At 46.5% G+C, this 288,358-nt stretch overlaps 1 protein-coding gene and 1 long non-coding RNA gene across 4 annotated transcripts; both read right to left on the bottom strand.

Annotated features, from left to right (window-relative positions):
- Positions 1–123,685: 123,685 nt before the first annotated feature.
- On the bottom strand, positions 123,686–126,552 carry LOC122241414. Its single transcript, XR_006221548.1, has 3 exons — positions 126,467–126,552; positions 125,982–126,071; positions 123,686–124,116 (listed from the first exon to the last, which is right to left on the bottom strand). It is a non-coding gene; the product is annotated as an uncharacterized LOC122241414 (long non-coding RNA).
- A 19,096-nt stretch (positions 126,553–145,648) lies between these two features.
- On the bottom strand, positions 145,649–262,071 carry NRP2 (neuropilin 2). 3 transcript variants are annotated; one of them, XM_007089960.3, is made up of 17 exons: positions 261,149–262,071; positions 246,076–246,253; positions 227,250–227,431; positions 220,863–221,093; positions 219,307–219,462; positions 217,265–217,434; positions 215,218–215,373; positions 202,590–202,734; positions 201,108–201,457; positions 199,147–199,291; positions 194,494–194,610; positions 191,444–191,584; positions 179,649–179,911; positions 178,027–178,123; positions 176,831–176,851; positions 151,561–151,611; positions 145,649–148,955 (listed from the first exon to the last, which is right to left on the bottom strand). In XM_007089960.3, exons 1-17 carry the CDS (start codon positions 261,219–261,221, stop codon positions 148,651–148,653), a joined length of 2,781 nt encoding a protein of 926 aa, XP_007090022.2. In that variant the 5' UTR covers positions 261,222–262,071; the 3' UTR covers positions 145,649–148,650. The 3 variants fall into 3 exon arrangements, with proteins under 3 accessions (XP_007090022.2, XP_042851082.1, XP_042851083.1); XM_042995148.1 differs by lacking the exons at positions 145,649–148,955; positions 151,561–151,611 and adding an exon at positions 163,852–167,574 and having other exon boundaries at positions 176,816–176,851; XM_042995149.1 differs by lacking the exons at positions 145,649–148,955; positions 151,561–151,611 and adding an exon at positions 163,852–167,574.
- Between the last annotated feature and the right edge of the window lie 26,287 nt (positions 262,072–288,358).

Below are 288,358 nucleotides of genomic sequence, written 5' to 3'. Positions count from 1 at the left end.
CTAACTGCAAATTAAGTAAATAAAGGTGTAGATTTGTTTTCTTGTGAAAAAAATAAAAAATAAATATATAAAATAAAATAAATTTTTTTTCAATCAGCTTTATTGAGACATAATTCGTAAACCACAAAATGTTCTCTTTTTTTTTTTTTTTAAGGTTATTTGTTTTGTTTTAGCAAATCTCTGCGGCCAATGTGGGGCTTGAGTACACCATCCGTAGATTAAGAATCGCACGCTTTTCCAACTGAGGCAGCCAGGTCAGCCCAAAGTTTACTGTTTTACAATGTACAGTTCAATGTAGGTTTTTTTTTTTTTGGTATGTTCATAGATTGATACGACCATTACTACTACTTCCTGATTTTAGAACATTTTCATCACCTCCCCCAAAAACTTTACTCCCATTAGCAATCGCTCCCCGTTCCCCCTTGCCCTGGGCTCCTGGCAACACCAATCTACTTTCTGTCTCTACAGATTTGTCTACTCAGGACATTTCATAGAAATGGTATCATATGGTATGTGACTTTTTTTTTTTTTAATTTTTTTTCAATGTTTATTTATTTTTGAGGGACAGAGTGCGAGTGGAGGAGGGGCGGAGAGAGAGAGGGAGACACAGAATCTGAAGTAGGCTCCAGGCTCCGAGCTGTCAGCGCAGAGCCTGACATGGGGCTCGAATGCACGAACCATGAGATCATGACCAGACCCGAAGTCAGACGCTCAACTGACTGAGCCGCCCAGATGCCCCCGGTATGTGACCTTTTTTATCTGGCTTCTTCCATGTAGTATGATGGTTTCAGGGTTCATCCATGGTGTAACATGTACCGGTACTCCATTCCTTTTTATTGAAAAATAATATTCCATTGTATGGATGAACCACATTTTATTTATTCAGTCATCAGTTGATGCGTATTTGTGTGTATGTTTGGTTTTGTTCACTCATTAGATGACTCAGCCATTTGAGTGAAGCCCAATCTGTGGAGGGGAAAACCCCACTCTGTCAGGCACCGTTCACGTTTCTTGGGTGTATATCTCCTTTTCGTGGACCCGTGCACACTCAGCAAGAATAAGTTTACTATGTTGCATAGTTTTTCATTCAGGCGTTCCTTTCGTGTATTAATCATGTCTTTTATTTTCTGTATTCTGATGCTTTGTTATTTGGAGCTTTGGAGACCCTGGAGGGACTGCCCCTTCCAGGGTTAGCCAATTTCTAGAAATAATAAAGAGTTTGGCCTCTAAGGTGCTTTGCAAACACACCCTTATCACTCTAGAGCCCATGACCACAATCACCTCCTTTATCGGGTTCTCAGGCTCTGGGCCCTTATCCACCTACTGTAATCACTCTGGGGCCGGGGACCAGACAACCAGGGACAGACCCTATGCCCAGAGCCTGCTGAAATGACCCAAACTAGCCAATCCTAAACCTGTTTAGATGAGCCTGCCCACTCTGTTTCACCCAGTCTTCCCCATGGAAGCCACAATAAAGACTCTTGCTCATACTCTCCCTTCTGCCCTCTACCTGCTTCTAGTGATTCCCCATATGGCTGTGTGTGGCATGGCATGTACCTCCTCTGGAGAACTATAAGTAATAAACAACCTTAAAACATTTTTTTTTAATGTTTATTTTTGAGAGAGAGAGAGACGGAGTGTGAGTGGGGGAGAGGTAGAGAGGGAGACCCGGAATCCAAAGTAGGCTCCAGGCTCTGAGCTGTCAGCACAGAGCCTGATGCCAGGTTCGAACTCACAGACCGTGAGATCATGACCTGAGTCGACCGTTGGACACCACCCAGGTGCCCCAACAATCTTCTTAATGATAGTTATCTTCTGATCTGTTAGCCTTATTATATCTGTATCTAACGAAACACCTTACTCTAGCGTATTGACTGATCTTTTATTTCTGGGGTGATGTCACGATTATATCTAACATCCATCCATTCCAACATACGTCATGCTGGTGTCTTGAACTTGCCTCACAGCATCTGCCATTCTCCTCAACACTAGGAAACTAACACCTCTTACTTTATTTTTAGCATTGGACATCGCTTGTCAAATTGTTTTTCTCACTAGTTTTGTACACAGATTTTATTTTTTACCATCTCCAGCTTCCACTGGGAAGTAAGACTTAAAAAAAAAAAGCAGCATACCATGGAAAGTTATCTTTTATGAGATTATGTCTGTGCCTGCTAAGGAGAGGCGGTAACAGTGTGTGTCTTGATCTTATTTGGGAAGGATCGACTGGTGGGCTTGCACCTGTCGATAAATGATCCCAACTTCTGCACTTGGCCTGGAACACATTCTATCAAGCGGAGTATTTATAGATAATAGAGGCAAAAGAAGAAAACAGCTAATGTTTTTAGTTCATTTGAATAATTCTATCACAGTTTCTAGCACATGGCTCGTCAGTCTGGGCACTATTAACGTTTTGGGCCGGATGATGCTTTACAGGAGCTGGTGGGCAGAGCTGTCCTGTGTGTCGTAGGCTGTTTAGCCACGTTCCTGGCTTCTATCTACTAGATGCCAGGGGCATCCCACTGCCAGTGCCCAGCTGTAGCAAAGAAAAATGTCTCTAAATGTTGTTAAATGTCTCATGGGGGGAGGTGGGTGGGCAAAATTGCTTTAGGCAACCCCCCGCGCTAGGGTTCTGAGGGGCTTTGAAATCCAGCCTCCTGGCCGTGGGAAGCCTGTGGTGTCATCCCCTGGGGGTGGGGGGCGACCGATGCTTGACCCCTTCCAGTGGAGCTGGGACTCCCACCGTCTGAGGGGAGTTGCTTCACTGTGTTAACTCTTCTTCAGTTGAATTTACTAGCTGTTACTGCTCTCAACCAAATCGTACTTTCCAGGAAAATTCCAAGTGTCTCTGTTGTGACTGTGGTCACACAGTGGCCCCAGATGTTGTGGAGCGAGCAACTGCTGGCACTGAAACTGAGAGCTACAGGGCCTGGGTGGGGGAGCACCCTTTGCAGAGTGGGGTCCCGAACCGGTGGTTCCCGCATCTCCTGGGCACCTCTCCTGGGGAGTGCGCCGCAAATGCCCATCTCTGCTCCCAGCCTGCACCTGCTGGGGGCGCTAGCAACTCAGAGGCGTGTGCGGAAACACACGCGGGCACATGAGAGAATGGTTCAACCTGGAGAGACACTAAGCTTCCTGTCCATTGTAGGTGCCTCACGTATTGCGTAATTTAGGAAATTAAAGCAAAATGTTCTGGTCTGGAGCACTGTGGCACTTCTGGCATATTTAGGGTATCTGTGAAAGTCCAGACTCACAGGGGGTGAGGCCTGGGCTTCTACATTTTAAGGAATTTCTGCGCGTATCATGATTTGGGGAGTATCACTTTGGCATAAATATTTGCAGTATGTTCTTTACAATGTTCATTGGAACGTTTCCATTGCAAACATATTACACTCTCATTATTGAAAATCTGGAAAATGCGAACAAGAAGAAGGAAGACAAAACAATGCCCAGGAGCTTGCCATCCAGGACTGCCAGAAACCCTCCTCAGGCCTTTTCTATATTCGAGTCGATTTCCTTGTCTTTTATATTTGTGTGTGTGTGTGTGTGTGTGTGTGTGTGTGTGTGTGTGTGTATGTGTGTGTGTACATATATCAAAGACACACAGGCACATAGCTGAAAAACCAGTGAGTATCAAAGAGCTTATAAAGAAAAATATTAATTTCCTGCTCATCTGTCTGTACTCGCCATAGGTCCCCACTTAGGACTCTATGGTTCTTCTCCTGTATTTACTACATACACCTAAATACTATGCTTATCTTAAGATATATTAGTTATGCATTTTGGACATGATCTCCTGGCTTCTGGTGGTGGAGGACTTAGCTCACTTACACTTCTCCTCCTTCAGTGCCTTTCCCTCCCCTATCCCCCCAACATGCTGACCTCACAATTGAGGGTTAGAGTAATAATCTTGTCTTTTTAGTGCTAGGTTAAATTGTATAATGTTTTGCTTTTCCTGGAGTTAATAATCACCTTAAGTTTTTAGTTTTGGAGTTTGCTATGGCTCTGTCACCACACACACACACACACAGTTTGGTTTTTTTTTCTCAATACTTAACAGAACTTTGCAACAAAATACTTTATAATGGCTTCTCCAAATGCTCAGACAAATCACACAATCCATCAGTCCTGTGTTTCCCTTGGGCTCCCCCCGCCCTCTGTGGTCTGCTCCGCTTGGTGGGGTATTCTCTGGCTTGGTGCACGCACAGCTTCCTGTGAGTTCCCTGTACTACTCAGCTATGTTCCATTTTCTCTGCTCCTATTTTCTGGATTTTATATTAGATGTGAGCCCTCCTCGATTGATCCCCTAATTTTCTCTCCCTCCCCCTCATTTTCTTTTGATTCAGCTTTCTGAAAGATTTAGTCAGCCTTATCTAATAAGCCTTCTATTGAATTTTTTATTTCAGCGACTCCATTTTTACTTTGTATAAGCTCTTCCTTATTCTGTTTATTCTTCTTTGCCCTGCTACCCTGACAGCTTCCAATTCTTGTTATGTGGATGCTATACATCTCTCCGAGGATATTAATTAATACCTGTTGAAGTTTCATTCTATTCTTTGCATGGATTGCATTTTCCTGTGTTTTTTTTTTTCTGATTGTTTTATTCATTTACTTACTCATCAAATATTTATTGAGTGCCTTTTATGTACTCCGTGTTGGGGATATAGTGGTTAATAGGATAAAGTCCCCTGACCTTATGGAGATTATATTCTAGCAAGAGAGAATAATAAACAAATGAATTACATTAAGGCTGTGAATAAAAATAAAGCAGATAGAGTAGCCCGGGAAAGCTTTTCTGTCTGGGGCTTCTTTACTCTCCTGTCTGCCACTTGGGTTGGGATGTCTCAAAACCTCGGCTCAGCTGGGCTTGTGGACCAGGGTGCCTACTTGGTGTTACTTAACGTGGCTTGGGCTTCCTTACAGCATGGCTACTGGGGTCCAAGAGGGAATGTTTTCAGAGAAAGCTTTCCCGGAGACAAGGCAGAGAGGCAAGACTTCTGTTGGTTACAAGAAAGTCATTAAGGCAAGCCCAGATTCAAAAGTGAGGGAAATTAGACTATCCCTCTTGATGGGTGAGTGGCAAGGTCACACCGGAGAGCACATGAGATAGGAAGTGTGGCCATCTTTGGAAACACAATCTGCTGCGTGTTATGACTTGAGCTAGTTACTATTTTTCACCTAGCATTTTTTGAAATCGTGTACCTTTGGTTCTTCCCTCTCCTGTTCTTTTCCCCTTATAATTTCTTCTTTATTATTCCTTCACAGCCTAGTTGGATATGGGGAGAGGAAGGGAGCAAGTGTGTGTTGTCAGTTGGCTATTTCACAGACGAAAGGCTTCAGATAATCCACAGTGTGGATTGTTGAGAGTTGATTGCAGATGGGGAAACAATGGTCGAACTTAGAGATGGCTGAGGTAAAAGGTTTTCTTTTCCTTCTCTGCTCTTGGTTTCCATCTGAAGAAAATAAGGCACATGGAGGTTAGGGGACTTTCAAAACGTTGCTCAGCTAACAGCAGAGCTGAGACTACATTTAGATCTGAGTTTCTCAAATTCTCTGGCTCATATTAAAGACAACAACAATTTTTAAAAAGGATCCGAAAACAAAGATCTAACTAAAAAAACAAATAACAGGGGCACCTGCGTGGCTCAGTTGATTGAGTGTCAGACTCTTGATTTTGGCTCAGGTCATGATCTGGCAGTTCATAGGATCAAGCCCCACATCAGGCTCTGTGCTGACAGTGTAGAGCCTGCTTGGGATTCTCTCTCTCCCTCCCTCTCCCTTTCTCTCTCTCTCTCTCTCTCTCTCTGCCCCTCCCCCACACTCTTTCTTTTTCTCTCTTTCAAAATAAATAAACATAAAAAAACCTCATGGATAAAATTGCTTTTAAAAAAAACCCAAGTAGGGGCACCTGGGTGGCTCAGTCGGTTAAGCATCTGACCTCAGCTCAGGTCATGATCTCGTGGCTTGTGGGTTCCAGCCCCACATCAGGCTCTGTGCTAACAGCACAGATCCTGGAGCCTGCTTCGAGTTCTATGTCTCCCTCTCTGCCCCTCCCCTGCTCACACTCTGTCTCTCTCTCGAAAATAAAAAACATGAAAAGAAAACCCCAAAGAACAACAAATAAAACATATTTAGAGGTCCAAGAAATTTAAGTGAGTCTGAGTTAAACAAGTAAAACAACTTTCCTGTCAGACTTCTCTGAGGGATTCATATTTTAAAGTATATTAGGAATCACCAAGGAGGGAGAAATGACAGATGTGCTGGAGAAAGGGAGCAAGGGGGCCGATTTTCCAAATTTCTGTGACCAGTTTTGTTAAGTTGTCTCTGGGACTGGTGTATCATAGACTAGCTCATGCAGACCATACTTATTTAAATACATTCACAGGTGGCTCTCAGAACGTCCCAGATCTCCTTTCCCATCTTGTAACTGCATTACCCAAATGAGCTACGTGTTTTTCCATTTAACCATCACCAGAGATGTGCACGGCACAGATAGATGGTCAGCATATACATATGATCGAAGGGGTTTGCAGACTTAATAATCGCTGCTTTTCTGTACCTGTGCTGGGTAACGAGACAGGCTCAGCCAATCAAGCAGTTTAAGAGCGTTTCATGCATAGCTGTGACGCTTTGAGGAGATTCTTCCACATCTAATTTGTTTTTGTGTTTTGTTTTTTCAGGATCCCAGCTTTCGCTGCTCATTGGTAGTGGGCTTCAGAAAACTACGGTGTTAATGATTGCTGTGGTTTGTGCGATTCAGCTGTTCTTTTGACTGAAAGTTCAGGGTAATTTCACTTATGGCCACCAGATGGCAGAGCACTGTCGTGCTATGATGCTTGGACTTTTCTCTGCCGAAGGTCTGTGCAGAGTAGTTGTGGAGGTGTGCCTTTGAGGAACAGTTGTATTTTGGGAACACTTTGGACATTAAGTTCTATCTTGTTTTTTTTTTTTTTTATGTTTTTATTTTTATTTATTTTTTTTTTAAAAGTTTCTTCATTCTTTATTTATTTTTAAGAGACTGCGGGACAGAGTGCCAGTGAGGAAGGAACAGAGAGAGAGAGGGAGACACAGAATCCAAAGCGGGATCCAGGCTCTGAGTTGTCAGCACAGAGCCCGATGCGGGGCTTGAACTCACGACCCACAAGATCATGACCTGAGCTGAAGCTGGAAGCTTAACCAACTGAGTCACCCAGGTGCCCCATTTTATGTTTTTTATTTATTTATTTATTTATTTATTTATTTATTTATTTATTTTTGAGAGAGATAGAAAGAAAGAGTGTGAATGGGGGAGGGGCAGAGAGAGAGGGAGACACAGAATCTGAAACAGGCTCCAGGCTATGATTTGTCGGCTCAGAGCCCAATGCAGGGCTCAAACTCTCAAACTGTGAGATCACGACCTGAGCCAAAGTTGGATGCCTAACCGACGACTGAGCCACCCAGGCTCCCCAAGTTCTATCTTGTTTTAATCATGCCTGGATCTATTCCTGCCCAAGCCAGTACTTAAAGCAGAAAAATTGAGCCATAAACAGGACTTTTATAAAAAGTACTTCATTATTTCTTAGTGACTGTTCAGCTCCCACTATTTACTTGCGGGTATTTGTTGTTTCAAGGCCAGTTTTCAGAAGGCTACAACAAGTGCATTTTTTAAATTGGAAAAGTAAATTAATAAATTTGTCACATTTTAAAACTCCTCCAGTTCAGAGTTTGGACGTGATAAAGAAGGCGAGAAGGATATGGAATCACCTCCTACTTTTTGTATTTGGCTTTCGAGAACAAAGATATTATTATAGATTTTTATGGGTGCAGGATAGTTCCTGCTTTTCTAGTCAAAGACAAGATTAACTTTTTCAAAGGAGATGAGGATTAAGATTCGCATAAGATTCAGGAGAGATAGGGCCCTCGAGGGAAGGGAGAGATGCCCGCACAGACAACCCTGAGCTGCTTGGCTGGAATGCTTATGATTATGGGGACGATGAAGAGGGAGGGAGTTCTAAGGAGGCCTTGAACTTCATGAAATGAGGAAAATTAACTATCACTGTATTGACAAGCAATTTGCCAGACGTTCACCTTAAACTGGTCCTTGTGCGCATGGCCCTGGTATTGGTGTGTGTGGATGTGGGTGACTGAAGGCAAAACGTCCTCTCCTCACTTCTCCCCTGTCGTTTCTGGGCAGCACCAAGATTTGGTAGCCGCAGTCTGCCGTCTCTGTACCCACATCTGGAAACGCTAGTGCACTGCGGTTCATTAAGTGCTCTGTCATGGCAGGCGGCAAGTGGAAGGTGAAGTGAGTCGCTAGTCACTGTCTCAGGGCACGTCCCCTCTTAGCATCTGATTAACAGCCCAGGAAGGAGCCATGTCACGAAGAACGTGTATGCTAAGAAAGAACAGGGCCGCCGGGCCCTCCACAGTGTGATGATGATCGTGTCCCTGCAGGTTCCGCAGCATCTGATCTTTCCTGGTGGCCACAGTGACCATCTCCTGCCAGGACAGTGCTCTGAGGGCCCACTGCTGCCTCCTGCACCGCTCCCATGGCCCTCGGCCTCCAGCTCCTCTTTAGCTTCTCCATCTCACAGGGAGGGCTCTTGAGCTCACTGTGTCCTCTGCCCTTGACTCTGACAATGAGGAGGCACGTCCCGTAGCTCATGGGCTGCACCTGTGTCCTCACCAGGAGCACAGCAGTCCCCACAGTGGCCTGAGGCCACGTGCCGATGACAATATCTCCTTTAGTCTGAGCTCTGGGTGAGAAGCTGGAAGGAGAATCAGGATGCCCTTCCCAAGGTCTCTCCTTCCCTGTAATTCTGAGTTGCTGCTGTGTTTTGAGAGCCTTGAATTGTTGAGGTCAAGAGAGTGAAAAGCATTACGATTATTTCTTGTCAAAATTGCCATCTGTCTGATTGTCTGCTGACACCCGGGCCCCTCATCAATCTCTATGACCATCAGATTACCACTGCTTATGAAAAAAAGAGTGCTTTCATGAAAGATTCATAAAAAGATGCAGTTTAGGGGGGGGACCACCTCCTCGGTGCCCAAAACCATCAAGAGGACAGACGAAACGCAAGTTGTCCCAAAGCATGTGGACACGAGGGGGGTTAAGCTGGAAAACGGTTCTTGTGGAAGGCGGTGGGGGAGGGGGGGGTTGTTCTGGGGCCGGGATTGTCTTCGGGCAGGCACACCAGCTTTGTTTCTGGACATGTTGTCTCCTCCTGCAAGATGCATTGGTTATACTTCTCCCCACATCAGAGACTTTTTTAAAGCCTGGCTGAAAAGAATCATAACAAAAATCTATAAGCACTGGCTTTTATGTATTTCACTTTTATTGAATTCCTTTTAGTATAAAAGTAGCCTATTTTGTAGCGCTGGGCACAGTGTCCATCTACAGAGAGAATACGCTGAGTGGGAGCTGAGAGGCAGAGGCAGATAAGGGAGAGAAGAGGCAGGACTGGTGGAGGGGAGAGATGATTACATTCTGAGTTGGGGCCACGCCTGCACCTCTCATGTCCTATTATGTTCCCTTTGTGTGTCTGTGGTTTTCTGGAGGTTGTGGTGATTTTCTGACAGGGCTGAAGGGTGTCTTCTGTTTCATCTTTGTTTTTTTTGTTTTGTTTTGTTTTGTTTTTTTTGAACCACCTCTGTTTATTAATCAAGTAAATGACAAAAGATGGCTCAGAATGAGCAGAGCATCAAAGCAGCTCTGTTTGGTTTCTTTTGGACAAAACCTTCATTTCCTCGTTTGCTCAGAAACCCAGGTATGGAATCCAATTGTGAATGCGTGTCAGATGATGACTTTTTTAAAGTTGAACTTCGTGTCCTATTTCAATGGAAAGAGATTTTACAGCAGTTGATTGGTCTCCAGGCCCCAGGCTTTCTGAGTCTCTGGTTGTCCTTGGTCTGAGCCCTTCGTCCGCCGCTGGCACAGCCACGGTTACCACAAGCTCCAGGAGGTGTCTCCCCAGATCACTTGGTGTTAGTGACAAGTGTGACAGCTTGTGCCCATGGATGTCTCTACGTCACTATGGAGGCCGTTTGCGGAGCTCCGCCTCCACGCAGGCCAAGGCCAGGACCGTGTGAATCGAGCTGCCGGAGGAGGGCGGGGCGTGTGGTGGGCCAGGACTCAGCAGCACACCAGACCCGCCTTCACAGCACCCCCGCACCCTGCCCACCGATGGCCTCTTTACCTCCCTTTATTTTTGGCTGGGTTTCCGCCCTGTGAGTGCTCCCGGGCTAGGTTGTCTGCATTTGGGGTGCTGGCTCTCACAGAATGGGGTGTTATCCTTCTCAGAGAAAGTGAGTGGGTTGATGGGCATGAAGGGGCCACCATGGTACCTGGCATAGTGGGAGACACAGGGCAGTGATTTCTGGCCCCAACGGCCTGCTCTCAGCTGGTCTGGCTTTGAATGGCTCTGTTCCCCAGATGGAGAAACAGAGGCAGGGTTTTCCTTGAGGTCAAAGGGTCTGCTGGTGGCTTGCCTTAGTGGAGTCACGCCTCAGGGGACTCAGGAAGGAGCAATGAGGTACCTCTTCCCCAACCACCAAGCCCCGCACCCTTGGCTGCTCTGGGACAAGGATTGGTCTGCTTTCTGCCACCTGGGTCCCTTTCTGGGCTGACTGCCAGGGCCCCCTGTAGAAAAGGGAAGGCTGGTTACGACAACTGGAATCTGCTGCAACAGGCTTTTGCCTCCTTCGGGAGGGGACCACAGGCAACAGGACCATTCACGCGCTCGGCTGTGCAGGGTCGCGATGCCGTTCTCACTACCAGAACGCGTGCGTCACGCTGTCTCTTGGGGATCTCCCTAAATTTGATATTTTGGTACAACCTGTTTCCAGGGCTTCTACATTAGTTCGTTATCACTTAGGAAATTACCTGTTCTCAATTATCCTGACAACTCAGAAGCTCAGAGTCCTAGATTTTCTGTTTAAATCGCCTAGGTTTTTTTTTTTTTTTTTTTTTTTAAATTCATCAGGATGTCTGTACAATAGCTCTTTTGTCTTTTTCCTCCTCTCCCCACACCTAGTAACTTTCAGGATGTGGTGTTATCTTTCTCACACAAGCTGGAATTGGCTGCAAATAGGCCCCATTGGATACTTCACTTGCTGAGCCACCCCCCCACCCCCACCGTTCTCTTCAGAGAAAAACACCCTCTAAGGGGAGGCAGAGGAGAGAGACAAAACCCAAGAAAGATGAACTCTTTCTTAAAGTCTTGGTTTCATTGAACATTATAGACTTAACCCCGTCCCCCCTCCTTTGTCAAAACGTTGCTTAAAATACTGTTTAACCAGTGTTAAAACGCTATTTATATCGCACCCTCCATGCCACCTCTGGGCTCAGATACTCGCCCTGGCTTTGGCCAACGGAGTGGTTAACAAATGTGACACAACCAGACGGCGGAAAAGGCTTGCTCTCTTCTGTGGCTCCTGTGCCACCACCAGGAGCACAGGGCCAGGCCAGCCTGCTAGAGGAAAGAGACCTGGGCCTCCAGGAACATGGCCCGAGGTGATCCAGTGTAGATGAGCCAACCCCTAGTTGGACCCCAAATACATAAGTTGGGCCTCCGGATGAAATCAATGAACCTTATACATGTGTGAGAAATAAATGGCTGTACTGCGTGGCTCTGAGCCTTTGTGGCTGGTTGTTTTAGGGCTTGTGGTCCTACAATGGACTAAATGTTTGTGTGACCCCCTCCCATAACCCGCGCGGTGATGGTATTTGGAGAGGAAACATTTGGGAGGTAATTAGGATTAGATGAGAGGCTCAGGGTGGGGCCTGGGTCTGATGGGATTGGTAACCTTCTAAGAAGAGACACCAGAGAACCCTTCTCTTTCTCACTCTGTCCCTCTCCCTCCCCTTGCACACACTGAGGAAGGGCCATGTGAGGACACAGGGAGAAGGCAAGCCAAGAAGAGGGGGCTCACCAGTAATTAAATATAGTGGCACCTTGATTCCGGACTTCCAGCCTCCACCAGTAACTGTGAGAAAAGACATGTCTGTTGTTTCAGCCACCAGCCTGTGGTACGGTGCCTGAGCAAACTAAGACGGGGAGCAGTAGGGAAGACTATCTAGGTCCTAGGCATCTTACTTGAGTCCAGAGCCCTTCTATGTTGTGTGCAGACCCTCTCGCCCTTTTTGTGAACGCACGCATGAAAGTTAGGAAGTTCTCTCTTCCCTTCACCTTCCAGGTGCTTCATTTGGTGCCCTCTCCTTGCTCATGGGCTGAGGTCGGGGCTTGTTGGCACTGGCCTGTGGATGTGTGGGGGCCTGCTCTCAGGAGCCCGGGCCTCCTGCCTTCTGATGAGCTCTCTGGTTGCCAGGTGTGATGAACCCCCTACACTGCCGCACACCCTGCTTTCAGCTCAGAATCGTCTGCTTTCTTCCCTATGCCCGTTTCACATGATGACAGAAAGAGGAAGTCTGAGATGTAGTTATAGTGTTTTCTGATTTCTTTCCCTAATAGGTTAGATACACTTTTCTGGGGAAGGTCCTATTAAAGCATAACTAAAACTGATGTTGGAGAATGGAAATAATTTGGTAGAAGCTGCTAGAAATGATCAGAGCAAAGAACTCCCTGAGGAACTAACTTTAAACTTAAGTCATCACGTTATTTTTAGTGTTCACTAAGCTTAGGATTTGTAGAAAGGATATGGTTCCTGTCTGAGTTTGGATAAAGTGGTCTGCTTATCAGGTTAAAAATTTAGCCTTATTGGGGAGCCTGGGTGGCTCAGTCGGTTGAGTGTCTGACTTCGACTCAGGTCACGATCTCGCGGTCCGTGAGTTCGAGCCCCGCGTCGGGCTCTGGGCTGACGGCTCGGAGCCTGGAGCCTGCTTCCGATTCTGTGTCTCCCTCTCTCTCTGACCCTCCCCCATTCATGCTCTGTCTCTCTCTGTCTCAAAAATAAACGTTAAAAAAAATTAAAAAAAAATTAGCCTTATTAATAGCTATTTGAAAAAAAAGAAATTCCGTACTATACTATACAGATGATGCATTTAAACACATGTGCTATTATAGACTATACGATTATATTCATTCCATTATTCAATACATCCTAAATGATGATTTCCAATATATATAAAATCTAAACCCCATTAAAATGTAAATGCAGTAAGTGGAATTGAGGGTAAAAAACTGTATGTTATGCCCACAGCCTGGAGGGCTAGTTCAGATTTTGCTACTGGACAATAGGCTGATCAAAAGGAGAAGGTCAAAAGTTTGTAATTGGGGCACCTGGGTGGCTCAGTAGGTTAAGTTTCTGACTCGGGCTCAGGTCATGATCTCACAGTTCGTGAGTTTGAGCCTCGCCTTGGGCTCTGTGCTGTCAGCTTTGAGCCTGCTTCGGGGTCTTCTGTACCCCTCTCTCTGCCCCTCCTCCTCCCCTCGCATGTGCTCTCCCTCTTTCTTTCTCTCAAAAATAAACATTAGAAAAAAAAGTTTGTTATTCTTTGTTGAAGGTATTTATGCCACCCTTTCCCCCCAGAGACTTAAGACGGTTGATTTAGTTTTCTCTCTGGAGTTTGCGGAAGAAATGGGGCCCAAGAAGAAGCAGATTGTTGAAGCTAGAGGTGAAGGTTGGAGGCCAGGAGGGGCAGGGCCTCTTTGGGACAGCTGGGTGACCCGAACCATCCTGCACTATTCAGACTTAGATGAAAGTGCTTTCAGCTACCCCGATTCCTTTCATCACCACCACCTCCCATCATGAGGAGGAGAGGCCGAATCTTCCCTGGGACAGACCAGGGAGGGGTCTCCTGGAGGCATCCGAGTAATGTCAACAGAAAACTCTTTCATGCTTTCAGCCCACTTGAGTAGGAACCCCTGGGCTCCTCCATCGATGAACCTGACCTTAGACACAGGGCAAGGCAACAGCTGTTAAAGCAGGAATATCCAAGCTGGGAGTGGGCCTCTGTGTGAAATTTGTGTATCTCCTCAAACATGAGAAATAATACAACGATTTAGTCACGCAGGGAATCCATTAGACCTGGCAATTTAATTTCTACTTCCTTAAGATCCTTTCTTGAGGGCTTGGGGGCAGGGGTGTCTTCATCGTTAGCATAATAGATCTGATTAGATTCCCTAGGGACTTCCTGACTTGTTCTTTGGGTGATTTTAAGAAGGTGATTTTTTTTTTTTTTTAAATGTCAGTCTTGTCTGAAAAGAAAATCGGTTATGAGCCTTGATCAGTTATCATTTCAGATTAACATTGAAATGCTAGAGGTTGGAGATCTGTCAAACGGGGCAGCAGAAAATATGGTTATCTCCAAACAGGGGAAGTGCAGATTAACAAATTTCATATCCAATAATATTTATTGAGCGTTTGCTTTTGCTAAACTGAAAATTCTCCATTCTGAGTCAGTGAGTGTTCAAAGCTTCACAGAATAAATCTGTATTAAATGAAAAATAAATCAATTGTCACGGTCGTATTGCCCAGAAAATTTACAGCTGAAATAAGACAGAGAAAAGTGACGCCCCCCTTCCTTTTTCCCCTCTGCCCACCCACCCCCCATCCCTTCACGGCTGCCGGAAAGTCTCCCAGGCGCACGGGCGGTTCCGCTCAGGATTTTCCGGGCACGCGGGAAGAAGGGTGCTGTGGGCTCATGTCTAACTCAGCTTGTTTTGTTTTATCTGGATCCGTTCAGATGCTGAATGTTAGAAGCGGGAGCCCTGTGGCTCCACCAGCCATCGTCTGGGCTCTGCTCCTCACTCTGCGGCCTTTTCTTTCGCAAACAGCACAAGAGAATCAAACCATGGTATTTTTCCCCAAGTGCTTTAGTGAATTCCATTTAAACCTTAGAAGAAGAGGTCTTACAGGATTTTGGGCAGGACTACCCTCACTCACGTTGCAAAGGGAGAAAAAGTTTCTTTCTTATTTGGTTTAATTAATTAATTAATTATCTTGAAATGTTTATTTTATTTATTTTGAGATGTGGCGGGGGGGGGGCGGGCAGAGGGAGAGAGAGAGAATCTCAAGCAGGCTCCACACCCAGTGAGGGAGGAGCCCAGCACAGGGCTCCACCCGAGGACTATGAGATCATGACCTGAGCCCAAATCAAGAGTCAAGATGCTTAATCGACAGAGCCACCCAGGTGCCTCGAAAAAGATGATTTCTGATTGTGGGGTTTGGGGTGGGTGGCTTTTATTTTAATAATCAAAAAAATCGTCTTATCCGTAGCCACTGTCTGGAGAACTTAAGGAATTTGCTAGCAAGGGTCCCAAGGTGTGGGGGTAGGATTTGGGCTCTCTGTCCTTGACCGTGGGTGGTCCCACAGGCAAATCCACTCTCTTCCACTTTTCTCCAGTCTTTCCAGATGGAGCCTGAGGCGTCTGGCTTTTCGAGATCCCTTCTAGCCCTACAACGATAGAAGTGGCACTGTTTTTTTTTTTTTTTTTTTCTATATATGAAGTTTATTGTCAAATTGGTTTCCATACAACACCCAGTGCTCATCCCAAAAGGGAAGTGGCACTGTTTTTGTAATCAAAAGTTGAACTAGCTACTCATTCTAGGGGGATGTTGGAGGCATACCCAGTTTCTGACGGGGAGCTGTCCTGTATAAACCTGAATGCCCCAGATGCTTTTCCTCCGTGGGTGCACCTGCCTTCCAAGGGTGAATCTGGAAGAACGATACAAACTCTCGGGGTCAGAGGGATTTCCCTGTGAAACTTAGCTCTTTCCTTTTGTATCCTGTGAGTCCCACAAGACTTCACAAATTTGAGGTCATGGCACAATCTTTGGACTAGAAGATTGCAGCCTAAGAATCTTATTGCTTATTCTGTCACCATGGCTGAGCTTGTTCAAGCCACATAAGTAGGGAAATAAGAATTGTTCAAGCCTATTGGGAGGAGTTTGGGGGAAAAAACGAATTCCACCCTCCCCCTCCCCCATTGCTAAAGGTAGAGCCAGTGACACAGTCTAGCCACGAGTGACATACTCATACAAAGAGAGCTACTCAAGCTCCAGATCTCACCTCCGATAGAGACTGATCTTGCCAAATTACTGTTTGGGACACACAGCAGAAGTGCTTTTACTATTTTATAGGTAACAATGGTAGTTAGTTAATCTAAAAACTGGTTGAAGGGGAGGGGTTTAAAAAAAGAATGTTACATCCTGCCAGAAAACATTTGTTATAACGTAAAATATAGAATATATTGGGGCACCTGGGTGGCTCAGTTGTTTGGGTGTCCGACTCCTGATTTTGGCTCAGGATGTGATCTCAGTTGTGATCTCCTGATTTTGGCTTAGGTTGGCTCAGTTCGTGAGATCGCACCCCACCTCAGGCTCTATGCTGGCAGCGTGGAGCCTGCTTATGATTCTCTCTCCCTCTCTCTCTCTCTCTCTCTCTCTGCTCCTCCCCTGACATGCACTCTCTCTCTCAAAATAAATAAGTAAACTTAAAAAAAATATAAAATATATATACCATATTTCATGGATGCTAAGATGCACATTTTTTTTACACTAACATCTCTGCAATCAGGATTGTGTTGTAATTGCTGCCAGGCAGACTCAGGATGCACTTGTCATTGCCGTCATAAGCATATTAGTCTGCTCTGCCTGGTGGCACCACTGGACAACTGCAGGGCCTCAACGTTCTAAGCCACAAACCATTTAGGAGCTCTTTGAGAAAGGAATAGGAGTCCTGCCTGCTGTTGGCAAACATTCCTTTGACACCATCTAGCAAGATCAAGAAAGGGACAGCATTAAAACTTGCAGAATATGTGTCAGGGGCTGGACACAATCGCAAAACGCTCTTTCAAGAGATGCTGCATTGTCATCACCTTGATGGCCTTGGGGGAGTCATTGAGTTGAAAGATACAGACTTCTATGACTCTAGAAAGAGAATGATGTGTGTATGAATCAGACTCAGCATGTCAAGAAGTTTAACCAGTTAATTTTCATATATATGTATATTTTATTTTTTATTATTTTCTAAAAGTTTATTTATTTATTTTGGGGGGGGGAGGGAGAGAGAGAGAGAGAATGTGTTGGGGAGGGGCAGAGAGAGAGGGAGAGAGAAAGAATCCCAAGCAGGCCCCGAGTAATCAGTGCAGAGGCTGATGTGGGGCTCCATCCCACGAATGGTGAGATCAAGACTTGAGCTGAAGTCAACAGTAGGATGCCTAACTGACTGAGCCACCAAGGCGCCCCATATGTGTATATTTTATATGCACAATACTGATTAACAACAAAAATCAATGTCTTCTCTGTCTAAAATAATTTTTTCAAGAAGTATGAAATAAAAATTCTAAGTGATACGAAAGCTTTGATTATAGTTTTGGCTAGATTTTTTCCTCTCTTAGTGGTATATATAAACTAATGCATATCTTAGAATCAATTATATCTTAGATTTGATGAATTACGATAAGCATAAATTTATTCTCCAATCTTTTCTTGCATGAGTAATTTTCTTTGAACATAGCTTGGTGTGCCCCATTGTCTTTCTTGCATCTTTTAAGGTGTTTTTTTTTTTTTTTTTTTTTAAGTCATCTCTATACCCAACGTGTGGCTTGAACCTACAACCCTGAGATCAAGAGTCTCACGCTCCACAGACTGAGCCAGCTAGGCATCCCATCTTTCTTGCATCTTCTGTAATTGACCATTGCAACTTCTTTATTGTGGAGTAAGAACTTAAAGCTGGTTAGGAAGAGAAAAATTCAGAAATACTTAGGAGGTAAGATTGGCACTCATCATTGATTGGATGTATGGGGTTAAGGAGAGAAGGAGACGTGATGGTTCCCCGGTTTCTGGTCAAAGGGGTTGACAAATTATGACCCAAGGGCCAAATCTGGGGAACCACCTGTTTTTTTTTAACATAATTTTTTTTTTAATGTTTATTTATTTTTGAGACAGAGAGAGACAGAGCATGAACGGGGCTCCGAGCTGTCAGCACAGAGCCCGACGCGGGGCTCAAACTCACGGACCGTGAGATCATGACCTGAGCCGAAGTCGGACGCTTAACCGACTGAGCCACCCAGACGCCCCCCACCTGTTTTTGTAAATAAAACTTAATTGGAACACTGCCACGCTATTCCTTAATGTGCTGTCGATGGCTGCTTTCACGCTACAACAGAATTGAGTAGTTATGACAGAGACCATACGGCCTAAGCCCCGAAGTATTTATTATCTGGACCATTACAGAAAGAGGTTGCCAACCTTTGGATTAGGGGAGTGGTGTTGTGCTCGAATTCGTATAAACGACAGGAGACGAAGAACAGATTTATAGAGAAAAGGTGGTGGGTTTGCTGTGTTGGGTTTCTCGTACCGATGGGCTTACCGGTAAGTGAACAATGTATTTGTTTAATGAGAAATCTCAAATTCAGTAAAACAAAGAACTGAACTGAAGGCAGAGGTATTTTTAATGGTCTGGAAGGAGAGTGTTAACACAGAGGCAGATACTTTTGGCTCTGGTACTGAACTAGAAGTATGGGAGAGAGAAAACCTGATATCAAAGGGTTCCATTCTCAGTCCCCTATGAGGCATAAAGTGTACCAAAAACATACACACAGCGCTTTCTCCAGGAGGACCGGAGACAGAAGTGAGACAGAGTCGTGCAGATGTGGAAACTGGGAACACCGGCTTATTAGCAGCAGCTATTTGGGGTGGGCCGGTGCCAGTGGTATGCTTAACAGAGCTCTCCAATTAAACATTATCTTGATGAATGTGATCTAATCAACACCCAGAAAATTAAATCTGCAAGTTCGTTTCATAGATACTTTATCCTCTGAAGGTGAAATCAGAAGCTGTATTCAAGTTGGTTTTACTTGGAGCCTGGAAAAAAGTAAAGCTAAAAAAAACAATGTGAGAGAGCAATTTGTAAGAAGCGAAGTGATCAGTTTAAAGGACTCCTTTGCCTTCCGGTCCTTCAGAGTTAGGGTGTAGGAGTGGATTTTATGCATAACAAAAGGTCAGTCATTTCTGGGCTCCAGAAGGATTACAGAGTTGTCTGATGACGTCAGCCTCGCTGCTTCCTGCTGACCGAGGCCTTAATATCACAGAAAGTGGCAAGGTCTGGGGGAAGAGCAAGCCGTTGGGGGGGGGGGGTGAGGAAGGGGGAGTGCAGGGGGAGTGGGGGGAGGGGGCTTGGGGTGGGGTGGGGGTAAGAAGCACCGGGTTTTAATCCTAGTTTGGAAATCGCTTGGAATGTCCGGGGGAGGAGAGGCCAGTTGGAAAACTAAATAAACTGGCAATTGAAATTCATTAGACAACTTGAGTGAGTTCTGATCAAACAGAGTAGAATTACCTGCATTGTGAGAAATCAAAGAATTCCAGGAAAAAAGAAAACACAGATGAGATAAAGAGATCAACATTAGCCCTCTTCTGGGAAGACTTGCTAGGATATTAATAACCTGCTCGAGCTTTTGATTTTTGTGACTGCCTCTGAAATGAACAATCTGTTCGCTGTGGGATAAGGATTTGCCAAACTGAGTTCACCAATTCACCCCAGATAAGCGGCTCCACACTCCTCAAGGCTCTTTGCTGCCAGGCTAGGCCCTGGTGGGGGAGGGTCTGGATGGACACCCAGTGGCCTGAGTTCTTTGTAGTTTTTGGATAAGGACGGAGGCGCTGCGGAGGAGTGAGGTATCATGACTGCCAGGCCTCTGGGAAGCACAAGGAGGGTCCCACGCAGCTATCGACTGTGTTAACGTGGCATTTATTGCTCGGGGCTGGGCCTCCGAAGACAGTTCCAAATAGTTGTAATGGGAAGGAGATAGAAAATGAAGCAAAGACTTAGGCCAGCCACCTTTGTTAGACTAATAGGCAGCCGGGATCGCCTCTTCAAGGTGACCTTTAGACACAGCTTTATGGAAGTGTGGAGAAATTCCGGGGCGCCCGGCAGCCCCCGTTCCTGTGTGTATGCATGGCCTGTTGGCGGGCAACTACGGAGCAGGGGGAAAGAATTGCATTATTAATATATGAATTATTAATTATTATAATTGCATTTGTCATTTATTGAGCACCAGCCATGCACTAGAAGCTGAGCAGACCTTAAGAGTCCCTGCCCAGTGGGGGGTGACTGAGGTAATTACATTTGAAATAGCTGCAATCACAGACTCACAGAACTTGTGGCTGCTCTGGAGGGCGGGAGTGTGAGGTGTAACTCCTGTGCTTTTACTCTCCCTAGATCCATACGTGACATCTTTGCTTTGTTGATGTAAAGATGGGGGCTGAGGTACTTGTCAGGGTGAAAGATGCCGCATCGGGTTATTTTAATTAGTATTTATTGCGTCTTCCTCCTGGCAATAAACCAAGTGAGAAAATGCTTCCGTAACAAAACCTGTGCAGTCTTTCCCACACCCGCTGGACCCCCACGCCCACCCCACCCCCAACCAGCCATCTCTTGAACGAGGGCTGGTGGTCAGAAGGGGAGTCCACACAAGGGTGGAGGGACCAATTTTGCCCGGTTGAGAAATCCCTTCTGGGCCTGCCTAAGTCACAAGCATCATTGTATTTGCTTGGTATGCGTAGCACATTTAAACGTTTAATTTTTAACACTTAATATGTGGAGTCCTAGGTTGTTCAGGTTGGAAATGAGTTTAGAAATCATCGTGTCCAAAACTTCATTTTGAAGATTAAAAAAAATTTTTTTTTAAATCTTTATTTTTGAGAGAAAGAGAGAGAGAGAGGCAGACAGAGTGAGAGTAGGGGAGGAACAGAGAGAGAGGGAGACACAGAATCCAAAGCAGGCTCCAGGTTCTGAGCTGTCAGTGCAGGGCCCAATGTGGGGCTTGAACCCATGAATCACGAGATCCTGATCTGAGCTGAAGTCGGACACTTAACCCACTGAGCCACCCAGGCGCCCCTCATTTTGCAGATTTAGAAAGCAAGTCTCAAGACGTCCCCCAATCTGCCTGAGGTTGTATGTTTAGGGAGAGCTGGGACAGGGGAGGGCAGGGGTGAGGGGGTGTGGGGGCTCAAGCTCAGGTCAGGGACCCCACTGCTAGGCCTTGTTCTATTTTCTTTAAAGAAAAAGCTGCTGTAGAATTAGATCCAGGAATCTCAAGGAGAAAAATCAAATTCAAGTTATGAGGCCCATTGTAAGAATTTTCCAAGCAGTTCCTTTTCAGTGACTCCTTTTTCTGCTTTTGCTCTGTTCACCAAACCAAAAGCTCCATCGCAGATACCGTTCATTACATGCAGTGATTCTCCACCAGGCGGAGAGTGTCTCCAAGTCCTTCCTCAGGCAGCCATATATCCAAACCTGGAGTGGGTCCGGGAAAGGGCTGGTGAAGGCTTTTATGTCTCTGCCCCACTCAGGTGGGATCTACCCATCCAGAAGAGCATGCTCCCCACCCGTTGTGGCGGGAAGGTGGTCAGGGGCTGTGGTTGTCAGGACTCTACCGTGTGACTCCCTCAGGATGGCAACTTTGGCAGTGTTCCCGAAAGGCTCAGGGAAGCACATGAAATCCAGCCACATTTGGTCTGGACCTCTGCAAATCATTTTGGGGCCCCCCGATTGCAAAATGTGGCAAACTTGAGACCTCAGAGGCTGCATTTGTCTTTTGGTCCAGATGTGGGTGGGGACGATGTCTGTGTGCTTCACCTCCTTCCCAGGCTGCCCTTTGACTGGCATGCAAGAATGACTGCCAGGTGATAATCTTCACCTGAGGGATGCTTTTCTGAAATTTTGAGCAGTGTAGACACCGTATTCCCATTGGTCTTAATAAGCACTCTGCTGGGGATGGTGAACATTTACGTATTTCTTCTTCCTAAAGGACTGTAGTGGGGCCCTTTAATAAAACACACGCAGACTTCAATAAATGAGTTATTTATTTACGATGAAAATTATAATATGGGAATATTACCTATAGTGGGGCTTCGCCATTCATTTCGGGGAACACTCTGCATGTTTCTAGACTCCGTCTTCCCGGTCAAGAATCTCTGCACTAAACTGCTCATGTGACCTGGAAATATTTATGTTGGAGGTTCAGATCCAAAATCAGGCCTCCAATTTCTTTGCACTTGAGAACTAACTAGATTTTAAAATCTCAGCTTGCTTGAACACGAGGCTCACGGCCGCCATTTTGGATGTCTGCTTCTTTACGCACATTGTGACTCATCACCAACGCCAGCTAAGAGTCTCCTAACACGGGTGTATAAATGACCACGTTCCCATCTATTTTTGTAAATGTTTTGGCATTCACACCACATATACATTTTATTGAATTTCCCCCGTATTATGGCTTTTCCACTGGGGATTAGGAGGCTAATTCAGAGCCATGTGATTACAGGAAGATGTGTGAGGAAAGCAACAGGGATACCATTCTATAAAGTCCGCTGGGCCCAAACAAGGAATCCATATGTTTCCATTTCCCTAATAGGCAGAGAAAATAAAAAACAAAGAGGCCTAGAGACACGCACCTGCATAAGCAGCCGAGCAGAAGTAACCTATAAACACATGAAAAGCAGCTCTCCAACAATTCCATCTGCATTTTATTGAAAGAAACCTTTGAAAAGGAGAGAGAGAAGGTACAATTTACAAGAACCGTGGTATAAATCCCGCCACAGTGCCAATTGCTAAAAGCACTGGAGCCTGGGAAGGAGGGAGAAATCCATTCATTCACTGCCCCCAGAAAATAGGCATCCAGGCCAGCGGCATACCTCATGCGCCCCGAGGGATTTACACCTCTGACTGACTGATTGCATGAATCACCTTGGATTGATTGCTTCTATATAGAATGTTCCTTTATAGCGTATATGCTTTCTCATTGCAGACCTCGGCTCAATTCCATTCTGCGGAGCCTCTTTGGGACACTTTGCATGAGAGATGCATGAGAAGGGAATGTTTTGTTTGTTGGTTTCTCTGGTACATTTCAAGACTGATTTACTCTTAAGCTGGGTGCAGAGGGAAATTCCATCATTCCCACATCAAGTGAATCCCAAATCAAGTGGCCTCCTCCCGCTTTCTACAAAGGAACCTGCATTTTTCTCTTTCCCATATTGTTTATGCCCTTAAAAAAAAATCCCTCATGGGCACATATGTATCTTTTTTCTTTTGTCTCCTCTCCCTTCTTTCTTTCCATGGGAAAATAATTTTGTTCATCGGACGTATCCTTTAGTGTGGCTGGAATTAATGGTGTGCTCAGGGAAGGTGGGTTTCAAGGTTTACATTTCTCTCTCTGTATCTGCTTTGCCTAGCTCTTCCTGAAACATCGGTTTCTCCTCGGGGGCTGTCCAACTGTTTCAGACTTCCATGGGCTTTGATAACTCTTGAGGTAGTTCTTTTGCTGGTGGTCAGTGGCAGTCCTGGTGAACGTGCTCAGGCCACCGAAGACGTCTTTGGAAAGCCTCTTCAGACCATCTGAACTGGCCATATTGGACCAAAGATTTGAGAGAGACTAGGGTTGGAGAATGTTCCCCCGTCTCTCCCGTAGACCACCACCGACCGAGCACTAGCCCCCAGCTCTGGTCTCCAACCACACTCCCTGGAATGTTTATGTCCGTCACGTGCACTAGGGGGCGCTCCAGGCTCGCGCACCGGCGGGAGGACGCCCAGCCCGCGGGCAGCTTTGCAAAGCAGCTGCCGTGCCCAGCCGTGACCCATCATCCACCATGGCAGAAGGCGCCGCACGCTGTGTCTGGGTATCTCAGGCGCTAGCTTCTTCCCACCCCCTTTTCTCATACTGCCACCCATGCGGACATGCCAGGAACCCTGCAGGATCGAGGAGCGGTGGGCTGGAGCTGGCATGAAGCATTTTAGCAAACGTTGGTCTTGCTCTGCACCTGAAGAGCTAGTTACGCATGCACCTGTTCAGTTAGCGTATGAACGTATTGGTGTGGAACACTTCCTGCACTTCCAATGACTGAGTTTGACAGTAAGAAGTAGTTACAGTTTTGTGAATGAATGAATGAGTGAATGAATCCAAGAGCCTGCTCTGTGGGCAGCAGCTGGGGGGGGGGGGGGGGAGTAAGCCATGAGCCGTGCTGTTCCTGAAGACTTGGATTTGAGCCTGGGGTCTAAACCAAAAGCCTTGAACAGGTTGCTTAATCTCCCCAAGTCTCTGAGCCTCAGTTTTCTTCTCTGTAAAATGGGAACAGTCATGATGCTGTGAAGGACAAATCGGACTCTGTGTCCTCCAGGCCTTCTTCTCTCCTTCCTTTGTTTTCATGACACCACCCTTTCCTGATTTTTCTTTCTTTTTACCTTTCTTTTAATTTCTTTTAAAAATTGACATATCACTGACATATAACTCTCTTGATTTTTCTTCTCTCGAGCTTTTAAAATTAGTCTTCTTTGTGGATTCCCTGCCTCCCCTGCCCCTTCTATAGTTTCTTAAATATCGGTGGCCCCTGGGTTCTGTCCATACCCGTGTTTTCTTCTGTTGTGGTTGTTTTAAACAATCCTGTGTGCTTTCCCTGGGTAACATGGTTCACCGGGATGGAGCTGGCCCTGGGGGTTCCCGGATCCCTAGCTCCACTTCCAACCCATGTCCAGGCTCTAGAACCAGAGGTCAGAACCACTGCGTGTGTCCACACAGACCTCCCGAGGTTCTTCCGCAAGTCCCAACCTGACTTGATGGTCACTTCCTTCTCAGACCCCCTGCCCTGCTCCTGAATTGCCACCTTCACAGATAACATCATTTCTCCCTGGCTTCTAAGTCAGACCCTGGGAATCATCCTTGACTCCTCCTTCGCCCCCCTCTGCCCCCCCATGGCCACACATCAGCAAGAGCTGTTGATTTTCCTAACCCGTTTCCCACCCGTATCCCTTCACCCGCTCCCTATGGCCACCCAGGGTGTGGTTTCCCCTCTCTCTGCCTGGGTTCCCTGTTTCCAGCCTCTTCGCTCCCTGCCGCCCTTCCACCCCTTCCCAGCTGCAGTGAGGAAGACCCGTCTCCAGGGTGGATGCCATCCTGCTGGTCTTTGTGATAAAAGCTGAGCTCCTTGCCTGGAGCACAAGTCCTGTGAACTCAAACCTCAGCTGACCTTGTCCCGCCATTCCATCCTAGCCGGTGGTGCAGTGATGTTCCAGCTCCCTGACTCCTGTGGGCTCAGCGCTCCCCACTGGCCAGTCACACCTGGCCCTCTTGACAGGGCTTAGGGTCACCACCACCAGGAAGCTTCCTCAGCTAACCTGTCTCCCCGTCTGGGCGTGGAGAGGGTTCTCTTCTGTCACTGTGTCTGTCACTCTGCATTCCAGTCTTTCCTTCTCCCAACATAGGTGGGGTAGGGGGTGTGCCACCTTTCATCCCTGTGGCCCAGCACAGTGCCGGGCACACACTAGGTGTTCAGAGGCTGCTGGCTGAAGATACAAAGGACGACTGACGGGGAAGGACGCTGCCAGCCGTGAAACACAGTGCAAACGAAAGCCTATTGTTGTCGGGTGGGGTACTTGAAGTGAGAGACAGAAAGATGAATTAGATACAGAACTGCCCTCCGTGGAAAACACATCTCGAAAACCAACACACAATGCAATGAATGGTTGACGCGGCTCATATTCGGATTTTCAGATCCTACTGAAGAGCTGCTATCGTGGGACCTGCTTCCGTGTTTGCCTCTGCTCAAGTCTATTCCATGCCAGGGAGTCACTAAGGGTCCCTTCTGTTTCTCATGGGTCAACCTTGGCTCTCAAGGAGCCTGAGCCCCTTCATTGACTTTAAATGGCTCGGATTGCCTTGCTCAGGGACACCCAATGTGGTTAGCGGAGGAATTCAGCAGAAGAGTGCACAAAGAGTGGAAAGGAAGATTGTCAACTTCTCGGAGACTTTGAACTGGAGACAGGTGGGCGATGTGGAAAGACTCAGACCCGCAAGTGCCCTTTCTATTCAGCAGTGGACTCGGGAGGGAAGAGGTGCTGAGGGGTCTGCGGGATAGGAGCTACATGGTGGCCACAGGCCCCTTCTACTCTTGGATCCTTGGCTCTGTGGGGGCTGATTTGTTCTTGCTAAAGGGATGGGATGCAAGGTCATCACGCAAGAAAGTTGGTGGGTGGTCTGGTCTCCACACAGAGGCACACGGCTGCAGTGTTTGTAGAACAACTGACCGGGACCTTCTGGTTGTGTAGGACCTCCTCTTGTCCTCTTCCCTAGATGCGTATGGTCTCAATTGCATTCCATTGGAGTTGCTTTTCTGGCAGTGTCTCCCAAGTGGCATGGTATCATCTATAGTTCAAGACTTTTCTTTATGCTCAGGTTCTTTTAATCACAGACAAGGGTCCCCTTGTTCACCAGGATCAATATCCTGACAGGATGCAATCCATCAGCTTGGGCAGCCTGCCGAGGGGAGGGCTCTGAGCGTGATGGTGGCCAGGTCGGTGGGGGGGGGGGGGTGGTGGTTTGCCTGGCTGTGCCAGACAGAAGCCTGTGTGGCCTCACCAGGCTCAGTCAGCAGGGTCCGCCAGGCAGGTGATGAACCAGGGATGCCTCAGAGTGATGTCCAGTCCCTGGGGCTCGTGGGAGCTGGGACTCCTTCTGTGTGTACCTGCTGGCTGTGCACCTTGTCCTGTGTGCTTACTCGTGAATTTGAATGTGGGACATGTGACTTGAAAGGCGTGGCACTCTTGGGTCATCTGGTCTCCCCTCCCACCAGGCAGAGTATTCTCCAGAGTGTCTTTCTTCATTTCTGTCCAGTGCAGTTATTATATGAGTCTGTGTAACAGAGTTTTGGCCACTTTCCTTGAGGGAATAATTCCACACACATACACAGTTGGTTTCAGAAAATCTGCAGCATTCTATGATGGATGCTGTGTAGGGCAGAGAGCATTCCCTGGTTGGGTACTTGGCTTTTCAAAAAAACAAAACAAGGGGCGCCTGGGTAGTGCAGTCGGTTAAGCGTCCGACTTCAGCCAGGTCACGATCTCGCAGTCTGTGAGTTTGAGCCCCGCGTCAGGCTCTGGGCTGATGGCTCAGAGCCTGGAGCCTGTTTCCGATTCTGTGTCTCCCTCTCTCTCTGCCCCTCCCCCGTTCATGCTCTGTCTCTCTCTGTCCCAAAAATAAATAAAAAACGTTGAAAAAAAACCAAAACAAAACAAAAAACAAAACAAAAAAAAAACAAAAACAAAACAACAACAACAAAACACCCCACCAAAAAACCTTAACTTCCTTTCTCTCTCTTTTAATTTTTTTTCTTTCTTTTTAAAAATTAAATCAATTGAGTTGCCCTAAAAAAAGTGCTGCCTCACTCCTAAATATCTTTTCTAAAAATCACGGCCCTTTCAAGTCTCATGTCTGGATTTTCCTGTAACCTTGGGGTGTTTTTGCAATTTTAAGTCCCTTTCTAAAAGTGCTTTCCTTAATTTTTTGCATGCTGCATTATGGTGAAGTTAGCAGAAACAAACCGAGGGGGGTTGTTCCCTTTATCTTTATCCCTGTCAATCTAAATGTATGGTTATTGAAATTGCACTGACTTGGGTGAAATCTGAGAACTCTTCCTTTTTACTGGCTGTGTGACCTTGAGACAGTCGCTTAACTTCCCTGAGAATCAGGTTCTTCATCTGCCATGTGGGACTGATACTATTTCATGGGGGTGGCTGTGCGTATTCCATGTGATATGTGCTTAACGGAGGGCTTGGCACATTGCAAGGACAATTCTTAATATTGGTAATCATAGGCAGACCGGATATGTGCTTAACGGAGGGCTTGGCACATTGCAAGGATAATTCTTAATATTGGTAATCATAGGCAGACCCAAGGAGGTGTTTACTTATTATTCCAGGATTGGGCCCATGTTATCCAAGGAGAGAGAGAGACTCAGAAGTAAGAGTCAGGAGTCCCAGCTCTGCCGCTCACTTCCCGGCCAGCTTGGCAAGTTCCATCACCTCCCTTAGCCTCCTCTCTTACCTGCAAAATGGCAGCTGTAAGGACTAAATGAGGTGATGTCGTCGTAGCAGGTGTTTCTGAGCTCGGCACTTAGTGGCACTCCATTTCAAAGACTGAGGGAAAGCTGTGAAACTTACTTACTGCTTGTTTCTTCTGTCACCTCCATTCACGTCCCCCTTTTCCTGCAGGCAAGGTCCAATAGCAGCACCCTTTTATACGCTGATTTCACTTAGTCCTCACCACCAACCTTAGAGGTGGTTGCTATTTCCGGTTTACTGATAAGGACAACACCCTTGTCCTGAATGCAATAATGTCTCACAGGACTGGGGTGCCTGGGTGGCTCAGTCAGTTAAGCGACTGACCCGTGACTTGGGCTCAGGTCATTGTCTCACGGTTTGTGGGTTCAAGGCCGTCATCTGGCTCTGTACTGTCAGTGCTTGGGATTCTCTCTCTCTCTCTTCCTCTCTCTTTGCCCCTCCCCCACGCTTGCTCGTGTACTTGATTTTTCTCTCTCTCTCAAAATAATTAAATAAGCTTAAAAAAGTACCACGAAAAAAATAATAATGTCCCACAGGACATCTCCACCATGTGTCATGCTCCTGAGATGCCCCGATTAGTAGATTTTGGCAGAAGAGCCTTGAGAGTTTTAAGCGGTCTGAAGGCATGTGGGGGAAGAAGGTCTTAAGAAGATGCTTTAGGGGCGCCTGGGTGGCTCAGTCGGTTGAGTGTCCGACTTCGGCTCAGGTCACGATCTTGCGGTCCGTGAGTTCGAGACCCGCGTCGGGCTCTGTGCTGACAGCTCAGAGCCTGGAGCCTGTTTCAGATTCTGTGTCCCTCTCTCTGACCCTCCCCCGTTCATGCTCTGTCTCTCTCTGTCTCAAAAATAAATAAACATTAAAAAAAAATTAAAAAAAAAAAAGAAGATGCTTTAGAAGGTACCACCCTTTTCCATGGGAGGTGTTTGACTAAGTGTTTCCTGTAGCAGACCAGAGTCCTGGTGAAACGTGAGCCATGTGACTTTAACTCACTGAGGAAATGGACTCGGTTAGAAGTGAGGTAAGGGAATCTCTGTCTCTGTTCATATTCTTTACCTCTGCTTCCTGTCAAACCCTGGCTGAGGCCAGACCAACACTCATTCATACAGAGATGCAAACAATCTGTGGTATTTAATGCATAAACCCTTCTACAGGATCTTTTATTTTAACATCCGAAGGAAGCCTCAAGTTACAGGAATGTCTCCCTACTAAGTGAATCTTACAAGTGAATTTTAGGCCCTGTCCAGTGAAGGAAGTATTATTTTTAGCCAACAAAACTCTAAAATCACACCAGCAATTCTAAAGGCTGGCCATGTAGACATAAATGCATTTTATCATTAAAGCTTCAACAAGATGCTTGGCAACAATGAATTTTGGTACTTTGTGAACCCAGGACAGGCTTTGGGGAGATAATCAATCAGAGATTCGCTCTGCGGATGGAGAAGAATCAGCGGCCGTCCCAAGCCACCATATCAGACAAGTGTGCCCTTCTCCGCTGGGCTGAGGAACATGGCTCCTCTGGGGGCGAGGGGACCTCTTTTTTTCTTTTTTCCCTCTGAACTGTCAGATCCAAGGTTGCTTTCAGATGGGTCGTGCCTAGTCCTACTTTGGTCCCACCTGTGACTGCCCCTAAGGGCAGCTGGAGGACCTCTTTTTTGAGGGTCTTTTCTAAGTACAGTTGAGTTTAGTACTCCGTGGGTTCCATGAAAGAAGTCATAGAGTTAGGGAGGGGTAGAGAAGGAACTAAGAAATGGTTCAGCTGATAAAATGGATGGAAATGGGTGGTAGAATAAAAACCAAACAGATATAGTACATTAATTTTCCCTTAAATACAAAGAGGAAACGAAAGAGGAGAAGTCAGGAGCGCTGTGACATAACCATCAAGTAGGATGCACTATTGCGCTCTCCAAATTCTCATAACCAGCATCCTTGATGGTGGGAGGAAATGCTGTTGAGGAGGGAACATAGTGAAGAAAGGGGCCGTTGCAGACATACCGTAGTTGGCAAAATAATGGCCCCTCAAAGATGTCCATGGCTTCATCCCCACAATCTGTGCAAAGAGGAATTAAGGATGCTCATCAGCTGACCTTACAATAGGGAGTTTATCCTCGATTTTCCAGATGGGCCCAGAGTAATCACAAAGGTCCTTTAAGTGTGGAAAAGAGAGGCTGAAGGTCAGTATAAGAGAGAGATTGGAAGATGCCATGCTGTTGGCTTTGAAGATGGGGAAGAGGCCACGAGCCAAGGAATGCAGGCAGCCTCTAGAAGCTAGAAGGCGGGGAAATGGATTGTCCTCTAGAGCCTCCAGAAAGTAATGAAACCCTGCTAACACCTTTGAACCCGGGGATACCTATGTCAGTCTTCTGACCTCCACAACTATAAGATAATAAATCCACACATTTTGAAGCACCACACTGGTGGTGATTTGTTACAGCGGTAAAAGGAAACTAACACACACGCGTTCGTGAGCTCACCATTTTGCTGAGGACCATCACGGAGAATGTTGACATCAGTTGTTTACATGTGCGCTGACCGTAAAGTCTTCATTGCTTTCATCGAAAAAAGGGGTGGCTACTCAGATGTTTTAAACTTGAATGAAACACATAACACTAAAATAAGCCCACTGGTAATGTTTCTTCGCTAATTTAGAAGGCATTGGCGGGTCCTAGATGTCCCTGGATCCCCGTTAAGAACACTGATCGCCAATAGGCAAGCCTGCAGCTCACAGAAGTTTTTGTTTGAAGGGATGCCAGACGAACTGACATGTAAGCCACAGATTCACCTTCCATGCAAGAGGTGTAAGCACAGAGAGAAAGTAGACACTGGGTCCCTTTCCTCTGAGCCCACGTTCTGAGAAGGCAAGACCATCATCTCCAGTGAGTCTGAGACTGAGCCACCAAGTGGCAGATATGCTTATTGAAGTATTCTATTCCTCAGATTAAAGAAGGAGATCACCATTTCCAAACTCAGGCCTCGGAAAGGGCTTCGCTTTAATACACATCCCCTGATTTATGGAGGAGACAGGGACGCATTAATCGGGGCTGGGACTGAGGTCGCCCCCCTTCCACACCCCATGCTAATGCTCTTCCAAGGGGTCGTAGGAGCAGCTGTAAAGTCAGCAGCAGCCTGCAGTACACGTTCAGCCCTGTTTTTTAAATACACATTTCCTCCTGCGTTAGTGCATTACTGGCTGACCTGTTAATTAGTCCTCTGGTCCTGGTAAGTCTTTTTACTCACAGGCTAGAACGTCTATTAGCATTCCCACAATGGCAGTTGCTTGTTTCGCCCATTAGGTTTTGCGGTGGGAGAAAAAGCATAGGCTTTTGCCATTTCTTTTTTAAAGGAAAGGAAAAGAAGAAGCACAAATATGAAGAGTGTAGCTCTGGGTGTCAGCCGTGGCCCATGTCTTGGAAAACTTGATTAGGTCCAGTGGCCAAGTGACTTTGTCTCACGAAGTGATTGTAAAAACTTCTTTTCTTCCGCTCGAGCTTCCCTCCGGGGACTTGTTGGCAGAGAGAATGTGGTTTCTCAGCAATAGTACAATTCGAAGTTATTATGTGAGTGTAGGAAAAATACTGGGATTTGAGAGAATGTTTTTATGAAAAGCCAAAGTGCTAAAAAATAACCAAACTAGTCCCATCTTCAGACACAGTCCACATTTCCGAGTCTGCTGGAAGTAGGCGGATGGCAGGGCGACTAGCTTGCCTGGCTTGTGTCTTAAGGTGAGGGTAGTAAATGATGCACTCTCACACCCAGGGGCAGAGGTGGCAGGGACAAAACCTCTCTGAGAGAACTATGGTTCCCTCAGCTTACAGAGAGTTTTGCCATGTGTATTTCTCATGGGCGTCTGCCTACCGTGTCTTTATTTTTAAGGATGGGATTAATTGTCAAAATCAATGAATCACAGTGTTGCTGGGAGGTCAAAGTGTGGGGTTCGGGAGTGTTCCTTTGAGCAAAGAAAAGGACCTGGAAGAGTGGAAGGACCCTCAGTGAAGGCTCAGTAGATCAGACTCACTAGGGATGATCGCATGAAGCTTGTGGTTTGGGAAATGGATGTGTGCGTCCATCCCCAGGGTGGGAAAGCAGTGGATCCGGATGATCGGCGAGCCTGAAGCATAGGGGGCGCTGTGTGGCAGAGCCATCCTGTGGAGGGACATCTGAAGGGGGGTTCTCAGGACTTTGCTACCTGGCTGTGGAGTTGGGTCATTGACTCGTTTGACCTTTTCTTGGGTCAGGATGTAAGGTTGCTTAGTTTTATTGAACAGTTCATTAGCTATTGCTGAGGACTTAATTAGTGTCAACCAAGTCAAGGCTATGCTTAGCAAGAAGGATTAAAACACTTGGGGAGTGTTCTCAGTCTGATCTCCTTTGGTGCCAGGGAACCAAATCCTTTGTGGCCTTACACTCTGGATTCATTTGTTCCCTCATCCATTCATTCATGCATGCCTCTATGCATTCATTCAACAAACATTTACTTTCGCACTGCAAATCTTGGGTCACGGTGGCACTCAATTGCTGAGCAGTCTAAACACTTCAGAAAAGGGGCTTGCTGTTGAATAAAGTACAAGAGCTTAGAACAGGAGCAGGAAGAAGACGTTATGAAAGGCATGGAATTATTGGGCTGGTCTCCATTATGTAGGTGCAGTGTTTCAGATGGGATTTCAATTAGAAGTGTTGTCAGTGACATTAGGCACTGAACCTTATCCTAAGCACTTTGGATGCACAAAAAAGTTATTGTGACCTAATGAATGGGAACAAGATGTTTCCCCCACCACCGGGGGATGTGATTAAACAGTCATCATCATTAATAAGGCATGCAAGGAGCAGGGAATAAGCACCTTTCCTGCTGGGGGGTTAAAATACATTTCTTTCCTTCGGCTCAGTATATTTTAATTTTTCATTGCACCTGTTACCTGATCATGTTCTAGTTTTTTTTTTTTGGGGGGGGGAGACGCTGTGTAGAAAGAAGGTATGGGTGTGTATGTAGCAATGCATTCTCTTGGGCTAGACAGTGCTGAAATCTAACATTTGTGGGGTTTGGGGTTTGCATTAGGTGCCAGGGACTGTGTGAAGTCATTAGCTGTCTTCCAGTTGGGATATGTATGCCTCTGGGAGTCTTTGGAAACTTTATAGGCACATGGATAGCTCTAAGGCCATAGATTTCCTGGAATACAAGTTCTATACGTCCTCCATATGCTAACCCAACTCTGCCATGTCTGTGTGTGCTCTGCCAGGCTCTTGACTTTCTCTTTCTAATCACCCTTTTCCCACATTAAGAAAGAAAAAAAATCCCTCTTACCAACCTTGGATTTTATTCTGGTATATTTTCTCAGGAAATAGAATACCCCCAGAAAAACCCTTAAAAGGGAAATTCTAATCATGTATTGCTGTTGAGGGTAGGGTCTCATGAGACCAATGCAAAAAAAGCTTTGTTAAATGTTGAAGGAATATTTGCACACCCATGTTCATTGCAGCATTATTTACAATTGCCAAGAGGTAGAAGAAACTTGAATATTCGTCAGTGGATGCATGGATAAAGAAAATGTGGTATATACGTACAATGGAATATTATTCAATCTTAAAAAAGAAGGAAATCCCGTCACATGCTGCAACATGGATGAAACCTGAGAACATTATACTAAGTGAAATAAGTCAGCCACAAAATGACAAATACTATATGATTCCACTTATATGAGGTACCTAAAGTAGTCAAACTTATAGAAACAGAATAGAATTATGGTTGCCAGAGGCCAGGGGGAGGGACAATAGGGAGTTATTACTATTTAATGAGTAAAGTGTTTTTGTTTAGCAAGATGAAAAATTTCTAGAGATCTGTTGTATAACTATGTGAATTTGATTAACACAATCCAACTGTACACTTAAAAATGGTTAAGTTGGTAAATTTTATGTCATATTCTTTTTGCCACAATTAAAAAAAAAATAAGGAGAGGACACCTTATTTCATCCAGGTGATAAACTCATGGCAAGGCTCTGATTGATTCATCCATCCATCCATCCATCCATTTTGGAATTAGAATCCAGAACAAGGAAACTGTCATGGGAGCTTGTATGAACCCCCCTTTTTTTTTTTGAGTTAACAAAGTAAAATTAGACTTTTTCTGACCTAAAGTAAGTTTGACTTAATAATTGGTTTGACAATAAGATTTAGTTTTTCTAAGCAGGTTATGTGAGAGACATCAAATTCTCAGCTCCAAGATTATGATAAAAATACATTTAAATATGCATCTAGCGTAGTGGAAAATATATCCTTTACAACTATTTACTTGCTATAATAAAAATGCGAGGGATTAATTTAATGACATGTAAGAGGAGACATCAAATATAGACCATGGCTCGGAGGGGAAATATATTGCTCATTCCAACGATCCGCCTCTTCATGTAGTAATTTAGCTAAGAGTTGAGAGAAACTTCTTTAAATCTATGACAATTTTGTAAATATTTCTTACATGTGAGCAACATTTCCAAGCACAGCAACAATGACTTGAGGTTTAAATTCTGTCAGAAAATACCACGTAGCCCCTACTGCTGATGGAGGCAGTATGAGATGCTCCTTCCTCCTCCTAGTGTGTAGTTCTCGTGCTTAGCAAGGCAACCCAGTAAGCTGCTTATGTTTGTCCTTAGCCTGAGGGCTTATCCTTTTGGCCATGAAATGTGAAGCCAGGTCTGAGGGAGCCTCTGGCCAACCTATAGTTAAGCCTGTTTGTTCAGTAATATTTGGTCCTGGTTGAATGGCAGTGTGCCTAGGGGCTTGTTACCCCGACCCTGCTTGGTTGCTCATGGGCATTCTCCATTTGGTAGGCAGGTTACTAAGGGGCAGAGCAAGAAATCAGATATCGGATCTAAAAGGCAGAATCTAAACCTAGACGAGCATCCCAGCCTCCTCCTCCCTCCCCGCCCTGCCAGCTTCGCTGAACCTCGCTGGGAGCCTGTGCAGGCATGGCGGTCATGAATCCTGGGGTTCCCATGTTCCAATCCGAGCTCCAGCTCCTATTTTCTACCTATGTATCCCTGGGCAAGAGAGGTACCTGTATTTGATTCTGCCTTCCTTGAATGGAAGTAAGTGTAAAGATTTACACATGAGGCTAGACTTCCTGGAATTTCCAGCATTTTGAAGATGTAGGCAGAAAGACTTCTGTAGGTCTAGAATGGTCTAGGATCATGAGTTTTGTTTTTTTTTTTAAGGTTTATTTGTTTTTGAGAGAGAGAGAGACAGACAGAGCGTGAGTGGGGGAGGAGCAGAGAGAGAGGGAGACTCAGAATCCGAAGCAGGCTCCTGGCTCTGAGCTGTCAGCACAGAGCCCGACACAGGGCTCGAACTCATGACCGTGAGATCATGACCTGAGCTGAAGCTGGATGCTCAACCAACTGAGCCACCCAGGTGCCCCAAAAGTACTGTCTTTTTATTTATTTATTTATTTATTAAAAAAATTTATTTTAATATTTATTTATTTTTGAGAGAGAGAGACAGAGTGTGAGTGGGGTCAGGGCAGAGAGAGAGAGGGAGACACAGAATCTGAAGCAGGCTCCAGGCTCTGAGCTCTCAGCACAGAGCCCGACATGGGGCTCGAACTCACAAGCCGTGAGATCATGACCTGAGCCGAAGTCGGATGCTTAACTCACTGAGCCACCCAGGTGCCCCTTATGAGTTATTTCTTGAACCGTAATTCAGCAACCCAAATGGCACAAACCCATCCACCGTCATGTTTCTTATTCATGTCAGGAGAACAGGGAAACAATGGGGGAGATAGGGAAGAGGAAACTGGTAGATTCTGGGTACAGAGACAGAAAATGTGTAGAGAACATTCTGGGACAGTTATGGTGATGGTATGTGCCAATGTCTCAGCCATTAGAGGATAGAAGACATGTGGGGCATTTAGAGTAATATCTGGGAGCGTGAATTCAGCTAATAGTAACAACGGCCCAAGGGTCTTTTCCCCTTTTGTTTCTTGATGGAAGTGCTTCCTCAGAGTCAGTCCCTACATGAAGTTGTGAGGCTGAGGTGTCGTCTTGCCAGAGCCCCTACACGTGGCTGTGCAGCCCGGGTACCCGCAAGGGCTGCGGGGAGGAATGCGAGCTGATTGCCGAGCTGCATGCCTTGCTTCGGCACCGCGTCCACCCGGAGGAAGGAGTGCCTCTCCCGCTTCCACCAGAGGACCTTCCAGTCTCCCGATGTAGCTCACTGCCTTGCATCCTGAGCACCTGTCCAAATTGGGGTAGACTCTTCATACAGGCCAGCGGGGGTCCTGCTCCTGACCTCCATTTCTGTTGCCCTTAGTCTACCCTGTGGCCTTAGATCTTCTTGATTTCTCCTTTGCTGACGAATTTGCAAGTCTCACGCATGCTAATGAGCGAGGGATGTGCCCCATGACCTTTCCTAGGAGGAGTGTGTGGGAGAAGGCCATTCTCCACACACACTGGTGAATCGGTGCATCATGGGGGAGGGTTTCTTGCTCTGTTTTGTTTTCTTTGAGGGGCAGACCTTCCTTTTCTGCATTCCCTCGATATCATTAAGTGGTTTCTAGAAGACCAGGTCTATGTCCCAGACCAAAAGAGTGTGTTCTCTGTTTTTGGAAAAAAATGTTTTAATGTTTATTTATTTTTGAGAGAGAGAGAGAGAGAGAGAGAGACACAGAGAGAGAGGGAGACACAGAATCCGAAACAGGCTCCAGGCTCTGAGCTGTAGCACAGAGCCCAACACGGGGCTTGAACTCACAAACGCGAGATCATGACCTGAGCTGCAGTCGGATGCTTAACCGACTGAGCCACCCAGGCGCCTCAAAAGGGTGTGTTCTTTGTAGGAATGTGCAAAAACTTAGGATGAGAAGAAGTCTCTGACAAAAGCCATGTGTTTATGTCAACAGTTTCCTGGAGACTTTGTGTCTTTTCTTCTTCTGGCTCCTGTTGCTTTTCCATCCCTCTTTTCCTTTCTTTTCTTTCCTGAGAGTCAGTCGGTGAAGGAATATTGTGGCAGGGTTACCACTGACATCTTCCACTCTTGGCTAAATGGAAGCCGCCTTTATTGCCGTGCTGAACAGATGCACTCAAGAACGCACTGAATGATCTCGTGTTCTCCAAGAGATGGCTGAAACCCTCTATTTCCTCCAGTCCTGGTGAGCGAACAAATTAATGTTCATGAATAAAATGCTGAATTTCAGGCTGTATTTTTAAACGGCGAGAACATCACCTTTGCTCTTAGGAGCTGTTTGGCTAATAAGGATTTGTTCTATGAGTCAAAAGGAAAACGTTTGGCATCTGAATTTGTCAGTTTCCATAGTGTGGACTGTGTTAATCTCTGTTTCTCCCTTTTTCATGCTAAGACTGACTTTTGTTATTGTATTAACCCCAAGTCCTTATATAATGTTATTCTCAACCGCATGTTAGGGAAGGAGTGAACCGCCAACATGTCGAATGGTATAAAATATAGCTCAATCCTAACCGAAAACTTCTTGGGATGCATAGATAAAGGATTTGGGAAAAATACCCTGTGCTGTTTAAGGCTTGTCAGGCAAATCCATGTTCTGTGTCACAGTTGGATGACAGTGTCCCAGGAGAGGTTTCACGGCTGCTGAGCCTCCCCCAAGTGTGACATTGGAAGAGAAGCTGGGTCTGGCTCCTGATCAAAATGGCCATCCAACTGGCAACCACTGAAATCTGCTCCTGGAAGGGACTTCCTGCCTGACCCAGAGGGTCCTGAGGGAGCATGCGCCGCGGGCTCTCCGGCTGCATTTATTTAGACTCCCTGGGCTGTGAGTAATAAACATTGTTAACAACCTGGCTGGCCAGTCAGTGCCAGCCCAGCAGAAATAAAACAGAGTAGTGGAACTATCACCAAGAAAAGAAAGCTGTCTAGTTCTATCAGTTTTATTGAGCTGCTTGAAACAGAGAATGGATCAGAAAGGACCCCCCTCCCCCCCAACCCGCACCAACACCCCCACCCTTGGCTGCGGCTCAGGGCAGAGAGGGCTCTTGTGGCTCATAAGGGACCGAGACTGACACTGAAGGCTGGTGAGCTCAAGTTCATGGTTGTGACTGAATTCTTAACCTTCAACAGGGGTGGAAAAATCGTGTTTCCTCTCCATAATGGAGCAATCAAAGTACAGATAGGGTGTGTGTTTATGCGTCTCAGAGATTTAGAGGGAGGGCAAATACACGCATGACTTATATGAAGGCAGGGATGCAGGCCAGAGAGCGGGAAGCTTAATAGCTATTTAACCATTTTTAAACAAACCATAAAATCATATTGACCAAAGGCCTACTGGGCATTCTCCACATCTGAGCATCGTCTAGCAAGGTTGTTTCCCAAACGGAGGATTGTTAGCAAAGACTCATGCGTCGAAGTTGTCAGAGTCCGTGAGCTCGACGTAAGCGTGTGATTTGACATCGGCCCTCGTTAATATGCTTATGTAACCTCCTCTGACAACAGCTGTCTGAGGTTTCCACCACAGAACCTCGAAGTGCTTCATGCTCTGTGCTCTGAGATTCCCGGGGCCCCTAACAGAGGGGTAGCTGGCTGGTCACCGGAGGATGATATACTATCCCCGCTGTTAGCACAGGCAGCCTCCAGATACGTGGGAAAGAATTTTCAGAGACACCAGGGTAAGGAACAAGCCACACTGACTTCTCATCTTGGCAGGAGGACTGTTTCTGAAACAGTCTGTGTTGCACAAAATTGTAGTTTATGGAGAGCATTTTGTTGATTCAGCCATAAAAATGTGACCTACAATATGTTTGTGGAGGGTTATGAGCTCTGTTTCTTTTTTTTTTTTCTATCGAAGGATCTCCTTTCCATGCTTGAACCCAGCTTCTAACGGAGGTCTTTGTGAATTTCGGGTCATTTTGAATGTTTATCAGGGAGTGAGGGGTGGTTCCTACGATGTCTAATCTCACTGTTTAGATTGAACATGTTAAATTGTAAAATCAGCTGCTAGTGGATGCCTGTGACTTAGGGATAAGAGTCAAGGCTGATTGTTGTAGTTGCCTTAACACTGGCCCCAGAAGAGCAGGTTCGATTCCCTGGAACCTGCATGTGCCATCATATTTGGTAAAAGGGTCTTTGCAGATGTGATTAGGTGAAGGATGTTGACCTGGTGACATTATCCTGGATTATCTGGGTGGACCCTAAATGACCCTAAATGTCATCCCGTGTGTGAGAGGAAACAGAAGACAATGTGAGTGTGGAGTCAGGGATTGGACAAAGTGGTTGCAAACCAAAGAGTGTCAGTAGCCACAGGAGGCTGGAAGAGGCAAAGAATGGATTCTCCCCCAGAACCTCTGGAAGGAGTATGGCCCTGCCAATGCCTGCATTTTGGCCCAGTGATAATGACGTTAGATCTCTGGGCTCCAGGACTGTGAAAGAAGAAATTTCTGTCGTTTTGAGCCACTGACTTGGTGGTAATTTGCTGCTGCAGCCACAGGGAACTAATAGGTGTTTTATTCATTCATTTTATTTATGTGAGATACATATCACTGTCTATGTAGATATAAACATAAACATAAATGTTAATACAAATATTAATATAAATACAAATAAATATTTATAAGAGACTTTGTGTCTGTGTGTGTTACTATAGGGACAGCACATTGTGAGGACTGTAGAGGTGTTCTTTTTTTAAGTTTTTTTTTCAAAAAAATTTACTTATTTATTTTTGAGCGAGAGAGAGAGAGCATGAGCAGGGGAGGGGCAGAGAGAGACGGAGACACAGAATCTGAAGCAGGCTCCAGGCTCTGAGCTGTCAGCACAGAGCCTGACGTGGGGCTTGAACCCAGCCATGAGAGCATGACCTGAGCCGAAGTCAGTTGCTTAACCCACTGAGCCACTAGGTGCCCCTAGAGGTGTTCTTCTTAAGAGCTTACTGTCTAGCATCTTGGTTAAGTGCAAGGGTCATGCTAACTTAGGTTCAAATCTATGACTCATTAGCTTTGTGATCTTAGAAAAGTTAAATAACTTCTTTGGGACCTAGACAGTCCTTTGAGGAATCGGGTGCACTAATCCATGTGAAAGTAGAGTGTCGGTCTGGAAGTCCTCTCAAATGTCAGACATAGAGTGACAGGTATCTACGTTGTTCCAGCTACAATCGAGGCAGAATCGGTCACCTACTATATTTATAGAATGAACCAAGAGCTTTAAGAAAAAAGGGGAAAGAAATCACTTTTGGTTGGGGGAATTAATGGAATCATTAAGGACAAGGGGGCATTTAGGTCTATATTTTGAGGATGGGCAGCTTTTCAGTAGGCAGAGCCGGTGAGTTGGGGACCAGGGAGACAATCCAGGTGAAGGAGACGGTGTGAAAAAGGGGGCAGAGTGAAGAAAAGCCCATGATGTTGTCACGGGCTGGATGGATGACTTGAGGGACAGAGGAGGTCAGGCCGGGTAAGAGCAGGTCAGGACCTGGTAGAGAAAGGTCCTTGAGGGCTCAGAATATTTGCAGATCTACATAGCTACAGCGTGACCAATGATGTCACAAGTAATTAAAGGTCTCCTAGAAGCGTGAGCAAATTCTTGGCACAGGTTGCTTGTGGAGTGGGAGGGAAGCAGAGTCTTCTACTTGTGAAGTGTCGGGTGAAGGAATGGCCAGACACTCCCCACCCGTCTGGATAAAGGATTGCCTCGGGCCTGGCAATTCATGGCCAGGTTTACAGTAATTGGAGTGGCGCCTTCTTTATCTGCAAGGGAATCATTTTGCCCTGCCTTCAACCATAGCTTTGGAATCTGTGCTATTAAATGCATTAAAGTATGCCCATTAAATAGGTAATTTTTATGCTAGCAGTCCTGGAACAAACACAGAGGATAGAGGGACTTTTTACAAAGCAAATAGCAAACCCAGTGTCTCTCACATGGCTTGTTGAAAGTTGGAATTCTCATCGCGGTCCGTCTTCTGGGATTTAGGTACTTGCACATGCAGAAGCCGAGGAGGGAAGGCATTACACATTTCAGGGTTTCAAAAAGGCAACTGGGGCAGGAGAGCCAGCTATTCTGGGCCGAAAGGACTGACTCTGGAAAAGCAGCAGGCTCCGAGCTGACACGGTGCTTGTACCTGGAGCTAAGTTGTTATAGCAAAGAGAAGCATACCTGTATAGGCTTTTCATTGCAGACAGTGAGACTCAGAAGAAGCCACCCACTTGAAAGGGCATCAGTCCTTGGCTGCCTGGATAACGTGTTGAGATTAGCTTGCTTTATAACCAATGAGTAATATTCCCTCGTTGGGCTGAGGTCATCAGAGGGAAGGCAGATGAAGCCGGGCATCGGGACCCTTACATGGGAGCTTGTGAAGGAAACATTTGTCTCAAGTCACAGTGGATCCAAAATTCTAAACACAGAATGAGTGGAGTTTCCAGTGAGATGTTTGAGTGGGAGGTAATTTCACTCTTTCTCTTGTTCAGCTAAAGGTAGGTGATAAAAAAAAAAAAAAAAGGCTTTATTTATGGCAGAAGCGAGATATTTGGAGGGAGTGGAAAGTGAAGTATTCCAGTGACAGATTAGGATGAATTGGTCGTGGATCTTGGGGAAGCATGGTGGGGGAGAGAGTTATAGACAGACGGAAATTCGGGAGATATTTCCAGCTCTTTCGGGAGATATTTCCAGCTCTTTCTCTCTGCTCTCTTAGCGGCGTATCTCCACTTGTCATTTGTTCCTCTTCTGCATCTTTCCTTATTGTCGGTTTCCCATTGATGTCAGGGTTGCTAATTCTAGAACAACCAAGCAGTCTCTGTTATAATGTAGCCAACGAACCCAAGCTTTTCCAATTTTTAGGATACTCTCAAACTTTCAAGGTAAGATTTTAAAACCTGTTGGCCTTGAATAAGCTATTGATACATGCAACAACGGGACGGACGGAGGTCAAAGGAATTACGCTGGGTGAAAGCAGTGAGTGAACAGGAGTACATATTGTATCATTCCATTTAACTATAACTGTAGAAAATGCAAGCTGATCTATAGTAACAGAAAGATCAATGTTTGCCTGAGAAATAGGCTGGGAGAGGGTGGGCTACATAGGGATGTGGGGAGACTTTGGGCGGTAAGGAATATGTTCACTATCTTGACTGTGGTGATGGTTTTGTGGATGAAAAAAATAGATATATTTCGGGGCGCCTGGGTGGCTCAGTTGGTTAAGCATCGGATTCTTGATCTCAGCTCAGGTCTCGATTGTTTTATGATCAAGATTGTAAGATCAAGTCTCGTGTTGGGCTCTGTGCTGGGCATGAAGCCTACTTGAAAAAAAAAAAAATATATATATATATATAGGGGCACCTGGGTAGGCTCAGTCGGTTAAGCGACTGACTTTGGCTCAGGTCCTGATCTTGCGGTTCGTGAGTTCGAGCCCCGCATCGGGCTCTATGCTGGCAGCAAAGAGCCTGGAGCTTGCTTCCGATCCCGTGTCTCCCTCTCTCTCTGCCCCTCCCCTGCTTGCACGCTGTCTCTCTCTCTCAAAAATAAATCAACATTAAAAAAAACTAAATAACTAAAATATATACATGTTTACCAAATCGTACACTTCAAACACATGCAATATTGTATATCAATTATAACTTATTCAAGCTATTTAAAAAAACCCAACCTTAGCTTTGGAGCCTCAGTTGGTTACACAGGGACGAAGACAAGGATCAGAGAAATAACCAGGCGGTCATGACACACTGTGGGAAGTGCTGGGGCACTTGCAGGGACTGTGTGCAGAGAGGGGACCTCTAACGCAGCGTTGAGAGCAAAGAGGGCCAGGTTAAACATGCGGGTGTGCCTGCGATTCAGGATCATTTCCCCCTTCTTGCCGAACTCATTGTTCTCTTTGGCCAGGTCCACACTCTTCACGGACGGAAGGAAAAAAATTCACAAGCCAGAGAGCAGTGGTCCTCGGCCTGGAACCAGTGGCCCGTAGGGCCCGTTCCCTTCTCTCTGGTTAGTGCACACTGGCGGCCCGTATGCTCCCGAGACACCGAACAGGCCTGCGATGCTGGGCCTTAAGCGGCCCCGACTTTTTGCCGAGTCTCTGTTGCTCATACTCTGAGGAATGGGGGGAAATGGAAGTTAATCTCTGAAGTTCTCGGTCCCACTGTAACAGACCCTGGCCGAAAAATACGGGCACAGACATTGTATGTCCTAAGACTTTTTCACTTATTTCAAAAAGCTTTATTGAATACGGATTATGCGCCAAGAGCGAGGCTTATAACCGATAACAAGGTGGCGAACAAGACGGGAATGGTCTCTCATAGCGTTTACTATTTATGGCTCCTGAGATGACAAAAAAATAATCGGGCGACGACAGTGTGGTCTCTCTGTATCTACAGCAGACTAGGGAAGAATGGAGAAGACACCGAGATTTGAGGGGTTGGAGGGAGCTTCCTAGTGTAGGACTCTGAGGAAAGACTTAAATTTCTCTGAGTGCCCTGGTAACACTTAAGGTGGTGGAATAAAGACACGGAGCTGGGGCGGGGTGGGGTGGGGGTGGGGGGTTCGCAAGCCTCTGAGGCTGCAGCAAAGTACTGAAAGGACAGGCCCTCAGTTAGAGCCCCCCCGCAGGCGCTGGCTTGAATGGCCTAAGGCGACAGTGCGGCATCCCACCCAGGCCGGCACCCATGAGGTATCACAGGCAGTACAAATGTCCCAGTGCCACAGATCTGAGACCCAGTGCCGCGGAAATGGACATCCAGGTGACCCAAAGGAGGCTTGGACGCACTCTTCTTTCTCCCAGGTGGAATTATGAAGAAGTCTCAGGAAAAACAAGAAGCTTGGCCAAGAGAGGAAATGAATGGTGATAACACAGGTCATAGGCTCTCATGGGGAAAAAAGTGACAACTCAGCTGTTTTTCAGATTTGTGACGGACAAGCAACTGAGCTGGGGAGATGTGCTCTCCAGGGTCCCTCCTAGAAATGTGACTACAGTTCATAGCAGTAATCGCCTGCCGGACTCAGGGGGGCCCTAGTCGGGAGATGATGGCCTCCTCAGTCTGGATGCTGATGTGGCTGTCGGTGAGCATCCGGGGCATTGAGTGTGATCCAGGCGGCCCAGGTAGGCCTCCGGGGCCGCCCCGAAAGAGGCAGGTATTCTACAATTTTCCACAAGCTGCTGTTTCTGTTATCAGGATGGTCACTCTCTGGCTAATGAAAAACATCTCTCTGGTCCAAACATGACCTTGAGGTTTATCTAAATCGTTTGTTGCTCAGCAGAACAACATATATCAGAAGTGAAATATATGCCAAAAGACACTTCTAATGTACCATTTATCTTTTCTGTAATTGATTCTCATGCAGGACAAATACCCGGTGGGGATTCACAGAGGGCTTAACACACTCTGCCATTATGATGACATCATCTCACATAAAGCAGCCCTTCTGGATGCTTGATAGATGACAGGGTCCTTTTTCTTTTTTAAGTGCTGCTCACAGCACTGCATTTAACCATGGGATTACAAGGAGCAACTGTTCCTTTCGTACTTTCCACCCTTTCTTTTCTGCCTGCACCGTCCAGCTAGTCCCACACTCCAATCAAAATGAAATTATTTCAAAATCCATACCCAATTGATTGCTCTTGCCAAAAGAAAGTATGTAACAATACATAGCCATCGACTTTCAGTTCTGGCCAGTGTTGAGATTTATTGTCTCTAGGTAAATATTGAGCTGGGTGAAGTTTCGGTCAGTTATGTCTTTCTCGGTCAATAAATAAGTGTTGACTTTGGGGGGAGTCAATGACCACAATCAAGCATTTGTGCAAACCGATGCCTTTAAAGACTGTGAAGCTGATGTAGAAGCCACAAAACCTAGTTCAGAACTTTCCAGGACCCCTGGGTTTTAAAGCCAGGACTTCAAGACATATGGTAAAACCTACAAACGAGGTTACCAAAGGAGGGTCTTGGATATCGTGCAGGTAGAACACGCGACCTCCTTGCTTTGAAGAATAGCCTAGGAAGCAAAGGTCTCCATCTATGAAAACCATTACATTCAGTTGTACATCATGATGATATTAATTACATAATCATTGCAAATGGCTTTCCAGGATGTCGTTCTCTGACCCCAAGGGCTGCTCCACGCGAGGCTGTTGAGTAGTAATTGGTAGTTTCTCTAGATCTGTTAAGTGGAGGGGGTGGGAAGCTGAACCTTGCTGCTAAAACTGATGTCTTAAAGTGGGCAGGGGGTCTTGAGAGATGCTATCAAATCCATTATACCAGCTGGATTTCATGGGTTCATTGCAAACTGCAAGAATATCACTCAGCTAAGCATATTTATTCTTTGAAACATAAGGCCATGGTTTCAAGTCTTAAAATTGCATTAAGCTATTCTTTTCCAGTTATGAAGGCAAGAGGAGGAAAAGAGCGTATTGCTACGGCATGCAGAGATTCCCAGCAGAGCCCAAGTATACCCTGTATTAGTCAGGATAGGCTAGGCTCTCCTGCTGTAACAAGTAAATCTCCCAATCCAAGGGACTCCGTTCAACTGTTTATTTCTCATTCATGCCACCATCTGTTGTGGTCTGGGTTGCTTTCTTTGGTCGGCTCCTCATGCAGGGACTCAGGGATAAACACTCCTTCTAGCTCGTATTCCAACCATGTTGATAGTTTAGCCAAGCTACTCCCTGGTGTTGCTGCCTTGGCATCCATTTTATTTGAGCAAGTGACCTGCAGGAACCTTAAGCTGACACTAACCCCTCTTGCAAGCACATGTCCTAGACAGTAGGTGAAGCGTCACAAACACATGTACATTTCTGGTTTGAATTCCTCAACAGTCCTTACGATCAGCAGTCTCTCCACCTGCCAGTGCCCGCATGCCTTATGCTTCCTAAAATCCCACTCTTTTTTTTTTTTAAGCTTATTTACTTAGAGAGAGAGAGAGAGCATGAGCAGGGGAGGGGTAGAGAGAGAGGGATAGAGAGAGAATCCCTAGCAGGCTCCACGCTGCCAGCACAGGGCCTGACGCGGGACTCGATCTCATGAACCGTGAGATCATGACTTGAGCTGAAATCAAGAGTCGGACATTTAACCGACTGAGTCACCCAGGTGCCCCAAACCCCGCTATTTTGACTTGAGTTGACTAATCTGGGTCGGCTGGGGAATTCCAAAGCACTCACCCGTGGGTCCTCATGAAGGAATGTGCCCTAGGTCCTGTTACTCTCTTTTTGTCTGCGCTCCGCCTTGACCTCCCCACGTGGCTGCTCAAGGTATGCCGTGTACTTCCTTTGGGAACTGTGAGTGATAAACTTCTCTATTTCAATTTCTCTTACGATCTGCCGTCGAACTGCAGCCTACTACCTGGCCCCCTGTGCTCCACTTAATGCGTGTTAATTTAACGAAGTCACAACATACCATTTGGCCTTCAAGTTAGTCACTGAAGGCGAAGCCAGACCAGGGGGATCGCCTAGGAGGTTTCTAGAATTTAAATTTCTAGAAATTAAATTTCTGGAATTTAGTGCCCCCGGGGCATTCTTAGTCAAAGGGTTAGGAATTGATGGATTAACACTCCAGCTTCCTTGGCCTCCCCAGTGACGATTGCAAGATGTACTCTACACTGTTCTAGGGGGAGGCCAAGCTCCAGAGTCCCCCCCATGGTAGTTCACTCGGCAGCTTGCCCTTTATGGCGTGTTCACTTTCCCTACTGGCTCACTTGTTCATACTGGCATCATTCCCCATAACCCCTTCCCTCTCCAGTCCTGGTCCTAGCATCTGCCCCCAGGAGAATCCAAATCAGGGCTGGACGGGAAGAACCTAAAAGCCATTTGAGAGTGTAGTCCTATGGAGAAGAGGCCCCCAAGTGGATTCATGCAGGTGTCTCCTCATTGTGTTTCTCTTCCCTAGGAGAAAGTGGTTTGGGGAACAGGGACCTCAGTGGGAAGGCTGGGATGGAAAGGCCGGGGGAGTTACTCAGCAGGGTGCATACAGGGTGGGGATATGAGGCGCTTGGGGCATTATCACATGACTGAAGTCTCCGGCGCTGGGGAAGGGATATGAATGGTGACCTTTAGTAGGTGCCACTAATGTGGACCTCAATTCAGTGAGTTTTCCAAAATGCCAACAATTTGCTCAAAATTCTTCATCTGCAAGATAAAAACGAAAACTCCAGTTTCCTCAACATGGCGTACAAGGTTCTTCACGACCCAGTCTCTACTTTACATGTCCTTTCCTGTAGCATCCGGCCACAGCACCTGCCTGGTCCCCAGGCGTTCCAAGTAAACCCTCTTCTACACTAGGATGTTTGTACTCTTTCTTTAAGAAATCACTTCTTCAAGACTAAGTTCAATCTAATGTCTTCTGTGAAGCTTTCCCCGACTTCTCCAGCAAAACTTTCATTATTTATTCATTCAGCAAATATTTTTTAAGTGCCTACGATGATGCCAGGCACTGTTCGATGTACTGAGGATACAGAAGGGAAAACACTGACAAATATCCCTGCCCTTATGAGGTTTGCATGATGGTGTGGGGAATTAGAAAGAAGCCCCTGTCTTTTTCTGGCCTTTAAGCCTCTCTCAGACAATAGCCATGTCTTTCCATCTATTTATTCCCAGCGTCTAGCAGAGTGCTCAATACAGCGGCTTAATGGATGTGTTCTCAATGCTGGAGATGGTCACGGAACAGCTAAGTAGTGATAATAGTTGTATTTAGTAGGAAACAATATTTATACCTTGTGTAGATTTCCTTTAAATCAGTCTCCATATTTTATTTTTTGGTTCATTTCTTTTTTTTAATAATGAAAAGTTTAAAAAAATTTTTTAAGTTTATTTATTTGAGAGAGAGAGAGAGAGAGAGAGAGAGCATGAGCAGGGGAGGGGCAGAGAGAGAGAATCCCAAGCAGGCTCTGTGCTGTCAGTACGGGCTCAAACTCACGAACTGTGAGATCACAACCTGAGCCGAAACCAAGAGTCGGATGCTTAACCAACTGAGCCACCCAGGTGCCCCTCGTTTATTCACTTCTTTTTTTTTTTTTTCAACGTTTTTTATTTATTTTTGGGACAGAGAGAGAGACAGAGCATGAACGGGGGAGGGGCAGAGAGAGAGGGAGACACAGAATCGGAAACAGGCTCCAGGCTCCGAGCCATCAGCCCAGAGCCTGACGCGGGGCTCGAACTCACGGACCGCGAGATCGTGACCTGGCTGAAGTCGGACGCTTAACCGACTGTGCCACCAAGGCGCCCCTCGTTTATTCATTTCTTAGGAAAATCTGTTAACCTGTTTAGAGTTATTGTATTAAGAAGATATTTTAAAATGAGAAAGTGTGACCGCACAACACTGTGCATTCCTTAATGCCACTGAATTGCATACTTTAAAATGGTTGAGACGGTCCATCTTCTGTTTTGTGCGGGTCACCATAATAAAAGAAAACAAAAGCGGGAGTCTACATTTCATCTCACAAAGAGACCCCACTATGGACCAGGCACCACTCTGGCCTGGGGAAATAGAAGACAAACAAGATCTCACATCCTCGAGGGACTTAGAATGTACCAGCAAGACGGTCGCATGAACCATAGGGACTATCAAGAGTTGTTCTCCTGTCTCAGGAGATCTCTCTGTTCAGCCCACACCACCTTAGTCACGGTGACAGCCACTGGATTTGGAGGCACTGTGAATGCTCAGAACACCAGGAGGAATTAATCTTTTAGGGCTAACTTTGTGTTTTCAAAAATGCCAAGTAAGGGAAATATTACAGAGCGTTCACAAGGGCAGGATTCCAAGGTATCAGTTCAGGGGTAAACTGAGGACGCAGCCACGTGCATTCCCATGTGGGACCGCCACTCGATAGGAAGGCACATCTCGAAGCAATCGGACGCGGCGCAGGCAAGCACAGGCGCATGGTCCTTGCCAGGAATATCTAGAAAAGGGGCAGCTATTTTGAGAAAATTGTCAGATTGACACTCAGTTGAGAGAGATGGGGTATGGACAGCTGTCAAGGAATCATACCGACTTGGGCGTGAGGCCAAAGAAGGCTCTCGTCCGCAAGCTGCATCACACTTGCTTCTTAGCAACACAGATAGCAACCAGAAACACTGCAGTGGGCTGGAGTCCGGAGTCCAACAGAGAGGGTTTCGAGGGGCGTGATGGGCACAGGTCACGTGAGAGTTCACGCACCCAGCAGAGAAGAGAAAACCAGACGCGCAGCAAGGCCCTGTGGGGAACGAGCCTTGCCTGGGGCTGAGGTGGCTGAGAAAAGGGGGCGTTTGGGAAGTTATAAAGGATGCCTTTAACAGAAGACAGAGATGTCATAATTGTCTGGGTAGTATGTTGGATTTTTGTTCCCAACCCCAAGAGATACTGTTGGTGCCCTTTTGTTGTTGTTGTTTATTTATTTATTTTGAGAGAGAGAATCTCAAGCAGGCTCCTGCTGTTAGCAGAGCCTGACATGGGACTCAAACTCATGAACTGAACTATGAGATCATGACCTGAGCTGAAACCGAGAGTCAGACACTGAACCAACTGAGCCCCCAGGCACCCCCTGGTGGTGCTGTTTTGATCGGGCCAGCGATGCTTCTATTTCGTTGTTGTTTGTTTGTTCCTCGTGAAGAGAGAATATTAGTGAAGGGCTATTGCAGGATCGTTGTGTGTGAAAGAGTGGGAGGGTTCTGAGAGTGTGCAAGTGATGTTTAGTGCAAAGTTTGCTTCTGTTCCTGTGTTCCTTCTGGATGACCTTATGCGACGTGTTCCTTTTGGGGATGGTTTTCTTCAGGATGATTCTTATAGTTTGGAGGGGAGGGAGGAAATCTCCTTGATAATGTGTTTAAAGTCATTTTGATTTAAATCGTTTGAACTTAACTTTCATTTATATAAGAGGGGCAGATTTGTACCTTTGAAGTCCTCTGATGTCTCCCCAGATTAGCCATGTGGTGGCTTAGGGCAGATACCTTAACTTGCCAGGGCCTCAGTTTCTACATCTGCAAAATGGACCAGTGGGACGAGTTGATTTCCTGGGTGACTCTGGCTGTGCCTTTCAGTGATTAGTTTCATACAGATAATCCCCACCACTCAATTATACACCCAACTCGTGACTTGTGTCTATAATTACATTAATAAAGCCCCAGAGGCCGAGACAAACAGTGGGGACACCAAGTGTGGGATCACTTGGAACCAGGAAGATAATGATACGTTGTACGGATATGTTTTGTACACACATATCAACTCTGGAAATTTGTTCAAGTTCAAAGAGGGTTAATGAAGCTCCAATTTGCTGCTAATGTTGATAAAAGGGAGTAACACAGTAATACTAAGTTTTGAAGCAAGTACTTCAGTTTTCATGGTTTTTAGCACTTTCTGTTTCATTATTTTTTCATTCTAGATCTATTCCTTCAACAAATATTTATTGAGCAACTTCCCTGTGTCAGGCACTGGGCCAGGTTCTGGGAAGAGTGTGGTGAACAAGACACACAGAAATCCTTGACCTCAGGGAGATTACACGAGGAGATCCAGAGCAGGGGAGAAAGCCGTTAAAACGAGCTTCGAGTATTCACAACTGCCAGAACAATAGCACAACGGGCACAAACTAGAATAACATGAAAAGGAGTGACTGGGATGAAGGAGACGAACAATAAACGTGTAGGTCAAGGAAGAACTCTCTGAGGAGGCCACGTTCGAGCTGAACCCTAAATAAGGGGAATACATCCAGGCAGAGGGCATGGCCAGGTCAAGAGTCCCATGAATCAGGCAGGACATAGATGGGGCCTCAAGGTACACAAGAAAAGGCTGAGACTCAAATGGACACTCTGAGTCCTTGCTCTGTGTTCTCCCTGAACCACATTGAGTAGGATGGGTACAGGTGTTTGATCATTGCTGAACATTTAAGGAGAGTTCATTATATAATAGGCTCTCTTTTCTGGGATACAGAGCAGAAAACAGACAGAATCCGTTAGTATGGAGCTTATGTTGCCATTATTCAAGGGCAACACATGCCGTACAAATCTTTCCATGTGACTTTCTCTTGGGATCATCCAATTAATGTAGTCGGGGGTTGGGGGGGGGGGCGGTGAACCAAGGGGTGGGCCACTCGGGTTTTGGGCCCCGGGATCCCCTTTGCCGCTGACTAGCTGGGGGGCTTGCAGTTAACTGGCAAATTTCTCTGGGACTAAATTTCTTTATCTGAAGAGGGAGGTGTTGGCTTTAGATAGGATCCAAGGCCCCACCCACTCTGAACGATGTGGAGATGTCCTTTGGGGTGGGGTGGAAGGTTTTAGATGACTTAGGGATTACTGAGGGTTTCTCGATCATGGACGTGGGGACGTTCAGAACTCATTGTTTTGTGTTTCCATGGACGTAAGCATTTCCCATGCCATTCTGCTTAGGTAGGTCATGTGCTATTTTACAGTGGGACCAAGCAAATGTTTTCCTCAACCTTTCTATCAGAATGCCTGGTTACTGCATAAAAGGGCCAGCCACAGGCATTCAGACGGTTGAGATGTGTGGAGACAAGTCTCCCTAAACAGAAGCCGTAAGTTTAATGAGTGGAATTAAAAATGCAAATGATGGGCACGATTGCTGGATAATTACACGATTAGAACAGCTCCATCAGACAGGGGCTCCAATGGCCTGTTTGTGGATCTGTGTCCTGTTTATGTCTAGGCGACTAGCTCGAGGCCTCTCTTTGCCTTGGGCTTGCCATGTGGGGGGACCCACTCACCACCTACCTCCTTCCCAGGGGGCTGTGGGGACTAATGAGGGAGCCTTTGAGAGTTACTGATGAAAGGCGCTGTAAAAGTACAAAGTCTTATGACGCGGTTATGAAACCACATTTCGGCATCTGTTACCCACCAACACCAGAGTGAAACTCGACAGCCTTTCAGCCCATTTGTCAAGCGCCGGCACTTCCCCTCTCGGCACAGGTGAAACAACAATAAATAGAAATTGAATGTGTATCCCAGGTATTTTAATAAAGTCGATAAAACACAGTTGCGCTGGCCCCTTTGGCTCTTGCCAACTCTCGCTCATAAACAGAAACCCCCGTGGGGATATTCACTGACTGGGGTGGGCGCATGCAAGGTGCAAGCTCAGAGCCCGCGCTTGCTGTTTCATTTGGAGGAAAGTGCTTGGTGGATGCGCTTGAGTTACCATGGCGACCGAGGGACAATGCTCTTGGGCGTGCAGACCCCATGTTTGCAGCATTATGCTTCAGAAGGGGGATTTAGAGATGCAGAACAAAACATAATAAAGAAGCGTCAAACCTAATAAGACTAGGGACTGAAAGAAAGCCAGGGACTTCTGTTTAGACACCACAGCGTTCTCGCGTTGTGGGTCTGGGAACCGATCCAAGACTGAAGCTTGTTCATTATACCTCCCAGGCCGCAGGCATTCAGAAGGGCTCTCTGCATTGAAATTGCAACTTTTTCTCACCTGGCTGCAAAGAGAACCCACTGAGTTTAGAACAGTACACGAAGGAAGAGATTTTCTCATTTAAACAACATCCTTTTGTACCTGGTCGATAAGATAGAAGGAAAAAAAAAAAAAAAAAAAAAAGGAAGCCCAGCTTGAATATTGAGCAAGTTGCCAAAATTGAGGCCGGCACAACCCCGTGGTGTCTTTATCGGGTAACATAAATATCATTCTTGGATATAGCCTCATTAATCAAAGCCACAAATGCTCTAAGAGTTCTGAGGCAAAGGATGTAGCAAAAAGGTGGCTTTCATCATTTACATAATTAAAAAAAATCCTGGATTCTCTTCCCTTGTTTGATGCCTCTGGGTTATGGACAGCTGACACCTGCTTTCTGGGTGCACGGTCTTTCTTCCTGCAACTTCTCTTTTGTTATCAAGGAGTGGGCCCCACGGCGCCTTGTGGCAGGGAAGGAAAAGTCAACACAAAACACAACAAAGCGGTTTGAATGGAAGGTACGTTAATCAAGGAAGCATGTGGGTCGGGAAAAGAGATTCGGAGTCAGGACACCTGATTTCTAGTCCTTTGCAGTCACTGGTTTGGTGGAGTCATGGAGCCTCGGGGCCTTGGTGTTGCTCATCATCCGAGGCTGGGAGGCTTAATCTAGTCACCTGCAAACTGTCTGAGGATGAGCACGGTTACTGTCTTGTCTCACGCCGCATGCAGTCGGCACGATAGAACTCTTTCTTGTGGTCAAATTCCCAAGACTCTGCCCACTTTCCGTAAGACTCTTAGGAGTTGACCAGTAGAAGTCATTTTGTACCACCCTGTTGGAGGGGGGCAGTGAATGACATTTCCTAGGGACCCACATCATCTGAAGCTGCTTCAGAGGCTCCTCAGGGCGGGTGCAAATACTTACAACTTCAGTTTGACCTTCGAACCTTAAAGCCAATATTTAAATATTGAATTCCATCTTGGGGACCCTGGTTTCCCCCTGGTTCATGTAACACATTACTGATGGAACTCGGGCAGGGGTAACTGGGGTGTTAGAAGTAGACTTCTGGGGGCACCTGTGTGGTTCAGTCGGTTGAGGATCTGACTTCGGCTCAGGTCGTGATCTCACGGTTCGTGAGTTCAAGCCCCACATCGGGCTGGCTGCTTTTGGTGCAAAGCTAGCTTCAGATCCTCTGTCCCCCTCTCTCTCTCTGCCCCTTCCCCACTTGTGCTCTCTCAAAAATTAAAAAAAAAAAAAAAAAAAAAAACATTAAAAAAAGAAAGAAGTAGGGGGCACCTGGGTGGCTCAGTCGGTTAAGCATTCCACTTCAGCTCAGGTCATGATCTCACGGCTTGGGAGTTCGAAGCCCCGCACCGAGCTCTGTGCTGACAGCTTGGAGCCTGGAGCCTGCTTTAGATTCTGTCTCTCCCTCTCTCTCTGCCCCTCTGATTGGTGGATGGATGCATGGTTCTGTAGGTCAGTCATATGTTGTCTTTCCAAGTTTTTGGACCGTGCTTGATGTCCCATTGGAATTAGATCCCTTGCCGTATCTTGGCAGTATTCCTCGCCATGATTGGGTGTCTGACCCCCTAGTTTGGGAGTACCCATTCTAGAACAATTATTCTCCTTCAGACTTGTGGCAGTTTAGAAAGAGAATGGACTTTTGAGACAGTGCCTGTGGGTTTGGGTCCTGGCCCTCTCACTTGTTTCCTGTGTGAACTGGAGCATGACTCTTGGCTTTTCTGAGCCCATGTGTTCACTTAAAACTCTTCCCGACATACAGGGCTGTTTGGAGCATTAAATGAAACAATGTAGATCTTTCTAATGTGAATTGTAGGTGTTATTCTTGGAGTGAGTAACCCAAGGATGAAAGAGCCCTGAACACCTTCATTCCTCCTCCTGTCCTCATCTCTCTCTCATGGAGCCCCAACCCACCAGCTGTGCGCTCCCACACAACTGAGTCTGAAAGATGGCATTGAGGAAACTCAAAGTCCTTATCAAAGGCATGGGGGCATTGGCAGCTCTGGCTGGAGCAGGGCAGAACTTTTGTTTGAGATGAAAGTTAATTCAGAATCTGACATCTAAAGGAAATACCCAACTTTGTATGACCCCCATGAAAGGGCCTGACAAGTTGACTAGCTTTCTCCTTCCCTGCCCTCCCACCACTGCCTCCCATGGCTCCCCACTCCTCGGACACGGGTCTCTCAGTACCCAGTGCAATGGAACTTAGAGCAACGGAGTTAATTAGGACCTATGGAAGCACCACAAGCAGGCTGCTTGAATTACAGTCTCTGTGCCTTCCCCAGAGTGGGAGGCAGCCAAGACTGCCTCGGCACCTGCCTACAAGCTTGTTTCCAGGGGGAGCTGCTAGAGGGAAGAGTCCGGGTTCCTGCCCTGGGGTCAACTCTCTGGGGTCAAGAGGTGAATCGTGCAGGGCTCAGATTCAGGGGAGAAGTTCTGCCTCATGAAAGTTTTAATGAGGTCAGGAGGGTCCAGAGTATGTGTGTGGGGGTTGGGGTAGGAGGGGTGGGGGAGGATGTAGGGAGGTGGCTTTAATATGACAAGAGGGAGGCTGGGACCACCTTTGCAACGCTGTGTTTCCGGGGCCTTCGGCGCCATTTTGAGGCTTTTCATCTCCGTCCGCCTCAACCTCCCTCACAGGCCCCCATGCCTTCCCGCAGCTCCCTTTCTTCCCCACTTCCCATCAGTACCGCCCGATCTGTGAAATGGGGACAAAACTGTCCTCAGGTTGAAGGAGCCACCTGCCGGCACTGTGCCGAGCACAGCTGAGCACAGATTGAACCCCAAGAAATTGCCGGCATTTGCCCGTTTTTGACCTGTGTAAACGTCAGTTTCATACAGTGCTCACATTTGATCTTGGGAAGTATAATTATATCTCTGCTTTACAGATGCGGACATTGAGAAGTTAAGTCACTGGCTCCAATATCCTGACCCGACATCCTGACCCCAGGCGCAGCGCAGAGCCATCACACTATGCAGACAAACTTGTTAGTATTAATATCTAATTGATCAGTAACGGCCTCAAACGTCACCTCCTCTGCGGGACTGGGCTGGTTCATGTTGCTCTAATGTGGGCACTGGAAGCTACTGGAAACGAGGGGTCCTTTTGGCAACCAGCTTGAGCTTCCCAGATGTCTCTGATTGGGTTTACGGGGATCTGTCTGGCCCACCTGGCCTGAAAGAAATATGTGCGGGGGGAATGGGGAGCCGCTGGGGGTGGGGGATGGCAGGGCTAGTGCAGAAGCTCATTCCCTTTAAAAAACGTACTGTTTTTCTGATTTAAGAAGTAATACCTATTCAGTGTAGCAAATGCAAAAATAAGATAAAGCGAAAGAAAAGAAAAGAAAACAAAAATGACCAGCAATCTTTAACCACAGAAAGTCACGATGTCTATGATTGTTGTGTATCTTGGTCCCCTTCTCTCTCTCTCCGCGCGCATGTATCAATTTTGGAAGTGGGGCATCTATTGTAAACATTATTTTCCTTATTTGCTCTCTATTTTATTCCAGAAAAGGTTTAACGTGGTTTACAAGAACACATAAAATATGATGTAACAGCACAAATTGAAAGTGGGGTCAAGAAAGAAAAATCCGGGGGCGCGTGGGTGGCTCAGTTGGTTAAGCATCTGACTTCGGTCCAGGTCACCATCTCGTGGGTTACAAGCTCGAGCCCTGCGTCGGGGCTGCTGACAGCCTGGAGCCTGGAACCTGCGTCAGATTCTGTGTCTCCCTCTTTCTCTGCCCCTCCCCTGCACATGCTCTGTCTCTCTCAAAAATAAATAAATATTAAAAAAAAGAAAGAAAAAATCCATACCACAACATATTCAGATTTGTGTTTTTTCAGCTTTATCGAGATATAAGTGACATATAATATTGTGTATAACACGTTGATTTGATACACTTATATACTGCAAAATGATTACCAACACAGCATTAGTTAACGTCTCTATCATGTCACATAATTACTGCTCCTTTTTTGTGGTGAGAGCATTTAAGATCTGCTCTCTTAGCAACATTTAGATATATAAGGCAATATATAATATAGTATATATATGCAAGTATATAATACAGGCTTGTATTTTTTTTAAGAAAATTCTGTCAGAATTTTCATTAGGTGAGCTTTATTTAAGAAGAGTTTTTAAATGTTTATTCATTTTTTGAGAGACAGATGGAGACAAAGTGGGAGCGGGGGAGGGGCAGAGAGAGAGGCCGAGACAGAATCTGAAGCAGGCTTTAGCCTCTGAGCTGTCAGCACAGAGCCCCGTGCAGGGCTGGAACCTACGAACTGTGAGATCATGACCCGAGCTGAAGTCAGGCGCCCAACTGACTGAGCCACCCAGGCGCCCCAAGAAATCTCTGTTTTAAGGAAACATGGGACTTGACCTCATGACCCTGAGATCAAGAGTCACATGCCCAACTGAGCCAGCCAGGCACCCCCAAACTTGCATTTTAAAACTTTAACGTAGAACCGAGGATATTTGCCTATGCCATTAAATACAGCATCATTTTTAAATGTAATCCATTTAAAGTAAGTAAAACATACCAACACAGAGAAGTGCACAAATTAGAAGCAAATGGCTTGATACAGCATCATTTTTAATGACTCTATGCCATTCCACAGATTGACGACAGGGCTCTTTACTTGATCAGTTCACACCCATTGTCCCTTTAGTCCAGTCCCAGTATTAAAATAAAGCTGCAAAGAAGGAACGTTTCTAGGATGATTTTCAGCAACACCAGAACCCGTGGCGGTATCCCGAGGTCCAAATCCCACACTGTCCTTGAAAGGAATACCATCTTCTGGGGCATGAATCCAACTCCTTTCTGCCCAGGTATGCACACTTTTAATCCTGAGCCAAGTCAGATCTCTGTCCTCCCATCTCTGTCCTGTTTCCTCCAGGCTCCCCTTGGGATGTGGTAGGGAACTAGGGCCCGATACTCACAGCAGGTGAATCTTGTTGGTGAGGGAAATCGCCAGGCCTTTTCTTAATTGCGTTTGATCCTCACCAAGTTGTTTCAAACGAAGATGCTTCAGATTCCTCTTTCTTAATGGCTGAAAAGAAAAGTATGTCTTTGGTAGTAAAAAAGCAACGGGCCTCAGAAGATCTTCAGAGCCAGTAACGAAATGACCCACAAGATGGCGCTGTTCCTCCATCGCAAGCGACTTGGGCCGGTTCTTGCGTTACCAGCCAGAGAGAGGGACCCCTAATTTAGAGCGTGGTGAGGGGAGGTGGCCAGAGGTTGCGGGTGGGCAGGGGGCCGTGTTTGTCTTTTGTGTCATTCTTTTCCTTCTCAGGGCTTGTCCTCTTTCTCAGTGACTGCAGCCCTCACATTTTCTTGGGTATGTCTGGGATGCCACGGTCAGCCCTGCCCCATCTCTGCCTCCCTCTCCTGTTCTAAGCGGCTCCGCCTCCTTCCTGAGGATTTCTTTCCCCTTTGATCCTTGAGTGGCTATAATACTAAAAATATATTCCGAAAATAGATATTATTAGGAAAACATCCTATTCTTGTTTGTGTACTTAATGTAAGTTTTAGGTGCAGCACTAAAATTTAGAAAGTAGGAAAATCGATCTTTTTGTATTCCTTTATTAGTTTTTCCTCTGTAAACAGGAGCATACAAGGCTGAGACTTTTTCCTTCTTACGTGAGGCCCCTGGTTGCTTGTTATTTTTATGCTTATCTTTTTGTGGTTCCGTGGACCTGAGTAGAAAACCGATGAGAAATACAACCAATAGTCATCAGGTTCTTGGTCTTTGATTCATTACAGTAAGGGCTGCATGTGGGGGCGGGGGATAAGGCGGTGGAATAATTCATAAATCACAGCTCCAATGTATGGAGCTAAGTGTGACCTGTCTTCTCCAGTGGGCCCCACACTACAGGCAAGGAACAGGAGGCTCTGTGAGTGTGGACAACTTGGCCGGGGCAGCCGGGATTTGATGCTAGGTCTCAGCGGCTTCCACCTCTGTGCCCTGGGCTGCTCCGATTAACACCCCAGGAGGCCAGGCCGGTGCTCAGACCTGGGGAGTGAGTCTGGACTCCGAGGCCCGGGAGTCCCCTTCAGACGGGAGCAAAGGAAGGAAAAGCGTCGGACTGAAGTAGGCGGCATGCTTATAGTCTAGGCCGGTTTCAAGCAGGAGATCTTGATTTCCTGACTCAGCCTCAAGTGCAGCCACTGACCCCATTCACTGCCGCCTCCTTTCCTGGGAATGGGGGCGTGACTGCCTCTCCTGTGCGGGTCAGAGAGGGCTAGGAAGCCATGAACAACCAGCTCCCGAGAAAAGACTTGGGGCCACTCCCGTGGGACATTAAGGTCCAAGGGGACCCAGGCGAGAGTTTGAGGCTTTGATTCCTTTCCGAGGCTGTGGAGCAGGGGGAATCCGGATGATGCCGTGCTGGGGCGAAGACAGCAGCTTTTCAGGTGCCAGCTTTCGGGTGGCCAACGAGTGCCATTTCTGGGAAGTGCAGGGCAGGCCTGCCCACCCCGTGACTGAGTGCCGGGTGCTCATTTTCTTTCAGGGGAGACAGGGGACAGGGGACTCAACCCACGTGACCCCGAGGGTTGTCCGAAGGGTTTGGACTTAGGAGAGGAGGGCTAAGCTACTAAAGTGGGCCCCTCATGAAGAAGCCCCTCCCAGGGCACCCTACTAAGGTACTTGATGTGGACTCGTCTTGCCCCGCCTCTGGTCCAGCACTTTGAATTTTAAGCTTTATTGCATTGAAATGAGAGTTCCTATTCTCAGATCAAAGTATTTCAGGCAACTTAAGGAGGCGCGGGAGCTCTTTCCAGGGCACTTGAGGTAGGTGGTGCCATTGGAACAGCGGTGGCTGTGACTTCATGCCTCTCATAAAAATAACAGTAGTGGCCTGGTCACACAAGCAATTCATATTCATCGTAGAAAATTTGGAAAATATAGAAAAGTACACATAAGGAAAGAAATGACAACTCTTTTCAGCTTAAACCCTTTAGTTCTCCCAAACAAAAAAGCCTCTAGCTCCTTCTGTCTTGCTGAAGGAAGTGCAGACCTGGGCCGTGGAGTCCAGTCTCTTGCTTGAAAGAAGCCACTTTGCCCTCTAGTGACATTTTCTAAGATGTAAAAAAAATATATGCCCGGGGCACCTGGGTGGCTCTGTCGGTTAAGCGTCCAACTTCAGCTCAGGTCATGATCTCGCTGTCCGTGAGTTCGAGCCCCGCGTCAGGCTCTGTGCTGACAGCTCAGAGCCTGGATCCTGCTTGGGATTCTGTGTCTCCCTCTGTCTCTGCCCCTCCCCCACTCATGCTATGTCTCTCTCTGTCTCTCAAAAATGAACAAACGTTGAAAAAAAAAATTATGCCCTCACTGGCAAACGTTGTAAGGGGACATGGCGGCACAGAGATGGGAACATTCTTGTTTTGATCACCACAGTCCACATTTTTTCTTTTGTTGGGTTACATTCCATTTGTTTCTGAAAATGATGTTTTTCTGCTTTGCTTATTTGGTAAAGGACAATCACATTTGAAAAATATTTTGTAAGCATTTTCATGAGGTGTTGCATGAACTTTCCCCTGAATCATTTTCACAAAGAGAAGACCTTATTCCAGACTGCCTGAAATCCAAGCAGGGCAGGGAAGGTGGGTGAGAGCCTGAGCCCCAGGCTGGGGTGGGAGCAGCTTGGAGGGTGCTGGCCCCTGGGGAGCGGGCTGGCAGCGGGGAGCTACGTGAGGGCTTCCTAAGCCCCCTCGTTATTCCTAAAAGTCACTCAGTGGGTCTGAAAGGTGGCGTAGTTCTTTCAAGTTCTTTCAAATATCTTTCAAAATATGTAAGGCAACTGTATTAACCAAAAGATTATTGTAGCTATTATTCCCACTGCCCAGAGATGACTGCTCATAATATTTTCGTAAATCAACAGCATCTTTTTTATATAGAATATTAAAAATTCCCCTCTGTTCTGAAGCCAGCTTCTTAAACTTTAAAATATGTTTTGAGCCTTTTCTCATGGCATTAAATATGTCCTTACAATATAATTGCCAATGACTGCAGAGCGGTCTATAATCATTTCTCTAATTCCCATTGGTGGATATTTACATGCCCTACTCCTCAGTTTTTCCTGATTATTTACAATGTTGCAGTTAATGTACTTGGGTGTATGTCTTGGCACATATCCCTAATTGTTTTCTTAGGCACATTCTTGTAAGTGAAAGGATATACTATGCCTTGAAGGTAATTAATAGGAGTCGCCTTGATTTGCTTCAGAAAGTTTGCATCAACTGACAGTCCTATCATTGCGTGAAAGCGACGCGGGCAGGCTGAGTCCAAGGACCCAGAGGACCAGCCAGGAGGGTCCTTGCCTTCATGCAGGATAGAAATCAAATAGCTGCTGGAGAAAGTGAAAACAGAGTTTACTGAACGGGGTGAGTGGCAGAGAAGAGCAGACGGAGTGTCTGGGAGACTCGGAAAGGAGAATGAGTCTCGCTATTGCTTCGGGCTAGGGGTTTATATTGGGAGAGGGTCTAGGGTACATGTTCCTTCAGGAATCCGGGGTAGGGTCCAACCAAAGGAGAGTGTCAGGTGAGCGATCGGTGTTATTCCATAAATGACCAAAGGTATTGATGCCAGTGCCAGCCAAGGTTGGTTTGGAGCTAATGTCCAGGAACGTGTTTGGGATCTGGCTCTTTTTAGGTATTATTAGATTTTGGGGGCCGAGGACAACACTCAGAGAACGATTGACTTTCTTTCTGTTCCCTTGAAGTGGGAACATAGCTTCTTTGACTTATTCCGAGGCAAAATATGGCCTAGCGGAAAAACAGCAAAGACGGAGCCTTTCTAACATGGAGTCCCTTCAGCTTTCCTACTTCAAAAGGACCTCTTCTCAGCCCGTACTAGGAATTAGACATTCATTAGTACTTGTCAGTGGCAGTTAGGGAAAAAATTGTATCTCGTTAGTTCAGTTTTGATTTCTACATTAAAATTGCATCTGATTAAAGTAGTGTCTGCACCACTTTTGACCCATAGGGGGCACCATCCTCATTGTTGATGTTTATTGAACACTTACTTTGCCGTCAAGCACTAGTGGGTATTGCTTCAATTCCGTCTTTGAGGAGTCCTTATAGAAATTGCCCTTGGTTACAGAGCTAGTAAAAGACAAACCTGGGACTTGAAGCCACACTTATCTGATACAGAAGTCCTGATTCTATTCGTTTTGCTCTTTTTCAGCCTGCACCCAATTTCCTTGAGGGTTTGATTCTTTTTCTTAACAACTTTGCCTGCCTTACTCCTTCCTAGAGCTTGCCAGGCCAGACCGTGTGTCTTGTGTTGAGCTCAGATAACATCGACCGGAGAGGAAAGTTCCCGAATGATAGACACATGGAACCAGGTAGCAGAAGCAAGAAATGGTGAATGTGTTTCTCTCTTGTCCATTCTCAAGTGTAGCCCTCAGCCATGATTAGCAAAGCGGAGTGTGGGAGTGGAGTTAGGCTGAGCCTGTCATGGCTTGCAGCTACAGAATAAGATAGGTGGGGCATCTATTATCTATCTATCTATCTATCTATCTATCTATCTATCTATCTATCATCTATATCTATCTATCTATCTATCTATCTATCTATCTATCTATCTGGAGAACTAGAGAGAAGCGGGGCTCAAACTCACTAACTGTGAGATCATGACCTGAGGTGAAGTCAGATACTTAACGACTGAGCCACACAGGTGCCCTGCTTCCATTTTAAATGGTATTTAAAATTCAAACCATTTTTTTCTCTATTCTTGGTATTAAGAAATACAATGATTTTTGCGTTTTGACTTGTGTGTCCAGCAACACTGTTAAATTTTCTTGTTTTGGGGTACCTGGGTGGCTCAGTCAGTTGAGCATTGGACTTCGATTTGGGTCATGATCTTGCGGTTCTCGAGTTTGAGCCCCTAGTCAGGCTCTCTGTTGCCTGAAGGGAGCCCATTTTGGATCCTCTGTCCTCTTCTCCTCTGCCCCTGCCTACTTGTGCACTCTCTCTGTCTCAAAAACAAATAAACATTAAAAAATTTTTTCTCGTTTTAATATTTCTTTCTTTATTTTAAGTTTTTAATGTTTATTTATTTTTGAGAGAGAGAGAGAGAGAGAGAGAGCGCGAGAGAGGCAGACAGACCATGAGCTGGGGAGGGGCAGAGAGAGACACACACACAGAATCCGAAGCAGGCTCAAGGCTCAGCACAGAGCCTGACACGGGGCTTGAACTCAAGAACCAGATCATGACCTGAGCTGAAGTCTGGACGCTTAATAGACTGAAGCACCCAGGCGCCCCGTTTTAATATTTTTAACACAGAAATTATTTTGATAAATAAATGTCAGTAATTTATGTATAACATCTTAGTGTTTTTTGTTTTTTTTTTTTTTTGTTTTTTTTTTTTACATAGACAATAATATTAACCATATAGTGACAGTTGAATTTCTTCCCTTTTTCACTGTGGTCGTGTTTATTCTCTTTCTTGTCTTAGTGCTCTCTATTGTTTTCTACACATACTTTTTTTTTTTCATTTTCCCAACTTTTTAAAGATCAGTATTAACCTTTGCATGTGAGAAAATTGAGGTGCAGAGAGGTTAAGTCATTTCCCAAGGGCATGAAGCTGTAGGTTGTTAGGTCTGGATTTTGAGTCTAGTCCCGCTGACCCCAAACCTCATGGTCTTTTATGTAGATGCCCTTCAGCAGAAGGCGTGCTGTGTCCTCTCAGAGCTCAAAGGAGGTGCTTCTGCAGGGTGGATGGTGGGTTCAGGGGGGTCCTCAAAGGCTTTAATGCCATTGGACTAGTAGTGGCCTGCCAGACGAGGGGGAGGAAGAAACGGATTTGCAAATGTTAACAAGAAAAGAGAAAAAAGAAGAGCCAAGGAAATGAAGAAAACAAAGGCCTGTTTGTCCTGCACTCCAAGGTAACTTTCCAGGTCGCCAAGAAGCATGAGAGTGCAGAGGGGTTCTGGGCGTCGTGGGCTCTGTGTTTGCCACTCTGCGTCCTCCCTGTGTGGAGCCAGGCTGCTCAGTGTCTGGCGTCAACTCCCTGGGACCTCAGTTTTTTTGGTGTGCTGTGTTCTGAAGCCACAGTAAAGACGTTCACTTGAGGCAGTTTGGGGATGGGCATTGGACAATCAGTTGAGTTCCCCATCACAGGAGACCATGCAGCAGGGACAGGCAGATGTCTCACTGGGGTGAGGGTGGCATGAAAAATACTGAAATGGAGGCGTGAGAATTTGCCTCTCATGTGCTTCCAAGGCTAAGATTTTCTGGTTCTAGTGAAAAATGGTAGCATTTTCTGTTTTCAGTGAAACACACAGAGATTAGAAGTAATGTGACTTAGGGGCACCTGGGTGGCTCAGTTGGTTAAGCATCCAACTCTTGATTTTGGCTCAGGTCATGATCCCAGGGTTGTGAGATCAAGCCCTGTGTCGGGCTCCACGTTGAGCTTGGAGCTTGCTTAAGATTCTCTCCCCTCCCCCCACCCCCCACTCGCACACACACTCTCTCTCTAAAAGAAGAAGAAGAAGAAGAAGAAGAAGAAGAAGAGACTTAAACATTTCCCCAAAGTGAGGGGGGAGGCAACATATATTAACCATAAGCCAACAGTGTGAGGTTGGTCCTTGCCCTCGAAGACCTTGCTCCCTTCCTGAACCTTACCCATGGACTTAGAGAGGGGCACTTGGCAATGAAAGGTGAATGCACCCTGTCATTCCAGGCTCTGGGAGTGACCACACCCACCTGGGGTGCCAGGCAGCTGTGATAAGCCAGCTGAACAAGGTATACAAAGTGGAAAGCTGATTAGCTGCTCAGTGCAGAAGTGGTCCCTTACCAATGTCCCAGTCGGCAGGCCAATGACAAACACTTGTGCCTCATCCCTTTGTTGCCTCACTCCACTCCGGGACAGAGAAATCTGGAGGGGATGAGCTGACCACACAGAGTGTCACAACAAGAATCAATTTTCTTCTCCCTCCGTTGGTGCCTGTTCTCTGTAACCTGACGATTTTACAGCAGCTGAATGAGAACCTTACAAATTTCAAATTTGCCAGTAAGCAGAATAAATATATAAATAAATAAAAAGTCCATCATCAGCTCCTGGCCTCCTGACCCAATCTTAAAATGTGTTGCAAATACGCTGACACTGGGGTTGCTGTATTTAATAGCAAACAGCATCAGACTCCGGCTTGTACCTGGACGGGTTGGGCCGGCCTCCACGTTAACAGGCTTCAGGACCTTCCTCAGGCTGTGGACCCCACGTCACATTCCGAATGATAAATCCAGGAGTGAGGGGTCAGAGTAGGAGGAGAAGGGATCTGTCTTCTTCTTCTAAGTCCTTCCTTTCAACTTAAGCACTAATAATGACAATGGCCCTAATTATATCTTAAAGCCCCTCTCCCCTCTCAAGGATCTCAAACCTGACAGATGCCCTTATCTCATTATTCTTTACCTATGGCTGATGAGCATTATTTTTAATTTAAAAAGGCAGCCCGGAGGGGAGATCACTTATCCAAGACCAAAGACAAGATAGAAAAGCGGCTTTAAATCCTGGCTGCATGTTAGAATCTCCTGGGGGAGCTTAAAAAAAGTGCAGGAATATTACCCAGACCGGTTGTTCCAAACATATTTAAAAGTTTTCCAATAACTGAATGGAGTATAAGTTTTAAAGTTTAAATTAAGCCGGAATCCCTGGCATTGGGGTCTGATCATCCACATCTTTTAACAACTCTCCAAGGTAATTCTGTTCGCAGCGTCAGTGGCAACCAGTGTTGAGAGCCACGAATACATGTCCTTGCCAATAGGCTGAGCAACCAGCCCTCCCTGAACTTGGCAGCGTGTATCACAACAAAATGGAGGTAATCGTCTATTGATCTGAACTTAGGTGTCCTAGATGCCTTATCATCCAAGGTTTTCCTCTCCAATATTTACTGATTCTTTATGCCAGGTACCCTGTACCTATTAGCCCACGTTGGTCTTCATAGCAAACCCACGAGGTGGACGTCATTCATCGAACGCCACGTGTGGAAAAAAGAAAATGTGAGGCTGGGGAGGTTGACTTGCTAAAGGTAAAGGGTTGGGGGAGATGTGGAATTTCAACCCAGGTCAGAGTCCACTGAAGCAAGACTGTAAACGTGTACTGTTGCCTCTTTCGTGTTAATGGAACTGTCTCTGAGCCTCTTTTCTGAGAGGGATTGGAAAGAACACATTTGTCGAATCAAGTGCCCCATAAATGGACATAAGACACCATTAATCTGGTCTAGGAAAGAAAGCACACCTGACACGATGGCTGCAGCTGGGGTCTCTACCTGTTGAGTCTGTGGTTGTCTGTAGGACTCTAGGGTCTGTCTGGTTTGTGCAGGAGCCAGACTGCTGAGTGAAATGGAGATACAATTGGAACCACGACATTTGCATCCTTTAGGCCAGTGCTTTCCGCGGTGTCAATGATGTCAGCCACGTATGTAATTTAAAAATGTTGAATAGTCACATCAAAGAAGGAAAAAGAAGCAGCAAGATTAAATTTAGCAACGTACTTTATTTAACTCAATCTATTAACAATATTTTAATATGTAATAAACAAAATAGTACTGAGATATTTTACAGTCTTTTTTGGTGCTAAGTGTATTTTATACTTCTAGCACCTTCCAATTCTGATGTCAAGGTTTCATCAGAAATAATCTATATTTAGGTATCGTAAAACGTACAACTGAAAAACTAGAACTCATCTATTCAAGTTGTGCCAAACATATTTAAACGTTTCCCAACAGATGATTTGCGTGTGTTTTAAAATTTTAGTAATTGGGGCGCCTGGGTGGCTCAGTCGGTTAAGCGTCCGACTTCGGCTCAGGTCACGATCTCGCGGTCCGTGAGTTTGAGCCCCGCGTTGGGCTCTGGGCTGATGGCTCAGAGCCTGGAGCCTGCTTCCGATTCTGTGTCTCCCTCTCTCTCTGCCCCTCCCCCATTCATGCTCTGTCTCTCTCTGTCTCAAAAATAAATAAACTTAAAAAAAAATTAAAAAAAAAAAATAAAATTTTAGTAATTAAAATTAAATAAGATAAAAAATTCAGTCTCTCAGTTTCACCAAGAACATTTTAAGTCCTCGGTAACCCCAAGCAGTTAGGGAGGGGAATTAATGCACCTGTGTTCAGTAGTCCTCAACTATGGACTATAGTCCACAGTTCAACACTGTGAATCCTGTGTTCAATAGTCTTCAAAATGTTTGGGTATCCCCTCTTCTCTAAACTGACCAAGTGGCGGTAGATCCTTTGGAAGAATGGGGGGGATCAGAAGTGTGTGTACTTGCTGTGGTGTCATAAGGTCTTTTTTCTTAGAGACCTGGCCTCTTCTTTAGTCAGTGGGCGAGAGATGATGATATTAAAATAACCACCCCCAGTCTCCTAATCATCTGATGTGTGATTTCTTTAGTTGGGAAAAGTTGAGTGGTACCCTTGTTGGCTGCCCCATCTGTTTTGCCCCCAGATATTTCATGTTTTTTTTTTTTTTTTTTTTTAATTTTGAGAGACAGAGACGAGAGAGAGAGAGAGAGAGAGAAAATGAGAACGGCAAGCAGGGCCCATGCTCAGCACAGAGCCTGATGCAGGGCTCGATCTCACGACCCTGGGATCATGACCTGAGCTGAAACCAAGAGTCAGACATTCAACTGACTGAGCCACCCAGACGCCCCAATGCTTCCTGTTTTATGAACCAGCAGGAGAAACTCTTTGCAGGGCAACCCCTCTCTCCACCTCTCTGCAAACTTGCTGCTTATTAGGACAAGTGAACCCATCCACCTAGCTCCAAATACTTATGCACTGCCAACTTGCCTCTCCTGTTTTGGAGTCCTTTCATCCCCGGATTCTCAGTGCGTCTTCTTCCTACTGTCAGCCTGGGCCTAGAGAGGAGAGCTACCACTGAATTTCCTAGTGGTCCTGGTGCCCCTCTCACTAGCACATTCTTTTGAGTCTTCTCGTGGACTGCAATCATGTTGTAGATTTTCTGGCCTTTCTTAGTATGTCCATTCTAACATCTCCACTTTCCCGAGACGTTCACTCCCTTCTTCCGCTCTCAGCTTTGGCATTTCTGGCATTTTAACCTCACTTAATGTGAGCGTTGCTTTTTGTCTTCTTCTAGCAGCCATCTTGCTGTGAGCTTACACCATCTTCCAGGGTTCTTGCCAACGTGTTAAATCTTTTATTCTGGGAAAGGGATCTCAAATTGACAAACTCTTATTTATCCAATCTTATATGCCAACCTTCTTGATTAAGCACCTCCAGAATACAGTTCCATGTATGCTCTCCCAGCTCTTGCTGGTGTGTGCTAGGTAGGTCTTGGAGCTCCTTAGAAGTATAGTTCCCTTTTGGCACCTGGGTGACTCAGTGGTTAAGCTTCTGACTTCGGCTCAGGTCATGATCTCATGGTTCATGAGTTCGAGCCCCACATCGGGGTCTGTGCTGGCAGCTTGGAGCCTGGAGTCTGCTTCGGATTCTGTGTTTCCCTCTCTCTCTGCCCCTCCCTTGCTTGTGTTCTCTCTCTCTCAAAAATAAAAAATAAAAACATTAAAATGTATAGTTCCCTTTTCCCCCTTAGCAGGCACAGCATGTCCCCAGCTGAGTGATGTTGTGGCTTAGCTAACCTAGTTTTAAGATTAGCGATCAGGAAGGGAGGTGGAGGCAGATCTTAAGTGGGGCGTTTGTGGCCTTGCAGGGGTGAAGACTCTCTCGTCATCTCCAGTCAGCGGTGAGGCCGCTTCTGCAGGCGCAGAAAGTTCAGGGAATCTGTGGATTCAAAATTTGTGGTGGGGTACAGGGGAGAGGAAATAACTAAGCCGTTCCCATCTCTTGTGTCAGAGTTGTTTTTTTTTTTTTTTAAACGTTTATTTATTTTTGAGACAGAGAGAGACAGAGCATGAACGGGGGAGGGTCAGAGAGAGAGGGAGACACAGAATCTGAAGCGGGCTCCAGGCTCTGAGCTGTCAGCACAGGGCCCGACGCGGGGCTCGAACTCACGGACCGCGAGATCATGACCTGAGCCGAAGTCGGACGCTTAACCGACTAAGCCACCCAGGCGCCCCAGAGTTTTGTTTTATCCTAACCATAGCCCTGACCTCGACAGATCTTCCTTGGTTGGGGGTTCACACGTGGGGCTCAGCTCTTCTGACCACCACGTTCTGGTCCTGGCCTTTGGCTTTCTTTCTCTGCCATTGCCCTGCGTGAGATGAGATCCTCTATATATGTTCCCAAAGAGACAGCTAGCTTTCAGTTGGGACTAATCCTCTCAGCTTTTTCTTATATTTTTTCAGAATATCAATGAAGCCTAATGATAGCCAACATTGGTCTTATAATCACAATTGCCACCATATTTCTCAAACACCTGATTCCATGCAACGGCTAATGCATCCACTCCCACCGGTATTTACCTCAGTACATCCACAGTGGCTGTTTTTACAACCGACTTACTGCTCTGTTGTGCCAGGTGTTAGCAGTGCCTGGAATTCTACCAGTGAGTGACAGGGTCTCTTTGCCAGCCAGACGGGAAATGATGTGCCACCCAAACCCCTGTCTATTTCCCTGCTTTCTCTTAAAACTTGGATAACTAATTGCGGCAGGTTGGGTTTCCTGGAAGAGAGACTCTGAGGCAGAGCTTAACTCGGAGGACGTTTATTAAGGAAGGCCCTTGGGAGGGGTGTGGCACCAAGACGTGGATGCAGGGAGAAATCAAGCTTCCACGCAGGTCTAAGGACAGTCTCAGCTGAACTCTTGGCCATCTGTGTAGCTAAATGGCTCTTCAGACTTATCTGGAACTGGTACCAGATGGCTGGGCGTCTATACTCATGCGTTGTCTGACCATTTGATAAGGGCTATCAGAAGCCACAGGTGCGTGGACCTGTCTGCAACGGCACTCAGTGCTGAGGCAACCAGTCCATCATTGATGGAGGATCTGGGGGGTAAGCCTATGCCCACCATGATGTCCAATCCAGAGAATCTTTTTCTTTATTGAGGTATAATTGGCATATAACATTACATTAGTTTCAGGTGTACAAAATAACGATTCCATATTTTTTAAGTGATCCCCACAGTAAGTCTAGTTAATATCTGTCACTGTACATAGTTACAGGTTTTTTTTTTTTTCCTTGTGGTAAGAACAGAGATTCTTGTGAAAATGAAGAGAGATTGTGTTTCTTTTTCATGCACTTCTGTGGAGTCAGTGGCTTCTAGAATTAGAATTGATTGTGTGTTTCCCGGTTTACCACTAAACTGTGTATTCTTTGAAGGGAGGAACTTTGTCTTCTGTATTGTGTATGCTGGGTCCTGAGTGGCAAAAGGCCTAGGTTTAGACACATAGCGTGTATTTGAGACTTGTTTGTTGTTGAATGTCGACTGAGGTTTTATGACTAATCACCTTGGATGGGCTGATAGGCTTTTGGGAGTGAAGTTGTTAGTCATTAGAGTTCAAGTCTATAGCTAAAATGCTCTTTCTCATTGACAATATTGGTGAATTAATTCAGCAAATGTTAATGAGCATTTGCTCAGTGCCAGGCATGATTCTAGGTGTTGTGAGAGACATGATGATGAACGTGACATCATTCCTGCCCTCAGTGGGGTGACAATTTTGGGGCACCTGGGTGGCTTATTTGGTTAAGCGTCTGACTCTTGATATCAGCTTGGGTCATGATTTCACAGTTTGTGGGATTGAGCCCCATGTCCGATTCTGTGCTGAGTGTGGAGCCTGCTTGGGATTCTCTCTCTCTCCCTCTCTCTCTGCCCTTCCCTCCCCCCACCCCCTCAAAATAAAATAAATAATAAATGGAGTGATAAATAAAATAAAACAAAATAAAATAAAAAATGGAGTGATGACTTTGAGGACCAGGGCAAGGGGTTTGGAGATGTATGAGGTCATACTTTCAGATTCATCAGTAGGTTTTGATTTTTTTATTGGGCATCTCTGGGCTGGTTCTTATAATTCTAACGGAGTGAATTCAGGCCAGGTAGCTTTGATAGACTAGACAAGGAGAATTTGTGCCATTCAAGCCTGCATAATAATGGCTTTGATGGTTTTAAGTAGCAGTACACTGAGGTATAATGTAGGGTTGTGTATATTGGTTTATACCTGCAGTGTCCAGTATGGTAGCCATTAGCCACATGCAGCTATGTAAATACCAAATTAAAATGAAATAAAATGAAAAATTTAGTTCATCAGTTGCACTAGTCACATTTCATGTACATAATAGTGATATGTGACCAATGACTACTCTATTGGGTAGAACAAGTTTTAGAATATTTCCATTCCTACAGAAAACTCAACTGGATGGCAATGGTTAAGGCTGTCAGTGACTCATAGAACATTAGAGCAGGAAATACCCTTCTTATTTGTTAGATTGGGACACTGGGACCTGTAAAGCTGCTAGGATTGGGATCACCTGAGTCTGAGTTCAATGATTCTTTGTTTACAGATTTCTTATATTCATAGGCCTGTGGGAATCTCTTTAACAGCCCACAATACCTAATATGATACAAATTATCTATCTATCTATCCATCCATCCATCCATCCATCTGTCCATTTCTCCTCCTAACCTCCAATATACTCTACTTCTTTTTCTGCCTGTACTGGTTTCTGGATCTATACCAATTAATAAGACACAACTTCTGCTGAGACTTAAGTCTCATAAGTCTGCTTATGACTTAACAGAGGAGACGGGAACATGATGATACAACACGATTAGTGCTACAGTTGAGTAGGAGCAAAGTGCGTAGAACCCAGAGGAGGTAGGATGAAATCTGCCAGAGGGCTTGGGATAAGCATTACATAGGAGGTGACATTTAAATTGGGTCCTGAAGGATAACAAGAATTTTTCAGGTAAGAAGGAAGAGAAGGTGTTCTAGACAGAGGAAACAGTATGTGCCAAGGTATGAAGCCATGAAGTGCACTGACTTTAGGAGTGGTGAGTAGTCTGTTGTGGATCCAGTGTGGCTTTGGGAACCATGGTAGGAGACAAGGCTAGAAGAGTAGGCTGGGCCCATCTGTGTAAGAACTTGTGTGCCAGGTTGAGAGGCATAGGCTTTATCTAGCAGACAGTGGGGGCCTTTGGAGTTGAATAAGGAGGGGAAGGGTGTGATTGGATCTGTGTTTTTAAAAGATCAATCCATGGGGGCATGGAGAACGGATTAGGGATACAGTTGGTCCAATTCCCTGCATTTGTCCAAGACGGAGTAAAGCTCCTGAACCTAGCACAATAATGATATTGCTCCTCTCTTCTTGGAGTTAAAAGTTAATGTCCCTCCAATTAAGAATTTTCAACATTTCCATTCTACTTGGGCTCCTTTTCTTCCTGACTTCCTTACTCACCAGCCTCCCACTAAACCACATTTTTCCAACATCAGATCACACAGAGGGGTGGAAGGTGTAGGGGAGAGGCCAGGAAGTGGCCACCACTGCCTGAACTACTTGGAGCTTCTGCAACCCTAATGCCTTTGCGTCCCTGGTGTCCTTCATGAACCTCGTTGAGAAATGCTGTGCCTGTGGTTGCATCTTCCTGACGGATTCGAGAATGATGGAGAGTCATCCTGACACCTGGCTGGAAAAGAGTTGAGGTCATGCACAGAGAGGAATGGAGCCTTCCCTTGATTTTCTCCAAGAACACTTAAGGCAGGGAGCCAAGAAGGACTTAAAGAAACCACTCACCTAGTGGGAAAAGATTAGGCCGAGTCCCCATCCCCTTCTCCTGAGGAGAGAATGCTTTGTTGGGCTAACAGTTATGTTGGACTAAGAGCTATGACAATATGCAATTAATAGTGAATTTCTTTGTAACAGATAATAGTCAAAACATCTTGAAGCCCATTCAGAGAGACAACTTTGAAGGGAGCGTCGGCTGTCCACACACACATCGAACACTGTCATTAAGCCCTCCTGGGATGACAGCAGCTATAGTTCATTATCCTGGGTGGTGGCTGTGGGGGGACACTATTCTTTAAATTTTCTTTGGGAAAAATATGTCTTTTAAAAGTTAATTTGCAACACAACACGGGAAAATAAATGGAAGGGGATGTGGTCTGGTGATTCATGAAGGAGCCCAAGGGAGGAGGGGTGGGGCTCGATTTCTGACAGCTGAGTGATTTATTGAAAAAGAACCCTCCTTCCCCCATTGGATACTCCCAGCGGCCAGAGGAGTAGGAGAATTTCTCAGTAGTAGCTTATGCAAATAAAATTAAGTCATATCAGGGGCGCCTGGGTGGCTCAGTCGGGTAAGTGTCTGACTTTGGCTCAGGTCATGATCTCGTGGTTCACTAGTTTGAAGCCCCATGTCGGGCTCTGTGCTGACAGCTCGGAGCCTGGAGCCCGCTTCAGATTCTGTGTCTCCCTCTCTCTCTGCCCTCCCCTGCTCACACTCTGTCTCTCTCTCTTTCAAATATAAATAAAAACATTAAAAAAATTAAGTCGTATCTTTGCCTGTGGGTGGAAAATGCCCAAACACATCTTTTTAAAAAAAAAATTTTTTTTTTAATGTTTTATTTTTGAGACAGAGAGAGACAGAGCATGAACAGGGGAGGGGCAGAGAGAGAGAGGGAGACACAGAATCCGAAACAGGCTCCAGGCTCTGAGCTGTCAGCACAGACCCTGATGCGGGGCTTGAACTCACAGACCACGAGATCATGACCTGAGCCGAAGTCGGACGCTCAACCGACTGAGCCACCCAGGCGCCCCCAAACACATCTTTTTAAAACTTTATTTTTATGAATAAAAACCAGCTGGTCTCTTCATTTTGATCAGTGTCAAACACCGTGGCTGCTGATCCAACATCTATTCTGTCCTTCTTCCTTACTAAGGAAACTTATTTTGTTTAGGGCAACCATGTGCCTAGTTAAAAATCTCCCCCTTGCCGACACAGACCCCGTCACTCCAGGGGATGGCTAAGTGACTCAGCTTTGGCCAGCGAACTATCAGGGTAGCTTATTGGGTGGGCTTCTAGAACTGTCAGACGTTGAGGTTTTTGTTTTTGTTTTTCCTGATAAAAGGGATGGACTTAGCTGGCACATGCCTTTTCCTCCTAATCTTTTCTCTTTTCTCCTCTTTATGCCTGAAAACAGAGGAGATGTCCAGGGTAAGGTAGCCAAGTGGTAGCATGTGCTAATTGCTGGGCATATCGGGGCGAACAAGAGGGCTCCACTGAACATACAAACATGTAGATGCATGGTCACAATCCAATATCCCAAGCCCTATAATAGGAAGACGGAGGGATGTAAAATATGAAGCTCAAACCATGAAGAAAACAAGTTTATATGAAACCCCTCAGATTATAAAGTTGATGACTAGGGCTGGAACATTCCTCGTGTTCATCTAAGTCCCGGGAATGAGGAACCTAGAAACATCTGGCCAGCCAGTCGCTGTAACTGAGAAGAAGCATTCGGAGTGAAAAGGTCCAAGCGTCGGGCAGCTGAATTGGCTTCTCTGAATTCCTAATCGCCGTTCCTACGTGTGTCAGACCAGTGCTGAGCCCCACTTGGACGCGATTCTAGGAAGCATGTGAGACTTGGCCCTCAGGAAATGTCTCTTTTGAGGATGATTGAACTGCCTTACTAACTTAGGAAAATGAGTGGATTTGACAGCTCAAATTGGTGGAAGAAACACTTGGACCAGCCTCAGGCACTGCTTGGGCACTTGCCAGCTGAAGCGGGCATGACTAATCACGAAGCTCGTTTGGTGGCATAAAAGGGACAGTTCCATCAGGGTCAAGTGAGGAGCCTGGGGAATATTCCCAGGCATGTGCTTCCCAGAATCAAAGGCAAAGTGATTTTTATTTTTTTTAAAGCAACGACAGGGTGGGCTGCATGATCATTTCTACCATTGTTCGTTTCTTTTTTTTCCTCCTATTCTTTTTTTTTTTTTTTTTAATTTTTTTTTTCAACGTTTTTTATTTATTTTTGGGACAGAGAGAGAGACAGAGCATGAACGGGGGAGGGGCAGAGAGAGAGGGAGACACAGAATCGGAAACAGGCTCCAGGCTCCGAGGCATCAGCCCAGAGCCTGACGCGGGGCTCGAACTCACGGACCGCGAGATCGTGACCTGGCTGAAGTCGGACGCTCAACCGACTGCGCCACCCAGGCGCCCCCCTCCTATTCTTTATATGCTCAGAGGAGTTGGCGAAATATATATATCACCATCAGCGTGGCAGTGGGGCCAGGTCAGAAGAGATGTGGGGTGTGGCGTGGATGGGGCCTTCTCTGTATTCACTCACTGAATGCCATCTCTGCATTGTCTTTGGGCTTCTTACGCAAAGGCTCATGTTATGTGTGCAATTCCCAGAGCACACGCTGCTGTGTGCTGTGCTTCCAGAACAACGTGCACACTGCCTAGTGAACAGCTGGAAACCAAGACAGAAACACTGTACAGGCAAGTGGCTCGGACGCTATGTCTAAGGGGTGTTCTGTGAAACACCAATCCTGCAAGGTGGTACGTGAGACCGAAACACCTTTTTCGTGATCAAATAGACTTGAGGAAATGCTTCCTCTTCTGTTTTCGTTTTGGTGATCCGCCTAGAACATGTATGTTTTAATAACTTTGAGAAGTTTTGTAAGAATAAAACCTATTTATGGGGTGCCTGGGTGGCACAGTCGGTTAAGTGACCAACTTCGGCTTAGGTCATGATCTCACAGTTTGTGAGTTTAAGCCCTGAATCAGGCTCTGTGCTATTAACGTGGAGCCTGTTTCGGATCCTCTGTCCTCTTCTCTTTCTGCCCCTTCTTCACTCATGGGCATGCTCTCTCTCTCTCAAAAACAAATAAATAGAAAAATTTAAAAAGAATAAAACCTATTTAATTGTAATTTATCAGCATCTTTCTTTCTTTCTTTTCTTTCTTTCTCTTTCTTTCTTTCTTTCTTTCTTCTTTCTTTTCTTTCTTTCCTTCCTTCTTCTTTTCTTCTTTCTTTCTTTCTTTCTTTCTTTCTTTCTTTCTTTCTTTCTTTCAAATCATGCAGTTTCCCTGCTCTCTGCTCACCCCTAAGGAACACCTGTCCTTGGAACAAACTTTGTCCTTTGTCCTCAGATACATAAGTAATAAAATAAAAACAGTAAGACAAGATATGAATAAATAGCAAAAGCTTGTAACCATCTGCAAGTCAAGAAAACATCTATTTTCACATTGGATCTAGATTGGACATTTAAGGTACATATGATTTCTTGCACATCCAGGCAGCAATCAAACCATAAGGTACAGTTCAGCTAGAGGCAGTGTTCTGGTTATCAATTTTGGAGGACCAGACAATTCTGGAACCAAGTGGCATCCATTTGTTGGGGCAGGGATTAGGATGGGGCTCAGTGGGAGCAGCTCATCTCTGTTCCATGATGACTGGGTTGGCTCAAATGGCTGGAGATTTGTTTGAATGGTTCAGCTGGGGTCATATTATCTGAGGCTGTGATTTCCACTGTCAGTTGGCTTCTCCGGTTTTCTCCAGGTCACATCTGCTGGGGATGAAATGTCCGAGATGGTTCCTTCCCTTCTATGTCCGTCTGGTGCCTGAGCTGGAATAACCGTCGCTCCATCTTTGCTCGTCTAGTTGTGCTACCTCCCAGGATGTCAGTTTCAGAGTAGTTAGACTTACATGGTCGCTGGCTTCTCTCAGAACCAGTGTTCTCAGAGTCATGGCAGAGGCTGCAAGGCCTCTATGGCCTAGCCTTGGAAGTTCTAGAATATCACTGCCTCAGAATTCTATTGGCCAAGAAAGTCATGGCCAGCTCGGGTTCCCCAGGCGAAAGGAAACACTCTCCACTTTTTTGATGGGAGGAGAAGCGAAGAACCTGTGGTTATCTTTAATTTACCACAGGTGTCTTACTGGTTGGCTCTCTTAGGCATCAGACTCTTAGCTGAAATGTCAGTTGGGTTCCACCTGGCCTCAGAGTGATCTTAAGCAATGCCTGGAAAATTTCTTTTAGCTCAGGGTGGCATTTAGAGAACATAAAAAAATGGATCTAGACACAGAATGGAAAACAGTAGTTTAAATGTTATAAACACAACAAACAAAATCACCATTGCACATGCTCTGGTGTTACTGCACATCATGCTGTATGATGGGTGAACTGTTGGAAACTTTCTCCAAACTTCAGGAGTCATCCTAGGAAATGCTCCTGATTTGGACTAATCTAGTTCTCTCCTTCTAACACACTGCTCCCATCTATCCATTTTGCTCTGATTCTCATTGTTTGGGGCTAGGGTGGTCACATTTAAGGGTTTTAAATAAACTCCTGAGAATGCTTAGTTTTTGTCTAGAATTGCTGTGTTTTTTGAGGGAAAAATACAGAAGTTTACAGAGAAAATATAACCAACATTTCTATTCTCACTTCCCAGAATTTGTAGATAACAACATGCTAATCAATTTTCTGCAAATTGTTTTTGAAATAAAAGAAAAATTAATTACACAGCAAGTTGAAGTATCTTTGGGCGGATTTTCCTCTGCCACATCCCAGGGGCAACCATGATTATTAATTTAGTGAATAGAATATGTTAAGAATATTTAAGGTTGATTTTCATCAACCCTTTTACAGCTCCATCTTTTCTTGTTTCTAATTTACTGCTGTGCAGATATGCAGCTGAAGTTTAAGGAAGTTTACGTTTTTAAGTTTAACCTCAAAAGTCTCTGCTGCTTAATATTTGTGACTAGCTTCTCTCTCTATAGTGTGCTAGTGAGACGGTTATTACCCAGGCTTTGGTGGAAGAGAGCTAACATCTAGGAAGAGGCACCCTGTAAATAGCCCCCAGTCTGAGCAGAAGCAATGTTATAGCCCATACTGTGTTGTTCAGTACCCTCACCATGAAAGTTATCAGCCAGGATTGAGTACTCAATTGTTTTGAGGCCACCACACCCGTGACATTTAAGCTACAGGTATGGAAACCACAGAGTTTTGTCAGACAACATGCATAAGACATTCTATCCCGGCCAGTGCTTCCGGTATCCATGCCATCTTGTTTCCATTGATGCAAAGTGATGGCGTGTCACCGATGTGATTCAACGATACATTCCGAAACGCTTACCACGTTCCAGTGTAGTTACCATCCATCGCCAAGCAAAAGTTATTACAATGTTATTGACTATATTTTCTATCCTGTGCTTTTCATCCCTATGACTTACTCATTTCATAATTGGGGAAGTCTGTACCTCTTAGTCCCCTTCACCTATTTTGCCCGTCCTTCCTCCTCACCTCTGACAACCACCAGTTTGTTCTCTGTATTTATGAGTTTGTTTCTATTTTTTTTTGTTTGTTTTGTTTCTTAGATTCCACATAGAAGTGAAATTGTATGATATTTGTCTTTCTCTGTCTGACTTATTCACTTAGCATAGTGCCACATAGGACCATCCATGTTTTCGCAAATGGCAAGATTTCCTTCTTTTTTATGGCTGAGTAATATTCCCTTATAAATATATCTTCTTTATCCATTCATTATTGATGGACACTGGGTTGCTTCCATATCTTGGTTATTGTAAATAAGGCTGCAGTAAACATGGGGGCGCATGGGGCGCTTGCGTAGCTCGGTTGGGCGACCGACTTTGGCTCAGGTCACGATCTCATGGTGCGTGGGTTCGAGCCCTGCGTCGGCTCTGTGCTGACGGCTCAGAGCCTGGAGGCTGCTTTGGATTCTGTGTCTCCCCCTCTCTCTGCCCCTCCCCTGCTCATGCTCCATGTCTCTCTGTCTCTCAATAATAAATAAATGTTAAAGAAAATAAAAATAAAAAAACCATGGGGATGCATATATCTTTTCCAATTACTATTTTCATATTCTTCAGGTAAATATCCAGGAATTACTGGAGCATATGATATTTCTCTTTTTAGCAGGGCTTCATACTGTTTTCCATAGTGCCTACACCAATTTACATTCCTATCAATACTGCATGAGGGTTCCCTTTTCTCCAATGCTTGTTATTGCCTGTCTTTTGATAATAGACATTCTGACTGGTCTGAAGTGATATCTCATTGTGGTTTTGAGTTGCCTCTCCCTGATGATTAGTGATGTTGAACATCATTTCATGTGTCTGTTGGCCACCTGTATGTCTTCTTTGAGAACACGTCTATTCAGGTTCTCTGCTTCTGTCCTATTTAGAAAGTGACTCCTTACTGGGTATGGGGCTCTCTTTTGAAGTGATAAAACTGTTTTAGAACTTCTTTTAGGGCTTCTGAATCCAATTCAGTGTGTATGTGCCCATGGGCTTTCCCACACCCGTAAGGAGTTCTCGGACACCCACTGGTGTCTGAAGTTCCACTCTGCTCTGATGCCTATCTACCTGGAGATAGCCTTAGATACCACAGGTTAAGGGGTCAATCCTACAAGATGGCCCACCTAACCCCCCACTGCCCTCTGCCCCCCACCTTCTGATGCTTGTCACAAATCCAGGGTATCATTTGTGCTTCTGACCAACCAGCTATAGACTGGAGGTTCCAATGACTCCCTCCTTGGACTTCAGAGCCTCTCTGTAAGTCCAGGTTGCTATCTGTACTTTTGACAGACGGGATATAAATCTGTGGTTTCCACAATTGCCTCCTTGGGTTCAATTAATTTGCTAGAGCGGCTTACAGAATTCAGAGAAACATTCTACTTACTATATCACTGGACTATTATAAAAGGATATAACTCAGGGACAGCCAGATGGAAGAGGTGCAAAGGGCAAGGAACAGAACAGCGTGTGGAGTTTCCAGCCCTCTCGAAAAGCATGCCATTCTCCCCAAATGCCCATGTGGTCACCGGCAAAGAAGCTCTCTTTTGGGTTTTTATGGAGGCTTCCTTTCATAGGCATGCTTGATCAAATCATTGGCCATTGGTGATTGATTCAACATCAAGCCCCTTTTTTTGCCCTGGAGATCAGGGGGTGGGACTGAAAGTTCCAGCACTCCAATGGGTTGGTTCTCCTGGTAACATGCCCTGAACCTAGGTGCTTCCAAAAGTCACCTCATTAACATAACAAACACCATCGCTGTTGCTCCCCAAAGCTTAGGAAATTCCGGTGGTTTTTGGAGCTCTGTGGGGAAGAAGACCAAAAATATATCTACGTCTTATTATAAATCACAGTATCACACAACACTATAGGACAACAAGGTGAACATACATTTATACCTTTTTGTGTGCTGATTTGTACACTTCAAGGTAGCTTTATCTTTATTCATGTTAAAATGAATTTCAGCTCAATAAAAACCAGGTAACATAAATATTTATTTTTGAAGGAGAGACAGAGTGTGAGTGGGGGAGGGGCAGAGAGAGAGGGAAACACAGAATCTGAAGCAGGCTCCAGGCTCTGAGCTGTCAGCACAGAGCCTGATGCCGGCCTTGAACTCAAGCTGTGAGATCATGACCTGAGCCAAAGTCAGATGCTTAACCGACTGAGCCACTCAGGCGCCCCAAAAAACCAGATAAAATAGTACTATCTCCCCTAGGTTTACACAATAAGTGCTTTTTCAGAATTCAGTGAATATTAAAACCATGCAAAAAAAAAAATGCTTGATGTCTATATGTAAAATCCAAGTTAGGGCCCAAGCTCAACTAAATTATAAATAGATTTTTCTCCTACACAATTGTCTGGTGAGACATTTGGAAGTTGGATAGGATTTTGTTGAGCAGGACAGCTCCTTCCATTGTAGAATATCTAGAGTCTGCATCCCCCAAACAACCTCACACATTTCTGGCATGCTCTGCCCTAGGGGGAGGTAAGGCTGAGGCCCGTGGCCCAATGGTTAGTGACAGTGTCTTCTGTCTTTGTCTTTCCACGGTCTGTGTGCCCACCTGCCAGTTCTCTGTGTCCAGTGCTCAGGTGCGGCCTCACTATCTTGCTCTGGGTATGGCTAAAAGGAAATCACTGTGAGACCTTTTGGGACCAGGTTGGAAACATTATACCCTTTCCTCGTTTCAAAAGAGAAAGCCTGGTACTTTATTCCTGTGCGGACCATCCTAATGCTGTGAGCAGATCTTTGGCTTTTGAGATGTTGTTACATTTTGGTTTTGTTTTCTAAAGAGCTAGTGCCAAAGCGAGGGTGCTTAAATCCACTGTTTCTTTGGCTCCGCTTCTCTTTGGCTTTGGGGAGAGATGCTGATGCTAATGCTGTTTGGCTGGATCAGGCTGCCTCGTCCGTTAGAAACCACTCGCTCTTTGCATTTCCTGCTCCACTCCCCTGAGCGTACCTTGTCCGCCAGCCTTTCTCTGGGGTCAGCTGCAAGGCAACCTACTGACAATTTGCCTCTGGTAATGTTACCTTGTTTAACCGCACACCCTGGGGGAAGAATGACTGAAGTGGGGGAGAGAACAGCCTGAAGCAGGGAGGGTATAAGTGGTCAGGGTGATCCCTTACGAATACTCTCCTCCCGTTTCTTTAAGACCTGCCTCGCTCACTAGCGGCTTGTCTGACCGGCCCTGGGAAAGGCAGTGCTGGGAAGGGCTGGTCACAGGAGCTCCTCTGGAGGACAGAGGCCTCGTGTTGCTCCCTTGGGCCAGGCCAAGGGGACCCTGGGTTGTGGAGAGGATGCAGGCAGGAGGGGACGGTGGGGAGAGAGGACCCCAGCCCAGACCATGCCGGGAGAAACCTGGGGAGGACCACATCCAGGCATCTGGGAGTGATTTCCTCCGTCTGTCAGAACCAATGCATGTCTCAGATGTTTTTACTCCGCGCCTAGCTTTCTGCCTCTTGCCATCATTTTCTTCAGATGTTTACCAGGAGCTCTAGGCCAGCCACGTGGCAGCAGCCTCATTTGTTTTTATTTAGTTCATATGAGTTTGAGCTGTTTTGCACATAAAAAGAACCAAAGGAACATTAACTGCTAACCACTCATAACCCCTCATGTGCACGTTGGAGCTTCGGCGGTGCACACGCTTGCTCTGTGGGAACAGACTGTGTGGGGTTCTGTTTCATTCATTTTGCATCATTTCATGTACACCTGGCTCACACACTCGCATCTCAGTGCCCAGGAAGGGCTCTTCTGCGAGAAAACATCACAAACCTGGCCATTCGTGTATCGTGTGCGGTCTTGAGATACCAAATTTCCTTTCGTGTAAAATCACAACGTTTGAACCTTTTCTGTCATATTTTATCTGGATGTTCCTCCCCAAAGGAATTGCCACATTAAAGGGTGTGAACTCTGTGGCTCCATTTATAGGCTCCTAGATTATTTCGGGATGATCGGTCCAACTCTCACTGCCCTTGGGGAAGCAGGATATCGTTCCTGCTGCCGCCACTCCGTCATTCATCCCGTATGGGTGTTTGCTGTGTACCTACTGTGTGCAACATTCTGCCAGAAGCCTGGGAAATGGCAGAAAGGACGCAGGCCCCGGTGCCTGGCCCCTGGCCTCGTGGGGCTCCCAGTTTCTGTCGTTCCTCAACACGTGGTTCTGGAATCGCCTGGAGGTGGTGCTTATTGACAACGCAGGTTCCCGGGACTTGCCTGCAACTACTGAATTGGAATCTCCAGGTCCCGAGCCCTGGAACTCGCCTTTCTGATAAAATCTCCCGATGCACATTACACGTGAGCACCACTCATCTAATGGAATGAGTGAAAGTTCACTTTTGCTTAGAAGGAAACATGAAGGACCCAGGATGGGGTGTGGGAGACTGGCTTGGCGGGTCAGCCAGAGCAGGGAGATGACAGAAGTGTGCAGGACTTCTTGCCAGACTGTCACCTCCCGCAGGACGTACACAAAGCCACCCAACTCAGGGCAGGCTGTGACTAATGAGCAAATCAAGTAGATAATGTTTTGCTGCAGCGGAGCGGGTCCCTCCCGCGGGTGGAGCAGCCTGGGCCACAGAGCAGGATTAGAGCATCTTCTGGTGTCGAGATCACTGTTTCAAATTAGGTGAGCGCAGCCAAGCAGCTGGGGAGGGAGCGTGTGGTTCTGTTCGGGGAGGGAGCCACAGGAGGCGTGCGCTCACCCCCTTTCCATGTGCGATCAGATGAGGCCAGGGAGCAGTGAGCCGGCGGGTCCCGAGACAGCTGTGCTGGAGTGGCTCGGGCAGGCCAGGAGCAGGACCGGCTGGGTGACTGCGAGTTGTGGTTGTGGTTCTCAGAGGAGATCTAAGCCTTCGAAGGCCGAGTGTGTGGCCCCAGGAATTCCCCCAGGCTTGTGACATCCAGTGGCCCAAACTGAGGTATACTCAGCCTTCTACAGACAGGGACGACCTCGTACGTAACATACCAACCTGGAGCCCTGGTGTCCTCCATAGCGCACAGCCTGGGTCTGGATGTCCAGCATCCTGCGGGCATTTTCTTGGGTGCCGCCATTGTGCGATGGCCCCGGGCCCTGCGGTGGTCTCAGCTTTCGTTTATTTTCCTATTTGGAACGGTCTCCTTAAGGGGGTGCAGGCATGTACCCCCAGACCAAAAGTAGGCTGGGGCCTTATTGCAGTGCCCCTGATGGACACCGACATCCCCTTTATGACTCACAGCAGGCCGGGCGTCTGACTTTGCTCAGGGCAGTGGTCACCGGAGCCTCCATTTTCACTAACGCCTGGGTCACTGCACGTGTTAGAGTCCGAGTTCAGTTTGGAAATGCTCCATGTGTGCCTCCGTTTCTTAATTCAGGAAAATGAACGTCCGTCTCTGTTTCTGGCCTGATCACATAAAGACAAAATGGTGGAGCCCGCATAGGCCAATCTTTGGATACCACGGTGGCTTCCAGGTGAGCACAGAGGTGAAGGTGTTAGGCCCCAGGGTGTGCCATCCCTCAGGGCCTTTCTACTGAACCCCGACCACACGCACTCACGTCATTTGATCAAGGGCATCTCATGTTTTCCAGTGACCCGGGGTGTTGATGGGGATTAGCATAGCTATAGAAAGCCCACGCCAAAATACACGGAAGTATCTGTGACCTCATTTATACGAACTCAAACTGCTTACCATCTGTGCTGGGAAACAGAGGATGCTTGTGCATGTGTGGGTATGTGTGTGCCTGTTTCCTAAAAGAGCACAACTGTAATATTTGGTTGAAGAGTGGAGAACTAAAGGAAACAATTGGGGAAGATCATCGATTGATCAGCAGCCATGCTGTATCTGGTGTGGGCTTGAAAGGAATCATTCATCATAAGCAATCAAAAAGAGAACGGAGGAGAGAGCAAACACTTCCCGCCCTTAAATCTCTCACTGTTGCCTTTCACGGGAACAGTTTCTCACACAGAAAAATCTGTTTTCAGTTGGACTGAAAAACTGCCCCATGAGTCATAAACGTCTCTATATTTGTAAGGCTCTTCACAGTTGACAAAGCATTTTTGCAAAGTTTTTTTCATTTGATCCTACCCACGGGGTGGAATGACTAATCCAAGACCGCACAGACAGAGAAAATGGCACGGTGGAGCCGGATTCCGACCCCAGTGAGGCCTTGGTGAGTTCACGGGGTGGCTGCATCTCTGGGACCAAGGCTGCTGTGATCGTCGGGGGTGGGGGGTGGGGAGCTGTTGAGCTTGACGTAGGAGAGGTTCATATTTTACATATTTTACATCTTGCCCTGATTTTGGATCTAGGAAAAAGTCTCAACCTCATTTTCCATCCCAGGCTGAGGGCGGTGACATGGGCCTCAGTCTCAGCAAGCAAAAAGGGTCAAGCGGGCTTTCTTATTCTATGGGTAAAGGGATCGTGTCAATATCCAAACAGCAAAAAATGGATTCCTGGAGTAGTTTTTAGACACAGCCATTCATCTGACTCATTACTTTCAGGAGCAATTCTGTTTCACCTCCCCAAAGGTGGGTCATTCCCCCCTCTCACCCCCGCCCCCCAGTGCCTGTTAGCTCCCACAATGGGAGATGAGCTCCACCAACAGTGCCAACCCACTATCAGCTTTGCTTTAGCATGGATATTTCTTTAAGTTTTTATTTTAATTCCAGTTAGTTAGCATACAGTGTTATATTAGTTCCAGGTGTTATATTAGTTCCACTGTATGATACAGTGATTCAACACTTACATACATCAGCCGGGGCTCATCATGACCAGTGCACTCCTTCGTCCCCCTCACCTGTTTCCCCCATTTCCCCCCTGCCCCCCACCTCCCTTCTGGTAACCATCAGTTTGTTCTCTATAGTGAAGACTCTGTTTCTTGGTTCGTCTCCCTTTTTCTTCCCTTTGCTCTTTTGTTTCTTACATTCCATACATGAGGGAAATCGTATGGTGTTTGCCTTTCTCTGAGTGACTTATTCTACTCAGCATTATCCTCTCTAGCTCCATCCATGTCATTGCAAATGGCTGAATAATGTTTGAGGAAATTCCGTACTGTTTTGCACAGTGGCTGCACCAGTTTGCATTCCCACCAACGGTGCAATAAGGTTCCTTTTTCTCCACATTCTTGCCAACACTGTTGTTTCTTGTGTTGTTGATTTTAGCCATTCTGGCAGGTGTGAGGTGATATCTCGTTGTAGCTTTGATTTGCATTTTCCTGCTGATAAGTGGTGATGAGCATGTTTTCATGTGTCTTTTGGTCACCTGGATGTTGTCTTTGTAGAAATGTCTGATAATGTCTTCTGCCCATTTTTTAATTGGATTTTTTTTGTGTTGAGTTTTATAAGTTCTTTATATATTTTGGATACCAACTCCTTATCAGATATGCCATTTGCAAATACCTTCTCCCATTTGGTAGTTGCCTTTTTGTTTTGTTGCTTCCTTCACTGTGCAGAAGCTTTGTATTTTGATGCAGTCCTAATAGTTAATTTTTGCTTTTGTTTTCCTTGCCTCAGGAGACCTATCTAAAAAAAAGTTGCTACAGCCTATGTCAGAGAAGTTACTGCTTGTGCCCTTTTCTAGGATATTTATGGGTTCAGGTCTCACATTTGGGTCTTTTATCCATTTTGAATTTCTTTTGTGTATGGTGTAAGAAAGTGGTCCAGTCTCATTCTTTTGCCTGTGGCTGTCCAGTTTTCCCAACACCATTTGTTGAAGACACTGTCTTTTTTCCATTGGATATTCTTTCCTGTTTTGTCGAAGATTAATTGACCATAAAATTGTGAGTTTATTTCTGGGTTTTCAATTCTGTTCCATTGATCTCTGTGCTCCTTTTTGTGCTGGTACTATACTGTTTTGATTACTTCAGCTTTGTAATATAACTTGGGAGTCTGGAATTGTGATGCCTCCAAGCTTTGCTTTTCCATTTTAAGATTACTTGGGCTATTCAGGGTCTTCTGTGGTTCCATACAAATTTTAGAATTGTTTGTGATCGTCCTGTGAAAAATGCTGTTGGTATTTTGGTAGGGATTGCATTGAATGTGTAGATTCAGCGTGGATATTTCATGGTTTCTAGGAGATCATTCCCATCCCTGGGGCACAGAGGTCATCCTCAGAAGCATGGAGGTTAATACTATGAATATAAATATGAATATGAAGCAAGGGCCTTTATAAAGTAGAACCCAATGTTTCATTGTTTCAATGCATTTTGATATTAAATAAATAAGTAATGTGAATTACATTGAAACTACTGAAATCTGCAAGTCAGCATCTGTTCCTTTTAAGTCAACAACTTGAATTTGTCATTATTATTATTATTGTTAGAGACTACAGAGTCTTTTTCTGTGCTTCAATCAGGAATGTAATCTGAATTTGCCACTGTCTGCCTACCCCTGACCTGTTATTGGCTTCCTGTTTCTATGTGTGTTCAATGCTCATCATCTCTGGACACAGGCGACCAGCCAATATTGCTAAGAATATCACTCTGCACAAACTTGCCATTTCTTTGTTTCCTTTGTAAATCATTATGCTAATAATATCAATCATTTCCCCCCGTGTTCCCCTGAAATTTCATGTGTGGAACTGAGCTGATATAATGAAATGGACCAAAGATGCAGACACCTTTTTTACTTCTTGCCTGGCTAAATTTACCCTAGGATACCTCCGAGGCAACTAGCCATTCAGGACATATACTACTTGACCGTGGCACGTGCGTGTTCAACTTCCTAGCGTTGACTTCCCCACTGTTACCACTGACAGTGAACTCCTCGGCGGGCGAGAGGAGCGGCCCCCCTTCACACACAATCAGCACCAGCTGTAGTCCAATTAAACTCAACAGTGAACAGGTGTTCACTGTAATGACTTCCACACAAAAGCACGCTTCCATTTAATACTCTTTACATCCGATACACTAACAGCCCCAATGAAAGGGAGTAGTAGAAAAAGAGATGGAGTTCAGTGGAGGGAAAACAGCAACCCCCAGACTCCTTCACAATCAGCATCAGAAGCCCCAATTAGCCTCAACATTTCACAGGTGTCCGCGGGAGGGTATTTTTATGCAGAACATATTCAAGTCAATTGTCTCTCAAGAACTTCTTTGAAGACATTTTGAAGTTTTGCAAATTCAGCCAGCTTGCTCGTATTACTGTTACCACCACTATTTAATGGCTTTCAGGATTCTACCCTGCTAGACATGCATGGGCAGAGTATATATTTTTTAAAGTTTGTGTATTCATTTTGAGAGAGGGGGAGGGGCAGAGAGTGAGGGAGAGAGAGAATCCCAAGTAGGTGCCGCACTGTCAGCGCAGAGCTGGATGCGGGACTTGAACTCAGGAGCCGTGAGATCACGACCTGAGCGGAAATCGAGAGTCAGACATTTAACCTACTGAGCCACCCAAGTGCCCTGGGCAGAGATATTAATCACACTCCCGTAAATCCTAAAAATGCTCTCATCCCATTTGATGCTCTTCCTCCCAAATTCTTTTATATTCCAGGTCTGTGTTCTGTTTGAAATGGAGAAATCTAGGAAGCACTTCTTGGGAGGAGACGCCTGCAAGTGTTCTTACTCCTATCGGGTTCCATCAGTTATTGAACGTCCACAGTGTGCGTTGCCAGGGAGAAGAGGAAGGACGACAGACACATTGCCTGCTGCTGGGAATCCATGCGGGACTGGTTGACAGCTCAGGACCCAGTCAGAGTCACTTCTGTGGCTCACCCCAGGCTTGATGGAGGCTGGCTAATTACAGGGGACTCTGGTAAATGAGTTGGTGGCCCTCTAGCCAGACCCCTCACCCTATGGCGTGGTGGCCACTACCAATGGTGCCCCTTCTCTGACTTTGTGTTTCACAGAGATTCGTCGCCTCTAAGGACAGGGTAGACATGGGGTGAGCAGGTCCGAGAATTCTGAATTCTGCCTCTCGGTTCAGTCAAGGAGTTAGACACATTCCCAACGTACCGTACAGATCCTGGTGCAGAAAGCTATTTTTCAGTTTCACCGGAACCAATTTGATAACTCACACCAGAAGGAAACCTGTGTAAAAACCAATCTCAGATGTGGAGCAAATGCTGGTGAGGGTGTGAACTGGTAGAATCACCCTGGAAAACTAGTGGGTTTCCATAACCAAAGCTGCACTTGGGAGCAGATAGCTCCATTCCCAGTTATGATTGCAACAGTGTTGGTGGTAGGCAGACACTAAGATGTGACCTTCTTCTAACCAGCAAAATACAACAGTTATGATGGGATATGACTTCTCTGATTACGTTTCCTAAAACTGTAACTTCTATCTTGCTAGCATGTTCTCTCTATTGCCTTCTTGGCTTCCACACTTTGATGTTGGAGAGAGCCTTATATGGCACGGAACTAAATGTGACCTTTGGCCAATAGCCAGCTAGGCACTGAGGCCTTCAGTCCAATAGTCTTCCAGAAATTGAGTTATGCCAACCGCGGTGGGAGCTTGGAAGTAAATCCTTCCCCAGTTTGGACTTCAGATGAGATCCCAGCCCTTGCTGACGCCTTGATTCTGCTTTGTGAGGGACCCTGAAGCAGACGGTCTAGCTAAGCTGTGTTCAGACTCTTGATTCACAGAAACTGAGATAATGTGTGCGGTTTGAATTGTGTGGTAATTGGTTCCACAGCAATAGGTAACAAATTCAGAGATGCTTACAAATGTGCACCCAGGGACACGTATAAGAATTTTCATAGCAGCATTCTTCGTGATACCCAAATCAGAAAGAACTCAAAAGTTCATGGACGATAAAGTGGATAAATACATTGCAGTATATTCATAGAGTGGACCACTGGAAGTGCTGTGAGAGTAACTAACCCTAGCTACCTGCAATGATATGGGTGAGTCTCACAAGTAATCGGGTGGGAAAAACCAGACACAAAAGAGTACACACTGTATGGTCCAATTTACATACAGTTCTACAATAGGCAAAACTAATCTGTCATCCTGTTTGAAACTCAGGATGGTGACGCCTTTGGGGGTTAGGTAGCTACAGGGAAGGTACATAGGGAAGCTTTTGAGATGCTGAAAATGTCCTGTTTCTTCAATCTGGGGGCTGGTTACAGGACTGGTTTACACACGTTTATGTATGTATTTGGTTATAAATTAAAAAGTTTTTACAACACCGCCTTTTTTTTTCTAGCAGGTGATCTTTTCAGCACGGGATATTCATAGATGTGTGCTCAGAGGGGTGCATTATCTTTGCAGGCACAGTGTCAGTCATACATCAGGAAAGGAGAGCATTGATTTCAAATGCCTCATTTAACAGAAGAGGTAAAGTGAGTTGCAGAAGTCAAGCTTCCAATCATTTGTCAGAGCTGCAACTGCAAAGCAGGTCTCTTGTATATTCTGGTTCGATGTGAGTGCAGTCTGGGTGTGGACCATCTTTCATGGTTCTCCATGCTTGAGTCCCTTTCTTCACCACCCTGTGAGATTGCCTGTTGATGTTGCAAACTGAGTTAAAGATTGCTTTCCCAGACTGACCGGTGTCTGGCTTGGGCTTGGGCTTTAAACTGACCAGTATCCAATAAGAAGGAGCTTCTTGGTATCCTGTTTTCATGCTTCTACCTTGTTCTGTTGCACTGGAACCCTCCTTGCCATTTGTTTCCAGGCCTGTTTCTTGCACCATGGCTAGTGATCTTTACCTGACCCTCTATCCATAGGCTGGTTCTCACCCAGCACAACTGAAACTCAATACCTTTCCTGGTGCTGAACTTGGCGAACTTTCTTGGCTTTGATTAGGACTCATCTTTCAGTGTGTATTTGCTGCTAGCAGCTCTGGGTTATGACCTTGACTGGGAAGCCTGAAATCATCTTACTGAGTCTGCCTCAGTCTCTGCAAAAGAGGAGAGAAGTATTTTTTTTTTTTCGATCAAAGATCTACAAATATCCAATATCTCCATGTTCCAAATAAGTTCTTACATTCCATTTTAGGAAAATATCTGCTGGTGTAGGCAGAGAGGAGCATGAACTACCTGCCTTTTCCCCCTTTTCTCTTTTCTGAGATCTGAGACCTACGTTATAAAATCAACACAATGAATGAGATCAGACATATACAAATACACCTTAGAGACAAAGAGTCAGCCATGTCTTAAGAAGGCAAAGGATGGATGTGACAATAACCCCATTGATGGTCTGGATGTGTCTAAAGAGAGAATATGTCAATCAGAAAGAATATGTCAATCAGAAAGCTGGCGGGCACAGAACTTGGAGGACAAGCCAGAGGGAACCCTGAAAACCTGGTATGAATGTTCCAGGGGTAATGGCTTCATCAGGTCCCAGCCATGTGATGCCGTTAAGCTTTCAAGTCCTCTAACTAAACTGTCCTTGCTCTGATTCCAGACTCACTAAGGAGATTTCCAATTATAATCAACTTCCTGTGTAGATTTTCTTAGGGAAAAAAGGTGCTGGGGAGAAGAGTGTGAGTATTTGATCTTTCTGACAACTGCACATCCCCTTGTTGATAGAGGTATTGACATTTTGGTGAGAAGTTTTGGTGTTTTCTGAATTTAGTTCACAGAAGTCAGCTCTCCCAAGGCAGGCAGATCCTGGAACACTAACAAGATTGAATTTTTGGACTTGCACATCTTCTGGCCAGACCTCGGACTGTGAAAAATTCATTAAGATAATGCCACTTTGGAAGGCCTCTTGGTAGACAGCCAGCCAGCCATTTCCTGGTAATATTCAACATGGCTTTGGGCCCATTTTCAAAATCATGATGGTACCTAACTGGATTGAGAGGATGAGAAAGGGAACAGAGAGAAGAGGAGATAAATTGGGTAGTCCATTCAAATTGGTTTCCATCGAGGCTACAGATGGAAATGGAATCTTATTGAAAATGGACTACTTATGTGTTTCTTAAATGGGGATAGATACCCTTCTGGGAATATGTGGTAATTTTCTTGGGATGAGTAAAGATAGGGGATAAAACTCAGCACAACTTTCTGGAAGATTAACTTTTCTCCCTGGTTTGGGGAGATGGAGAAGTTAAGACATTAACTAAAGAGGTAAAATTACCCAGAGTTTGTTGCTGGGTAATCAGGGATTATATTTACCAGCTTCTCTTGCATTTAATTGGGGCCATGTGATGACATTTTGCTCAAGGGATGTGGGGAGGATGGCTGTTAATTTTGGGCTGAAGCAATTAAGAAGCACTTCTCTCCCCATCTCACAGTTGAATGGAGAGGTTGCAGAGGCTCTGAAGGAGGGTAGAGTCACAAGGCCACAGGGCAGGTTGTCCACCCACCAGCCACACCCACACAGACTTTAGGTAAGTGAATATACATCTAAAGTGTTAAACCACTGAGGGTTTGGGCTTGATCAGTTACAACAGATAACATTACTCTCATAGAACTGAGCAGTGATTTAAATATTTCTACATGAAAACAAATAGTCATATAATAGCATATGAACTTTACATGAATTCTTAAATTCATGAAAACCGAGGCTTCAAAGACCTATGTTGCTCATGGCAGGCTGTTGGCACATCCCTTGGTGCCTACAGAGTGACACGTTCGCTCTCCTCTGTGGTTGGGGGAACTTGATGCTTGACAAAGGCCAGAAAAATTCACATAATAGGGAGTAAAATCTGTGGTGGTCCTCCAGACTGTAGAGTCTGTAGTACATGCTCATTCAAGCCAAGATCGAAGTAGGCAAAATTAGATTTCAGGTAACCTTTTTCCAGTCCCCTACCCTCAAACTCACATGGATAATACTGCCTATCGATGTCTTGGCCTGCTTTTTTTAAGGCAAAACCCTCATGTTTTGGAATCTTACTAAATTGTGAATGTTCATTTCAGTTTACGTTCCCTTAGGAGCCTATAAGGTGAGGCTGATATGTCCAAAGAATTCAGGCTAAGTGGCAGGTATGGCAAATACATGGCATTTCTCATACCAATCTCCTTTCCACATCCCTGCAGTTATTGGTGATTTTGGCATGGTACTACTTTCTAGTGAGCCAGGTGGGGCTTCACAGCCTTCTCAGGCCAGAGCTCCAGGCACTCCTATGAATCTATCAGTGCTGGCTCTTGAGTTGGATTCAACTTGCCATCCTGGATGAAAGGTAGATCATAGTAGTTTCATGACTATCTCTCCTGGACAATATTTGCCTTCCAACACTTCTCTTTACTCCCTTAATCTAGTAGAGGAAACTGGAAATTTCTAGCACACTGGCAGCTCCAGTAGGGGAGAGAGTTGGGACAGGGACCATTTTTCCATTGCTCTTTGGATTATACTACTAACCTGCTTCCTTTCAATTGGATTTAATTAAATAGTTACTGTATTTATTTATTTATTTATTTACTTATTTATTTTGAGAGAGAGAGAGAGAGAGAGAGAGAGAATGTGAGTGCACAGGGGAGGGGCAGAGGAAGAGGGTGAGAGAGACTCCCAAGCAGGCTCCACCCTGGGTGTGGAGCCCAACATTGGGCTTGACCCCATGACTGGAAGATCATGACATGAGCCAAAATCAAGAGTTGGATACTCAACCAACTGAGTCACACAGATGCCCCAATAGATACCGTATTTATTTCACTTACAGTAAAGCAGGCTTTATCTAGCAAATCACACTTAACTCCATTACCAGCAAGTTTTTACTGAGTACCTGCTGTGTACCTGGCAACAAACTAAGTGCTCAGAAGTTTCTTCTGTGATTATGTTGACTTATAATCATTATATAGAGGAGCTCCGTTCTCTCTATCTTTCTTCCTATTTTTTCTCTGGGTTGCTGACTTCCTGGAGGAACCCTCTTGTTCTGCTGTCCACACCACCTGAGCTGTCTTGACTGCACTCAGACCCCTCTCATTGCCCTTCCTCAAACGTGCTGTGTGGAGAGAGCACTTTTTCACTGTGCTGGCTGTGAGGACAGGTTTGCCCTACTCTTCCCCTCCTCAGTGTTTCTAAGCCATGGCTTTCTGATGGGTCCACAACTCTCCCTGAAGGGACCCAGTAGTCTCTGCTGGTGGCCCATCAGACTGTTTTGTCACAACCTCCCTCAGTGCTGCTTCACTGAAGTGCTGCTGGGGCAAAAAGAGCAAGTTTTAAATTTCCCTCTGTCTCTGTCTCTCTCTTTTTTTGAGGGGAGGAGACTTCCGTGGGTAAGATTTCTTTCCCACCCACCCATTCTACATCAAGTTCTAGACCAGTAAGAGCAGATAAATCTCTCTCCCACCAGTGAAATGTGTTTAACTAGATGAGTGTGGCCGCCAAGCAGAGCTGTAGCCATCCTGGCAGCTGCAGGAGAGATTGGGGGAAGGCAGCTGCCAGGAATCAGGGTTGGACATGTGCCTCCAGGTGACAGCCACATGCATGGACCCAGTTACTAATGCTCCCACTTAAACCTTGGAAACAGAGTTAGAAAGGCACAGCCAGGTGGGCAGAGGGCAAACCTCAGCTTCCCCCAGCTGGGGCTACCAGTTGGGTGTTGGGATTCCATAAGGCTGAGCTATGGGGGGAATGGGACTTTGGTGCCTACCATGCTAGCTGTGGACACCACACCACAGTGGGAAGGGCTGAAAACATATGATTAGTTAATGAAAACTTGGATTTTGCAGAAAACAGTCAAATCTGTGGAAGGGTGGCAGCTGCTACTTTGAGCTAAAGCCCTAGGCAAGCCCTAAAGTTGTGGAATCTGCATATTTCCCTCACCCCTACCTAGGAGGCCAGCATAGAGCAGTCATTGTAGGGCTTTCCTGGAGGCATCAGGAAGTCAGGGGGTAGTGATTTGTTTAGATTTGTCTGGATAGTTGCAGGTTGCCAAATCACACGGACAGCTGCAGTCAGTTGCTTTCTTCATGCTGTTCAATCCATGCCATGCACTTTATCAGCTGCATCTCTGCTCTCCCCTGGACATCTTGGGAAATTATCACAACTTCATAGGTAGGGTTCTGGGTTGGCTCGTTCTCTGCAATATTGCTACATTTGCTCAACTACATTGTTAGCTGGAAGATGATAACTGACTTCAGCTTCATTTTTCCAACTTGAGCATTTGTTTATGGAATCTATGTAGGAGAACAACAGACTATGTGCATCACTCTTTCCCCGCCTCAACATGCCTTTTTCCAGAAGTAGTGGTGATGGGAGTGACAAAGAGAAATTCAATTACATATGCACCAGGAATTTGACATAATAGGAATTCCGTGGGCAGCCTGGCTTTATCTGCCCAGCAAAACACCTTTTTTTTTTTTTTTTTTTCCATGAATCCCTCTTTTTGGTCACTTTCCTGATAGGGTAGGGGTAAAATCTGGGAGCTGGCCTTTGTTGTTGCCTTTCTATCTTTTGCAAGGGTCAACCTGCAATGGTCCTATTTATATTTATAGGAGGCTGTGGCCCTGGCACAGAATGGAGTCTGGAAGTTAGGCTGTTTGTAAGAAGTTAGGCAAGAGTTCGTAAGTTTCCCTTCTTTGATCATCAATTTGGCTTAAATCAAATCATGGAATCTTACCACGAGTGGAAACCTATTTAAATCCTTTCATTTTGTAGATAAGAAACCTGAAGTGCAGAGAGATGACTTCCATTGATAAAGGTCCAGATCAGTGGCAGTGATGTCCGGGTTTATCAGGTATCCAGGCTTATGGAGTTTCCAGGCGTATCAGGTCTCCAGGTATACCAATTATGTTTTCTGGCCACAAACAACAGAAACCAACTCTGGCAACTTTACTGGAAGTTTATTGAAAGTTTATCTGGAAGGACACTGGAAGCTTCCAAAGATAGCAAAGAAACTAGAGAACCAGATCTGAAAATGGATTTGAGACAAGGCATCTCAGAAGGCTAGGATGGGAGGCACTGAAGGAGCATCTGCTATTAGGAGAATTTGGCCTCCACTTTCTCAGTCTCGTGTAACTCTACTGACTTTTCAGTTTACTTTTGCGAGAGCTAAATTAAGACAGGTCTTTTGGCTGCACCTTGGCTAGGGGAAAACATGGTACCTGATAATAGTCGCAGAAGAGAATATCCAATGGAGAGGAAATTATTCTCCTAAAGAAAATCTCAGTGCCTTTCAGAAGGTCCTTTGGGAGGACTTCAACACAAATATCCACATTTGCCCACAAACCTCTTGGTTTCATACATTGGTTCATGGAGTGCTTTTTGACACCTCTGTTCATTATAGAGCTTACCAATTTTTTTTTCAAAATACTGCATAAATCCATGTCTCCATAGCCCTTACCTGGGGCAGAGCCTGTTCATTATCTCCCAGTAGCCGTTGTCTTCTTCTTCCCTTTAGACCTCGATCATCTTGAAGTTCATTCAGATAACATGGCCTGCCCAAGTGGAGATATTTGCCTTTGCAATTAGATGTGCCCAGGGAACTATGTCTAAATCAACAGGAGGTAAATTAAAGAGACGATGTCATCCCTAGGGTATCTCCTTTCAAAAGAAATTACTTGTAGTCTCTCTGCCCTTTCTCTCACCTTAGGTTTACATAATTAGAGTATTCATGATCCTTCATTGGCTATCTATCCATTCATAAGCCCAAGCGTATTTATTTTTTATGCTATAGGCCACTGTGAACACATGTCACAACACAAAAACTAGAATTATGAAAATACGTTACATTTATGGTTTCCTCCAGTCTGCTTTCTTGCCTTCTCTCAACCTGAGTAACCAGCATTCTGAGTCCTGTATTTATCATTTCTTTGCTTGCTTTTTTAGATTGTTTTATCTTGTTATATGTCAGGGTTTGATCATAGAAACAGAACCACAGGAGTGATACAGAATATGGAATTTATTAAAGAGATTCAACTCCGTGTAGTTGCCCCAGCTAGTTAAATTGTTGCTATATGGTTATTTTTTGGTGCTGGACCTAGACCAAGAGTTGGAGAAGCTGAAGGAAAAGACCTAGCAGTTGCTGAGGAGGTATGGCTTCAACTGATGCCCCAGGAGCTGCACTCGCTGGGCCAGGATTCACAGAAGGTCGAGGAGAAAATGGAGTTGCTGTGGACTCACCTGCTGCCCCATGTCAACATGATGAGCCAGCAGGTCTGTGGCAATGTGTGTGGGTTGCAACGGTGCCTGGTACCTTGTATCAGCCTTCTGAACATAAGGAAGGCCCACCTTCTAAATATTGTTCAAAATATCTTCTGAGGGACTTCCCAACCCAGAACTATGCAAGAAAGGGAATTCTGGGAAATGTAGTTCTAGCTTGTAGTTAAGTTGACATAGCATAAATTGATCCACATGTACAAAGGAAACTTTTTAAAAAGTTGCTTTTAATTTGATAAAAAGCATATTATGCCGCATATATCCATTTAGGACTTGCTCTTTAACAACTCAACATTATGTTTTTAGGATTTATTCATACTGCTGTGTAAAGCTTTAGCTTAATCTTGTTGACCTGTTGTATACTATTGCGTGAATACATCATAGTTACTTCATCTACTCTCTTGTTGATGGGTATTTGGATTATTTCCAGGTGTTTAAGTTAGCTTGGGCTGCTATAACAAAGTATCAGGGTTTGGGTGGCTTCAACAACAGATGTTTGTTTCTCACAGTTCTAGAAGCTGGGAAGTCTAAGATCAAGGTGCTGGCCAATTCAGTTCTCAGTGAGGTTCCTCTTCCTGGCTGGAAGATGGCTACCTTCTTGCTTGTCCTCACATGGTAGAGAAAGAGAGAGCTCTGATTTCTCTTCTTGTAAGGACGTCAATCCCATCATGGAGGTCCCACCCTCACGACTTCATGATCTAAACCTATTTACCTCCCAAAGACCTCACCTTCAGCTATCACACTGGGGGAGTTAGGGCTCCAACATATGAGTTTTGTACAGACACAAACATTCAGTCCATAACACCACGTTTTGCTCTTGCAAGCAGCATCACTAAGCATGTCCTTGTGGCTGTTGCCAGGTGTTCAAGGGCAGAAGTCCCTCATAATTTCACGCCAGTAGTACAGCTGCTGGGCCTGACGTGGGGAGACCTTGCGTCTTGGTTTTCCTAGGACAATACGAGTTATGCTTATTGTCCAAGAATGATAATTTTTTTTAATTTAATTTTTTATTTTTTAAAATTTACATCCAAATTAGTTAGCATATAGTGCAACAATGATTTCGGGAGTAGATTCTTTAGTGCCCCTTACCCATTTAGCCCATCCCCCCTCCCACAACCTCTCCTGTAACCCTCAGTTTGTTCTCCATATTTATGAGTCTCTTCTGTTTTGTCCCCCATTTGCAACTATGTGGAAGAATGATTAGTATATATTGCCCTTATCTTTTCCCTACTTGCAGCTTGTTTTCACTTTCATTTGACAAACAGAAGTTTTATTTTTTTAATTTTTAAAAGTGTTTATTTTGAGAAAGAGACAGAGAGTGTGAGCAGAAGAAGGGTGTAGAGAGAGGGAGAAACAGAAACCCAAGCAGGCTCTGTGCTGTCAGCGCAGAGCCTAATGTGGGGCTTGATCTCACAAACCATGAGATCATGACCTGAGTGGAAATCAAGAGTTGAATGCTTAACCACCTGAGCCACTCAGGTGCTCTGACAAATAAAAGTTCTAAATTTTAGTATTGCCAAATTTATAAATGTTTGTATGGTTAGCATTTTTTTTTTTTTGAGTATTGTTTAAGAAATTCTTCTCTATCTCAGTCGGAAAGATATTTACCTATGATTTTTGTTAAGAGTTTTAATATCTTAGTTTTTGTAGTTAGGCTCTTAATACATGTGGAGTTAATTTTGGTATGTGTTGTGATAGAGGAATCTAATTTCATATTTTTCTGCGTGGATAACCTTTTTTTTTTTTTTTTTTTAATCGTATCTTGCTGTATTTATTTTCTCACCGATCTGGCAGGCCACCTCTGTCCTACACCAAAGTTTCATACGTGTGTGGGTCTATGTCTGAGCTCCATATTCCATTTTATGCCCTGTTTGTCTGGCCCAGTCCTGATATCATCCTGTCTTAATTATTGTAGTTTCACAAAAAAGCATGGTACCTGGTGGGGCAAATCTTCTCTGCCTGCTCTCTGCTTCATAAAACCCCAGGGTATTTTTTTTTTTTTCCTTTTACTCTTTCATTGAAATTTTAAAATCAGTTTACCACGTTCTATGAAAGTGCATGTTAGTGTTTTGCTTAGAACTTTATTGAACTGGGGAGATAGACACGTCTATGCTATTGCCTTCCTATTCACAATGTGATCTATCCTTTAATTTCCTTGGCTCATCTTATTGGCTACTAATAAAGTTTTATCATTCTCCCTGTACAGGTTTTACATATATATTTATATTTATTTCTAGGTTCTTGGGATACTTTGAAACTGTTGTAAATTTTGTCTTCTTTTTAATTACGTTTTCTGGTTGTTTATTCCAACAATACAGAAATGCAATTGACTTTCACTAAACTTGGTTACTATTTCTAATAATTTGCTCATAGATCTTTTTCGCTTTTCTGGGAAAACAGTTATGCAGTTATGTCACCTGAAAATAATGACAGTTCTATTTCTTCCTTTATATTTCTTCTTTCTTTTTCTTTTTCTTTTTTTTTTCTTCTTCTTCTCCTTTTGTTGTTGTTGTTGTTGTTGTTGGCCAAGACCTTAAATATCATGCAGAATAGAAATGATAAGGCTGGACTGTCTTGACTCAATTTCTGATTTTAAAGAGAATTATTCTTTTAAAAAAAAATTTTTTTTATGTTTATTTATTTTTGACAGAGAGAGGGAGAGAGAGAGAGAGAGAGACAGAGCATGAGTGGGGGAGGGGCAGACACACACACACACACACACACACACACACACAGACTCTGAAGCAGGCTCCAGGCTCTGAGCTGTCAGCACAGAGCCCAATGCGGGGCTCAAACTCACGGACCGTGAGATCATGACCTGAGCCGAAGTCGGACGCTCAACCGACTGAGCCACCCAGGTGCCCCTAAAGAGAATTATTCTAATGTTTTCCCATTTCAGATGAAGTTTTTTTTTTTTTCTTTTTAATATATATATATATATATTTTAAATGTTTATTTATTTTTGAGACAGAGAGAGACAGAGCATGAATGGGGAAGGGTCAGAGAGAGGGAGACACAGAATCCGAAACAGGCTCCGGGCTCTGAGCTGTCAGCACAGGGGCCCGATGCGGGGCTCGAACTCACGGACCGCAAGATCGTGACCCGAGCCGAAGTCGGCGCTCAACCGACTGAGCCACCCAGGCGCCCCTCGGATGAAGTTTTAAAGTTATTTTGTAAGTGCTCCTTATCAGGCTAGGGAATTTCCCTCCATTCTAGGTTTGCTGAGATTTTTTTGAAAAATCTTTATTATGGTAAAATATATATAACGTAGAATTTGCCATTTTAACTATTTTAAGCATACAATTCAGCGGCCTTACCTTCACACTGCTACATAACCATCACCACTGTGTTTTTCCAAAACCTTCTCACCACCCCAAAAAGAAACTCTGTAGCTACTAAGTAGTAACATCTTCCACTCCCCCACCAGGCTTTGATAATCTCTAATCTACTTTCTGTCTCTATAAATTTGCTTATTCTATATATTTCATATAAGTGGAATCATACAATATATGCTCTTTTGTGTCTGGATTCTTTCAGCTAGTATCATGTTTTGATGGTTCATCCATGTCATACCATGTATCAGAACTTCATTCCTTCTTATGGTTGAATAATATTCCATTCTGTGTCTAAACTACATTTTGTTAATCCATTCATCTGTTCATGGACACTTGGGTTGTTTCCACCTTTTGGTTATTGTGAATAATTACTTAATAAGAGTTTCTCTCTCTCTCAAGTAAAAAAAAAAAAAGAGAGAGAGAGAGAGAGAGAATGAACACATAAGTAGGGGAGAGGGGCAAAAGGGAGAGAGAGAATCTCAAGCAGGCTCCACGCTCAGCCGAGGTGGGGCTCAATCCCACAACCCTGGGATCAAGACCTGAGCCAAAATCAAGAGTCAGATAGATGCTCAACTGGCTGAGCCACCCAGGTGCCCCAAGAGTTACTTTTTAAATCATGACTTTATGTTGAATTTTATAACTGTTTTGTTTGTGTCTGTTGAAATGATCGTGTATATGTGTTGTCTTTTACTCTGGTAGCATGTGAATGACAGTTCAAGTCATGCGTGGTCTCCATCACTTTACTGGCCATCAGCCCTTTCTCAGGAAGCTTCTGGAGGATATGCTCCACCAAACTGAGGTTGTAAACCAAGAAAGAGGAAGACATGGGAGACAGGAAACAGAAGACTCAACAAAGGAGAGAGGAGGAGCCCTGTGACAACCATGTACCCAGAACTGAGGTGCTGAGGGCAATCTGGAACAGGTCAGATGGACCCAACAGGGATTTATTCAGTAAGATGACATTGAGAGTCGCTCTGTGCATTCATAAACATGGAAAAGAGGAGAGTGTTGAATTGATTAGTGGTAAAAATGTTAATCACAAGAAAGCAAAATGTTAATGTCAGACAAAACGGAAAAAAAAATGTGTGCAGGCAAGAAAAAGTAATCATGGGATAGCTCGTGGCTCATCTGTAAAGAGAGTTTACTTAGTCATTGATATAAACACAGCATATTAATCGATCTAAAAAGGGGATGCAGTGTCTTGGAGAATTGAGGGCAGGAGGAGTGCATGTGTGTGGCAGGGATGGAGGCATCTGACAAAAAAAGAGCTAAATCCTCATCTCCCATAGTGAGAAGTCTGTGCATAATGCCTAAAAAAGAACAATCAGGATTTAGAAATACAAACATGTTATTTGCTGATACGGACATAAATACCCAAAGAACTCATGGAAAGAATTGAAATCAGTTGCCTCTGGGGAAAGGATAAAGGGGGGCAGGGACTGATATTTGTGGCAACAAGTCTAATTTTTTTACAGTTTATTTAGAGAGGGAGAGAGAGAGAGCTGGGGAGGGGCAGAGAGAGAGGGAGAGAGAGAATCCCAGGCAGGCTCCCCGCTGCCAGTGCAGATGCTGAGGTGAGGTCTGATCCCACAAGCTGTGAGATCATGACCTGAGCTGAAATCAAGAGCTGGACACTTAGCCAACGGAGCCACCCAGGTGCCCCTGCAACAAGTCTTAAGGAACTGTTTGGCTCTTTAAATTTTGTGCCTGTATAACTTTGACAAAAACTAAATTAAAAAGAAATGAGGGGCGCCTGGGTGGCTCAGTCGGTTGGGCGTCTGACTTCGGCTCAGGTCACGATCTCGCAGTTTGTGAGTTCGAGCCCCACGTCGGGCTCTGTGCTGACAGCTCGGAGCCTGGAGCCTGTTTCAGATTCTGTGTCTCCCTCTCTCTCTGCCCCTCCCCTGCTTGCACTCTGTCTCTCTCCCTCTCAAAAGTAAATATACATTAAAAATATAATAATAAAAAAAAAGAATGAAACACTTTCTTCTCTATTATCCTTACATCTAATCAATCACCAAGTGTCTCCAGAATGTACCTCAAATCCACCCTCTTCTTGCGTCTCTGTTATTCATGTGGCTCTTTGAACTTTTGTCTGTTTCAAAGGAAAGTTTTAAGGAACTATTCAAATAAGCACGTGACTCTTTAAAATCAAGAGGAACCGAGGTTTAAAATGAGATTTTGGAAGGAGAACAGGCCCATAGACAGGCATCCTATCAACTTCCTGCCTCTAACCTGAATCCACACCCATCCCCGCTCGTCTCCTGCTTCCGTGAAGAAGGCTCTCCTCCCACCTGAGAACCATTTCCTGCTATCAGCCTCTTACACCTCCAGAGGTATTTACTTCACTTTCTTGATTATCTCCTCTCCTCTGGCCCCTTCCTATGAACATTTCAACAAACCTTTGTCTCCCCCCCCCCTTTTTTTTTAAATACTTCCTTGATCTCTCAGCTCCTTCAAGCTATAATTGTACTCTTTTACTCCATTCATTCTTTCAGTATTTGTTGAGTGCCTACTCTGAGCTGGTCACTGTTTTGGGCCCAGGGGCTCAGTCCTTGCTCTCAGGGCACTTTTAGCCTAGTTGGGGAGTTTATAGTCTAGTTGGGGAGGTCAACCTTACACATCCACACAAATAATTTGTTGCACTTGTGTTAAGTGATATTGCAAAGGAAAGTGAAGTGGGTACAAGAGAGTGTAATAATGAAATCCAATCTCATGGGGAATCAGAGGAGAAGGTGAGGAACCAGAAAGCCTTCACTGAGGACATGCCATTTAAGCTGAGCCTTGAAGGAGGAGTACAAGTTGATTGGTCTGGGGATTGAGATGGGGTGGAGGGAAGAATGAACTCCAGGCAGAGGGAACAGTGTGGATGATTGACCCTGATTTTGGAAGGGGGCCTGAAAGGGGAACCGTGTGGCTGAGTTATGCTGAGCAAAGGGTTGGTGACACCAAGTCAGCTTGCGTTCGGTTCGAGGGATGGGCAGGGGTCTCTTTAGGCCTCAGTGAGGATTTGGGATTTTAGCCCAAATTCTTTGAATCAACATTCACTTAGTCATCCCGTATTCACTCATCCCACCACACCTATTTCCCACCTTAGTGAAAATCCTGTTTCTAGGTCACTAATGAGCCCTGTTGCTAAATTCAGTGGACTTTGTCTTTCATGTAATTCACTTATTTTCATTCAACAACTATTTAGGGAATCCTGACCCTGTTGACTTGTCTCTGGAATTATCCACTTTCCCTGACTTCTGTTTTTCTCTTACTTTTTAGTTAGTTTTTTGTCTTTTTTTCTCATACCTTTTTCTGCCCACTCTTAAAACGTTGGTGTTTCTATAAAGTCCGTCCTAAGGGCTCTCTAATCTTCTCACGGTACTAGATGTATTTTAGATCGTCAAATTCTCTCGGTTCTGGTCCTGTAATTGCATGACTCCTTTGGTCTTGAATGCTTTTTCTCTCCACCCTTCTACTTCTGCTGGTGTTTCTCTCCATTCTTTGGCTTCCGCTTAATTGTAGCCTCCACGAGAAAGTGGTTTCTCTGAGTGGATTTATAAACTACCATGGTTTCAAAAAGCTCATACACGCTCTTGACTCCCAACTGTGGCTACAGAACCAGATTTCCTTCCTGAGCTGTGGACCTATGCATTCCACTCCCTATCTAACAACCACATGTGAATGTCCTTCTGACACCTATAGGCCAACCTGTGCAAAACTGAACTTTTCTTCCTTCCATATCTGCTCCTTCTCTGGGCTTCTCTGTGTGCGTGAATTACATGATCATTCACTTATTTGCTTGAGCCAGAGTGTCATCATTACCTCTCTCTCCCCCCAGGCTCCCATTCACCCTACTCTTAAGCCCTTTTGCTGCAAAAGAACTCTGTCCTCTTTCCCCATACCCAGTGCCGTTCATTATCCCAGTCGAGGCAATTATTGATTATTGCCTGTCTGCTTTTTTGGCATAGACTCTAGCTGGTGTCTTTCTCTGTTATTGCCCTCCTGTAACACATTGTTCACATTGTAGGCAAAGAGATCTTTGGAAAATGCAAATTTCCCTTTCTCCTGTTTCATATCTTATCCTGGCTCCTCAATACCCTTAGCATAAATGTCAAACTCTGTGAAGTAACTTACAAGGCCCCATTAGGTCTGTGGGCTGCTTATCTCTCCAGCATCCACTCTCGTACACTCTTTCCCCTGCCACAAGGCTGAAACTTTATTTTAGTTCCTCCTTATTTAGTTCTTTTACCACTGGCCCTTGGCACAAGTGTTCTCTTTATCTTGTACACTTTTTATTCTACCCCATCCATTTCCTTTGTTGATTTCTACTTGCCCTTCACCTTTCTGCTTAGATGTTACTGCTACCAGGCAACCTTCTCTGACATCCCTTTCCAAGTTTTGATGAGCGGCCCCTGCTGTGGGCCCCAAAGGATCCTTTATCTCCCTCATCATAGCAATTACAAAACTGGATAGTGATTGGGTTGTTTATTCCCAACTAGGCTGTAAACCATCAGGACAAAGATTATATCTGTCTTCTTCACCATTTTAACCTCAGTCCCCAACCCAGTACTTGGCCCTCGGGATGCTCAGCAAATATTTGTTGATGGACTCGCTGGATGTGTTACCCAATGTTCTTTTGGGACCTGGGGCTCCCTTGCAGGGCCGCGCCACGGTGAAGAATGTTAAAAGCCGTATTTATGGTCTCATTGTTTTTAAAGTCCACTTGTGGTCTCTGATTGTTTTAAAGTTCCAGAGCATTAGAACTAATGGACGTAGTTCGTTAGCTCCAGATGTGCCCAGGCCAACCCCATGTGCAAATGGGGAACCACATCAAAGGAGGAGGAAGATGGTACCAGCTGCCAGAGGCACCAACAGCAGGGATGGTGGAGTGACAGAGTACAGAGAGTGGTGAGCTACCCAGAGCAGGGCTGGCTCTGGTCTTGGTTAAAAATCATGCTAGCTTAACTGCACTGGGTTTCATGTGGGACCACAATAATAGAGTCAGGGAGGTTAGGCAGGAAATTCTCAGATCCTCTTAGAGAGATGTTCTCGAAGTGTGGTCCAGGTTCCCTGGTGGTCTGCAAAGCTGGTCTCCTGTAGGATGAATGTTAATGTTAAGCTTTTGTTGCTGGTATAAATGAGTAATTATTTATGATGGCGCTCCTTTGGTGTTTCAGTGAAAGCCCTACCATTCTTCTCTTGAATTCTCCATTTGTCTGAGGATGGTGAGTAGGAGCTGCAAGGGTGGCATCTTTGTCTCACTGTGAGCAGGGACGTCTGAGAGGCGTGGCTTTGAGGGGTGACTTGGCCAGAAAAGGGATAGAAGCCAGGAAGTCATCCCACATCTTTCTCTGTTGCCCCACAGTCATTCTTCACGGGGCTGGCTGCTAGCCTCTAGCTTCTGGCTGCCTGGAGTGAAAATTGTAGGAGGAGAACTGGAATTACCCAGAAAGTGTGTTTTTTTTTTCTGAGACTGCCACAGTGCAGCTACCATTAGGTCAGCAGGAAGCCACTGTTGATGATAGTGGTGATGATAAGGGTAAATGAGTGCTTAGGCTCATCTGTGCAATTTTAGACTAGGCTCTCTGGTAGCAGAAGGGTCTAGTTATTGTTTTCCACTCTTTCTGCTCTGGAAAATCCATTCACTCACTCACTCAGTCATTAGTATTTTTTTTGTTTTTGTTTTTTGAGAAACTATTACATAGGAGGCCCAGAGCTTGACTCTGAGATAACACTGGTAAAGAAAACAGATTTGGCTCCTGACTTCATGGAACTTACAGTCTCTCAGGGAAGGTGAAGATCAGCCAGATAAAGACCCAGCTGCTTAATCACAAATGGCAATGTGAGCTGTAAAGCAAAGTAACAGGGTGCCCTGAGAAAAATGGGGCCATGTAATTTAGATTGAGGGGTCAGAGAAGGCTGCTCCGAGAAGGCAAAGAAGGGAGCAGAGAGCATCTTGGGCAGAAGAAATGTGCACAGGGTAAAGCCTCAGTGGAGCCAAGAAAGATGAAAGGGGCTGGAAGAGTGAGCTAGGAAGAGGTGATGGGCAAGGTGAAGGTGAAGCGACAGGCAAAGGCCAGGTGATGCAGGCCCTTAAAGGTCATGTGAAGGATGTTGCGCTCTATCGTAAGCACAGTGGACAGCTGATGAAAAGTTTTAGGCAAGGAAATAATATACTTTTAGGAGATTACTTTGGCATCTTTGTGAAAATAAATAGGGGGCAAGAGTGGAGCAAGGAATAGAAAGTAGTGAAATACTGATGCATGCTGCAACATGGATGAACCTTGAAAATGTTCTGCTAAATGAAAGAAGCCAGACACAAAAGGTCACATATTGTGTGATTGCATTTATATGAAGTGTCCAGATAGATAAATCTATGGAGACAGAAAGCAGATGAGTGGTTGCCCGGGGCTGGGGGGGGGGGGGGAAGTGATTGCTGAATGGAGATGAGCTTTCCTTTTTGGGGTCATGAAAATGATCTGCAGCTAGATAGTGGTGATGGCTGCACAACATTGTGAACGTACTAAATACCACTCAGCTGGGCACTTTGCAATGGTTAAAATGGTGAATTTTATATACGTGTGTTTTACCATGAAATAAAGGTTAAAAAAAAGAATAGAAGCAAGGAAACCGGTTAGGAATCCATTGCCTTTGTCTGGTGAAAGCCAAGCGTGGCTTGGACCATGGTGGTGGGAGTAGACAGAGGAAAAAAGTGAATGGATTAGGGATATATTTTGGAAGAAGAGCTAAGAGGACTTGGTGATGGATCGGTGATGGAGAGCAATGGGGAGAGAGGTTTAAGGGATCACCTGCAAGTTTCTGGCTTGAGCAACTTGCTGGGCTGGAGAAGGGTTGGGTGGGAAGGTCAGGCATAAGGAGTGGTGGGGGAGGGCAGATCCAGAGCCTGTCCAAATGGACAGGTTAAGTTTGAGGTTCCCATGAAACATCTAAGAGAGTTGTCCAGTCAGCAGTGGGTCTGTAATCCTTTAAGTGGGCTCAGGAAGGTGACCTGGGTTTGAACTGTGGGCCTGTAGGTAAGTGCAGTCACACAGGGAGACCGTGGAGGTGAGAGAGGAGAGGCCAGGACTGAGCCCAGAGAGTCCTGTAGATGAGGAGGTGCTAATGAGAAAATGAAGAAGGGAGGTAGGGAGGATGGTAGCCGGAGAGCCAAGAGAAGAGAGAACAGGAGTGTTAAATGGGGAGGAAGATGGCAGCATCTGGAACCCGCTATGGGCTTCTGAGCAGAGATTAGTAGTAAGGACAATAATGAACATTTAGAGTCCCAGTCCACCAGACACTGGGCTCAAATGCTTCACATGACTTCTCCTGATTAATAACTATCATATTGTCTTTTTACAAATAAGGAAACTGAGGCATAAAGGAGTTGAACTTGCCCGAGGCCACGCAGCTAGTAAGCAGAGGAGCCAGGTCTCACCCCCGGTTCTTGCTGACTCCAGGATCTACAAGTAATCTCTACCCTCACTGCCTTGACTCTTGGCCCATACGGATGAAGACAGATGTGCTTTAGGCTCACCGTTGATGTATTAAAGCTTAGATCGAGAGGTCTCACCTTATTGGCAAAAAAACCCCCGAAAGCAGCTTTGTTTTTCCAGGAACTCCTACCAGCTGTGCTCTGTCGACCACGAGTCCCTCCCTACCTGCTGGGCCAGCAGCTTCCCTTAGCAACTTCTCAGTTGGATTCCGTAGTTTTTCACTCACTTCCGCTTATTAGAACAGTCTCCTTCTGGTTGTTGGAATTTGCCCTCATTCCTTTGGCAGTTTCAACTTCAACCTCGGATTCTGTTCAAAGCTCTTTGCCTTCCTCCCAGCACTGGCTGCATTCACGGCCCCAGCGGCCCGGAGGGGAGGTGAGGGTGTGGTCGGCCATCTTGTACATCCTCCCTTCCTGTGATTTGCCCTCTGTGGTGAGAGGTGGGGGTGGGAGGAGTGGGGGTAGCCTCTTTCTACCCGATTGCCAGCGGGGACCTTGCTTGTCCCCTTTCAGGAGGTCATTCCAGTGGTGTAGCTTGTTGACCCTGGGTTTGGTATGGAGAAATAGAAACCCCAACAAGCCCTCAAGGGCCTATTTATGGCTGCTTCTGAGCTTTGCAAGCCTCGACTACATCTTTCAGACATCCTCCAGGTGGTACTATGGGGCCACACTCCCCTGATATTGTCCCAATTTGGCCTGTGCCTCAGTGGTGTCAGCTGAGCCTGCAGCCCAGTGTCTATGCTCCATGGCCTCCTTGCTGGGCCTAGAGGCAGAGGTAAATCCATCTTTAGTTCTTCTGGAAACTGGCACTTTCAGTCTGGCCATCTGTCCTCAGTTCCTGCTACCAGGGCTAGTCAGGAAGCTCACAGGCTAAGAAGTCAACCAGTCAAAATGCCAGCCTCCTTTTCTGATATACACCCCTAAATGTGATGAGCGAATCTCTGAGGTCACCCACCTCCCTGGCCTTGAGAGCGGGACTCCCTCTCTTCTGACAGACAGCCTCTGTGACTTCCCATGCCTCCTCTTTCAGCTCTTCATGATGAAAGCTGTGAGCCAGATCTCTGGTTCTGCCCCTGAGCACCAGAGACTTCTTTGAATCCAGCTCTGGAAAATGTGGAACCTTTTCTCTCGGTGGGGATTTCTCTATGTCTGATGTCATTTCCATGACCTTCAAGGTTGGGACAAGACCCCAATCAATGCCTCACACCAGCTTGGTATATGTGACTATATTCCTTTCAGAAAGCTGGCTGCCATGGAGTCTTGGTAATCATTAGGATTTTTAGATCCAGAATACCCATGACGGAGTAGAATGAACCTGGGGTATGCCCCTTTAGGCTGGCATAAAGGCATTAAGGGGACCCAGCTCTGGACTTTTTTTATTTTATTTTATTTTTTTTTTACCTCTTTACATTTTTTCCCCTCAGAGATAGGAAGCACGAATGAATAATGTAGCTAACTCTTTGGATCTCAAGGGCTCCTGAGAGTAATGAGTGAGGTCCTGGGGCCTAGTTTCTTTAGTTACCCTGAGAAAGGCAAATAAATGTCACATCTTCCTTCAATACAAACTCTACCAGTGTATGTCCAGGTCACCTGTCCCAACACTGGCTTATCTGATCCTCAGAGGATGCTGTGAGGGAGATGGTATTTCAGAAGTACTGAAGGCTGGAGCACTGATGTGTTCTATGGTCACCTAGAAAGTAAATGGCTTGGAGTTTCTGACTTCACATCTAATACTGCTGGCTCCCTCTTTGAGGAAGTAAGGAGGTGAGAGACGGAGGTAAGAATGGCCAGGAAAGAAGCTGTGTGTGTGTGTGTGTGTGTGTGTGTGTGTGTGTTGTCTCAGTGTGTGTCCTAGTCATTGCAGTAAATAGGCCTCATGATGGAGTCACCAGGGTTTCTGATGGATGTAATAACTTAGAAGCTACCCTCAACATGTGAGCAAAGTAGTTAAAAGCACTGACTACAATATGAGCATAAGTTCTGGCCCCATTCCTTACTAGCTGTGTGGTGCTGGGTAAGTTGCTTTACCTCTTTGAGCGTCCTTATTGTTTACATAGTGCCATCCTCTTAAAGTCTTGTGAAAATTAAATTAGTACATGTTAAGTGCTTAATAAATGATATTATATTAATTTTTTTTTTGTTTTTTGTTTTAACGTTCGTTCATTTTTGAGAGACAGAAAGACAGTGAGTGAGTGGGGGAAGGGCAGACAGAGAGGGAGACACAGAATCCAGAGCAGGCTCCAGGCTCCGAGCTGTCAGCACAGAGCCTGACGCGGGACTTGAATCCACTGACCGCGAGATCATGACCTGAGCTGAAGTCGGATGCTTAGCTGACTGAGCCACCCAGGTGCTCCGATGATACTATATTTAATAATCTAATAGATGCTATTCTTCTTAGTAGTTACATTCCCTGGCAAGATGACATTCTCAATAATCAAACTGGAGTTATTTTAAAAATATTCTGTTACATCTACTCTGCAGAGTTTCTATTGAAGCTACAAAAACAACAGTATCTGGCCTCTGCTTGCAAAGAAAAATGAATACCTGTTAAATGCAAAGCTAGGGAAAAGCCCCAAACAGTCAATCAGCAGCAGGCTGTTTAAGGATCTATCTGTATGTTTTCAATGAAATATTGATTTAAACAACTTTCCTGGAAATTTTATACTAAGATGACAAAGATTGCAGATGCTAAGATCACAGAAGCCAGCCTGAAATTCAACCACCCTGAAAATGGCTCTGGACTGGTCCTGAGCTGCAAATTTTTCAGTGTGTTGCAGATAAAGACAGTGAGCCTGCTTTGCTCTGAGGATCTCACTAACACGCCAGGAAACATTGTAACACAAGATCCTTAAAAACACTTGCATTTGCAGTGTGCCCGCCTCCCTTTCCATTTAGGGCAGAGGTTGAACTGTTCACTGGTTCTGCCATTAGAAGTCAGGTGTATGTGTATACAATGATGAAATATACAGGTTGCAATAGGAACCATATGTCAAAATTTTGCCAAATCCAGCTATATAATCATAAGAACTAGATTCATCAAAACCATAAAAAGCTTCAGCTGTTTGCTATCATTTTTAGAAAATTTTCAAAAGGCACCATCTGTGTGGTTGGCTATTTAATTAAAGTTCATTATTCAACCTTGGGTACACCCTTTTTTTCAGATTGGTTTAAAAATAATTTCCAGTGATCATAATAGAGCCTTCCTTTCCTAGGCTCAGAAGTTTTAACAACAACCTGCTTCTAATTATACTTTCTACCACTGTTGTGAATCCCAACACCCATGCCTATTTGTTATCAGCATTTCAAATTATTTAAATGTGTATTCATTTTTGAGAGAGAGAGAGAGAGAGAGAGAGAGAGAGAGAGAGAGAGAGAGAATATGAGACTGGGGGAGGGACAGAGGGAGAAGGAGACACAGAATCCGAAGCAGGCTCCAGGCTCTGAGCTGTCAGCGCAGAGCCCAATGAGGGGCTCGAACTCATGAACTGCGAGATCATGACCTGAGCTGAAGTCGGATGCCTAACCGACGGAACCATCCAGGCACTCCTGTTATCAGCATTTCAAAATTCCACAGGGGGACCACAGCACATGCAGACATGCAGTCTGTTTCAGGTGAGTGTCCCCATCAACCACCTAGAGCTGAGTGTGGCATACAGGTCAGATTAGAGAGTCTGTTTTCCAGTCTGCAGTGATTGAGTGATGAATAAATATTCTATTTTTGGGTGGAATATTCATTAGATGTCTGTTACATTTAGCTGGTTTATGATGTTGTTCAAGTCTTACATATCCTTGTCAGTCTTCTTTCTAGTTGTTATATCCATTATCAAAATTGGGGTATTGAAGTTCCAATGATTGTTGTTGACTGACCTTTTCCCCATCAATTCTGCTAACTTTTGCATCCTGTATTTTGAGGCTCTGTTGTTAGGTACATATAAGTTTATGATTACTATATCTTCCTGATGAATTGATAATTTTATCATTATAATATATCCCATTTATTTTATAAATCATATATATTATAAAATGTATTTTTTATTTTATAATGTAGTGACATTATCTGTTTTAATGTTTGTTTTATCTGATATTAGTATGGTCACTCCTGGTCTTTTTTGAGTGCTGTTTGCATAATATATCTATTTCCATCCTTAACCATCCATTTGTATCCATCCATGTCAACCCATTTGTATCTTTGAATCTGATATGTGTTTCTTGTGGACACATATAGTTGAGTCTTATTTCTTATCCAGTCTGGCAATCTATGCCTTTTGGTTGGATTGTATGTTCCATTCATATTTAGTGTTTCTACTGGTGTGGTTAGATTTATGTCTAACATTTCTCTCTTTTTTTTTCCTTGTATGTCTCATATCTCTGCCCCGCCCCCCCAGGCAAATTCTACCAAAAATTTATTTATTTATTTATTTTTCTTTTCAAATTTGTTTTTAAATTCTAGCTCATTAACATACAGTGCAATATTGATTTCAGGAGTAGAATTTAATCAGAATTATATACAATCCCCAGTTCCCATCATAACAAGTGCCCTCCTTAATACCCGTCACCCATCTAGCCCATCCCCATCCACCTCCCTCCATCAACTCTCAGTTTGTTCTCTATCTTTCAGGGTCTCTTATGGTTTGTTTCCCCCACCCTCTTTTTTCCCTTCCCACATGCTCATCTGTTTTGTTTCTTAAATTCCACATATGAGTGAAATCACATGGTGTTTGTCTTTCTCTGACTGACTTAATAATCTGCTCAGCATAATAGACTCTAGCTCCATCCGTATCATGGCAAATGGCCAGATTTCATTCTTTTTGGTGGCTGAGTAGTATTCCATTGTGTGTGAGTATATGTATATATATACCACCTCATCTTTATCCATTCATCAGTTGATGGACATTTGGGCTCTTTCCATAATTTGGCTCTTGTTGATGGTGCTGCTGTAAATGTCTCATATCTTTTTGATCCTCTTTCTTTGCTGCCTTATTTTGCATTAACTGAATATTTTCTAGTAACATTTTAATTCCTTTATGATTTTTTAACTATGTTTTTTGAATTATTTTCTTAGTGGCTGTTCTAGGACTCTAGATATACATATTATCTTATATTAAGATTTAGTTGATTTTCTTAAATGAATGTTTCTCCATTTGATGTATCCCTTAGGAAAGTTTTCAGAGACTTTAAATGGTTTTTCTTTTATAAGTGGTATTTACCTGGGGAGAAGGTCTTCAGAACTCAATACATTGCCATTCTATGGTCACTCCCCACCATACTACTTTTAAATCTTTTCATGCAGCAACCTCAAATCTGGAAATATCTTGGGCACAATTTGAGCTAATTCCTGTCTAGAAAAAATACCAGAAAAGATAAGTCATTTATTGTTCCACACGGTAGAATCTCTCTTTATCTTGTGCCAGCCACTTCAAACAAACAAAAAAAAATTAAAACCACAGCCAAAATGCCATGGTGATGGATTAATCTGATGATTCCTTTATGATCATAACTCTCCAGTGTTACCTGTTCTTACATTTAGAGGCATACTAATTTAGTTCCGCTTTGATCTTTGAAATTCATTTTAAAGCACATTCTGTGCCTACTCTTTGCTCTGTGAGTGTTGAGAGGGTCTTTGTCCAATTGCATTAGAGTTTAGATCTATGACAAAATTCACATGCAAGGAACAACTAGAGAACTATTAAGAACAGAAGTAGGCAATCCTGTGTTGAAGTGCAGAAGAAGTGTGGATAAAGGAGATGTTCTTGAAGGTTGGAGAATCTGTTTGAGGCTCCAGAGGCACTGAAGCCAGGCCTTGAAGGAGGAGTAGGATTAGATCAGCAGTGAAAGGGAAAGATTTATCTTACCTGCCTATGAAGGACCACACATTCCTTTCTTCTCACCTGGGAAAAATTAGTTTTCAACATCTATTGTTGACTTGATTGAAGAGAGAGTAATGACTTGACCTCGTCTGATAGCAGCTTTCTTAAAGGGGGTGCCTTGCTCAAAGTGTAATCTATAGACCAATAGCATCAGTATTACCTTGTCAGAAATACAACTTTTTGGAAATGTAGATTCTCAGACCTTACCCCAGACTTACTGAGTCAGGATCTTTTGGGGCGGGCTTAACAATGTGCATTTTATAGTTTACCAGTTGGTTCTTATGCAAGGTAAAGATTGAGAACACTATTCTCGAGTGTTTTTCCTGGCCACTGTTGGCATCCAGGGCATATTTGGAATGAAATAGCCACGGTCAGCATCTAGGACCTCTAAATATGGATCAAGGCTGGACAGGTATGGCTATCCAATTAGCAGATCATGTAAATGGAAAACCATATGATTGTACCCAGGCCAGAGGAGTAGTTGAATAAATAGAAAGATGCCTGGCTCTCCTCTCCCACAGCTGCCTCGCATTTTTCAACCCCAGGCAGCAGAAGTAGTGGGAGTGGTGCCGGCTCCCTGGCATGAGGCAGTCTGGCTATCTAGGCAGAGGGAGCAGCTTACTTAAACTGCCCTCATGAAAATACCTCAATATCAGCAAGATTATTACTCAGATCTTGTTCCCCTGACAGCAAAGTAGAACCATAACCAAGACTCCCAGTCATTTTGTCAACCTAATTTTATATTTCCCCTCTCTTCTTTTCATTAACATTAGTTTAGGGAAAACTTTCCTGATTCATTGACTCTCCAAGCCCACAAATCATTGAGTCTTTGCTCCCACTCTAGAGGGGATCTGGAGAGTGTGATGAGAACCACTCATGTATTCTCAAAATAGTCTTGGTTTCTTAATAGTCTCTTTAGGCCCAATAATGTTAGAAAGGGCTTAGAGGAAAGAGTCTCCAGGGGAGGTCAGAGTCCCTTAAAAAATGGGCTGCCCAGATGGATGGGCTGGGCTTTCCAAAGCCTAGCAGTTTGGTTTCCAATGGTGGTTGGATCCAGCTGCCAAGAACCCAAATTAGGGAAGGTTTTGTTGACAGCTCATAAGAGGACAATTTGAAAGACCGATTGAAGGTTACTGCTAACCCTAGACAATAAATAGACAGATATACAACCCAGGGAAAAAGCGTGTGCAAATATGTATTTGTTAAGTGTATATATGTTCCTGTGTGTTACCAAAATAAATGTGTTTCTCACAGTCTTTGCCACGCATGAAATGATCAAAACCAGCTGCTCTGTGTGGTTCTTCATTGAAAGGAATAGAGGGGTGGAGCTGGCAGTTAAGGGGGATCTACAAGCGCACTTCAGCATCGGGCTGACTTATCACTCCTCTGGAAATGGTTAACATGCCTGACTCAAACCACCCGTCCTGTGGATGTTATGTGCCTCTGAGCATTTCTGTAGATGACAGGTATTTACTTCACCCCCAAATCTGAGGGGCAAAGGGTCACTTCACAGGGGAAGCCAGTTTGCTTCTGAGCCAGTTCATTTGCATTTCTCATTAATCCAGGCTAGACCCTTTTTCAAGTCTCCACCATAATCTATTCAAAACAGTTCAAACATTTGACTTTGTTTTGGTTGAGTTTACTCTAATGTGGTTTCTGCATAGCTCTCTCTTTTATGGTAATCAAATGTTCTGCCAACATTTCTCCCGCTATGTGCACCAGCTAAGGAAACCAGATGCTTCGGGTTGGTCTTTTCAATGTATCTAGTGTTGTTTTTGTTTAGAATTTCAGAGGTTTGGCGAAAGAGCACTGTTTTATAAATCTGACCCTTGATGCACTCCATTTCCCAACCTACTAATAGTTTTGGCTACTGCTCACATCGTGATTTGAAATTGCCCCCCAACCCCCCGCCCCACTATGTGGGTTAGCATGTGGAAAGAGAAGCTCACTTAATTAATCTTGTTTGATTTGCTTAATTTTCCTGTTCATCATTTATTCCATTTTGTAAGTTAAAGTAGATGAGCAGAGGAGCTGAACAGCCGACCCAGAACCACGCCCTGCGTTGTCTCTCAACCAATCACAGACCTGAGTAGGATTGCTCTTTGATGTGCGGGGTGTTGTTTTCCCCTCTCACACCCTCAGTGTGGGAAGGAAGCAAGCCAGCTCTCGTGGGAGTGTTGGCTTATAGTGCAGACTGAAAGTGTTTAGAAAAGTAACTTGGCATTGAATCAAACTAATAAGTGGAACTGCTTGTCTGTATGGATTGAAAGAAGACTTTCTAGGGCCTCAAGAGTTTGTGGGAGAGAGAAGAGGAAAGGGCTGAGGGTAAAGCCTGTGAAAGGGAGCTTTATAAAATATGGGGCTTGAAGTTAACTCACTGGGAACAGTCCCTCAAAAATGGGAAGATGTAAAAGAAAGACAACCTGGTAACGTTAGCCCTCTCTAACCTTGGTTCTACTCTCTTGCTTGGTTACTAGGGGTCTCTGGTCTGATCAAGTCTATACCTAAGACAGGAAGGAAAATTAGAAATTCAAATTCAGTAACTGAAGAAAACCAGAAAGGACCTAGTGGTCTCCCAGGACTGAGCAGGGGATAGGATACCTGAACATATATAGATGGAAGCAGTGTTCGAGATTACATGTAGTGGTTAATAATTGCTGAGCCATGGAAAACAGAGAGGGTAAAGAGCTAGATTTACACTAAATGAAATCAGAGGGATCAGTCTTCCCTTCAAGGATCTTCAGTGTTGGCCCTGAGATCTAGAAGTTGAGGCTCTAAAAGACACAGGGTGAGGAAAGTCTAAAGGGAACCAAATTCCAAAAGAAAGAATAGAGGGCAACTATTAATGGATTATAGTTAGTTTAAAGCCATGAGTCTAAATAATCCAAAGAAAAAGCACCAGACATTGGTTTTTCAAGAACAATAGCTATAACCACACACATTCAAACTCAAAAGAAAGACAAATCTGAGATCTCCAGGGAAGAGTGTTCAGACCAAAGTCTTGGCACATATTCCAAATGTTCAAAAGACTGCACATTTTCATTGTAAGTTTGTGCCTTTGTGAAGTCCACTGACAAAGAGGTGGTCCATTTGAAATGGGTCCCACACTACCACCATAAAGGGTAAATACTTACTAAGTTTCAGCTGTGTGCCAAGGAATGTTGGGAAGCTCGGAGAATAGAAGCGTGGTGGGGACCAAGACCTTTGCTTCTAGAAATAGGTTTAATAAGAGATAAGGTAAAGACATGGACATTTTTGGAAGAACAGCAAGTGTTCTCAAGTTTACCAGAGTAAAAATGAGAAGATACAAGAAAACTGGTTCATTTTTTAGCCCAAATAGGATGTTAGACTCCAACTACAGGTTTTAGTTCTAGAAATTAGTCACTGTGTTTGGATTTTTTCAAACATACTTTTGAAAATCCAGGCACATTTTATTTTACTCATGGATGCCAATGAATTTAACAAAGGGAAAACTATCTTGCTTGGGAAAAGATGATTAATTTTGACAGTAGCTATATCCATAAGATCTGGATTAATGAGTTTTTCAACAGTTGTGTCTGTTTATTATAAGTAGTCAGAGATGGCTATACAGCATGAGTCAGTGGATTGAGGATGTTAATATGTCATTTTCAGAGTTTTCCAGGATTTGGCTCAATTAGAAGAAACAGATAAACTGGATTTCAACTTTTGTGCCATTTAACTTGTTGTTCTTTTCTTTCTTTTCTATTTAAAAAAATCATTTGGCTATCAATTCCATTCTTCTTTCAATTTTTAAGATGTGGCACACCAACCCGTACATATGTATGCAAATGTTTGTGGAGGAACATGACCAGGAGCAGAGATTTTTATAAAAGGCTCAGAGGATCAAAGTGACATTCATAGAAGAGGAATGTAGGTCTCCATTTAAGATGATTTGTAGGGAGTGCTGCAACCCTGGAAATGTGGAGGTTGGTAAGGACATGATTCTAAGAGCCTAGGTGGGATACATGAAGAAAAAAAAGAGTCAAAAAATGCTGGAATTTTGAAGTAGGCTGAATGATGTTTTTAAATTTCTAAATTTTTTTTTTTTTTTTTTTTGAGAAAGAGAGCATGAACAGGAGAGGGGCAGAAGGCAGGGAGAGAGTGAATCTTAAGCAGGCTCCACACACAGTGAGGAGCCTGACTCGGGGCTCAGTCTCACAACCGTGAGATCATGACTTGAGTCAAAATCAAGAGTTGGTCACTTAGCCGACTGAGCCACCCAGGTGCCCCGATGGTTTTAAATTTCTAAGCTTAGGGAGTTTAAGGTCTTGGAATGCTGAGAATACTGCCAACAAGCCAGGCCCAGAGGTTAGCTTTTTCTTTGCTTGGCCTTATATGATGGCAGGACAATTATGGTGTGATAGACTGACTGGGAAAATGGCGGATATATGAACACACCCAGTTGAGATCAAGTCAGGCCCACATCACAAAACTACCCAGAGCATTCATATACTCACAAGCAATGAAAATTGGTTAGTGTTTTTAAACCATTAAGTTTTAAGGTAGTTTGTTATGCACTGTCATTGTGACAATGGATAACTGACACATGTATCTTGGACAGACTTTATGCTGTAGATCGAAAAGATAAGGAATAGAAGTTGGAGATCATACATGTAGCTGATAGGAGATCTACATAATTAGATGAACCACTAACTGGAAGTGCTACATGGAGAAGAATTAGAAGCGACAGTCATTGGGCAGGAGGAGAAATAAGAATCTGCCAAGGAATTGTCAGAAAGGTTGGAAGTGATCTGCTGCATGGATGTATCTCTGAAGTCTAAACATAAACTATCATAGTACTAGGAAAAGGGGTAAGAAGAACACAATTTCTAGAAAGATTTGTACACAGGAAAACTATTGGGTTTGAGACAAATACGAATACGCAGTGATGGACAAAACCCAGATTATAAAGTATTAAAGAGGGAGGAAGAAGAGAGAAATCAAAGTCAAGATTTTCTATGCATTTTAGAGGAACAGTGTGGTAGGGGCTCTGATGGATGGTGAAATGACAAGAAGGCCTTCTAGGAGTAAAGGATTAAATGTGCTCTTAAGCATAGAGGGGACAGACCAGACACAAGAGAGTGATGACCTAGGAGAGGGGGTGACAGTGCAGGGGCTATTAACAGCTACTCTATAATGATAATACCGTGAAGTCAACATTCAACATGAGGCCCTTTAGGATTTGCAGATCTTCATTAATTCTGTGAAATTCCTCTGTGAGATTCAGTTACACATCCAAGGTTGGGAGCAGCCCAAGAGCCAAAAATAACATGGCCATCATATTGTTTTACTCATGTTACAGATGAGTAACTTTAGATATCAAGTAGTTAAATAACTTGCCCAAAGTCAAACAGGAAACCTGTTATTGAGTTGCTGAAAGACCCCAGTTCTGCAAATAAACTTCTAGTCCACCAGCTTTTCACCAAATGAGTTAGTGAGAAGTCAGATTAAGTTCATGTATTTATGGATCCATTGATTTAAGCAAAAAAAAAAAAAAAAAAAAAAAAAAAGTTACTTCTAATGGGAGGTCCTAATATCAGAGTTTCTTTACATATGAAGTGGTGTTTACTTTTCCATTATTATCAATACTTTTTTTTTTTTTTTTTTTTTTTTTTTTTTACTTTTTACACACCCTTTACCTTTCACACAGACATTTTTGGCTTCTTTCTGTGTGTGTGTGTGTGTGTGTGTGTTTAATGTTTTATTTATTTTTTGAGGGCGAGAGACAGAGTGTGAGTGGGGAGGGGTAGAGAGAGAGGCAGACACAGAATTCGAAGCATCAGCACAGAGCCCGATGCGGGGCTCGAACCCACGAACTGTGAGATCATGACCTGAGCCGACCAGCCACCCAGGCGCCCCTCTGTGTTTTAAGGTAGTACCTGCTAGGTCTGAGTCACAGCAGCCAGTTTTTCATGCTCCACACTGAATTTATAACACCATAGGGCATTTATTAGGTTCTGGAACCTAAGACTGAAGTCTTAACATTTTGTGGAAATCCCCTTAATCTGCTAGTGAGTCTAGGATGTGAAAAGATGATCACTATCTTTGGGAAATGCACTTTGGTGAGTTTACTCCTGAAGTTCATATTGCTTATCACTTTGAGGCTTAAATTTCTCCCCCAAGATCATCTTTTTTTTTTTTTTTTAGATTTTTAAATTTTTATATATTTTTATTTAAATTCAAGTTAATTAACATATAGTATAGTCTTGGCTTCAGGAGTAAAACCTACTGATTCATCTCTTACATATGATACCCAGTGCTCATCCCCAAAGTTGCCCTCCTTAATGCCCATCACCCATTTAACCCATCCCCCGCCCCCAGCAACCTTCAGCTTATTCTCTGTATTTAAGAGTCTCTTATGGTTTGCCTCCCTCTCTGTTTTTATCTTACTTTTCCTTCCCTTCCCTTATGTTCATCTGCTGTGTTTCTCCAATTCCACATATGAGTGAAATCATATGATATCTGTCTTTTCTGACTGACTTATTTCACTTAGCATAATACACTCTAGTTCCAACTATGTTGTTGCAAATGGCAAGATTTCAGTCTCTTTCATCGCAGAGATTTCCATTGTATGCATATACCACATCTTCTTTATCCATTCATCAGTCGATGGACATTTGGGCTCTTTCCATAATTTGGCCATTGTTCGTAGAGCTGCTAAAAACATTGGGGTGCATGTGCCCCTTCGAATCAGCATTTTTGTATCCTTTGGATAAAGGGATACGAAGGATATCCAGCAACTGCTGGGTCATAAGGTAGTTCTATTTTTAATTTTTTGAGAAACCTCCATATGGTTTTCCAGAGTGGCTGCACCAGTTTGCATTCCCACCAGCAGTGCTAAAGGGTTCCCCTTTCTCTGCATCCTCACCAATATCTGTTGTTTCTTGAGTTAATTTTCGCCATTCTGACAGGTTGAGATGGTATCTCACTGTGGTTTTGATTTATATTTCCCTAATGATAAGTGATATTGAGTACCCAAGATCATCTTTTAACTTTGCCGATCTCCCCTTTCCTTGCTTGGTCCAAGGAAAGTATCAACCCTCCCAAAACTTTCGGGCCTCCAGCTTCTCCACAGGATGAGGATTTTATATTAAAAGTACAGTCTGCTAATCAACCAGTCTGACACATGGGAAGGCAGCATTTTTTTTTTCCTATTTTTACTAGAGATTAAGAAAACTAATGAATATTAATGACCATATGTATTCACCTATGAAATGACATTGCATTTGAGATGCTCTCTAGTTTCTGAGACAAATGGGAGGAGGGAGAAACTGAGGAGAGTCAAAATGGCGGATAAGAGAGAAGATGGAAGCTGGGAGAGAAAAATGGACAGAAGGGAAAAGTAGGTAGGAAAAAAAAAAAGCAGAATGTAGAAATAAATGCACTAGAGAAGAATGGTAGGCATGGGGAAGAAGGTATATTGATTTTCATATTTCAAAAAACTGAAAAAGTTGCATTTCATAAACACTTGGATATATGTGCACGTACACAGGCCATTATCACTGCATTGACAATTAAACTTAATCTCAAAGCTTCAAAGTATACCATGGAGGTATTGATTCAGTTAATCCTCTCCAGGTGGATGAAACCCATCCACCAACATCCCTTCCACGGGGGGAAAAGGAAGGAAACAACGTTTCACTCTGGGACAGGGGGGAAGCGGGCAAGAGCCCTGGCAATCCATGTGGTACCAGTCCTGCTTTTCCAGTCAGGCCTACCCCGAGGGAAAGGCCACTGAGCTTGGCATTTTAATGATAATTCATGGCATGTTATTTTCAGTTGCGGTCCTTTTATGTATTTTAATTAGTGTCTTAACATACTTGCCTTGGGCCCCTGAGGGAATAGTCCAAACAACCAAAACCCCAAACCCCAAAATACGACAGAATGAGTGAGTGAAAATTAAAGACAATCCTGGGAGTTCTTGGCTTCCCAGCCTGTGTTGTAACCACTGAAGCTCCTGCCCCTCCCCAGCTCCCCCTCCACAGCCTTCTTTAGCCCGCCACCTCCCATCGCATCTATGCTGCAGGGAGCAACCACATCTTTTCTGTTTCCTTTGGCTGGGCATCACTTTCAAAGGTCCCCCCCTCAGCCAAACGCCTGTTGCTCGTGTCTTTGTTGCCGGCCTCTGCCAGCCAGCTGCCCCCTCTCCCGCCCCCACAATCTGCAGTGCCTTGCCTTCCTTATTTGCAGTCCTTAGTCCACCTCTTCCCCACTATGCCTCTGCGGCCCTGCCGCTCTTTTAAGTCCAGGTTGGAATCTTTTCATCACGCTGCCTCAGCCTGAAAAGACGCCTATTTTTTTTCTGCTCCTAGCTTAGATTTATGGCCCTTGTCAGGCCTTCCTGCCGTGGCCTCTGACAGCCCCTGCCTTTCCTAACATCAGATTCATTGCCGTTCCTAAGGTCCTTTAAGATTTTAATGCTAAGTCTATAAATTTCGTTTCCTTTCTGCTTTAACCTTTCTTTAGACCTTCCCATTGTCTGATGGGATGTCCCCCAGGCATTGATTTGCAGCCCCATTTCTCCACTCCAGGGTGAGCTGGGGGGGGGGGGCGGTTGTGGTTGGAACCCATGATGGGAGAAATGGCGAAAAGTAGCCGATGAATTTAGATTTCCATCAGCTCCAACAATTCTTCAGGGTTTGATAGGGATTGACATTTTCCTTCAAAGCTGTGATTTGCTGTGGACTTGTGGTGGCTTTTCATTAAAATAGTATCTGAGAGTTAAAAAAAAAAAGAGAGGGTTGGCTGAACAGATATCCAACCTCCCTTAATAAATGCATCCGAGCTTACATTTTTCCTCTCTGATGTGTCAGCTGGAGACTCTCTTCCATCTCCAACACACATGGGCACTGCTTAAATCACTCTGATTTCTCTCCCAGGCAGACTCCTGCCGAAGAAACTTTTCTCACCTTAAGATAATAAAGCCCCCAGTTGAGAGAGGTGGAAATGGCAACTGGCTTGAAATTTCAGGGGAGAAGACTAGGTCACTGCAGAGAAAGAAGGAGCTTGCCAGCTCCATGAAGCACAATGAGAGTACTTTGGAAGTATGATTTTTGGAATTCATTTTGTCTTTCTTTGGCCTTGGAGGTGTTAACAGCCTCACGGGCCTCGCTTTTCCTTTACTCCCATTCAGGGCAGCTGTAATGAGGGGGAAGGTTGGAGAAAGAGTGGGAGAAAAAGACTTTTGTGTCCAAATCACTTTGATTACATTGCTTGTTCAATCTTAAATTTATTCAAGGTGACAGTAAAAGTCTAGGGAGCAAGCCATTAATGGAACGGTGAATTATGTAACATATATGGAAGTCTTGCTTCCCTAGGTCAGACGTAAGTGGAGTCAAGGCTTTTGTTTTTTGATGGTGTCTGTCTCTAAGAATTCACTCCATTTTCGTGTTTGGATTCCAGGTATTGGAATCCTGTGGGTCATGATGCCTTGCATGCTTTTTCTTTAAGTTCTGGTATAGTTTTCCATTCCTTTGAGCTGATTTGTGCTCGTTTTATTGCTGTCCCTACTTTAATGTCCTTAAATCTAGTTCCAGGACTCTCCTCTATTCCTCCAACCATGACGAAGTGGTCCCCCAAACTCCTACAGACAAAAGATTTGCACTTTTTAAAGCCAACTTTAGATGGCTTGACATTCAATAAAGGCAGCTTAATATCGGATGTGGCAGAGACTAGCTAGCCATTCACTTCACCAGCTCCCTTTTCCTCTTGGGCACACAACTCGATTGCATTTCCCAGTCTCTTTTGTAGCTGTGAAATTTGCAACCACATGACTCAGTTCTGGCCGATAGAATGTAGAAGTGATGTCTGCTACTTCCAGGGCTGGCCCATGAAATTCTTACCCAGTCCTCCACGTCCACTCTCTTCCCTTGAGTGATAGTCAGATTTAGAATTTGCCACTGAGCATGGTGGGACCTACACACCTGAAAATCCGTAATCTGATAACAAGGACTTCGTAACTCCCTTGGAACCCACCAATTCCGTCTGCTAACCATTAGCAAAACCCAGCTATGTTTTATAAACACCCACTTTTATCTGTGTTTTCTGCAATTTAGTAAAAGTTACCTTGAGTGAATTGGGTCACATTCCTCAGAAGGAGGCCCTTTGCTCTAAAGAATTATGAAAGCTTGTGGAAAAGATACGGAGGAATTCTTGCCATTTAGGAGAAAAGAAGGTCTCCTATGTGGGTTAAGAACTGCGATAGAATGGCTTATAGCTCCCAATGCTTTACCCTTTTCTTTGTCTTTGCGTTTCGTTATTCAACTTTTAAAGTTATCTTTATGCATTTAGGCATTTCCATTTTTTATCGAGGTATGAGTATTAACAAATGAAATTGTATATATTTGGGTTGTATAATACGATTTTTTAAAAAGGTGTACAATGTGATGATTTAATGCATGTATACAATGTGAATCAAGCTAATTAACACATTCATTGTCTCACATATTCACGTTTGTGTGTGTGCGTGTGTGTGTGAAAAACACTTAAGATCTACTCTCTTGAAAATCTCAAATATGCAATACAGTATTATTAACTATAATCACTATGCTGTACATTAGATCCCCAGAACTTATTCATCGGATAACTGAAAGCTTGTACACTGACCACCATCTCCACATTTCCCTTACCCCTAGTCCCTGGCAGCCATTGTTCTACTCCCTGGTTCTATGAGTTTGACTTTTTTAGAGTCCACATCCAAGTGAGATCATACGGTATTTGTCTTTTGTGTCCGGCTTTTTTTTTTTTTTTTTTTTTAACTTGGCATAATGTCCTCCAGGTTTCTCCATGTTGTCACTCAACTTTGCAGTTCCTTCCACCAGTACTGGAGTATGCTTCCCTGCCCTTTGTCCTTGAGCTCAGCTGTGTGCTTTGGCCAATAAGATGTTAACAGACACCGTGCAGACCAAGGCTTCAGGTATGTTTGAGTGTTGGGTGTGCCCTCTTGTGCTTCTGCCATTGCTATGAGGAGATGCTCTGCCTAGCTTACCGGTGTGAGGGGATGAAAGACACGTGAGACAGACTTGGCTCCAACCTGTAGTCTGGAACCAAGCCCAGTCTAGCTCACACTGGATCACCTTACCCCCAGATGGCCTACAGATGAATGACTGAAAACAAATGAGTTTTTAAATAAAGCCAACAAGTTTTCTTTTCAAGGTAAAATTCACATAAAATTTAACATCTTAACCACTTTATTTTTTAAATGCTTATTTATTTATTTTAGATAGAGAGAGTGCACACAAGCAGGAGGGGGGGCGCAGAGAGCACGCAGAGCCCAACACGGGGTTTGATCTCATGATCAGTGGGATCATGACCTGAGCTGAAAGCAAGAGTCAGATGCTTAACCGACGGACGGGGCCACCCTGGTGCCCGGCCTCTCAACCATTTTAACGTGTACAATTCAGTAGTATTTAGCGTATTCACCATATTGTGAGACTATTACCACTAACTAGGTCGAGAGCATTTTCATCACTCAGGAAGGACACCCTATACCCAGTAAGCAGTCACTTCCCATTTCCTCTCTCTCCCACAGGCCCTGGAGACTGTTATCTGCTTCCTGTCTCTTGGAATTTGCCTATTTTGGATATTTCATACAAATGGAATTACAGTATATGTGTTCTTTTGTGTCACTTAACATAATGGTGTTGAGGCTCATCCATGCCCTGGCATATAGCATCTCATCCCTTTTTGTGGCTGAATAATATTCCACTATATAGATATACCACATTTTATTATCCAGTTTGATGGACCTTTGGGTTGTTTCCACCTTTTGGCTATTGTGAATAGTGCTATTATGAACATTTGTGTACAGGTTTTGTTTGAATATCCGCTTTTAATTATTTGGGCTATATAACTTGGGCTGGAATTGCTAGATCATATGGCAATTCTATATTTAATTTTTGAGGAATCACCAAACCGTTTCTGTAGTGGCTGCCCTATTTTATATTTCTACCAGCAATATAGGGAGGGTCATCTGCACCGAAGTGGCTCGCTTGGCTTCAGCCTCGTTTCTTGACTATGTCCTCTTCATCCTTCAACCTCTTCTATAGCCTTTCGGATCCTTCCTGGCTCCAGGAAGTGTGGGAGCTCTATGTTGTACAGAATGAGTCCTGCATTATTCTGTCCGTGAGCCTTCCCTTTCTCCTCCAGCTGAGCTTGAGGGAGCCAAGATGGCAGGTTCTTCTTAGTAGAGCTTTCACTGGTGCAGGGATAAGCCTGTGCAGGTGCCTGAATGACATTAGAGGGTTGGCATGTGAAATTGTTGGAACCCTTAAAGTGAGTCATATACATCTTTTACTTAAGGTAAAAACATAGGAAAGGTTTTCGTCAGAAATAGAATTAAGACACTGGTTTCTTCCCAGCTCATTAATTATGTAGTCTGTTTAGAGAAATACATGAAGAGAAAACAAGTGGTTCATCCCCACTTTTTCCATTCCTTTTTTTTTTTTTAATTGTCAAAGTTTAACACAGCTGCTTTTCTTTCCTATTCTCTGGCGCTGGCATCTGATTACGGTAGAACTGATTTATGGTGGGAAAACCAGGAGGTGAATTATTTATTCTCCCCAAGTAAAGGATTAGCTATTTCTACTTTTAATGGATTTTTGTTGAGGTGTGTTTATATATTTTTAGATGGATTAAGAAGTCCTCTGACCTCTAATATCATATACAAAGCTATTTGCAAATCACATTAAAAGTCTGGATTTAAACTGATGAAAGCAAAGAAATGAAGATTTGTAACATTGAGTCTGTGACCCAAGAGATTTTCCTTAGTTTATATTCTTGTGCCCCAGAAGGAATACATTGATGTGAGAACAGGACCATAGTCCAATAGACTGTGATAAGCTAGCCAACACAGGTGTCCAGCTTCCAGGCACGGTGACTCATCTCAAAGGCTGCATCATCCCCCAGCGGGTGAGGGAAGAAGCCTGGAGAATAGGGGAGAGACTGGTCAAGATGTTGAATGTCCAGGGCATCGACTTCAACTATAGAGCACTGGCAGGGGGCCATGCTCCTTAGATTGTCGTAAGATGGGTTTATTTATCTATCTATCTTAAATAAACAATTTAAAGTTTTACAGTAAAAAGTTTTCCCTTCGATCCTTACCCTTCCCCCATCCTCCTAATTCTCCATTCTCCTGCCATGACAGTCATTCCTCTTAGCTTCCTTCATATACTTCCAGAATTCCTTAATGTAAAACAAATGCAACTATATATTCTCATCCCCCCACCACTTTTAGACAAAATTTGGAATGCTTTATATGCTGTTACTCTGTGCGTTAAACAAAACAAAACAAAACAAAACAAAACAAAACAAAAACTTAGCAATATATCTTGGAGATCTCCATGTGAAAGTACATAGAAAATGTCCTCACTGAAAATGTCTACATTACTGCCTGGTATTCAAACGCTCTGCTTCTACCAAGGTTTATCTAATGAGCTCCCTATTGGTGGACGCTTGGCTCATTTCCATTTTGCCATTTCAAACAAGTCTGCAAAGAACAACCTTGTACCTGTTGTATGCCACATGGTGGGGAGGTAATCTGGAGGATAAATTCTCCAGTGTGACCTGCTGGGCTGAAAAATATTTGTAATTTTGATAGATGTGTTCAAATTGCCTTCTGTAGGAGCTCTGCTGCTTATGCCCCCATCAGCAATGCCTGAGAGACCATACGCTGTGTGTGTGTGTGTGTGTGTGTGTGTGGTGGGGAGAGGTGTGGTTTAAATTTCTCTGAAAGTTGTGATAGTATTTAAATAAGAGGGGTGGAGTGAGAGAAGGAAGTGAAAGAGTTTCTCCTGGATCCCCGGAATGTGAGCAAAGAGCAACAGGGACTCCAGAGAATAATAATAACGCTAATTGTTAATGTTTAATGTAATGCTTGCTATGCGTTTGACACTAAGCGCTTCACTACATTCGCTCGTTGTTAGGCGAGGATGGTTCATCTGCTTTTGATTTTCTTCTAATTTTTGTTTTCAAATAAGCATCGAGAATTTACCGTGTGTGAGACATTCTGCTAGGTGCTGGTTGACGTAAGTTTTGTTGACAGAAGCCCTGCCAAATGTCAACAGAAGGGGAATTTGGGGGCAAGCTCTTACCAACACCGACCAAGTTGGTGTGGAAAGTATCAACAGCGATCTTGTGTCGGGCACCGTGTAATGTCTCCCGGAGGCTGTTTGCCCTGGAAGCTGCAACACAGACAAGGTGTGTGGTTGACTCACCTGCTGTAGGTTGAGGCAGAGCAAATCCCAGTAGCTTCATGACACGCGTGCACTGATGGTCTGCTTTGTTTCATGTTTCTGTTTAATAATTCCCGTTTGGGGTTGGATGGGTCAGAAGGGGGAGGAAGAATGTGATTTTGCATGAGTGAGCGAGCGAGTGTGTGTGTTGTAACACTCAACTAAGAAATAAATCCAGTTCGACGACACGTCAGATTTTGTCAATAGCTGGCAGTTATAATTAGTATATGTGATGTATTACTTCAAAGGAATATTGAGAAGGCAAAAAAAAAAAAAAAAGTCAGAAGACAGAGTTGATTAGCATTGAGAGCTACTGCTTCCCCTTACTTTCTGGTTTTTCTTACTTTTTTCCCTCTGCCCTAGGCCGCCTTCAAGATGACTCCAAACTTCTATTGTCCTCACTCCTACCCTCAGCTTCCAGAGACTATCCCTTTACCGCAGCTGGCCTGCCTTCCTGGTTTCTAAGCCAAGCTATGTTATAGTGCCAGGGATGATTAGCCTTTGTTTGTACACCATGGGGCTATGACGTCAGTGTTACCCTTGTCTTTAGGATGCATTTGAATAATGGGAGGGGTTTTAGGGTGGGCCAACTATGGTTAGAGTGTTAGGCATTGGAAACTAGTTTTAGGGTTAGTATTTATAGCGAGGGAAGGTGTTTGGGGTAGAAGAACAGTCTTTTGGAGCTATCACTGCTATTTGGAAATAGAAAAACAGGGGTTTAGCAGGAAAATAACTCACAGTAATCGATTTTTTCCAAGGCAGAAGCAGAGAATGGGGTTCTGACTCTAAAAAGCTGGGCTAAACACGGTTTCAGTCAAGGTCCATTCCGGTTAATGTAAACCACAATAGTTATTTCAAATAGGGGGAGACTTACTAGAGGGAAGTGTATACAAGCATCACATCTGGGAATAACTTGTTTGGGCTTGGAACCAAATACACTCTTTATTTTTTATTTTTTTATTTTTTTTTAAATGTTTATTTATTTTTGAGACAGAGAGAGACAGAGCATGAATGGGGGAGGGTCAGAGAGAGAGGGGACACAGAATCCGAAACAGGCTCCAGGCTCTGAGCGGTCAGCACAGAGCCCGACGTGGGGCTTGAACTCACAGACCGTGAGATCATGACCTGAGCCGAAGTCGGAAGCTCAACCGACTGAGCCACCCAGGCGCCCCAAATACACTCTTTAGATAGGACGCGTGCCTTGCTGTGTGCCACAGCCCCTGCTTGGCCCATGAACCGGGTATAGGCTGGCTAGGCCCCTGAGAGTGTGATCCTGATTGCAGAAGGAGTTTGTAGCAACAGAATCAAGATGTGTTTCTTGGGTGAAATCCTTTCACCTTGTCGATGTTTTATAGGCAGACTATCATTACCTTCCGGTCGCTTTTGACACATGGGTCCCTGAATTTTTAGACCTGTCCTTGACACTCCTTAAAAATAGGCCCAAGGCCTTCTCTTCTCGGGCTGTATTTGACCCATCCCTAAGAGATCCCATTCATACAATGGCTTCAGTGGTGCACAGACAATGTTGTGCCTCCGGCATAGTCTCCTATTCTGAGCTCCAGTCCTCACGGATGCTTCAAAGGCGAATCATTTAACACGTGTGAGACCGAGCTCACCACGCCCTACAAAACTCAACCTTCTCCCAGTGTTCTCCCAGGGACAAACATCACCATCTATCCAGTGGCTCAAGTCAGCAACCTGGGAGTCATTTATGACCTTAGCTCATTTTTCCACATCTAATTCATTGCTAAGTCCTCTCGCTTTTACCTCCTAACCATCTCCTGAGTCTGTCCTTTTCTCTCTCTCTCTGCCCCTCCCACCCTAGTCTAAGCTACCATCAACTCCCTCCTGAATAACTAAAATCGCCTCCTCCCTGGTCTGTCTCCCATCTATTTTGATTTCCCTCCAATTTTCCAGCTGACTCTGGTGTGCTCTTTTCAAAGGCATATCTCATGCTAACATATTTTTCCCTCAGGGATGCTTTCTCTGCCCTTCATATCACTAATCACGGTGGCAATTTTACAGGGCTGAGTGTCATTCCTCAGTTACTGCCTGCCTTTCCCTGTGGATTGTCAGCTCTTGGAGGGTGGTGGCCATGTCTGTTTTTCCCGAATTTTCTGACATTCTGGCTCTCAGTGAGATGTATAGCACATAGCAGGGACCCAGCAGACATTTTCCATAATACTTAGCACAGAGTTTTGTACTTCCTCAGTGCTCAGTAAATACTAGATATTTACAAATACCAAATATCAACTGAGCAAATGACTTTCAGCTTCAAAGGTGGGTTGAGATGCAGTTACCAACCTATCTGAAAGTATGAACGGAAGTCTGTGAACCTCTGTTTCCCATGGGATATGAAGGAATGCTTCTCAGGGTTTTTAGCTGCAAGTGATAGAAGCTGGGTCTGGCTGAGTGCGCGGAGAAGGATTTGTTCAAAGGGTACAGAGGGGTTCACAGGATCATTGAGACAGCTGAAGGGCCCGGCTAGAGGCTAAACCTCTGGAAACATGCCTACAATTATGCCGTCAAACCAGTCTGATGGGGAAGCCACTGCAGCCACCACCATGCATTGGACACTCTGGTTCCGTAGCAACCTCTGCACCAGGAACTCCATGTGTTCCTCCCGCCATTGTGTCTGATTGGAGGGGCCCAGGCCCCATGTCTGCACTGCAGCTGCAAGGGAGATAGGGAAGTGAGTTCCTCTCCAAACATAAGATGCATATGTAAAAGATGTCAGGCAGCCACCAACCTGACCGATGTCCTCTATGCATGGACGGTCATAAAGTCTTTGCTTGCTCCTAGCTCGTAATGGTGCATCTGGGTGTTGGCATGTACCAGTAAGAGTAGTTATGTGGATAAATGGTCAGAGCTTGACCCAGAGTACTCTAAACTCTTTTCCTCCCTTTGTCGCTGATTTTGCATTTCACCATTAGATGCTTTCGCTTAACCATCTAGACAATTAATGTAATACTAGCTACCAAATGCTGAGAATCAGCAGTAATGGTAATGTGTTTTGAGGTTCTTGGATAAAAGGCACTCCAAAGATTTGCTGTATCATTATTTAAAATAGAAGATTTCTGATGAAAATGCTAAGTTCAAAGGGCTTGATGGCTTCTCAGGATGCAAAATGGGCAATGCCTGGTACATTAGCTTAATAAAACCAGTCCCGAAGATGTTTGCCTAACTCTCCTTCCTGCTCCTCTGTGGGCTTTTGAAGGCAGGAATATGCGGGAATGGTGATGGGCGTTGTCACCACGTGTGAGCCTGTTCCATTGGCTGCAGGCACGGTTGGAGCCTTCTGAAACGAATCGCCGCTTTTTTGCGAAGTTCATTGGGTCGGACTTTCTAACGCCCCCTCATCCCAGATAGGTTGAGTGACAGAGAAACTCCAGATGAGGCCACTGATAGCACTATTTACTCATGTGTGATGCAGCATGAGAGACTCACATGTGATAAACACACATCTCTGTTCTTTCAGTTGTGAGATCTGGAATCTTTTCCAACACGGTAGGATCAGCAATTGATTTCCTCTTATGGCTCTCCTTCCTTTTCTAGTTCTCTCTCTCTCTCTCTTAAGCCTGGTAGCCTTCGCTCACTTCTTCCCTAAGGTTGCCAGCCAGTTTTTTGTCACTGACTCTACTGCAAAAAATGGCTACTCCAGCTTTGTAATCCTTCTTAACCTCTTGCAGCTGACCTTCTTTGGTGGATTGCTCTCCACCCCCAGAGAGGCCTTCATGGATCCCACCCTTCTCCTTTACACTCTTTCCTTCTTCCCATTCATTGGTTGAGTCTCCATCGATTTCCAAGTTAAGGTCATGGCGTGTCTATGTGTCTCTTCTCTGTCCGGTCTGCAGTGAGCCCTGGTCTTTTCCCTTTTCCCTTTCCCCTTATCAGCTGGAACATACACCCTGTTCTTCCTGTAAGAGGCCATGGCTTCCATGTTACAAGGTGCTTTACGTGGACTGCGGTAGGTTCTCTTTTCCTGTCAATAACATGGGGCACATAGAAGGATGGACGCATTAGGTTCCCACATCCCGTTATACCACCTGAGCTGATCTCAACTGAGGAATAATTTAGAGGGACTCTACCAACCCCAGTATACTCATGCTAATTTGCTAGCAAGCTTATTTGGAGGGGAAAAAAGCACTGAGGATTCCTTTTTTGGAGCCATCACAAGATGCAGGCGCCCAAGAAAGGTTTTTTGAGCTGAATCTGGCCCCTGATCAGTCAGTTGATTGACTATGACAAGTGACGGGAAGGTACAAAGCCTCCCTAAATGGCACACAAATTATAGTGGGGTGGTCATAGACCGAGAGGGCATTGGAGAAAGGTTGAGTATTTATTAAAATATCTTTTGTCAGCCAGATTTATTTTCGTCTTTCTTTATAAGATGTGATAGTTTTGCATCAGCGCATCTAAATGAAATAATTTGCTAAAGGTCAAATGCAATTCCCTCCAGCCAGCTTTCATTTACCTTCTAATTAATAACTAAATGTCCACACATACATTAGCCTGAGGCTCATGCATAAAATATTAAGTACCATTTATTGAACACCTATTATGTCCCAGGCATTTTGAATACATTATCTCAAGTTCTCACAAACCCAGAAAGTAGAAATACTCCTCTAATAGAGGAGGAAAATGATGCCTGGAGAGGCTAAGTAATTTGCCGTTGGTCATGCAAATTAATATCTGAAGCCAAATGCTCAGTGCTTCCTCATATCACACTACAGGGCAGTGGCTTCCTGCAAAGATTTGATGTCTTGTGCCATCTGCTGTTACTAATGAACGGGAAGATGAGAGATTGGTATGGAAGACTGTGACTTTGTGACTCAAACACTTGCCCACCGGAGGACATTGTGTTGCCCAAAGCTTGTAGTCCTTGATGGTTGCCATGGTGCTAGTAGCTGGGTAACTGAGGTAGGGACCTTGAGAGAAGAGCCAGAAGAGCCTCTGAAATGATGAAAGCTTTAGGAAATGAGCCCTCTGAGAAATCTTTGGCTCCTGTGAGCCAGTAGGGGTTGAACTTCTCTAAGAGAGGATGTGTCTTAGTATGTCTCAGCTCATATTTCTTCTCTGGGTGAACGAGTGCCATGATGGGTCAATGAAAAACAGATCTTCCTTTGCAGAATTGAGGTAAGAAGCCATTCTTCCTACATTTCGACTGACGTACGGTAGCCACAGGCATTCCACAAAGGGAAATTACAAAGGTTCCTGGTGTTAGGGCCACACTGCTACGGGGAACTTGCATAATGATGGAAAGAGAGAGGGGAGGAGGTAAATATATATTTGGGAGGTAGCAAAATGCTGTTCTGTTCTTGTTCTCAATCAATTCATTCCCCCCGCCCCCCCCCCCCACCATGTCCTCTCAATTAAGGGAAAGGTTGCAATTAAATCAGAAGAACATGCTTTGTATTGGTAAGGCAGGATTGGATGTGCCTCACCTGGAGAGGTAGGTGAATAGATCAAAACAGAGATTCGCCACCAAATGGTGATTTCCTAATGCAGGCATTAACAGGTTAGCTTGATGGGTGTTACCAGCTCATCACTTCTGGGGAGAGGCAGGTGGAACTGAAAAGTAGACAAAACTTTTTTCCGTAGCTCTCCAACCTCTTTCCTGACTCCTATTTCCATGTGTCCCGGACCCTGAAACTCTACAATGTGTCAGCTGTTTACAAATCTAGTGCTCATTTTTCTTGCACATTACTTTTGGTATTGAATTTGTAAAAATCATCCAAACCTCCTTTTATTTTGAATTGGAACAAGCCACATAAGCTTTGAAACATTTATTGAGTAGTGATTGGACTACATCACATTTCAATGACAAAATCACCACCTTCTGACCTCTCAGAGCCCTCCTGCCCATTATGCCTGTAATTTGATAAATTTCCACCTGGTGGTGATTCCTTGCTCCAGCTGCATAGGTCCAGGACATTACCCGGTATATAAATCATAAGAGTAGCTTCTCAATAGCGCGATGTAAATCCCTTGCATCAAATTACCCAGGACTTATTTCCTGTCCCTTGTTAAAACACAGATTCCTGAGCCCCAACCCTTCATCCACCTAATTAGACTTTTTGGGGCGTTGGGTTCAGGAATCATCATTTTGCAAAAGCTTCCTTGGTGATGCTGATGCAGAAAAGCTTTGGGAATCACTCATTTTGAGAAAAATAGAAATGCAAGTAAGAAAATCTCCTTATAACTTTAAAAATAGTAAGAAGAGTATAGAAAGTGATACCCATCTTAAAAAAAAAACATACGAACAACTGCTGTACAAAAATCGATGTGCAGCTTAAGTCTTTGTCTCATTAGACTTTGATTATCAACCAGTGTTTATTTGTAACTCTGCTTTTCCTTTCTTCCCTCTAAGCAAAATGTCCCTATTTTCAATTATTCTTAGAGTGTTAGACCAATCCCTTGGTCTCTCCTCACAAGCTCCTGGCAGTCTCCCTCATCCTACAGCTTTTACTGAACACCTTTAGTACTTCGACCTCCTTGTCGTGTCTCATCACCTGGCTGAGGTTCAACTTGTCTCTTTCCCAGGAAAGCCTGGCCTTATTAGTCTTATAAAGGTCCCCAAACCACATTCTTGCTTCCTGTTTCATCACTCTGAAACTGAAAAAAGAAAAAGAAAAAGAAAAAGAAAAAGACTGCATGGCAGTTTGCATAAAATTACTGTTTTTATTTTTCAATAAGGAAAATGTCCTTTTGGCAATCAAGCCATACGTTCCCTTCTATAACTGGCTCTTCCAGGTGTGGCAGAGGGATTTTTTTTTTTCTTAGATGGATGCTTATTCTTCAACTAAATTAGCAACTACACAAATTCCAGCTGTTTTTATTTCCCTCCATGCTACTTTGGGTATTGAATTTGTAAAACTCAGCCAAACCTCTCTTCTCTCCTAATATTTTAAATCTGAACAAGCCAGACAAACTTGAAAGCATTTATTGAGTAGTCACTTGACAGTAACACACAAATACATTTAGACATTCAAGGGCAATATATTAAGCTGATCTGCAAGATGTTCCTCTTTTACTACATTCAAGACACTTTGTTTTCACCTTCCAATTCTCGATGAAGAAATTTGATATTGGTTCTGTTTCATCTCCAGCTTCTGCCTACTGGGAACAGAATTTCTAGCAATTACCATAAAGCGTCAATGGGAAGAGATCATTTGACTACTTCATTGGTTGGCTGCAGGGAGGGGTTGGATTGTTATAATGAGGTATTTCTTGTATAACCCATTTAAGGGTTAGGATAGCGTATCACTTGACTGATGAGTCATTCATTCATTCATTCATTCACCATTTCCACAAACATATATCCAGAACCTTGGAATGTTTCAGGTGCTAAAACACTCTCCTAAGTTGGCTTTTTCGTCAAAGTAGTCACCACAATTTGGTGGAGGATAAATGCAAGACAATATAGACGGTGCAGGCATATGTATGATTCTCTTACATCGATACTTGTTCCTGGTGTCCCAGCCAACTCAGAAGGGGAAAAATTCGCAAGGGAATGTTGCAGTTTGGTCCAGCCTTTGTAATAGTTTTACAGCCAATTTCAGTTGAGTCCTGGAGTCTTCTTTCCCTCAGCTAGGGAATGCTAACCTCTGCCTCTGATCTTCACCTCTGTGCCTCTGGATTATTATAGTGATTTATCTGTACTCTTGGAAGTAATTCCTCATCACTCTTCTTAACTGCCTTACCACTTACATCACTTGGAGAGCTTATGGGTCAGTCTCGGGAGACTTGTTCCCAAGAGGTGTCATGTTGTCAAAATTTAAGAAACCTTTCCAAAAAAATGGGAGTCCAGGGCCATACTGAACAGTAATGTGGGCCTTAAACAGTGGTGAGCCGAGTGTTCATTTGACTTGATGGCATGAAAGAACTCATAGCCAAATCTGCCCAAATGAAAGTAGTCAGCCCTTACTTCCAAATTAGCCTACTTGTGTCTGGATGGAAGATCCGATAGGTGGAACAGCTGAGAAGAATTATTACATTTTAGGCAGATATCATATAGATCATTTACATCAGAGTTGGGGCTTCCCTCCTATGTGCTTAGTGGTTTAGAGCGTGGGCCCAGGAGCCAGGATGTCTTTGGCTGGCTCTATCTTTCACTGGCAGGGTAATATCAGGCAACTTTTCCTCTTTGGACTTCATTTTCCTTATCCACAAAATGAGAAAAGTAGTGGAATGTGCTTTACAGGGAATTGTGAGGATGAAAAGAATAATTCACTTAGCACACGGTAGGTACTCAGTATGCGTAAACTATTATTTTTCCTTGTGATTCAGGAGCATCTCAGGTTCTGCCTCTATTTCTTTGGGTTGCACCATTCTGAAGATGTCTTTTTAGTTAAACTTGAAGCATCGTGTTATTACTGATACATTCATCTAACGCATGCATTTCATGAGATTTGGAGTCCCTTTGCTCACAGGAGGAGTACCACTTATTAACCTGGAGGGCAGCCTCTGTGAAAATAGACACTGGCCCATGTGCCCAAGGCCTACCAAAGTTCAGGAGGCTGAGGAGATCCTCACAGAGATCACACACACACACACACACACACACACACACAGAATATTTGCTATTTATTTGGCTTCCTGGAAGTCTGAGTCCATTGGCAAGTGAGTGAGTAGTGACAGAGGGGACGGTTTAATGCGAATGGGAGCCTATGTATTGCTTATAGTCTATGTGGACTTTCCTAGAGCCCTGAAACTTTTTCCTGATTATTTTAACTTTTGACTGGATAACAACCATAGAGCTCAAACATTAAAAAATACGAATAGGCTTATGGTGGAAATTCTTCTCCTTTCTTCTCTTCCTTGCCCTAGTGCTCACCTACTCCTCCATGGGTGAACCTCATTATTTAGTTCTTGTTGAGCATTTCAGGTTTACCGCATGGAGGCATACCAGCAGTACTGGCTTTATGGGTATGGAGAATGTGTGTGGCAGTCACACAGGGCCCTGTGTTCAGGAGGGCCTTGCCTTGGATTTAATGCTCTGCTCTTGCTGTCTTGCAATTCTTAGTAATTTTTGACCCCCTGCCCCTCCATTTCAGTTTGCACAGCCCTGCAATTTACATGGTCTGTGCTGCATGCTAGACATCATTCTTCAGTTTGCTTCTTGGCTTCACTATATGTCTTAAAGATCTTTTCATATTTATACATAAAGAACTTTCTTGCTATTACGATTTTTTACAGCTGCCCAATAGTCTATCCCCGAGGATTCAAAAACAAAAACCGTATACACGGCTGCTTTAGGATCCCTATACCAGTATTCCAGTCCTTTAATGCTTCCAAATTTGGGAGAGAGAAAAAGATTGATTGAGAGAAGCACCAGAAAATCTTCCCTCCGGCTGGATCCCTCGTTCCGCCCTCATGGTTTTAGAAGCCCTCAGAAGCAACTCTCATTTCCTTACCAGCTTCCTGACTAGCAGTGTCCCCACTCCCCATGGCTCTTTTCCTGCCACCCCCCACCTTGCTTTACCTTTCAATTCACGGTTACTGAAATCCTTGACAAGGAATCATCTGGGCTCCATCAGTCACAGCAAACTACTTCTGTCTTTGCCTCGATCTGCAGACAAATACTTTGAGCTGAAGGACAGAGTGGTCGCCAGAGACACTCTTTTAAAACCCCCCTTCCATTCCTTCTTAATTCTTACTAATCACTATTTCTGGATAAATCTATGGTCACGGCCCAACGATGTGGCTGCTTTTCAGAAGCGCCTAGGCCCTCTCTCCTAAGGAGTCTCTCAACTGTTGGAAGGCACCGGAGTAATGTCCCGAAGCCCATAACTCATTTTGAAACAGCCAATAGCTCTGGCTCCATTACAGCCAGACCTATGTCCTTGAAGCCCTCTCTTGGAGTTAGACAAGGACCGTTCACTCATTCAGGAAGAGATCCCGAGTGCCCCACACCATAGCCGTTCCGAGCGGCTGTCCCTTTGGAAAGAGCAAAACTTTATATGAGGTCCACATTCCCTGGGAGGCGAGCGCTGGGGTCTTGTAGACAAGCACATGTCTTGCCTGTCACCCTTCCTCTGGCCATGACTTCGGTTTGAGTACACGGATCGGGATCCTTGTGCCAGACTTAGTCGTTGAGGTGCGCAACGGGGCCGGCAGGCCCCCAGCAGAGCCCTAAGAGGTGCTGGCTGCCAAAGGCACCTGCCACCAGACCTTGGCCTGTGCAATGGCCGCGTGGTGCGTCTGCCAGCGTGTGTCACGTGGGATAGACACCCAGGAGTGAACGGTGACGCAGGTGGGTGGGAGACAGTCCACAGCCTTGTTGTGTTACCGCCTCTGTTCCTTACGGGGGAAGAGAAACCACAAACCACTCAATGGCTTACTTCTCCTCGTTTCAATCAAGCCATACCCTCGGCACCTGGAAGGAAGATTAACTGGATGCTAAAAATGCACTTTTGGAGTCCAATTCCACTGCCAGGGAAAGCTTCCAGGTACCCTGAGACTCCACCGGGAGAAAACAAGGCTACGATTCCAATTAAACACCATATTGAGTACTTTGGTCTCAGTACACTCTATTTGTTTAGTTTATTTGAATATTTGATGAGGAATGCTGGGGTGGCAAAAATTAATTAAAATAAGAAAGAATGATCTTAAGAGAGGAAGGGGGGAAAATCCTAAGAAGCCGTAGATGGCTTCTCCTCACACCTGCCAGCAATTAATTAATCGCTAATCCGTTTGTTATTTCCAACTTAGGAATCTCTGTCCCCTGGACAAAAAAAAAAAAAAAAAAAAAAAAAAAAAAAAAAAAAAAGTTATTATTTTGTAAATGTCTAATTAAAACATGTCCAAAGACCATCTCTGAAATGGGTTTGGCCCATGCTAATCACATCCGCAGGATGGTTGGGAGTTGATGAAGTGCAGTCTTGGGGCTTTCTGGGATTGGAGAAATCTTTTCTCATCAAAGCGCTGAGCCTTTGAGGCCTCCTTTCCTTACAGATCACCATGTGCGCCTTCTCACTCCAGGTATCAGTGGGCAGGGACGGGCGAGAACATTAACAGTGATCTCGTCCGCCTTCCTGCAGTGGGTCGAAGGGGAGGGCGGAGGATTTCCACCATAGTCGTCCTGGGCAGCTGGTTGGAATATATGTATTTATAACAGCATTATCGAGACCTAACTTACATGGTCTAAAGTTCACCCTAGATTGTATTCTAACCCTCGGCAATTGACTCGGGAAAGTGCTGTACCTCTGCTTGGGCTGAGGACGGACGGAGGGAGTTCCAAGTTTCGCGCATCTCCATCCGGGGCCCAGCCAAGCGTCTTTATCCCAGAGCCCCGGACCCACCCAGGTGCTTGTCCCCTCGTTTTCCTGTTGCCTGCTCGCCCTTCTTCACTCCAGCAGCTGAGAATCTTTACCCAAAGTGATTTACAGCTGTGTGCATCAGGCTGGGTCTGACACTGATGGAGTCCCTTATCTCCCTCCTGTCCTCCCTGCTGACAACCTCCCCCTCAGGTATCAATCAGGGCATCAGCTCCTTACTTCCGGGTGAGCCGGGGGCTGTCGGGGATGCATTCTACCTGTCATCTTCATCCGAACTGCCACCTGCCCTTCACGGCTTAAAGTCTTTTTGAGGCGTGCGGGGGAGAGCAGGTACATACACTCTTCCCAAGCAACCTGCCACAGCTCGGGATGGTTCCACGTGTTTTGGACAAATTTGGGGATCGTGGTTTCTAAAAGGCAGCACAGGGGACATTTGCTTGCATCAGCTGTTCAGCCTCCAAATCCCTGTCAGGATGTTGATGGGGGTGGTGACAGCCTCACCTGGCAAGCCCCTTCCCCCCCCAGGAAATATCAGCACACTGTCCTCCTTCCAGGGGCCGCAGACAACTAGGGCTTTGGGAGCTCTGAGGCTGATGCTCTCGAAGAATGCAAGTGAGGAGCCCGTAACGGAGGAGACAGAGCGGTGCCGAACGAACACAGGAGTGGAGCGGGTGGAGGGGCAGCCCCTGAAGACTCCCCGGGATTTAAAACCATGGGGGCCAGGAGAATGAAATAGAACACCCGTCTAAGCCTGGCTGTTGAATCGGCCCCAAATGCAGTGACATTTTCTTTCTTGGCTGCTTTGAAAAAGGAAGTGAGGAGAAAACGTAGGCTCTGACATTAAAGATGGATGGGGCTTAGACAAATGGAACAGTTTTGAAGGTTCCCCCCATGCGGGGAAAGCTGAGGGCACGTCTCCACGGTGCGCTGCTGGGAGAGGCGCTCTCTCTCTGCTGAAGCCCGGAGAGAGAAAGCTGCATCAGGAAATGGCAGCTTTCAGTCCGGGCCAGCTGCAAGGTGTCGGCTGGCGGGTGTGCCGGGGTTCGCTCATCCACTTTAGGGTGGCATTTGCAACGGGAAGGCGACCGGGCCTCTCAGTGGGGAGGAGCTGGGTGCAAGGGTGAGGCCAGAGGACTGAGCTCTTTGGTCTTCTGCAGAAGGCACCTGCGGAGAAGCCCCCTCCCGGGCAGAGCCTGTCGGTTCTGGGCCTGGCTGCGCATTTGACTTTAAAAGCAGATTCAGCTGGCTGGCCCCTCGGCATGTGAATGGCTGTGAATGGCATCTCGAAGGAGCAGAAATCCCATTAAGGAAGAACTATTGACCCATCTGTCTGCGTGCTGTTGACTCTCTGCTAACCTTCCATTTGTGGCCTGTGATTCTTTAATGTGGGAAGTGGTAATTGGAGAAGAGGGATTAGGAAGAGGAATGAGACAATGACTGCGTGTGACACTGGAGAGCAAGGACTTGAAGGCCACTTGATCTGTGACGTCCTCTTGGCCACCACAAAACGGAGACTCCCTGTTCCCGTTGCCCCAGCACCTGTTGGTCCAGAGGGGCTCCAAACCCAGTGTATCTCATTCATCCTGGTCATTCCGCTGTCTCCAGCGCAGAATCTATGCTGGCACCTACTAGGTTCTACGTCGGTCTGTGTCTGTGTCAGCACAGGGCAGAAGCACAAGGGACCTGGAGGCCAACAGGGGTGATGGCCAGGCACACCTACCGGGACATACGTGCACCCAGGATGAAAAGCAAATTATAGGACCAACCCTCCCCACCCCCCCCAAAAACCCTCACCCTGTTTTCATGCCATAGATAGGTGCCAGACTGACAGCAGTCACAGCCGGTGCAGGCCGGACGTAAAGAATTTTGCGTAGCAGGCAGGTTGAATCTGCTGCCATTGGCATTGGCTGCCGCCGTGGCCCCCTTTTTGATTAGTGTAGCTGAATGAACTTCCCCGCCTTTGGGCTTCACTCCCACCATGCAACACAAATTGAAATAGTGGGGTGGCAGGCAGGGGCAGTGGCGGCTGTGGTGGGGAGGGGAGCACAGGGACCTTCCATCTTGTTAATGTAACACTTCCTTATGTGATGGGAGCTGAGAGCAGCCTGTAATGAATTTCTCCTCTGGTAATCATTCACCAGTGCATTGTGACCCGTGTGTTTTTGCTGTGCTACACATTTCCAGACTTTCGCAGTGACTTGTCAGCACCTAGTAAAAATGAATTGGACACGACCCATCTCTTCACGAAATGCCCTCCCCCGCCGCCTTTCGTTGGGAGAAGGAGTACGTGGGACCACCTGGAATGGCAGCCGTGGACTCCGGGGCTGTGGTCTGATTCCAGGCCCATATCGCAGGCAGATTAACGCAAGCATGCCAGTCTGTGGGCGCTCTTGTTACACTGAGCCATGTTCTCTGGTCCAAATGGTTCCAAAGTGGCCTTTGCCTCTTGCACCTGTTGTTTCTTGCTGCACGATGAGCCGGGGAGGCAATTTCTTTCATCGAGAAGACATGGGTGCAAGCGGTGGTACAATTAGGCATCTGGGCACCCCATGGGTTCTTACCAACTCTGGTGTGAAGACGCATTGATGGCGGGGGACGAGGCCATCGTCTGAGTCATCCGCATGAGCGTCGCCATCTGCAACTCTAATTCTAGCCACGTGGTCAATCGTAAGACGGCGTTTACAACCAGCTTTTACTGCATTTGTGGATCATGATGATTAAACAACAGATGGGAAACCCAACCAAGATTTTTAATCTCTACCTCTTCACTGAGGGAGCGAGTGAGGGCTGAGGGAGTCACTTCGTGGCCTCTGTGTAGGGCTGAGTCTATAATTAGGGCAGGCACCCCCCTGATATCCTAGCCTATTTTGTACACTTATCCCTATCAGACCACAAGCACCCAGTTTGGGTTTTGAAATGATGGTACCTGAATCCTGGGAAGGTTCTAGGAAGCTCATGGTGAAGATAAAGCCCCACATTTAGGGTTGCCAGATAGAATGCACGATACCCACTTAAATGTAGATTTCAGACAAAGAATAAATGCTCAGTTTGAGTATGTCCCGAGTATTAGCCATAAAAAATAAGACTTCTTAAAAAAGGCAAGTTGCTTTTTTAAATTGTGGTAAAATGTACAGAACATAAAATTGACCGTTTTAAACATTCTTTAGCACACACTTCAGTGGAATTAAGTACATTCACAATGTTGTGCAATCCTCACCACTACCCATTTCCAGAACTTTTCCACCATCCCAGATTCTGCACCTGTTAAACAGCAATTCCCTATTCTTCCTCCCGCCAGCCTTTGGTAACTTCTAAGGCACTTGCTGTCTCTTTGAGTTTTCCTGTTCTAGGTATCTCCTAGTAGTGGAATCGTAGGACATGTCCTGCTGTGTCTGGCTTAGTTCATTTAGGATAATATTTTCAGAGTTCGTCTATGTTGTAACATGTATCAGAACATCATTCCTTTTTGAGGCCGCGTAATATTCTACTATACACGTGTACCCAATTTTGTTTATTTTCTTGCCTGTTGACAGACGTTGGGATTGCTGCCACTTGTTGACTACAGTGAATAACGCTGCTGTGGATGTGGGTGCACAAGTATCTGTTTGGTCCCCTGCTTTCAATTCGTTTGGGTGTATGTACTTAGGAGTGGAATTGCGGGATCACGTGGTAATTCTATGAATAACACGTTGAGGAGCCACCCTCCTCTTTTCCTCAGTGGCTGCACGGGATATTTTAATTTGTTAACTCTGGCAAGCCTCCAACTTTTTCAACGGTATTTTAATCCGAATATATTTAACCTGAATCATCATATCTAAACCGAAACAGTGCCCATCTCCACGTTGGAACTTGGGGGCATAATTTCTCAGTGCAGCCTCTAGGAAATCTGTCAGGTTTGCGTCTAGAGTGGAGCATAGGTAGCAATGAGGAAGAATTGATATACATCACGCATTCCTTTAGGAAACATTTATTGTGTTTGTGTGGTAAGTGCCGGGTCGGAGCTGGAGGTCCTGGTACAAAGGGGGAGAGAGACGTTTCTCCTTACCCCCCGCTTTTGCTCCACCCGGGTTTCCCTCTGGCTCCGAACCTCTGTCCATGCTGGCCCTTCTCTCTGACACATTCTCCCCCTGCCCTTCCCATTCACCTGACCCGGCCCGGGGTTTCAGCTCCCATGGGCCGCGGTGCTCAGGCTTCCCTGACCCCTCACGAACTCACAGCTGTCCACATGTCACTCCACAGCTCTTGCCCCGGTTGTGATGATAGATTCGTGTGGTTATTGGATTCACTTATGTCCGTCTGGATCGTAAGCTCCTCGAAGGCGGGGACCACGTCTGTTATGCATATCACTGTCCCCTAGCACCTAGCAAGGCACATAGCATGCATTTAATATAAAACGTGTTCACTACATGAATGAATCCATGCATTAATTATTTTCTCAGGAGTTAGTGGGAGACCCGTAAGCACATCTGCTTCCATGGGGCTCTGGCAAAGAGAGCACTTATGCTGAGACGGAGCTGGGATTTGGGCCAGCTCCACAGTGCAGTCAAGCCCAAGGATGTGCTCCCTGGCGCCTCCGCAGTAGGGACACGGAGGCAAGGCAGGGACAGGAGGCTCTGCAGAGCTTTTTCAGACCATGCGACACACAACCAAACAGAACTGTTCCATCGCTAGGATGTCAGAGCCTGGGGCTCAGAGTTGGTTTAGCCCAACTGCCCTCTGCCCAGATGGGAAAGCCAAAATGTGCGTCACCTTCCCGAGGTCACTGTGCTCTGAGGCAAAACTGAGAACCCTGCTCTCGCAAGTTCTGGGACCAGAGCTCTCCCACCTCCTCAGCATGCCCACGTTCAAGGTTAGAAGAGCGCTGTGCGTTTCAAAACCTTCTAAAGGTTTCTTTGAACTCCCACAGGATTTAAAAATCGTTGGCTGGGAATAGAAATGTGAGTAATCAAGATTAGGTGGTAAGGGTGGTGGGGGAAAAGGTAGAGAAAGAGGGCAAATCCAGAAAGGCTGCCTGCCAGGGCTCTGGAGGCAAGGCCCTGCCAGGGCGCTTATGCGTGAAGCTTGGCAGGGCGGAGGGGGGGCAGCCAGCGGGCGCTCGGAAAGGCTGTGCTTCAACTCCCAGCGGAGGCAGTCAAGGGCTTCAGGATGGAGATTTATTAGCGGAGCTGTGCTCCAAACCGCGGCATCCTGGCCCTGCAGACGGTTCTAAGCGAGGCCTGGGGGCTGCGGAGGCTGCCGCTTGCCCTTGGCGAGAACTGTACCGGTTTCCAAGGGACTCTGTCCGAATGGGGGTGTCAGAGAGTCCACGCCTGACCGCGGCTGCCCAGGCCGGCTGGTTTGGTGAGGGGCCCAGAGCAGAGCACCCCGAATCTTCACATCCTGGGTCCTTGGCCCCTGGGCCTTACCTCCCTGCTGGTGGAGGGCTTTTCTGGGCCCCTCTGTGTGCTGGGCCTCAGGACAGGGTTTTGCACCCTGTGTGGGACCTGCTTGGGCCGGGTCCTCCGTGGAGAGAGGGGCCCTGCTAACCTGGTGCCACAGGGCAGGAGGAGGGATGAGGAAAGGCTCAGACCCTGGGGCCAGGTGAGGCGTGAGTCCTCAGCGGAAGGGTCTCTTGTTCTCATAGCACTTGAAAGCCAGCCATGACAGGAACCGTGTGCCTGCACACACAGGTGTTGTATGGGGTTTTCTGGCAGGGAAGAGAGAGGAAACAGGTGTCATTCTCTGGATAAGCTGCGAAAACAACTGCAGCCCCTCCCTCAGAGGTCTCTCAGCCCGGTCTTCAGGGAGTACAGAGAAGGCATGCCCTTCCTCCAGAAGCTCCTCACAGGGTCAAAGGGAAGGAACGAGGAGGCCAAGCCTTGCAGGCAGCGAGGCCCAGGAATTCTGAGAAGTGAGAATTCAGAAGCAAGCTGTGCCTCTGCCTCCCAGGCCTTTGGCTTCTTAGGGCCCTTCCCATTTTGTTGATGGGAACAAGAGTCACAGTTTCTGTGGAGCCCGTGGGTGGATGCAAGGCAGCTCTGAGGACCCACACAGGTAGCATTTCCTATTCTGACCATCACCTCCTCCTCTCACACCCAGTCCCCTGGCGGGGAAAATGTTTCCCCAGGAATTTGTTTAGCTCAGCCTGGGATTAGAGCCTGAAGCCTGTAAGAGCTGGAACCGAGTCATCTTTCCATTTCTTCTTCAGGCTTCCCTTCCCCTGCCGTGCGCCCCCCCCCCCCCCCATCGCTACCACCAACGTTGCAGAGACGAGGGCACCTCAGCATCCAGATGGGTCCTGTTTCCCTCAAGGATGGGCTTGTTCCAACTTCATTTCACTCCCTCCCCTGAGGGTTGTATAAACATTTCCAGAAGGATGCAGATAAGGAAAAAAAAAAAAGACCTTATATAAACACTAGATGGCTAGGGACCGGGAGATATTATTAGTTTCTTAGGACTTTGAAAATACCCAAAAGCTCAACTAAAGGCAAGTACAAATTTGCTTTCATTGTAACCTCTGTTATTGTTGCTAGGGTCAGTAATATGATAGAAGCAGGCATCTCAGGAGACACATGATACCGTCAAGATCACAGGGGGGCAGAGAGGGAAGGTGCAGAAATTTGACTGTGGTGACCTTACCGGCCAGTGAAGAATGGCAAGGGGTGGTGGTGGGGGTCAGGGTGAGGAGCTGTCTTTTCTCTAAATTAAGGAAGGCCAAAGGGTGATACAGATCAGAGAGTATCTCCCCACTGTGCCTTAAAGGATCTTACCCCGCTCCCCAGCCTCTTCTCCATGCCTTTCCCCCCCTCATGATCCTGTTTTTAACCAACCATTGCTTTGTGTTCCTAGGGGGCGCAGCAAACTCTTTCCCACAGCAGGGATCTCTCCGTGCTGTTCCTTCAATTTGGAAAGCTTCTCCTAGGCACTTGGCTGAGCTGACTCCTCCCCGTCAATTCAGGTTTTAGCTTAAATATTACCTCCTCAGAGGCCTTTTCTGACCACCCAGTTAGTGGGAGTGACCTTAGTGATTTTTTAAAGGGAGTTCTAAAGAGATGTATTGTATTAGATTTCAGATTCATTAGATTTCATTATGGTAAGTGTTGTTGACTCTAAAATTAGACAGTTTTATGTAATTACTGCAAATCCTATAACATCAGTAATAAAGAGCCGTGTTTTGCAAATACAAACTCAAGTAACACAAATATTACACCTTCGATGTCTCGTAATTTTCCATCAGAGCCATCGGTTTATTGCTTTTACATAACCAGTCCTTATTCTATGTGTTTGGCTATTTGCTTTCTGTCCCCTTCATTGGAGTGTAAGCTCCAAGAGCTTATAGAATCAGGAAGTACTCAAAAACATTTCCTGAGTAAATGATTGAACCAAATTTCCTTTCCAGGGTGAATACAGCCTCAGGATGGGGGGGTGGCAAATTTGTCTTGTGGAGTCTCCCATTTATGTGTATGTGGGAAGTTCGTAGTACAGCTTCTCCCTCCTCCTTCCCTGGGACCTGGTACTGCCTAGAGGTGAACTCAACCTCCTAATTTAGCTTTCCCTGGCCAAAGTCTAGTTTGCTTTGAATCCAATAACCCATCATTGAAAAGATCCCTGACCATTTTGGGAGGCCAGGCTACTTTGCCTTTCTCTGAGACCAGAGGTTCTTAAACTTGAAAGTGTCCCAGAACCCCCTGGAAGGGCTGTTAAAACACAGGATCCCTAGGCCCTCGTCCCAGAGTGTTTTAGTCAGTAGATCTGGAGTGGAGCCTAAGAATGTACAACTCTGACAAGTTCCCAAGTGATGCTAATCCTCTGGTCCACACTTTGAGGAGCAGTGTCACAGACCTTAAAATCAGCACAGATGTTGACAAGCTAATGTTTGACCAGGAAGAAGCAGCGAAGAGTCAAAAGTTGCAGGGGATTGGCAATATCTTGGGGGTGGGGGTGGGGGTTGACAGGGATCATAGTCTTGGAACTTTACTGGGCAAGCCTTTGAGTTAAAGTAGCCGACCTGTCCAGGTAGCCCATTCCCCATCCCCATCTTTCACTTTATAAAAAGCCAGCCAATCGACCTACTAACTCCATAAGAAGTGTTTAGAAACATTGTCCTAGGAGAATGACCAACCATCCTGGTTTGGCTGGGATTGAGAGGTTTCCAGGGACATAAGATTTTCAGTACTAACACCTGGGGAAGGCTTGGGCAAACTGGGATGCTTTGGTCATGCTCAATCCAAGTCTCTTTGTCTCCGATAAAAAATATGCAGAAAAATATCTCTGGTATAATGTTTATTTAAATAGCAATCTTAAAAAGGCTTTATACAAATCATATAAACACAGTTTGACCTTGTCGTTTATTTTTTACATTGAAGAATCACAGTAAAAGCTCTCAAGTTCCCATGATCTGGCTCAGCCAGCGAATGGTCGAATACCTTTAGCTGCAAACTCTGGAAAAGTTAATCTTCTGTGTGACAGCTTAACCTTTCCCCTTGTGTTCTTGTATTCATGCTCATTCCTCGGACCCTCAACCCTGTCAACTCCCCATCCCCGCCCAAGAGAGAAAGCAACCCTGTGGCCCTGTTGACTGCCTAGTCCGGGAGAGCGTGGAGGTAATGTGTCATTCAGTACAAGGCAAAAAAGGAGATCAATACTGTGAGTTGGGTTTCCCCAAGGGAACGATTCAAGGAGACGGGTCAGCTAGCCTACCTGCAGATAGAGAAAACAAACGCACCAGGGTGCCCCCTGGCCGAGTTAGAATCAGGCCCCACTGTCTTTCTGTCTTAGGACAGCCCAGCCTCCGGTGTTGGTGAGGTATCTACATGCAGCCCCGGATGGCCAGCTTTCCTTTAGCAGGGCCCACCCAGGGCCTCAAACCAGCCAATGGTGAGTATGGTTCGAGGACTGGGAGAGGGATGCAGGTTGGCTTGTGGGTAACTTAGAGGCGAACTGCAGGCCGAAGACAGGGCTGGTCTTTGGGGAACTGTACAATGGCCCGCTGAGCATGAGCGGGCCAGGACCCCCAGGGTAGGCTTTTGAACTTCCCTTCTTCTGCAGGCAACTTCTGGAAATCCCTAGGACTCGCTAGCTTCCTGAACACTGAGCTACGTGGGAAGGTGAAGAGGAGGGTGGGCTAATGAAAAACTTGCTTCTGCTGCATGCCCAGCTCGGGGTGGGGGTGGGGGGGGTCCTAAAGCTAAGCCCTTGGGCTTGACAGCTTTACTTTTCACCTCTAACTACCACTGTGCCAACGAGTGCGAGATCAGCGGTGACACTCGGGCCCTAGGTCAAAGTCACAACAACATCACTGAGTCCCACATGACCATTCACATACACAGTAGATACAGAGAACTCAAAGGCTCGCAAAGACACACATATATGAATAAATAGCTGTCGGTTTGGACTCTCCCTCTCTGCATACAAAACACTGTGACATTACCATTTGAACTAGTATTTCTGTAAGTTAACATGTAAGGGAACCAGCCAGTCCCATTCACCCTTTCCCTTTCACCTGGGTAGGAGACAAATGAACTTGTGGGTGACCATAGCAGCAAAAATGGTCTGACGGTTAGTTTACCACTGATAAGCAATGGGCTGGGCATACTGGTGGGGTTTCAAAGGTATTTCCAGCACACAGGCAATCTTTAGGCATTACTACAAAATCAAGATTTGGATCTTGACGCGGACAATCTTATCCTTCACACGGTTTTTCTGATGCCTCCCCTTCTAGAGTAGCTGAGAGTCATCGAGGGCTATAACTGCACCTCGGGAAGCAGGGCTCAATCCATTAGTAGGATCAGCGGTGAGTTGGGGGAGCTGGCAGTGGGGCCACAGGGGTTAGGGAAGAAGGGATGCCTTACTTAGAGGATACTCACTGATTTCTACATAGAGGGAAAATACAGTTTTCTTCATTGTTTCAAGGCACTTAATAAAAAATACATAAAGTGTGTGTGTGTTTGTGACCTAAGAGAGACCTAAGAACATAGGTCTCTCTGGGGTTGAAGCAGTGTTGTTAGTGTTTTGGTCCGCAGTCCTTGCATACTTCTGGCTCAAATCAGCTCGCGTACATCCTACCTGCCTCTCCTGAAATGCTGTAAACCCCGAGGAGTAGTCAATGTTTACTAGCCTATAGGAGAGACTGATTCATCAAAACGTCTCTGTACAGTCTGCTTAGCCTTGGCTATGACATGATCACAGAGGTTGGATTTCCTTTTCCCTCTCCACTGTTCTCCTTTCCGTCCAGTGGTCTCCAGTTACATTTCACTGGGGGAAAAACATACTAACAGCCTGTATTTACCACCCCATCTCTGAGAGTATCAAACAATGCTATGCCTTGGGGACGAGACGCCCGACAAATGGGCGCACGTGCGTGTGTGTGTGTGTGTGTGTGTATGTTTTAGAAGAGCAAGGAGGAGGGTAAAGAAAAAGTAAAACCACCACCAGAGGCCCCACGAAGTAGCCTCACAGCCACAAATTCTAGGTCTAGATGTAATGAATGGCTCCTAGTCGCAAAGCACGTTAAGGCTTGTCCGCTTCTAACATGGAGGTGCTTCTGTGGATTTCTGACGTGTGAAGTTTCCTTTCTGGTTTGTTTTAAATCGCATATAAGAAAGAGCTATTCATGCTGACCCTAAAATGGCAATTTTCCCCTGGATAAAAAAAGTTAAAGGCAACAACATCCTACTTAAATGCTAGGACTGGAAACGGCAGCTTGTAGGGTTGGCTGGCACGAACCTACACAGCAAATCCCGTAAAGTCGTAAAACGATCAGAGGACAGGATAAGTTGGACGGCTTTTTTTTTTTTTTTAAGCTTTTTTTTTTTTTTTCCTAAAGATGAAAAGTCTGAAAAGACCTTTTGCTTTTCAAGTGTTGATTAGAAAGAGGAAGCAGAGTACCATGACCGCCACTCTGCTTCTATCCTGGAAAAGTCATTCTCCTCTTCTGCCTCTTTGAGTTGCTCACAGACCAAAGAAATAAAATATAATAACAACAAACTCACAAACGAAATAGAACTGTGACCCCCAAAGAGATGCGCTCCCGTCTTAGTCCCAGCAACAACTCAGCCACCGCGCTTCTAGGTGGGTTGTAACCCCCTTCGCAGCTGCATCGCCCTGCCTCCCTCTACTCGTCTGTCTGTTCTGTCCACACCTGCGGTATTCTGGATCGGTTTGATCGAGATTATGGCATTCAGTTTCCAAAGGGGAAAAAAAAAACAATGTAATCTTCACTAGCCCCTCTTGCTGGAATGAAGCGTCAGATGTGATTTGGGTGCAATCCGTCATGCCTCGGAGCAGCACTTCTGGTGGTTCATCTTGACCTTGTGCTTGAGGCCGTCGTAGAGCTCAAAGTTGTAGTTCTCCAGCGTGGTGCAGCTGCGGGAGCTCAGCCCTGAGTAGGAGCAGGTGCAGTAGAGCAGGAGCCCCGCACACGTGGCCCCCAGGAGGACGCCCAGGGAGCTCATGGCGATAATGGTGATGAGGATGGGATCCAACGTGTAGAGCCAGCTCTTTTCTTTGTCGGCCGAAGGGGCACCAGACCCTGAGATCGGGGAAGAAGAGTTGCTCCAGTCCACCTCATACTCATCTGTGACACAAAGCATATGAGAATTGTGGGCACTGCCTCTTTCGAGGTGAAGTGACTGACACCCACCCCCCCGCCCCAGCCCGGTGTAGAGGTTCTTCAGGGCACAAGGACAAGCAGGGGGACCCTGGAAGTGCACTGGCTGGCGTCAAAGCCCAGCCTCACCAGGTCTTTGCTGTGTGACTTTGGGCAAGTTGCTTAACCTCTCTGCCTGTGTCTTCCCATCTATAAAACAGGGATACTGTTAAGGCTGCCTTTACTGGGTTGCTAGGAGGATTAAATGAATTAATAATTGTAAAGTGCTTGGTGTCCAGCACATAGCTAGTACTAAGTATTTGATATTTAAATAATTTGACTCCGACTAGGTAAGCTCAGATTTTGATGAAAGCTTCAGGGTGCCTTTGGGACACTGGGGTGGTCCCGTGATCTGGGCACGCTTCTTTCTTTGCCTCCTCACCCCCCACGTCCACTTGCTTCAAGTTCAACCAAAGGATAGACAGGCTGAGACTATTTTCACATGACAAGTTTCCCGATTTAGTATTGCTGGCCATCTGAGCAGCAGACTTTTTTCAAGCCACCACACTCACTTGACATACACCTTACCTTACTGTTACGGGTTGAATTATGTCCCCCATATGTTCATATGTTGAAGTTCTAACCCCTAGTACCTCCGAATGTGACTTTATTTGTAGATGAGGACCTTGAATTTTTTTAAAGTAGGCTTTACACCCCGCGTGGAGCCCAACCCAGGGCTTAAACTCATGGCCCCAAGACCAAGACCTGAGCTGAGATCAAGAGTTGGACGCTTAACCGACTGAGCCACTGAGGCACCCCTGGAGATAAGGTCTTTATAGAAATAATCAACTTTAAATGAGGTCTTTAGGGTGGGCCCTAATCTAATACGGATAGTGTCCTTATAAAAGGGGGAAATTTGGGGGCAGACACAGGTGGGACATTGCCTTGAAAACATGGAGATGACCATCTACAAGCCAGTGAGAAAGGCCTGGAACAGATCCTTCCTTCCCTCATGGTCCTCAGAAGGAACCGGCCCTGCTGACCCCTTGATCTTGGACTACGAGCCTCCAGAAAGGTGAGAAAATAAATTTCTGTTGTTTAAGACCCCCAGTTTGTGGTACTTTGTTACAGCAGCCCTAGAAGACTAATACACTTATTATTTCCATAGTGTGGCCAAGGCATGACCACATCCACAGCTCATTTTGTAAGATTTCCTAATAATTCCACGAAGAAGACAGGGTACTATTATAATTTTTTAACAGGTGAAGAAACTCAGGGGCACCTAGGTGGCTCAGTTGGTTAAGTGTCCGACTCTTGATCTCAGCTCAGGTCATGATCTCACAATTCATGAAATCGAGCCCCGTGACCAGCTCCATGCTGACAGGCAGTGCCTGCTTGGGATTCTCTCTCTCTCTCTCTCTCTCTCTCTCTCTCTCTCTGCCTCTCCTCCCCACCTCCCATTCTCAAAAAAAAAAAAAAAAAGAAAAAAGAAAAAGAAAAAGAAAAAAGAAAGATGAAGAAACTCAGGTTTTTAAGAAATTAGGTGACCAGATAACTCACTTGAGGTTCCAGACTTAGCAAGCAGTTAAACCAGAAATAGGAATCTGGCTTTCTGTATCCTTATCCCCTGCTCTCTGTACCCATCATAGTGCCTCTTGCTGCTACACCTACTGTGGCCTCTCCTTTTAAGCCAGTTCCACAGCTTTGCCCATAAAAGGAGCGTTAGATGGGGTTTTGCAGGGAGAGTCTGCATTGAGTTAACAAGGTGCTGTTTGGGTTAGTCACTCTGTTTCTATAACTACACTTGAAGTGTTTGATTAAGGTCGGGTTAAAAGCAGCTGTTCTATAAACAGCTCTTCTTAAATGCATCAATCTTGGTCTAAAGTTGTTCTTTGAGAGGAACTGTGGTGATCTCTCTTGCAGATCAACTCTGGCACTCAGAGAAGCCCAGACAGACATGTGCTGCTCTGAGTCGAGGGGAGAAATTATATCTACATGTTTGCTCGGCGGCCCTCGAGTCAGGGCTCGTGCTTTATCCTCTTGAAGTATGTGTATTTGAAGTGGGAGAATAGAACTTGGACTAAATACAAGATGGGCATTGTAGAAAAGAAACCTAAATCTGGCAATGGGCCCCAACTTGGAGTCTTGGATAGTGTGAGAAAGGCTCCCCCCCCAAGCCAGGGAACAGGAAACCACAGAAAGCCTAGGAGAATATTCACATTTATACTCATTTACTCAGGTTCTTTTTGGGAAGAGGTCAATGGGTTCAAGCAGCAACACATTTAGAAGAGCCTTGCTTTTACTTCTAAAGGGTTTATCCAGATTTGAAGTCCATCAATGTCGAAAGTTGCCTGAAGTAGGGGACCTGTTTCAGATTAGGCAGAAGGAACTCAATATACTTTCCAAATTTCTAAATTTGACCTTGACAAAGCAATTGATGGTTTCTTCACTGCTCTCTGGATTCTTTTCCCTTCTATTTCTGATTGGTAGTTCTAAATTTTGGCCTTCTCATACCCCAGGCATTATTTTTGTTGACATCTTTATAACCAAACCTGAATTTCATGATGATCTGCTAAATCATAGCAATACTCACCATCAATTTCATCTTCATAGCCCTCTCTTCCGTGTATTTCTGGAATGTCTACTATAATGAAAAAGAAAACAAACAAATCAAGTTATAACAAGTTCTATTGCCATGGCTAACAGGCAGAGATGCAGCCTTTCTGAGAGTGACTCCCCAGTACAGTGGGCAGCTAAAGAATCACATCTGCTTCTAGATCATTTAGTATGTACATTACTGGATTCTTTCCCCTTCAAATGATTTGTCTTTATTGCCAACAGCAACCAGAAGAACAGAAACAAAAAAGGTCTTTAGCTCCAAATAACTCCTCACTTGTGTTGTGGTAATGACTGTAGTTCATTGCCATTATAGGTCTGCATTTATCCAAGGCAACTTGGATGGCATGCCCATCATCAGTTGCTACAAATGTGAGGTTTATTTAGTGTAATGGACCCTCCTCATATGCATGCATGTAAGTAGACATATCCTATAAGGGTCTTTCTCCTCTGGCTTTCAAATAAACGTATGGTAATTCAACAAAGTCACATTTCATCATTATATGCTTTCATGTAGAAGTAGGACTGGAAAGAATGTCATAAGGCCTGTCCAGCTCCACGTATCTGTGCTAATATCTCTTGTCTTTCCTTCTCAGTTTACTTTTCCACTGGTTTTCTTTATGGCTTAGAATAGGTCAAATGTGGGCATCTCATCTGACTAGCCCAGGCTTGAAAAGAGCTAAATTAATTTATTGTGGATTTTCTCCAGTATTATCACTGTCTATCCTTTTCTTTTTTTATGATAATTTGGGGGGGTTGGGATATGGGAAAGACAGTCTCTCTATTCACTATGCTGTCCATCTTACAGAAATCAGAGCCAATGAAAATTACTGGTCTAAAATGGCAAAACATCAACAAAGAGAATCAAATATGTGGTGATTTATCATTTCTTTGTTTCTCACAGGTTAATTATGCCTGCCCTGGCTGTCAGCTCAAGATGGCGTTAGCAAGTGTATGGACACGTTAGGAGTTATACTGAACCCTAAGTCAGGTGCATAACCTTGAGGTCAGCACTATAAACCGATACCCCAAAATTCAGGCTTAAGCAAAACCAAATCCCAAACAGCTAATACTATCAAACAAGAGGAAGAGAAGAACTTCTCACTGGCCTGAACTTTCCCTCATCAGCACATCTCAGGGATGATCTACTTGACCATGACATGAACTGAGGATTGATCTATCACCGCCACACTTGAAATTCAGTCTTTTCCTGGAAGCAGTGATTTTAGTCATGTTAGATAGAAGTCTTCCTCATCCTGGCCAGAGCGCTAAAGCACATTTTGATCCCCCTGGTTGTTAGTAAGGGATGCAACAAAACAACTTGCCGGGACCCCACTTGAAAGGATCAATGCCATGTGGCACTAATTTGCCATAAATCCAGCCTGTTTCTGGCATGTTTATAGCACAGCAACTGGCACCTGCAGGTCACAACAGCTTCCCCACCTCAATGCCCATCCCCTGCATTATTCTCCAGGACCCTACAATCCAGGCTGTTTCCTTGGAATGAAGATGTGACTATGAATCAACAAGAGGCAGGAGGTGTCTGTCATAGGGATCAAACTGAGCTTGTGAAAGTCAATCTAGAGATTTTTATTTTAACCTTGTGAAAAAACAAACAAACAAACATGGAAGAAAAGCATCACATTTCCATCCACTAATCGTTTTGATGGGATGCTCATATGTCTTAACACCTTCACGGTTAAGAGATGCAGAACATTGGATAAGAATATGCGAATCAGCCTAGTACAAAAACTGTGGGGCTCTTGCCAGTGACTTTTGGGCCAAATCCTGCTCTTGCTTTTAGGGATTTGGTCTCTGCCAAGGATGTGACAGATTCTTGGAGGCTAGAATGCCATTTTGCTCCATCTCACACCCTCAGGGAAGAACTCTTAGGACACTATTGACCGTGGCTGGAAAGGAGTAGATGTGCCATTGATCTTAAAGGAAAAGGGGTAAAAGGATGGTAATGAGTGTGAGTACATTTTGTCCCAGGAGATCACAGCCTCTTGCCTCTGGAGGTGGAGGACTGGATGAGATGACCTCCCAAGAATTGGTCCATTTCTAAGGTTCTATGTAATTGATTGCTTAGATGGGCCGAGATTTCTGCACCTGGTGAATCAAAGGCTACCTAAGGTGAAGAAGAACACTTTAGAGGCTTGACTTGGCTTTTTGTGTAATCACTGCTCCCAGGAGTTTGGGTGAGTGGGAAGGGTCAACAAAAGGATAAGTTAATCAACATTTTCAAAAGCGCATCTGTTCATCAAGGCTTAAAGAAAGAATGGCACACTAGGGAAAACCCAAATAAAGGGAACATTTGTACAAAAAAGCAATTTGCTTTGAGAGCAATTTTCTCTAGTCCCCTTGTTAATATTCTTGATATCTGTGATTAAGAGCGAGCTTTCTTAAAAGCCCCATTGCTCTTCATGGGCCACCTTCCTTTTCTGTTAAGCCCAATAGGTAAACCTCACCTTGTTTCCTCAGGATGCTGGTAGGAAGGAGTGTGGCTCTCCCACCAGGTGCCTGTAGTTCTAGCAAGACAAGGCAAGGGCGGAAGGGAGGGAGAAATGATGAGCTCGAGGCACAGAGTAGAGGTAGCACCTCCCTGATAGCCAAAGATAGCACAAGCATGTAGGGACCAGGGACTCTGAACCGAATTGAATTTCTCTTTTTTTGTCACGAGGACAAACTTGGAGAAGACCTTCCAGGACCCTGGTTTAGTGAGTGGGTGTGTCTATGACTAATGGACGGACAAGGGCGAGTGGAATGGGCCACACCTCTAGGATCACACAGATCTGGAAAGGATCTTACCACCCACATGACTTCCACTTTCACCCTTTGTGCTCACATGACCCTATTTCCTCCGGGGCCCTGTATGGACTCAGTCTCAGCCAGTTTGACTCCAAAGCCTGAATTCTGACTCTTCAGTACTGTGTGAGGGCCAGAGGTGACCTCTCACCTCCACCCAGGTCTGCCTCCAAGTTCTCTGGGTATAGGCAGGACACTGCATCTATCAGCGTATAATTACTACCTTATTCTAACAGTAAAAACGGGCCTGCCTTGTCTCGGATCCTAGTTGACTGGATATATGCTCTCTGGCTCTTTGCCTGCATCGCTCTCCAGACACTTTGATGGGAACTCAGGAGGACTTCTCATGAATGGGAAAATACGGTCTGAAATTTGAAGCTCATGTTTTCTGTGATAGGCGTGACTCAGGGGGGAAGGCTGATTTGCCTTCTTCTTCCAAGGGTAGTCTTCATTACCCAACCAGTCAACCAATCCTCACTTATGAAAGAGGTTTACAAAGTGCCCAGGAGCCACACTGGGTTTTTGGAAAAATGAAGATGGATGGGACCAGGTGTCTACAGTCAAGGCCCCTCAGCATGGTTGGGAAGCAAAGACTTGTCCATGACAAAACAGTATAAAAGAACGTGGGGGCTTGTAGACAGGACTCTAAATGCTGCTGGCATCCAGGGTAAGGATTGGGCACATGAAGCCAGGCCACTGCCAGGAAGGAAAGCATTCGAGTGGGGAGGAGGGTGCTTCAGAAGAGAGGCTGCTGCACTGTGGCGGTTGGTGAGTTCGAGCTCCTTTATCCGTTTGATGGACAGGAATGGCTTCGAACGTGGCACCTGAGCCTTTTTACTCATATACTGATCCCTTGGTTTTTGGCTTGAATTCGCTTTTGTCTGCTCCATCAAGGAATTCAAAGAGATGGCCAGGCCTGGCCACATATCTTCCACCTGGATTTCCGTACATGAGAGTCAGGTTTCTGCGCCTCTCCTCCACCAGCTGCTGTGAACCAGCACAGTGAAAGGAAGAAGTAAACTCATGAAGGACCGGAACGGAGTTTACTAGAGTTTAAGTAATCAAGTGAGCAGACTCACCACTACTTAAAAAGCAAACAACCTAATTCAACAAAACCTGGTTATTTTCATATTGTCATCAAAGCCTCAGGCTGCAAAGTCCCGTTTCCCCAGGAATCCTTTCCCTTAGCACCGCCAAGAGGTCGGTGAGGTACACAGTGGAGAGTGATTCAAAGTCTTAGTCCATCTCCTATAGTCCTGATTTTTCAGGGCAAGAGGCCCAGAGGGGCTAGTTATTAAAACACTCACTGACTGTTCCAGAACTCCTTCCACCCTAGAAGAGTCACGTATTTTCAAGTGTCTTTGTCAGTAAATTGCAACACTATGGCACAAAAGGTTAACGGCCATACCCAGTCATTAACCGAACCTACTCTAAGGAGCTATGTTTTGCCCTGTGGGGTCTGGAACACTGCCTGGTGGCGTCAGACCACACATGTTATGCAGGAGAAACACCCCCAGACACCCAACGTGCAGCTGGGGGATTCCCCACCGAGCATGATTTACGTCTCAAAGAGGAATGCTCTCTCCCAGTCTTGGTTCCCATTCTCTCCTTCCCCACCTTACATGCACCTGCCTGTGCGCGCGCACCCCCCCTTTATCTATCTTCCTCTCTCCTTCATTTTCTTCCATTTTTTTCCCCTCTTAAATTAAGATCCTTTGGTGTTAAACTGCTTTTCTGCAATTACTCTTAGAAAAATTTCGGCCTTCCCTTTCACCACTACTGCTATGCTGTGGTCTACCGCGAGTGTATAAGCGCGGGTGTTGTTCTGTTTACTTTCTGCATCGTAAAAGGAGCTTCACAAGACTGCTGGGAAGTGAAAAGCCTGCCCCAAACCACTGACAACTTTCAGATAAATCATTGAGGACAGTCCATTCCCGGGCTATTTGCATGGAGATCATCTCAGGACACCAAAATACACTGGTTTTCTTTGAAAAGTCCCTTCCACGTGAACTCTGAGCAGTGGAGTAAGAAGCCTGGTTGAAGCTGATGACAGATTTGTGAGCCAGAGGGTGTAGCAGAGACCCTCTAGGAACCGTGTAGTGTCCGCCCTGCTCTCTGTCTGAAGGAAAGGAGCATGGGATTTGGAGGAGCACTGCACTGGGAACAGGTTGCCTACTTCTCATCTGAGCTCCGCTATCCACCGCGGGTATGAGAGTCTGGGTGAGTCATTGACCCTCTGAGTCTCAGTTTGCTCCTCTGAAAGTAACCACTCATGTTCTTCCCTGCTCTAGTCTTCTATGTCTTACGGGAAGAAAATGAGAAAGGTCTGAGGGCCCTTCTGATGAGGGCACTCTCAAGAGGCTGCTGGTTGAGGTAGACAAGGTGACTCCCATAGAAAAGAACCCCACTCTGCTCACCACTCCAGTCTTCACCCCAGGTCTGTCTTCTCCTAGGTTGTTGCTCCCTGAAGACAGCCGCCTTAAGGTGTGTGTGCAAAGAGAAGACCACGAAACAGACAGGTAAAGGAAAGCTGTGAGATCCCGTGTTTCCAATACTGGTTCATTTGCCTTAGAAATCAGCCCTGCGAACTGGTAATTTAAAAAGTGGTGGGTAAATTGTGCCCCGAGTTTTAAACTTCCACCTTAACGGAAGCCAGGCTGATAAAACCAACCTTAACGTGGCCACTTAACCCACCAAAGTGCAACCGGCCTTCAAAGCAAGGATTGAAGAGTCTCTCACACCCAGAAAATCATTGAAATCATTCATTTTCACAGGCACAGGTGTCACCGCTTCTATTTTAAAGAGAATGAAATTGAAGAAGGAGGGTAGAAAAATGCAGTAAGTCATTGAACAAATCAGTGCTAAGGCGAGTAAGCCACATTTTCGACACCTAGTTTGGGGCTGTGATTTATGTGGGATAAGCTCTTGGCTACTTAGAACCCTTGCTGAATTTGATTCCAAGTTCTTGAAACCCCTGAGCCAGCTAAATCACCGGACTGTTCAGATGGGAGTAGTCTTTAGAAAATTCTCTCAGCCATTTCGTTTTGATCCCAGCAGGAGATGTAACCCTGAGACTGAAATAAATGAGAAATAACGAAGGACTAGGAGATATTTCTTGGCCTTTTGCAGTGTTTAATTCAGTTTAACATTTAGTTTTGGCTGAGGGCCCCCCCCCCCCCCCGCCCCACCCCACCACCTTAATTTCCCTAATTCAGTTTGTTCATCCCCAGTTGCTACAGGAGCCAAAAGTTCAGATGTTGATGAAAGCTATGCCAAGCTCCTCCATTAGAGAGTCAGGGTACTTGAGAGCCATTTATCCCTTGCTGGGTTTGGCTTGAGTTGAGAAACACCACCAGAAGATCCTTTATCATGGGTTTTTATCTCTTGGGCTTATAGCCAAATATATGCAAAGTCATGGAAAAAAATATTTTTTGGAGTTTTCAAATGGTTTCGAGCTGGAAAGCACAGGTTTGAGATATCTGGAGTCTGAACTTGAATTTAGCCATTATTTCCTATTATTTTTAGTTGAATAACTAGATGGAAACACTAAAAAGGGTTGGAAATACCAACTGCAAATGAGAAAGCTGTGAAATGACCTAATAATATTTTCAAGTGTGGAGGCGGATGAGCAGCTGAGGCCAGAATGGCTCCACTGAGCCCCAACGATGATGTGAAAATAAGAAAAACGCAGCCAGAGAAATATTTAGCTATAAAGATGGGATTCAGAACTGTGCAGGTTGGAAACACCCAGCAATGATGATGGAGGAACATTCTGGAATCTCTCCTCCACCCTAGGTCTTTGAAAAATCAGAGATTTTCTTCATAAGTACCAGTAGATATGTCAACAACAAGAAATAGATACGTGAACAAAAAGAAATTCTTCTTTTGTTGGCTACCTTCTCAGAGTATGAAGGTGCGAAAACCCTAAAATTTCAGGGAAATTCTCACATGTTCACATTTCAGAGAGCTCGCCCAGCGGGCTTTGACATTTCTTCTCTCCTCCAATCCTGATACTCGGGAAGTGTGCATGATGGGAACACCACTCAGGTGGAGTAGTTTCCTACCTCTTGGGTGAGTGAAAGAATGGCGTCAAAGAAACAAAACCACATTCGCTTCCACTGTGAAAAAGAGATGTCTTGTCAAAGCCTCCCCTCATATTCTGTAAGGCCCTGAAAAAAATGCCCTATGTAGCTCACCAAGTAAGCTTGCTCTACTTAAAAGGTGGGCTCTACTTCAGAACACAAGAATGAACAACACTGTGGTAAGAGGTTCGGGGTTCCAAAAAGGAACCTGTCTCTACCCACTCAAGAGGTGATTTTCTCCAGAAGCTTGCTGTTATCCCAGGACTGTAATTATAACATAAGAGAATAATTTGGTCTCTAGTAAGAACACAACTACTTGGAGGAAAGTAACCAATTCAGCTTTCGTTTGAGGGAATCCGCCCCCCCCAACTTCTCTGGGAAAGAGTTTGATGAAGGGGTGGGGGTGGGGAGCAAGTATGAGAATGACAGAGGAGAGGAGAGGGGGCCACTAGGAGAGGGGGTTGGCGCAGAAAGGGGAGGCTGGAAGTTGAAGACAAACGATATCTGGCACAAAGGCAGAGGGGTGGAGACAGGTCCTCCTTGGGGAAAGAGGAGGCGATGGAGGCCCCGTGGCAAATTGCAGAGCGAGACAGAGGACGGTGTCGTGGGTCTGGACTTCCTATGAACGCCATTATTGAGCTTACACCCTCGGTCTGTAGTTGGCCGAGGCTAATGAGGTGCTCTGGGTGGCTGCTTTTACCATCCATGTCGGCCCCCGCCTCGGTCCTAAGGCCCATCTTCCCGCCTCAGTGCCAACTGTTGGGAACTGCCCGGGAGAAGCGACGGGGAAGTCCACGCGGGCCTCCTTCTCCCAGCCCCTCGGTGGCGGTAAGGAAACACAAAGGGACGAAACGGTTCTTTAACGGACTGTGCTAAAAGGCAGCCTCAGTAACTAGCAGGCTGGCTGAGAACAGGACTTCGGTCAAGGCCTCCTCCAGCTCAAAGCTTTCTCTGCACTGCCATCATTACTGGAGCCAGCCGCTCTCTGGCAAGTCAGAGAACTCTAGTCCAGGGCCCGTGTTAATGAGTCCTGCTGCCCGACGACGAACGCTCTACTGCCGAAAGCCAAGACTTGGTATGCTACCACTCCGGTTCTGGATCAGCGCCCTCGCTTAGGGGTATGTTAGTTCATGATCTCTAAAGAGTTCAATTTTGCACAATTACACACAGAAGACAAAACAAGGCGTGTGCGTGTGCGCGCGCGCGCGCGTGTGGGTGTGTTTGCAGTGACATATTTGAGCTCATCCATATGTCATGCTCATGCTGCTTTCTTTCCTGAACTTCCCCCCAATTATCCACCTGAACCCCATGCCCAAGAGGCAGAAGTCCTGGGTTTTTGGCAGGGCGGAGAAAAAAGCCCACAAAGCCCACAAATGGCGGTAGACACTGTCCGTTACCCTCGGAGTCCAACTCCCATTACCAAGATCCCTTTGTCTTAGTGCACAGTAGAAGTCAGAGGAGCGCTCTTGGAGGAAAAGATGTTTTGACCAAACAGGCCCCTTGGCTTCTCTTCCACTCGCCACTCCTTGCTGGAGCCACTTGGGGCCGGCAGCTTTGCCTACACACACACACCTCCCACTAGAAAACAACCTCGCCTCCTGGTCACTTTCCTTGGGTCCCAGCAGCCCTGGACCTCCTCGGAAGAAAGCCCGACGCCACCTTTTGGCCCGGAAAGCCTGCTGTCCTGGGGACCGAGGCGGGCGCTTTGCTCCTAAGGCCCCAAGGATTGGAGACTTTCTGTCGACACGTGGGCCCTCCTCGTGGCTGCCGGAATATTTTAGTCTGCAGCACAATACTGTGCACTGACCTTAAAGGATGTTTTTTACATGAATTTTTTAGTAGGAAACATAAATAAATAACAGCAAGGCACAGTGCAGTCATTCTTTGAGGAAACCAAGTGGAACTCATTAATCATGGAGAACAGGGCTCTGCCTACAGAACCCAGGGATGGAATTAACCCCTGTACCACAGCTGCCACAGCTCTGGTGAGCTGCCACTTACAGTCAGGCCACATTCGCCACAAATTGACAGTTAAAAAAAAAAAAAAAAGTCCCTGCAATTAAAATTCCCTTCAGCTAAACTATATATATAAAGTCTTCTCTTACAAGCGCTCCACCCACTCCAGGAGAGAGAGACAGACCCAGAGATTACGTGGCCTGTGGCGATGTGGGAGGGGATAGAATCCAGGACGTCCACTAGTTTGTGACTCTCTCAAATGGGGACAGGTTCACTGTAAAAGGTTAACCTCAGCCACTTGAAGCATCTGGTAAAATGAATCGAGGCACACCATTTGGCCGACTCGTTCTATCGCAGAGAAACATGTGCGCAAAGATGCAGCCTCAAAGATGTTCATTGCAGTATTGTTTATAACAGAAAAAAAAAAGCGGAATTAAATGCAACCTGAATGCCCACCAGTAGGGGAGCAGTTAATAAACTAGGGTACAATATGGAATGCCATGCAAGAGCTAAACACGATGGGGTAATCTGGCAGTGGGTACTGTCAAGATTTTGTGAAACGAAAAGGAGAAAGTTGTCCGACAACGGAGCAAATGTTGTGATACCATTTATGCAAACAAAACCGAATCCAACCAAACAGATCACATAACCGGACACAGACATACAGGTTTGTAAAGGTCTAAAACAAGGCCTGGAAATATATACCTCAAGCTGTTTCTCGTGATTACTCTCTTTGGGGAAGAGAGTGGGACTGGTTAGCAGTGAAATGGACTTCTGCTTCTTCTGTATTACGTACACATTTCCAGGATGTCGTTGTGTATAACTTGTAAGTTAAAAAAAAAAAAAAAAAAAAGCGAGAGAAACATCCAGCCAGTTATTATCCTAAAATTTCCCCCAACAACCTCTTTCAGGATCACTGACCACTCTGGTCCTAAGCCTCCAGAACAAGACGTTTGCCCCCTTCCGCCCCCAGGGTGATGCTAGAATGTCAGTTGCTGATTTTTCAAACAGCCTTTCCTATTTCTTGGTGCAGTGCCTGTGGGCATTTAGTCTTTTTGGGCTCTTGGAGGTTGGTGACGGCAAAGCCTAAGGACAATTAGAGTAGAATGATTCTGGGTCTTCTGCCCACTGGGCTGTGGGGGGAAGGAGGAATGGTTTCTGCTGGCTGCCCGCAAGCACCTAGATTCTCCATTGAGCCACACTATGCTAAAAGGGGTTTTGTTCCTTGGCCATTCTTCACATCTTGCGTCTCTACTGCGCTTAGGTCTGGGGCCAAACGGACTCCTCCACACGGTTACTGCAAGTGTATTCTAGCTGAGGCATGTGGCCTGACGCCTTTTGAGGGTGTAGGTTCCTGATTATATCTAACCTCTAGACATACTCCAGTGCACCTGATCTATGTCAGGCTTAATTAAGTCGCACACTATTCTTAGATTTTAATTTATTTACATAAGGCGATTCTTTGCTGACTCTAAGACCATCAGCTGGTGTTCCTCTCTCCCCTCCTTTTTCTCCGGTTGGATTGGTTTTGTGTTTTCTTTGGGCCATCACCGAAGGGGACGAAAGGCAAAGGACAGCTGGCAGAGCCCCAGTGATGTGCACAATTAAAGAGCGAAAGCAAGCCGCACCTACACCTTGGCTCAGATGTGTAGCCCACAACATGGACAAACCACAACTTAAAAATGAAGCTCTTTTCACCAAAGATTACAGAAAGGCCACAATGTTTGTGCAAAACAACTGCAAAGTCAGTGAAGAGGGGTGATGGACGCAGACGCCGTGCCGCAGCAGATCGGCTGGGCTTGGGTTATCTGGGCTGGGAGGGTGGTGTCTTGCTTCAACAGCAAGAACACACATTTAAACCATCATAAAGGGCCAGGTGGGAGCCAAGGAAGACACACGGGGCCTTGACATCTGGTATTTATGATCCATGGAAACACAATGTCTGTAACATTTATGCTTGGGCTCGTTCTGAAATACCACACTGATAACAGTGCTGCACTTGATGCCTAAGATTAGAGTCTTAACAGTCGTTGCCCTTTTGGGGAAGAGAGAATGCTTCTAGAATTAGCCCTGGGACTAGAACCAAAGCAGGAAGAGCAACGATGAAATTCTCAACCATGGCTCTAAAAACAGGAACGCTAATGAAGCATAAGTGATGGCTGGTTTAATTTAGTCTGGCAAATTTGGCCCCAGGCCAGCTCAGGGAAGTGTTGACTGAGCCTGGGTATTTGCCTGAAATAAATACTTTTGAGAGGCTTTCATTTTATCCTTTACTAATGGGAACAAATGGCTTTAAGGAAAGCCAAAGATCATTTACACAAAATGGGTAATTATACTTGTCATTAGAGGCACAAACAATGCTCTCATCATGGACATTCTACTCTATTCTCTGGCATAGGACAGACAGTGACATCTATACTGAGCCATCTGTACTAACAGAGTTTCCTGTAGGATCTGAAAACCAAAATCCTATTTCCTTTTAGCACCCCTTAGACAGGTTTTACGGATGTAAAAAGTATTCCTTCCTGGATCTGGGTTTAGAGGGGAAAAGTAGGACTCTGGTGGAAATAGTCTCTCTGGACAGTCCCTTTTCTTAGAACCTTTAAGGATGGTTCTTGGACCCCTGAGGAAGTCTCCTGGGCTGATGGAATGCTCTTAATACACCCCAGGAATAGGGGGTGGTGGAAAATCCTTCCCCAACTTCTTCTTGACCACCATTTCACTGCCACATTGTACTGCCTACGTTTCCCTGCCAATCCCCCACTGATAGAAATATTTTATGTATTTGATATAACTAATCACTAATGACCCAAACGGGAGAACCAAAGAAAAATATGTGTCCACAAGATCTGGCTTTTAGGGTAAGTTTCCCCAAGCCTCTCTCGAAGTTTTTATGGAATATTCCTTTTATAAACTTCTCTAGCTGGACAGTTCCAGGTACATAGTCATCGTAGAATTATCTTCATTACTTGCTCCAAAATGAAGTCTGGAATATTTTGGAGCCTTGAACACGCCATAAGTTCCCATTTTGTCTGGGAAAGTGCTCATAAAGAGATCAATGTCCCCATGGAAGAAATGATTTGGTAGGCGAGGGGCATCATGTCGCCGCTTCTTCTCCAAAGGAAGCTATCTGTCTCTGTAGAGCCAAGTACATGATTCAACTCCACTGGTCCCATTCCCCCTGGGGCCCCATGAAAGGCAGAGTCCAATCTCCAGGGATTTGCCATCAAGAGAAATTTTGTGGAATCACACTGAGCAATTTAGCACTTAGCAACTTTTGCAAAATCCCACACCAATCATAAAAGTTGGCTCAGCTGCACAAATTGGATAAAACTCCTAACAAGCAGTAATAAAAATAAAAGAAGAAAAAACTGGCATCCAGCCTCAAGGAGAAAACCCACCTACCTCCCACAGCAATGCCCTGTAGCTCAGAAGGCAGTGGTCAAACTTTGGAAACATCAATTTGTTCAAAGCCTACATTTCAACTTTGTTCTCATAGGCAAACAGGAAAAAAAACCCCAGATGTTTGTATAAAAATATCATCATTTTATTACATTCCACACAATACATTTTCAAATAGTTTCCAATGTCCACAAGTTATTTAGACACACAGGCAACTGAGCAATGCAAGAGATGTCACAGTTATAGGAAGAGGGATAAGAATAGGAAGTAAAAATCTTTAAGTTTTCTTGTTTTGTTGTTTTTCTTTGGTAATTATCGATTATTTTAGGTGTTTGCTTGCCTGCTATTTTTAGTTTAAAGACAAGATCTTTTTAAAGATGGGGTATCAACGTCAGAAATATTACTGGATTTCCTATCCTATTCTGGCTTTAATCCCAAAACTGTGGGGTGAGGGAAAAGACAATTTCACTTTATTTTCAGGGTCCTGTTTTGTCAATGGCAATGCTATAATTTTTTTTTCTTTTTTCTGCCTTCACCAGCAATTAGGGGAGAGCAACTGTTAGAATAATATCAAGGAAGGGATTTTTTTTTTTTTTAAACCCCAGAGATAAGGGTTGCCCTCCTGGAGCTGTTAATATGAAATCTCTACTAAGGCAAAAACTTTACCAGCCCGAGCTAGACCTTCAATTCTTCATTCATTCATTCATTCATTCATTTATATTTTAGTAGTTGCTATCACCTTTTTGTCTTCTGAGAAGCAACTCTAAACACATGCATGCATGCATTCACCTGTCCAGTCTATTTTTCTTAGAAGAGAGTGATCCTTCCCTCCCTCCATGAAATACAGAATTTTGCTTTCTAAAGCTGCAAAGCATGATTTTATAGAACAGCTGCCCTTTTAGCATAGTACCTAGATAATACTATGAAAGTTGCTGGGCCAGAGGGGGAGAGAGAGAGAGAGAGAGAGAGAGAGAGAGAAGGAGAAAGTGTGACATCCCCAGCTGAAGTTCATCATGGGATTCACAAAGATTTGAGCAGTCTCATATTCTCAACTATGGCATGTACATAAAGATGATGCCACATGGGGCACCAGATAAAGACACAGCAAATGCACAAAGTTGTTGTCATCTTCTTGTAAAGAAGGGAAATCCTCAAGGGTAGATAGTAAGTAACTCAGACAGTTGATACACTGGCTGGATTTTCCAGGTGTAATTTCCCGACACCATACCTCCACGGGGTGCCTACGGGGATGTCAATCATTTCGAGGGAATGCCTGGCCCCAAATGCACAGCTGGATGTGGACACCTGAGATAAAAAGCCCGTAGTGACTGGCATGGAATTCATCACACGGTATGTTGGGCTTGTGCCCCTCCTCCCTCTCGCAGCTTTGTTTTCCATCTTCAGCTGGGGTAGGACACTTGAAATCTCAAGGTAGCTCATGCTCTAGCCTTTCATCTTTTCTTTTCTTGGCAGAGCTTCTGTGGTTGAGCCAGAGTAGCTCTTTGAAATAGAATAAGAGTGGGAGAGCACCTTTCTTTCAGAAGGATGAAACAAACCAGATGCGAAAGTGAGCGTGTGTTGGAGGGACCTGCGAATATATTCTGAAAGAATGCTAAAAGTCTCTCTCTCCCAAGCAGCCAAAAAAAAAAAAAAATTAATATTTTGTTCTCAGAAGGTACCTGGAGGCTTTCAGCCCAGGCAACCATCTTTGGAGAGAATCTCACACTTCCCTGGTGGATTCCTAGCAGGAAGTGGAGAAATCAACACCCCCAAGGCTGAGCCCCAAGTCACTGAGCGTCTCGTTAAAATACGCATTTTCTATCAATGAAATTGACTTCATTATTGAATCTATCCTTTGTACAATATCATTAGGCAATTTATCTCTAACATCCCTCTCCCTGCGTTGCTTAGAGAGGACACACGGGCAGCAACAGATTTATCTTCATTATACCCTCTCCTGATGCAGCAACATCTGGAAATGCCAGGCCAGCCTAAGAAGGTGTATTTGCCAGATGCTATGAATGCTTTAAGGGGTAGCATTTTAAGGGTTGGCAGTTGACATTTAAAAAAAATGGTTACTTCTGAATAGCCTCAGAATATTTAAATAAGTCAGGTGAACAGTCTTATGTTTTAGTGGCTATAGATTCAGGCACACATTAACACCACGAAAGGAAACGATCCCTTTCCCCCCATATTTTACAAATGCTATTACAATGACCAATAGAATACCAAAGATTACAATTTTTAAGCTTCTTACTCAACTCCATCCCAAGTCGGGCACAGTAAACCCCCCAAGTGAGGAGACTTTGAAAAGACCACATTCAGTCCTCCCTGCTCCTCCCTTCTCTCCTCCACCTCTCGCTCCCACCTTAAACAGGCTACTGCTTTTCCTAAGCCAGTCTCAGACTTGTTATTCTTTATGACGTATTCCAAGATTGGACTTAACTGATAAAAGCTACACATTCATTACGAGCTTCCCTTTCATAAGGCAACAAGAGACAGATTTGCTTCAGGGCCGGAAGTAGAGATGATTCTGCACGCACCCAATGGCTGCCATCTTGCTACTTCCAAGACTCCAGGAGACATGACAAGGGGTCATGTCTGAGTGCGCTGGGGGAACTTTCCTCTTGGGTCAGGTGGATCGGGAATGGGATAGGGATGGGAGGGGCCACATTTCATTTCATGCGGCCTCGAGTTTTTTTGGGTACCTGGAGATGACAGTGGTAGCCAACAGAAACCCAGCCAGAGCTAGATAAGGCAACAAAAAGCTTCAATCTCTTCTCCAAGTAAACAAAACTAGTACAGCATATTATTTTTTTTGGAGAATGTACCCCCGGAGAAGTAACACAAGGGTTAAAGGGGGTCCTCTCTCAACACATCCACACACACTACCCCCCACCCCCACAATGAACCAGTCTCTCTCTCACGTACACACACACACACACACACACATACACACACACCCGACACAGAGCGATTCACACGCACATGTATATACTATGTACAAACACACAGATCCAGGTTTCCTCTCCGGTCTCCTGGCAGACTGCCCACCGGAAGGAGGTATGGGATAAGGCAAGGGGAAGAAACAGGGAACCAGTCTCTGAAAGAAAACCAGCTGAGCCTTCAGTTGTGAAGTGCTGAGGGGCGTATCTCTTCTCATATTCCAAGATGCAGCATTAGAGGTGGGGGTGGTTGGTTTGGAATCAACAAAGGATAAAAACAAACCAAAAGAGAGAGAACCCAAGGACAATGGTCAGGATGAATAAAAGCACACAGGGTTTGGGCCCCCGGGGGAGAGAGAGAGAGAGAGAGAGAGAGAGAGAGAGAGAGAGAGAGGAGAGACAGACAGAGATGTCTTGAGAGTCCACACAGAGACTAGGCGAGGAGAAAAAAGTGCAAAATCGAGGCAACGTGTTGGTAGTCTTTCTCGTTTGTTTTGGGTGCCGTCCTTGGCTTCGGCCCTCAGCAGTGCGAGCCGCGGTCTTGCTCTAGTTTAATGGTTAGGGTGGGCTCCACCGCCAGAGGGGCCCCGTTGGTGTAGTGGGAGGTTTTGTAGGTGATGGAGTGATCGGTCTTCTTGGCCGCATAGCGGAACCGGTGGTAGTGGAGCACCAGGGCCAGCGCGACGGAGACGAGCACCAGCACGGCGCCCCCGGCGGCCATTACGTAATACCAGTAGGCTGGGATGGGCTGCACGGGCACCGTGTCCACTGTGGGCTCGGTCCCTGGTAGGAGGGTGCCCCCTGGTGGAGAGACACAGAAGAGTGTTGCTAGGCTGAGAGCATGCAGACTACTCCAAAAATTAATTAAAAAAAAAGAAAAAGGAAAACACATACATGCTTTGGAGCGGATAGGGAAGGGGCAGGGGAATAAGAAGGTACTGAGTACTTCGCTCGTGACAAGCACTGTTAAACGACTGACATCATTTCCTACTCGCAACCTGATGAGATAGGCACTGTCGGGCCCATTTCACAGATGGAGGTCTAAACAGAGGCTCAGAGAGGTTAAGTGACGGGGGTTATACAGCAAGCGATGGTAAATATGGGATTCAACCAAGAGCTGTATGATTACAAGGCTCTTTCCTTCTTTCTGTTAAACCGCAGTTACCCTACCGTAGACAGAAGCGTCATAATTCACACGCGTACGGACACTCACGGATGCGCACAAGCAAGTAAATGATGCTGGAACGACTTCCGGGATTCGGGCAGGCTGATTCTCGGAAGGGGTGGAAATAGAGTATTTGGTCCGGTTGGCCAGCATTCATAAACAAATGTATTAATTAGGCTGGCTAGACTTAAAGGTGAATTCCACTTTGGCTTGCCAAGGCTTCCATGCCCATCGAAATCAGCCTGGTCTTGTCTAGACAGGCCAGTTATCACTGTCAAGCCATGACTAACGCATCTTCATTTTTTTTTTTTTTTAATTGGATGGAGGATTTCGAAAGCTGATTGGAAAGACGTTGCAACAGAAAAAAAAAATGTGGGCACACATGATATGGGTATGTTAAGAGAGAGAGTGAGTAAGTGAGAGCCAAGGGAGGGAGATCATTCTTAATCTCAGAAAAGACAGAGGAGGGAAAGAGAAGCTAGCAGAGGATTTCGAAGGCAACCACATTCGCTGGCCAGCCTCTGGTTGCCATGGAGATGATATAGCAGATTTAAGCCCAGGGAAACTCTGGGGAAAGACTGGCCGGAGTCCCACTTGATGCAAAACAGTGCTACAACTTGATTCTCCCAAAGATTTACATCAGATGAGAATCTGGCCCAGAATGGGACTAGGAGCTTTGGAGCTTGCCAAAACCAGACATGATCTTTACTTCTGAAAAATGATGTATGCTTAACCTATGAAAGCTTCCATCCCTAGCTGCTTCCATCAAGTGGTGGTGGCCAGAAAGACCCATCCTCTCTGTCCCTGGGATCCCTCAGGGGGACGCACGGCTGGGAGGGGCCGCTGCCTTCTTCATCCATCCTTGGTCCTACACTGTGGGTGCATCTCTACTCAAGATGTAGCCAGGGTGCATTTAGATTTTCATGCCCCCCTGCCCCCCCCCCCACCCCCACGAGGCTTGGAGACCCTCAAGTGGAAGAAGTCCCTCTCCTGTTGATGTCTCCCTCAGGGGATGGACAAAGAAAGCGCTCCACAAATGCTCTTGACTGAAGGGCTTCTGAGGTGAAGCCTCCTATCTGTGGGTCAGTGTTGGCCAACTCCTCAGCCTGTACACCACAACGCCTCTCTTTGATTTGGGGGAATAGCTGGGGGGTGGGTCAGACCTTCTGATGTGTCTCAGAAGTGGAAGCAAAATGAGAGCATTTTGCTGGAACTATCTTCTAGAGCCTGTCCACCTGTCCAGCCTTTAATCACTGGTTCCTCTAGTTTTAGGGATCCCCTTCTGCTAAAGTGCAGGGTTTGTTGGTGCCTCTCGGGCCACCATGAGGGTGCAGTGTCGGAAGAGCTTTGACAAGGATGTGTCACACAGCATATACACTGGCAGCCACGTCCAGAGCCCCACCGTCCCCGTTCTACCTCGTCCCCTTCGTTATCACCTCCTCTATTTTCCTTTATTCCCAAATCACTTCTGTCTTTTAATAATTTCATTTCTGTAGCTGAGAAAGCTCTTTATCTCCCTCTCCCCCTTCTGCCTCCCCTCCCTTTCCCTCTCTCTCTCTCTCTCTCTCTCTCTCTCTCTCTCTCTGTCAATCTTTGTGACCATATTGAAAATTACGCGTAGAAACGGAAAGAGAAAGCAAGGCGCTGAAAACAGCTCCTTGAAAATGGCCAGCTTTTGAGTCACAGTGAACTGGTGGCAACTCATTATTCAGGTCACTAAGAGTATCTGCTGCCTGGCAACCACCCTGCCGTTGGATTTTCATGTGGGCTCAGAAGAATGCACGAGAAACAACAAAGTGCATGGGGACGGGCTGAAGTTCCCCAGTGCCAACCCCCTCTTCCCAAAGGGCATCCTTGGGTTTGCTTCTGATTTCGATTTGGTGCCACAGTGAGAGCCCTCCTCTAATGAGAAGAAAGGAAGGTGATACATCCACAGGGATTCACTCCCCACCTGAAGCACCTGATCATACACCACAAAGGGAGCAGCACAAATTTTTGTCAAGCCAAAAATGGTCACAACTGCTCACATTCCCTCCAAACCACATAGTTTCAGTTCAAAGGCTTGCTTTCCTTCAGTCAAAATGCTGGTTTTCAACATTAAATAACCACCACCCCCCCCCCCCCCCCCCCCCCCCCCGCCCGGGGCTCAGAGTGCTAGGGCTGGGCCTCAGTGCTACTTCTGAAGTGTTTCTTGTGATAGAGACAACATTGGGCCACGGCGGGGAGGATGTCAGGGCCCAGAAGAAGGGGAGATCGCAATACACGGGTTACACGTTCAGAGTCACAGCGAGACCCCTGGTCTCAGAGTTCTGTTCCGCTTTGGAAGACACACTCCACTTTAGGTATGAGACCCCTTCCCCTTTCCTACCAATGCTCCCCTCCCCCAAGTTATCAACATGAAGAAAATTTTCGTGACAAAAGCCATCTTATGGACAGTGAAGGACAGTACGTCAGCTCCTCAAACATTTTCCTTGGACATTTGTTTTGAGAAATGAGGAAGCATGCTATGTGAGTTTGTGCTTTTAATATGAAGGGAGTTAGAAAAGAGAGGATCCACCTACCAATTCTTCTCTCCTCCCCCCACAGGCAATTTTGGGTGACGCACAGTTGGGGCCAGAGTTTCTCAGAACATTCTCCAGCTAAAGAGACTTAACTCCCACAGGCAGGTGGATTGCTGTTTTGGAATCTGGCTTTGTGGCAGCCTTTAGGGACTATATACTAAGGCTATATACTATGCCAGACAGAGAAAAGAAAGGTGATAGATCAACAGGGGTTACATGCCCTTCCAAAGAGCCTTCCCAGACAATAGCAGCAATCCAATGGATGCCAGAGGGATGGATGGATGGATGGATGGATGGATGGATGAACAAATGGATGGGAGAATGTATTTGAAACAACATCCAGAGTCCCTGGAAAACATTAACGACCCACTGGTACTTCACATAACAGTTATTCTTGGAAAGTGCTAGCAATTTTGCTGGCTCATATTGTGCCTCTTAGGTGAAGTTGCACAAAAGGTACCCCCCTCAGATAGATGTCACCTGCACCAGGTGCCCAGGTTTGTGAGTGCCTCTGTTTTGGCCCCACTTATCCCCTCAGTCATATGGGGTGGCTGGGCCATTGCTTTGTAACAAAGGAGCCTGGGCTGGTTCCCCGATATGGGAGAAAGAGGGTGGGTAAGACCTCAGCCTTGTCTAGAGCTAGCAATGTGCTGGACTGGAATGTTCCTTTTGATTGCAGTAACGTCTATCACTTATTCACATCCCTCCTCCCCACCTTTTTTTACCCAATTGGAAAATGCCTTCAACTCTTGAACTATTTTTCTTTAATTACCATCCTCTAATTCTCCACAAAGTTTTCTCATCGTGTGAGATAATGAGAAACAGATATTTAAATAGTCAATAATTTCAAGTGTATTTGCAAGGTTGAGCAGGCTTCCATCTGTAAAATTTCTGGGCCCCCTGGAGAAAGGGGCAATGCAAAGGCATAAGAATTTGAATTCTGGCAAACCATAAATTCTAAGAGGCCATGCATAGGAGGAGACTGAGGGAAAAGAAGACACCCAGGTAGTGCTCCTTCCATTCCTCTCATGCACACAGGGTCACTGAATTAATAAACCCCTGGGAAATGTGGCCATAACAACAGCTACAACGAGCAGTCACTTTCCATGGGAAGGGTATTGGGCGACAGGCTTCGCACGAATCACCCTGTTTGCTCCTCGTGACCCTCGGACGGGAGACCCGAGAATCTGAGAGGATGAGTGATTTCCTCCTGGTTTTACCTGGAGGAACATCGAGGAAGAGGGCAGCGCAGCACAGAGCAAAACCCTAGCGATGGCTTGGAGCCCTCAGGAAGCCGTTGGAAAGTAGCAGCGTCAGGACCAGAAGCACGTGCACCCAATCCCCAGCCTGTGCCAGGGCCCCGGGGTCGGATGACCGCTCTGGCCCGCTGCCCAGTTTTGTCCATTCTGGAACACAGCCGCCCTCTTCACATATTGCTTACGGCTGCTTCTGTGCTACAGCGGCAGAGCTGAGTACTTGTGACCCAGAGTCTTATAAAGCCCGACATGCTCTCTGTCCTTTTCCAGAAGAAGTGTGCAGACCCCCGTTCTAACCAAGCTGGGATGGGACAGGAAGTCACCCTCTCTCTTTCTGCCTCCAGCCTCCATCTGAACCTGTCTGAGGACCATCCCGGTCAAGTTCTCTCTGAACCACTGTATAGAGAAAGCACGTCCTACAGCCAAGTTTACCCCATGTCCTCTGGACCTGGAGGAGTCACCCAGGTTTCCAAAAGAAATGCTCTGAAAGACCCCGGTGCCAGGCGGGCCATCTCTCCCAGAGGAAGGGATCAAGGCTCGCTGCAAGTAAGAGGTGGCCTCGCTGTGGGGAGACTTGGCCTGTCGGCCGCGTCCTAGCTGCACAGCTTGGAAATGAGGTGCAGGCGAAGGAGTATTTCAGACAAAAAGTCTTGTTGAATTTGTGAGATTAGACAAACAAACGAAAAAGGTTGGCGCCTCTGGAGAAGTTTACGAAAGACAGTAGACGAACGCGGCCACGTCCCCTGGCCTGTTCGGAAGAAGATTGTAAAAGTACAACGTCTCCCTGAGAAATGACTCTTTAATTGGCCTTACAAGCAGTGTCCAGAGGGGCCTTGGAAGGGTGCCACTAGGCTCGCAGAAGCTGCACTGATCCCCCACATCTATCCCAAGTGCCTCTGAATTCAGAGCTGTGGCTGGCTGGAGTTTCGGACACTTCTCTCTGGTGGCACTCTCTTCCTGGAGAGAGGAGGCGTCGGTGAAAAAAATGTCCTTCTCCCCTTAGAGAAACTGACTTTGGCAGCTGTTTAGATGAATGGCGAGCTTGCGAGGAGGGGCGCGTCGGGCCTCTGTGACGGGGGAGGCAGCTTGCACAAGCAAACCTCACAAAGAATGCCTCAATGTCCCCTTAGGCAAGCTGTGGCAGCCAAGCAGTTATGCGGTTTACGCACATCTGATCTCCATGCTTCCTCGCTCAGCAACACCTAGCCTCAATCCGGCAGCTGGAGACGTTAAGGGGAGGGGGGCCAAGGAGAAGGAATCGCACACCACAGCCGCCTTTCCGGAACCCTGGCAGGGCGTAGGAATGCTTCTCTGCCTTTCAGCCACGTAACCCTCACCGCCTCTTGGAAGTGCTTCTAGGAGAAAAGAGCTCAAGGGGAAGCCAAGGAGAGAGGGCACTGGGGGGGGGGCAACCCCAGGTCCTGCGCCCTGGGATGGGGGGACGCTGCACTGATGGGCAATGCCTCTGGGAGACGGCCAGTGGGGAATAAGGGGGGGGGATAAAAAGGGAGAGGTAGTGGGAATTGGTCCAAATTGGTTTGGACCAGCTGGCACCAAACAAACAGAACTTAAAACATGAGGCACACCCCGGCCAGCTCTGTCACTACCTGGGAATGGGTCTCTCTTAAGACTGCTCCCCTCTGTGCCCAGGAGACTGACTGAGATGTTCACTTTCTCCTGGTGTAATTGAGCAGGGCTGCAGAAAGTGAACCCTGAGCGAGACCCACGGCTCTCAGAACTGGTCTGAGAGCCCAAGCTCACAGCCATTAGTTAGCAAGAGACACTGATGTCCCTTTTAGCATCCATCAGTGGCAGACCCAGTGCTTCTGAATCCTTTACTGTAACAACCACCTTCCCTGAGAGCCCCCGTGCCTGGGATTTCCATGGGCCTCTAATGGGTAGGGTACCAGACCCGGTGTCCCTGCTCCTGCGTTGTTCAAAGTCCTCAGCCTCTAACATGAACAAAACCTCTTGCATCTACTGTGAGCTCCTAAAAATAACTACTTGGTCAACAGCTACAGAGCTCTGATCATGGGCCCTCCACATTTTTACTGGCTTCTTTATTATTCTTTTTTCTTTTATGGAAAAAAGAAAGTATTGGTTAAGGGGAAATAATCCATCACCTTAATTATACCACTTTTCGGGGTTTTTTGTCCTTTTCCTTTGTACGAGTTTTCATTTGTTAAAGCTCACATTCTAGAAAAAGATACATGACGGCACTGTGCTTATAGCCGATGCTTAAAAAAAAAAAAGAAAGAAAGAAAGAAAAAAAAATGCACACCAACCCGGGCTACATTGTTTAAGATGTGACTCATAACAACAACAACAACAAAAGTCTTTTTACAAATCACATGACAACGCAGCTTATTCACGTTCTCTTTTCCTTGTTCCTTCCCTCTATGGCTTGTTTCTCTTCATTACTGACTCATACCCTGGTTTACAATCAAAGTATACACACAAAGCAGAAAACACAAGGTGATTGGAATAAAAAAAATGTTTCATGGCGAGAAATGAGTAAGAGGCAGAAAAATGAAAGACACTTGCCAATATAACAGATCAAGAATACCTAACAAGACCCAGCCCAGAGGCTACTTCTATTGCATTTCCTTAAAGATTGACCTAGTCCACACTGGGCTCTCCCAAAGAATGAGACTGCGTCTGTCACATGGTTAATTTATAATGGAAAAGAAAAATAACCCAGATTCAAAAAAAAAAAACAAAAAAAAAACCAACCACACCAACAATGTAACCATCTATGGTTATTAGCGTTGAACCACCAACTCTCTGCATCCTGCCTGCCCAAACCTGAGTTCTCTTTGTTCCCCTTTTTGAGAGAAAAGGCCAATTTAATCCCAGGACACCCAGGCTCTCACCAGGGCCAGCGGTGCCCTGACCAGGAGAGGAGCAGTGCACCAGTCACCAGGTTAGGCAGGGCAGATGGTCCTCCTTCCTTTAGCCAGTGGAAGGCTTTGCTTGAGTCAAAACACAGATTGCATGCTGAGACCAGAGGGGTCTCAGCCCAAAAGAAGACCGGTCCTGGGTTCATCCGGCTACCGACTCTGAGTGCCATGTACAGCTTGACAGTGTGATAGAAACTGTCCATGTTCAATTTCAATCCTGCTCTTGACTCTATGTTCCTTGGCCCAGTCTCTGCCCCCCAAGACTCGGTTTCCTTCTTCCAAAGTGCTCGTTACCTCCAGAGACAACAGTCATGGGCCAATGCACACCCCCCGTGCGCTGCTTTTGCTTAACGCCCCAGATCAGCCCTTCGTGAGAGCGCTGGAGACGCTTACCTTCAAGTCACTAAGCCCTGTGTTTGTTTTGGCTAAATGAGCACTGCGGCTCCGATGATATTTTATTTATATATTTTTTACAAGAGAACATGACTGGACTGTAAAGCCTCACGGTAAACACAACCTCAAGGAAGCACATGTGCCCCGGTTTGTTTATTCTCTTACAGAAGCAGAGCACTTAGCCCCCGTTCTTGTCAGTCATGGACCCAGACACGCGTGCTCACTCACAACCATGTCTGTGGTCATAGCTGCAAGCCTTCAGCCAGCCTTCCCGGGAGCTTTGAGTCTTAATCAGCAGGTTTCACTTCCCCAACATAAACATTACCTTGGGTCCTAGAGGTTAGAGCTTGAATTCAACTGTGATCCAAGTGATTCAGTTCGGATCTCAGCTTCCCTCCCAATGCTCAGATCCGCATTAGCATAAATCTCACGCCCAGAGAGCACCAGCATGCACACGAATACTCTCCACCCTTTACAATGTGCAGCGGGGAGCGGGATGCCGTTCGGGAGGCAAGGAAGGGCGAGAAAGAAAGAAATTGTATTCTGTGTCCGTCTTTCATGCTCTGTTCTGCCGCTTTCTTCCCCACCTATTTGCTTAGAGGGTGAGGAGTGGAAAATGAGGCCAGATGATTTGGAGGCAACGGCGCATCTAGGTGGCAAACCGGGAATTCATCTCTTTCTAGCCAAGGAGCTGGACAGATTCATGAGAGCGAAGGTAACGAGTCTAGACTTCAGATGTAAAAATGACTTCCCTTACCGCTGGAACGCCGTCACCTCTGGGGTTAAGGCCAGCCAGTGCAAACAGGGCACAGGAAGCCTCACAACTGTTTGCATAAACCAGGGTATGAAAAATCCCTGTCCTCGGGTGAGGGCGAGTGTCTGAATGAGCTTTGCCGCCCCGGCCAACGGAAAGGAAGAACTTAGGAGTGGCTTCTAAACACTCAGCATGGGGACCGTGGGCGGAAACGTGATCGGTGCGAACTCACTGGAGCACAAGGAGGGCAGAGTGTGGGACCCACTGCACCCCCACAGGACAGGCGTTACCACCACCCAGGCTCTGAGGGTAGGGCCATCATCCCCAGTTCCCCTCTCTTTACTGTGCTCTCTCCTTTAGTAGGGAGAACATGGCCTGTGCTGGGTTTCAGTCCCCTATTTAAATGCTCTAACTCCAGTCAGCATATGTGCCTCCATCTTCCCTTTACCAGACACCAGCTCCAGATTTCTGCACCTTTTTCCCCTTAGGATTATCCTTCCTTGTGTCTTTTCCCTAACTTTCTGCCCTCATAAAGCGGCCTGCCACCGTACCTCCCTGAGGGTTCATTGAAGCCACTGCCTTGGTGCCCTGCAGCTGGAAAGAAACCATCTTCAGGCGAAAATAAATCATTGCCACCTCATTTCACTTTTAATTTACTACTGATTTTTTTTTTGTTGTTCACTCTCCCCCACAGCCTCTCCTTTCTCACCACTCATGCATTTTCAGCCTCATTGCTCCCCGTTGGACAATGCAAGGCTGAAAGGTTTATCTGTAACCTATTTGTCTCTATTATAGGTTTCTAAACTTTAATTAAACAGGAGACAGTGAAGATCTCAATCCTCTTTCCTGGAAGCTACAGGTGTGGTTGGTGCCATCTAGTGGCGGGAAGGTGTGGTGTCTCTTTTCTCGTGAGAGCTTTGTCAAATTTGGAGGTTTCTTCCCCATACCAAATTCACATCACATGGGGGGAAGAAAAAGACATGCAAAAAAAAAAAGCCCGTAATTTTTTTTACCTTTAAAATTCTCACCTGCAAAAGCCGATATGGGTTCTGGGGGAAAAAAAAGAAAAAATATTGAGTTAGACAGGGGAAGAAACAATCGGGCAGGTAGAGGGTATGATGTAGATGACTTCCAATAATTTTTTTGGTAATACCCCATGGAAAGTGTCCTGTGTCCTCCTCATGCTCTAGACTGTGTCTAACATATCAGTATCACGGGGGCTGGGTGGGTGGGGAGAGATTCCCAGAGTTGCTTTGGAACAAAAAGTCCTTTATAGAGCAATGAGTCCCCAAAGCATTGTAATCAGTCACTTACCACTGATTACTTTCTCAGAGCCTGGATTATGTGTAGATGCCCAGGCCCGAGAGCTGCCTGAAGGGACTGGGGTGGTCCCAGGCGCTCCTGACATCATCAGGCACATACACATCGGGACCCACGTGCCAAGAAAAGCACTCGGTGAGTGATTACAGTTACTCTGCCAAGTAAAAGCAGGTCCGTTCCTTCTGGGGATTCCCTCTTGTTTTGGAAATGCCCATGGCTCTCATGGGAGATGGTCAGGATGCCCCTGGGGTGGCCTGGGTAAAATGTGTGCATCTTCCTTGGGCTGGTCGCTCAGCACTTCTGTCCAAAGGGACACTCGTGATGTCCTTCTTGTGCTGGTCACCTGGCATGTGATGTTTAATCTTACAACTCTGGGATCTTGGGCACTGAAGGTGTCAGCTTCAAAGCAAACTCTAAAATCTTACTTCACCTGCCATAGTTTGCCCTGTAATTCATTCATGTAAGAGAACAACTTGGGTAATTGTGTTATCACTCTGATATAACATATGTACTATTTTCGTTCACCAGTGAAGGCTTCCATTAAAAACATCAAACCTTTGCAGCATGTAATTCTGACTGGCAGTTGCTCTCAGCCTCTAGCATTTTCTTTGCTAAAAGCTGGAGTCTGACGATGGGGTCTTGGCACCCTGAGTCTCCATATACTTAATGCATGTCTATTTCTGAATGGGAACAGGAGATAGAAGACTTCATCTCATTTATACCCCTCCCATCCTGAATGCAGCCTAAGATACAACTACATTCATACCTCACCTCCTGCACAGACTGTTGCTGTTCTACCCCCTGGGTATCACTGGGTTTGAAAATGGTGTGATGCTTCCTCTTGTATATCCCAGCCCTTGGTATCTTATTTGGAAGAGCCACAAAGAGACAGCTATTCACGTACCCATACAGTTCTCCAGTGGGACATCAGTGCTTATCCGAATGTCATCAATGGCAATTTCTCCTGAACGTCCTTTTCCTATGACTCCTTCAAACACAATCTAGAAGCCAGAAGAACAAGAGCCATGGTTAACTGAGCTGCTTGGAAATAGTGCAAAGATTTCCAATTCTCTGTTAACTGCAGCTTAAAGCGTGTGTGTGCGTGCGTGCGTGTGTGCGTTACTGTACCTGGTACACACATCTGTTGACCACATGACTATGGTGCTTGAAATCTTAATTTAAAGAGTGGTTCAAATCAAACGTATATCTGAGAGGATTAAAAATACATATAACAAGGTGATGGACACTGTTGTCTAGTAATCAGAATGTAGAGATTAAAAGGACGAGAATCAGGACATGTTTACAGGAGGGTTGAAATGTCTCTAGCAATCTTGGAGGTTCCTTTCTCATGAATCTTTTAAATGCCCAATGCAGGTACTGTATTTGGAAACTCAGAGCACATAACAGGTGGGGGTAAGGTGAGAAATACAGCACTGGGCTTTGCCTTGGGGGCAAATTATTACACTATTACAACTAGGAAGGGAAGGATCTCTTCCTTCACCAATAGTTTACTGAACACCTACTATGTGCCAGGCACAAGGACAGTCACAAAATCTAATAACCCAGACCCTCTGCCCAGAGAATCTCACCATCTGGCAGGGGAGACAAAAATGCAACCAGGCACTTACAACACGAAGCATTCAGGTTTCTAAACGGGAATGCAGTTAGGAGTGCGGCGGAACTGGGGATAGCTTGCAACCTCCAGGGCGACTGCAGGCGGCACACAGAGGCCCCTCTGCTCTGTGGTCTTCAATCCTCCCTCATTCCACCCTCCCGGGTTCTTTCTGCAAACTAGCACATGTCCTCTGGCAAGCCGAGCGAGCAGTTGGCTGCCTCACCAGCCATCTGTTGCTGCTTCTCGTCTGGGGAGGAGCAGGTTAATGCTTTGGCTGGTTCTCAGTCACCTCTTCCACAGTGTGTCTACTCCTACCCAAGCCTCAGCCACAGCTGTGCAGACCCATCTGTGACTCAGTCTTTTGCTCCGTGGGGCAGAGATAATAGAACTCCACTCCTGGAGCCACTGGGAGAGAAACTACTCATTTGGGAGTCTTTCTGGTCGGCTGGCCACTGAGTGCAAACAGCAATCCTCCCCTTCCCACGTTCACCCTGGGACAGGTCTGGCAGGATTTTCCCCTCTCCTTGGAGTGCAAGAGGGCTGGGCAGTCTCCTTCCCGTGCGTGTAGAGGTTGGTTCGTGTTGATTTCCCTGGCTTCTGTGTCCCTTTGTCAGCCTACCTGATAGCAATCTAAACTAAAATGGAGAGAAGAAACATTTGTTGGGAAGATTTTGGCAATATAAAAGGCAATAGGAGGAACAAAGAACCAAGTCTGGATGTGGAGATAGGCACGTTTTGAATAACAAATAAGAGTGTCATTCAGTTGCCATGGCAATGTGAGAAACACAATGAAAACAGCAGTGCTTAACCACGTTCCCTAATGATGAATGGGCACGGCCCTTTGAAAGCCTGAAATACACATCACAAAGATTCCCTTGGATCTCTGCACCCACCTCCTGTCACCACCCTACCTGATACTCCATGTCATAGCTGGGCAAGATGATGCGCCCGTGTTTCCACTCGTTGCCCTGGTCCTCGCGGATAACCCAGAGGAGCTTGCTCTCCTGGCTGGCTTCGCGCACCACCTGCAGCGCCACCCCGCGGCCGCCCGTGGCTTGGTACTGGAACTCCATGCACACGGGGCTCCGGGGCAGGTGCACCGGAGGGCTGATGAGCCGCGCGTACTGGCCCTCTCTCCGGCCATCGCTCTGCAGCCGCAAGAAATTCCTGTCATCTGAGGGAAACAAACCCAGAGGTTCTTGGTAAACGCTTGGGAAAGAGACCAGTTTGCGGCTGTGGCCCCTCCTGGGGAAGCTGGGACCAGAGTTTAGGTGTCTTGTCGATTCATGCCTTTGTCCTCCAGGCCCCGTGTTTCTTTCTCAAGGTGCTTTCGGGGCTTGGCTGAGACGCCGCTTCCTTTCGAAGCCCCTTCTGGAGGCTCTGTCAGGTTGGTCCTTCCTGCCTATTTCTCTGCGTCACCTTCTTTGCGCCTCTTTTGCATACGGCACTCGGGGCGGTTGGCCTTGTGTCTTGGCTGGTGGCATCTGCTCTAAGTCTCGTCTTCCTGAATTCTAAGATGCCAAGCCCATGTCTGATTCACCAGGGGCTTACCCAAAGGGCCAGTGCAGCCCAATGAACTACATTATAAGGGGCCGAGGTGGCTGCTAGGCTGGAAGATGATTCTTGCAGGTGGTTTATGCTTGAAGCCTTTGTCATCTTGGCTGGGCACTGTCCAAATGGAAGACATTGAAAACCGTCTGTCTCCACCAGGGCTACTAGACGGTGCCCGGACTCTAGGGAGTATTCGGAAGCCCAGTGTCAACTTTAAGCACAAGAAGGGCTGGATGGCGGCTGCACAGGGATGAGTCAGGGACTCGACCCCCTACTCCCTTCCCTGTTCGGCTTGGGGAGGCCAGAGGCGGCCTTTTTCAGAGAGCCTGGCAAACAGAGCTCCAGCAAGAACAGGCACTGTCATTATCACTAATAAAGGCTATGTGTTTAATAGAGAAGATACGCATGATGGGAAATTAAGGTTTCGCCCACGCAAATGTTTGGGGAAAGGGCCTTTCGGCGGATTAGTTTTCAACCACATCAGACACTGTGCAGAAGACTAAGTTCTTGTTGCCATTTGCAGACCTCACGCCCTGCAGATACAGGTGTGGGGGCCTGTAACTGCAAACCCACCTGGCACAGAAGCATTCTGGCCACTTGCACAGAAAACAGGCTGCGATTTGAGGAGACAGGCTCACTGCCTCCTTTTGGCCCTGAAACATCTTATGCTGAACACTTCTGCAAGATGGCAAGGGCACTTTCACACCACACAGCCAGCACACCAGACACTTCAGGATCATGTTAATCTGAGACATGTGAACCCAGCTTTTCTATTCACCAGAGACTGTGAATATCCCAGGCTTGTCAGCAGAGGACAGGAGAGGACTCCAGAGCCTTGTATCAACAGGTTAGTCTCTGGACCGCTGGTTTGCTGTTACTACTCCTGCTGACATCGCGACTCTAGCAAGAATGAGCCTGTGACAGTCTTCTTATCCATGGCCCCAAACCAGCTCCTTCATTTGCCCCCCTAGCCATCTCCCTTCCTCCTTCCTGGCTCCCCTAAGTCCCCTCCAGTTAGATTCTCTGGGATTATTGCTCCAGAAGCTACTCTCCCCGGGGAAGTCAAATCAGACCAGTTTAGGATGCATAGTTGGGATTCCAGTTTGTCTCCTTAACCATCCAGAACCATGTCTGTCTAATACCCTCACAACATGAGACTTCTGCAAGGTCAAAGTCAGCGCAGATGGCTAGGCAGCTGCCTACACCAGAGAATTTTAAAGCTGGTGATCTGCCAAGGGAGGAGACGTGGGCACTGCAAGCAGACACTCAAAGACCTTCCAAACCTAAGCTTCTCCTATCGGATCTCATTACGACCGCTATTAATGATAATAATTACAAGTCATACCTGCAGAATGCTTTGTGGATTCCAAAGCACGTCACATGCATTATTTCATCTAACCCCATGCTAGATACTTGTGAGCCAGATCTTCTTAATCTCGCTTCGGACAGGATGATGCAAATGAGGCTCAGGAAGGTTCAAGTGACGTGTCCAAAGTAGGGGGTAGCAGAGCTGAACCTGACGTTAGGTTTTCCACCTGCTTGTGGCAGGTTCTTCTCTTCAGCTGCGCCCCAGGTACCTGCCCCGAGGCTGGGCAAACAGGCACACTCTATTCAAGCCGGACTGGCTTCCCCACCCTGCACCCTGCTCCTGGACCTCCTTAGTGTCCCCTCTCACTCCCCTAACACCCCACTTTTGCTAGTTCTTCTCCTAACTCTTCTGGCACATTTCAACGAATGCTGCTTTTCTCTCCACAACTTGAGCATTTGCTGACTGTACCGCTAATCTTATCTTGTTTTTATTTTTTTATTACTTACTTATTAAAATTTTTTTTAATGTTTGTCTTGGGTGGGGGGGAAGGGCATAAAGAGGGAGACACAGAATCGGAAGCAGGCTCCAGGATCTGAGCTGTCAGCACAGAGCCCGACATGGGGCTCGAACCTACAAACCTCGAGATCATGACTTGAACTGAAGTCGGAAGCTTAACCGACTGAGCCCCCCAAGTGCCCCGTTACCTTGTTTTTAAAAAGACTTGAGGCCATTATTCATGCATTTCAGCAGGGAACCGCCCACTACCTTGTGCTGTAATTTAACTGATTCATGTGTGTCTTTCTCATCGCTCCGGTTAGATGATTAAGTCCCGGTCTTACACATATGAGGGTTAATACTGCTCCTTCTCCCTGACATACATATGCCACTACTCAAGAAAAGTTTGCTCCCATGGATGAATGACAAGCACAGATAAAGAATGATACGAATCTCTATATTCTCACGAGAGAAGCAAGAAAATCCCACAGACCCAGACAACGTCTTCACAATTCCCTCCCACTCTCCCGAGCCAACAGCCCCTTTCAAAGGTGAGGTGCACTGACAATAATGGGGTGACCTGTGGACACACCCTGGAGCCACCTGCGAGAAGCCCTCAAATGCTGCCATGCTCCAGTAATTTCCAAGCCCTGACTGTTTCTACCTCATATATAAAGAAAACCAGATTTCAGAGACTTATTATTCAGCCTTCTTCCTTCACAGTTTCACAAATAAGACCCACTTGCTGCTTGAAAATTGCTTGGCAGAAATACTGTCACTTGTGTGAATTTACATTCTTAAGCGGCAGGGGATTCATAGCATAATGGTTAGAATTTAGTAAGTAAAATGTGTGTGGAGGTGGAAAGAGCCGTGCTGGCTGGATTTGATCTGGGTCTGTTCTATTTACCCATCCTGTTGCTAAAACTTCAGGCACAATCAGGCCAAAGGTCTCACAGACTGCCGCACCCGGGACAGGGACGGAGCTAGCCCCCTCCTCCCCTCCTCTCCCCCCCACCCCCTCTCCCTCCACAATAAGACGATAATCGCTTCGCATGATTTAAAGGACCATTGGAAGACCAGGGAGTTAATGCTGGTGGCGTGCTAAGCACGAGCAGCTGAAGGATCATAATTCAGCGCTGACATCTAAGCTAATCCACTAGTTTGCAGAATCTCAAGACAAGCAGGCCTCTGAATTTCACTTAGTTAAATCATTTGTGCCCCACTTGTCTGTTAAGTGCTGTGAGCTTGAGGGAAGAAAGATGATATGTAAATTTAAGGAATTAGCAGTAGACATCAGTCAGAGGGACGAGGAGCTGCAAAACGTCCCTGCCTGTCACTGAGAGAGGGCTGATTAGAAGCAGGACATCACGAAGGAATAGCTCAGACCAGGAAGAGCCCAGGGAGGGGATAAGAAATGCAGGGGCAAGAGAACTGACGTTCCCTGGGCACCTACTATGTGCCAGATGGTGCAGCGGAAGCCTTGTCTGCCTTTTCTTATGTGGTCTTCCCTGTGCAGTCTAGGTCTGTGAAACAAGTATTGTTTCTTCCATTTTCACCAGAAAGGAAATGGAAGCTCAGAGAATTGAAGCGATGTGTCCGAGACCACTGCTGGAGAATGAAGTACTACATGAGCCCTGACTGGAGTGAGTAGAATTGCCAGGGCATGGCCTCTCATCTGGCTTGGAATCCTGGTCTAATGCTCACTAGTCTTTTAAAGCCTCAGCCTCCCCATCTGTAAAATGGATATAATAACAGCATTACTGGATAGGGTTGTGAGGAGGAGGAAATGGAACAAGCCATGCAAATGCCTTGCACAGTAACAGGGATATAGTAAGTGCTCAATAAATGTTAGGATCTTTGTCTCATGACACATACTGCCTGCTATACTTGCCCCCCATTTTTTTTCTTAAGAAAGAAAAAGGTCACAAGAGCACCAATAACCTGGAAAGACTACTCCTAGACTCACAAGGAAGTATGGTTTGGCCCGAGGGCAGTGAAGATGCTCTCTGGATTGGCTGATCCATCCAACCCCGGCAACCAGCCAGCTCCTACTTGTGCATCATGTGCTGTTTACCGATGTCTCTCCTGTCAAGATATAGTAGATGAAATAAAGTACTACATGATTCTGGAATGACAGTGGGACCTCAAGAGACGGTTTAGATTGGGTCAGCCTGGCTGCCCAGAGGAACCATGCTGTAAACATCCCTAGAACAGCTGTCCACCCTCTGCTTGAAATTCTCCAGAGAAGGAGATTCCATAGGCCACATCGGCAATGTGTTTTCTGGGTCACAACCCTAACTGTCAGGGACTTCTTAAATTCAGTTTTAGGTTTTCCTGCTGTCATTGAGACACATGTCCCCCTTCGATCCCTGATGGAGCACGGCCAATTTCTGTCCTCTAACTTGGAAACATTTTCACCCGTGAAGAATTCAGACCCCTAGTGTTCGCTTTCTTGGGAAACTCAATCCTTGCCTCTTTACATGTCCACTTTCCAAGCCTTTACTTATGGTGGTAGGTCTATACCAACCCTCCTCTAAGCTAAGTGCGCTTTTAAGCCACGGCACCCATATATATGTTCTTCTAGAACATTCTAATTTATGGCCTGCCACTGACAAACACGGAGGAAGTTTTAAGCACACAGTGGCCGTTGATGACTGGATATAGCAAGGGCTTGGCATGGTACGGGTGGGCCACTTTAGCGATTTACTTGGACTTCAAGGAAGAGCCCTGTGGATTGTAAAGAGGTCCCCAAACATGACAACTGACCAGCTAAGGACCAGCTCTGCCTCCTGGAGGCCGTCTTCTTGTTCTTGTAGCTGATGGCAGTGCTGTCGGCAATGGATAGCTTCCAACAAAAAGACAATGGAAAGGAAATATGTTCACTCGCTGAAAGAGAGTGAAGAAATAATGTCCCAGAGACCCAATCCCTCTCCTCCTGGACCTGACATATTTGGGAGGCATTTTGCTAAGTTCTTGACTCAAAACATCTGTTGTTGTCCGTGATACAGGGGAAAATAATCACACGGGAATGAACAACAGGAGTGCAAAAGGGCAGAGAGGAAGTGCAGAGGACAGGGCCATTCAGGCATTTTAACCTGCTGCTGTCTCTCGAAAGGGTCTCCTGACGTTTCACCTGGCGATTTATGGCCGCATCTGGCTTCAGCTGCATAAGTGCTGGGTGAACATGTGACTGTGTTTGGCCCGACAGCAATGGTAACGGTTGTGTCCACACCTTACCAAACCCTGAAGTAAGTCGCCAGTCTGATCCTCCTGGCTATGGCAAAGCCAAACACACCATCTGTCCAACACACACATCTCCTGGCTAGCTAGCATCTTGCCCTCCTACCAGAACAACCATCTGAAAGAATATTTAGTGCTGCAGGAGATGTAATCTCTCTGTATAGGTCATGCTTAAAACATGAGTCAGCCCCTCAGCTGGCCTCCCAAGGTCTGTCTATCTCTGCTAAGGTCCTCAAATTAACAGCCAGTTAAGGGAAACATTGACTTTGCATGAACTCAGCAGGGTATCTTCAAGGTTTACAACTGACCATTTTGTGGACATTTGGGGTTTTAGGTCTGGTCTTTGCAAGAGTCTTCTTAGAGCTGGTTTTTTGTTTGTGTGTTTTTTAGTGTGTCAGCTTTCATGAAGGCTTTTCAATTGAGGCAGTCTTGTTATCATTCTGCCCTTCATTATCAATCTGCACACTGCTGCGGAACTCAACCAATCAGGACTTTCAAAAAAAAAGGAATAACAGCTTCTCTTTACTGCTGTCTTTTCTATAAAGTCAGAGATACTTTTCTTCCTATTTTTCTTAAAGAAGCACCGCTATGCTTTCCTTTTCCAGTTGAAGTTATTCCTTGAATATTGGCTTTCTTTCAGCCAAGTTCTTCCTGGTCTTTAATTATCCGTTGCAGTCTAAGCCTGAGAAGGTCCTGTGTCTGTATTTGCAGTGGCTGTGCCCCAGCCGAGCCCCATCAACCTTTTTTTGAAGGCAACTCAAGGTAATGCCAATGCAGCTTCTGGATTCTTTGCTACCATCGGTCCCACCTACCGGGGAGGTCTTTTGAGTTCAGGGAGAGTTGCTTTTTAATTCAGAGTCACTATTAGTTCCCTGTCAAATATCAAGCCCATCATGGTCAAGTTCAGTCATCAATTCTTTCCCATAATTTCTTTGCAACCATCTACTCCCCCACACTTAATCTTCTTGTGTACATGTTCCCCAGGGAACCATAGTTCTGGTCCTCTGCTCTCATGGAGTTTATAAATGGCCCAATCTGCATCAACACAGCCCCATGATACGTTAACAACTTTACCCCTGACATTTGATGGAATAGCTACCATTAATAAAATTTGAATATTTCAGAACACTGTATTCCTTATTCTGTCTTGAGCTTATTTTTGAATCCAAAGTAAAGGTTCTGTTTTCTCAATCCAATAAACATATAAATGCGAGGCAGCCAAAGCTCTGTCTTACCATAATGGTGTACTGGTACAAATAGGCATGGCCTGTTTTCTTCCTCCCTCCCTCTCTTCCTTCCTTCCTCCCTCTCTCCCTCCCTCCCTTCCTTCCTCCCTCCCTCCCTCCCTCCCTCCCTTCCTTCCTTCCTTCCTTCCTCCCTCCCCTCTTCCTTCCCTTCCTTCCTCCCTTCCTTCCTTTCTTCCTTCCTTCCCTCCCTCCTTCCCTTTCCTTCCTTCCTTTCCCTTCCCTTTCCTTGATTTTGCATAAGCTCCACACCCAATGCAGCACCTGAACCCACAACCCTGAGACCGAGAGTCTCATGCTCCACCAACTGAGCCAGCCAGGCTCTCCTGCATATTTTCATTATATCACTTCCATGATTTGAAGCTATTGAAATAAAGAAATACTGTAACCATACTTCATGAGGTCAACCAATGCATAGAAGAACACACACTTAGGGAGACCAGACATTTAATACTTAAGGATTCTGAAGCTAACATGGTACCCTCTTTCTCTAGTCTTCTTGTCCCATTCCTGACAATAATGGTGATAATAGTAATAATAACAACTATTATTACTATTATCGGCATTCCTTAGTATTTACTTTTTTTGGTCCAATGAAATAGTTTCCACACTATCTAATGCTATGCTATCTGCTTGCTTTCACTACTATGGTTGTTCACTGAGGTCGAATGGCTCAGTGAATAGCTGCCACTGGACACTGTCACTAAGGGACCGTAGAGAAGCCACGTCCACCTAATTACTTGCTTCCTGGTTTACGATGTGATCGGTTCCCCTCATGGGGAAGCAGGGTCAGCAAGGACCCCAGAGGTTACACATACGTCAATGCCAAAAGATGTCTGAGCTGTCTAACCAAGACAATTCTGCGATGATGGCCACGTTTTACATCTGTGCTGTTCAGTATATCATGGCCACCAGGTCCCTGAAATGAGGAACTGAAATTTCAGCTGTATATAACTGTAATTAACTAAAATGGAAATAGCTACTTGCAGCTCTAGACACGTGAGCTCACCATATCGTCTCAGAGTTTTTACCTTGTTCCTTAAAGACCTGATCATTCTCGACACTGGGTTGATGATCATCGCACTTGAGAATGTCTGTAGAAAATACTACAGCTCCCTTGGGGTGCCTGGGTGGCTCAGTCGGTTAAGCGTCTGACTTCAGCTCAGGTCACGATCTCGCGGTCTGTGAGTTCGAGCCCCGCATCAGGCTCTGGGCTGATGGCTCAGAGCCTGGAGCCTGCTTCCGATTCTGTGTCTCCCTCTCTCTCTGCCCCTCCCCAGTTCATGCTCTGTCTCTCTCTGTTCCAAAAATAAATAAACGTTAAAAAAAAAAATTAAAAAAAAAAAAGAAATACTATAGCTCCCACTAGGGAAGACATTTTCTGTGTCGTAGCTACACAGAAAAGACAAAGTGGCTTCTCAGAGGACACCGGACCGGTTCCTCTACAACCACCAGGGGTCACTGGATTCGGGACAGGGTTCCCCAGGGGCTGGTGTGAGCACAGTCCAGGCTTCCAAGCCACAAGCAAAGATCTCAAAGAAGGAATTCTGAGTGGCTTGAAAGATCATCTTGAAAAACAAAAACAGTGGCATGAAACCAGTGGGTGTCTTGTCAGCCTTAAGCAACTATTACCACTGGCCAAAAGAACAGAACTAATTGCTGACTTAAAAGGAAAAGAAAAAAAAAAAAGGCAAAACAAAACATGAGAAAAGAACTAATTCAGAAAATATCTAAGGAATGTAAATAGTTTCCACAGACACTTCTAATCAAACAGGCTGCATATGATATTTCAACATGGCTATTTCTTCTTCCTTTTCTCTCTCCTTGTCTATCCTAATGCCCCCTCTATACTTGATGGAGACACCTCCTTTCTTGCATGCAATTACTTTTGTTTATCTACCCAATAAGCGGGTAAAACATATGACACACTTCTCCTAAAGAGCATCTCCTCTTTGTGGAGTGGCGAAGTGTGGGGGGACACAGGACTTTTGGGTTTGACTGGGAAGGTCCAGCATTTGCCCTGTCCCTGGTCAGCACAGCTGTTTCCTCTCTCCCAACTGCTCCCCTCGGGGCCCCATTTTTGTTTTTTTTGAAGAAAGGACCACCCTGAACAGAAAGGGCTTTCTATCCTTCCCTGCTTAAAGCCCCATATCGAGTTTTGTAAGGAGAAGGAAAATGGGAAACACAGCAGACGACTTTTAAAATCATCAGAGGATAGAAAGAAGGGTTCTGAAAAGAATGTCACAGTTTTGTTTCCTGGAGACAGGTTACGAGTGCCACTTTTTCAAACTTCAGGGGTTCCTCTGGAAGAGGGAAATAATTATTTTCCTTCTCAATATCTTAAGGGAAAAACAACATTAGATCTAGCAGTTCCTTATGGCCCTAATTTTCTTTTTGTCCCCATCCATCCAGCCAACAGTTGGAATTCTGCCCGTGCTTTGCGAGCTTGCTCTGAAAAGCCCTCCCAAACTGCAGGGTGGAATGAATCAACTGGAATGAGGACAAGAACTAGAATTTCCAACCAGTTGCCAGGGCAGTGGAGGGGGCACTCAGGTGAGGGTGAGACCCGCCGCAGGGGGAGGCCAAGGGCAGAGGGACAGAAGGACAGAGGTCAAGGCCAGGCTCAAATGGAGAGTGACTGAAGCTCTCCCAGAAGTGGCACTTGCTAACTGGTGGCCTTGTGGCCTGGACAGGGCTGGCCTCAGACATTCTTAGAGAAAGTCTGCTCAGAAGACGGCAAGGGAGGAGGCCAAATTTTTAGGGAGAATCTGAAGAGGGATGTTGAGTAAGAGCCAGTAAATCTCCCCATGCTGTGCCACCTACACCCGTTCTTTCAGAGCGCCTCTGCCCAGCTGCCCCCTTGTACACACCTCACACGATGTGCGTGCACAAGCACGGCACTCATGCATACGAACCACGAACACACTCAAATGCAAACACACACACATGCGCAGGCAAACACACGTGTATACATATTCACAAACACCTACGCATAAATCGCATGACATTTGCACACACACACAAAACCCACAACACCCTGAGAGAGAAACACATATGCAAACACATACATACCCACATCACCCACAAGTACACACTGTGCGTGCATACACTCACGCATACCCCACAAACCTTCCTTATGTTGGGATGAAAAGTGGAGGTTGGGAAAAACAACCAATTAATTGGGCCGAGTCTCAAAGGAGAGGAAATGAAATGAAAAATCCAGGCTGGGTTATAAAAATAAGTATTTTTTTTCCAGCGTGCAGGAGGCTCATTATACTAATTAAACATTATTGCAGTGAACGAGAGGGGGGGGTGATTAAGGCTGGGATGAGGGTGAGTACTCTCTCCCGTTGCCCGAGGCCGTGGTGATCTTCAGGTATTAATCTCTCCAAGCACTCAAATGCTGAAGAGACAAACACTTGAAATATGAAAATGTTTTTCTCCAGAGCAGACACTGTGACCCTCCAGGAAAGCAAGTGCAGGCCGTGTTGGGAGGCCGGCCCGCAGAGCTCTCCTGGCGTCTGTCCCACTGCTGTCCCCTGGGGGACAGGGGACGCGACCAGTCCTTGGGGTTGAGGGGCTGCAGAGCAGCTCTGGGGAACCCCGTAGAAGGCGAGGCCCCTTCCTCCCTTTATTCTCTAGTCAGGCAACATTTGATGTACTAATTTCCAGAATTAACCCCTTTCCTCTCAAAAGCTTATGGGGCCCCGAGGTCCAGGCCAGGGGTGCAGAAAAAATGGAAACTGAACAAGCGGTGTGCGGGAGCCAACGTGTGCTGGCTTGCGAGAGCAGACTGTTAAAATTTCCAGAATTTTGCAAGGCAGGTGGTAAACGCGGTCATTATTACAAATTAAATTACATAAAGTTACCATTAAATAAATGATATTGAAAATGAAAGGCCATACATGCTCAAGACTCAACACTTCCTAATGATTTTAATACCTTTTATCAGTATCAATGCTCCTGACGTCATTCATATCTATTCTAGCCGTCTGATGGCGAAAAACCATGTCGTGTAGTTCCTGTGCTTCCCAGCCCCGCCTCTGATCATGTCCTGTTGGCAGCTCAGCCACAGGAGGGCTTTACACCCCCGAAAGCTGCACACATTACAAAGCAGGGTTTTTCTTTGTCCTCAGAGTTGGTGGTGAGACCCTGACCCGAACGCCACTGTAAAAGCACGCTGCGGTGCAGAGGGTAGACGACCCTTGATTCTATGGGCTTCTAGGAGGGCTACAGGCAACCCCTCTCTGGCCACCGTGCCAAGAGGGGCTGCTAAGACCTGGCTCTGAAAGAGCGGCTGGGCGATAGTTCAAGGACAGGCGTCAACACGCTCCTGGAGGCTGAGCGCCAGGCCACTCTACTAGACCCCCTGGGTGTGGCAGCATTTCGGACCCTCAGCTTGGTTTGCTATCATGAAGCGATGATACCCTCAGAGAAGTATCAGCCAGGCTTGAGGCCAGGGTTTCCTAAGGAGGCATTTTAGGAACAACAGGCGGCTTGGTGTTGACAAGAGGCTCTGCCGTGTCAGCCGTGAGCGCTGGCTATGGAGACAGGGAGGCACTGACTCATCCCGTCTCCTAAAACCTCCCAACTGCTCTTTCTTTCTTCCTTTCCTTTCTTTTCTCTTGGCCTCTCTTGCTCCCTCTCAGCTTCCAGGCTGCACTGTAATCACAAGACGGGGCTAGAAACCGCCAGCCAGCTATGGTGTAGGGTGACGTTGTAAGCAAAGACTGTGGTGGTTTGTGGGCGCAGAGCAGAGGATTGCTCTGTGGTGGGGAGTTACGAAGCTTGCCGGGGAATCTGGGGCTGGGAGACGTGGAGCAGGCTCCCCTTACCTCCTTCACCGCTGAGTCTCTAGCCGGCTTACCTGGAAACGTCCGGTCGTGTGGGCTGGAGCTGCTGGCCCAGGTACTCCTGAGCCACTTGGCATGGTCGTACATCCAACCGCAGGGCTCCTCGGGGAAATCAAAGTTGCAATTGAATCCTGAAGGGAGCTGCAGATCTTTGTCTGAAAGTGGGGGGAAAATAACCCAAAGAAGGCAAATGAAATGGGTTCGGACAACAGCCACAGTGGTGCCATTGAAAGGGCTGGCAAGGCCTAAGTGGAGGGCAGAGAAAGAAGCGGCTCCCTTTGCTTATTCATTTAACTCATCTTGGCGATCGTTGGCTTTCGGGTCAGCCTTTGGTCTCATCCTTCCCAGGCATGAAAGCCAAGTCTGCCAGTGGTTCCCAGAGTAAGCAATTATAAATGAGGCCACCAAATGGCTTCGGGCTCTAATCAGGCTCTTCTGTCCACCTCAGAGAGCAGACAAATGTGAAAATTGCTGTTCCCTAAGTGCCAATGAAGAATGTCTCCCCGGTGCCTCAGTGGAAGGCTGGTTCCTGCCAACCTGGCTCTCAGAAGTGAGGGGGCAGCCCATTAACATCCAGAGAGGCTGAAATGCCGGGGAGGTGCTGGCCAGGGCGGAGAAAGTGGGCTCAGAAACAAGGAAGTCTTTCACCTCCTGTGATAGGTCTTTTGTTTCAGAACACAGGGTCAGCCCGGCATCCCCGTGGGGTGCCAAGGCCAGGTAGGTGATTTGGCGTGTTAGGGCAGAACGAGGGGGCCAGACCAGCCGGCTGCCTAGCTCAGCACTGACCGGCAGAAAACATAATTCCGCACGGCACTGAGAGCCTGCAGGCCAAGATCCCAGGGCACTAGAGAATGCTTTCCTCGTGGACATGTCCAAAGTGGCCGCGCCGTGGCCTGTCCCGTCTGCCTCGTTGTTCACCTGTCTAAGCTCCCACTCAGCTCTAAAAACCCAGTGTAAGCTGGTGCAGATGCGTGATTGAGCGGGGGCGGGTGTGGAGGTGGGGGAAAGAGGAAACGGGAATCCAAATGTGGAGGCTTGCCGGCCCGTGGCCATGGCCGTAGAGACAGCGGAAAGGTGCTGGCTGATGCTAGCAGCGGGGAGGAAGCAGGGTCTTTGGCCTTCTCACTTCCCTTCTCAGGGTTCCCAGAGAGGAATTTCCGTGGGGAAGGCCTCGAATGCAGGGTAGGAAGTCTAAAGGGAACAACAGGTGGGTGGGAACAAATTGCTCACACCATGGGGGCGAGGAAGGCCCACCTCTGAGGGGAAGGGACTGCCACCAGGCTCCCGTGGGGCCGCCCCTTCCCAAGACACAATACTACACGTTTGCCTGCCCTCAGCCAAAGTCAGCTTGACTTGACAGGAAACACATGGAGTCTATTACAGAAGCATCAACCTGTGGCTTGGAAAAGTCAGCCCTTAGCCCTCGCCCCCCTTCTCCCAACAATTTCTGGATTTCTATTTTTCTGTTAAAAAATACGGAGTAATTCAATATACCATAATTCCTCTCTAATGTTTACACGCGTACTGTAGCTCAGGAACCAAATTCCACAAAAAGACCTTTTGCAAAAACAAAAACAAAACAAACAAACAAACAAAAAAAAAAAAAGAAAAGAAAAAGAAAAGAAACAGAGAAAAGGGAGGAACCATCAAAGAAAGCTAAAATGAAACAAACCACTATCAACGGGAAAATTATACGAAACTGCTGAAAGTCTGCGGCAGGACTCTGACATTTCCCTTTGGATTGCCACTTGGATAGAGCCCCATCCTCCTGCCCTCCACCAAAGCTAACTCTGCTGATCCCATGCTGTCTATTAACTCCCTGTGCATTCCACTGTGAGCTCTCCAACTATCTGAAACACGCCTCGGAAGATTCTCCGAGTCTCTTTCTCCTCTTCACACAACAAAAACAAGTTCATTAAAATGTCAGAATCCTGTATTCAACTAACCCTGACCAAGAGCGTCCCCGCGCCCACACGATATACAAAAGCACATTCCTAAAAGCATATGCGTTAAATTATCATTTTTCAGTCACACAACTTCAGCATTTATTTTTGGCTTCCCGCCCATTCTGCTTTGCAGTCACTGTTTGGAGCCGTCCACTCCATCAGTGCGACCGCTCACACCGCAGTGGCCGGTGTGATGGCCTCGGCAGGTTGTGCCGTCCACCTACTGGGTGGGGGCTACATTGTGTGTCTCTGCCATTCCCCAAGTCCCTCCACTGGTCTTCCCTCATCTCATTTAATGAAGGTTTAATAGCGATCAGTAATGTACTGTAAATGGAGGCTGGCAAGCATTACATTCTAGCCAGAAACGCCAGGTGTTCCGAAATTTGTGGTTTGTTGGGAATGTCCTCACACTCAGTAAGGTGATGTTCTTTTGGGCTCTGCCAATTAGTGTTTTTATGTCACTCGGATGTGTTTACAAGATGAGAAAGGAGGTGACGCAGGGTGCCCAGGTGAAGATGCTGATCCGGAACCAGGAGGCCCTGTGATCTGAAGGAAGGGTTGAGGTGCCTTTGCCCATTCCTGCCTCTGTCACTGACCTGGGCTCACCCCATGGAGGATGGGATGTGCCATTTGATGGAGCCATGGTTATCACGCTTTCTCAATGGGCAGTGTGCAAAGACACAGCGAAATTCGGTCGAGGAGTGGTTAACTGCTGTGTTAACCTGACTGCCGTGCTCCACAGACCGAGTCAGCCAGACGACCGTCAGATCTTCACCTGACTGGACGGCGGAGTCACAGCTCAGTAGCAAAAGGCCAAGGATTCTAATGAGGCCAAGCGAGGGCTGGAAAGGGAGCCTTCTCAAAGCTGGGGTGGGGGGTCCTCCCTGGATGGACTCTTACCTCAGCTGATGACCACTGGGTTCCCACTTATAGGCTGTACCACTTGTTCCAATATCTGAGTGTTTCCAGAGCAATTGTAAATGGCCTCTGACCTCACACACCTCCCTGACCTCTGACCATGGGACGCCCGGGTCCCTGCCCCAGCCACAGACCAGCGGGCTCTGACTGTTAGCACCGTGCCATCCCGGATGAACCATGACTCTGACCCCAATTCTCACCGTCCTCGAAGCTGCAGTTCTCCCCACACTCCGTGGCTTCTTCATCGATGGGATATGGGGTGGTGGTCTCTTCACTCTTCACAGTGGGTCCCAGTGTCTCTACTGTGGGCTTTGAGTCTGCGTAATGGCAAAGAAAGGGGAATGAACACTGTGTATGGCAGTCTGCATTGAAACCCAGCAAGAGGAAGATGCCCCAAACTAAGTTTCCTTTTTATGTATTTATTTTTATTTTTTGAGAGAGAGAGAGTGCGTGCGCATATGAACACGCTGGGGCAGGGCAGAGGGAGAGAAAGAGAAAGAGGGAGGGAGGGAGGGAGAGAGAGAGAGAGAGAGAGAGAGAGAGATCACCTTAAGCAGGCTCCACGCCCAGTGAGGAGGCCAATGTGGGGCTCCATCTCAAGACCCTGGGATCAGCCAAAATCAAAAGTCGAATGCCTAACCAACTGAGCCACCCAGGTGCCCCTAAGTGTGGGCTTATAGAGGAGGAAGAAAGGATAACTACTAACGATGGACACACACACACACACACACACACACACACACACACCGCTCCGGAGTCACCTCTGTGAGCTATCAACAAATTAGGAGCATTGTCTGAGTTGAGCGAGAATGGTCCCAAGCTGCAGAAACAGCCACGACAGAGGCACGGACACAAATCCGTGCTCTTTACTCCACAGCAGAGGTCCTGGAGCTGGCATGAGAGGCCACGTGGGGCCATGGTGGACGTGGGTGAAGCTGACCCCAAGGCAGGCTAACCCGTGCTCTGGGTGCTCTGTCTACGACAGAAGCGTGGGTGATACGCACGTGCACGAAATGAACAGTGTCCCCCTAAATGAACGGTATCCCTCTAACACAGTTTTGAGAAAATCCCGGTGTTTCATGAAATGAGCTTCCTGTGCACTGCCCCTCGGTGGCTCCTGACGTGCCTTCCTGCCGACTCACCCTGCTTTTACGTGGAAGGGATGTTCTCTTTTCAATCTTCTCTGACTCACACAGAACTTTTATGGAACCCAAGCTAACTGACTGATGCGGCCCACCTATAACAAGATAATCAGAAGCACAATAGCGAAGCCAAGAGCCAAGCCAGACAGCTGGGGAGGTGTAACTCCAGACATTGTTGTTCGTGTTTGCACGAAACTGAATGGAAAGGAATATGGACTCAAAGGGACTCATGCTCCACTTGGTGGAAGTAATTAGGACTGTGCCTCTAGGTCAGGTCAGGGTGTGGCAAATTCAAATGCTTACTGAACGCAAACGGCTACCGTAAGCAAGACAGCTGACTGGGGGCCAGGAGACTAGAGTGGGGGATAGAAGGTGGCAGAGGGGATCTCGCACGCCCAGTTTAAGGGCGGCCACCAGGACCGGCTCCAGCACCCTGAAGGCCTGAGGGGACGTGGCCCAATGCGGCCAGATCTTGCAAAAAAATTTTTTTTCCCACACGAAGCCAAAAATCCCTATGGGAGATCTCTAGACCTGTCAGTGTTGGCAACTTATCCAAAGTATTATAATAAGGAGCATGCAGCAGAGCTTGGCCGGGCCAAACCTGGCTGCAGGCAGTCAGTTCTGACCTGGGCTCTAGGTGATTCATTCACCCTTCCATTCACTTGTCTATTTGCTCCCGCCAGTCATTCATTCAGCAACTTACTTATGAAATGAACGAAACAATGAGTCAGGCCCTGGGTGGGGCCAGGAGGGGTTCTGGTAAGTGGCGCTCAAGTCTGTGTGTTGCGGGGTGGGGTCTTCATCCCAGAGCTGCCCTCCAACGCGACTCTCCGAATAAGCTCGTGCATTGTTCTTCCCATTTCTATACATGTTCCTTTGCACTATTGTACGTGATGAGGCACCTTTGTCAGGCACACTTCAGGATACCATTTAATAAAGCCAGGAGCTGAAGGAAATCGCTAAATACGCTGAATAGCTTTTTCACGGTCGACTTCCCACCTTTCTGCTATTAAATACTACGCACATAACCTTTCATACTTCCCTTTGCCGTATCTGCCTCTTGCTCACAGTAAATAGCAAATAACCTCGAAGCGTCCTAATTTGTAAGCTCAGATTTGTCACTGTGTCACAAAATCTCAAACTCGATTGTAAAGCAAACTATGGGCAGCAAAGCAAGAAGTAATCATTTGAAACACAAACAGGTGAGCCCGCCCTGTCACATTATTTAGCTGCAGTGACTCAGGCCAGCCCTATTATTTTTCCTGCTATCCTTTCAGGGTAGGAATGAAGTGAACCAGGGATGAGTCGCTGAAGGAATGGGAAATTGAACAGCAGAAAAGCCACATGGCCTAGGAGAATAGTTTCTGGGGGATGTTAGGAAGCTGGTTGGCACGGATAATGTCAAATCCAGGGGTACGGGGGGCTGATGAGGCGAGAGGGCAGGGCGTGTGAAGGAAAGTGAGAAGGCGGGGCCGTGTCTGCTGTGTTTTGCTGGGAGCTCAGAGGTAACTGCCCATCAAACTGCAATGCTCCCCTGCAATTGAAACCAGATGTCAGAGACTTCAAAGGGAAGGAGGCTGGGCGGAGGGTAAGAAGCCCCAACTCTGATGTTCCAAGGAATGGCCAGGCAGGACTTTGAAATGAGAAACCTGTTGCTGACCATCACCAGGGTAATTTGGGCCAGGTTGGGGTAGGGGGGCAATAAGAGGAAAAGGACATTAGCAACTGTCCTGCCAGTCATAAAGCAGGGCCAGCCTGGGAGAGGCAGGGCACGGAAGGCCAGAGCATAGGAGGGAAGCGGGAGTCAGCCTCCAGCTACCTAAGCGACCTCTGGCAAGTAGCTTCCTTTCTCTGGGACTCAGTTTCCCCATCTGTGAGAGAGAGGTTGGCCTAGATCTGTGATTTTTGTTTTTTGATTTAAAGTGTGTGCCACACTCATTAGCAGGTTGTGGGATCAATGTGTCGGGTCATGGCCAGCATTTTTTGAACGTGAACTGTAATATTTCAGAGTACGCTCACATGGGGAAAATGAGCACTGATCTGGGAACCTTTCGTTCCGTTGTATTTACTCATTATAACAGGTTTGTTAGGTGCCAGGCAGCAGTCGAAGCAGCTTACATCCATTATTTTACTGAATCCTCATTACAACCCTGGAGGGTAGATACACTCTCATCATCCCGGTTTTTCAGCTGAGATAACCAAGATGCTGAGAGGCTAAGTAACTTGTCTGAGGTCATGCAGCCAGCGATCGGCAGAGACAGGGCTTCTACTTGGCAATCTGTGCTCAGGGCCCAGGCACTTAACAGTATGCTATAGCCCACATGCACACACTGTGTGAGTGTGTGCCTGCAAGTCAAGTGGATCGTGATACAAATTTTCAACCGTCGATCATGGTCGAAAATGTTTCAAAGCCCCTGGCCTACAAGCTCCTGGCTCCCCTGCAGCTCTAACCGTTTGATTTCGAAAAGGCCGTAAATGAAGCCAGCTTGTACCCCTGTTGGACGGCAGTTTTCAGCACCTGCAAGCAGACAGCTGACGTGCAGGCTGCAGCGAATTGGCCTTTTCCCTACGTGACGGGGAATAAAGTGTCTTCCCACTAAAATGTGTTCACTGGGGCTGCCTTCAATCCAAAGGTGAGAGAGGCTAATTTGGGCCTGATTTCCAGCCTGCGTGCCTCAATGGGGCTCCTCCTCTGTGCCATCGTGGCCAGCACACGGGCAGCACTTTGCTCCCTGGGAGCCAGAAGCACTTCTCCGACATGCCCTTATTAATCCTTCCCGCTACCCTGCTGGGTGAGCTGGCGACAGGTACGGCACAGACAGGAAAATGGAGATACCTGGGGCTCTGGTGGAGAGAGGGAGGGTGGCTCGGCCTGTGTGCTGCTCCTGCTGGCACTGGGTTCATGTGGCCCCCCTGAGCTCCTTCTGGAGGGCAGTGAGCCAGCTCCGGGTGAGATCTGCTGCCAGCTTTGCTACAGGAGGTGCCCGGAGGGAAGGTGGGGCCTGACTCAGAAGAAAGGGGTGCTTTCCAGAAACCAGAAGCGTGGGCATGCTCGGTGGGCCTTATCCACATTAAGGAGAATTAGAGGACCCCCCTGCCCCCGCCACCACCAGCCTGGGCCACTGAGGAGGGGGCGGGCAGGAATGAACAAGACTCCTGCTCCACACCGGGAAGAAGTCCTATTCCCGTCAGCTTCCCTGCAACAGGGTCCCTTCTGAGCAAATAAATGCCTTTTACAGATGTGGCTTCAAAATGAAAATGAAGTCTCTTAGCCACTGACATCTGGAAGCCAGATTCAGACATAAACCGATTACTTTATTATCATGAGGGGGTTTTTTTCTTCCCTAAATCAACAGCCACAGCCTTCTGGCCTGAAGAGTCAGGGTCTAATTGAATTTGGGTGGGTCGTGTGTGGTTACGATTTGTTTTTGAGAGACTTGGGCTGGAGAGCTGAAACGATCCTTCAAAAAAGACAAAGCACATCCCTTGAGAAACTGTCCCGAGCCCAGAGGCTGCGGTGCCCGTGGTCTGAGGCAGGGGAACACAGCAGGGCCTGGGGTGGGTCGGGTTCCGAGCTGACAGAGCTTCAGCAGGGAAGGCTGCCCCCTCTGCCCATCCGGGTCATGGTCTGAGCTCCTCCCAGGGCATCCCGGGAAGCCAGGCTCACGAGACCCCGTGGGCGAGAGCCCTGGAGTGGAAGGCGGGCCTTACCTGTCCAGTCGCAGCCCAGCACTTCCAGCCGCATCCCAATCCCTGCTGGAGACCACCGCTCGGGGTACACCCGCACGTACTGTGCAGGAACGGGGTCGAATCTTCGGATGTCCGGGGTGTCGTAGTGCATGTTCCCTTCAAACAGCTGCAGGGGAGACAGGCCACTCAGCCCTTCTTCTGTGGGACGCCCTCCCCTCTCCCCCTCTTCTTCTTTCTCCCCTTCCTGCCCTTCTCCTCCATCCAGAAGGCAGCCTCATAGTTATCTCACTGGACATGACAACCCACAGGAGCTCCATTCTCAGACCGAGGTTTTGATTCAGTTGGAAGATGGCTAGGGTCCCAGAAACATGGAAAAGAGGGAGCAAACGCAAGTGGCAGTTGCCAGCTTCTGTCTTCTATCCTGGGATGGGAGACTGAGGACTCGGGAAAGAATTAGGCTCCGAATAAGCCTTAAGTTGGACCTGGCTGGAGAAGTGAGTTTGAGGCTGCTTTGCCCGTTGTCTTAGAAGTTCTTGTTGCAAAGCTACAAAGTCTAGATGTGAGACCCAGCTCACTGATAGCTCTCGGGTCACTGAGGTCGCTGAAGGTAAAGCCATCCTCTTCTCTAGGCTAATGACAACATCGTCTCATCACACATTTGATAGTCTGAGACTATATTTCTTAGTTTTGTTCAGCAGAGCCAATTCTCTCACAACAAAGCTCACCTGAAGCCCAGGTACCTGAATTGAGGACAGTATGGCTGCCCCGGTCAAAGGAGGGTGGGGGACCCAAACGAGAGCACACGTAGAAGCCACCGATTTAGGGTGATGCCAGTGTGGAGACGTGCTAGGGGCTGTGACACCTAGGGATGCTGCAGGGCTGCCTCACTTGCAGGATGCCCACAATTCCCAAAGGGGGGCACTGTCATCGGGAGGGCCAGGCCCTGACCCTGGCTAAGATCATCTCCTTTCCCAGGCTACTACAATGGTCCAGAAGAGTCAGGGTCAGCTCTCCCCGGGAAAACCCATGATCCAACTTCTGCTCTGCCCACTACAGGTTCTAGCTACCAACTCCTGAGCCTTTCCAGGCTTCCAAATTGTGAGCTGGGTGTTTACATCAGCGCTGCAGAGCCTCCAAACCAGCCCGTGCCTCTGCATTAGGAATGGAAACATTTGCTGAGCAAAGGCAGCCAAACGGAGACACGTCATTCCCCCTTCCTTGGTAGGGGTCTGCTCTTCTGAGGAAAACGAGGGTAACTTGGCAGTTAGGATCAGAACGCCTGACTACCCCCAAGATTGACCCGGAGAAAGACAAAGGCACGATGTCTTTTCCCCTTGCTGGGGCTCCTCCATACCCCGTGTTGAGGGCTGACCTTCCTTCCCTGATGGTGGGAGGGGCAGGCTGCGTTGGCCTGGGTGAGTTTCTCCCGCCTCTCCCCAGCCTCAGTATGAGAGGTGGGAAGATCGAAGCAGAGTCAGGACTGGGAAAATACAAACGAGTGCAGTGACATTCAAAAACAACAACAACAAAACAGTTGTTTTTGGAAGTAATCCCTCGTTTCTACAGTTTAGCCTCCAAAAGCTACATCCCGTTTGGACGTCTGGCCAATTCCAAGGAAAGTTCATGTGAAGGAGGGTATAAAGGGTATCACGCTTTACAGAAAGGCAGTGCTGAGTGGTGGGTAGGTGTCTGGGCTCCGGAATCAGGCTGTGTCCGAACTGTGGCTCTCCACAGGTATACATCAAGCCTCAGCTTTGTCATCTCTAACACGGGAGCGGCAAAACAATCTCCCCCTCTAGAGATGTTGTAAGGATTAAACATGGCATTTAGCACAGTGTGTGGCACAGAGTAATGTATAAGTTAATGCTTGTTTTGTTAGAACACAGGGGTTTGGTGAAGACTATCTAGTTGGGCAGTCAGCACCTCCAAACTGAACTTCTCTGTCTGGGGTAAAGTTAGGGAATCTTCCAGAAACGACCTACCTTCGGCTGCTGGGTCCTGGGGTCCTGGATGTGTTCCCAGTCTCTGCCGTTTAGGCTGTAGGAGACTTTGAACTTGCGCACAAACGCCCTGGCTTCCACGGCAGTGATGCTGTCTCCTCCACGAGCCCCCTGGATGATGATGCCCTTCACCGTCTTGGGCACTCCCAGGTCCACCTGCAGCCACTCCTCGCCCGGCTGGGCCTGAGGGACCCGGGGGAACCAACCCGAGCGGCTGCTGACGAGGCGGGCGGCGCTGGGGCTCCAGAGGTACTCGCGGGTGGAGGAGGCTGAGATCTGAGAATCAGGGATGAGGCCTGAGAGCATCCCCAGCATGTTGGAGCAGGGGGCATCTGTGGAGGGGAGGAACGTAACAGCTCGTGGCTGGCACCCTGCTTAACGGATACCACCTCCCGTTAATAGGGAGCTACAAAAGAACCCGACTATCAAACGCTGTCGGCCAGCACTGATTTCTTTGCATTTCAAGCACAGTGGTTAAGAGCCCAGACTGGCAACCAGACTGCCTGGGTCCACGTTTGTTTTGTCGCTTGCTAGCAGTTTGACCTTGGGCAAATGATTGAACTGCTCTGTGCCTCAGTTTATCTAGGCCTAAAGGAGGGCTGGTGGCAGAACTTACCTCTCGGGGGTTGTTGTAAGGATTCCATAAGTTACTACATGAACGCTCATGGCACAGGGCCTGGCACATCTCAGCGCTCACACTGTTAGCCAAGGGCTCTCGAATCCTCACCAGTGACACCAGTCCCCACTGAGCCTCCCAGGGCAGTGAGCGCGGGGGGAGTTCAGCCGAGCCCGGAACTGCTTCCCGGGTGACTGCTTTCCCAACCGGATGGACACGTACCTAGGGTCAGGTTCTTGCTTCCACTTGTTATCACCGCTCGTTACTACCTTGCATCCTTTGCACGTGCTGTTCCTCCCACTCCAAATGCTGTTCCCCTCAGTCGTCATCAGGCTAACCTTTACTCACCCCCAAGCTTAAGTGTCCCGTCCTCAGAAAGGCCATCCCCAAATTTCTAATCAACAGTCAGGTCCCCTCGGCCACTGTTTCTCGGAGCACCCTGTTCTTTTCCTTCCTACACGCATCCTAGTTTATAACTATCCAGTGCTTGACGATGTTATTATCTATGTTGCCCACCAGCCTGAAAAAGCGTCATGATGTTAGAGACCCCATCTGCTTGTTCACTTTTCCTGTCCACTTTCACTCCCAGTGTGGGGCCTGGGGCACAGCAGACCTTCAAAACACACTCGTGCCGCCAATGACCGAGTGGCTAAGACACAGATAAATGGCGTGCGGCAAGGCAGGGTCTGCAGTCAGGGTGCATTCGATGCTCATAAACTGAGTTCCAGGTGAAAGCGGACCTTCGGGAAAGGTCACGTGGTGCAATCATGCTATGGGCAGAGGGCTGGAGGGGGGAGCAGAGCCCAGGGCACCATCAGCTCCCCAGCCTTACTGGGGCGCCCCCTCACCTGTGACCCGGCAGCCGAAGAGCTCCAGCCGCAGGGCAATGCCGGAGTGCCAGGTCTGGGGCCGGACCCTGACGAACCTGGTCAGGAGCGGCGTGTGCAGCTTGTTCAGAACCACCTCCGTGGCATCGTTGTTGGCTTGGAATACCTGCAGCGGAAGACGGGAAACCGCCGTTGAAGTCCCAGTTTGTAGGCTGGCCACTCAACACAGTCCTTGAAGGCAGTGCAAAAGTTCCGTTGAACCTTATTTCCCTCCAGTTTAGAAAGAATCAGTGCGTTTGTTGTTTGGGGCTTTGTTAGAAGCCCCATGAAAAAAAAAAATCTAATGGCTCACACTGCTCTCACGTGAAAACAATAAATGGTCTTCACAAAAACTTTTAAAGGAAAGGAAAATTTTGCCTCTGGCCGAGAGCAAGCAGAGGGAAACACGTTTGCCTTGAAAAGGAGAACGCTTTCAGGAGCAGAGAGAGGGAGAGGCACAAAAAGTGGAATATTCTTTAAAAATGGAGCCGAAAGGTCATCTTTTAGGGCTGGCAGACCCCACCCACTAGCTCGAACTTGATGCTCCCCCCTCCGTCATGGTGCAGGCATATAGGAATATTCACAGGGTATTTTTATAAAGTGCTTCAACAGTTGTCTTGTTAGTTACTTTGAGGCCTCCCTGCTCCATGAGCGGGTGAGAGCATGGGGCCACCCACCATCTACCCCTAATGGCCCTGTGTCAATCAACACTTTTTTGGTTCTCTCTGGTCTTTGTTGTAGGGTCAGGGTTGCAGACAGTCTCTCAGAGTCCTGCTCTGGCTTCCTCTCCCTGTAATCCCCGCCCTGTAATGAAATCCATCCCTGTCCCCATCTGACCAATGCATCTCTTAGGGGAGGAAAGGCTTTTTGGGAGTAGCTTCTAAGCCAACATGGTAGGAGTAAGTCCTAGTTTACCAGATGGCCCAAATCAATAACTGCCATATGGACCTTATGCTTTTCTGTGCTCTCCATTAAAAAAAAAAAAAAGTAGCTGGTGCAAGTATATATGAGTTTCTCTTGGTTTCTCTGGCTAAGGGTGGAGGGAGAGACCGACCAACCGTCACTTCTAAATCATACCTGTCATAGCTCTAACAATCAGGAGACTTTGCAAATCTACTCACGGCCAACTCTGCAACACGTAGCAATTTCTTCTGGGTCGAGGGACTAAATACTTCAGCTCATGATACCTATAGCATGCCAGGCATTTGGGCATGACAGGGCTGGGACAAGACGATGGGGAAACTGGGATGTTTGAATACCCCTGAGCCAGACGCTGTGTAAACACAATTACCTCTATAATGCCCCAGAAGGTAAGTATTATTATTTCTGCTTTATTGACGAGAAAATGGAGGCTCAGAGATGTCTGTCTGGATCCAAAGCCCCTGCCATGTTTTTAGGCTGTAGGCTTGTGGGTTCCTACGTTGACTGTCATCTCTTTTAATAAATTTGCAGCGTTTATGTTGGTGGCTAGGAGTCTTGGAGCCCTTAAGGTCTCCAAGCATGGGCTGAATGGAGGTGGAGTTGCTGTTCAGGGATGTGTGTTTATAATCCTGACATAGAAAGCTCTAGGTCACAGCAGTGGGCTGCACGGCAGCTTAGAGCTAATTAACAACGTGGTTCTTTCTTTCCCATGAACTGTAACTAGGAACTCTGCCATTTGGCAACCTTGAACCCTTCATATTTCCCACTTGCTGAGGTCAAAAGTTAGAGCCATTTAATAGCACAGCACTGATGGCGGGGGGGGGGGGGGGGGGAGAGTAAGAGACGCTACACCTTTTGCGACCAGATGAGGGGAGGTGGCTCATTTAAGACAGATGGACGAAAGGCGAGGAGGAAACAGGTTTTCACTGGCCTACCATATTCAGTTTAAACCTCTTGTTCCTGGTGCTAAGCCCACCGACCCAGGGGAGCTCCCCCCGACAGCCTGCCCAGCTTGCTGCTTCCCTTTCCTTGCTGGGGAGCCTCCTGCCCAGCCCTGAGGCCAAGTTCCTTCCTTTGCTGCCTTGCTAACTGCAGGGAGTAAGAGGCAGAACTGGTTGACCACCGGTCTCTCTCACAGGTTTGATTTGGCTGCTTCCTTTACAGTGATGGGGGACAAAGAGGGGCAAGAAAACAAAACAAGGGAAGAATGGCCAGGGAAACAGGAGGAAAGAGGCTTAAGGTCAGACACTTGGGGAAAGGCCGATGGGGAGAAGGGGAGAGAGGTACCAAGCCTCTGTGATCTTAATCTTGGAGAAGGATGACCGGAGGAGGGGACAGGGTGGAGGACGGCTCTGGCCTGGCCATGCCCACTCCATGGCTTCTTGGGTGCTTCTAAAGGACTCTGCAGCTCTGAGAAAGGAATGGAGGAACTGAATCCAAGAGAATGAGATGACTCAGTCCTCCTAGAATTCAGCATGAGGCAGAAGCTCTTGTTTGTTTGTTTGTTTTTGTTCTTTTGGCAAGGCAGGAGCAAATGCAGCACTTTGCTTATTTGGGGAGGGTGCTGGGAGCAGTGGGGGGCCACCACCAGCCTGCTCCCTGAGGACGGTGACGGTGACTGTGTGTGGCCTCCATCCGGAGATGCTGAGGAGTTCATATGGGGGCGGGGGGAAGCTTGATTTGTCATGTGAATACAGAACTGGAGCGCTGAGTGGATTTGAACTTTAACACGGCTGCTAATCCACAACATATACACCACGCTGGTACCGTTTAGAAACACAGCACGTCTTATGTGTTTTTAATATCCAATTTTATCTTATCTGACCCCTTCATTTTTCAGCCTTGGCAGACAACAGTGCGAAACCTTTCCTTCCTCCCGCTCAGTAAGGAAATGACTGTGTCTTTGGACTGCCTTTGGGCGGCTGGCATGTGCGTGAGTGCGGCTGCATATGGGCGTGGCCACGCGCACACGCGAGTGACCCAGTCTGGCGAGGGGGTTGGTCTTCCCCCAGAGGCACGAGGTCCCAGACTTTGGGTGAGCCCCCTGGATCTCCGCCTACGGTGGCCCCAGTCGGAGAGGGGACGAGCACGCGGTTTCTCTGCTGAGGCCACCTAGCTGACCGCTCCAACTCCGCGTCATTCTAATTCCGTTTTGCTCACTCTGCTCCTGCCCCTGCCTGGAGCCACATGAAGCCTCATTCAGTGTGGCCTCAAATTATCCTTCTTGGTTTCCTGTTTGCCCTTGACTTTGTGCTCAGATCTGCCCCTGCTCTCTGGACCCTTTGCTGAAGGAATCCCACCTTGTTTGATTAAACCTGTGATACACCTTTCATGCTGAGTGTGGTGGAGTGGGGAAAAAAAATCCTCAGACTTCACTGAGGCAGGAGCCAGGACAGACACTGCGCTGCCGATTAACTTGTAAGTGTGGGCAAATATCTCCACCTCCCCCAGGCCTCAACTTCCTCCTCTATTAAATGAGTTGATTTGTAAGGTCTTTGCTGGCCCCCAGATTCTAAGGCTTTCTGCATAAGAGTGTCCAACTAGAACTGCCCCAGCAATGTAACAGGGCATTTTAGTTGTCCATTGTCCCTTAGAGTCTGAGTGCTTTTGTAGACGAGTGCTGTGGGTTTTAATACGCTTCAAATAGTGCCCAAAACACACGGTGAGTGCCCCACTCAGAGGGAGAGTATACCTTGTTGATGTTTTCGCTCAATAACGGTTCAAATTATGAATAATGAAAAGTAATGAATAACAACACCTTAGTCCTTACATATTGTCTTGCACCCAAAGATACCAAAGTGCAATTTATGAAAATCCATTTTTAATGAAATATTAAGCAGTTTCTATTTCTCCTGACCCAATGGATTTACAAGGTCTCTATTTTTCTCCCTGCATCTTCCTATTTATAGCTGGTAAATGCTATCATATATTATACATCTTTATGACTTTCTCAATGCTTCTGTGGTTTCAGAATCACCCTTCATATGTTTTTTGATCAAATTCTCTGAGATGGATTCTTGGCATCTAGTCTAGGCGCTGCAAGGTAAGGGGTTGTGTGCATGGGAAATGATGCCAGGAAATTGGTTTTATTCCCTACTCCCTGCCGACTCACTGAATCACTATAGGCAAATCAATAATCCTTAGATACCTTGGTTTCTCCTTCAGGAAGATAAACTCAATAACAGGCTTGCAGGTGAACGCTAAAGTCTACCAGCCCTCCCTGCTGGCTCCAATGGCTGCACAACACCCAGGACAGATGTTACAGTGAAAGCTACATCACAAGTGACAAATGGGTCTCTGTTCAAAGGGGAGGGTTCAAGCTCTAACAGCCATTGACTCTCATGTCCCACTTCGAGGTCGTAACTTGACAGTAAGGTGTCCATAATGCTGAGAAGAATCAGTGGATCGTCAGTATATGGTACACACCCAGATAAGCATAAGACACCCAGATCATCAAACTGTGATAACATGATAACATCTGTTTTAAAAGCTGGATGTCACAGATGGTATACGTTTTTGTTAATTTTAAAAGAAAAACTGGGGCGCCTGGGTGGCTCAGTCGGTTGAGCGCCCGACTTCAGCTCTAGTCATGATCTCACTGTTGGTGAGTTCGAGCCCGCATCGGGCTCTGTGCTGACAGATCAGAGCCCGGAGCCTGCTTCCAGTTCTGTGTCTCCCCCTCATGCTCTGTCTCTTTCTCTCAAAAATAAATAAACGTTAAAAAAAATTTAAGAAAAATAAAAGAAAAATGCTAATATGGTTGCTTTACCACCCCAAAAGAAAACCAGAAGTGTATTCAAGTAGGGATACACAATTAGTGTATCCCTAGTTTTTTTAAGAGGTAAGGATAGCATTGATTGATGTAATTATTAAATTGTGTGTGTGTGTGTGTGTGTGTGTGTGTGTGTGTGTTGAACACATAGATTTCTTCAAGTGCATCCCTGTAAACCAAGTTTAAAAAGGAATTCAGGCACAAAGTGGTTTGGATAATCCATTTGGTGCCTCGCTGAATTCTGAACATAATCCAACACTTTCCAATTGATTCTTGAGACCTTTGGTTTACTTGCAGTAAGACAGAATCTGAGACCAGCAGCACCGCAAAGATTTTCTGATTTGCGCCTCTGGGGGGAGGGGGCACCTGCCAATTAACTTGGCTGCCACCCAGCATCCCAGCGTGGTTACTTTCTATACCCCACCCAGGAAAAGAAAATCAACATGTTTTGACCATGCCTACGAGCTCCTAAGGCGTGGAGTATACCAGTACGTGAAATGAAAGAAAATAATATATGTGATCTAATAGGAAACATCTAGCCGGAAGGCATCCCTGATGGTTTTGAGGTCATCTCTTCTCTGTTTTTCATCCCCTTTCTTGTTACAGCCACCGCTCCCCGCTGACCTGTCCGTAAGTCTTCTTTTAAGAGTATGCAGTGACTCTAGCAAAGCTGAGAACAAGTGAAGTGCTGGCCAGGTGGAGGCCTCTCTGGGCAGGGGTGTTTCCTGCCAGGCCCACATCCCTCGCCGTCGCCCCCCTCATCTCTGCCATCAGCACTCAGGTGCCCGGGACGGCGTGGATGCTTCACGTCCATCGCAGGCTTTGAGCTTCTTGGCAGAGAGATACGGTGCAGGCTCGCGGTGTGAGCTGGCTGCTTAACCTTCCTCAAGCAGGCAGGCCCTATAGTTGACACGCGTGGGCTCTCGTCATGTGCACCGTCTCCCATCCGAGTAGGGCTTTGGTATTCAGTCTGCACACGCCTGTCTCTTCATTACCTATGGCATGACCTACAGTTTATTCCGATTTTGCTGTAAGTATCTGAACGTGGCCAGCTCCAGGGACTACAAAGAAAGCAGGCAATTTTTCAAAGGCAACACAGTGCTGGAGCCCTGAGGTAGAAATTGTGCAGGAGATGTTCTTCTTCTTCCCTTTTTTTTTTTAAATAAATATTTCTCTCCACTAATAAATGTTTCATTGCATCCAAAGTTCTCCTTTTCAATCTACTTGGCACGGACACTCAAGGAGGAGGAGAACAAAGCAGGCAGAAGGGAGAGGTGGCAGGAACGGAGGGCAGAAACTGGGGAAACCAGTGGCAGATTTTAAAAATTTCTCTCTGAAACAACTGAATGGACTCATCCTCACTGCAGAACCAAAGGCCTGTCTGCTCTCTCCCACCCTCTTCCCTGGCATCTTCTCTAAAACCAGCCACCGGGCCTACACATAAAAATAAATTGTTAATCAATGAACACCATCCTGTTTAATTAATTTGTTGCACCAAACAGGCAAGGGGTGGGGGGCAGGGTAGGGGGGCTGTTGCACTCGGGGACAACGATGTTAAGGTAATGGACGCTTTTTTTTTTCCTTTTTGTAAATCATGGCCCTGACAATTCTCTCTTAAAACTCCTCCTTAAAGACTATAAAAAAAATTTTTTAAAGCTGCTTTCATTCTAGTGGATGTGGGAACTTAGCCAGACACAGAGTCAGAAGGGATGTGTCTCATATAGATGTGTATACATATACAGATATGAGAGAGAAGTGGGGGAGACTTTAAGGGAGGGGAAGAAGGGGGGCAGGGCAGAGAAAATTCCTTAACCACCAAATGCTCATTTATGACCATGATGCCCTCCTGTCTCCTGCTCCTTTACTTAGGGCTGTTTTTGTCATCAGGCAGCTCTGCTGATGCAAAGGAGAAGACAGAGGAGCAGGGACATGTCATGGGGTGGAGGGCGGGGGAGGCCGGTTTCTTCCTGAGGGTGAGGGCGGAGGTGGGTGGGACGTGTGCATCCCATCTGTGTGTGCCTTGTGGGTCCCCGTTAGATTTACTGCAGGATTATGTTACCCCCATCGAGACGCCGAGCCCTGGAACACAGCATACTAACAGGATTAGGGTTTTGGGACTGGAGACAGGAAAGCACCAAGGAGAAGAGGAGGGGAGGGCAGCTCAGGGATTTGGGGCTAGAGGAGAGATGGTGTGGGGGAGAGTATAGCATCAGAGCAATGAAAGGGAGTGGCCAATGTCCTCCCGGGAAGGTCGGGAGAGAAACACAGGCATTCTCACATTGTCACATTTTTTGAGAAGGTGCCTTTAACTTGCAGGTGGGCAGAAGAGAGCGTGAAAGGGTATGGGAGTCAGGCTCCGGAGACTCTCTGCCAACCGCATTCCTCTTCCAGCGGAATCTCAGCAAATCTCCGAGCAGGGAAATGGTGATGGCAAAGAACCCGACAACCTACCAGATGAGGTGTTCACTCCAACGCTCATCTAGAGACACTGGAGTTAGGGCAAAGAAGAGTTTTTCCAGCCCCAGCAGAATCACTACACCCCTTTATAAGCCCTGCTCACTCGCTCTGTCCCACTGGCCTCGGTGCACGGCAGTGAGATGGAAGGCATTGGGAATTTGGCAGGGAGCATCGTAAGCGCCAGGGAGGCTGGCCTCAGCTCCCAGAGACAATTCAGCACCCATGGGAGTTGGGTGAAGCCGGCCACAGGAGCCTGATAGAAAAAAGGTTCCAAGCTTATGTGTAATGACATTTTCCCTTGGGCTTCCTAAGTGGAGAGGCTAAGGGTCTGAGCTCATCCCATGGCAAATGGATAAGGGACAAACTTAATTACGTAGGGCCCTGGATTCTTCTCAGTTATAACTGTAGGGGGCAGAGAAACCAGGGGACATGAATTTCGAAAGGGCATCGGCTCTCTTCGGAATATACGCAACCCTGGTTCGACGAGGCAACCATACGCATGGCTTCTGAAGTCTGAGGCTATTTCCCAGCTGACAGCTTGTGTCATTGTCGTCATCTCATACACAATAAACAAAAACTACAATGAAAAGGATAAGGGGAATGCAGTCATCCGCCAGGAGGTTAAAAAAAAAAAAAAGGTATTTTTTGAAAACTGTGCGTTGTTAATTAGGGGAACGACTGGATCCCTCACAGAAGACTGGAGCCGAGTAGGGCAACGTTTGTCTCAGGCAGCTCCAGCGCAGGGGCCATCGGATGCAGGGAAAGGTCTGGGTGACTTATCAGGTCCCTTCCAGACCTCCGATCTTAAAGGAGGCAGATACATATCCCATGGGGCCTTGTTACTTTTTAAACTGATAACTTGCTTCTGCTCAAGAAGAGCTTTGTGGGTCTAATACACTAATTCCACCTGCAGACAGCCTTCCATCTACAGATCCCAAGGTGCTCTGCCAAGAGCTGCCGCAGCACCATTCCATTTGGGCAGGCGGAAACACTGAGGCACGGAGCCATGAAGAGAAATTTCCAAGGTCACACAGTGCATCCTCTAAGGGGATCTGAAAATAGACGCCGCGTGGTTCCGTCCGCCGACTGATTTGGGGGGTTTGGTTTCAGGACACCACTCTCTCTCCTCCTAAGTCTCTGATACTTTCAGACGGTTTTAAATTCTCAAGTGGCTTTCAAAGTCATTTGTTTTAATCCAGAAAATAAATATAGGGCAGATAATTTTCGAAGTGAGGTGATTAAGTGTCTTGAAGGGATATGGCTGAATCAAGCGCAAAGCAACTCCATCTTCAAGATTCTAGGATGCAGCCCATTCTGTGATGTAACTCCAAGAGCCTGCCGTGCTGAGTCACACTGTCTGAGCCCAACTTCAGATCTCAAAACCAATGGAGGCTCTCCAGGAATATGCACACCTCTAGACCCTCAGACTGAACATCTAGGAAGCTGATTTCCCTCTGGATCCAAGACGACGGCCAGGCCTAGATCAGATTGCTGGGAACACCCTCCTAGAGATCAAAGCCCCAGGACCAGGTGCCTTTCACGGGGACTCCATGGTTCCCCACGTCCTGGGGCAAATTACTTTAAGAGCTGCGATTCCAGTCTTTGAAACAGTGCCACATTCTGAAGTGAATGAGGTGGTACCTGAAGGCTCTCTGATCCCGTTGGCGGCCACGATTGCATTAGTATGACAAGCTTCGTGCGTTTCGCCACTCATTGCAGGGTAATTCTGAAAATGCTTGGACCTCATCCCTGTCCTCCCCCTCCCATCCTCAGTCTGGCCATCAAGATATGTTTAGCACCCCCACAGACTCTCTCTTTGAGCCCAGATTTCTTCCAAGTACATCAGAACAGCCAGCAGCATTGTGACTAAGAGCAAGGTAGCCGGGGCTATGTCAACAAGGAGACGCCCACGCTTACCAAATAGGGGAGGAAGGAAGGCAAGGGCTTTTGCTTAGACACATAAGGGCACTGGCCTCTGTCCCTCTGTCCTGACACTAGAAGTCTCGGTCTCATTCCCTCCAGTGCACACTCCCAGAATCAGCAAGTCAGAGGTAAGTGGGGTCCTGGCCAAGGCCCTCATGCCCCCAGCTACTCCCATCTCTCTCTATGCCCCTCTCTTGGTTTGTGTGCACATGATTGTGCCTATAATTATAGGCACGTACACGAACCTTCTAATACCGTATTTACAACACTATGTCAATGTTTGGGGTGTTATTAATATAGCTGGCGAAACCAAAAGCAGTCGTTTTCTACTTGTGGTTTCTGAAGAAATAGATCTGAAGCAATTTGTATAATCTAAGGGAGCACATGGGCTGGATATGGGCTCCATCAGGCGGACAAGCTCTCTGCCTTGTGGTTACGCCATAAATATGCATGAGGAGGGCCCACCCTATAGGAAAATCATAGGTTCCATATATTTATGGCATGTGTAATTGGATAAGGATTTGGGGATGTGCTGTACATGTGGCCTGCGTAAGTCGGCTGTGTTTTGCCAGGAGGATGCTCGCAATACCCCCCACGATAGCGGAATGCCTCCCCCATAGGCAACCTCGTCACGACCTACTGGGTGGGAAGAGACAAAGAGGAGGCTGCTCGGAGGCCGAGGGAGGCTGGAAAGAGCTCCCTGGTCCCCACTTCCTGGACAAGAGTCGTTCGGCCATAGGCCCAGGCCCTGCCTCAGCCCGGTCTGGGTCCAAACTGTAAATGGTGTGTAGCAAGGAGATAGCATAGCCATCCCCCACCACCTCCAGCACTCCTTCATCTTGTTTTTCTCCGATTTCCCCGATTCCCTGGTCTTTGGTACACCGTGTTGGTGCTGACCCGGGGACCCAGGAATGGAAATCAAGTTCCTACATCTCTGCCCCCAACGGCACCATCCCCTCCTCACACCCCGTGCGCGGGCTTGCGTCTGCAAACCCTCCCTCCGCACCGTGGAGCAGAACAGCCTCTGCCTTCCCCTCTGCTATGCTTCGCTCACAGGTCCTGAATTGTGCTTTCAAGCCCACCACCCGGTACTGGCCGGCCTGGCGTGGCGCCCACCATCCATCCAGCGGCTACAAAGAGGAACCTAGTGGTAGCGACCGACCCAGACGAAGCCTCTTCCCCTCTTGCCCCGACGCCCCTCCTCACCCCCCTCCCCTTCATGGCATCAAATCAAACTGCAGCAGACTTGACAAATCTATTTGGCACGGTTCACTCAACTATTTCAACCTGAACAGCCCAGAGAGCCGCGCTGACACCCCTTGAACGGTGCGGAATCTGCACGTTAAATACAGACATCTGGGAGACGGATCTGCTAATGGGGGAGCAGCAGAGATCACCCCTGGAGGGGAGGACGGGCAGGTCTCCCTCGTCAGCCACCACACCCGCGGTGGGGCAAGGGAGCGTGGGGAGGGAGTGACGCCTTACTGGCAGGCTTTCCATTCTCCAGCCTCCTTCTAGGTTAGCCAGAGAATGAATTATCTAATGGGGAAGGGAAGGGGCTTTTCCTCTGCCCCAGCACTTTTTATGTGAGCAGGACGGATTCACTAAAAAACCAAATAACAACAACAAAATGAAAATGAAATTACCCCTTGGCTCCTGGGCAAAGAAATTTAGCCAAGGGTGAGAAGAGAAAGTGAGAGAGAGAAAGAATAATGCATCCAATATGAAAAAGTTGAGACTGATTCCAAAGGAGCCCAGAAAGCTAAATTCAATTCTCAGGAATAGCTTCCCTGCAGAATGAATACCAGGGATAAAGCCAGGGAGGACAGCATTCTGTCAAAATGTGCAGTGCTAAGGTATTTCCGAAAGCAGATTTCCTACAAATAGTGTTTTAAATAGCATCCCAGTCCATCTGCGTGCTTTTAAAATCAGCTTATGCTACAGTATCCCTCTGGCCAGCACTGCTTAGTCATTGCGCCTGGACAGGGAGGCTGTCAGGTGAAACTCCTCCTTCTCCCTCAGGACCCACTCCGACTCAGCGCGGGCCCTCGCCTGCCTGGCTCAGCTTCTGGGTTCCACCAGTTTCTTATTGAGCAGGGTGGGTGGGGAGAGAAGGCATGAAAAAGAGTAGGTTGGGGAGAGGACTCAGCCCATGCACCTAGCATCCAGTGCCAGCTCCGGCTTGCCATTTCCAAGCGATATTTGCAACTGAAATAAACAAAGTCAGTGAGAAACCAGACCTGGTTGAACATGTTAAGGTGAGGAGGTCCTTCAATTAACTACCTCACTTTCCCTATTCCTGAAATGAGGAAAGTGTGTGTATGTGTGTGTGTGTGTGTGTGTGTGTGTGTGTGACACCTGGTAATATCTAGAAGCCGTGATTTTCAGATGAATGGTGCCACGTTACTATGGCAATTTTAATAATGAAAAAAAAATCCACTGCCTTAAAAACTCACATTTCCAGAGCGAATCAGTGCCGACATTACAGTGGAGCATTTTCTCGGTTCAAGGTTTCCAGTCTCCCCAGCGAGGGCAAGCAGCCTCGGGGCAGTGGTAGGAGACAAGGAGGCTGTGTTTGCAAACGATCTTTGGTCTCTCTAGGTGCGGTGCCACGTGTCCCATTTTGATCATTCACAGCGTGACAGACAGGGGAACCGTAGCGCTAAAGAGGAGGGTCTCTTTGCCTGTCCCCACTTCCATTCAGGGAAGGATAGACACTCTCCTCCTAGAGCTGGGAGCCAGCGCATGACCGTGTTCTCCCCCCCACCCAGGTGAGACCACCAGCCACTTCCAATAAGCCCCCTATACGCTGCGTGCACCTTATGAGCAGTGTATCGCCAGTGCCGGCCCGGGCCCGCTCACCGGCAGAATGCCACGTGTCTAAGTAAGCCGAGCGCCAGCATTCATCCTTGTGCGCAACAAAAACCCCACATCACCCACACGGCCACACCTCTGGGGGCCACAGACACTGAAGACACCAGCTGCGAGAATTCAATGCCTTGCCGCCAAGTGTGATTGCCAGTTCAGATCCCATCCCTGACAAACTGAATTTCTCCTCATTATTTATTGTCCTCTTTCTTCTTCGGGACATTGTGAGTCCCTCTCAGGATTTGTGCCCTTTCATTTCCAGACCTCGGTAACTCCTGAACTACAGTTTCATGTGGCTTTGTGATTGTTAACCCAGCATGTGGAAGGGACTCAGGCCATAAATGCTCAATGAATCCTGTGTAGGGAGGCGCGGACTGGGAACGCATTTTCTCCTTCATTTGCAGTCAGAGAGCACTCCGCAAGCTTGCTCACTCTCTCTCTGCTGTGCGACATGCAACAGCAGCCTGGCTGTCGGAGAAACCGTGTTTTCCAATCGCTTTAGCATAAGAAAGGATATTTTCAGGGCCACCGCCTCCCACGCCTCTATCAATTATTTGAACCTCACGGAACAAGGCCTCCTCCCCTCTGTGGGGTCAACTGGAAGCTCCTCTGGTCCCAAGCCTCCTGCACCACCCCAGCATGCCTTTGAGGTGGGGATATGGGTTTTACCTTGTGGTTTTTGCCATGCCGGTACACCATCCAGTCTTCACCGTTCGTGCTGACTTCCAGCTTGTACGATTTGACGTAGTAGCCATTCTGGGTTTCCCTGGAAATCGCTCCTTGCGTGGCAATGGCTGTAAGCATGGTTAGAAAGTGCAAATCCACCTGAGGGAGAGCAGAGGAGGAGTGAGGGGGCCGCAGCTCCTGACAGGAGGGCAGCATCTTGCTTTTTCTTCAAAGGACACAAATGGAATACCCGGCTTACAAGTCGTGTCTGTGATTCCCTCAGAATCAGTGCGATCAGTTATCAGTTTGCAATTCCAAGCTGGACGGTTAATCTCGACTTATTTGACACTGGATTGGACACCTTTGAAACTGTAACTTGATTATTTTTCTGCTTTTCTCTTCTTTGCAAATCTGAATGGACGGTAGTCAGTTTATCTTAAAGGGATCCTTGAACATCTAGAACTGTGACCCCTTCTTACTGGACTACAGCCCGCCTTAAGTAGTAAAAGCAGATGCTATTCTAAAGGAACAATGGCTAAATCCACGCCACTCCGCCCACTCCACCCCAGTCCAGTCCAGTCCAATTCACTTATGACCCCCTTGTTGCAGCGTCTCAGCTCAGGGCTGCTTTGCCTCCCGTGCCCTCAGTCCCTCAATCCATTGTGTATTTAGTCACTCAGGTCACTAAAGGGTCAAAGGGCATGCAGAGTCTGCCCAAGCAATTAGGCTTATGCACCAAGTCCTGACCTTTCGCTTGATGAAGAAGATGGCCAACATTTGGAGGCAACTTTCTCCCCACAACGCCAAACCCATTTGGAAATTGCTTTGGAAAAAACCCAAAGGAATGCCATTCCTTTGCTGGCCACGGCGTTTCTTAATGGCAACCTCTGTGTGATCAAAATTTAGCCAGCACTTGCTGGTAAAATTTGAGTCAGGAAGCATTTATTGGCTACTTACTATGTGCTCAGCATACTAAGCAATTCAAGAGAAGTATGCGAGGCTGCGTATGTGTATGACAGACAGCTGGATAGCAATAAGATAAAGTTTATGATTGAGGCCGAAAAATAAGGAGTGAAATCAATGGGACATTGATTATAAAGGAGAGCGTTCTGGAAGCTTTGCAGGATCAGAAGGGTTTTTGGAGAGGCAGAGGAGACACAGTTACAAAATGGCTGGAGGACTGTGCTGTTAGAACCTCTGTGGACTCCCTGGCAGTTTCTAAGTAGCCCTTCTCCCTTTCCTGCTGCCTGTTCCACAACATCCTTCTCAGAGCGGAGGTCACTGTGTCACATCAGAACTAGGACAGGATTGTCAATGGGTCACAAGGCCGTCTGGTATGTGTGTCATAAAAGCAGTCATTGCTCTAGCATGGACCCAGAAGCTGCTCTTCCCTGGGGGATGGGAGCTGGACCAGTCTGTAGTTTCAGGGTGATTATTCAACACAAACTGCAAGTCTTATTCAGAAGGAAGGCAAACAATAGTCTGAAAAGATGCCGCAGAGCATCTGGGCAACTAGAGTTTCATTCCCGGTAGTGACATTTTCCCATGTGTTCTATCTTCTCTGATAGCTATGTGCAAAACCTTCCTGGCAGGGCTCCCTCCAAGTAGCAAAGATCATGAGAGGCTGCCATGCTCAGCTAGCGACTCAAGTCTGCCCTTAGGAAGACGCCCTCCCCCTACCAAGTCTCTGATGCCTCCCTCTGCCAAGAATGAGGAAGATCTGGAACTGTTTATAGAACGTTCCATGGATATCTTTACTGAGAGGCAAACAGCACCCAGGCCAAACAACTTCTCCGAGGCCTGGTAAGTGTCACAAGGGCAGCGGCAGTGTCCATCTTACTTGTCATTTTATCCCAGTAGTTAGCACAACACCTGGCTAAGTCTATTCGTGCCTGGCACATGTGTTTTTGGATGGATGGATGAATGGGGTTCTCGAGTAGGCTGTGTTTATTTTCTTTGTGTCCTCTGTCTGCTCCAGGCGAGGAGCCACCTCCCTTGTCCACAAATACACATGCCCTCTGCACACCCTCTAGTACATCTGAGTGAGTACCTGGAGATATTCCTTGCTGGAATCCAAGTTGGGTGTCCAGCCATTGTCGTCACCATGGAGGCGGCTTTGCTGGGGTGTCCACCTTCCATCAGAGTAGGTAGATGAGGCACTGATCTGTTCATTGGCAATCCGGCCAGATTCCATTCCCAGAGGGACATTGCACTGGAAGTCTGGGGAGTGGAGATGGTCAAAGGCAGAGTTATGTCTCTCAACCTCGAACCCCTGGGACTCTCAAAATGTTGCTCCCTCTTAGGGGCAAGTCCTTGCAGGAACTCGCTCATCTTAAAGACCTCATTATACGCTCGCATTTTAAAAAACAACCCTGCCAAGTCACAGACTTTGACAACCCCTCTGGGTCTGAAAGAAACTAAATTGGGCCTAAAAGAAGTCAGGCTGTGGGTAAATAAGAATCATCATACAAATTAAAAATACAATCTAAAGCACAAGAACTGTTGGTGCCGCAGGCTACGGATGCTCACAGACACCAGATGCACCGATATTGAAATACAGGTAAACGTGTGATAGACCCGTGGCAATCTGGGTGGGCTGATACATCGTGGGAAGCTTGCTTTATTAATAAACACCCAGGAGGCACTTTTGCTTCTTTCTTTCACTCAACTGTCTCGAGTTCTGGCACAGAAGACAGACATCACAAAGCAGTAAATGCCTGTCTTTGGGACACCTCTCCACGAGCACAGGCGTGTCACTCCATTCCCCTGAGCCACTTGCTTGGGCAAATGGACCCAGAAGTCACTGAGTCTGGCCATGCACCATTAGCTCAATTGCTGTCCTTCCCACGGATACCACAGGCACTGGTCAATATTCTTGTGTGCACGTGTCTGATAAAGACCAGCAATTTTTTCAGCTATCAAATTCATTCTCTAGCTCTGTGACTGAACTGGCCCATTGCAGACCCTGGTGCAATTTGCAATACTGTTTTCCTGTCACTCAATCTTCATGGGCTTTTTGAAGAAGCGCAAAAGCAAAACCCAGAACAAAACTCGTCACCTTTCCGGCAGGCCAGGCTGCCCTGTGCGTAGGTAGGCACGCAATAAGCTGTCTACAACCGTGGCACGATTTCCCCAGCTCCAAGCAGCCTTCAAGTACGTCTTTAGTACTTAAAGTTATCCTTTGGGTTTCTCGGTGGAAATGGCAGCACATGTGGGGCACACATCCTAGAGGAGCTGATGTGAAGATTCAGGAGGTGGGAGTAAACGTTGATGGAGGCCGGAGACTCATGGCCTGGATGGGAAGTTCCAGGGCGGCTGGCGCCAGAGCTATACTTTATGCTTTGCACGGCACCTGGCACATAGCAGAAGCCTGGGAACTGTGTATACTGGAAGCGTGCAGTGGAAGTGCAAGCGTGTACCAGTCTAGTGAGAGAAGCTCTACCCAGGGCCAGAGATGTTTTATATATATATATATACACACACATATATATACATATATATGTATATATGTATATATATACATATATACATATATATATACACACATATATACATATACAGGTATATACATGTATATACATGTATATATATGTATATATACATGTATATATATATATACGTATATATATGTATATGTATATCATATATACATATATATATATGAGAGAGGTGTAAAAATTACTCAGTTTTCTGACAATGGCCACTGAGGCTTAGAGAGGGAGAAAAATAGCCTCAGACTCAAAAAATGTTAGCACAGGGTAGGGGACTCTATAGAGACGTCCTCACTAACCTCCCTTCCGTTCACAGATGGGAAAACTGAGGCTTGCGATGGTTCTGAGACTTACTCTGGGAATAACTAATTCTTGGTACACATACGTACTTTGTAAAGAAAGGAGTACCCAGTCGACATCTGTTCTATTTTCATTAATCTCTGCCTAGCAAGAAGATATAGCCCCCATTCCCTGAACTCAGATGCTACTATAAATTCTGGAGAACTGCCCTCTCCTCTCCCAGAGGCCAGTCTGTCTTCATTACATGTCCTCACAGCCCTGATGGAAGGACAGGACAGAGGTTCCCAACTGCCCAACTCACTGTCTGGCGGCTCTTGATGGACCAGGTAGTAGCGTGCAGAGAAGCCATCCTTGGCCACCGCCATGTCTGTGTGAAAGGTCAGAGAGAGGATCCCGGTCGACGAACGGAGTTCAGAGGGTGTTTTGGTCCCACAGTACTTGCCAATCAGGGGGCCGACTGGACATGCAAGACAAAGACAAGTCAGTAGACATGGGAAGGTCAAACTCCATTTTCGATACATTTACACTTGCCACAATCACCAGTCACTCCATGGAGCATCCTTTGGGTATGCCTTGGCATAAAAGAATGACCAAAAATAGGTCTTAAGAACAACACGTAGTATTTTTCCTGGACATTAAAAAGTACAGTTCACCCTTGAACAACACGGGTTTAAAGTGTGTGGATCCACTTATACGTGGATTTTTTTTGGAGAAATACAGTACGCTCCTGTAAATGTATTTTCTTTTCCTTATGATTTTCTTAATGACATTTTCTTTTTCTCTAGTTTCCTTTATTGTAAGAAGACTGGGTACGCTACACATAATATATAAAATATGTATTAATTGACTGTTTATGTTATTGGTAAGGCTTCCAGTCAACAGTAGGCTATTAGCAGTTAAGTTTTTGGGGACTCAGAGTAACGTGTGGATTTTTCAACTGCATAGGCAGTCCAAGTATTGTTCAAAGGTCAACCGTACTTTCCCTGACCTGGCTTCATTCTGTTCTCTCCCTCTGTTCAGGGATGGGCCAGAAAGCTGTCATGATGATGCTTGTTCTACAGAAGAAAAAATTGAGGTTCAGAGAGGTCACATGACTTTTCCATGTTCATACGGCTAGGAAATAACAGAGCTGTGACTCAAACCTGAGTTTTCTGACTAAGTCCTAGGCTTTTCTCAGGAAATGAAACTGCTTAGCCATCAAGTCTCCCTTATAGTGCAAAACACTAATACTGACCACAAAAGGGAACAATTGGTTTCTTCACCAATACAGATTCTGCTCAAGACCTATGTTGGTCTCCCCCTGAGAAGCACCAGTTCCTCTGGGCCTTGGGTGATGCACCTTTTTGATATTTGTGATTGTCTTAATAATAGTAAAATCATAGTAATAATAATGGTGATGAAAACAGTTTATTTATACACATAAGACACAGAGTTTAAGTGACCTACCCAGGGTTGCAGAACTGCTCAGAGCAGAACCAGGATTCAAACCTAGTCAGTCTGGCTCTGGCATCCTATTGGGGCATAGTGGTCACTGAGTCACTTTCTCTGGAAATCCTGACAACTTGGGGTAGAAAAGAACATTACCGATAGGTTTTCTCATCCTCATCCAAGTACCTACTCACTCTCCTCCTATCCTTCTCCAAAAAAATACCTCCAAGAAAGGAAACTGCCTTCCTGTAATTTCTCTGAAATCATCCTTGGTGAAGAATACGAAGAGAAAGTCATCATGGGTCATACACAAACCCTAAGGAGCTTTGAAGTCTTTGTTCTCTCTCTCTCTCTTTTATCGTTACTAAAGCAATTCACAGGCAAAGGCGAAGCTCCTGAGAAGGGTCTCGTGACAGCGACATCACTTACCATGAGGAATGCCGTCCCAGATGTCCAGCCAATCGTATTTGCAGTCTCCTTCGCCCACCTGCAAAGGGTCATGCTCCAGGTCAAAGGTCAGAAACTGCAGGATGATCTCCATCTTGGGTTTGGCCAGGATGGTAAAGGTACAGTCCAAGTTGTGTGGGTACTTCTCGGGAAATCCAGGGGATTCAATGGTCCCGTTGGGGCTTGTGAAGTTTTTTGAACAGTCTTCGGAGCCTGTATGTAAAAGAGAACTGTAGCATTAAGAAAGGAGAAGAACATGCCTTTCTCTCCTGCCTCTGTCACATGGGTTATTTACATGTTGGAGCCCCAATCCCCCTACTCGTGACGTTTTTGTTTTCACTGGAGTGGCCCTTGAAGCAACATACTCTTCACAGCCACATCTCAAGCCTTTAAGCCAGACTTTCTTTAGGAGAGAAATTAGGGGAGGAGAGCTGGCGTGCTCTACATAATACAGTAAGATCAGCAATTGAGGAGTTGGGGAGTGGAGGGGGGTTAGAAAGAAGTGTGTGTGTGTGAGATACAGGGAGGGAGGGAGGGAGAGAGAGAGAGAGAGAGAGAGAAAGAAAGAGAGAAAAAGAGAGAGATTCTCTTGAAAAGAGGAACAGAGCCTTCTTTCTCAATTACTCAGCTGCTCGCTCCAGAAATGTAAGTTATTTCAATCCTTAAGGAAGGCTTGCTGATTGCCAGCAGGGAAAACAATGTTACCCCTTATTTATTGCTGACCTCAACACTAGCCCCTATTGTCCCAGAGCCAACCCAGTGCCCCCTTCTCCCTCCAAGATCCAAGGTGCCTCAGGGGAGGGGCAAAGGGGAGCTTGGGTCTCATTCATGTCATGACTATATTAAAACGAGCTGCTCTGTAGTGGCCAGACAATTAACAATCGACGTTTGTAGCTGGTGGATCACAGCAGGGCGTTGGGGATGTTAAAGGCCGCTCCGGCAGCAAGTTTGGAAAAATGTGGCAGTGTATTGACATTTGGAAGGCTTCTGGTTCCTTTGTGGTAGGGATGGCCTTGTTTTTTCTCCGAAGCTCTTGTGTCTGCTTTCCTGGGACTCGCGGAGGCGTTCTTATTAAATGCCGCACACATTCGCATCCCGGTGCAGGCTTGGACGGCAGCAGGAGCTCTAAGAGGATTACAGCCACCAGATCTGCTAATGCCTCTAGGTGGAGTCGCATTAAAAGGGCCCTCGTGTGCTTTCACCCAGCCACCATTGGCCAGCGTGGGCTTCCGACCAGCCCCGGGACGCTGGGCCCACGGAGCAGCACGGGGCCAGAAGCGATGCCAGTCAATTGCAGTGGATGTAAAGGCTGGACAATCGCCATTGATTTCACTACGCTCCGATTTTAAAATTAAAAAAAGCTAGCAGGATTTATGAGGAGGATAATAAGCACTCTAAGCATGAAGAAAAAATACAGAAATACTCGATAAACCAGGTGTTTACTGGCAGGAAGTGTCCTCTGGGGATCCCGCTGAAATATAACTGTGTGATGTCAATACACTGATCTTAGCCCGCAGCGATGTCTTTATCCGAGGCTCCTGCAGCAGGGCCCTCCGTGAGGCTCTTTATTGATGACGGCTTTCTGGAAAGCGCGCGTGTCTGACTTGGAAAAGGTGCCATGCAGATAAGTGGGAGAAGGGGGATTGCAACTTCCTTTAGCATCAGACCGGAAATTCCAACATCCCTACCTGCCCATCCATCACCTCTGCCTTCAGCCCAGCGCTGTGCCCTGGCGGCGTGGGGATGGGGGATGGGCGAGAGCTAACCTTTTCAGCATTCCCAAGGCTCCCTGAGGTGCCGCATCTCTGAGGCTCTGCACTCTGTCAGTCAGTCACGGGCGGCCCAGTGGGCAGCTGGGTCCAGAGGGCTGAGCTGGGACGGCCTTTCCCCAGTTTGTTTACCACTGAGCCCCCAGCTTTGTTTACTGCCAAGCCCCACGCTCCGGAGGGCCTCCTCAATGGTTTGGGATGAGGCAGTTTGGCAAAGCGAAGCCAGCTGGCCGGTCTTTGGGGGGCTGAGAGGAATCTTGAAAAGGTTAGTGTTTATTGCCATTGTGCAGCCTTCTCCATGTGGGTCACTTAGCCGGAGGAAATTAACTCTCTAGCCACAACTGGCTTCCAGAGCCGGAAAAGGCATCCTGACATTCCCTCCTCAAGTTTGCTGTCTTGTCATTCCTTCTCAGGGCAAGGGGAATCCCCACCCCACCCCACCTCGCCCCCCCCCCCCAAAGGAGCGGGGAATTTTTGGTGGAATCTTTCTTTGGTTCCTCCCATCCATGGGGGAAAATTCGCCCACAATGGACACCTAGTAAGTCGAAGACAGGCCCGGAGAATGCGACATTTTAAAGCACCCACAGCTTCCAGGGTTCTGAGGTCCTGCACTTCACTGGTCAGAATTTTTCAATATGATATATATTCTTTTAACGCTTATTCATTTTTGAGAGACAGAGAGAGACAGAGCACGAGTGGGGAAGGGGCAGAGAGAGAGGGCGACACAGAATCTGAAGCAGGCTCCAGGCTCTGAGCTGTTAGCACAGAGCCTGACGCGGAGCTCGAACTCTTGAACTGTGAGATCATGACCTGAGCCAAAGTGGGACACTTAACCGACTGAGCCACCCAGGCGCCCCCAATATAATATTCTTATGGCAAAACAACCAACCAACCAACCAACCAACCAACAAAAACACCAAAAAGAATATGTATCTATCTCTGACACATGGCTATCCATGGGTATATTCTCTGGCTTATTTTAAATGAGGAAGAAAGACAGTTTTATCCTTTTTACGCAGAACAGTCCAACTTGTCCATTAGAACGGTGCATTCGTCTGTAATTGTGCCACCTCATAGTTTGGACTGTGGTCAAAGTGTCAGAAAGCAGGCAGCTGGATGTTAAATGTGGGGGAGAGATCTCACAAGAGGGTGACGATCTTGGGACGAAAGGGGCGTCTTGCAGACATCTACCTAATCCAAGATCCTTTTCTGCAATGTGTTAAAAGCATCAGAGGTTAAAAAAAAAACAGCTCAGTCAACAAATACGCAGGTTCACTCAATGCTAAGATTGTCCACACAAGCTGGGGGATTTTGGCTGCAGTGAATGGCTTCATACCAAAGGACTCTGGTGTGAGAAGTGCCCACTCCATCTTTTTCCACTATAAATTTTACAATAACTCTGCAAGCAAAGGAAGAATCCACACGCATAAAGCTATTTAAAACACGGTGGTGGATTTATCCAAACTGAGCTGGGCCTGCCCTCAAAAGGTGAATTCAGTTCAGGGAGCGGGAGCAGGGGGGCACTCCAAGTTTTCTCTGTCTGTGGATGACCCCAGAGATTTCAGATTCTGCGATGTCTTTGGGCACCAGGAAGGAAAACCTGATCTTGAACTTTGGTCAAGGGAGTCTCAGAAAACGAATGAACAACAACAACAAAAAAAAAACACCCACGTTTTCCAGTGATTCAGTTTCCAATGTTACTTTTTAAGTTATTTTAAAATTCCTTTCTCTGTTCTGCTCATGGTTTGGCAATTTGAGATCCTTTAAGTCTGCGAGCTGTTTCGGTTTGCACTTTTGTATGTGAGCAGTCTGGTAATATATAGACGCGTTTAGAAACCACTTCATTCAGGGGAGACGTGGACCTTGCACTCCAGCCACATGTCCCCCTTTTGCACCTGAATTGTGGGTTTGTGTCTGTCAGTAGAATTCGGCAGCTGAGCTTCCACAGTCCTCGGTACCATTATTTTGGGTATCTGTGTTTACAGTCCCAGCCCCCCCCCCGCCCCCAGCCCCGTCTTTCTCTATGAATCTGACTAGCAAACATAGCTATGTTTGTTTGGATTTCTTCAGCATGTTCACGCATTTCTTTCATGTTTTGTGGATGACGTAAATTTTGTGTATTTTCTTCCAGGACTCCCACAGTGGAAATGTGGGTGCAGGGAGGGCATGGCATCTGGAAGAATGCTCATCTTCCTAGGCTTCTCAGCTTTGAATTTTGTAGCCCACGCATGTATGTGTTTTACACAGCGTTGCCCTTCATGCTGAGGGCTGTTCTTTCAGGCAGGCCTGATGGCAGGTGAGAGTGGCCCCCAAGAAGACCACTGGGCTCTCATTTTCTCTCTTGCGTTCCTCGGAAATATGGCTGTGGTTGGCAGGGCTCTCTCCCACCACAGGAACCTCTGTCCTCTGTCTTTAGGGAGTCCTCGTCCTTGAAGTAGGGTGCCCCGTTGGTCCATGCCTAAGCCACCTTCCATGGCTGGTGCCATGGTGTCGAGGCATCCGCAGACTATCTGTCCTCAAAACAGTACTGCTCAGTTATGATACCCTCTGTGCATTTTAACTTTTAACATCAAAACTGCATGATGGATAGGGTTAACATTCATCCTTTCGGTGGCTTTCTGGAGAATACGGCATCATCCCTTGTGAAATACTAAGTCAGGAAGCATGAAAGAGACATGAACTTTAATGGTCCTGCTCACCCTTGTTCTGACTTCCCTCGGCCAGCTCTCTGGACGACCTTGCTTGGAGCTGTTTTCCGTTCACTGTCAGCACGGGAGAGCTGAGTGACAGCTTTAGCACTGGTGACCTTGCTTTCTAATTGACTTCCTGGATCCCCTGCTTGCCACGTCACTCAATAGAGCCCTCATTTTCACAACCATAGCACGTTAATCGTACCTTTACTTGGTGCTTATGCCTTCTGCCTCATATTATAGTTTTCCTTTCAGTCGACATATCTATTTACTTATGTTCATCCAACGGCGTCTACTGTGCATGGGTTACGTGCCGAGGGTCTTCACGCGTGTTTTGCCCTCTTCTAGTGTTTTATTCCTTTCTGTGCTCTCTCTCCGCAACTGCTCCCCAGCAGAAGAGGGTATGATGAATGTTCCATCTGAGCTGGTGGCACTGACTGATCTGAATCTTGCGTAGGACTCTAGGGAATGTGGACTGAGGTATTCAGGAGTCTCACACCAGCCCCCGAGACACTGGACACCGCAGACTGTCAGTCCTTATGACCTCATGTGGGTGGGAAGCATGGCAGCCCGTGACAGACGGACCTTCTTGAGACTCGTGCCCTGGGACAGTCTGTGCTCCCACTGGGGCTTGGAGATGGCTTGACAGAGTTCCCTCGGCCCGCCCCTTCATTGGATTCTTCGTTCTTACTCTCAGGCAGACAAATCTGACAAATATTTAGACAGAGTGGATATAAAAAGTGCTTTCAGCAGCTACCACTTCCTTTCAAGAACTGTTTAGTGAAAAGAAAATATATATGAATAGGTCCCCTTACACTGAACTCAAGAGGCGCCGGACTTGGGCCTCTCGACGACAAGGCGGACAGCCTCCCCTTGTACCAGACTCTGTCTACAAGTTGTAAAACGGAGGCTCAGTAGGGGCCGTGCTGGTAGATGGGGTAGGAGCCCGTGAGGCAGGGAAGCAGGCTGGGGGTGAGGGGAGAACTGGAGGGTGCTTCGCTCAGCCTCAAGATAATGAGCTCTCACACTGGAGGGAAGGGCATGCCGCTTAGAGTGCTTCAGCGTAGCTACTGAACTAGCGACTTATGAATAAAAGTTGGCTCGATCCAGTTATGGAAATAAGGATGGGCCCATGTTTTCAGGGCCTCAAGTAATCGAAGGGGGGCCTCATGGAAAGCGGGCAGTCAACTTAAAAGAAGTGAAGTGTTCTCTGTCTCTTTTTCTCCTATCTTTCTGATTGCTTTTCAGGGGGCAGCTGTATCTGCATTTAGGAAGCAGGGGTTCAACAGGTAGAAGTGGTAAAACAGATCAGCAAGGGGGATTCCTATGAGCCACATTTGATTTTCAACGCTACTGGATGACCCCACTGGGAGGATCATACTAAGATCTTTAGAGACTCTAAATACTGAAAAGATTATGTCCTTCTGCCCATGAAATCCCAGATAAAGGCAACATTAAACCATGAAGTAATCAGGAGAACGTTCAACTGACTTTTGCTTTCCCCCCATGAAAAAAACACACAGAAATCAAATTGTGATTTAAAAAAAACACACACAGAAATCAAATTCTTTTCGAAAGTGGTTCTCGAGTTAATTGACCCTCCTACACTTTTGGTGCCACAAACAAATGCTTGCCTGCCTGATGGGCAGCACCCAGCGCTCTCTTGAGTTGGATCGTAAGTTAAACTGGGTTTTCATCTTGGGCTGTCACCAGGGTCACCCTGAACCTCTCTCCCAACTCCAACAACTTTTGTAACCCCTCCCATCCGTCTCACTGGGCTCCATCCATGTGCATATGATTCTCACACAGTTCCCTTACACAGTGCCCCACAGCCAGACACAGAGGGCAGCTAGCTACCCGTCCTCCCGGAGGTGCCCAGCTCCCCGCTCTCCAGCCGTGACCACACTGACCTGTCTTGAAGATCTCATAACGCAGGGAGAAGCCTGCCCCCTGCCTGGCGTAGTCGGAGGTGAACTTGATGTAGAGCACGGAGCCCGAGGAAATGATGGTGGGTGGGGCGATGTTCCCACAGTGCTTTCCCAAGAGGTCTGCAGATTCACTGTCCCCATCCCGAATCTCAATGAAGTCATACCTAAGTGAGGATGATACACAGGGGCACATATGAGCAAAGATCACGCTCAGGAGATGAAAGGGACCATTGTCTCACTCCAGCTCCTGTGCCCTCCATTTCCAGATGTTCAGGAGTTTCAGAATGATAAACAAAGTGCGTTTAGGTTTGCTCGTATAGACCGGTGAACCTAGATATAGGAAGTTGCATTGCCTTATTGAAGCCATGAACAGAATGGGCGCCTCAGTGGATGGCTAGGCTTTAAGGCCTTATCTTTTGCCCACATAAGAGCAGTAGCATCATTCTAACAAATTATCTCAAAACAAACATTTTTCCTTCCTTCCATAGCACCACTTTTATTTCCATCACGATCTCTCTGAATCTTAGTCTTTTCGTCTTAGCTCTGCATCACTGAGAGTTACTTAGCCCCTCTGAAATCAATTTCTTCATCTGTAAGATGAGGATAAAAATATCCAGTTCAGAAGGCTGGGCTGGAGATGGAATGAAAAGTATAAGTAAGGTGCTAGGCACCGAGCCAGGCACACTGGGGACAGTCCTGGGATATTTGTTTACTTTCCTGCCCTCTCTCCCATGTTTCCATTTTCTCCTGGGTCATCCCCTCTTTCCTTATCTTTAATTGTCAGTGACAAAGGCTCCCAACCATGGGCCCCCTCCCTCCTTGAGATGACTCTGCAAAGTTCACATCAGCAATGTCTCGTCAACAACACGTTTTTAAAAGGAATCAGCATCATATTAGATAAGGCAATAAAAACCTTTCTCCAAAAGCAGGGGGTGAATCCTCAGGGACCCAGAGTCTATGAGCAAATAACTATTAGCCTCAGCAAGCTGCTGAGCAGGCTGCCCTCCCTGTACTGAAGCTTGAGCTCATTTCAAATAGAATCAAACTGGCCCCAGGTTGGGGAAGACACCTCAAAGACATCCTTGGCTCGGTTCGTGGAATGGCACACACACCATGGGTGCCATTTTATCTGTACAGGCACACAGATCCAGCCTCGGTGGGTGCTCTGGCAGTCTTCACTGTGCCGACTCTGTGCTCCTCCTCTGGGTTCCCAGTAAACATCCCTGTCTCAGCGGCAGAGGTGGGAAATTCCTTCCCCACCAGCTCCCTGCAAATTGCTGGCCACTGCACGATTATTTACCAACAACCACCCATTTCCTTGTCTCTCCCTGTTTATTTATTTTCCATCAGTCTGTTAAAACAACATATAAGACATTTCTTTCTGGGGGGGGTAAAGAGAGGGCCTGGAAAAGCTACTCTCTCTGGGATGTGCCTGCAGACTCCTGCACACACACGGGTCTGTGGGAGCTGGCTGCCTGTAGAAGTGGCTCGTTTGAGCTGGAGTGGCCCAAGGCCTCCCTGCAGCCCCCAGGAGCCATATTTCAGATTGCACAGCCACTTATGGATAAATAGGGCTGTGAAGGAAGTATAAGGAGTGCACCAGGATTAGTGCAATCTGAGACCCCAGAGGGCTGGAATCCTACAGTCAAAAGAATTACAGAAGCTGGTTAGTCTGGAAAAGACAAGATGGCAGGGTTTCCCCCCCAGGAGCTCTGAAGAGACAGCTACAGATTGAGAAAGGCAGTGGAGGTGGGGGAATCTGCGATTTCAGTTTGGGAGATGATGCTGCCTTTGAAAATGTGCCTCCCCACTTCCAAAACCAAAGTGAAAAGACACTTAGTTTGTTCTCAAAGGAAATTCCCCAAACCCTCTGGAAAATCCCTCCTTAGTATTTCCACACTGAGGTAAGCACTGCTGGACAGTCACTCTCAGCTGAGTAATGGTGATGCCTGACCAGGGTACACAACGGTGGAGAAGCTGGCTGTGTTCAGTAAAGCAGACACTACCCAGTTCCCCTAGAGCAGTGCATGTATGAATCCGCGTGGAAGAGTCCCGTCCCCCTGGCCTCCACCCCCCCAGCTAATCCCAGAAGTAGAACTGGGTTTGGATCTCAATTCAGCCTTAATAGCTGGGTGACTTCAGGCAAGTTACTTCACCTTTCTGATCCTTAGCAATGGGGAAAATGACAGTAAAATGGGATATTAGAACCTTCCTCCTAGGGTTGTTGTGAGGTTCAAAGGACCAATCTAATCCATATCTAGTGTCAGTACCCAGCCTAGTAGTTTAGTGACTGCTCAATGAGTGTTCATTGTGATTTATTGTATTCCCACACACATTTCTGGGGTGAAGAGATACAGCAAGTGAGTAGAGGTGCAGTATAAGCGGAATGAACATCTGTTAAAACATTTTGGAGTGCATTTGGGCAGAAATTTGACAAAGTCTTTAATCCAGCAATTCTGCTGCTAGGAACTTTTTCCTAAGAAAATAATCAGACAATTGTGCAAAGATGTACATGCCTCCTTGTGCATGTATAGATATAAGAAAAACAAAAGTGAAGGGCACCTGAGTGGCTCAGTCAGTTAAGCATCCGACTTCAGCTCAGAATCTCGCGGTTCACAAGTTCAAGCCCCACCTCGGGGCTGGAGCTGCTTCAGATTCTGTGTCTCCCTCTCTCTCTCTGTCCCTCCCCCACTCACACTCTCTCTCTCCCCCTCAAAAATAAACAAACATTAAACAACGTTAAAAAAAAAAAGTGAAAAGATGGTTCGTTTATAAACAGCATCATATCTAAATGTTCAATGGTGGGGGGGGGTGGTAAATCAGTTTTGTATTTATAAAATGGAATACTCCACTGCCATAGTAGGTAATGCTGTGGGTCTAGATATTTTGTTCTTATGGGAAAAGGGCCATGCTGTATTGTTAGGTTAAAAAATAGATTTAAAAAAAAGCATGTGTTAAAAACATATACATATACACATTCTTACATATACATAAAGAAAAATGTCTGAAAGACTACCTACTAAAATATTAACAGTAATGAGATATATATGGGTGGTGACATAATTGGTAATTTCTCCTTCCTTCTTTGTTCTCTTCTATTATCTGAATTGCTTACAGGGGGCTTGAATATTTTAAAAAGCCACAAATATATAAAATAATGCTGCTTCCATTAGGATTTTTTTTCATGGTGACAGATGGTAACCACACCACGGCGGTGAGCATGGCAGAATGTATCCAATTGTGGAATCGCTCCGACGTGCACCTGAAACTGACATAACATCGTATGTCAACTGTACTTCAGGAATAATAAAGACAGAATAGAATAAAAGAAAAGGAAAAATAAAACAAAACAAAAATTTTTTTTTTCAAAGTGGGAGAGCTGAGAAAAATAACCCAGCTCTCAGAACACAGCGGATGAAAATGTAAATATCCTCATCATCATCACCACCGCCATCATCACCTGTCTTGCGGAACCGTGGTGGGGACCAAATGAGACACAACACTGGGTCACCTACAATAGTGCCAAGGGCATGGCCCACACTCGGTAAGTATTTAAACACTTTTTTTTTTAAAAGACCACCAGATACCTCCAGTGTTTCTGTTGCCAGTGTTTCTGGAAAGGACAAAGAGAGGCCCTGACGTCCCACTGGTTGGTTCATTAGAAAGGGAGGGTTTTATCTGGTTGCCTAATCACCCATGGAGTAATTTAGGGGATTAACACAATCAGTGATGAAGTGGGGTTACCTAACAAACGCCATAGCTGTAAGCTGGCCTCAATTTACTCAGTGAATATACCACCCCAAGTCCTCTCCTGTAAATGCTGGCAGCTACGAATACATCCCGACGTATTTACACACGCAGAGAGAGTGAATGAAGGGATGCATTTTTTGAAAAGGGTTCACATACATCAATCACATTATAAATTTTCTTTCTAGAGCTTGTCATTTAAAGGACCCCTCTGGTGAATCCTTTTGTGAAGCAAGTAATCAGCTCTTACTTAAACTCCTTAGAAAAACCAGATTTTCCTCTTAGGTTTGCTTGAGGGGAAAGGGACTCAGAGTTACAGTTGGGTGGCTAATCGCCGCCCCCTCCCTCCTCCCCGCCCCCACTTCCAGTGCCCGTGATCTGCCCCGTGGACAGGCCCCAGTTAACCACCAGGCCTTGTGGCTCAGCTTCCTGCATAAAGGGCACACACCAGATGACATGTTGACTTCACACAGAACGTCTCACTTACGTCCTGTGTGCCTGACTCATTTGGGGAAATTTTTTATTATTAGGGATTTGCTACAGCTGCAGTAAATCTCCTTAGAAATTTCAGTGTTGTCAGGTTCATTTGGAAGAGCTCACAGAGGATTAGGAAGTTGGTGGCCTCGGAATAAATATGGTTCCGCATCTAGCATCTGATACCCAGCGTTTGTTTGGTAAAGGAATCTGGGCTCTAAACTCGGGGCTCACCCCAGCGACAGTCAGGTAGGATAACCCGCAAAGCCGTTCCTCTTCGAACACATTATTCATTTTCCGGAAGAAAACATAAACCAGCTAACGGACATATTAACTACTGTGTTTGCATTTCATTATTCGTAATCTCCCTCAAATGAAAAAATTCCTTCCAAAGCTTTCACGCTACCTTTTGTTATTTTATTCATTTATTTACTTTGCTAAGCCCAAGTAGCCACTTCCACTCCTACCTTTCTCTTTCTCTCCACAATGGTTCCCGAGTGCCTTTTTACTTTTCTCCTCACAGATTCCGCTATCTGCATGTTGAGCATTTGTCGAGAGAACGTTTTCTGTCCGTTCGTCCTCAACTTCAAAGTCTTAATTTCTCTCCCCAAACCCGCATGTGGGGCGTGGGAATCTTGACGGCGGAATTAATTTTCAGAGACCACGGGAGAGGTATGAAAAAGCAACAGTCTCATCCTTCCTCTCATCACTAAGGCCAACAGGAAAAGGGGCTTTCTGCTTTCCATAACTCTATCCACACTTGACGCTTCCCAGCAGGCCACCAAAACGCTGGGTTAGCCAACCGAGCCCGTGCTAGAAGATCCACTACACATCAGAGCCCCTGTGCACACCCAAATCCTGAAGCCACAACCTTTGCCAATCAGTCAGTGCCTCCTTTTATGCGTATCACAAATGATTAAGACCGCACACTCTGCACATGGCAAGCTCCTTCCAGCCTCTGGGCCTTTGCACTTGCTCTTCTCTCTGCCTGTGATACTCTGCTACCTTTTTCTACGGCGGGTGCCGTCTCATCCTTCTAGGGGCAAATGTCACCTCCTCAGAGAAGCCTGCCCTGACCACCCTATTTCAGACAGCATACCTTTATTCTCCAGCTCACCACCGTCTTATTGCCTTTATAGCTATTTATCGGTACAGGTCTTGTCAATATACTTGTTTATTTCTTTAGAATCTGTGTCCTCACTAGATTGAAGGCACCATGAGGGCAAGGATCTCAGCTTTGTGCTGCTGAACCTCTCGTGCTTGCACAGTGCCTGGAGGGCTCACAGTTTTTTGTGGAGTGAGTAAACAGATGAGGGACCTAAGGTTGGTGAATTCTGAAGAATTCACTCTGTGATGATGTTTCCTGAGGGGTTGACTACACTGGGTCCATTTTGTGGACTTTGCCTTTGTGTTCTAACACATTCCCTGAGCTATTCTGGTTTTATCTGGAAACCGAAATGTTGCCTCATGACTCGAAAACACGAAATATAACATTTTGAGTGGAAGAAACATCTCAAATCATGCTGACAGCATTTTCACTATTAGCGGCAAACAAATCAACTATAATTAAAATGCTGTCAAAGTGATTTGAGATTTTTCTCACACTTTCAAAGTTCCATATTTCATGAGTAGATTATGGAGGCCAGAGAATTTACCACCTCCTGGAGTGCCTTTCTTCTGGGAAGCTCAAAGACATCTACAAACACTGTCTTATTAATCCTTACATTAAAACCTGCAGGGAAAATAGGAGGAAAAAACAATGCTGTCATGTACAACTTCTCGGTGAAGAAGCTGCCTAAGACACAAAGAGACCGTGGGCAGGCCTGCAGGATGCTGAAGTCTCTGGTCCATTCAAGGCCAAAGGCAGGTCACCTGGTCTCCAGCTCAATAGTGAAATCTAGCCTCAATGTCAGGGCACATTTTTTTAAGTAGCAATTGTCATTTCCTGGAATTTCTCCCTTTCATTGGGGCTACCCATTTCATACGAAGCTGGAACATCAATGGGAATATCAACGGGAAGAAGTACCGATCATTTATTGAGCCTTTATTATGGGCTAGACCCCTGTTTAGATAGTCCTTGGTTTAATCCTCAGTGAATACACACCACACCCTGTTATAGCTACCACCCGTTTACAGATGCAGAAACTGAGGCTCAGAGAGGCCAAGTGACCTGCCCAAGTCTGAGGCAGGCTTTACCCCCAGGTGGTCTCACCGCTGGGCAAACTGGCCTCGCCTCCATTCTTTTGTCTCACTATTGGATAAAGATCTGAGCGCAGTAAGAATAACAGATTGCCACAGTACAATACCATTAGAAGGTACTGGGTATAAAGAAACCGCCTGGTTTCAGTTAGAAACTTAACAGAATCTTGCTCTTTTTATTTAGCTGTTTTGTTTAAACAAAGCCCACAGGACTTGCCAAAATTAATAGACAAATCTTACCAATAGAAGCAGTGAGCAGATTTGGAATTCATGGTTTCAAGATCCACCCAGCTCTGCTTTTAAGTGTTCAGATGGGATAACATATTAATTTTTGCAAGTGAAGTATTTTTATAAGCGCATATATACCCATATGTGAACATATGGTCCATCGAGTGAGAAAACAGTACCCTGTGTATTTATAAGCTCTTAAAGTATCATCTAGAGCATGTATTCTTAAGCCCGTGGATTTCCAGTAGGGTCCGCAGATGAGTTTCAGTAGGTGAGGGAACCCTACAAGTCAAACGCAGAAATTTTGTGTTTGTGTATGTGCACATTTTCCTAGGTCTGTGACAAAAATAATCTTAAATCACTGTTATACAGAAACATATCTGTCTATAAATAAGCGTGTGTGTTCTGAGAAGTGTAGTACATGGGCTTTGTGGGTACACCCATCCAGTTTCCAGCACTCATTAGTGGCCTGACTGCAGGCAAGGCATTTCACCTCTCTGAATCTCAGTCTCTTCATCTATAAAATGGAAAAAATAATAGTCCCCGCCTTATGGGATTGTGGGAAGGACTGCCAAAGTACATACAAGCCCAGAAGAGTCCCGGGTGCCTTAGAAAGTCACTGGGAGACACCGGCTATTTTTACTACTCCTCCTGTTTTTATAAAGCGGGGTGGCGGACGTGGGGGAGAGAAAGGTTACATACACGTGATGTCGTGGAAACTGAACACGTGGAGATGGAATGAAAAGTCATAATGGTAGAGACAGTCTCGGTGCCCCCCCCCCCCAACCTCAGTGCTAGCAGTGGGGGTTTCTAAAAATCCTCCTTCCGTACAAATCCATCAATAGTGCTTCAGTCACTTGAGTTTTTGCGATTTCCTTTCCATCTCATGTTTCTGAGCCCAGGCTAAAATCAAACAACCTGTGCCTTTCCCCTCCCCCCCCCCACCCCGCTCCCCACCTATAGGTGGGTCTTGAACAACCACCCAGCCTCCCTCTTTTTGGTGAGTTAATGCATGTCAACAGCTCAGCACAGCGCCTGGCACAGAGCAAGTACTCAGTAAAGAAATGTTCGTCATTACTGCCGCTATTATTACTGTTGTTATTGTTATCATTTGTGAGATAACTACGGGACTCAAACGGTGCCAAGACGCTACATCTGTTTGCGTATTTGTGTCGGTGCTGCTGCCTTTTTAACAGCGACTGTTGGCAGTTTCATTTTCTTCCTTCATTTCTTCCCACCACAAATCTTTGATACGCGGAGGTTATCCGCAGTCCCCGCACAGGCAGGGTCATGGTGCCTCTTTAGAAAGGAGGAAATCTGACCACCCAGCAAAGGAAGTATGTGAAGAAAATAACCCAAAACAAACCGAAGGAATCATTCCAGAAAACCTTGAAGGCAAGAAAATGGAAACTACAAATAACATCTATTTATAATTGCTGGTTGTTTTCCGCAGAAGCCCTGGGATGATGGAGAGGGGCCCGCCGATCTCATTGTTCCTGACAGAGCAGGCTGCCAAGAACGCCTCGCGACGTGAGGAAGGAGGCCGCTCCAGACAGGGCGTCTGATAAGTCTCACTGAGGATGAACTTTCGGAGAATTAAGGGCACACAACAAAGCCTCCGGCACTTTTCCCCTGACCCCCTGGCTGAACACCGCTTCCCCCACTGACCTGGCTCCCCAGCAAGACACATTCCTGAGGCTGTATGGACACAGATCTGTTCCACTCCCGGACCAGCGAGCACTCTGGAGGCTGGCTTGGGTGGAACGTGTTTGCTTATGTAAGGACTGATTTTCTAGGCAAGCAGTGCCAATGTGAAGTTTAAGGCTGCTGGGCAGGCTCTTTTCGGCATGACGGTTGGGTCTTTTTTCTGTTTGCTGTACACGTCTATAAAATCCTCACTCTGCAGTTAGCTTAAAGGGCCCCTTGTTAGCATTTGGTAACGATACTAGAGTGGGAAGGAGGTAAGAGGAGCCCATAATTTATGTCTGTTTACCAGTAGGCTGGCGCTTGGATGGGAAGGTGAACCCCAGCAAGGCCAGAGACTGCCTACACTGTCCTATGCTGGCCTGGGTCAATCAAGCTTGCGTGCCTCAGTTTGCCTCATCTCATAAATAGGAATCATGCCTCTGTGACTGGTATCCACTAAGGGGAAATCGGAGCACACCATCCCAGGGCTTGGCATGCTGGCAGCATCCTTGCATTTGGCCGGGCAGACAGTTCCCTCTGGAACAGGCGATCACTAACCCTGGCTCCCAGAGGGTCTAATTGTGAGAGCAAATCATAACCTTCCCATCTGTCCGAAAAATGGGAGCCTGCTGGGAATGAGGCACACTGGGCACCGGGGAATCAAACACTGCGTCAGAAAAATGTTTTTCTAAAGGTTTGGGCTCCTGACCATTTTTTCTATCCCCCCTTTGCTGGCATCCAGCCTCCATAACAAAACTTAGAAAATACAAAGCTTGCCTGAAAAATGTACCACGCAGAAATGCAAGCAGGGGACAATTTGGGAGTACGTGGCTGGTGTGATGGGCCCCGTCCTTGGATTTCACTCACTGCAAGCTTCAGGTTACAGAGTTCAGAGCCTCTCCGGGCTCCAGCGGCAGACTTGTCGCCATTGTGCAAAAAAAGCACCTTGGTGTGGAAATGACGGGCCTGCGCGAATGTCCAAGCAGGAAGGGCTGCTGCCACGCCAGGGTGGAGATTCTGAATATATGGCCAGTCGGCTGGAACGGCTTCCACCTCTCAAGCCGCCGCTGGCTAACTGTGCTCTCCTCGACGGCTGTGTTGTGCAGGCACTGTGGCCGCAACAGGCGCAAAAGCAGCCCCCTCTACCCGGTGCACGTGGCAGCATGCTCCGCTCCCCGTCACAGACACGGCCCTCTATTCTGAAAGAACTGGCCAGCATCTGTCGGGGGTGGAAGGAGGGAACGTTCGGGAATACCGGGTTCTCTTGGCCGGAGGTTCCACAAGACCAGGAGGAAACAGGTCTAGAAAGGACGCCACCTTCTAGGAGAAAGGGAACCAGATTGCAGGAAGTCTCCCAGCAGGATGGGAGCAGACTGAGTCAGACCGTGAAGGACCTTTATACATCCTACAGCTGTCACGGGCTGCTTGCTTTGGGCAGGAGCTGCTGGCTGCCTGGCTGCACGGCCCTCATGCCGTCGGGGGGCGGGGGGTGGGGGGGTGGGGGGAACGCTGGTGCCAGGGGTGAGCTGTGAGGGCCACACAAGGTAAGGGGCCTGGTGGGCAGGAGGGCAGCAGAGACCCCCAGAAGAGGAGTCAGTCCCCCACCAACACGGAACCCAGCCGCCTGGCCCGAGGCTTAGACCGAAACCCGAATCTGCCTGGACCTCAGTTTCCCAGTGGAGAAGACCAAAAATAAAACAAAAAAAACAAAAAAAAAACAAAAAAAACCCAACTTTCTTACCCTCCTACCACTCTCAAAGGGATGACACATAGATAAATCACTTTGAACTTTCAGATGAAAGGTGCTCTATAAACTCCAGGTCTCATCAACCGTAATTGTTACGGTAATTATTTTAATGATAATAATGATGATAATGGGAGAAAGGGGGGGGGGCGTGGGGACGAAACCTCCTACCTTGAGACAAAGAAAAACTCTTCCATTAAAACCTGCATCACGATTCCTTCTGCTTCAAGCTCTCAACCGTCTCCTTTAAACTGCCAGTTCCTGGGCTGAAATATTATTTACTCCTTTCCTTCCCAATAAAACAATTATTTGTTCCACTGTTCTCCCGCTCGCTCACTCTCCGGTGTGTCTGGCTTCGCCCTGACAGCTCAGCCATGGACTGTTTACATGTCTCGCTCACCTCCAAGACTCTGGTTCAGCTCCATTGACACTGAAGGCAGGAGAATTCTCTCTGTGTGAGGAATCAATTACTTCCGCTGACACTCTATTACTAACCCTCACATCTTCAGATTCCAGCTGCAGAGTGAGGCGGTGGGGGGATGGCAGAGAATTTGAAGAGGATGGCGAGGGGGGCTGGAGGGGACCGGGAGGTGGGTGACAGGGAGGCAGAGGAGACCATCGACCGAGAGGCAGGCCTCCACCCTGTATTTAAAGTCACAGATCTCTCTCTCCTTGACTGCCCTTTTGGCATCCAGAGGGGACTGCATGGCAGAAAGAGGCAAAGAAAAGGAATAAAAAACAGAAGAGGACAGGAAAAGACTCGTCAAGGATGTCTAAGGAAATCAGAGAGGCCCCAAATACCTAAGGACAGGAACAGCAGGTGACAGCTCTAGGTAAATAAAGGCAGCTTTCGGTGGTGGCTTTCCAATCCCAGCTCTACCCTTACTGTCTGTGAGATCGCTCAGGGCCTCGGTGTTTCCACCTGTTAAATGGGAACAACAGTAGTACCCAGTCCATTATATATAGACTGCCAGGATGCTTGGCTACAAAGTTAGGGGGGGAAAAAAAGCATATACGATCATGTGGATTTTATCGCATGAAGTCCTTTGCCAGCTTTCCAAACCTAAGCCCGGTTCACATGTTTTTCTGTCTTCTTTTTTAAAATTTTATTCTGACCCAGCTAACATTTTTCAGGGATTTTCCCTCTAGGAAAAAAATTCTGATTATGTAAATTAAATACAACCATCTACTCTGCAATCACTGAGATGAGTTGTGAGGCCCTAGGTTTTATAATGAAGGTCGATTATGGAAGCTCTTTTCTAGAGGGAAAGACAAGGGCAGCTAATATGTATATATTTTTTTTCGGGGATGATTTATCCAGGCAGAAGTACAAGAATGGAATTAAATTATCTATTGAGTTTCTCTTAATCCAAAGGTTTCAATCCCCCTGTCACCAAAAAGGACAAAGAGAACACATTATTTTCTATAGGACTTATAACTATAGGCAAATACACAAATCCCTTTTTAGAAAAATCTGATTTCTTCACTCGGTCTATTTCCTTCTCCTCTCTATCCCCTCCACACCCTGAGCTCCCACTGAATTTCTGAAGACAGACTCTCACCCGGTGTAATTAGCCGGGAGAATTACACGCAGTTACATGGGGTAAGATGCCTGCCCTCTGGGACCTCTGGCTTCAGAGAAGGTGCCAGGGTTGAGAGGCAGAACAAGTGGGATTGTGTATGAGAAAACCTCAAGTGATTTTCTCAATCAGGAGATAAAAACGCATTGTTAGGAAGGACATCCACAGCGAAGCTTGCATTTGGAGAGTTGTGATTGCAACATCGCATATTTAAAAACAAACTGCCAAAAATAACCCGTGTCCCAACTGCTCTTTAACCTTGGTAGGAGGAGGAGCACAGTCTGTGATGGTTTTTTTTTTTCCCACTTCTTTAGCAAGTTAAGTTGCTGGGTGGAGTCCTTGGTCAAGGTTGGTGAGCTGGGGTCTGCTGCCAGCTGAGCTCCAGTCAGCAGGACCGTCCCGTTATTGCACCACGTACCTGCAGGGGGATCTGTTTCTGTCATTAGGCAGGGTTGTTGCAATACAGAAGAATATTGCTGCTCGTTGGTTCCTTGGGGGAATCAGAATATTTCTGTGGTTGGGCAGGCAGTAAATCTATAATAATGTCATGAGTAATCAACCTGAGGCTCTCTCCGGAGTGCAAGACACTCTCCTGAACCAGAGGATTTATACTCTGCTTCGATTTCCAGAGACTCAGGTGGACACCAGCTGAAACCACACCTCCAGTTGGGCAATGCGGCCTCCTGCCCTCTATTCTTAGGAAAGAGACACGTGTTCAGAGAGAGTACTGTGTAGGAGTAAACTGGCAAGTGGAGTTTAATCCAGTGTTTTCTGGACTTTTCCAGGCCAAACCCCACATTCAGGCATTAACTCAGGGTGGGGGGGCGGGCATGGATCCCTGGATATAGAGTACAGAATTGTAAAGACGCTGGCCAGGGAGGGTGAGAGCAGCAGAGAGTCCTTAAGATCTTAGTTTTTCCTACTTCCTGACCCAGCCCCTTCTCCGAGATGGTAGACGCCTGGCCAGGAAATAAAATTCAATAGCATTGCTTAGGCACCTCTTCACTGAGAACTTTCGTTGTTCAGCAAGTCACAAGGATGGTCCTTCAATTACCGTTGTTTCCAAAGGCATCAAATTCTTTCCCCTTCTTATCTTTGGCATGATTCTCTCCACCTGGAGAGCCAGGGCGCACACACTCCCCCTGTCTGCCTAACTTCTTTGGGATTGGTGCAGCCATCGCTTCTTCCAGGGAGCCTTCCCTGATCTCCCCAGCCTGGGCTGGGTCTCCGTGCTGTGGGCTCACATTACTCGCCTATGCCGTATCCCCAGTCAGCAGGCACAGTGCTGCGGGGGTGGGCAACAGAGCATAAGAGCGAACAGCCCAGGTTGCAAAGTAGGGTACTCTGGCTTCAAATCCCTTCTCTGCCTTTTTCCGTGAATGGGACCTTGGGCCAGATGCTTAACTGCTTTAAGCCCAAGTTCCTTCTTCTGTAAAATGGGAAGAGTAACAGTGACTTCACATTTTTTGGAAGCAGGGATCAAATGAGATGATATATGTGAAGCACTTAGCAAAGTGCCAGGCTCAGGGGTGATGCTCCAGATGTAGTAGCTTTATCACGAGTAACCACATTTTTTTTCACTTGCTCCCAAACCCGAAGTGCCACGAAGTCAAAGAATACGATTTGCCATCGCTGCATTCCCAATGCTATCATCTCTCGTGGCACATCATGGGTGTTTAATAACTATGAGTGAATGCATCATCTGTTGCCATTTGGGTGGTGAAAGGCCGAGTCACAGAGAGCCTAGTGACTTCAGTGAGCCTGTGTCTCATCTTCCCGTTGTTACTATGTCACATCACAGGCTGGGCGAATGGGGAAGACAGCTCTGTCTGCCTTTCAACGCAGGTTCATGCCATGCTGACCTATGTCCTGGCATCTCAGATGTAAAAATACCAGTGAAACAATCATTTGCACGTGCCTGCTTGGTATTCCAAGACCAGGTGTCTAGAAATGAAGTATGTGGTCCATGCCCTTAGAGGATTTACATGCTCAGAATACAACATATTGACCGCATAGGAACCAAAGGCAAGCCAGCAAATCAAGGAAATACACAATGCTCCGGAGCTCGGCACTGGGACCCATAAAAGAACTAGAGGAATCAAGGAAATGGAGGGGAAGAGGAGGGGAGTGCACAGCTGGACACTAGGGAGGGGAGAGGGAGGAGGGTCCAAGCACTGGGCGCTCACAGATCTCATACAGATGTAAGGTTGTCTTTGGCTGTTGACTGGAATCAAGGCTGCTCACTGAGTGCAGAAAATCATTGCTGGCTGGGTGGGGAGGGGCTAGATTATTGAGGTCTGGTCTGTTCCCTCTGTTTACTATCGTCAATTTATCAGCCTGGGAAACCGCTACCTTTCAAAGATATCGCCTGCTACTTTAGTAGAAACAGACACATCTTCTAAGATTTAGAGGGCTCCTCTGGCCGTAAATAAATACAAGAGCACCTTGCTTATCCAGGACACTTAGCTAGAGGCCAAATGTCCCTAAACCTCAAAAATGCAGAACATGGGTGGCCTTCAGGGGATGGTTTCAGCCTTGAGCATCTCCATCGATGCCGGGGACCCCGAGCACTGCTGTTCTTATACTTTGTCCCTGGGGGTGTGCCTCAGTCCCGGCTGTGCCACGAGCTTGGCCAACGGAAGCAAACCAGACATGCTGGCCCTGGGGTTACACTGGCTTGGGGCAGAGCTGAGACCCCAGAACCAAAACTTCCCAATAGACAGTAAGACCTCCTGAAGCAAAATCTGTACAACACAATAAAAGAGTAAAACAAGTCAAAAGAGGAAGGGTCCAGGAGGCAGGGGTACACATAACAGGAAGTGACAGCAACAGTACTGATAGAAAAAAGCCACACACGTCCCCATGACAAAGTACAAAGATGCCCACACGGTGGCTCATTCATCGTGTATCCACATAAATAAGATGCAGGAACCTTGCAATGCAGTTATCATCACACTTTTGCAGACGAGGCAACTGAGCCCTGGGAAGTTGAAATGGTCAACCAACACTCAAATCTCAACCTGTCTGATCGAAATAGGACAGTACCTGACCTCTGTCACATAAAGTGAAGTTTACAATTAGAAGCCTGAATCATCAAGAAAAAGTTGACTCCCCTTAGTATTGGTTTTGTTTAAGAAGACAGGGAAGTGTGGCACATGATTTAGAATGTTCTCTATCAGAAATTCTTTCAAAAAAGGACATTAGAGCTTTAAAGGAGTATGCTTGAGTATCTAAAAATTCCACTCGGATTCAGCGCTACTCTTCAGTGCCGCGAGGTAAATAAGGTGGTGCTGTGCTGAACACACGTAAAATCGTTAGCGTAAACTTCTTGTGGGTTTTTTAGCAAAAAATGTTTTTTAACAAGACTTTTTTTTTTAACAAGCAATGTCCTTTCAGGTTTTCCTGGTGGTTTGTGCGCTTTGTGGAGCACGTTTTTGTTTTTACTTAAAAAAAATTTTTTTTAACGTTTATTCATATTTTGAGAGACAGAGCGTGAGTGGGGGAGGGGCAGGGAGGTAGAGGGAGACAGAACCCGAAGCAGGCTCCAGCCTCTGAGCTGTCAGCACAGAGCCCGACGCGGGGCTCGAACTCACAGACCGTGAGATCATGACCTGAGCTGAAGTCGAACGCTTCACCGACTGAGCCAACCAGGCGCCCCACGAAGCACGTTTTTCAAGACACCCATCTGGAAATGACCCACTCTTAACGGGACCCAGACTCTTGGTTTTGGTTTCCTTTGAGCCCCTGGGATGGGGTCGGGTGCCACGCCCACATGAGGACTCATGAATAAGCTGTGTCTCACACCCAGGTGGGGGCTTTTAAAAGACGTATATATTTTAGATTTCAGAAATAGAGAAAGATTCAACTCTGTGTACATCTGTTCCTAAAGCCCTAATGTTCAGCCTCTTGTCTGATGACTCAGGTGAAAGGCAGCGGTATTCTCTTCCTCACCACAGGGAATGGGTGGCTTCTGCCTGTTTGCTCAGATGGCCCTGAGTCCTGCCTTTTGGTAACTCGGCCACATCAACGTGGCAGGGCCACCGGGGCCTCTGGTCTCTGCCCACAGCCGGTGGTGAATAGGCCCCAGAGCAGCCTGTGGGCGCTGGGGGTTTGGATGCCTGCTAACAGCCCATGGGAGGAGTTGGGGACCTCACCACAGATGGCGGTGGCCTTGGATTGCACTGACTCAGGCAAAGTTGAGGCTTGTGAGCGAAAGTTTCCAAGCAGACAGCAGGCTTAAGTGGAACCAAATTAATAAGTGACCGTTGGGGGGAAAAGGTCTGTCTGGAGTTTATTCATCAACAGCCTTGACCTTTGGGTTGTCGATTTTAAGGGACAGAGAGCCAAGGGTCCAGGGGCCACTGGCCAGGGCCTATTCCTGGCTCACGGGGCAACCGCTGCAGTTGACCTCATACACAGGAGGGAGAGGGGAAAACACGAGGGGGAGGTGCTGGCCGCCACCCTTTCTCCACGGTGGGGCTGGCTTTCTTCTGCCGCTCTTACTCACTTCCCTGTTTTGCAGGGGTGCTGCCACTGAGCCCTCTCACCAGGAGGACGGCTTTGGCAGTTTTCTCTTGGTAAGCATCCACGCTATGGGCCTCGAGAGCCAAGTCCAATTCGAAGCATGCACCGGAAATGAAAAGAGAAAGGAGTCTAATTTCCTTCGGTACTAAGTGCTTTCCAAACCCAGGAGCTCCCTTGGAACGAAAAGGAGAGAGGGCAAGAGAGGAGGAACAAGACAGAACTTCGAGGACTTCAATTAGGCTAATTGTTCCTCTCACAAGCAAGTGACACGAGGCAGTTGGGGGTGGGGGGGGAGGAGGAGCCCACTTATTCTGAATGCAAACGGCCGGGGAATGTTAAAAATACCTTGCAGAGTGAGAGACTTCAGAGAACCGGATGTGTCTTTCTAAATACAAAAATTAACAAGAGTGACAGGGAGACAGGGAGAGGAGGGGAAACGGGGGAGGGAGAGAGAATTAAGGATGAGGTTAAGTAGCGGAGGCTTGACCCCAACAGAGCCTTCTTGACAATTTGGCGCTGGGGAAAAGAGACCCCAGAAAGATTTTTCTCTGACCTTCCTGACCTTTTTGGTTCAAGCCAGAAGCATCCACGGGGGAGTGGGGAGGAAAACAGGAAGCTACTTAGTAGGGATGATAAGCCAGATGATAACCTGTAACTTGCCTGCTTCCCCTGCTCCAAGTCGAGTGCGAGGCAACATCCTTGTCCCCTTTTTGCTGCCAGAGACTCCAGCGACCTGAGTTCTCCCCATCCCTAGGGCTGAGTCCTGTGTGGGGAAGGTGGACCCTGCAGCCCCAAACAGGGCAGGAGCGTGTTTTCCTGGCCTTTCACGCTTCCCAACACGTGTTAAGTCACGCTCACCAGCTCCCCGACTTTTTCCTTCCCAGAGCCATGCCTTCTCCCCACTGCCACTATGAATATACATAAGACGACCTCTTAGCAATTTCCCTGGGAGATTTGCTGGCATAAGCATAACAGAATTTGGCCCTCAGTCGACAGAGGTGCTTAGTCAAATTTCCCTGAGCACAGACCCAAGCTCTCTGTGCATCACGCTTCAGTCCGTGCCAGCCGTCTGCAGCCCAGCCAAAGGCACCAGGAGCAAAGACACCCGACAGAGGAGCTCTTCTAACAGACACCCTTGCTAACGTCCACTGCGGGGAATCAGCAGGCTTGAGATGCCGTAAAAGTATTATCAGGCTGCGCATTTAACTCAGACAAAGAGGAACTTATGAGTTACCCTAAGTCATCCACTGGGTCAAGAGTAGGTCTGGGATTAGAAAACCCATCTTATGACTCTTCGTCACATGAGGCCTCATCCATCCTGGAAACCCTCGGGTTTTCCGTGAAGACTACCTCTCTCTAGGAGAAAGCCATTATGTAGGTGTGAAGCAGTCCCAGGAGGATAACGATGCCATCGATTCACCGCCTCACAGCCTAGCCCTGGTTAAAGAGGGGCCTGTCTCCTGCACAAGGACGTGCTGGCCTGGACGTAGGCCCTGCTCCCTTGCACCTTTCTCGCTCGCTGGCCCCGTTAACTTTTCAGTACTTGCAATACCTTGGTCACAAGGAATGTCCAGACTGCTCGTGAATCATAAGGGGACACTGAACACCCATCAGAGCACTGGCACATCACAGGTGCACGTTTGGGGCAGAACGTGATCGTCGGCACATTCTTTTCTGCACGGAAAACTCGCGCTATTGTTTCAATGAGTAAGGACTTTCAGATAGAGCCCACTAGACGGTACAAAGCACATTCACATTCTTGACATTACAATGCTACCTTCCCCTTCCCCTTCATTTAAGGGACCTCGGTGTCAAGGAGGCATTTCTAAAGCGCTCACAGTTGTCCAAATGTCCACTTGGTATCTCCCAAGCTACAGATTCCCAAGGCGGCAGGGCTGACGTTGTGAGACCAGCTGAGCTGTCTTGGGTAACTGACAACCTCTCTGGGCTTCAGTATACAAGTCCTGACAGCACCAGCTTCCCAGGGCCACCGTGAGGACTGGATGGATTGCTATTTGTAAAGCAATTAGAATGGAGTCTCTTAACTAAGTCCCTAACACTGGCTTCGAGACTCTAACCCGTGCAGCACAGACAAGAGTCAATGTGAATCTTCGACCTACCAGTGTAGTCTCCGATTTTTAACTCGCTTGCAGCTGCTTCCTCAAATAGCAGCCAGATCCTTCGGGGCTAGTCTCCGCTGGGGGGGATCTGGCTACTAGTTTATCAAGGAAGCTGGTGGGGTTTCTGTGTGTGGTGGCAGCGGTGGAAATGGGGAGATCTCCAGGGGGAAAGTAAATCCCAAAGTCAAGAGCTGGCCTACTGTAGTCCAGCCCCTGCCTCCAGATGGATTTCTCCCTCACTGCCTCCTTTGAAGATGGGGTGCTACTCCCTACACTCTTCACTCGGGAAGGCTCTTTCTTCCATGCTATGGGATCCACTGGGCTTTTATTTCCCCTGAAGGAGAACCTCAGCTTGAGGTTTCCTCCCAACCCCCCACCGGTGTCACTGTTCAGCAGGTGCTGGGGTCGGGGGTCCTGCCATTAGGTGGCAGAGGTGGCGGGAGGGAGCCCCGGGAGGTGGTGGGAGTGTGGCTCACGGATGCCCAACGGCACAGCATGGTGCTTACTTGCAATCGTGCTTCTCAATTTCGAAGTGAGGGTTGAAGTTGAGGACGATCTTCTGGTTAGGTTCAGGGGCGTAAACAATCCACTCGCAGTTCTGGTGGGAGGGGTAATCCTGGGGGTAACCTGGGGAGGTGATATAGCCAGCATCTTTGGAATTCAAACGACCTCCACAGGCTGAGTCTGAAAGAGAAGGCAAAGAAGCCAGAGAACTTCAAATATGCTACAGCCTTCCACCCCCCCACCCCACCCTGGTTCTTTTCGCTACCAGTGGCTGATTAAAACCGTCTTACAGACCTTTTATGGCAGTCCAGAAGACTAACCTACTTACTCATTCAGTGGAAGAGATTATTTCAGCTCATCTTCCCCACCCCACTCACCCAACTGCACACACACACACACACACACACAGACGTGCTCACAATTGCACACACTCCTCAAATTAAAATATTCCAGAAAATGATCATAAATATACTTAATTACATGGTCTGAGATTAACAAAAACAAGAGAGCTGCAAACATAACATGCCCCCTGCCTTTTCCTGTCTCCCCTCCTTGGCCCGTCTTCTTCTGATGCAAACCTCTCATCTCTATCTTTATCTCATAAATCCTTCATTTCATTCGGTGTGTCCCAGCCCAGCCCAGCCCAGCCCAGGCAGCCAGAAGTAACGGCTCCAGGAACTGACAACAGTGGTTTTGTGGGGCCGACCCACAACCGAGCCTGGTAACAATTACATGTGATGGGGAAGGAAGCATTTTCAGCTTTGGGCCAGAACTGGCCCTGGAGGGTGATTTTAGCTTCTTCTTCTTCTTCTTCTTTTTTTTTAAGAAAGAAAAAGCAAAAACCCCAAACATTTAATTCCACATACACCACAAATTTGATTTATTATTTCATTATACACCGAGTGGAAAAAATCTGCATCGCAGAATTCACTGGCTCTGACCTCAGAGTTTCGACAAAAGTGCTTTGTGCTTTTCTCTCGCTTTCTACCCACTGTCCCTCCTGCCCGGTCACCACCACCAGGGTGTGCTGCTGCTTTGTCCGGCGGCAAGCAGTAACCAGCCATTTGAAAGGAGGCTGCAGGGGATGTAACGGCCCCCACCTTCCCAGCGGTGCCTGGCTGGAGGTAAACAGCTTCACGTGAGCCAGGAGGCGAGGGGGCGACTTCAAAGGCAGACAAGGTGGGCGCTGACATTTGAAGAATCTCCTGTACTGGGGAGTGAAGTTCTGTCATCCCCAGGAGGGGTTCCTGGGGAATGGGGGTTTTGCTTAATACCACAGTAGAACAGAAGACGGGAAGGCACAAGAGCCCTGGAAATATTCAGAAGCCTCCTGGAGACCTTCCTGAGATGCATGCCTCTCTTAGCATCAATCACGATTTAATATCGCCATCTGCATGGAGCAGCATGGGCCCGTGAATTATGTATTACGGCTCAGCAGCCACCCTACAGGACGGGGTCTTTCTCCCGTGTTCACTCTTTGAGGGAAAGGGTCATGCATTTTTTAACTCTACAGGTGCACTTTACTATCCCCCATGTCTGTTGGCATTACTGTCTTCCAGACCTCTGCTTTAGATTACCAGCCTGACAGGCTTTAAATGCATAAAAGATGGGCACGCCGCACAATGGTGGTTGGGACACACAAATCCACACAAGTAGCCTTTTAGGCATCGTGCCTCCGAGAGCTCAAACTGTGCTGTGCTGAACTGCCCAGAATCTAATGGATTCAGGTTCCACTTCCTACTGGGTGGAAAACAAAAGCAGGCCATTTCCTCTGCCTAGCAGCGGCCACATCATCCTCTAACTAATGACCCCGCACCCTCCCCAGTCCAGCAGGACAATGGGCCCAGCCCTCCCGCACAGACAGAGAGGAGGCCAGCAGTGAGGCCCGGTGCCGCCCACTCCTCTGCAGCCAACCCCCACAGGCTGCCCCGGTGCCTGTGCCACCGCCATGTCGGGCACCCGACACCTTGCAGCAAGTCACGCTGTGGCCCACTGGTGCTGGCTCATTCATGCACGTGAAACTGGCTGAGAGGGACCCTCTGAGAAAGCAGCGGTGTGGGGGCTTCGATCACCAGCTGCTCTTACCACGCTAGCAGGAGAGGGAAGTTTCAACTGGGTACCCCTCCTCTGCCAGCTATTTTGCTGAAGAGTATTGCCCTGACGCACACTCACCCCAAACCGCGCTTTTCGCCTCGGACCTCATCAGAGGGAACCTGAGCTGAGCTCCTGTTTAGTAACTGTTATGGTTTCCACATCATCCACCCTCTCTCCCTCCTTCTCCCACCCCTGCCCTGCTTCTCTCCAGCTGCTCCTGAAAGAAGAACTTCTCCTTCTCAATTTTCCACTCCGCCCCCCCTCCCCCCACCACCAAGTTCAGGCTTTTAGTAATTAGACTGGGCACACATCATCAGCAATAAAGACAGGAAACTTCCTCATAGGCAGGTTTCGTTTCTCATCCACACCAGGAGCAATCATTTTCCCACTCAGAAAACACTTTTAAATGATACAGAACCCATGGCTGGTAGTCTGTATTTTCCACAGTAAAAACTTAACTGAAAGATAAAGGAGTAACACATCTCTTTCTGTCCTTTCTTTATCTGAAGAAAATCAAGGTGCTTTATTAAAATTTTTGAAAACTCATTACAACATCTGCTTTGCTTTTGTGTGGTTAACCCTTTCGATACCCAAACATTTATAAACTCACATTCTTGTGTGGATGGCCCTCACACTCAGAAACACACCCAAACGTGGATATTGCACATATATCGGGTACGTAGACATATTAGAAAGTCACACTTCAGTCCCGCACACACTTTCACACCCTCTCATAAAATATCACACATCATTTGCGCAGACATATATCCACCAAGATAAATACTAGAATTTCTATCTCTATTTTTCTTGGAGAGAACTGAATTCTTGAAATATATCAGTAAAACTTGTAAGGAAAACACACTTAATCCCTCTACACCTCCTCTTGATCATTGATATTTCATATCCAGGTTTGGGGGCCCTTCATTTCTTAAATACAAAGACACCCCCAACCGAAATGAGCTGGACTTTCTTCTGAAGATCCATACCATCTATTACCTTGGAGGCCTGTATTGTGTCCCCCTGTATTATGTGGAACAGCATAAATGCTCTCTGTCGGGTCTCAGAGGAGTCCAGCCCAGGCAAAAGAGAGTTGAACTCAAGGGCAAACCCCTTTAGGCCAGTCTCCACATACTGAAGGGGAGTTGACCCTGGTGAAGTTTGATCTACTGAGCCTGTTTGGTGAGTTAACAAGGGACTTCTTTCTCCAACCCTTCTGTGAATACCTTTCACCTGGGGCAAATTCATTTCCCAAAGAGGAGCGGGCAAACCCAGGCCTGGGCTGTTCAGAGGGGGTTTTCTCCTACATCTGGGAGGGAAGCCTGAGGGATGAGTCAGCTCAGGCCAGATAAAGACCTCGGAGGCCCAAGAATAAAAGGATTAAAGTGACACCTCTAGATGTAATTGGAAAGAAAGTCCTAAAGTCACAAAGGCCTGATTTTTTTTCCTCCAAGATGAGTATTTAGGTGTTTTTATTTCACATATGAAATGTCAGATTATTTCGGACATCTGTATCTTTCTCTCTTTTTTTGTTTTTGTTTTTGTTTTCTCTTCCTCCGGTGCCCTTGTTTTGCTGGTCACCTAAGTATCATCTGATGCTGCCTTCAGGTAAACTGGCTCCTGATCTCGGTAAAGGGATTTTGTATTCATCCACTTAACAATTCTAAGGTGTTCTGCCAGCCTCGGAAGGAACTCGCCCTCCTACAGAACCCAATTTAGGACAAACCGTAGTTCCTCCGTAACATCAGATTTTTAGGAAGTCATAAGGAATAAAAGAAAATCTTAAAAAAAAAATCTGGTCACCTTCTAAGGAAATTCAACAGAAGTTGTTTTAAAGGAACACTCTATGGCTTAACCTTGACAGAGGGATTCACTAAAAGAAGCCTGACTGTTGTGAGTACTTTAAAAAAAATTTTTTTTTAACGTTTATTTATTTTTGAGACAGAGGGAGACAGAGCGTGAACAGGGGAGGGGCAGAGAGAGAGGGAGACACAGAATCTGAAACAGGCTCCAGGCTCTGGGCTGTCAGCACAGAGCCTGATGCGGGGCTCGAACTCACAGACTGTGAGATCATGACCCGAGCCAGAGTCAGACGCTCAACTGACCGAGCCACCCAGGAGCCCCATGAGTACTTTTAAATAATTAGAATGGCAATGGCTTACTTCAGGACAGGGAGAGACACCAGGTGACACCAGGCGACAGAAAGCTGGCAGTCCCACAGCAAAGGGAGAAAAATCAGATCACCTGGGTTAGCCGAACTGAAAAAAAAAGTCCTGGGCAAAAATGGACGTTTAGGACTCGCTGAAGGTGGGATTGGAGAGTCCGGCTGTTGTCGGAGGTGGGTCTGGGGTAACGAAGTGGGGTGGGATGGTCTGAGAGTAGTTAAGAGGGGACACGGCACTTGGATTCTTGGTGACCTTCCTGGGTCTCAGCTTCCTAAACTGTAATTCAATGAGTGGGTTGAATGAAGTGGGATGAAGCGTGTAGTTCTAAAAATTCTTCTTAGAAGGTGTTTGTTTTCTCTTTGGATAAAACTCTACCCAGAACTCCAGTGTCCAAAGCAGAGAGAAGTGGAGCTCTCTTGGATGCAGGAGGTAGGGTGACGAGAAGGGGTGTTGAGTCTGGGCCCCGCAGTTCCCTCATCACCTCTGAGGGGCTTTCTCCGTAAGAAGATCGGGCTTCTTGGAACAGGACGTGACACCCACCGAACTAGGCATCAGTTCCCTTATTACTTTAAAATGCCTTGTGAAAGAGAAGGAGTAGGCTGATTGGAAGACACCTATTTCTTTTTCTTTTTAAGTTTATTTTTATTTATTTTGAGAAAGATACAGAGAGCAAGAGGAGGAAGAGCACAGAGAGAAGGAGAGAGAATCCCAAGCAGGCTCCACGCCATCAGCACAGGGCTGATATGGGGCTGGAACTCACTAACCGCAAGATCATGACCTGGGCTGAAATCAAGAGTCGGACACTTAACCGACCGAGCCACCCAGCCATCCCAAACATCTATTTCTTGTATGTACCTGAGGGCCATACACTTGGTGGAGAAAAGCAGTCGATCTCATTTCCTATGAAAACACTGTCCTTTATTTATTAAATAATTTATCCTTTGTCCACAGCATGACCCCATCCTGTGGGTCCACTTCTACAGCATTTCCTTCTTTAAATTATTAGTAGCAAGGCAAAGAAGAAGCTCTTTCTCCTACTTGAAAAGAGAGACGGTTGTCACCTTGCCACTTGACTAACAAGAAGCCTTGTCTTCAATATGGTCTCACCACGGGCAAGCTGTGTGACCTTGGGTAAGTCAGTAAACACCTCTGAGCCTTTGTTTTCTCATCTGTAAAATGAGGGGAGTGATTCTAAAGGTCAGTTCCAGTTCTAAAATGCAAAGCCTGTATAATGAGGTGAGGAAAAGATCCTATACAACCGATAGGTGGAACCAAAAATTTAAAGACTGGTCTCCCCTCCTAGAGAACAAGACATTTGTTCAAGGTGTCACTTCTGCTTCCTCTGTTTGGTAAGCCTTGAAACAACCTCTAGGATTTTTCCGATGAACATGCCTGTCTTGCATTATGGAGAGTTCAAATGTCTCTTTTAATCACATTAGCTCTACTGACGTGAGTTTCTCTCCTTAACTGAGTCTGTGGCTGCATGCTTAATAAATAGTGTGGATGTTCAGCAGTGTGTGTGCGTGTGTCCACAACAGCGATGCATAAAAGGAAAGCCCAAGAAGAGTTTCTTCAAATCCCTTGCCTGAATCATCTAAGTCCTCCGCTCAGGGTTTTAACCAAATTTTGCTCGCTAACCCCGGATAAGCTGCTTTTTAAGAGTTATTTCTGGGAGCCGAGGCTGGATTTTGTTTTATTCAAAGCGACTTCAGTCTGTCACAAGACAGTCTCATAAAATCTGTATCTTGGCTTAAGCTGGGAAGAAATGAACCGATCCATCAGCCTAGGAATGTGGCTGTTTGACCACTTCCTAAGGCAACTGGGAGGGGATTCAATCTATTCAATTTATGGGGCCGGGTGCCATTGAGTGATGTACTCCTGAAGGCACAGCAAATGGAAATCTCTGTGAACTTTTGCAGTGATAAAGTTCAAAATCTGAATAAAAGAACCTCCGGGAGGACAGGATGGAGGGGATGAGAGAGAGGGAATGAGGCCAGCCTGTGAGCATGGAGAGAGGAGTGAGGAACCAGGCAGGCTTTTGCTTCGGAAACACTTCCCGTGGATTCAGAGGGGACAGAACTGGAAATTGGGTCTGGAAGTAGGACCTTTGGAAAGTCTTCCCCCCTTAATCTGGATTCTAAAAATGAACCTTCAGTGTTACAACGTAAGTTCGATGCGATGACCCCCTCTGACCTCGAATCATGCCACCTGTGGTAACCTTGTTATTTGTCATCTTATATCAGAAACAAATGCAATTCCAATAGGGCAGTCAATATAATAGCATTAGTTTGTATTTATGTCCACTCTTTTCCAGCCCTCATTGCAAATGCAATTTTGATGCCCTTGATGAGAGATCTGGGATTACAATTCCTGACCATTTCAACAGACATTTGGGGAAGGAAATGGAAGAAGAATAATTTTGAGGTCTCTCCAAAAACCAAAGGAGAATAAAAGGTAATATAATATTTTTTTCCATTTATTTTGATTAACTGAAGGCTTATGTTGAAACATCAATGGCTCCCCATTGGTTAGTGAATGAAATCCAACTCCCGAGGCCTGGCAACGGGGCCTTGCATTTAGCCGAACCTATCATTTCCGACCTTCTTTGCAATCATTTCCCTCCACACGTTCTAAACTGCAGCTCCTGAGTGTTCCCCAAATACACCAGTGTCCATTCCTCTGCTCCCATCTTCCCCTATTACACCTTTTCCAGCTCTAACGCCCATCCATCCTCTACCCCGGGCTCAGATGTGACCTCCACCCTTCCCTCCCTGGTGTCTCACACCAAGACTACTGTTCCCCCCTCCCTGTCTGGAACCTCCGAGACGGAAGCTCTTTAATGTCCTTCTAAGGCATGTGAGGGCTCCGGAAGGCCTTATCTGTTCTTCTCCACCGAGGCAACTCGAGGGTGTGACTCCTTCCTCTGTGAACTTTATAGGATCAGACTCAGAGTCTTACCCAAAAGTCAGACTCGGTGACGTTTGGTGAATTATTCAGTTACTAGCTGCCTAACATAACACCAGAAGCAGCCCGAGCTGCCACGGACTCCGAGGAAGCCTCAACACAATCATTCTGCTTCTCTAGTACGACTCTTCTTCCCCAGCCCGCAGCTGCTATTGAATGCGGAGATGTTTTTGTGGTGAACCGAGAGTTTCAGTTAACTTGTTTGGAACAATAATACCTGGTCATGAGGCAGGGTTGAGTCCCGTGAACCATGTCTCCAAAGACACTCTAAGCCTCCGCTAATAATGATGCAGGTCAAAGGATATTTACATCTTAATCCTAATGATGGTAAAAATAATTTATCTGAGGGTCTCTTGGCCTCCCTCACTCTTCCAGAGGTGAGTTCTAGATATTTGTTGTCAGTAGCAACAGGAAGATGCACATTACTTCTTCGTCACTAAGCTGTTTGCTGGTAACAGATTATCTCTTGCTGGGTTGCAGTTCCTTTCTCTCTACTTCTATCTCCCCATCTCCCTTCCCCTGGCCCCCATTATGCCTTTAGGGCACATCTGTTTTATTTTTTGCCTTTATCAAAGCAATTATTATTACGGCTCTGCCCAGTAATTTGCAATTCCCTCTATCTTCTTTGCTGAAAGACTGGCCAGAGCCCAGATCACTGGTTATCAGGATCCTTGGAGGCAGTGAGCAGGGTATCACTGGCTTTGTGCATTAAGCAGGCCAGCAGCCCCGTCCTCTGCACACTACTGGGGAGAGCTTTCCTTTTGTTATTCCCAGCTCCCCCACCCCTCCTTTTTTTCTGGATTAGATCCTGACTCTTTTATGAAGACCCAGAGGGAAATGGGATTATTAAGAGTCTTGCTGGGTAAAAGCTATTTTGTCTTTATGATGATTTTCTTGAGTTCAGCTGCTGAGGGGCTTTAATGCCAGAGTAGAAGTTATTGCACATTCAGGGGAGCACCGTGCACAGAGTGCTCCCTGCTGAGCATACCTTCTGTGATGAAGGATGGAAAGGGAGGAAAGGGGAGGAAAGGAAAGGGAAGGAAAGGGAAGGAAAGGGAGGGAAGGGAGGGGAGGGAAGGGAAGGGAAGGGAAGGTAGGGGAGGGGAGGGGAAGGGAAGGGAAGAGAAGGGAAGGGAAGGAGAGAGATAAAAAATAAGTAGAGGCGAGAGCCCTGAAAGCAGAAGAACAAGGAGAGAAAAAAATGGCAACGAGGAGACGTAAATTTTAGACGAAAATCCAGCAAAGACTATTGCTCTCTGAAGAACAGTGTGAGTGATAATCTGAAGCTTATAAAATATAGACAAACGTTCAGTGGGGTAAGAGCCGAGAAAGAATAATTGTTTACTTATTAAAAATAACATAAACATACTACAATGGTTATAATGTGCTTCCTATGGTCATGAGATACAGTGATTAAATGCCTTTAGAATAGGCTTGATATGGACCAAATAGTATTCTATGTAATCTGGCATAGCACAAAACAAAACAAAAACCTATGGAGCAGGTATTACTACCAAACATACTTTACAGAAAAAGAAATTGAGGTACAGAGAGATTAAGTGTTCTAGACCACAGAGCTGGCAAATGGCTGAGCTGGATTTTAAACCTAGGCAGTCTGGCTTCTGTACCTCAGAAGCTGGGAAGCCCAAAGAAGGGCTCCCCCAAACCTCTATGTGACAAACTTATTTAGTGCCATTTACGGAAAGACAAATGTTTTGCCTGTGTGAAAACTCCCTTTTCTCTTCCTGTGCCAGTAATCTGTCTGTGTGAACAATAAGAGACGTGTTCCAGGCTGGGCTGTGGGGAGGGCGAGAAGCACTTAACACCTTCTCCACTGCCTGCACACGCTGGCACCCAGCTTCTTGTCATCCTGACTGTCTTTCCTGTGTACTGGAAACCAACATATGTCTTTGGCTCTAGAGGGAGGGTGGTGTGGATAGATGTTTCAGGTCTGAAGCCATGTGTCACAACATTGAGGGGTTTTTTGCTGGCAACTCCCATTTGTCTCCTTTTCTCAACCCCACTCAACCCTATCCTAAATGCCACATTGTTATTGTTCTACTGGATAGGAGAAGCATTTTCAGAAACGGGGGATTTATTTTTATAGCACAGCTGGTCTGCCAAAGGTCACATAATTTGGCAACGTTCCCAGTGGTTAAAAATTAATTTCTTCTTATTAATACAACCAAGGTCCCATAGGATTGGAGCTCAGCCTTATCTAAACTTGACAGCTTCCTAAACCTTCAGAAGATGCTTTCTCCTGGAGGGCCAGTCAGGCTACAGGGCCACTGTGTCCAGGAATCCAGCCTCACCGAATCCTGTTAGGTAATGAAACCATTAAGCCCCTAGGCCATTTCTCATCAAGGCAGATAAAGCTTTAAAAAATGCTGTAGGCTCTCTAGGACAAACTTCTGCCGTATCTTCCATGAATGGGTTAATTAAAAAAGAAAAGGAAGAAAAGCGAATTCTTTACCTGGAAGGAAAGGTACAAAGACTAACTTTTGGGGATCAAACTCCTATCTGCCATTCAAAGAGGGTGCCTCAACGATGATAAGGTGGTAAACAATGGTCAAATGACAAAATACCTAAAATATGTTAATGATAACATAAACTACTGCCCAGATGTTACTTTTTCAAGTCCTTTTTCACCCACGCAAGAAATAGAAAGGTATTATGCTTTAAAAAATTTTTTTTAACGTTTATTCATTTTTGAGAGAAAGAGAGAGACAGAGAGAGAGACAGAGCATGAGTGGGGGAGGGGCAGAGACAGAGGGAGACCGAATCTGAAGCAGGCTCCAGGCTCTGAGCCGTCTGCACGGAGCCCAACTCGGGGCTCAAACTCACGAACTTCGAGATCATGACCTGAGCCGACCGAAGTTGGCCGCTTAACTGGCTGAGCCACCCAGGCGCCCCGGAAGGTGTTATGCTTCTGCTCCATCTTTTACAAAAGGAAAAAAATCTCAGTTCTATTTCCTCATCTTTCCCTCGACTTCTGGGGAATGTATTCTGAAAACTCTTACCAATGAACCTGGCTCTGAATTCAGTCAACCGAGAATTGTCCCACACTCTGGTCACCCAAAGTCAGCTCATTCTCTTGATTACTTTAATGAGCAGCTGAATGAAAGACACCAAGTAGGGGCCTCAGAATCACCTGAGTCCATGGCGTTTCTCCCCAGTGATGCCCCCAGACCCCTCCCAGCTCTTGTTTACATTCATGTCTCATCGCGTATGAATTGGCATCTGGGCTCCTAACTTTTTCTGCACTACAAAGATAGGAACTGGCCTTTCTGGTTGCAGAATATGGACTTCACATGCAACAGCAGGGGATGAGAGCCATTTGGTAGACAGCAGGAGTCCTGTCTAGACAGCCTGGGGTCCCAGTCACTGGAGCCTTCCAACCTTCCATTTTGCCAGTTGTGTGCTCTGTGACTTAATCGGAGGGCTCTGCAGAATGGCATCAAAGTCCAAACCAGTGGTGCTGCTTGGGCATTCACAATTCCACCAGGCACATCTTGGACAAGAAGGTGCTTGCCTGGAACACTCATGGGGAGCTCTCTTCTTTCCGCTGTTTGCACTGTGTGTTCTGTTGGCAGTTGGTAACAGCTTCATTACCTCCAGTGGCTGTTTATGGGGTAAAGTTTACTGGGCACACGTTGAATGTGGGCATGAGACCAGTCCCCAGAGCATAGAGCAGGCTGTCTGTGTACAATCTAGGAGTTCACAGTTTTGGTTGCAAATTATTGTATCTATACCTACCCATAGTCATCCCGCATTTTGGGGAGACAGGCTAAAAAAGAACGTCTGCCCAATAAGGGTGCCTAGAACGTCACTGCTTCTCATTTAGGATTTGTTTGAACCCAGACCTATCTCCCACAGACAATTTAGACCTCTTATCCGATCATCCATTCCGGACGCAAGGTTGATTGACCGCGTCTGCCCCGTGTCCATGGCAATGGTGTTTAAAGCCAAGCACAGATCAAAGCTGGGGGGGGGGGGAGGGTTGGCGGGTGGAGTGCGGGGGAAGGTTGTTGGTTATAGGGTCCGGGTTCTTTGGGCCCCAAGTGGTGAGGAGGGGCGTTGGGGCTGGGAGTTGCCACCATCTGAAGAAGCCCATTGTCAGGGCCTGAATGATTTCCTGAGCAAACCCCAGACCCACCCCCCATCAACTGGAGCAAAGGGGAGTTTCGAGGCCAGGCGCTGACAACGAGTGGCCAGCGCCAGGGGGCTCTCCACTCAGTCTGAAAACGAAAGGAAAGGAGGCGGAGGGAGGGCAGCGAGCATTGAGCACACGCCAGTAAACCAGAGTGTGGATCCCCTCCCCTTCCAGAGAAATTCAACCGGAGCCGCAGAAGCTGCGACAAGGATGAGCCGGATCCTCTAAGCTTGCCAGGAAAGCTGATTCCCACCCCACCCCCACGGTTCCCAGAGGAGCAACCGGTTCATTCCACCACCACCCCCCGCCAGCCCCTGGACGTTGGCTCTGCGGGTGCCCCCCACCCAGCCGCCGGGCGCCTGGGACCCGGTTGGAAAAACTGCGGTGCAGTCAGCCGGAGGCAAAGGGTGGGGGCAGCCGTTTAATCACCGCTCGCCTCGCCTCCATTAACTTGTATTGATATTAAAAAGAAATCAATCAGTGAAAATGAAGCATTGGCCGTGAATATTTTTTTCTCACGTGGAAAAGCAAGGAGCGAGGCGGCGGGGGAGGGGAGGCGGACCGCGCCGGCGACTGCAGGTTTCTCCCGAGCGGAGAGCCGCAGCGGCGACTTAACTTTCTGGCAGTGGGCAGCGTGGAGGAAATGCCGCAAGCCTCTCCCTGGGGGTGTCCTTAGTCAGGAGGAGGAGGCGACAAGGCTGGAGGAGTTGGAGGCGGCCAACTTCTCCCAGGCCCGAGCCTTGGTTTTGCTTTCGCTGGGAATATTTTTGCCTAATAGAATGTTTATGGATCGTTCGGCTGTGTTTCTGCTGCTCAGCCCAAACAAATCGATGCGGCGTTAGAGGCGGCGCGGAGGGCTGGGGCGGGCTGGGGGGCCACCACGTCCCCACCACGTGGATGCCGGCGCGCCGCGTGCTCTTCACCTGCTCAGGCGCACCGGCGGGCGCTGGGAGCTACTAGGGGCAGTGGAAGTTGCGCGCATTCCCGCGGCTAGAGCTGGCTCCTTTCCGCCCCTCTCCGCCCCGGATTCCGAAATCCCACCCCGGCTTCCCGCGTCCCAGCTTCGCCAGCGTTCGGATCCCCTGCTCCGCCTCAGCCCCGCGGAGCCGGCCCGCCAGGGGCGGCGGGGGAGGGGAGAGATTCAGCGCGGAGCAGAGCGCGGAAGGCAGGAGGGGGCGCTCCGGTCTGGGTCCTCCGAGCGGCCCCGAGCCCAGGAGGAGGGAGGCAGGTCGGCGGCGCGGCTACGATCTGGCGAGGCAGCGTGGCAGAGAGTGGGGGAGCCTGATGCGCGCAGCCCGCGCGGCCTCCCTGCTGCCCGCCAGTCCGAGAGTGCCGCCGCGGCCACAGCCACAGGGTTATTTGCTCAGTCGCTCCCCCTCATGCACCTTCCGCCCTCCCTTTCCCCTGACTCCTTCTCGGAACGGGTTCCCGCCGCCGCTGCCGCCGGCTGGGCTCGGCCCCCTCCCGGCAGACGCGCACCGGGTGAGTCAGAGGTCTAGCAGGGCCTCGCCCTTTGCCACCCGCTGCCAGCTCCCCGGGTGCCAGTCGGGTGCTCCAACAGGAAGTCCGAGCTTCCCGCGGCTTGCTTTCGCCTTTTCAAGGGGCTGGAGAATATCCACCTAGGGCGGGTCCCAGCTCCGCGTCCCACGAGGGGGTCCCACCCCGGCGGTAAGGCTGCTGCGGCAGCGTCGTAGTGGATGACCTGCCCCGCGCTCCGCGCCTCTGGGCTTCTCTAGAAGTGACGCAGCGCGGCCCGGGGGAGGGTGGGAGGGGGTTCTGCAGAGAGCGCGAAAGGCAGGTGGCAGAGCGGGAGTGGGTTCGAGCGGGTGTCGCACACAAACGTACACTTCGCGCAGAGCTCGGGGACAGATGTGCGAACATCTGGGGTAGGAGATGGCCCCTGAGTCTTCACGACCCCTCCCGCTCCGCAGAGCACACAGAACCTGAAGTTGTGTGATGTGAGTGTGTGTGTGCGTGCGCGCGCGCGCGCATGCCGGTGTGTGCCCCAGTGTGCGCGCGCTCGCCGGGGCCTACTAGAGTCCGTGCCTGAATACATAATATACCGTGGGCATCTTCCCCGCGTGCGCGCGCGCGCACACACACACACACACACACACACACAGCGAATCACACAAACATACATAATTTATGCAGCATCTAGGTCTGTGGGAGGTAATTTAATTTCGCTTCAAGCTGGGAACTTAGAATTAAGGCAAGAGGGAATGGGGAGACACAGGAAATCTCCCCAAGTGGGACCTGCACCCATCTCTTTGATAACGATTTGCAGCTGCCCCGAAGACCAGCTATGGCAGAGAAGGAGCAGCAAACGGGTGGATTTCGATAGCAAGGGCATTCCTCAGGCTTCCTTCCCCTCAAATAAACACTCAAGCTTAAATGGGGTGTGTTGGCGGTGACAACCAGAGCACCAGGCGCAAAGCTTCCCCTTTAGGCGCCCACAGGACCCACTAGCCCGCTCTGATGGGGGAAAGGGGGGGACGTGCCCAGGGAGCTGCTGCAAGGGGTTAACCCTACCACTGCGGCCATAGCCTTGGAGGTGCCTACCGGTAAGGGCACTTCAGCCAGGCTTTATCTCCTCTTTCTCTTTCCCCTATTTCCTCCATAGATGGTTTCCCCCATTCTCAATCACCTGTAGCAGCTTCCAAGAGTTTTGTCAGATTCCAGACACTGTTCTCAGAGGGGAGAGAGGTTCACCCTGGAGAGTGGTGTGGGGAAGGAAGGACAAGCCGCACTGGATTCCCTGCAACCAGAAATCCCTGCTCAGGCAGGGTGCCCCTTGCCAGCCCACCTCCCGGCTGCCAAATACTGGCCCCAGACTGTTCTGGGCCTTGCAGTCCTTATCTCTGCAGTCTGTCCACACACCCTTTTTGGCAGTGGTTGAGAACAAATTCCCCTCAAAAGTTTCTAACCACTTCACAAGAGTAAGAGACCTTCGAAGGCCACGCAGTCTGTTTTATCTAATACGGATTTTTAAAAGAACATGATTTACTTTCCCAGAAAACACACGGATGCAGGAAGGAGAGCAGGGACGACCAGCGCCTGGGTATCCAACAGCGCCCAGCCCAGCCCCAAGCCCCCAGCTCAGCCGCAGGCCAACTTGCTCCATCAGCCTGAGCCCTAGGATTCTGAGGCGTATCCACACAGTCTGCAAAGAATCCACAGCACTGGAAAGCCAAAACTAGACTCTTGTCTTTCCCAAGCCCTTCAGTTAACATTGCTCAATGGAGCTAAGTGGAGAGAATGCAAATGATTTATATTTCACTGGCCAGGTTGAAGAAACTCAAGGGAGATGTGTTCTGCCTCAAGACAGGGGGAAAAAATCCCAAAAACTGTAATGCAAAGGCTTTGTAGTATTTTTAAACCTTTGATTCAGTCCATATGTGACATCTGAACACCGCCAAATTCTATGTTTCAAAACACACACACACACACACACACACACACACACACACTCACACACACACACAGTGCTAGCAGGAGAGAAAAGTTGGGTTTTAGAAGCGGTGGTGGTATAGGGAGGGCCGGCTGGGATCTCTCTTTAAATTATTTACTATTGAGGGAGCCTCCTTCTATGCCATCCCATGTGCCCAGAATGAGCGGTTGCTTTTAAAAGGAAAAGCATGTTGAAATGAACAGAAAAAAAAAAAAAAACAACAACCCAAAAAACAACTTTTAGGGGCTTACCTGGTTGGCCTCTCACTTCGTGTCCTGAAAAGTAGAGAGCCAAGAAAACCCAGGTGAGAGGAAACATATCCATTTTGGAGAAGGAGGCTCTCTCCAGAGCTGGATTTGTAGATGTCTTGTATAATTTTAAGTCTTTGTGTTTTTCTCTCTCTTACGTTCTTCCTTACAGTGTCTTCTGCAAAGGTTTCTAATGGTCAGGGTTTCCCTCCTGGGTCCTGACGGCCCGTCTTCACCTTTATTCTTGCTGGATTCTCACCTAAGAGGAGGGTGGCTCTTGAAATCAGCAAAGCGGGAGCAAGCCAGGAAGGGGGGACGGGTTTCCTCTCTTAAAAACAAAACGCATCTATGTCCTCTCCAGTTCCTCAAAGTATCATTTCCTTTATCCTACAACATCACGAATATTTCCCGAAAGCCAAGCGTAAAAAAAAAATTATAATAAAAATAAAAGCCCAGACTTGCTTTGGGCATCACACGGCCCCCGGGCAGCTGTGTGATCTCAGAGGCGTAAACTGACACACATCTCCAGGCACCCAGGACCGACACGCGGGCGGAGGCACCGACCGCCGGACGGCCCGAGTGGGAGAGGCGGCCGCCCCGCTCTTGCCCTCGCCGGGTTCCCCTAGCGGGAGCCTCCCCAACGACTACACCCGCTCGGCCAGCCAGACGAGGGGAGTCCGAGGAAAGAAGCTGCGGCGGCGGCGGCGGCTGCTGCTGCTGCTGCTGCTGTTGCTGCTGCTGCTGCTGGCGGGGCGGCGGCGGCTGGGATCGCCTGGGAGTGAGCGAGCCCCTCTCCGAGTTCGCTCGCGCCCGCCCTCACCTCCACCTCGCCCAGCGCCTCGCCGCGGTCTGCGCGTCTGAGGATGTGCCGGGGGCGGGCTGCGGGCTGGTGCCTCGCTCGCCTTCTCTGCTTCCCCTCCGGCTCCCCCCAGCCTTTTCAGGCCGAGCAGCATGTGGATGTCAGAGCCGCGGCAGAGCTATCCGATTACGCGCCGGCTCAGGGCCCGCCCCTTCTGTGTTCCTGATTAAAGAGGCAGCCGCGGAGACGAGCGGCGCACAGCCCAGCGCCGCGGCACCCGGCTCGGGCGGGGCGGCGGCGGTTCCCCCCCACCCCACCCCCCCAGCCGCGGCCCGATCAAAGTTGAGGCGTCTCCTACCCAGGCTCTCCTCTCCCACCCAGCCGCTTCTCTCCCACCCGGCACCTCCCGCCTACCCCGGGCACCTCCGCGGCTGGCTGCGCCCGGCCGCCCGTGCGCACAGCCGGGGAGAGGGAGCGCCCCGGGGCACCTCCAGGGCGCAGTGCCCTTGGCCGCGTTGTCCCCGCCCGGGGGAGACTACACAGGAAATGGGGGAAATCCCTGTCCCCCCCCCCCCAATTCCCTGGCTCCGAGGCCACACACGTAGAACCCAGCACAATGCCACGCGCAATGGCGTTACAGGAGGAGTTGGGTGGCGTACGGTGTTTGGTGTGGGGAACCAGGCGGCAGCTCAGCCATGCGTTCGCACAGGCAGCAGTGCGTGGCGGCGGCACACACCGTCAGCCCAGGCTGAATACAACCCCAAACACTCGTGCGCTTACTACTCAGATCCTTTGTTGTGTCCCAAACATACTCCTGTCCTCGCCGGGCGAGCATTTAGTTCTCTCTGCGCACCCAACTTGTAACCAGCAGAAGGAGAGGGACTTTCCGCAAAGAATTTCTGCAGGCAATTTAACCCGGTTCTCCCTAGTCCTCCCCAAAAGTGCAGGTACACGAGGGCTTCTCCTCAAAACGCTACTGTAACGACTACCTTTTCCCCCATGGAAATGTGGTCACAGCGCGCAGAGAAAGAAAACCGCATTATGCCAACTATTTTTAAATGGAGGTGTGAAAACTGTTTAGAGGGAGTTGCAAGCTAACAGCTGGGGCAACACTTGTATCTTTGTTTCTGAGGATGGCTTTGCGGATTCCAAACTGTCTTGCTTCACTAAGCACCTATTACTACATTATCATGAAGACTCTAACAAGAACAGTCTAAATAACACTCTGCATATACCTTCTCTGCCACTCTGCGGATTAAGAAAAATAAAGTTTCGGTGACAAGAAGCACACACACATCCGACTACCCATTTATTTCTTTGCTTGCACTTGTGGATTCTTCTGGGTGGTTTTGCTCCTTATCTGGACTTGCCATTAGCTTTGTTTATCACTTTTAGTGTTTGAAAAAATCTGTAACTCCCACTTAACTGTTATTTACACTGAGATAACCAAAACAAAATTGAATCAGAAGTGATTTGCAAATAGTTGAGCCAAGCCATGGAGGGATTTTACAGCGCTGTGTAAATCCACTGGCTGCATATCACACTGTTAATCTTAGATGCCTGGTTTGAAAGGGCATTTAACAGAGGCCTAGTGAGTTCTTCCAGGGAGCATATCCCCTGGCTGGCCTGAAGGCTACCTTCCGTTCTTTCTCTCTTCCTTCTGTTCCTCCTTCTCTCCTTGGTTTGAGAGCACACCCACATTATTGAAAACTCCAGATTTACTTTTTTTTTTTCCTGTTTAAACATTAACTGCACAGAAAGATTGCCACTCATCAATATTTCATGGGGTAAAGAGGCAATCTGGATTTTGAACCTTCAGCAGAGATCCTGGCTTCTGTCATTGCCAAGATGCTAACCTAAGGACAAATAACACTATCTATAGTAACACAGCCTGAATACAGGAAGTCATTTAGTATCACCCACCCCCACGACTCACCAGGTGTGCTAAGCCATTCTAGCAAGTGTCCCACATGGAAGAATCTTGTTTCCGAGAACATTATGGCCAGAGTTTAGGTGAAGGGCACAGGGAAGAGGAGAGAAAAAGTACACTGAGGCCCATTGGGAAACCATAAGAATGACAACTTTGGGCTTCTGCTCTTGGGGTTTTAGGGTTGAGGGTCCCCATCAGGCTGCTTTGAAGGTCCTTGGTTACCGAAGGAGAAGGGTCAGTTCCAGTGCTCTGTTCCTGGACCTGATTCCCCGTATTACGGGTTTTAACTGTTCAGAGGTGTCCTAAAGAGGGAGCTAACTTATTTCCTGGCAGTCCTTGGGACCAGTGCTACAAGACATTCTGGTCAATCCATTTGAGTGATCTCCTGCGGTTGGGTAGAGGGCGAGTCTGGTTCAGAGCCCTGGGGACTCCAAGCTGCCAGACCATTTGTATCCTCTAGGGGGCAGCACTCAATAAATAATGCTGAGACTACCCGCCAGCAGCACTTCTGGCTGCGCTTTTTCTTCCAGGAGCTCAAAACCCTTTTTCAGACCAGGGAAGAGTCAGAGTGAGACGGGATGGCCCCCAGACCACTCTGAACAAGGGCCCACGGGCCCAGGGAGGACTTAGAATTTCTTTAACCCAGGACTTCCAAGGACTTCCCAAGGACTCTTGGGAACTAAACAAAATTCCCATTTGCGCCTGATGGCAAATAAACCTTTAGGGAAATTCTCCCGACTGGGACTGGTTCAGACCTGCCAGCCCATTTTTGTCTAGACTTGGAATCTCAAGGGGTTGGCTGCAGTTGGTTTGGTTTCGACCGGAGGTTCAGGGGTGAGGAGCCAGGCTCCGTACTATTCATTATTTTGTGAGTCCACCGAGGAGCCTGCCTACCAAGAGACAGGCTAGTAACATGGACAGAAACAATGGGCTTGTTAACAGAAATACAGAACTCTCTAGAAAACAGCTAACCTAGTGAGGTTGAGATTCCTGGCAGCATCACTGACTCACCTGGGACATTTCGCATCATTATCCTTAATTGTGAAATAATAATAGATAATCCCATCCTACATTCCATTCCTTTGACAGGACGGGATATGGGGAGCATAAAACAGATTTGTAAAAGATGGTACGAGAAAGCTGTAACCTGGCCACACCCCACTGGAAAGATGGGTGTTCCCAGCTAGACAGTCCTACCCTCGAGGGTGCATCAGAATCACCCAGGGCAAGTAGGGAAAATTCAGATCTCTGGGCACCGTCTTCCTGCAGATCGGGTTCGTCAGATCTAGGGTGGTGTCTGGGAATCTCTAGTTTTAAACACACTTTTTAGGTGATTCTGATGCAGATGCTCAACAGGCCAGCAACTGAACACCTCCGCTCTGAGATGTTATATTTACCCTTAGCCTTCGATCTGTATGCTTCCATTGAGGGATACCTGGACGAGTAGTTCTCCACATTTTTTTTTCTCGAGGCACCTTTCAGACAGGGGGCAGATGTTTCAAGGAAGACGTAGGGGAAAGTCTCCGAGAACATGTCTCTTAAAATGCCAGAGTGGTGGTATTTTCCGGCTTTACTTTGTGACATTTATTTAGGAGCAACAGCAAAGAGCCTTTTGAAAACACCAAGAGCCTCACCTCACGGGGGCGGGAGGTTTGCAGGAACATGCTCAAAGTTGTGCCAGCGGATGGGGTTTATGAAGCTGGATCTAGCCGTTTCGCCACCAACCCACTCAGCCCCTGGTTGTTACTAGAGTTTTGTTTCAGGTATGCTTTTCCATCTGTGTTCATCACATTGTACTTATTAAATGCTCATGGAAGCATGACTATGCAGGAGGTGTGCAAGCAAATAAGACACTTGGGTCTTGTCTCCTGGGATTACAGGATCTGAAGGCTCCAGAAGTTTCATGCTTCCACAATAGACACCACCTGTCACATGGTGCTCCCTCTTATCTGAGCCCTAACATCGACAAGCTCTCACCCTGAAAGGGGAGATACGAGGCATAATTGCGTCCTAATCTGTCATTTGCTGCATTGCCCCAGTTAATATTTAGCTACATCTGTCTCAGAGGCAAAGCTTCAGTTAAAATGTAATAAGCCCTCGTTTTTTAGTCTCGCTTTTGTCTGAAGTGAAGTCCAGGTTCCCGGTCGGCGGGGTTGTCTCCCACTCACTCTTTGAACAACGTTTTTCTTGTATTCAATGCATTTGGCTACTCCCTCGCAATCCGTACTTGATATTACCTTTGATGGGTTCCCCGAATCTTTAGCGATTTCCATAAAATATCAGCATCTCCTTCACTTTGAACTGTGTACCTCTCATCTCTTTCTCAGACACAGACACTAGATCAGGTAGGAGGGAACCTTATGAATGAAAAACAAGTGAGCAAAATGTACCAAGTTCTTTCAAATGTCGCTGGAATCCTCGGCCAGTTGCTCTCTCTACTCTGCTTGGCTTAGGCGTGTGGAGATCCCCCTCAGCCACGCCGATTTTTATACACCGGAGGCATTGGTGCTTCAGAGAGGACCCCGTCAGCCCTTTTCTGCAGAGCAGCGTTCTCCAATGCAACTTTCTGCAAAGAGGGAGGCACCGGTGCTTTTCCCATGCCTAATGAGCATTTGAAGTGTGCCTGGTGTGGCTGCATAACTGAATTTTAAGTTGTACTTTGTTAAACACATTTCCGAACCCCTCAAAAAATACAGATTCCATTGGCGTTCAAGAGCTACCTCATGAGACAGCTCAGCTCTAGATAATCACGTACCAGAGCTGGAGATTTCCCACCGCAGCCCGTAGACGTCCACACCCTTGTGAGTCTCTGAGACAACTGCACTTGTTCACCAAAAAGGGAATCCTAGCATCAGCAGAAGCATCATTTGAAAATGTTTGGTGTCTATTTGGCAAAGAGAGAAGGGCTGGATCATATTATTATCTATCATCCTGTGCTCCGTCTGTGCTCTCTTGGATGACTTTTCCAGAGTGCTCACCAGGAATCAGATACTCCGCAGTGCTCCCCTGGCTCCTGGCCTCAGCTCCAGGCCTCAGTAGAGAGAAGCAGGTTGGGGCAGCAGAAACCTGAGGTCAGGACAGATGGACCCTAGGTCTCTGCTGCCCTCGGGTGTCCTTGAAAGGTCTGTTAACTAATGCAGGACCAGTTTCCTCACCTGTAGAAATGAAGGGGTTAGTTTGAATGACTTCCATCCCTTTACAGTTTAGAATTTTGGCTAGGAATGTTTCCTGACTCCATCCTCCTTCATAAATTTAAAACTGTTTTAGCCCTAATTCCATAGCCACCCTCAGTAATTAAAATTAATAGCCATTTGTCCCCCAAGAAGACATTAATGCACGGATGGGGCTTAATTGGATATTCCATTATCACAGTATTTACGTTGAGTACCTTTTCTCAAAGAGTGAGTAATAGTGAGTATGTTAGGCATCGTCACATGGCTTTCAGAAGAGATATTTCTGGACAAAGCCTTTTCCTAGACCCTCAAGAAAAAACAAAAACAAGCAAGCAAACAAACAAAATGCCCCCAAACAAGAAACAGATTCCATTTGACAATGACGAAAGCCAAGAACTTATATGTAACTTCATGGCATTTATAGGTGTTGTGATTGACACATTTTAGGGTTATGATCTGAAATGTCCCACCGTTCAGGAAAATCTTATTCTGAGCTGAAAACTCCCAGTCTCTCACTAAACATATAGATTAATATTCTTGGAACCTTGAGTCTTCCACCCATGTGTGCACATTCTCATGCACACACACCCTATCAGACCCCCATTGATTTACAAGGGATTTTTTTTTTTTTGGTTATTGTTGCTTTCAAATTTGTAACCTGTGACTTATGGTGCCTTAATTAGACATCTACATGTCAGGTGATTGTTACATTATGATGGCAATAGCTGCTAATTTGAGCATGAAAGTCGTGATGGAAAGGCAAGAGTCAGGGAGCTGACCTTTTGCAATTGAGGAGACTTCAGGGTGGGTTAATTCACACCCACCCTAGTCATTAGTTCCCACTCACCTCCTTCATATTTACTCCTACGCAGTTTACTGAGCTGCCAATCAACTTTAGTATCAGGATGGGATCCCTGTTGGGGAAGGAGGCTTGGAATGATGCTTGCTTTCTGCAAGGAAAGATGATTTGTAGAGGCAGTTTCCTTTTCCATCTCCAGACTTGGATTCTATTTGTTTTCTAAATTAAAAAGAGAATGAGTGGTACATGTACATCTTAAAAAAAAAATGTAAACAGCATAAAATGTATTCGATGAAAACCCAAGCTTCCCATCCACCCAACCCCCCAGTTTTGTAATTTACCACTCTGGTTCACCTCCCCATTGATACAGGTTTTGTATTCAATATTTTTCTAGAGCTGTCGATACTATATGTTTCCAAGTGAAAAGCAAAGACATATTTTATGTTTTTCTGCCCTCTTTTCCTTCTCTCTCTCTCTCTCTGTCTCTCTCTCTCTCCCCCTTAGCAGTAATGATCTTGACAACCATTAGGGGGCAGCTGTGACCAGAAAAGAAAACAACAGGAGAAAATGCAGAACTGAAACCCAAGAGGAAGGGATGGATGCACAAGGAAATGAAAGGAACACTAAGGAGAGACATCAGCAAAAGTAAAAAAATGAAAAAGAAAGCAGGAAGATACGAAGGCAGAGCATTATGAAATAAAAGGAAATGGAGAAGGAAATTATATTAAAAAGCGAAAGGAAGTGTAAGTGTAAAGGGAGGGGAAATTTACAAAGGCCAGGGAGTTTTTGAGGGTTTGTTGTTCTTTTTTAAGCAAACCTGTAGAACCTGAACTGGCTCAATGCTAGCAGAAAGTGGGAGGTTATCTTTTTCTGAACCGGAAGGCATTTATCATACTAGACTTTACATTCTTAGGACCTGGAGGGTTGAGAGCACCCTCTGTCCCTTGGGGCTTGTGATGTGGGAGGTGAGGGTGGGAAGGAGTACTCCCCCTCCCTTACAGCTTTAGAAGCCTCAGAATGCTTTCAGCCCTCAGCAAGGCAGCAGAATTAGCCTGAATATAAAGGTGCAATTCTATTTCGCAATGCAGCAGAGCTCAGAAATGAGGGAATGGGTTTCTTTTGAAGCTGATGCCATAATCAAAGTGCTTTCAGGTGTAGTTCAGGCAAACCTCCCCTGGTTTCAGCAGGTTAACTTCATTAAAGCTCCTAGCTACTGCTTTAATGTTTTCTAGGCTTTCCCCCTGGGTACATTAGGCAGAAACAAGCCCTCACGGGAGTTCTGTACCCTGATGTTTTGCATTGTGAATGGAATGCAGGGGCAACATTTATGCTGGAATAATATGAAACGGAAAATTACTTCGAGAGCACAATAAATATGATCACTTTTAGCTTTGTCTCCTTTTCCCTTTCTAATCCAAACTTCCCATAAACTAGACAGGAGAAGCTTGAGGAAACCTGTTGTAGGGTCACCAGATAAGACATGGAATGCATGGCCATCCTGTGTTTATTATTTGCTAAATCTGATTCAGAAGACAGAATACTCCCAGGCTGTCCCGAACACCATGCTCAATGTCACTGAGCAAAATCCAATGAAAACTTTTGTTTTAGAATCAAAGGCACTTCCTCTCAATCTTCTGTCACAGTTGTTAGACTTATATATTTACTAAGGCCCAAGATGGGCAGGGGACTTTTTGGGCACGCTGGGGTTATTAGGGAAAAAGCCCAAGGTGCACTTGCCATAAGGAACCCTTAAACCCTGTGCCAGATGGAGCTGGGGCTTTCTCAAGGGGGCACTGGAGTTTTGATGAATTGCAGTCAGTCTCAATATGAGCTATCTGAAACAGTGGTCATTTTGCAGAATTTGGGCTTTTCTCTGTTGCCTAAAGTCACAAGCTGTCTGTAATCCTCCCTTCCGTTTTTTCTTTGACACAGAGCCCTGAAGTTTAGTATCTAAGCAGCTTAAAAAAATCATACAGGAAATTTGGCCAAACAAAAAACCCTCTCTGACCAGAAGCAGTTTGCTTCCTTTAAACAAGTCCCCCAAAGTTAAATTACAAAGCAAGTTTGTCTCTTTATTAGAATTTGGCTAAGAGCTAGGATGTAAAAACACTTCCCATTTGATTTCCCATTTGATTTGATCATAATTTAGAAGAAGTAAATGTAATTTTTGACCTTTCAACACATCTGGAAGTATGCCTGTAGCTATACCCGACTGACAGTATTATCACAAAGACTGAGGCTTCTTCAACACTGAGCCCCTCTAGCCCTTAGAAAAGGGGAGAGTTGCACTTCAGGGGTGAGGAGTATTCTAGGACAAGTCAGCCCAGTAACATTAATAATTAGGTTGACAATGTAAGACAGACATGTCAGAGGGAACTCACTCAGGTCCCTGAACTGGGTCAGGACACTTAGTTCCCGGTTCTAGTTTTTCCACTGAGCTGTGAGTGCCTTGTGTCACAAGATCCGTTTGCCTCTTTGTGATTCTGTTTCCTCACCCATACAAGGCATGTGGTTATTCCAAAGTAATGGCCCTATCAAATTATTCAGGCAAATCTGCACTTGATATAAAGCAGAGTCAGTTTAGAGCCCTCACTGATTCAAAAAGTATTTATTGAGCACGTAGTATATGCCAAGCTTTGCATGGGGGGCAATAATAGTAAGTATTCAGTGAAGACAAGTATTCTCCTAGTGGGAGAGACAGATAACACCCAAGTCCACAATAAGCAGGATCACTTCAGAAGGTGGTTGTGAGTTTTGAAAAGGAAAACAAAGTAAGATAATGTGATAGCGAAAAACCAGCAGACAGGAAATCGGGGTTAGCCCTTCCACTAACCAAGGCTCTGCCATAAGCAAGTGACCTGACTCAGGCTCACTCTCTCATCCTTAAGACAGGGACTTGTTCTATACTGGTACCTTTCAAACTTCAGGATGAGATCCATTAGTAAGTTACAAAATCAACTTAGCAGTTTGTGATCAACTTTAAAAAAATGCAATAGATCCAAATAAAACCAGAGTGTACATGGTTCATGAAACTTTATATATATATATATATATATGTATATATTGATTTTACTTATTATTGAATAAACAGTAGCATTTGCTCATCAGAGAAATCTCAGTGTTTAACCCAGTTTCAGGCACACGATTGGTGCTTGGTGAATGTTTTTTGAATTAATGAAAACATGAGATTTATGCACCAGGTCTTAAAGTAAATACAGCAACTTAATATGAATAAGCAAATAACTTACCAAAGTATCAAAATCATTTATTATATTTCCCCAAATGCCATTACAAACCAAAGTCAAAATTATATTGCCCTTGTGATGCTAAGAGCTGTCTTTTCTTAGAATTCTCAGAAACTCTGTTAAGATTTAAAAAAAAAGAGCTTAACGTGTTCTTCTCTCGAGTCGAGTAAACTGCCTTCTTCCCACTTATAACTGTAATTCAATAAGGCTTTAGAATGTTTAAAGAAAGAAAAGCATTAGTGGGGAAATTTTTTTATTTCTTGTCCTTGGGGATCTGGATAATTCTGCCTTCCTAAAACTGGACTTGTGAGTTTTCATTTCTTAAGACAGCTTTTTCAAAGCAGTAGTCATCTTACTGTAACCCAGATTTTTTCTCTTCGTTATGGCTTAAATGGTAAGTTTCTGAGTGTCAGAATCATTTTTTAAAATTACACATTTGATTGGAAATAGATGACCCAAGTCTTCCTTCCTTCCCTGCCTGGATCCCTTGTTGACGTCCATTGGGATGGGAGAACCAGACCGAGGCGATCCCATTGAGGAATCAATGATACATCATCCTTAAGAAAGGCAAGAGTCAATGGACCCCGCTCAAGGCCCAACGCACATACCCGTGAGTTAATTTTCAAGTCCATTTCCTTAATTGCCTGAAAATCCATGGCCGGGCAAATTGACTCAGAGTTTAGGATTGCTACACCCAACCTTCTGTATCTGTCCCCTCCTGCCTTCCCCAAAGCAAAGCAGACACACATATACAAAGAAGAAACATCAGCATCCCAGTACCTCAGTCACATTGCAACTGCTTGCCCAGCTCAGGACAACTCAACGGTCAGGGTTGTTTCTATTATGGGCATCTTGGTTCAGGCAAAAATGTGCTCTTGAGCTATGGCATAAAAAAAATCACATGTTTGTAAGTCCAAGTGTATTATATATAATAGCACAGAAGGCATTGCATGAAGAAAGCACATCTTTTTGAAGTGAATAAGCATCGCACGGTTGATCTGTCTTATAGGTGTAGATTGATCTGGAACTTACTAAAGTATATTTGCTTGGAATCAGTTCTGAAGTCATAGTTTAAGCCAAAATGTATAAAAACCACGAAAGGCTTTTGCGCCATTTTATGGTTTTTATTTGTGTTATTTTTATTGTTATTATTTCTCCTGTTACTAATGATGAATTTTCCCAGGCCAGAGACATTCAATGTATTCACATTGCTTTTCTTTTCTTTTTTTCTTTTTTTTGCATTGCCAAATAGAAGTTATATCAAATCCAAACCCATCCCACGTATTTCTCTAATTCTAGCTTTTGTAGATTTTCTCCTTGTGGAATGTCTCATAGAATCATTTTAACAATGAGACTCTGGTAAAAAAAAAATATGCTAAGGCTCATAATCCTTTTTTTTTTTTTTTTTTTTTTTTTTTGTAGCTGAAGTTAACCGTGCTCATCATTTTGGGACTCGACACCCAACCGACACTGAGAAATGGCAGCTTTCAGTTAAACAAACGCAAAGCTGTATTTAGGCTCTCTTGCAACATTGTGATGAGAAGAAATGAAAGCGTCTTCGGCTGCTATTTTTAAAATACTCACCAGGGCAATTCCATCAGAAATACGATACCTTACGATATAGCTTTTATATTTTGATCCTTTCTTTTCAAGAGTAACATGTGGGAGAAACCCCAGATCCAATGAAACCGATTTAAAAAAGTCGATTTGAACAAATGCTGCTGTGCTGTTAGAGTTATTCAAAAAAATTCTCAGACTCTTAAAACGTGGTGGCAGGAGGATCATTTAGAGAGGAGGGGGGTGCTTACCGTCAATGGAAGGAGTGTCAAAGTCTGGGATCCTCACAAAATGTTTCAGACAAGACCCTTTACCTTTTGCTAATTGCAGAATAAACATAGGTCCCCTGCTCCAGAGTTGTGTAGACAGTCTTTCTGCCTATAGGTACAGGGATGTCGGCTTATTCACCACACAAAGAGTTGTTGGCTGAGGAGGAAATTAAACTCTAAACTCCTGGAAACAAGTACTGTACTTTCACCACAGGGCAGTGTGCAGACTTCAAACCCCAGCTCTCCCAACCTCACGTGGTGTGTTTACTCATGTGCCTGCAAAAGAACTTGGTAACAGATCCCTCCCCCAAATCTTGCAATAGACCACAAACCAGCATCAGCTGGCCGAACTGGGGTCTGTCACGAGGATGCTGATTGAAAAAAAATCCAAAGTATTTTTCACCACTGTAGTAAAAACCTGTCCCCCTACAGTAGCATTTCCTAAGCACCCAATTGCTTCTGGGGGTAGCTGGGACTGTGCAGAGAGCGCCTCCTTCCGTCTATCTATGAGTGCAGATCACATGGGTAGCCTGTGAGCAAGAGAGGGAAAGACCCAGGCATGACATGCATAAATGCAGTAAGACTTCCGCTCCCGAGTGAGTGGTAAACTTGTTTATTGTTGGTGTGGCAGGCTCTCTCCGGGAACAAGCAGATGGGGCGGCTTAGGTGGGAAGAGCTACTGAATGTTCTTTCTACTCGCTCTGATGGGAACTAAGTTAAATAAACCAATTCCTATCTAAATGGGGACAAGTTGCCATTGTTTGTCATGTAACATTCTCAAAGAGAGAAATAGCTCAAATATCTCTTTGTCGGTATCTTGTTGCTTAAAAAAAAAAAAATCACAGCGTTTAGCCCAAGGAGGGGCACGGTAAAGCAGAAAGAGCATTCTTTTAAGGGATAGGAAGTCTACTTTCTATCACTCGGCAGCTCTGCAAGCAAGGGGTGCTCGATGCGCTGGGTTTCTGTTTCTTCCTGTATAAAATGAGGGGGTTGGAATAGATAGGTCTCCCTGGAAGATTAGTCTTTCTTCTACTGCTTGGTCCTCTGAAGCGTCAGTTCACCGGACATTTGTATCCACAGCCCTCTCTCAATGTGTGTTCTTTCGGAGGTGGTTAGCCGTACATGATTTCGAATGCTCATCCGTACTTTAGAAGAAAGAGCCTGGCGATTGATAGGTTAGCGCCCTTTGCCCCAAAGCAGCAGGGTTAGGTACAGGGGCAGGAATGCAAACATCATAGAGGTCAAAGGTCATGACCTTTTGGGGGTCGAAACCAAGACAGTTGCATACCTCAGTGGCACTAGAGTCTTGATTTGGGCCGGTCACAAGGTACTTTTCCGCTAGAGTATTTTGTCACCAGCCACGGGTAGAGGTGCTCAGCATTGGGAGAGGCTGGGCGGCGAATCAGAGCTCAGGCCGGAGTTCCTTAAGCGACTGTAGAAGGACAACTTGGCAAACTGGAAAGTGAAGGCCCTGCTGCACATCAGCATTGTTTTGGAGATAATTTAGAAGGGTCAGTGTGTGCTAACAGACTTGGGCTGCTTCCCTGAAATATAGGGAGCTTAACCAGTGGTACGGAATCATAGACCAGCGATAAGGCACAGTGCAGGGCTGGGAGAGGCACATGTAGACATATGACTTCGAAAATGCTCATCTGTACATGGCCCCTTTGGGGCAAGAGGAAGGTCCTGAAGAGTATAAAGAAATCATGGTACTTTCGGAAGACAGAAGAAAATGTGGTGGTCGTGTGAGGGTGAGATTGTTCGACAGATGTGGATGGTGGTACCCTGCAGCCGGCTTCCATTTGACGGAGTCGCGAAAGTGATTTTACTTAGTGCTGAAAACAAATAAACAACAACAACAACAACGACAACAAAACTCCCCAGAATGGAACACACATACACACACTGAAAAATCTTGGAAGTGTCACCCTGGGGCTCATCTCTCAAGGGTAAGTCAATAGAAAAGTAATTTGTATGTAAACAAAGGTTGTGAAGGAGACGTATCTCTTTAGCCTAAGAAGGTACAAAAACCTTGCTAGCAGGGAGAATATGAGTCTCAGCTATACACTTAGGGAAATCTATCGGCAGAAGATAAACTTTTGCAGTGTGAGATACCTGCTCTATTTAAAATGTGACCATAAGTGAAGGAATTCAGAGAGGAAGCGAAAGCAATCTGCCTCTTCAAGTCAAGCCCACACTATGTCTTTCTTCCACAAGGACTCGAGACTTTCCTGTTACCTTAACCAACAGAGGAAATGGGAACAGGCAAGAACGTGTATCCCTCGTGCCCCCAGAGATTTCCAAGGCATAAGAGGAGGCTTTGGGAAGCACTACAGCCTGGGAATGAAGGGGAAGTAGGGAATTTGGGAGGGCAAAGAAGACCCAGCCCCGTGTGTGTGTGTGTGTGTGTGTGAGAGAGAGAGAGAGAGAGAGAGAGAGAGAGAGAAATGAAGAGGGAGGTAAGGAGTGATGGGCGTGGCATAAAGAAAGGATAAGAAATTCTCTGAAGGACACTAAGGGCTTCCTGAAGAAACAGCAGTGAGGTTATGCCCCCAAAATCTGGACAGTGGAATTCTATGATACTGTATAGTTGGAATAAGCAGGTTAGCTCCTCTGTGGGACCATTCCCCAAAGTTTGCCACTGAGATAGGTTGTACCGTTGGTCCCAATTATTCACCCTATTAACTGCAAAAGGATGAGGCATTGCTCCTTTGTTCTGTGGGGTGCTGTGCTTTCTCTAAGGTATAGTGTATGTCTCCTCCCCTTTAATGTCAGACTTGGCCATGTAAGGTGCTTTGGCCATTGGAGTCTGAGTGGAAGTGACGTGTATAACTTGCAAACAGAAGAGCCGTTGTGTGGTTCGGCCACTGCCCTTTGCCTCTGCCGGGAGAATGGCATGTACCAGCCAAGGGTTGCCCCATCAGCCTGGATGCCAGCATGTGGAGGAAACGAGGAGCGGAGCTGAGCGGTGAGCCATGCTGACATGTGCCGAGAGTGAGACACAGACCTTTGCAGTGAAGTCACTGAGATCCCGGGGTTATGACACCATAATCCTGTGGATGCAGATTATGCAAACCCACTTTACATTATATGGATGCTCGCAGTGATCCTGGAACCACGTGATAGATGCGATGGGACTTAGACCATTCTGAGCGGGGTGTGACCTTGCCAGAGGGAGGTGTCCTTGGCCCTGTGGCATGGGTAGGGAGATCAGGGGAAGTCTCTGACGATCACCTGACCAGTTAAACTGTCACATCAACGTTCCTGCCTGTGTTTCCTCTCCCCACAGGAGAGCTGCAGTCACCCTTTGGGGGGCCAAGAGAACGACTCTGTGACTTATTCACAAAATCCTTAAAGAGGAAATAACTGAAGGAACTGACCCAGAAAGGGGGAAGTTTGGGGCAGAGGGATTCCGTGGACAGGGTGCAGGAAATTCCACTGAATCAGTGCGGGTGACCATGAGATGAGCAGTTTTATTCTGGAGGTGGGCGTGCAGGGAGAGGGAGCTGGGGTTCAGAGAACAAAGACCCTTGCTTTTTCCAGGAACCTTAAAAGAAAAACTGAAAGAGAAGCTAGACATGCCTCCGGTATTGCTACTGAGAGTAAAAAGTGCCATCTGATAGTGGCAGCGGGAACTTACCGGGGTTCCTTGTGACAGAATCCTCCCACAGACACACTTTTCTCCACTCAGTGGAATACTCACCAAGCTTCACACCACCTATGAGGGCTTCTCCTGAACCATTTCATGAGGGAATTTTGTGCAGTTTCTTAGTAATTTGCTATAGAGCTGAAGTAGGACTCTCTCTCCGTTTCCCTGGACAGGATATGACAGAAGCTATATTGGGTGGGAGGTAGGCCTAGACGACCTCTCAAACTCTTCCAACTCCAACAGATTAATATTTATTATTCAGGGCTATAACTTATGGCATTAAAATGTCAAAATTGACTTCATTAGGGCAAACAAGTAGAATTGAAACTGCGATGCAAACATACCATTTTATCATCTCTGTAAGCCACATCAAATTATTTATAGGAATGAAGCAGGGTATAAATAAGTGAATGAATGAATAAAATGTGACGTTGCCACCTAATGCCCTTTTCAGACTAACACGAGTGAACACTAGCAAGTTGTGAGAGGTGCAGGACCACGGAAACGGAACCTTCTTCCATCATGGGGAAAATGCTAATAGATTTGGGTGAGGAAGGAAAAGGACTGGTGGTTGTGTGTGAGGTTCGTGAGTTCCAACACTTCCACAAAATGCTGGAAATGGTTCAAAAGGAAAGTGAACCATTAGGTGGTTCCCAGCAGGCACTGGTGCATTCCAACAAGAGACGTGCCATTGCTGTGGCTTTACGTTAATTTCTTTTTCATCCCCAATGTTCATTTTAGTCTCCTGAGGGGAGTTCCCCCTAGTGTGACAAATTTTCCAATTTTGTAATGGAAGCCAGGAGAAAATGGAATTCTCTTTATAGAAATCCATTCTGTAGCCAACTTTCTTGAGGGGCATCTATCGCTGAAAGCAATTTCTCTCATCCAGTAGAGGCGGCTGAGGTGTTTAGGGCCGGCTAAGTGGATCTCTGACAATTTGCTCCTAGAGCTTGTGGTAGATTTAACAGCAAGGCCTTGTGGGGAAATGCGTTGAGACCTACCCTGTCCAGGCCATTCTCTAGCCGCTCTGAGTTCTGTTTTCAGAACAGCAATTTCACAACGGAGTCGGCAGGATGTGGGGAGGCGTAGCTGGGAGTCACTTCAACACCCCAAGGCACGAGGTCAATTACCTTTTATATATCTTCAGCATGCGTTGGAATCTGCCTGGTAACCTGCACGACTCAGCGAGGTAAACGGAAGACACGTCAACAGACAAGCGTGGTGTCACGGTACGTCTCTGTCGCAGATCGGAATGGCCACAGAGGGTTTGTAAGAAGGGGAAGGTTGTCTCATAAGGACTAGAACTCACGTCTGGCTGGCTCCTTGCCCTGGCTTACATTCCAATATTGCCTCTTTGGGGGCACATTTGTGATTATGTAATGGCAAAACAAAGCGTTTGGTTGTAAATTAAATCTGTTTTATACTACGTAGTGACTTGCGTGCAGTTTATACCACCGGGCTTTGATGCATTCCAATGTGGGAAAGGTGCTCTTGAAGCTTAACAACTGGCTCTTCTCCATCTGTTCATGTTCCCCATTTGACTCATCCCTCCTCTGTAAATACTCTCTGACTTGTTAGCACGTTGAACAAATTTCAAAGCTCTATGAATGAAGTGCGTGTAGGTCAGAAGTTACCTTGTGGGAGCCTCGGAGGACTTACAAACTTGCCTTACCGTGAGGATCGTTCCATCCATTTGATGCTCATGAACAACTGTTTCTCATGGAAGCACAGGGATGCAAATAAAGATCAGATGAGGGCTAGTGGGGAAGGAAATTGGCGAAAAAGTAAACATTTGTGTCCAGACGGAGAGAGCAAAAAACCTACCATTGGGACATGATAAAGAAAAATAAATGTTCACGGAGGTAACTAGACAGAAAAGGCATTGACAAGCACAAGAAGAAGAGCTCTGTGGTTCTTAACCTTGATGGGTGTCCATGGTCTCCTCTCTCTGGTTTTCATAACAGCTTCCCAGAACACCATCTGTGACTTGCTGTGGTGGCGACACACCATCGTGGGCCTTCCTGATCATGCCACCTGCTGCCCAACCCCACAGGACAGTGATTCCATGTGGCGAAACAAGCACCCGATTTCGCAGGCAGAACAATCGGGAAAACTACGAGGTGCACCTTGTGTAGCCGAGGAGAGCTGTAGGATTCTGTATCTGTACACCCATAGTTGAATGAGTACTATCAGGCAGATTTCACTCTTAATAATGCCAGCTTACATTTTTTTTTGAGTATTTGCTATGATTTGGGCACCGTTCTATCTGTTCTCCTGGCACAAATCAATTTAATTTTCATGATCATGAGGTAGGCTTATTTTTTTCCACCATTTTTACGGATAAGGAGAATGAGACACGGAGAGGCAATAATTAGCCCAAAGTCACACAATATATCATGATTTGAACTCAGGCCATCTGGAATCAGAGTTGGAGTTCATCATCATGCACCCAGGTATACATATACCTCAATCCAGTCAACAAAAATCCTGTGAGTTAAAGCACACACACACACACACACACACACACACACACCAAGTACACTCAAATGTTTTGATTGGTCTAACCAGACTGATGTCAGAATAAGAAAGTCATACTTTTGTGCCTTAGCTTTCCCTTAAATCCAGTGAGCAGTATGTCACAGCCAATACTGGTTAGTAAGTTCAAGATCCCACTATGTATCAGGCAGTGTGCTATACTTTCAGAGGTTCCAACCTTTTCCCCGAAGAGCTTGCAATCTGCTCATGGGACAGCACTGACCCTAGTGAGAATGATATGATGCAAATGGAGAGAATGAGATGAGAAGGGAGACTTCAGTTGGGGTGCGCAGAAGAGAGGGGGAAACCCAAGCACAGGAACTAACATCAGGAGAACAGTTATTGGTTACGCTGTGGATTAAATGATAAGGAGCAGGAAGAGAGAATAGATGCTAAACTTCTGATGATGCCTGACTTGCAAGGAGGCCGACTATGTTCTCTTTAAAAAGCATAGTCATCTCAAATCACCTTTTCTTGGGGCGCCTGGGTGGCTCGGTCGGTTAAGCGTCCGACTTCGGCTCAGGTCATGATCTCACGGTCCGTGAGTTCGAGCCCCGCGTCGGGCTCTGTGCTGACAGCTCAGAGCCTGGAGCCTGTTTCCAATTCTGTGTCTCCCTCTCTCTCTGCCCCTCCCTGTTCATGTTCTGTCTCTCTCTGTCTCAAAAATAAATAAACGTTAAAAAAAAATTTAAAATCACCTTTTCTATCTATGTTATAGATATCACAAAGAGGTTCACGAAACAACTGCTTCATCCAATTATGGAGTTTGGGGTTTTGTGACTCATCTGCCCCCCAAAATGAACTGATAAATCGTGTCTATTCTTTACTGGTAAGTTCATTCTTGAATTAACCAAACCTTTGACTATTACATAGAACAGATATTCAACCCAAATCAACTCAGATGAAATGGGAATTCATTGGCTCATCTAATTAGGAAATCAGAAGTCTAGGAACAGCCAGATCTGGGAACCCAAACAATGTCGTCAAGGCATTAAGCCATTGCCCCATATTAACACATGTGCCCCGAATAATCATTTCTCTCTTGCCTCAGAACGTCTTGGCTTTGTTCAAGTGGCAGGCAACTCGCGTCCTCCCAGCTTAGCAATTTCAACGGGAACAGAACTTTTCTCTTCCAACATCTGAACATTAATCTTTGAAAGTCTCCAATTGGCCATGCTTCGGTTGATGCCCATCCCTTAGGCCAGAAGATGGAGCATTCTGATTGGCCAGCCTTGGTCATGTGCCTCCTCTCAGCATGGGGTGCAGCTGAGACTCCACGCGTGAAAGTCCCACCATGGCTACACGGTGTTGGGGAGGAATCTTCACCAGAACAAGGAGACCAGGAGATGGGGATAGGGTCAGGAAGTGGTAAAGAAGCTAGACTGGTAGAACCAAACTGCCACAGTCCATCTGATGATGCCTAAGACTTTCAAAACCTTAGAGCTCTTCAGTTTCTCTTATCGGTGTTTCTTAGCATGAAGAAGTATACTGCACCTACAGACGGCCATGCGATTTATGACTATGAACAAATGTATCTTCCTATAGTTGCAGGGTTCTCATGATGACTCGTCTCTTGCTATTAGCAGCCACTCACACTTGTCTAGCTCTCAGGGATCACAAAGCGCTCCCACATAAAAATGATCTCATTCCCTCCACACAGCAACACAAAAAGTACATAGGGTGGTCACCATTATTCCCATTTCATAGATGGGGAAGCGGGGCCTCAGCATGGGTAGTGGCTTGTCTAGGGTAACACGACCGGTAAGTGGACAACCCAATTGGAAACCTGGGTCTTCCAGCTCCAAGATGAGCAGAAGAGAAATCGGAAGTTTTATGTGAGTCTAGGGAACGTTTCTGAGGTCACACAGTGACTCAACCCCTGAAATAGGATTAGAGTTGGAAATCGTGATCTTCCCCCCAGGTTTTCATGAATAGAACTTTGGCTTCCTGAGCCTGTCTTAAACCTGTCCAGAGCTGATGCCAAAAAATTGTTTCGAAATGCATTTGGTGAGGACTCTGCAGGCTGATTTGTCTACAGTACACCCTGGAATGCTACACATGCACATTTGATCTCCAGGCTTCTTTGAAAAGGAGCCAATACAAGAGATTTGTGTTTGTGAATTATTGCACTTGTAATGAAAAAAGAATCACAATACATGCTTGAGATGCTCATATGTTAGATGTGTGCGTGGCTTCTGGATTGCTAACACAGCATCTAACTGCCCATCCTGTTAATAATGCCATTAAAATTTTTGTGAAAGGGAAGTTACCTTCTTTGGGGAGGTACAGGGTGGGAGAGGGTGCAACCTGTTTCTGGAATTACAGATGGTAAGGAATAGGATTAGAAGGTGTAGTCAGAACACTGTAACTCATTGCAGCTGCTAATTGGGCTCTCATCTGACAAGCACCTTATTGCTTTACAGGGGAGGGAGAAAAATAAAACAAGTAGCCCAGACAATTAGGGACCAAACAAAATTAAACAAGTCCTTATGGCCATAGGTATCGAGTATAGTGCTTTGCCTTGCATTGTTAGTGACTCATGTATTATGAAGCACTTAGGGATGCTCACTAATGGGGTCTCTCTCCCTCCTGGAGGGCGACTTGAACATTAGACTCTGTGACTCAGGTGCAAAAACTCTGCTGTATTAGCGCCAGCAGAATGATGCTTTCCTCTCTCACAGGGGTGTAGTGAGGCTTAATTAATTGTTGGGGAAGCACTTTGAGATTCTGGGATGAAAGGCACTATAGAATGATAATAATTTGCATCGACAAGGTACATTTCTTCAGTGGATTTCCAAGCACTTTACAAACATTAATTAATCCTCATAACACCCTGGCGAGGCAGGTAAGTTTTCCCAGGATACACAAAACAAATCCACCATGTTATGAGTAGGAGGGAAGCTATTGCTCTATTGCGATGAGCTCACTTTATTATTTATTCTTGTTGGGAACTTCCAGAAAGGCTGATGTGGACCCTGCTTCCCATTAGTCCAAACGGTTTGCCATTCGCTTTTGATTACCCACAAATATCGTATTCTGCTGGAGCGCTAATCATTCTGCTTGGGGGACACGTGTCCTGTGCAAAGCGAGTCATAAACAGCTGTCATTCCAATGGATATTAATGCCTATTGTCTCCCATTCTGGAGCTCTCTGCCTCCCTGGCGAAAAGAGAATGGCGGCGGAGCGGGTGACATCTGTTTCAAAGACGATCGGCAGCCATACTGGAGAAAATGCACCTGGCTTCCACTTCCAAACCCATGTAACCAGTGGCTTCTTGGCCTTTCTTTGTCACCAGCACATTTGATATTTTACATTCTGTTTTCTCGTCTCCATGCAGCAGGGGGAAATGGAATTGCGGAGGTGGCAGGGGGAGGGAGTTCTGGGTTGCATGTAAACAGGGCAACCAGCGTTTCCAGAATCAAGAGTCTGTTATAAATCAGCGGTGCAGAAGCAGCTCAAGTGTCAGGACCCAAACAGCTCCCCCAAACCCCAACCGTTCCGCAAATGAAATAAACCTAAAGAGGAAAAATAATCTTCCAGCTAGACAAATGACTTCAACATGCTGAGCGGTCAACTTGTCAGTCTTGAGTGGCTCTCCGATCAGGCCTCTGTTCCCACACTCCTGGCTTTAATTCTGCACACATTCAATGCAGCTTTTCAGATTGAAGAGGAAAAGAAAAAGAGCGATGAAACTCGCGGGCTGTCATTCTGCACAGGCGCGGCACTTTGACAGTTGTCCCCCCGCCGTGCTCTTGGTGGTAAAAGCCCTCCCTCGCTTGTCTCGGCAAAGCCGCCCGACCAGCGCGCCTTGAGAGAACACACTATGCACAGAGGCGGATCCCCTCAGCCATCGGGATGGTTGAGCACCCAAGAAGGTCGCCTTCCCTCGTTCGTTTACTCTGGGACGCTTTATAAATAGTTTTTATTTTCTCTGTGCTTTGGGACACGAAAAAAATGGGAAGTGCTGCACTGCTTACTGGCATTACAGATGAGTAAATGAAGTCCAAGTGACTTGCCCATCACTATATAGATAGTAATACCTGTGAGTCTGCCTGATTCCAAAGACTGAGTTCTCAACCACCATTCTAGGAGCTCCCAATCCTAGCTGCCCATTGAAACCAGGGGAGGAGCTTTAAAAAATACCCATACCTGCTCCAGAGGTTCTGATCAGACTAGTCAGGGTGGGATCTGGGCTTTGAGAGCAACTTGAGTTTCCCCAGGGGATTCTGTGTGCAGTATTACTGAGAAGCACTGGTCCAGACAGTATGGTTCCCGCTGTAGCGTTTGTAACTGAGGGATTCTAGTGGCCCTTGAGAAGTCAGTGAGGAGCTCTGAATCATCTAGCCGGTGTAGTAGAGGCCAGCTTCCATTTTCATTCACATATAATGAGGGCGGAAAATGCATTTGAAAGTAAAACGTCCCCAAACAAGCTGTAGACATTACAGCTTGTGGGCATTATGTCACAATGTCCAGAGAGCTAAACAATTTGAGGTCCTGAATTAGGTTTTAAATAATTCGGTAGGTCACTGAGCAGCTTCCCTGGCTCCTGGAGTGGGGGTTGGAGATGACTCTGGGTTGCCTCCTTTCTTCCCATCCTTGAGCTGGGAAAGTTGCAAACCCTGTGCTGTGATTATTTCCTGAGACCGGGACCCTCTTTCTCACCTCAAACAAGAATGTCCCATAGCCCTTTAGTCTTCAAACCTCCTTCAGTGCCTTGCTAGGTGTCTGGAACCAAGGTGAGGGAGACGGGTCAGGTAGGGCCTCAGTCCCCTGCCCCATCCCTGTGTGACAGTGAGGTTTTCTAAGCTGCTCCCAATGCCCCTGGCTGGGGGTGGACAGAGGGAGGAATAGTGTCGGCACCTAAGGAATGGAAGGCAGCTGGGGAAGGCAGTGTAGTGCTGCTTCCAGGGGAGGAAATAATCTCCAGCCCCTCTAGTTGGATGATGGCTCCTCTTGGAGTAGGCCCGGAAGGAAGACGAGAGAGTCCTCCCTGGGAGAAAGGGAGAGAGCCCATCAGCCTGCTCCATCACCCAGCTTCAGACTGGCTGCTGCCTCGGCAGAAGCAGCTCTGCCTCCCGTCCCCATGCAGCAGGAGCTTGGAGTCTCTACCAGGTAGGTTTTGTCACCTCCATTTTAGAGGAGAAGTAACAGGCCCAAATGGCGAAGAGATTGGCTCAGGGGATACAGCCGGTAATGAGTGCCAGAACTAGGCTCCCATCCAAGCTTCTGGCTCCAATTCCAATGCTGCCATTTCTGTAATTCAGCACGGTGGTTTGGAAAGAGGTTGGGGTGTGGATTCTTTCAGTTTGGTACTCAGATGACCTTGGACAAGGCCCTTGAGGTTAGAGCAGAGATCACATGAAGTAACGATATATGTGGAAGTGTCTACCTCTGCCCTAGAAATGGCAAGTGCTCAAGAAATGTGGTGGGCGTGGTAGGGTGGGAGTGAGGGGGGTAAAAACAAGAGTAACACTGGGCCTTTGGCCCTTAGGAAATTCACGGTTACGGGGAAATGGAGGACAAGATAACAGCAGTTAGGCCGCGACTCTGGAGTCAAACCATCCAGGTTTGAAGGCAGGCATATCTTCTTCCGAACTGTGTCACGTTGGGAATGTTACTTGTCCTCTCAGTGCCTCAGCGTCCTCATCTCTAAGATGGGCACAATGGCAGTATATGCTTTAAAAGTTTACTGTGAAGATTGAAGGAATGAGCGCACGTAACGCACTGGACAAAGCCTGATACACAGAAGGCTTGTGATAAATATTCATTGTCAGTACTATGATCGAAACACGTAAAAAGGCAAACAGAAGATTTTGGTACCAGTCAACAAAAATAATGGAAGAAATGGCACAAAGCAACAATGAGAACTTTCAAGAATCTCCTAAGGAACAAATTTCCTGCTATGTCTGGAAACACATGCAGGTACCATTTGTGGCCAGATGGCAACTGATCCAACTCTTAGTTGATCATAAAACAGAGTCCAGACAGTGATGCCAAGTATTTCTTGAAAAATAGTGGCGTTGTGTTCTTTCTCCACTTGCCTGTGGTTTGTTCTGGGCATCTTGCTGCAAGGTCAGGTCCTCTGAACTTTCTAGGTGCTCGCTAAGAAAAGTCTTTGGTATACAGTGTATTATTTTGCTGTTGCTACTGTAACAAATTAGCACAAAGTGTGGCCTAAGGCAACACAAATTTATTATCTTACAGTTTGGGAGGTCAGTGTGGAGGTCTAAAATCAAGAAGTCTAAAATCAGTGCTGCGTTCCTTCTGGGAGCTTCAGGGAGAATCTGTTTCCTTGCATTTGCCAGCTTCTGAAGTCGGCCTACATTCCTTGGCTGGTGGTCCTTTTCTCCATCTTCAAAGCCACCAGGGTGGCATCTTCTCTCCTCTCTGACCTCCTGTACAGATCCTTGTGGTTGCACTGAGCCCACGAGGATAATCTCTTCATCTCAAATCCTTTAACTTACATTTGCCACCTAAGGTAACATATTCGCAGGTTCAGGGATTGGGGTACTGTCAGTTTCAGGAGGCCATCATTCAGCCCGTCACAAGTATCTGTAAGTCACACACACCTTTCTCTTGCTGATATGGGCAGCTTTTCTTAGCTGATAATGAACATGAGCTATTGTGCAAATTCTCCACCCCACTATGGGTAAGGTGGGGGAACATGCCAATGGTGAGAGGGAATGAGAACCCTATCCATATAATTGCCATGGGAATTCTGGTGAAGAGCAGTAAGGGAAGGCTCTTGATGGAACTAAGAATGTTAAAATACCTTGGGAAAAGAACAGGTCCAAGGTTTATTTCATTTACCCGTAAATGCTCGTGTAGTACTTGAGGTGTGTGGGGCCTCTTCTAAGCACTTCATAAGTAGTCATTCAATCCTTCTAACAATGCCACGAAGTGCATTCTATTATTATTATCCCCATTTTACAGGTGAGGGAACTGAGTTCTAGTCAAGGTTAAGGGATATGCCCGAGGTCATATAGCTAGAAGTGGCAGCTCCTCATGAGATGGGGTTAGATGATCTTCGACAGCAGAACCCTAGTTCCAGCCACCCTTGGGCACTCTCCATTCAGGGCTGGACACAATTTTCAGTGTCCAGCAGGTGGCTTTTTTATTTAGATGGCACAACACGAATATCAGAAGTAATTTTGTCCTAGGGGAACGTGTTTGTCTCACCTCTGGAAAGAATGAGCACCAGGAAAGGAAGGAGGATATACTTTTAGAATCCAAGAGCTGGAACAGACCTTAATGATCATCTTGCTCATCAAGGGTTCCTAAACTTCTAACCCCGGGGGCAAAGCAAAGTAGCTGAGCTGGCCTGAGGGTTCAGGTGTTTTGCCTGGATTTCCTGCCTCAAGCAAGAAAATGGCTTTCAAGTCTCAAGTTCTAGCTTAAAAATTCATGAAGCATTTTGCATTTTAAACCTATAATGTCTCTGTTAATGAACTGCGTTTCCAAAAAAGTAAATCTGTGAATTGGTTATCAAAACATTGTGCAAGATATAACTGATGATTTTGAGTGCCCCCAGACCCCCCTTGGAGCCAGACACCCAATTTCCCCACCAGTTAAACAACATAGGCTCTAGAACCACCCACTCGAAGTCTAGGCTCCAAACTTATGAAATGATGGTTTATACAGGGCTTGAACAAATCCCCTGGGAAGCAGAAAGGGACCAACTGCTAGCTCATGAAATGCAGGAGACACTGTTGTCAATCTAAGCCTTGGAGCAGAAGCAGAGTTCTTACTCTGGCTTCTAGAATCACTGCATGTCAGATCATCCAAGCTGGTGTGAGAGAAGGGGCAGTGGTAGTAGATGCGGACATTGGGACCTTCCCTTCATCTTGGGCCTGACTGGGCTCCTGGGGACAGAGCTGCTGCTTTTAATAAAGAAGCACTGATGGTCAACACCGTGGGCAGAGAGCAATAGTGCTGAATCCCCTTAGGACTTGAGAGGTTTTTAGCGTGTGTTAGAAGGAAATATCAACTGTTGTATGGCACGGGAGAGCCATATCATTCATCCAAGTTTAATGGGTTTTCCCAAGCAGAAATTGTTAGGGCCAGATTTAGGACAGGATTTGTGCAAGTTGGTGACTTGGGGGTGGGGGTGGATGGAAACAAATACACTAAATAAAGCAAGAGTCTAGGCTCTGGTTGGCTCTTGAGGTAAAATCTTCTTAAAAACCAGTCACCTTTAACTGTTGGTTTACCTACGCTGGGAAACATGGTTCCAAAGAAGTCAGAAATTGGGTTCTTAAGATTCTACCAGGCCTGAGGTCATGTGCTTGTACACACATGCTCAAAGCTTCACAAGAATTTTCACTGATGCTTGGTCTAGGCAGATGACAGGCTAGGGGTGTGCTTCTGTGCAGAGATATTATTGCCCAACCAACTTAGACATCTCTCACTCAAGAAAATGAGAATGTGGTGAGGAGGAAAAGGAAACCCTGGTTTATATTTGGTTCTCATAGGACTTGAGGACTGCACTACAAATTTTCAAAGATCCATAGATTGTAATAGCTCATCCCAACCTCAATTTAGAAACCAGATGACAGAATAGACCAGGTGGCATTTGAATGACCCCTAAGATCAAGATGGGGAAATGGCCATTTCGCTATTCCAGTGCTGTTCAGAGCCTTATTTTATTTTATTTTATTTATATAATTTATTATCAAACTGGCTTCCATACGACACCCAGTGCTCATCCCAACAAGTGCCCTCCTCAATACCCATCACCCATTTGCCCCTCTCCCCCACCCCGCCATCAACCCTCATTTTGTTCTCTGTATTTAAGAGTCTCTTATGGTTTGCCTCCCTCCCTCTCTGTTTGCAACTATTCTTTCCCCTTCCCTTCCCCCATGGACTTCTGTTAAGTTTCTCAAGATCCACATATGAGTGAAAACATATATCTGTCCTTCTCTGACTTATTTCACTCAGCATAATACCCTCCAGGTCCATGTATGTTGCTGCAAATGGCATGATTTCATTCTTTCTCATTGCCAAGTAGTATTCCATTGTATATATAAACCACAACTTCTTTATCCATTCATCAGTTGATGGACATTTAGGCTCTTTCCATAATTTGGCTATTGTTGAAAGCGCTGCTATAAACATTGGGGTACAAGTGCCCCTATGCATCAGCACTCCTGTATCCCTTGGGTAAATTCCTAGCAGGGCTATTGCTGGGTCATAGGGTAGATCTATTTTTAATTTTTTTTTTTTATTTATTTTTGGGACAGAGAGAGACATAGCATGAA

Source organism: Panthera tigris, chromosome C1 (assembly GCF_018350195.1).
Source record: "Panthera tigris isolate Pti1 chromosome C1, P.tigris_Pti1_mat1.1, whole genome shotgun sequence".
Classification (NCBI taxonomy): Eukaryota; Metazoa; Chordata; class Mammalia; order Carnivora; family Felidae; genus Panthera; species Panthera tigris.
The sequence above is the reverse complement of the archived record's forward strand: the minus strand, read 5'-3'. Positions and strand labels throughout refer to the sequence as shown.

Excerpts from the sequence above, each read along its gene's own strand:
- NRP2 (XM_007089960.3), bottom strand. The coding sequence starts at position 261,221 with ATGGATATGTTTCCTCTCACCTGGGTTTTCTTGGCTCTCTACTTTTCA. Across the intron at positions 179,912-191,443 it reads ACACGACCGGACGTTTCCAG|ATGACAGGAATTTCTTGCGG; the intron begins GTAAGCCGGCTA and ends TGTTTCCCTCAG. Across the intron at positions 178,124-179,648 it reads GCTATGACATGGAGTATCAG|ATTGTGTTTGAAGGAGTCAT; the intron begins GTAGGGTGGTGA and ends TCTGGCTTCTAG.